Below are 288,358 nucleotides of genomic sequence, written 5' to 3' on the forward strand. Positions count from 1 at the left end.
TTATAGATAAGGCAAGAGGAGAACACTGGCCCAGCACGGTTAAACTTCCCTGCTGATAGGGGAGAGATGATCTGCCAACTGCGTAGCTCACTCTACAGAAACAATAACCTTTGAAGGGCTTGTATAGCGTTTTGGGACATGGCTGAGGATAAGATGCTGCAGCAAACCAACCGTAACTGATGAAATTATTTCCTCAGCAGAGGATACGAGCCCTTGATCCGGGGTGTCAGAGCTGAGAACATGGCAGCACCTCCTACGGGAGCAGCGAAGGGCTGAGCCTCCCTCCCGAGGTCTCCTCGCCGCACACACACCGAGCACGCCCCGAGGCCGGCGACGCGGGAGGACAAGGACGAGCCGCCGGCGCTGCCTCACGGAGCACCGCAGCGACGGCGACACCGCTCAATGTCACCGCGGGGCCGGGGGGCCCGCGGCCCTCAGGAAGGCGGAGGCAGGACGGCGGAGCCGGGGGCGATGGGTGGGTTTGCCGAGGGGGTGGCTGCGGGGTGCCGGCGACTCTTACCGAAGGATTGGAGGTTCTGGATCGAGGACATGCGACTCTGCGGCGAGAGGCTGGAGCTGCGGGGAAGCGAGTCCGCTCGGGTCACGTCTCCGGCTCCGCAGTGCCACGCGGGGGCGGGGAGCGGGAGGGAGCGAGGGGAGGGGTAACAAAAGCAGAGGGACGCGGGGAGCGAACCCGAGACGTAGAGCGAGAGCGAAAGGAAGGAAAAAGGAGAGGAGGAAGCGCAAAGGGAAATAAAACGTGGAGGGAGGGAGGGACCCCCGCCCCTTGGCCGCACCGCCCCACGGCACCGCCAACGGGCGCCGCCCGCCGCGCTCCGCACAAAATGGCGTCCCGCGCGTGAGGGCCCCTCAGCAGCCCGGTGCACAGAATCACGGAATCGGTTAGTTTGGAAAAGACCTCTGAGGTGCTCGAGTCCAACCCCTGACCGAGCATCAGCATGTCAACCAGACCGTGTCACTGAGTGCCACGTCCAGACGGGGACCCCAACACCGCCTTGTGTAGCCCATTCCAATGTGTAATCACAGTTTCTGTAAAGAAATTCCTCCTGATGTCCAGCTTGAACCTCCCCTGCTGCAGGCTGAGGCTACATCCTCTTGTCCTGTTGCTGGTTGCCTGGGAGAAGAGACTGACCCCCCACTTGGCTACACCCTCCTTTCAGACAGCTGTAGAGAGTGATAAGGTCACCTCTGAGCCTCTTCTTTCCAGGCTAAAACCCCCAGCTCCCTCAGCTGCTCCTCATATGACTTGTGTGCAAAAGCTTTCACCAGCTTCACTGCCCTTCTCTGGACCTGCTCCAGCACCACAATGCCCTGTCTCATTACAATGTTCTCCTCAGTGGATCCCCAACAGCAGTGCTGGCATGTTGCTGGAGCCCCTTGTTCTCCGTGCTGCTGGCCCTCAGGCACCCAGCAAGGGTGACCCCCATGGAGGCCCTTCCATACTCACATCCCTTTGGCATGGGTAGTTTTCCAGCTGATCTGAAATTGGGAGAGCACTTCTCCCTTCCCCATTAAAATCTATTGGAAATCCCATTCCTTCAGGCCCTCCTCACTGGACAAAATGCTGCTTTTAAATGTTGAATGTGGTGAGAGAGGCAGTCAGCATCCCACAAACCACCTGTCTCCACTCTGGGCATGACTTGGAGACACAAGAAGTTCCACCTCAGCATGAGGAAGAACTTCTTATTGAGGGAGGCAGAGCTCTGGAACAGGCTACCTAGGATGGTCATGGAGTTTCTACCTCTGGAGACATTCCAAACCCACATGGACATGTTCCTGTGTCACCTGCTTGAGGTCAGAATGCCTTGGCAGGGGGGTTGGACCAGATGCTCTTGAGAGTCCAGTCCAGCCTTAACTATCCTGTGATTCTGAGAGCTTTGCACCCTTTCAGGCAGGTGCAGCTGCTGTTCCCGAGTCCCTAGGGGACCCATGGATGGCTGGCATGTGGCCTCACAGGACTCTTTGGTGACAGCCACTGTTTTTGGAGGATATCAGCAGTGCAGGGGCTGCAATAGGAAAAGTTTGCCTTTAAAATGGTGTGCAGGTGTTACAACTCTTGCTAGTCCTCATGAGGTGATTAATGGCTTTGTAGATGTACAATAAGCTAATTCTGCTGGCAGAAGTGGAAGAACCTGTGTTTCTCTCTTATTTTTTCCCCTTTTTGAATTTTATGCTAAATTTCAGTCCTTTTATATTAATGGGATATTTATTTTCTGTGATCCAAGGTCCGGATCAGCACTGCAGCAGTTTTATGAATGCCAGTCTGCAATGGTCTAAGGTTTCTAGTCCTGGCACTTTGCAAAGAAGCTTTTCTTTCTTCCATAGGGAAAACAAGGCCATTGGCCATGGCACAAAACCTTTGTTTTCCTTTTGCTACTATCATTGATTAAACCTTTCACTGCTGTAAAGGGGGGTTTAACTCATTCCCAAGCAGCTGCAAAAGGCACTATTGAGGCAGTAATGGGAGGATGGGGCAAGAGCTTGAGGCAACAATTTGGAGAATGTCTGTGGATTAAGGATGCAGAACTAAACACTAAGAAACCTTCTGGGAAGGTTGAGGAAGCTTAGGACACTCATCCTCAGGGACATGATCCCAGGATATCAACAGCACCTCTCTCAGAAAACTTAAATTACTACTAATGTGAAGAAATTTTGCCTCTGATATATTTTTGCTAATCCTATGTCTCTCTGCAAGATTTTCTTGTTTCTTTTGCTCTCTTATCATCATCCCATGAAATTTTTCCCCAGTGGCAAAGCAGGTCCATCGCCCTTTTCTTTTTCCAGCCACTGTTTTTTGTTACCTTGGCTGCACCAGTACCGATATCAGTGGGGCACTGGGATGATCAGCAAACTAATTTTAGTTACAAAATAAACTCAAAGGTTAAAGCCTCAGATCCACTCCACTTGCATAATCCTGCAACAGTTGTGCTGAGACAACCAAGGAGGACAAGGCTGGCCATGGATGAGAGTAACAGTGCATCTTCAGCCACAAGCCCCAAGTCTGAGCCTGCAGGTTTAGATGAGAATACCAGTCTTTGTGTCAGTTCTTCTGCTTACTCTGAATCTATTTAAAACTATTTAAAATAGTTTTACGGTTTTACAGTTCTAATTCTCACTGTTAATTGAGTCCTATGGGCTCACTGGGCGTCGGTGGAATTCATCCTACAGTTTACAGACAAATTATATTGGATGTCTGGGAAGCAACAAAGCTCCTTTTATAAGCCAAGAAGATGTGACTTTGTTATCCTTAAAATGAAACAACAATGAATAGTTCTGGCAACTGCAGAGGGAATGGAAACAACGCCCAACTGCACATCTTGGCATGCACTGTGCAGCAATTAAAATAAAAGTGGTGGCCAGCACCCTCATTGTTCTCTTGGCAGCCTTCTGCAATGTCCATGTGAATTGGCAGGGCCTCTGTGGGGCTGTGTCAATTCAAAGAGCTCTCCCTTTGCTGTCCTGCTCAGAGGGAGCTGCAGGTCTCGACGTCACATCCTTCATTAAGATCTGACACAAATCCTGTCTGTGCCAGCACATTGCACCAAACTTTGGTGTCTGTGCTCAGAAGCAAGTGGCATCCTGCTGGAGATGTGCTGCTCCTTCTATTGCCCCTCAACAGGACAGTTGTCCTGCGTTCCTTTGACCTGAGTCCTTCCCATTGCTCTTGAGCAGTCACTTGTGGCAATAGACCTGTGAAAGTCCTGGTTGTGAGGGGCTTCCAGTCACACCAGACTGAAGAAAGGTGGGCAAAGCAGACATGGACCTGCAGCAACCAAAAGAGGTAGAAGCAATTAAAATAGGTTTAAAACCTAAGTGAAGGTAAGAGGTGTTGTTGCTTAACTGTTGAATTTCAGATTTTGAAAACTGTTAAATTTCAGATTTCAAAACCTGCTCAATTTCAGATCATCCTAGAGCCGAGGTTGTAGTTAATCTCATTCACTAATATTAGACATCAGGGTTTAAGCAATATTTTGGGAATGAGACTCCTGTCTTTCCATGACTAATGTATAACCTGCCAACTACAGTGCCAGAAAAGAACATTATCTCTAATTAATTTGATCACGGCTTCAAGCTATTTAAATGTAATAGTTGCAAGACCTGGTTATGAATAGCAATTAGAGATCCCCTTGCTCGCCTTTTACTGTATTTCAGTTCATCTGTCAAGCTGTATGTGAATCATTACAGGTTATTTATGACTGGATAAGCCTCAGGAATTAAAATCAGGGGCTCACTGGCATGAAGCCATAAAGTATACTTTTGTAGAAAATGTCACCCTAGTGCAGAACCACACCTTCACTGGGTATTCTCAGAAGCACTTCAGATGTGCTTGAGCAGCAATGGGTAACCCAGACCAGTGGGAGAAACTTTGTTCTTCCAGAAAATTGCTGTGTTAGAAAAATGGGCTGGAAATGGCACAAGAAAGCCTTGCATCAGGCAAAAAAAGTCAGCCATGCAGTAGGGTTAAACCTGTGCTTTAGTTTAGTACTCTGTATGACATCTCTCTTTGGTTATGTGCATGTAAAAGGCCACCCTTGTCTGCACCTGCCCCTTTGTAATAACCAGAGCGAACAACACTGTTTTTCACTTTCTACAGACACAGTTCTAGTATATACTACTATTATTTTCAGGTACAGCACAGCAATATTTTGAGTTTATACCTTAGGAGCTTTTACAAAGCCAAAATTTAATTTAATTAGGGCTTTCTCCAGTAGGCAGCTCTCCCATACCTGACCCTGCAGCCTGCTGTACCAGAAAATGTCAGACTTGCATGCTGACCTGTCCTCTGCAATAGCCTGGAAACCCAATTACTGCTTGAAGCACATGGTGTTTAAAGAGAAGTTTAAGTTGCCTAACAAAGCAACTGTGCATGAGACATGCAAATGGCATGCAGCAGCACTAATTTCCATCCTGCATGCCAGCAGTACAATTGCTCTATACACAAATTCTGCTCTACTCCAGCGCCAGAAGCTGGCAGTTGCTGGCCTAATGCTGGCGTTCTGAAAATAATGCCAGAGTGCTGGTTCCCTGAGAGATATGCAAAAAATATTTCCAACCTTGATTATTTTTATTCAATATTAATCTTCTCTGTTCTTGCTACATGACTCTACCCAAAATATCCAGCTTCATTTGGAATCTGTACATCCCAAACCTCTGTGCAGAAGGCTTCCCATTAGCCTTATATCAGGGAAGAAGAATAGCAAAAGTGCCAGAAGAAATCTTCCCTCTTCCACCAGCGGAATAGTTCTGAAGGTGGCTGTAACCATGCTAAGCCTGACTTGTATTTTTTTCATCCAAGCTCTGGTGAAAAACCTCCATGGTGTGCTAAGGAAGGGCTTGTGGAGAGTGGCTGAAGTCCTGAGCTATAGCCTATTCTTGAGCTGCCCAGCTGCTAACAAGTTGTCCCAATATGCAAATGATACCTGGGAGACTGGGCTAACTGGAAATTGTGCTGATGATAAACACCTGGATATCCAGCCCAACCCCAGAGAGACTGGGTTATGTGTAGTTTGGCTGAGCTTGCATACAGGCTCAGATTTCAAGATACACATTCATTTGAAATGTGGGGGGTTTATTCCCTGCTCAATAATGACTGCAAACAAGATGATAATTTCGGCATTAACCACTAGATGGTCCTCTTTCTCAAATTAAAAAAAAAAGTAGCTCCAAAATAAAGCTAGTTCTGGCTTTTCTCTGAACCTGAATGTTAGTAGAGAACAGTTTCTTTGTAAAGGTAAATGTTATTAGATATTATTCATCTAGCTGAGTAAATTGACAGAGTTTTCTGAATAGGTTCAAATACAACTTTTCATAAGCTCTCCAAACCCATTTAGTGCAACAGGACTTCCACCCCACTACAGAAGGCTGGACAGATTTGTAAGTCAGGCAGTAGTCCAAGGTATTTGCAAACTTTGCCCAGACTGGTATGTGAAACAATAGGGGTGGTGGGCTGGGTTCTCCATTCAGCTGCATCAAATGTCTTTGCTTTTGTGTTTTTTCACCTTCTGTTTGTAGAGGGCTCTGACCAGCAAAAGAATTACAGAAAAAAATAAGATTTGGATTAGTTTTTGAGAAAACTAAATGCGAAGATTTGTCATCAAAACTGTAGTTTACTGTTGGCCTCTGGTCTGGTACTGTCTTGTCAAAGAATATTTCTCTGCATCAGGCTTGCTGGACCTCGTTCTTTTGGTTCACTCCAGCCTCCAGGCAATACTTTCCTATTATCTCCATTCATCCCCCTCAGCATTTCCTGCTCAGAAGCCTGACCTCTCCTTACCTTGGGAAGTTGCTTTCCTTCTCACTGCCCTTCACACCTGTATATCTACTACTGCCTTTTGATTTAATTGCATCCTGGTGCATCCCTGGTCAGCCTTCCCACTGAGACACTCCAGCTAGCAGCTGTCTCTGTTCCTGCTCGTAACTTATCCAGGAATATTATGTGCAGGAGTCTTTAATTGTGTGAAGCAGGACTTTCATTTTTCTCAAGGATCTTCTACAAAGAAGACAGCATATGCCCAGCCTCTCCCTCAGAAACAAGAAAAGAAGGGAAGTTTTAACACACAAACCTCTGCATCTTCACTACTGACCAAGCTGTCCTCTAGATATCTTTCCAGTTTGGTCTTTCACAACCCTGGTTCCTCTGAGAGCTCTTTCCTAGTTCCTCCCAAGTCTGAGTGGCTTTCACATTGCTGTGCTGCATGAGCTGACATTGGTTTTCTCAGCCAAAGCATAAGCCCTGCTATAGATGAGGTAACAAAATAAAATAAAATCACAACTGCCTGAAAAGACCTGAGAAGCCAGAATGGTTTCTGTGAAAGCTTGTGGGTACTGTACATAGTACTGTGGTGAATCAGTTGTGGTCTGGTGGACAGAAATGGTGATGCCCAGTGAATGAGAATGGAGTAAAATTTACTTTGCTAAGAGAAATGCCTGCTGAGGCTCATTTAAACAGACTGTCACATAATTTATTACTCTTCATTGCTGAGAACATTTTACAGTAGCCTTTCATAAAGTCAGAATGATTGAAAGCGAAAATAAAAATACCTGAATGAGAGAATGAAAGCTCTTGAAACTGGAAAGTAGTGTGTCCAGATAAACTAGACAAACTTTGGGCCAGAATGAAGACAGATGATCATATTAGAGCATTTGAAATGCTGGCTCTCCTAATAATGATTTTTTTGTGAGTGGCTGGGGTTTCTTTTTATTTTATTTTTGTATGGCATATTATTTTGCAAGCAGCCTTTACCAATAAGGAAGCATTCTTAACATGAAGACATTGCAAAATTTTGTTTTATGTGGTAACTTCCATGTAGCTGACAATTGGTGAAAATTATCTGTGCTATGGAAAGGCTCACACTGGAGTGTCAGCAAGACTAGAAAAAGTAAATGGGATGTGTCGTGGTTTTAAACCAGTAACTAAAAAAGATTACTTATTTCTTGCTGTGAGATATGGATTAGAACAAGAGCAAAACAGGCATAAAACTTAAAAGGAATAAAGAAAGTTTATTAACAAACTACAATAATAAGAACACCAGAATAAACTTCCAGAAAACCCCTTTTTATCCTCTACTACTTACTATTCCTTTGTTTACATAACAACAGAGACAAAAACTTTGGAACTTTGATGGTTAAAACAGTCCCAATTCCTGCTACAGTCTTTTCACCAGACTTTGTAGAGAAACAGAAGTCTCTTTCTGTTAATTTATGGAGTTTCTCACAAGAAAACTATTTCTGCTATAGTTTTCTATTGCCCTGATGTCAGCTGCCCAGAACTGCTGTAATCAGAGCCCACTCCTCCCATTTCACATCACTCTGAGGTGTGTATGGGCCATGAGTCTAGGGATGTCATTTTAAGGATGAGTTATTCAAAGGCAAAAGTCTTTTTCATGTGTCTCTGTGAGCTTCACTAGAAAACAGGTTTTCTCACTGCCCCCCAAGGCTTCAAATTTTTGCTTCACTGTTTCTAGCACCTCACTGTATCACAATCACTCTACTTTTTACTCAAAATTTACACTTTAAACACTCTGTTCCTCCCTATATACTGTCATGAATTAAAGGGTTTTTTTTAAGACTTTATTGTCCATTTCCATAGCCTCAACAGAAAGGTATTTCAGCTCATAAACACATCTTCTTATTCTCTACTTTTTCTGAAACTTAATTCTTTTCTTTACTGTCTCTGATAGTTTTATAAAGTCTCTTTACATGTTGATCACTCTCATTTTCTCTCTGGATAAAAGGATTAATCTGCAAGTCTCATCTGGGTAATGAAAAGTTTAAAATCTTGCCCAGGCTTTGTAGATGGTTCTGTGACCTCTGCTGGTGCAGGAGCTGGAGCTGTCTTCGATAGAAGATTCCTCATGGCTGTTCTGGAAAGTGTAGTTGCCGCTTTAGCCCGCTGCAGGTCCAGAGCTTTTTCTCCTTCTTTACTCGGCAGTCCCCAGTAAATTCCTGCAGCCGAGCCAGGAACCGGCCCGGCCCAGCCAGAGCCCGGGGCAAGCCCCGCAGGCCCCATCTCCCGGCCGGGAGCTGCTGGGCCCAGCCCAGCCCCCGCCCGGCCGCATGGCCTGGGCAGGGAACGGGAGGCCAGCCAGAGGTCTGCTACCTTTCACAGCCAGGAAACAAAGAGAGCAAGAGAGCTCTTTCTTTACATCTTAAGGTAGGGTTCACAAGTTGATCTCACTTTTCAATGGTCAAAACTGCTGTCAGTTCCCAGTAATGACTGATAATTGGTCAGGAGAAAAAAACTCCCATCAGTCACCAGCAACTTTAACTTCCATAGCTCTCAACACCACCTTAAAGGTAAAGTTACCCCACGACAGATGAAAAAAACTTTTGCTTCTGTTTTAAGGTGACAGGATCACTAGCAAAACAACAAAGCAAGAAAGGGTCCTGTATACCCTGGAGAAAACAAACCTTTACTCCAGCAATTGCCCACTAGAGATCATGAAAGGATACTCGCATTTTCTGACCAAAATGAATGTGAAAAACAGTAAGGGAAAAGATCTACAATGAGAAGCCATGAAGCCTTTTACTTACTAAGAAGATACCCTCTGCACACATGCATACAAAATTAGCACGGCAGAAGCACAGCCACTGCCTGGTTCTTGGATGCTGATTGATTTTTAGGTAGGGAGTGTTTCCAAGGTTCAAAGGGAACACACTAAAAGGAGGTTTCTGAGAAAAGCATGTATATCTATTATTGATTGTGATAGCTGTAGGAAGACCTTTTGTGCTACCATGGACTTGAAGTGCTCTTCATATTTTGAAGTTGTGATTCTGAATAGTCTGAGTAAACTCTTGAAAACTTGGATGAGGAGGACACTTTTAGCTGCTTTTGGGCAGAAATTGGAGAACGGAGAGGTATTTCTCAGGCTTCTTTACAATTTTCATTTATACATGTACCCATAAAGCGAACTATTATACAGAAATGAAAAATCCCTGCAATTAGTGACCATACTCTCCCAGCAGTACTTGATGCTTGGATGGTGAGTAAGGGCAGGGCCAGGCAACATTTCACCATGCTTCCTCATAGAAGTACCTTACAAATTGCCCATAGCAAATAAAATAATTTAATTTCTTTTGAGAGATGCCTACAGTGAAATAGCATTATTTGTGCTTTGAGGTTTTCCCAGCTTGAAGTGCCTTTATAGAAAAACTGAACATATTTGCTATTGAACTTCACTTTCATCCCAGTAGGATTGCAGCATTTCCTATGCAGTCTCAGTTTACAGATGGGGTCAGGCCTCAGAGCCCCCTTTCAAAGCACAGCTTTAAAATTATTCCTTTGGGTACCTCACCAGGAGTGGAGCATGAGCATGGGTCTGTGAAGAGAGGGCCTGTTCCTCCCCGTCAGAGCAGTAACACTTCACGTCTCCGCCTCTCTGCAGCATGGTGCCCAAGGAGTGAAGCACTTGCCATTTCAGCTGCTCTCCCCCACAAACCTCCAGAGTAAACAAGGTCTTAGGTTCCAGAGCAGCAAGATCCCCTAACAGCAAGGTGACACATTAGTCAAGAGACAGAGTTAAAAATAGCCACTCAGAAGAGACACCTATTGTGGAAATACAATATTATTTGAGATGTTGGCCTCATGCACATGAAATTTTCTCTGCCACAAAACTGGTAAGGGCCCTCTTAAGCACTGAATCACTACTTACCAGCTATTTGTGTGCTGTGTTGCAGTGTGACTTAAAACTTACGCACGGGTGGGTTGATCTCAGCTGTGGGTTGGGGCTGCATGAAACAAAAGCTGCCATCAAAATCCTAGGACAACAGCAAGGGGAACAAGGGCTGGGAAAGGAGTATTTGGACTGACTGTTCCAGCTTGCTGGCTCTGATAGCTGCCCACTGTCCAGCTGTTCTTTCTCCCCACAACTCGTCCTCAGCTATGAGAGTTGCCCTCTGCAGACGTGCTCTTCAGATAGAGCATCGGCTCAGCAGCACAGAGAGCTTGGCTGTCCTTTGCAGAAGGTGTAGCTGCTCCCGTCTGTTTGTGCCCTCCCCCACCCATAGGGACATGGCAGCAGCCCCCTTCCCTCTTCCTGGCGGGCCTGGGGGCCTCAGTTATGTGTCCTGCCATGGCCCCCTAAAATCCCCTGGCGCCGCCCTCAATTCCTGCTCCCTGCCCTGATCAATGGCTTTCTAATAGAGCCTCCGTTCTCCTATCCCTCCTTTTGTAAATTTAAATCCTGCTCACCAGTACTGCTGACGTCCTGCAGGCCCACCTCTTGACTCCCCCTCCCTGCTTCAAGTCCACTTCCCTCCAGTATAAAAGGCACATGCCCCCATCAGCTGCCCTGCTTCTGCTTGGAGCAGCAACTACCAGAGAAGCAGCTTTGGTGCACACAGGTGAGTGCCTTCCCCTGTCTGCTTCAGCGCTTGTCCAGGCTCGCTCTTGCTGAATTTCCTTTTTTTCTTTTTAGGGTTTAGCTTACCACGGTTAGCAATACACACCTGTGCCCTGTGCTCAGTAAGTTTTGGCCAGTTTTTGTTAGCGAAGCAGCCCGTGCCGAGGCAGGGAGGCGGACCCCGCGGGCAGCGCTGTGCCCTGCAGGGAGAGCCGGGCAGGACGCCGCAGCCCGGCCCTGAAACCAGCCTGGGCCCAGCTCACCGGGGGTCTGATCCCTCGGGGGTGCTTCCAGCGCTGCTTTAGAACAGCAAAGCTTTTCACATTTCCATCGGATAGGGTGTACACAGCCGCTGATCTCAAGAAAGATGCTGGTTTAGACTGTAAAGAGTTAATAGCACCTTGTCTTCCGAGGACTACCGTGGTAGGGGTATATCTGATGGGTCTGCAGTAGAACTTGAGTTTGGTACGATAAGAGCCCCTGTGTGCCCAGAGAGCCAGGCTGGTCTCGGACTCCTTGTGAAGCAGACCCGTGGCAAGCTGTGATACTGCTGCTCCACTGTAATTTGTTTGTGGCTTTAATTTTCCTCTCTCATGCCAATGAAAGTTGCCAGACCTCTGTCACAGATGTTGCTCAGCCAAAATTTAAAAACTCTGCTTGGACACCAAGCAGAAGTGGCAAATTGATCAAATGACTGTGGCACTGAATCTTGCTGAGCTCCAGGAACAAAATCTTTCCTGAAACTTTTAATTGTGTAAATTTTGTTGCAACTAGTCAGTTTTAAATTTTTTGTGATTATTTAGTAGTTTAAAATGTTAGTACACAGCTTGATTGTGTGAAGTCTTGTTATTTTCCAATTTTTCTTTTGGAAGAAAGCTGCAGGTCTGGACCTGAGGAGATCACAGACCATCTCAGCCACATGAGTCTTGAAAGGACTGTACATAGGTAACCAGGCTTTTTGCTTAGTGACAGGATGGAGTTGGGTGTTAGAAATGCTCAGGGTCAAGTTTGTGGCAGTACCTCTGTCTCTGTTTCTTCTCGTAGAAACAGTGGTGGGATAATTAGGTATAGGAAAAATTAGGGAGGATTAGAGATGCTGAGCACCCTGATTATTTAGGGTGGTATGTTACTTACTGAGGAGCAGTGGGAGTGATGTGCTTCACAGAAAGGTATGAACAAAAAGTTCAATACGTATCAATGTTGTAGGAAGTGGCTGCAGTGGCACAGGACCAGCTGGTGGGGACTGAAAAACAGAAGTTCTTAGGAAAAAGTGTGTGCTAAAAGCTTTTCCCTGTATTTTTGTCTTGAGCCCAAGGCAAGCTCTTCTTTTTGTAACCCAGTGCCCAATAAAAAAAAAAAAAAAAAAAAGACACAAAACCAGGGAGCAAGTAACCTGGAAAACCTGTCAGCAGCCCTGTAAACACATCACAGAGATGCCTCAAAACACCTTTTTGTCTCACTGAACCTAAAGTTTTGCTAAAAATGGAACAACAGGAGAGGTGCCCCAGCTGAAACTGAAGGCAGAATTGACCCTATGTCAGTGAATTCTACATGATGAGATAATTTAGTCTTGATTGTCATGAGATATTCAAGTTAGAAAAAGTTAATTTACAGTTCTGAAATCATGACTTAAAATCACTTTCCTCTAAGCTGCCTGGTTAGAAACTATCAATGTGGGAAAAAGCCCTTGAAAAACCTACTGTGTACTAGGGGTAAAGAAGCTTTTGACTGCATTTTAGTGAAAGACACAGCCAACTTCTTCATGTGTTTTTGCTGTGTTGCCTGTTTGGTGTATTTGGGAGTATCTTGCATCAAAGATTTTCATTCCTGCTCTGCCTATACTGAAAGCAGGCTAAGATTTTGGCAGCAACTGGGGAAAAATTCCACCTATACACAAAGAGAAGCCGCTGTATAGGCACAGCTGAGAGGTTTTCCTACAGGCTCTGTGCCTGTATATCTGTATCACTTATATGATGCTTAAGCAAATAGGCTCCTGCCCTATAGGCAGAGGTTCCAGGATGTGAAATGTAGAGGCAGACCTTGCATGTCCTTGCATGGACAGCAGACTGTCCAGCTGGGAGAGCTGCCGTGAGGAAGCTTGTACAGAATTGTGAAATAGAGACAGTGATAACCAGAGCCTGGCTCCCTCCCCTTCCTGGATGCAATTTTCCCAGCTCAGCACCTTCTGTTCTCCCCAGCCCATCCTTTGGAAGCTGGGAGGGATTTCTCTTTCTCTTGCATCTGGGTGCACTTACAGGACTGGGACACCTATCAGTGGAAACCATAACTAGAAAATGTAATTTTGCACGCTAGCAAAAAAAAAGGGTGTGATGGCACAAGAGGAGCATTGCCATTCATACTGAAATGCATTTAGTTGTAAAAAGAGTGTGTAAAACACAAGTGTTAGACACACTTTACAAGCAAGGAAAAGATGCTGGTGGTAGTGGCTAAAATACACTTTGGTGGCCAATGCCCATGGTCATACAGAGAGCCATACAGAGCCAGCACTGAGCCCAGGGTCAGGACTCGAGTGTCCTGTGAAGGCTTTCCCTGCTGGAGAGAAAAACTCTCTAGTTTTTACCTCAATAGATGGTCCACTTCATAGCCTTTGCCTTTGAACAAAAATGCCCAGGACATCCCGAGCATGAGTGTTCCACAGAAATTAAGAGTCATGAAATGGCTCTAATGGATGGGAACATACTGTTAAAATTGACACGTTCCTTCACCTTGAGAGTTTTAACTCACATGTGTTCCCCGTGTTCATTCTTCTCCTTACAGCCTTCCCAGCACTGCTCCATCATGTGGCATCCAATCTCCTGGACACCACGTGCCCAGTGGTCACCAAACCACTTAAAGCTAGTCACTGTCTATGTCCTGATGCTCTTGGTGTCACTCAGCTTTGCTTCGGGACAGAGCAGGCCATTTAAACATCAGATAGACAACAGAAGTAAGTATGAGTCTCACCTGACACGGTGACCCCACAGTCTCTGCTGCACTGAGGGATCAGGGCTGGGCTGTCAGGCAAAGTTCAACAGCAAAGCACACAGGTGTTTCTGTGGTGTCACCTTGGTGTGAGGCCCAGGGCTTCCATTTGCATTTGTTAGTGCATATACAGAACCTCATGTATTTCTCACAGCCCTTCATTAGCCAAGGAAAATACCATTATTTTTGATAAATACCAGGAAAGACACAAATGTGCAAAGGACTGACAAGAAAATGTAAAGTGGTATACATCAAATATTTAAGAACCAAATTTTCAGTTGTGTTCTGTATACCTACACAACTACTTCTATATAATAAAAAGAAAGTAATGGCTTAGAAGCTTAAGTTCACTTTATAGACAACCTCAGTTCTGTATGGTACTGTGAGTTCTCTGGAAGTCCAAATACAAGTGGTTGAAGTATCTCCATTCAGAGATGCTGGGAAGAACTGAGAGTATCCAGGTCAGGGATGATACCGTATGTCTGAAGTTTAAACTAGCACACAATCCAAAAGATCTTTGAGAAAATCACCAAGAAATATCATCTTCCCCCATGAAGCATAGGCTGATAATGGTAAAGAGATGTAATGGTTATGGAGAGTAAGATGTGTGGACTCAGTGCCACACCTCTCCTCATTAAAGAGGACAGAGATGTTTGGAACCTCAAGTTTTAGGTACACAGGTGAAAGTTTATTGGGTTTTATGTAGTAGGAAGGCTGTTAAACATTGTGCTGAAAGACTTAAAAGATGTATTTATGGAGAAATATAAAGGAAGGAACCCCCTCTGCAATCTAGTGGATTTGTTAGCCTGGTACCTACTGCAGAAAATTTGGATGGACCCTTTGGCTCATGTTAGAAATGCAGGTTGCAGCCCAGATGGATGAAAATTAATTTTGCAACAGAATTCTCTTCCTTTGGGCTCTACATATGGAAAGTAACCCTCAAAGGCACCAGTAAGCTGTGTGTCTGGCTGTGGCCTTTCCCTTATTTTTTTTTTTTTCCGGGTTCCAAATAAGCTGTCTTACATCCTCAAGATATTCAGGAAACACTGCCTCCAAGTGCAGTGATCCATCTTCACTGAATGTTTTGAATTCCAGGTCCTGAGATTGACCCTTTTTGGTATGTAGGCCGTGGTGTTCGCCCCATTGGTCGCTTTGGGAAGAGACAGCTGAGAAGCAGCCGTGGCAGCCTGAGGCCTGTGAGCAAACACCTGGATTTCATCTTGAATGCTTTGTGGGAGCAAAAATCATTGGACACAGAGGACAGTGACTGGTGATCTCTGTTGCCCAGGGTGGCAACCTAACCTCTGTTCTTTGAATTGTGCCCTCCCCTGCACCTCAGACCTACAGTTCTGCTTTTGCCTAGCAATCTCACACTGCTCTTCTTTCTGCTCCTTGTGCAAGTACCTTCAAAAAGAAACATGTTCAGGGTGCCAGTAAAAGACAATGCATGGACACCAGCACCGAGTGCCACCACTGGTTATAAAAATGTTTCTTCATTGTGCATCCCCATCAATCTCCCGATCCTGTTCACTGCTAGGATCACTGTTAAGTTTATCCAAAGCCCACACAGCTTTTGGGCTGGAATTTAAACTCTGCAGTGTTAAATGTATCATAAAACCTTCCTGTCAGATTTCAAAGTCAATGGCTGTTGATAAGTAAAAATAAAAAGCAATGGTTGGAAGAAAGAAAAAAGGCTCTTACCAATTTTTAATGTACCTGCATTAATGGCATGGAAAGGCTGGTTCTTTGTGTGTAGCTTTTATAGAGATTGCTAACATCCACTCTTAAGAATGTCTCCCTGAAGTACCCACTGGACCTTCATAATTCTTCTTGTACAGATGGAGAGATATATTAATGAACAAAGAGGCACTCCTATTGAAGATAAGTATTTTCTCCCTGCTGAAGGAAAAAAAAAAAGGCTAATTGAACTCTTTGGAGTAGTTTTGTGCCTACTGCACATACATGCACCATAATCCAAAAGGAGCAAGGGCCTGAATGAGCTGATTCTCTTTAAAACAATGTCATTATTTCCAAGTACATTGTCTGAGCAAGTTAGAGTCACTCTTTGAGGATCACAAGCCATGTACTATCTACTCCATTAGTCCAAATCAATAAGCCTGGAGATGCAGCTCAATACCCCTATTTACTCATGTTAATATAACTTTGTTATATTACTTCTATAAAAAGTGTTACTTACAATGTGTTTCATCTTGATTAATAACTGTTAGCAGGAATAATACAGTTTAATCTATGGCTTATATCCAAAAAAGATAGTTTACAATTTAGATAGTAACTGATGGTTAAATCCAGGCCATGAATGGACTTCCACTTCTAGTTGTGCTTTGTGAGAATTACTACTAAAATTGAATAGTGGTTGAATTAACCATTGCAGACATTTTAACCCTTCTTTCTCTTTTTGCAAATGGCCTGTCAGCAAGGGATGGGTATTTATTATAATAAGGGAATAATAAATGACTTCCATTTATAATGCAACAAAGCTGCTGATCCAAAGTGTTACTTAAAGCACATTAATTTTACTGAATGCGTTCATGGTGGAGAAGATATGCTGATAAATATTTTGATCTGCATTCATTGCAAGGAACTTTGGAAGTGCAAAACCAAGATTATTGGCAGGGTTCTTGCTCAGTTTTTGTAGCAATCTCAGAGACAGATCAAAAAATTCCACCTGAGAAGCTATGCTTGAGTATTTCAGCCAACAGACTTGATGGTTTGGAGAAGACTCACCAGCAAATGTTCCTAACAGGATTCCTCCCACCCCAGCCATAGAGGAGGAGGAAGTGTGAACCGAGTGTGTGCCTTTGCTCTCAGCAAACCCCGGCACCCCTGTGGAGATGCCCATGTCCCGGGTGTGACGGTGTGGCTGTGGGTTCTGCATGCTTTCAGGCCAAAGTGCACATTAATCCAAACAACAGAGAAAAACTTTTTGGTTTTCTTTATGAATCAAGTCATTGAAAAGGCATTCTTTTCATAAATCGCTTTTACTCTTTTATAATTTCTCTTGACAATAATTCTTGGTGAGTATGCAGATAACAACAACAAGGCAAGCTTAATATTCACTCAGACTTAATCAAATAGGTCATATAGTCTTCATTTTACCCATTAAAATATTTTCATTTATAAAAATTAATCTAAATATAAATATTAACACTAAAGATTGAAATCACTTGATGACAAAATAATTCTTTGTGTGCTATAACATATGCTTTTATGATTTTTTTAAAACAGTAAATTATATCTTTGCACGTATTTGGCACGATAAACATTTGTAAAAATTCAAATGCCTTAGAGCATGTGGGATTTTTTTAAAGTTTTTTTGTTTTTTTTTTTTTTTTTTTTGCAATGCCTACACAGTACACATTTGTCTGTCAAAGAAGACTGAATATTTTAACATTGTAACACGGTAATAGTTGCTTTTCATGCCTCTTAAGGAAAACAACCTACTCCAAACTTTGTTGGCTTGTTTAAATCACACTAACAGAACAAAAGCCAAAGAGTTATTCTATTAAAATTAGTCATTTCTGTATTGATATTACATACATAATATTAGTTATTATTTATTAGACAAATATGCAGACCAACCACCATTAATGACATTTCATAACACGCATACCTGCATAAACCAGAACCTGGGAATGTATTGTATACATACACGAGAACAGTGAATGGAGGAGGAGATTGAATAACAAAAAAATTACTAGGCGTCCTACTCTGTTTAATCTCCTTTACTGGATTGCATATATAAATAAAATCTATTTGTTTTATATATATATTTATATATTAAACAGAGTGGGCCAAATTCTTCCCTCACATCTGTGCAAACCAATTTCAGAGAACTAGTATTGTGTGAGAGTAAAAGAAGGCCTAATTTCACCCAGAACAAACACATTGGGTCAGATCTTGGGCAGATGGAAATTCCCTGAAGGGATGGAATGACACTTACGTATTTTAAGTGGGAAGATGGATGTATTTATTCCAAGGTTCCTCACATGCAGCTGGACATCAGAGTACTGACAAGCTAGATGCCAAATGTGGATGGCAGATTTGCAACTGGCACTGTTTTTCCAATCAACTCATCCAGCCATTCCTTGTCTTCCCCACTCACTCCCCTATATCCAACCTAGTCAGGAAATTTTCCCAGTTTTGCTTCTATTTTCCCAGCTACAGACATTACACAGCTTGGTGTCCCAGGGAACTGCTTCCCTGCTGCATGGCAGGTAACAGGTGGCACTCTGCTAGTGGGTGTTCACTGGGGGCCCAGAGAACAAAAGAGCTCTCCTCCTTCCTGGTACCCACAGCTCTTGGGAGAGCTCACCACTCCTTAATGCTGAGGGAAACTTTGCCAGCTCATGCCTTCCCTCTTAGCACATTTCACATCAACTCTATCTGCACTTGGGTACCTGCTCTGCAACTGGTGTGAAAGGTAAGGGATTCACTGGCTTATCACCTCCTCTGACTACCTTCTTTGTATTCTTCAGAGCAAAAAATAATCACAAATTGGCAATGTTCTCCTGCAAAAGGGCAAGAAGGACTGTAAGCAGCATCCTCCTTCCTGGGCATCTGCCAAAGGGCCTTCTAGTTTGACTTACCTGTTAAGGGTCTCAAGAAATGAAAGAAGGAATATCACAATTCACAATCCAATTCAGAGCGGTCCAGTAGTAGTGGGGTGCATGTGGCACCAGCAACAGGCCCCAGCTACTCTCTGGTGGCTCCAGACTAGTATAGGAACTGATGTCTGGGCTACATTTGCCTCCTCAGAAACACCAGTGAACATCAGAAAGGAATCTCTTGCAAGCTGCAGCCACCCCACAACCACCAGTCAGTCAGCAGAGAGCTCAACCCCAGCTCTTTAACCACCTTTTTCCAATCTTAAAGGTTTGGACAGAATTTATTCTGAACTACAGCATGGTTGGCCACCACCAAGTGGACAATGCTGCCAAGAACAAGACATATGGAGGTGTTGGTCTCTCTAACAGTGTTCAGGTGTTCCCAGACACTGGGATCATAACTCAGCAGATACCTGGTCCACATGTGTGGCCACCAGTTCCTGGTTCAGCATGACACCCCTGCTGCCTAGAGCAATATCCCTACCTCTGGAGCTGGAACATTCAATCTGCGAGATGTACTCTCAGAGAACAGAGAAGTCTTCCTCCTCCTACCAATCCTCCCAAGACTTCCACTTACTCACTGGGAGCAGAGCGATGTACACAGATTCTCCTCTCCCTCCACGCAGCTGAAAAGCAGCACACACTGCAAAGAGTTGTTCTTATTGCTCGACAAGACAGATGCCCACATGAATAGTAAGAGGCCAGCAAATATGGATCACAGGTCTGCTTTGGCAGATTAATTGGCCTATAATTATGACTGATTGAGTGTACAAAAACATACTGCAGTTTAAAGACGACGTACTTAATACAATCGATAGGGAGAAAAAGTGCATCTTAAAATGTGGAGCCTTGCTTTTGAAACATAGCATCCTGTCTAGAGTCCTCTAAGAACTTTAAGGCAGAGTTTCCTGTAGCAGACCACAATGCTGAAGACTTGGACAGCTTTCTCAGTGAGGTATCCAAATGAAGCCCTATAGCTGAGGCTCTGTGGGTTCTTGAGGGTCCATTTTCAGCTGGACATACACAATGGCTGTTAAGAAAAGGCACTCTAGTGGACAGCCTTAGGCAGTGTGTTATTGGCAGTAGGGAAGTGTAAGTTTAGTACATCACAGCAGATCCTACAGCAGGTTCCTAGAACAGAGAGGGACAGGAAAGAAAAAAACATGAGTGAAGGACTAAACAAACCTGCTGAAGAACACAGCTGGGTCCTTTCCCTTCTCACCTCCCCATGTATGCATGTTCATACATACATTATATGTATGTATACATATGTTCAGCTGTGGCAGACTGCATTGGTACAGTCAGCTTTTTCCCTTATCCCTCTATGGCTGCTGTAGAAGAAATGACTGACAACTGTCCTGGGTGTCCTGGGTAAAGACTCTTTGTTCACACCCTGCAGACCCAATGTGTCACCTGTCTGTCCCTTAAATTCCTCTTAGATAATCTTTAAACATTTATCAACAATTAGTGAAATTCAAGGTCACTCTCATCTGCCAAGTTTACAAAGCACAGCTGGTTCTGTGAGGGTCTGGTTCATAAGTCTGAAATGCAGGGGATGACTAATTTATTTATTCTTTAAAAAATATGGGTTGCAGATTCCTGGAAACCTGGCAGCCAGGCTACATTATCACAGGCTGACTTTCAGGAGCTGCTATTCTTTGGTATATAGTCCAGGACACTAGTCATATTTGTTCAAGAGTTGCCTCAGCAGTCTCCATTATTTTTTCCTCAGACTATCAAAAGAAGATTTCTGAAGATGCTGAAATACAGCTGCCTACACAGATACTGCTATCTCTCTATTTGACTGCTTTTAACAGAGTTTTAAATATTTTTTTTACCATTAAGTCCTTGGCAGTGCTTTTCCTTTCTTTAGTTCTTTGTGTTAGAGATCCTTGAAGCATGAAGTTTCTGTTAAACGTTCTGACAGTAGTAACTGGAGAACCATCTATTTTTTCACCTGGGAAAAATACAAAAGGGGAGATTTTTCACATAAGAGATTGAAGCAGTATAAAAGATGAAGAGATTGAAGAAGTATAAAAATACTTCTGAAGAGTCACAGCTTATAGACTGATAAAACTTTCCCTAAGATGTCTGAGGAAAGCTGGATTTAATTTGAATTAAAAACATCAGGCTGTGGTATTCCAAATAAATTAAAGTTTGAGGCCATGTCAGTCAGTGGAATTACAAAAGAATAGTGCAGTGAATGAAGCCCTAGAATTTTCAGAGATAGTGCACTGCAGAGTAAAAAAAAAAAAACCCAAAACCAAAAATCCACAAAAAATCATGAAAGAAAAAACACACTTTATTTTATAAAGACATTTCACAGCCATTCTCTGACATAGCAAGAACATTCCTAAACCATTTCATACAGATTGAAATCAACAAATATAAACTTTAAGGAAGTGGTGGGTTGTGGAGGGTAGCAGCCATGCTGCAGCAGCACCACCCTCCTCCTGCAGGGCAAGTATTCAGCATTCCTCATTTGCTTTTTCCAGCCTTCTGCCTCCTCTGGTCTTGTTTGCTTGTCACTGTTAAAACTTTCACGGAAGATAAAGTGGTGATGCTTTTAAATGTGACAAAGGGGTATTTTATATAATGTGAGTACAAGGAAAATGAGGAGGATGGGACAGTCTATTAGGCTTTCTATGTTCATTTTGTAACTTAAACTTTTCCCCACCTGGCTGACCTGTACATTATATTGAATCCTACAAAGAGAGTCTCTCTCATTTACATAACACTTTAGGGTGTACCTTTTATTGGTGGAGCTGGAAGTTTTCTCCTCTGCTGTCTTGATGTGTCTATTGTATGCATCTGTAAACAACATAAATGCATTACTCAACTCCATTATAGAGAAAGAGGCAAGATTTCCCCAATGTATTTTTGAATACTACATAATGTTCTGGCACCTGGTTTGTTTGCTTTTGATCCCGTTTCCTTGTCAGGCGAACACAGGGAGCCACGTTCAAGCCTGCAACAGTGAGAGCTGATATTCTGCTCTCAATATCTGAAATCTTCAAAGAAAATAAAAGAGAGAGACAGACAGATGGGGAGGGGGGAAAAGAAGTTTTAAAATTACTGTGGATGCCACTACTGAAATATAACCCTCCCCCAGTAAAATCCTCTTTAATAAGAAAATATAAACAGATGGCTAACTTCTTCAGCAATTCTGACACTTTTCCTGCATTTTTTAGTCCTGACATTAAAAGGGGCTTAATTTGTTAGTAAAGATGGAGTAAAAGAACAATTCAACCTACCTCGTGACTCCAAGAAGAAGCATTTTACTCCTTTTGAGGAAAAAAAAGAAAGGAGGAGAGAAAACCTGCATCTGCTATCTCCCAATTACCTTTAGCTGCATAATCCAAATTTCCCTCAAGCAGTGTTTTGAAAAGGCTACATTCAAAGAATGACTTTGTGGGACACATTTCCTAACTCAAAATTAATTTCATACATGTGCAAAGTACATCCTCTGTCACAAAATGTAAACATTTGATCTTAAATATTTATAGTTCAAATGTATATGCATATTAAACACAAGCATGCATAAATGCAGGCACACACTATATAAAAATACTGAATGGAAAGCAAACTGCCAGGGGAAAGTAGTCCAGTTTTGAGAGTAGTGGAGACAAATGTTGACAAAAGAGAAAGAAGAGTCAGAGAAGTCAGACATATAACCCAACTCCTGATTCACAATGACATCTGAAGCCACAGTTGGCTTCACTCTGCAGAAGATCTTCCATTGAACTCCTTGCATAGTTTAGGCCTCTCTCCTCCTCTGTTTCACCCCCATTAACAGATTTACCCTAAAATAATGACCAAAGCCAACAAAACACCACTGCCAGTTTGCCAAGTAGTACAGCAATGCCCTTCTGACATTAGAGACATGTCAGGCTCTCAGATATTTGCTCAGTCCTGAGTTGAGCATGCTTCCACTGAGTAAAATCACCAGGTAATTCCCATTAAACCTTGACACAGTCAGGTATGGGTATCTTGCTGGGTACAGACTGGGAAGTGAGCTGCAAGCACTGTCAGCCCCTTGAGGTCTGGCAGCATTATCTTGTTCAGCTTTTAGCACCAGATCCCAACATATTCTGAGCCCTGGATTTTCTGGAGCCTGCTAGAGTGGTGCTAGATCACAATGCACAAGAGTTCTTGCCTTTGGCTGAGATGTGTGCTGCTTAGCACCTAAATCCCATGGCAGGCATACAAGCCCTGTCCTTGGCTCAGCCTCTGGCTGCCTTTGCTGGTAGAAAGCTGCCAACAGTGGCATCTTTTCAAAAGTGCTTGAAAAGTTGCTGATTTGATAAACTGCTTCAGACTGTAGTTGTTGTCTGACTGGGGCCATGCACATGACACAGAGCGCACCATGGGAGCTGCCTGGCAGCAAGGAGCAGTCCAGCATTAGTACTGCAGTAAGAGGCTGCTGCAGTGCCACGTCCAAAACCAAGCTGAGGGAAGAAACAAAGGGAGTATGTCTGTCTGGGCTGACTTACACAGCTCAGTTATGCTCTGCTCTGCTTGTGTGATGCAGTCAGCATCCTTGGATCATCAGACTACAGCAATACAAAAGAATATTCCAAGTGTATTCAGTGAAGTGGGTAAGACAAGGCAGAGTGAAACATGCAGATGGGGAGGAGTTGCTGTCCTCACCTGAAGCTCTGCATGATGAACCTGGGCAGCTGCTGTGGCCACCTGATCCTCCAGATCAGCCAGCTCAGATTCCTCAGTGACACTGTTGATCTTGCGTGCGGCATCTTCCAGGTTGGTCAGCTGCCCCTCCAGTCCATACACCGTGCTGGCTGTCAGGTACACCTGCAGGGCCAAGGTGGGGACAGGGGTCAGTGATTCCTGGTTTGTGGGCATCCAGGTTTGAGCAGACTGCATTTTCCATCATACATGCAAGCTTCCCTGCTTGCTAGCCCACTAGAGGGAGATTTATCTAGCAGAGAAAAGTCATGGGGAAATAATCTGAAAAACACACATCCACAAAGAGAAGGGATGAATGAGATGGCTGTATTACAGATTTCATAGGTGCTGCAATGGTATTCCAAACCAGATTTGTTCCAGATCAATCAGCAAAGAAAAATGTTGAAAAGTTTGCTTTTTTATTATTGATATTCCATTGCATAACACCCCAAGTCCACAAAGGGAAGAAGTCATGCCTCATATGTAGCTGTGTTTTTTTAAACCCACTTGATGCCTTCTGGCAGTAAAAACTGCATGAATAACTGTTCAGCAGCAAATAGTTATTAACTTCCTATGGAGTAAATGTGCTTATATGTATAACAGTTTTCCATCCCATCCTCTTCTCACCCAAATATACAGCAGGCAAAGCCTTCCCACCTCCTGGGCCTTTGAGTGAATCTGTGGAGGATCAAGACTTATTTGGGCCACACAAAAGAGAATTACTGATTTTATAATTCAGAGTTCTTCCCTAAAAATTAACAACTCTTAGTATTTTGGCCCACCTCTAGTATCTAGAACTACAGCTAAAGGTTTCATTTCCCATTCAGTCCCTCAGAACAGTAATTAGTGATACACTGTGTTTTAGTGTTTTATTTCACAAACCCCCTAAGGTACATGGAGGTCACTGGTTTATAGAAAAGGGTCATTTTTAAGCATTGGCTTTTGACATCTGTGCTTAAAATTGTGCAGAACCACATGAAAATACTGCACTTTCTGCCCATTTACTCCTTAGCCAAAAGACTTGCTTCCATGAGGCTGGTAACAGCACAACAGAAATGAAATATATAAATATGAAATATCATATATAAATATGAAATATTTATATATTTTCATACAGAAATAAAATATATTCTGATTTTCCCCATTGCAATATTAGTAAAGACCATGTCGTTACAAACCCAGCATGAATTAAACACAACTGTGGCTAACTTCAGGGTTCAAGGGGCAAGCAAACAAGATCTGAAGCAGATCCTTGAGCTAATACCTTCATTTCATACATCTTCCACTCCAGTCATTATATCTGCCCACAATTCTTGGTTCATTCAGTCCTTTGACATAAGAGGTATTCAAATAATTTATAGCAATGCTCTGACTTTATGGATCAAAATGTTGGCAAATGACCAGATTGAATTTGTTCACTTTTTATTCTTTTTCAAATTGTTTCTTAATTGCTTGAAATAGCTTTCTTTTTTCTTTGTGTCAATTATAGATAGCAAAGTCACATGCATGAAAAAAACCTAACCCCAAAATCACTACATCTGTACAAACTGCATCTTGTAAGGACACTTTGTAACTGCAGGCATGAAATATTTGAAAAACATACCTAAAAGAAATATGTGATCTGATGTAACACCTTTGCTGAAGTACCTGGGGACACAGGTGGTCCATAAAGTTAATACAATTATTTAAATAGAAATGCTTCTGGTTTTGTGGGGTTTAATTATTCTTACCGTTCATTTAAATGATACATCTTTTAAGTATGACATACCTCAGCTAGTTCAGATTAAAAGATGAATTTTCAGATTTCCCTGTCATATCTAAAAGCTTAGAGAAAGAAGAAATAGAACATTTTGAACAGCAGCATCTTTAGAAAGTTGAAGAAAAGATGCATTTAAGTGCTGTGGCAAAAATCTCTGCACAGTAAGATGTCCTTTTCAAGAGGGGGAAAAAAAATCTAAAGAAAATGGGACTGATAGAAAAATGTGGGAAAGAAAGGTCATCTTGAATTGATCAGGATGATATAATGGGACAGTGCAAATTCCTATGAAATCTTTAAGAGCTCCTAATGAAGGGAAAGAGCACTGAAATGTTATCACTTAAATGTGGGAAGAAAAGAAAATCAAAAGTTGTAAGTGTACCAACTCCATTAAGTGGATTCACAAAAATTTCCAATGAGTAGGGACTTCCTTTGATTTGGCGTTGTACTTTCCCCTGCAGATGACAGATAGTAATGAAAAATATGGATGATTTGGACATGGCCAAACGAATCTTTGTTTAATTCAGATTCTCCAGCCTGCTCTTTCTAACAGTGCAGGAGGCAGCTCTAGCTCTCTGGGTGCTCGGGATGTAGGGGGAGGAAGGGCTTCTCCACTTCTCTGTGTGACTGGGGACATGCTTTCCCCACCTGTCCTTGTAGTGATGAGGTTGTGCTGAGACTGGGAGATGTGTGGTTTCAGCCAGGGACGGCATAGCCATACTGCAATAGAGGTGTGTAGGGCATAAGCAAGCTTTTGAGATACAATTTCTCAATGTAGTTCTAAACCCCAAAGCACTCAACTTCCCCTCTCCTCAATATTTTAAACTACATATAAAAAAAAAACCAGACACAGTTAAGCACTGTTGAAACATATTTTTTTTTTTCTATTTGTGTATTTGTTTAAAAAAACCATATTCATTTTTAATATCCACTGATGCTGCCCATGTGCTTTCCCTTTTGAGTTGGTGCACACAAACAGGTGCACTCACTCACACATGTGACTCTTTTACATACTGATTCATCTTCTTACATTTTCTTCCAGTGTGGTGAGCTGCTCGTCAAGTCTGACGGGATCTGTGCCCAGCGGGAGGGTTCCTCTTCCTCTGTCCTGAATGTCATCTGGGAAATCACAGGGACTGGTGGATTCTGCTATCAGTTCTTCGGTGGCATTGATGACTTTCAGGACTTCTGTAGATATGTTGCAGAGAGAGACAGCAGAGTACTTCTATTTTGTTACAAGAACAGACAGAGAAAACAACAGCAATAAATTAGCATAGAGACGTAAGATACAAATCACCTTCTACTAGCCACAGCTTTAGCCATGCTAAAACCATATCCATGGCTCTCTGCTGCAAACAGACACAAGAACCATGTAATGGAATTGGAATTTATTTACCTTTTCCTCCTTCTCACATACTCACACTGCTACAGCATGCAAAGTAATATACACATGCAATTCTTCTACAACACAATTCTCCTGGAGGGATGGTCCAAACCTTATTCCAAAGGAGCACAGAAATATCCAGCTTTAAACTCTAAGCAAGCTACATAAAGCTGGTTTTGCAAAAGTGTTTTAAACATGTTTTAAAACACAATTTTCTGTTTTGGATACTGGCAAAGAGATGTGCAATCATCTATGTCTGTATCCACAGAAGCCATTTCATTGCAGATGCAAACATGGGAAAGCAATCTTCAGCAGCCCTGTAAGGACAGCATGTTACTAAAATGCTTACTATGAATTAAACAATCATCCCAAATAAACAAAGACTGAGCTATAAGTGTGAAAACACTTGTATCCTTTTATTTTTTAAAAATTTCAATTAACCTATTTTTTTAATATGGAATAAATTATATCAGATACCAAGGAAAAACACACAGTTTTATAGCTTTTTTAAAAACAACTGAAAACCTTTTTATCAGTGTTCCTTCCTTGTAATTTGTAATTAACTGTCCTGATTCTTATGATTCTCACATAGCTATAAGCTTCAGGACAACTCCTCTGATGAAGGAATAAAATTTCACCTGATGTACCTTTAAGCACAAAGCTCAACATCCAAACTATACAGCTTGGAGACTGAGACAAAGCTTGTTGAAGCCAATAAAAATACTATCACTGAATATATGTGCAATACCTTTAGTGTTGTTTTGCCTAAAAGAAAGTGTGGAAAAATTTAAACCAAAATTTAATTCATTCCTCAAACCTTCACATACTTATGCGTGTGAATTAGGGGCTCACCTGTCTGTAAATCTGCTCACAAACAAAGTATCTGTGGATCACTACTGAGGAAATGGACAGTCTTTGGATTCTCTTCAGTAAATTCAATGGTACAGGAGAGTATAACTGATTAAAAATGTTTATAGGCAGGATACAGGAGAAATAATGTTCTTTTGATTCCCACAATTTCTGATGAGTTAAACTGGAAACCCACTTTCATTATCTCTTTCCTTTAATCAGCCGTCCATTCTTACGTTAGATAAGACTTTTACTGAAAAGCTACATTTTTAGCAGTACATACTCAATTGTTGTGTATCAATACATTAAGGCATCTTTAGCACTATTACTCATCTGAATTACAAGAAATAATTAGAAAGAGAGATTAAAGAGAAAAGAACAAAGCAAATACCGTATGCTACAGCACTCGATCTTTGGCTTCTTAGGACAGCCAGCACAGCCCCAAACAAGCAGGCCTGGAACTCTCTTATTGAGAACAAATACTTGAACCCCATGAATAGCCTACTGGTTTCTTCCATTTATTTTCACAAGTGCCAATTAGGTTAAAAACAGATCAATAATTTTATAGGAAAGAAGGGAAAAAAAATCAATGCTACTTTCTTTTATTATTTACTTCCACAAGTACCTAGCTCTTATATTCTGTGAGTAGTGAACAAAAAGGATGAAGGCCAGACACTACATATTCTTCATCATATTTACTGATGTATGTTCTCCATTTCAAGAACTGTAGCCTCACTTTAGTGTTCATTATTTCTTAAATTTTTTATTATCCTTTATAGTTAATGATGAATTTCAAAAGAAGATTAAATTAAATTAGAAAAAGTTATTTTTATATCACAATATCAGAATCCATATTGGCATTCTTCACAGAACAATTACAATAAAATATTTTTTCTGTTTTCCAAGCAAAGTGGTCTGTGATGGGAATCTTTGTGAAATCAAGATTTTGGGTAAAAAATAGTCTAGCATAGAATTGAACAGAATATCTTTTCATTTGGAAGATGATGAATGATCACCTAGTCCAGCTACACCTGACTAGTTCAGGGCTGACCAAAAGTTAAAGCATGTCCTTAAAGACATTGTCCAAATGCCTCTTATACACTGACAGGGTTGGGCAGTGAGAACCTCTCTAGGAAGCCAATGTTTGAGCAACCTCACAGTGAAGAAATGCTTCCTAATGTCCAGTCTAATCCTCCTTGTAAAAATATGGATACTCAGTTAATGTTTTTCCATATGTTTTATCCTCCTTTTGAGCAACTGTTAAAACAGCTCATGTTCCAAAGTGGTCAGTTTGCAAATATACTTTGCAAATGAGGTACTCTAGACATAATTATTTAACGTGTAATGGGAAAAACACAAAATAAATTTAAAAAAATAAAATAAAAAAAGAAAACGTGTTGCAGGGTTTTAGTAGTTCACAAATTCTCCCTTCCCTGACCACCCATGTCAAACTCAGGATTTACAAGAACATATAAAAATCACCTCAAATTCACAGACACACACACACACACACACACAAGATCATCCTGGTAGGTGGATTTCAAATTGCTCCAAACACCTTTTGGTTGTCATCTTGTCCTTGTAGGAAAGGTCATTGTTTACACCTCTAAGTGACTCACAGAGACAGCTGTCATGCCATGATGCAGGCTCTGTCTTGTCAAGCAAGTCAGAGAACTAATATGCATGTGGTAGATGCAGAAAGCAATCTCTGGTAGAAATATCCAGCACAGGAAAGCTAAGTGCAACCATTCTTCTCTAAACTCTGGGATGCATTTGTATCTCAGCTGTGCTACCCTACTTCTGAATTAATACCACCACTCCCAAACCAAATCCATCCAGAAAACCAAGTATGAACGTTTCTACTAGTTATGAGAATTATTTTTTTAAACTGAATTTGAGACTAAGCATCTAATGGAATGAGGAAGACATGCATTTATCCTTTTTATGATAATTAACATCCATGGTCACCAACATGTTAAGGACACAGCCAGAACATTCTCAGTTTCTCTGAGTTTGTTCTTTGTGGTTGAGTCTTAAAACCAATGAAATGCTAAAAATGTGTATGTATGCAAGCATACATACATGTTTGCACTGAATATAAGAAATATCTTGTAAAACTTCTTTACTGTCATTTCTGTTTATCAGATGGAAAGTGTTCCTATTCTGAGAAGATTATGTTTCAGTGGTCTAAAGATAAAGTGGTCTTGATGACTGTTAGCCACTTCCCTTTCCTTCTGCTGTCTTTCCTTTCCCTGTTGATGCTGACAATATTTCCTGTGCTGTTTAACTCAAGCATGCTACACTGGAAGGTGATTTATAGACCATTATTTGCATTCTTGCACAAGTAACAGAAGGAAAACAGGATGATAAAACTGAAGCAATATTAAGTACCCAAACTGCTAAGAGCAGGTGAGCTTTAAGTGTTTGTATGCATTTCAGCAGCCCTGTGACATTTTCACATCCTTTCCATGAACATTATGGCTTTTATTTTTGATTCTCTTAAAATAGTTAAGTTCTCTGTTACCAGCACTATTTATTTCTGCCCATTGTACTCAGCCATTAGCGTTTGCCTTTTTTCTGCCACTAAGATGTCATCATTAGGCTCTTTTAAAGAGCATGGGAGGAGGTGACATGCAATTCAACAGAGAACAGTGACATCAACAGCTAGAGCAAGAACACCTTTCCATCACTAGCAGTCCTGGCAGTATTGACCACATCCTTGATGATTTGTGGTACAATCATTTTTAGCTCCAGTGTCAAGGCGTTATATCATGCACTGAGTCACAGTCAATATCCCTCTTTTTATGTAAGGAGCTATGGGGAGCTGGGGAGAAGGTAAGTTTTGCTTTGCCACTGATTAATGCATCCTTTCAGAGTAGCCTGACACTGAATCCAAGCTGGGTGAACACAAAAGCAAACCCCAAACCTGTCTTGCTCATCTCCCCAGCCTATGGGAATTCATTTTAGAGTTTTGAGAAGGCCCCGAAAAAGCCCAATGAAAGTCCTTCACAGGGCAGCAAAATCTGTGACACAAGTCACAGTGTGGGAAGAAAAGAGACATCAATGCCGAGCTATCTGTGGCAGTTGTCAATCCTGACCTTCAGAAGATCTTTGGCCCAAAGTGAGTCCTAACCACTCATTACCATGAAAACTGTGAGGAAAAAAAAAAGGCTAAATTTTGCCTGGCTGTTTTATGGCAGACAAGTATACCATGATAAACTGTGATATCAAGGAATTACTCTTCTGTTCAAGTTTAAGACTTCCTGCCTTGACCTTTAACATCAACATCTTCATTTATGGGCATTCCTTTAGAAAAAGAAAGTAAAATTACCTTACAGGCTGAGAGCTATTATTCTACTTCTATTCTCCAAAGTATAACACAGAGAAATTAAGTCTGTCTTTTTGACTGTGCAAGGTAATTCTGAATATTACATTTTACTAATTCAATCCACTGTCCTAATATAGTTACAGATGTTACGCCTATCAACTTTTAATGCCTTATTTCTAGAGATAATCATGAGAAAGGAAGTGATTTTCCAAGAGGTGAAATATTATAGGCTAAGCTGGAAATTAAAATATTTACATCTTAAAATCCACACAAGAATATAATCTACAATGGACACAGACTGATGACATTACACAACTGGAAAAACACTTTCTTTAATGTCACCATTGATATTTTTACTAAATAAAATCAAGATAATTAAAAGATGGTTAAAAATCATAAGACAAAAATTAAGAGCAAGGAAAAAAAGAAAAAAATGAGAGAAGTGTCTTCCTAAATTAAGCATCAACTTCTAACACCACAAAAAAGAATTCTTATTTTATGACTGAGAGAATGATGTATGACATACTAAAAATGGCAGGTATTTTAAAATAGAAGATAAGCATATATTTGCTCAGGGAATATAACAAAAATATTTTTTAATATGTGATCCTCATAAGCTGAGGTTCAAATAGCACAGAATATGAAACCTCTTTCCACCTAAAAGAATGATAAGCAACAGCCACTAGCAGCAAAGTGGGAAAATATCTACTTACTGTACAAACTCTACAATGAATTAAGGGTTTTGATTATTTTTTTTAATTGAGAGCTTAGAAAGATTTTTGAAGGCCACTATGGTCAGAAAACTTCCTTCCAAATTTCTTAATATAGGTGAGTACATGAGAATAGAAAGTTCATACACCTTATCTTTGTCTTCTGTTCTTCTTTTCTGATAAAACCAAATTTTCATCACAAGGCCAAACAAGGGAGCCAGTCTGCTTCACATATTAACTGTGATTATAAAATAATTTTCTGCAGTGATTATTGGTTGTGGCCAAAAGGTATGATTTTTCAGGCCTGATATTTCCAGGAAAACATTTTGAGTTTGAGAATGTTGATTGGGAAATGCGGAAACCCTCAATATCATGTTATGGCATCTCTTACTACATAAGAGATGTAAAAAGACACAAACAAAACAAAGCTTTCTCACCTGCTGCAATACAGTGGATAAAAACTGCAGCTTTAAATGAAGATCAAAAGCCTTTTGTTTTTCCTAGATAGTGGGAAAGCAGTTAAATAAAAAGGCAGAAAAGTTATATTAACAGCTACAGAGGTTAACAACTATATAGGTTCAGACTTACAGGGAAGTTTGGGATAAACAGCAAGGATAAAGAAACTACCAAGATTAAAATAGCATAAAATTTAGATTTTACATATATTACTAAAATATTTAAAATAAAACAATGCCTAATTTAATTTTGTGAGATTTAGACTAACAGACTTCATTGGAACAGATATTGCAAATTACACACAATTGTTTATAAAATGAAACAGAGGGAAAGTACTATTTCTACCATCACCAAAAGTATCACTAGGAATGGAAAAATACTTTTGCAGCAGTGTTAAGAAGAAGGAGAAAAGCCAGCTTTCTTCACTTTTGCAGTGTACACGGCAGCAATTTGGACAGTAGTTACCGAAGAGTCTGTACCCCACTTATGCCACAGTCAGATTCCCATGTGGGAAACACCTTGGCTAAGTTACATCTTGTGCCAAATCACTTCCTACTGTTTGCTGCTCTCCCTCTCCTGCCCTCACTGTCACAAAACAGACAAGTAAAACCCTTCACATTACAAGTCTCCAGTGACCAGCAAGTAGGTTTACAGTAATCTCCCTCATTTCCTTAGGTTTTTTTAAACTGAACTGACTGGTTTTGCCTTGAAGTAATGACAAAACCACAGTTGCCCTGATGGCTGTGCTGTGACACAAGTATTTTCCAGCTGAGGAGCAGCATTTCCTTGAAACTCTTCCAGCTAGATCTGAAAGAACTCAGTTTTCACTGCCAAGTCTCAGAGTAGCTTACAAAAGAAGACAAAATAGTAGTAAAAAGTAGTCTATTTTCCCACCATTTTGTTCCAGCAGCTTACACTAATGTTCACTGATTTTCTGCAACTGTATCTGTAGAATGGCTTGGACATTTTCTCCCTAAGTAAATAAATCTTTGGCAAGGAGAGAACTGAAGGAGATTCCCCTTGCAGGCACACTGGACAGAGCTGGCTTGGGTGTGCATGCACGCAAGTGTCAAAACTGAGACTGTGAGAAAAAAGCTGTTTACAAATTCCCCATGTGAAGGCAGCAGAAGTGTCACCTCTTCTGCCCTTCACCAGTAGATCCAACAGGGCTTTGATTCAGTTGCTTAAACACAGGTAGACAAAGTGTGATTTGAAGCAGCTTGAAGTATGTGAGGATTTTGAAACAACGCTGTCAGATATGACACTGACCTGGGAGATTCACATTTCTTCTGGACTAGCAGCTTAAGTTGCTGTGGGACACTCTAAGATATCTCAGATGGTCTATCTACATCCATAATTATGCAATTGCATTGAGCCCAGAAAGCATCAGAATTGGAGGTACACAAACATCACTGCTTGCTTTTGAAAACTTTGAAAAATAAATGTTTATGGTTTTAATGCTAGAAATGGAAGACTCATATTTTGACAAAATAAACTTAGAATCAGCTTGGTATTTCAAGCTAAAGACTGATTAATAGCAAATACATGGGATAAATACCTTGAATGGGAATTCTGTCCAGCAAACTACTTAAGCCTCAGTTTAAAACTGAACATATACTCGACTGCTTTGTTAAATTCAGAACTTAAAACTTTGGATCCATTAGCCCAATGTGAAGATTCTTGTCTCATACCTCTTTTCACCTTCCTTAACCAAAACAATTTTTTTCTCTGCTGTCATTCAAAAACTGTGCATAGGTTATCTGCTGTTCATAAACCTTACAGATCACTTTTTACAATGCTGCCCACATTCAGTTTTCAATCATGGACTTTGGGAGACCGCCCAGATAATTAACATAACCTTAAAACCAATGATCCATGAAAACACAAGAATTAGTCTGAGCATCTTGCACACAAAAATGTGAAACAACAGACACTCAAATACCTTCCAAGCTGTCAACCCAGGAAGTACTACACTGTTCACCATTACTACCATAATAGCAGCAACGTAGTAAAGCTAATGTGCTTACCCTGCTGTGTTTTCTGGCCAAAAGAGATCCATGTGATTCTCCTTTAGAAATTTTTACTCAGAGACTTCTAAAGCTTTTAGGCATATAAAGCTGGATGGCAGTTTCCTATAAACTCCTGCCTGAACCAACACATCAGCCAAAATACCCAGGAATTCAGGCAGTTGCAGGATAATGTTCACATAAACATCTTCTGTGAGGGCAGGGCCTGCACAAATGCCTAAAGAAGCCCAGCCACCAGGAGACACAGGCTCACCCTCGGTATAACAGCACTGCTGTTTCAGCATCCCAGACATCCCTGCCGTGATGCTTCAACAGGTCTGTGGAACACAGGAGGGGTTCACTGGAATGTGCATGTCCACTGCTGCTCTCCAGCTCCATCCAGGCTGTGAGTAGATGCCTCTCCAGCAACCAAGTCCAGTGAGCCCCACGCTTGCCTGACCTCCCTTACTGAGCCCTGGCCACCCCCTGCAAGGCCAGCCCTGAGCACAGCCACCAGCATACACACGAGGGAGCTGGCTCTTTCTTCTGCAGTAATGTGCACCCACATGCACAGCTACTGGCTATTCTTACTAAACAGAGTGAGCCCAGGCAGATTTTCTGAAAAGTGTCAATCTCACTATACCAGTAGTCAAACAGTGTTGATTTACCTAGTGAAAAAAGTTAAGATGTACTCTCCTGAAACAAAGGAAATAGATCTCTGGCAAAAACCAACATGAAAATGTTAATCATAGTTCATACTTTCCCCAAAATAAAGCTTTTTAAAACCTAGGAAGAATAAAATGTTTCCAGAGAATGGAAGTATTAATATTTAATGAAAAGATTATTTATGCTGTTATTCATACTGTCAAGAGACTCGGGAGTTTTCCCTTTGGAAACAGGATCCTGCTGTGCTACCTAGCAAACTCACTTAGAGGTTGTCACTCAGAAAAGAGCTACTGTGGCATGTAGTAATGTCAACAGACAACGCTAGATTTTAAACAGTTACTAAGCCTTGGTTATAAAGTTCTCTGAGCAGAAGTAAAAGCATAAAGGGAATTAAGAAATTCCTTAAGCACACAGTACACTGCATCAAGCTAATGGAAAGAGGAGAGAAACTCCCCGTTACATGGAAGTTTAACTCCGTAATATGTATATCTTGAGCAAGTTGTAGTACTAGGTAGAAGGAGAAAAAATACCAAGAGTAAGGTGTTAACAACTATTTCAGTTTTTATGCTATGTGGGCAATTAAAAAAAAATGGCAGAGGCTAACCTGTTTTTTAACATAATCTCTATAGTTTCTGATAAAGTGGTCACAGGCATAGACTGCATTTAAAATGTAGACTGACAAAATCACCTTATAGAATGTAATTCTGGCATATACCATGAAATAAAGATCCAGTCAATTTATCTTCATAAAAGCATTAAAAGAGAAGGAGAATGGATGGAGGAGAGTACAGACTAAATACATTCCATTTATCATGCTTGCCACTCTCAGGATCAGTACCATTAAGATATTTCAATGAGAATTTACATTTTGCTTTTCTCTTTAGGCATTCGTTTTGGGTTTAGTGGAGTAAAGCAAAAAATAACCAACCAATAAAAAAAAAACCACAACAAAAAAACAACACAAGAGTAAGACAGAAATAATTGTGCAAATTATTGTGCTAGTACACGATGCTTCACTAAGACAGCAGTTGCACAATTTGAATTTTGGTTTGTTCATGCCTGAAATTTAGTGGGGCTGAAGGCCACTCTACCCTAAGCGTGGCTTTTGGTGAAAAACATGGCCTTTCACGGCACAACTAAGACAAATGGACTTTTCAGGGCTCTGCATACCCCAGAAAGACCATGAGATACTTCTGTAGCTTAATAAGCACAAACTATTTCCCATAAAAACAAGTCTGCTTCAGGATTATGTTTGTTTTAAAATGAGAGCTGTGACTCTCCACAAGACCATTTTAGGCAATCACAAACTGAAGGATAATGAAAATGAGGGTGCTGAAAATCTAAGAAGATTTAAGCCTAAGTCCCAAAATTAACTTGTGTTAATTAATACCAACCAAAATCCTCAGGTATCTCAGATGAACTAAATCATTAGCTCAAAGGTCATCACATTCAAATTTGCATCTTAAAGGTAGACATATTGGATCTTTATTTATCAATAACAGGATGGGGCTGCAGGTAGGCACCCCCTGAGCATTTTATTTAGCATCAGTCTCATCAGTACAAGGTGAGAGATGAAAGATGTTGAAAGCTCGTGCTATTACAACAACTTCCAAATTCTCTTGGTTAAAATGCCTTTTTAAAAACTTTCTAGCTAATAGCATAATGTTGAAAGATTATGAGCATTTGCTTAAGCCAGTCATTAAAACTACATGTACACTTTGCTTCTAACAATGCTTGCTTTTTATAATTTAAAAACAATGTATAAAGCTTCATTATTAAACTTGTATTTTTTTATTATCTTGCTTATTATATTTTCTAAGGCTTATCTCTACACAGTCTTATTGTTTCCTGTCTTTGCATATCTGCATTCTTGCATTCTTCTGTTCTCAGATCTGCTTTCACACAGCTTCTGAGAGTCTTTTACCTTTTCTATTTCCCACAATGACATACAACTCAAAAGCTCAATTTGAAGTGAGAACTAAGAATCCATAAATGCCAAACAACTTCAGCTAAACTATCCATTAAACTAACTCTCCATTAAAGGTAATTTTTACCACCGCTTCAAATCATAAAATACTAAATACTCTTTTAAAATCATCAGTTCAATGTGTGATTCCTTGATGTTCCCAGTTTCCATTAAAACAGAAGTCCAGGGTTTTAAAGGTGCAAGCAAGTGAAGGTCAGATAAGCACCAGGTACTTAATTTCCAGTGATTCAAAAATGGTATGTGTTTTTAAGTCTTATCCTATTGTGAAGAATACGAGAACTAAAAAATCCCAGCCATTTAAAGTTGCTTAAGTGTTCCAGAATAAATTTATGAGAACATAAGATTAAAGGCTAACAAAGACAAGCAGCATGGCTAAAATATAAGTAAGATGGCTGAAGTACAGTATTTATGTTCAAGAACAGAAAGCCAGAATCTAGGCACTCGAGGTCTCATTTTAATGGTGCAGAACTAATGCTTCTGTATATTTAATTTGAAACCTGATGCACAGGTCAGAAGGCTGTCTCTGACCAATAATGTCGAGTGCTAGCCTGAAAGATCTGTAAATCCCTACAAGTGCGTTCTCCAACAATCAGGGTTTTTCAAGAGACTTTGGAACTTCTAGCTTTGAAGGCATCTAAAATTACTGGTTGCCTAAAAATAGGTTTCCTATGCTTGTCTTTCACATGACTTCTACTCATCCTAATGTTATTGCATCTTTTATGAGTTGAGGTATTTTAGACTGTCACCACAGCCCCAACTGGTATTATACATTGTCATCATCAGTATTTCTTCGTAAGACATTGGCCAGCCAACTTTCCAGAGAGAAGGCACATGTCAGAAGATTTTAAAGTATCTTTAAGGACAACTGTCAAGAATAAGAATGAAAGCAGTGTGCTTGTTTCTCTACACCTGGAGAAGGTTCTCCTGCTGAATTCCAGACCATGAAGAGTACTGGAGTATTCTGGTTTCTTTATTATAGACAAAATGAGTATATACTATGACCATTAATGATGAGAACTTTTTTAACCAAATCAAATAAAGGATTATGAACTCCAAGCATTCCTTTTTTTGCTGAACATGGTAAGCCCTTCCTTATTAAAACTTAAGAAAATTTTATTGAGGAAAATATATTAATCTTTGCTTCATTTTAAATAACTGACATACAAATTTTAAAGAAATAGCAGAATTAGGAGAGAAAAAACCAACAAATATTACTTTGTAGATGCATGCAGATGAATAAGTACACCAAAAACATACATTCACCATTTTCTGTGCTCAGTTCTCTATACAGAAGCATTTCAGAAATTTCTTTATAGCCTTTAATTCTGGATTTAATTTGCATCATGTTATAACCCCAGCTAGCCCATATATGCTGTTGTAATATTGCTGTTTTGTCTTTGCAAACCAAATAAAAACAAATTAAATGCTGCTAACAAGCTCTGACAATAAAACCTTTATGCGATTTCTTTGGAAAGGTTGTGTGCACATCAAGGAGGCATTTGCACACATGATAACAAAGGTATTTACACTCCTGTGTACTCCATGGCTAAATAACTCAGAATCAGAGAGTCAAACACTCCTTACATTTGGAATGTAAAGGGATCACCTAATACAACTCTTCTGCTCAAAGAACATGCCCAGGGCCATGTCCAGCCAGATTTTGATTATATCCAAGGCCACGGACTCTACAATCTTTCTGGGAAATCTATTCCAGTATTTAAATACCATCACAGGGAAAAAGTTTTTTATTTGGATGGGATTTTCTTGTATTCCAGTTTGTGCCCACTGCTTCCATTCCTGTCAGTGGAAAGAGTTCCATTTCCACTTCATTTCCCACAACAAACACTCCTCACTCTTCCCTATCAGGTATTTAAACACATTGAAGAGATTCTCCCAAGCCTTCTCTTCTTTTTTTGGAAAGACAATGCCAGCTCTCTCAGCCTCTCCTCATATGACAGATGCCCCAGTTTTTTAATCATCTCTGTGGCCCTTCACAGGACTCATTTCAGTGTGTCCATGTGTACCTTGTGCCTTTTGGAACCCAAAACAGAACACAGCACTCCAGAAATGGCCTCACCAATACTGAAGAGAGGTGCATCATCTAATCACTTCCCAGGTGCAGGACTTGCATTTTCCTTTGCATTTGATTGCTGAAAGTCTTGCTAAAGCCAAAATAAACAATATTCATAGCTCTGAATGTCTCAGATTGCCATGATATTTCGAAGATGAACTCACAGTGACATGGGCCAGTTCCCTCAGGTCTTGGAAGCTCAGACACCATGTACATGTGCACATCCCAATTTTTGAAATATCTGCTAACCTGATCCTCCTCTACCAAGGATAAATCTTCACTGCTCCAGGCTTTTCCATAGGTCTCAGGGGCCTGGGATTCTTGAGGGAAAATCTTACCTGTAAACTGAGGTGAAAACAATGTTGTGTAGCAGCCTTTTCCACATTCTGTGTCACCAGATCACTGTAGTAGTGAGCCCAACTTTCCCTCATCTGCCTTTTGCTGCTGATGGACCTATAGAAGACTTTTTTTTCCCTTTGTGTCTCTTGGCAGATTAAGCTCCAGATGGGCACTGGCTTTTGACAGCATTCCTGCACACTTTGACTGCATCTCTATTGTCTGCCTGTGTCGTGGTTTTAAAGCAGTAACTAAAAAATTACTTATTTCTATTATAGCTTTCTATTTTTCTGATGCCAGTTACCCAGAACTCTTGTCATCAGTTCACTCCTCCCATTTCACATCACTCTGAGGTGTGTATGGGTCATGAGTCTAGGGATGTCATTTTAAGGATGAGTTATTCAAAGGCAAAAGTCTTCTTCATCTGTCTTTGTGAGCTCTACTGGAAAACAGGTTTTCTCATTGCCCCCCAAGGCTTCAAATTTTTGCTTCACTCCGTTCCAGCACTTCACTGTATCACAATTACTCTACTTTTTACTCAAAATCCACACTTTGAACACTCTATTCCTCCCTATATACTCTGTCATGAATTAAAGGGTTTTTTTCAAGACCTTATTGTCCATCTCCATAGCTTTAACAGAAAAATATTTCAGCTTATAAAGCATCTCCTTATTCTCTACCTTTTCTGGAGCTTAATTATTTTCTTTACTGTCTCTGATAGTTTATAAAGTCTCTTTACATGTTGATTACTCTCTTTTTCCTTTCTCTGGATAAAAGGATTAATCTGCAAGTCTCATCTGGGCAATGAAAGGGTTAAAATCTTGCCCAGGTTTTGTAGATGGTTCTGTGATCTCTGCCGGAGCAGCAGCTGGAGTTGTCTGTGATAGAAGATTCTTCATGGCTGCTCTGGAGAGTGTGGTCGCTGTCTCAGCACGTCACAGGTCCAGAGCTTTTTCCTTTCTTTACTCGGCAGTCTCTGGTGAATTCAGTCACAGCAAAAAAAAAACTGCAGCCAAGCCAGGGACCGGCCTGGCCCGGTCAGAGCCCGGGGCAAGCCCCGCAGGCCCCATCTCCCGGCCGGGAGCCGCTGGGCCCAGCCCAGCCCCCACCCGGCCGCATGGCCTGGGCAGGGAATGGGAGGCCAGCCAGAGGTCTGCTACCTTTCACAGCCAGGGAACAAAGAGAACAAGAGTGCTCTGACTTTACATCTTAAGGAGGTGTTCACAGGTTGACTTCACTTTTCAATGGTCAAAACTGCTGTCAATTCTTAGAAATGACTGATAATTGGTCAGGAGGAAAGACTCCCATCAGCCACCAGCAGCTTCAACTTCCTTAGCTCCCAAAACCACCTTAAAGGTAAAGCCACCCCATGACAGCCTGGATGACTCGATCCTGTATTGAGTACACCTCCTAGTGTATTAGTTCTTCATATAATTTGAACAAAACACCTTTCAAATTATGACAAATAGATTTCCTTTAGAGAATTGTCCATATCCCTTGTCAAAGCTCAGCTGCTGTGCACACGATGCCCCAAAAGGAAGTCAAGATATGCAGCAGACTAGAATTAGTGGATCTAAGGAATAAGAGTGCTTGACTGGCAAGGGGCAGCACTGGGCTCCTATAGCACCAAATTCAAGCATACCAAAAGATCTGAAAAGAAATTCAGAGGTCGAAACAGAGGAGAGGAGGTGGTAAATCCTGTGAGTGACACTGAAATCTGGTATCTCACTGTAAGGGTGAAATGGTACAAATGAAGGATTCTCAGGCACTATCAGAACTGACACTGAATTTCAGTTTCATTAGAAAATGTTACTGTTCTCAGAAGCCTATTAGCTGACAAGGTAACAGGGTTGGAAAGCTTTAAAGAAACACTAATTATTTTGGTAGAGACAAAAAAGAGTGAGTAGAGACATATACTATGCCATCAGTATGAACAAGATGATACTACGAAGAGAGGAGCAACTAAAAGGATGGAAAAAACCACTTAAACTGTCTGGTTAGCAAGGACAAAAAAATTACATAATTCCATTAATATTACCCAGTTAACAGTTTTGTTGCTCAAGCTAAGTTCCCTGATTGGAACTGATGCTGTAAGCTGTCTGTTCCTCACAGAGGAAAACACACCTTAACTGAACTTTTATCTGCACAAGCAGTTCAGGCTCAGACTGGTATAAAGGACCTCAGGTTTTTTTAAGCAACTGTGTTCAGTTTTCTAGCCAGAATTTTCTCTTTTTGCATTTTAACTCTTACAGTAGTATTCCCACTCTTTTACAACTACCACTTACCTTCTTTAACTCTTCTTGAATACTTCTGCCATTTTCCTCTGAGGACAAACTCTCCTTCTGGTTTTCCACATCTATTCCAGGTTCTGATTCTTTTTCTTCACCAGATGATGTTTCCTTGTCACTCATTTTAGCAGCAAGCTGAAATAACCTGGATTTAAGCTCATCCTCCATAAGTTCAGGCTTGACATCATGGTGCTGATCCTCATTGCTTATATCAGTTTCTGATAAATCATCAAAATCCTACAAAGACATTAGAGAAAAATATATAATTCCTGTGTAGGCACAGAAAGAAAAAACAAACAGCTTTCTAGAAAACTGTAGGTATGATCACACTGCAGGGAAGCCAGAAAGAAAACACATGAAGTGTTCTGATAAAAAAGGAATGCCAGTAAACCAACACTTGCTGGATTATATTCATCATTCCTGCTTACATTCATGTTTCCTAAAAAGGAACTATCTAAATGACTGTGTATATGTGTGTCCTGGGGTGACTTTATGATACTGGTATCCCCAATCGTCTGGTTTATGTTATATATTAAGTTCTGCACCTTTAAGACTGGCTTTGAGAGCAAGAGAGGGGGAAGAAGAAGCGCGCAGTTTGTGTTAAGGAAAAACATCACTCCCACACATCCCGCTCCTGGACTGTGGTGTCTGCAGCACGGACAGACAGCGGGACAGAGCTTCTCTCTGGATTTTTAGTTAGTTTTAGCTAGCTGAGGCAGAGGAGTTCCCTAGACCTTTGTTTGTTTTTTTCCCAATTTTCTTGGATCTGTGCAAGCCTGCTCTGGACTGAACACCCAGCCAAACCCCAGGAGCTCACGCCTGTGGCCCACCGGGGCCTGGGCCTCGGCACTTTCCAGCGCCAGAGGGACTGATAAGAACCTGAGCGAGCCGAGCTACACCACATGAAAAGGACTTTTCTTCCTAGACTTGCCATCCCATCGAACAGCAAGAGGTTTTATTATTTAATATTACTCAATTTCTGTTAAATAAACAGCTTTTTCCACTTCTCTCTAAGGAATTTTTTTTTCTTTTCCCGGACCAGTTAGTGGGGAGGGGCATTTCCCTGGGGAAATCCCCATTTGGAGTTTTCCTTCCTAATTTGCCCTAAACTAAGACAATGTGTGCAACTAAAAAACATGCCTGTATTCCCCATTCCCAGCACTGCCATCCCTCGCAGGCACAGTGCAGATAAAAATGCAGTGTGGGAATGAAATAACCTGTAACCTGGCAGTCGTGTTCAGCTTTCAGTTGAAAGCTGTGCTCACATTCCCTGACTGCTTGGTCTTGAGCATTATCCATGTTCTTCTTAAAGACTGCTGGAAAGAAGTTTTGAAAAACTTCTCTTTTGTTACATGATGTTGCTTAAGACTGTCAGCTTTCCCAGTGATTATTTGCATAGATAGATCCTCTGCAGAGATGACTTTTTTTCCAAATGCCAACCTCCTTGGAACAAATTCAGTCTTCAGGAGCCCCTCTATTCTGACTCTTGGATCCTTAAAGCTGGGAAACACTTAAAGGGTCAGTTAAATACAGTGGGTGCTACAGACTTGGCCACAAGTCCCATTGGAAGCTGAAGAGAAGCAAAATCAGGGTGCCTGCCCAGCATTTAATAAGGTGGAAAAGGGGTTAGTTTTGTCAGCCCTGCTGACAAAATTTGAGAATATCTCATAGTTGTTCTAAAAACTAATCCCCAGGTATCAATTAATTTTCTGGATTGGTTCTGTCTGATTAGAACCCAATTTGACCTGATTTCCACTACATTCCCTGGAGAGACAGGCACCTCCCAATGGAACCTTCTCCACCTATAGCATTTGCTGCCTTCTGGAAATGTTCTTTCTCTGCTGACTGCTGAGAGAAAGTTTTGAATCATTAGCTTGTTAGGTGCTTCAGCCAAGCCCATGAAATAAGATGGTATTAGGTGGGTTTAAAAGTGACAGATATTTTGAAATGGAGCATAATTGTGCAAAACCACCCAGAAGGAGGCTATGAAGAATTCAGCCTGGAACCAGAGTGGTAGGCACATCTCAGCAGGTCTAGGAGGATGATTTGGAGCAATTCTCAGAGATGAAATTATTCCTATCTGCCTTAGGATCTCATACTGTGACAAGACCAGACACTGCTGGAGAGACTAAAATCTGTGTTCTCTCTTCCATTCATTTGGAAATATATAAACAGGAGCAGCTGCAGCAGCACTGCTCAGGGGTGAACCAATTGCCTCCAGTTCTCACAGGAAATGTTAACTGCCCACTCCCTCACAAACCCCACCCACCAAACTGCTTTTAATGGATTGACACATGGTGTTCATAATGTCAGTTCTCATCTTTCATACAGTAAACTGTACTGGAGTGCTCAGCACTTTCTCAGTGTTCTGGACAATTTCTGTCTGCAGTTATTTGCAATTCAATCAATTATACAACTAAATTATTGCTTTATAGCAATATTCATCCTTCAGGATGCAGAAGACCCTTTTAGAAAACCAGGATTGATGGAACAACAGAAACTTGAGAGCTACAATAGAAGGGCAACCATGGATTTATGCTGAAATTCTTTTCCCAAACAATCAGCTTTTGCAGAATAAAGAGCTTTTTCTGCTAAAAAGCTGTTCAATGATCAAAAACAATATTTCAAACCAGCATGTTTTCGCTTCAGTTTTGTAATATGACATGCTTTTATATACATGCAAAAGACTGGTGTATTTCACCTTTTAAATTAAAAATGTCTGTCATAATGGTCTTTCCTCAAACTGCAAGAGTTTTCTTGAGACATTTCTTGCACATCACTCCACAACTCATTACAAATATCAGTGTTACACCCCAACCAACAATTTGTCAATGACCAGTACTCACAAATCACTAAACTACTATTAAAAAATCCCTGAAACCTGTTGCTGAACCAATCAGTCCATCAATTTGTACCCAGGAAAGAAACGATCATAACTTACGTGATATACAGGATAGAAAGCACAGCTAAACTGTGCACTTGTATTTTATGAGAATACAGTTTAGTGAAGATATAGCTCATTAAACCTGAGCTATTTACAGCTAGGTATCTAGTCTAAGCTAATTACTGGAACCCCTCTTTACTTGTATTACCTCCATTTATTTAATTGGTACCTCCAAAAACCTGCTCTCATCTACCTAAACACTTTGTTTAGGATTACAGCTCTGCCCTAGGGATGTGGGCTTACTCTAGCAGTGCTGATGAAGATTGAGCACAGTTTACCTTGAGGTTAAATCTGCAAGGAAAGAAGAAAATCCCATTCTATGCAGACATTTGAGCAGATCAAGCTTGTTAAGATAATAATTTGGCAATTTTTGTTTAATGAGCTTACAGATACATATATAAAATCTAGTGGGAGCAAAGAGGGAGACTGGCAGTCCAGAGTGGTGGATTTTCCCACCCTTCCTCCTCACAGCTGTACTGACAGACTTCACTGTGCAGGAGGACATGTGTGAGTCTTCTGGGGGCTTCTTAAATAGATCTGCTCAACTTTAGATGCTTAGCAGCTTTATTGGAGCAGCAATGCACATACACACCCATGGAAAGCACCACTGGTTAATCTAAAGAATCTGTATAGACAACAGCAATATGACAACTTCTCTTGATCCTGAGAAAATACCAGTCTTCATAGGATCACACATGGCAGCAACTTAAAGATCTTTTTGTTAAGTCTGCCAGCACAGATGAAAGTCTTGAGATGCCTTGGCAACCCCAGGGTCTCATCCAGCATTAGCTGAATCTGTGTTTTGAATACACATTATTTCTTGAGGGAGGACTCATCTTGAGAGTATTGACTGTATTATAACTGGGCTCAGGTATGTCTATTACTCCTTTTTTAGCTTTCTAACCTCCTTTAAATGAGCAGATTATCTATATTGGCTAGAGCTGTTAATTCCTGTATACATGCAGAGATAATGGTACCTTACACTGCTGCACTTTGTGGTCTCTGTTAATAGCAGGCTGCTTGACTTGTGTGTTGGGCTTTTCAGAGAGTGGCAGCAAATTATTTGTGAGGAGATTATACCTCTTTCATGGACTGACAAGTTAAAAAATGCATTAGCAGCCATGAAAACAATAAAATGAATACATTGAAAAGTACTATTATTATTTAGTAGATGCTGCATTAAATTTTGTTATTCTTTACTGTTCATGTTTTTACTCTTTCTGGTAAGTTTAATGACATTTTTGTATCATACAAATCAATGTGTAAATTCCCATTTTCATCTATCAGCAGTATATTATGCTAAGAACTGCAAACAAGAATAAAAGGCTACCATTTTATCTGAAAACTGAGCTTCTGTGAGAGCTTGGCAGACTGACACAGTCACAAACCCAGTTTCACTAAAAGAAAATCAAGTGTTTCTATGCAAGCATAAGTCTTTTAGGAGACAATGAAAACAAGAAATATACTTTTACTCATAAACAGTGTCCAAATCCTTGCACACAAATTGCTGATAACACAGTCAGAGTGGACAAAAACCAAATACAAAAAAGGATGTTCCAGATCAAAATCCATGCTAAACTATAAATTCCTGAGAGAAAGTTCCCTTCATATAGAAAACAAAAAATTGGAAACTGAAGTTTTTAGGAGAATACACAAATTGTAAGGTTTGCAGGCAGTTTCTCAGCAAGAGCCAGAGTGATTTCAGGGAACTGTTTTCAAAGAATACATCTCAAGCGCCATCCCGTGGGAACAGGCAGTCTGACAGTGCTCACCCCTTACCTGGCTGCAGGGCAGGAGGGCTGTAATTAACACATGAGGTCTCCTGATCAAAGGAACAAACTCTTAATGAGGGCACTTCTTTCACTTAAAGCAATTAAGCCCCATCACTTTGCATCAGAAGCATAAGAACTTCAGCTACATTAAGCAACAATCATATCCTTCTCTCAAAAAGATAATGAGAGCCAATATATCAATATTATCATTACTAAAAGTATCAACTATTATTATAATTATTAATAATAAGAGCAGATAACAATTGGTGGCTTGAGTGTCCATTTTTTGTAAAAAGTTACCATTTTAAAAATTGTCATAAAAAGCAAAGTTGCATTTTCCAGTTCAGTTGCCACAGAAATATGAGAATTTTGTGGTACATAAGCAATCAGATATTATTTATAGCAGGACTTTGGTTTTATCAGGACAGTTTTCATATCTTGCTTCATGACTGTGTTTGTGGCATCTCTACAGACAGCTCAGTAAAGAAGCTTGTTCTTTTACTTATCGTTAAGCAAAAAATTCCACATACACAGCACATCTTGGTATCTGTTCTCAGGTTTCCCCTTCTAAGTCACTGTAGACTTTAAACAAAAAATTCTCTCTCAGCCACAAAGTTGGCATTCCACTGTTGTGTCTAAAAATATATTAAAAATAAAAAAAACATGCCACAGCATTATCCTAATCTAGGAACTGGATCCTTATCTAAAAATACCTGATTTAAAATTGAAATTCAGTTGTGAGTTATGAACTGACTGCAGTTTTTCCAGAACATAACTGCCTACAGCTCTCTAGACTCAGAGCAAAGAAGAAAAAGGGCTTGTTTCCATCTCACTGAGAAACGTGGACAGTAGAAAACAAAGCAACCTTCACTGTTTGAAAATTAAAAATGAAACCCTAGCTTTTAGACTGATAAACAGAGATCCTGTTCTACAATGCTGATGAAAACATAATGGTTAACAAATTATCATTTTATTATTACAATGCAGTAAAATAAGATTATATTCCAATGCAGTAAAGTACTGAAAAAGTGTGTTTCTTCACTGCAGTTGACATAATCAGTTATTCAATCTTGGTTCAACAAAAGTTTAGAAGAGTTTGTATGATCTCTGCAAACTTTGCATAATCTCATCATGTGAAAAGCTATGCCTGGTTTAAGACCTGCAGTCAATCTTTCTTAAGTCTATGCTGTCTGCAGTTCTTCACACACCTACACTGTAATTTTGTAGAACTGTTTATATGCAGGGCTCTCCCTGCTGCAGCCTCAATCATTTTACCAAGATCAATACATTATTCTGGGGAATATATGAACCTGTGACATCCCTTTAATCTCATTTTCCTGAGCAATGTAAATGATGTCTGGCTAATTCATTTTCAAACATTCCTTATACACATGACAATTTTACTTGCTTCCTAGAATTGTTCAACCATGCAGCATCCTTGCTCTAAACTGTGGTAGTCAGTCCATTCCTGGTGCCAGCAGTGCATGTTTGCCAGAGGCTGGAGTAAAAGTTCTACAAATGTGAGAACCAGCTGTCAAATCAGCCACCCCTGTGTGCGTGTATGTCCAAACACAAAGTAAACACAGGCAAACCCACCCATACAGAAACTTCCTAGTGAGAATTTAATTGCTTTGTAAACAGTGGCATGATCTGGAGGCAGTGTGCCTCTTCTTGCCCCATCGAGGCTGAGGGAGCAGGGGAGCAAGAACAGTCTCTTTTAGCCTCAAGGGTAAAATGAAGGGGAGAGTGGGTTAGAATCCTGCATCTCGCACTTTCAGCACAACAGAGAGGTTACACGAGACAAAGCAACTCACAAAAGACTTGGAAAGAAGAATAATTTCCATACCAGCTTGCACTTTGAAGCACACACTAAGTTGCTAAAGGGTGCCATCATGGATGTTTGGGAAGCACCCTGCCTTTCTGACCTCACCTGGATGAGCATGGGAGTTGTTTAGATTAGATATTACCAAAAATTTCTTCACAGAAAGGATTATCCAGCCCTGGAACAGGCAGCCCAGGGAATGGTTGATTCACCATACCTGGAGGTATTTAAAAGATGTGTAGTCTTGGCATTTAGGGACAACGTTTAGTTGCAGAGCAGGGTTAACTGCTGGCCTTGATGATCTTAAAAGTGTTTCCAATCTAAATGATTCTATAATATCTTCAGGACATTCTCTGTGAACTCTGATCTTCCATGCTCTGCATAATGTATATTGTGACTAGAAAGACACAGTATGAATACAGACACATAGAGATCATGCACATATACACAAAGCCAGAAAGCTAAATGCAAAAGTCTGTGTATAGGATATGGTCTTTGTGCAGTCCCTGTAAAGCCCTGTAATTCTTCCTGATGTTCTAAGAAGTCAATAATGGCCACGGATGTGTCATCAGATCACATTATAATACATCATACTCCCCTTCAACAACTGTTGATTTTAAATATATGAGGACACGAGTATAAATGAATCAGTACAGAACACCCCAAACACCCACACTCTGTCCTAAAAGCAGATGGAATGGGTAAGAATTAATGACATCCAGCATTAAAGGCCTGCTGAAATCCTAGAATCCTAATACTGACTTACAATCAGCTGTACTGATGTTTTTCTACAGGAAATACAGGCTAGTTTCACAAGGAAAGAGGAACTGTTCCAGGCTAAATTTGATCAGATAGCTTTAAAACTGAATCAGGTGGCCCATAATCAGAGGCACAAGGAGAAGACAGCCCTCAGATCCTTGCTTCAGGCTTACTATTACTCTGCTGCAGCAATGATGCAGCTTCAGGATTTAAGAGGGGTAGGATGTGGGAAATGGAACTGGATAAGGGGTCAATATTCTCCTGAGCTTGTGTGCTTGCACTGCTAACAAGATTCTGAGGGACAAATGGATCCCTCAATATCAGTCCCAGGTCTGGACAAACTCCAAATAGAGGAGACTTCCTGGCTTCTGGTTATCCATTATCTGTAATTTAAAAGAAATGTTTGCTGTCTTCAAGCTGTGTGAACAGCTTGAGAACTGTATGAACTGTTTGAGGTATTACAGTCTGGGTTTTTTGCTTGTTTGTTTGGGTTTTGTTTGTTTTCTTAATGAATTGACAAATTATTTAAATGGAAGTAGTTTGCAAACACTCACCCTAACACATCAGAACTCACCTTAAGGTGATCAATTAAAAACAGACATCACTTGGACTGGATTTTGCAAAAAGCCCTTTTTAAATTTCTGCTGCTCATTAGCTTTAACCCTTACCAGAATATTTGTAGACACTGAAGAGCAGATTGCCAGGCAAATGAGTTACTTCTTATACCAAGAAAACAGAAGTAAAAAAAAAAAACAACAGCACAACAAAACAAGTGATTAATTAACATTTCTTAGCTGTTAACAAATCCTGAGGGGTTTTTTCTTAAGAGCACAGTATTTTATAACATTAACAATGTCTTTGATTGGATGAAAGTGGCCTATCTGAGAAAAAAAGTAAAGCCTGTCTAACACCCTACTTTTTCTTCTTATTTAGGAGACATGATGAAGATAAAGCTTGCAAGAACACTCCACCTCCCACTCATGATTCACATGATGTTGCCAGCATAGCTTAGTTCGTTTTGCCTAGCTCTTCTTGAGAATACATTTGATAATTTGATAATTTGATTACCTGACTTAAATTCTTCTTGCTGGCTTTTGTCTGATTCTTTTCTTCACACAAGTCTTCAGAGATGGCTTTGTTCTTCTTCCACCTTCTTGATCTCTTTTCTAAATCATAATGGACTTCTTCAGTCTCACTGCTGTCTGAATACTCCAAGCTAGTTGCCTGTGGATTGAAATTTACATCTAGTTCTCCATGGAAGTGCTTCTTTTCCATTCTGGGCATATCACTTTGAGTTCTGCTTTGCAACCAGAGAAGTTTGCTAGGTCCTTTAGCTTCCTGGGAAGAGTTTACTGAAGATGTTTCCGAATCGGAGAACAGCGTCTCAGTGTTGGTGTATAACCCAGAGGAGGGGGAGGTCACTGCCTGGTACTGATCATTGCCGTAAGCCCACTCGGTGCCATACTGGGAATTGGAGTAATAGAAGTCGTCTGGCAATTGTCGAGGTCTCCGCCGCAGCTTGTTCAAGGCCACGTTCCAGTCATAGTCATCCTCACTGTCCGAGCCCATCTCGTCATAGGCAGACACAATGCTGGACTCGTTCTCCAAAGCTCTGAACACCTGACTCTTTGGTTTGGCGAGCATTCGAGGACGAGGCAGAGCGACATTCTGCAAAGCCACCCAGTTTCCATCGGTGCTTTGGAAAACAGGAGGCGGACCTAGGAAAAGGAAACAAGAACAACTGTGATCACACTGTGAACGGCTGCTTTTACTTGCCACAGACTGAAAGTTTCAACAAAACTAACAAACAAATGCAAGTGCTGCTGCCACATGAACTCCCCCATGCTGACAGCCAAGCTGCCCTCCTGCTGAGAACCCACCACTTTAAGTCATGGTGATGACTAAAACGGGAGAGTACTTGGACCAAAGTTTTTTTCTAAAAGAATGATTACGAAAGGCCAATGGAACATAAGCACACAGGCATGTATAAGTCCTGAGTTTTGCAAATGTCTTTGATGCTGTGTGCAGTTCTGGTCCCCCACACTGAAAAGGAAAGATGGAAAAAGAATCAGAGAAGAGCAGCAAAGGTTATACCAGGTTCTGAAATGGTGTCCATTCAAGGAATGATTAAGTAAGCCAGAGCTCTGCCATCTGGAGGACAGAAGACTGAGAAAATACACGCTAAAAGAGATGTGGCAATCTCTTCCAACCTAACTACTAGAGGGCATGAAGTGAAGCTAGAGAAATCAAGAGTCTAAACAAACAAAAGAAAGAAGTGGGATGCAATGGATACCAGACCTAGGGAGCTTCTTGCCTAAGGTTGTCCTGGATGCTTGAAATTATCTGTGATAAAGCTGAGATTCTCCTTGTGAATGCTGAGGAGAAATCCACTAAAATTTACTAAATACAGAAAAAACACTTCTAGCTGAGACAGTCATTAAATTGAAAGTTCAAGAGGTTTAGAGCCTACTTGGAGGCAGTATGAAAAATACTTGCTTTGTCCTTATCTCTCCTAGACTCTTGCTCATGGCTGCTGTTGCTGTCCCCCAGACCAAATACCAAACGAGCTTTCTGACACAAGCACTGCTGCTTGTGTCCTTCCACACTTTCAGAGTATGTTTCACAACTCCAACATAAAAACGAAAAAAGTCACAAAAATGGTCAGAAAGTTCTCTTTAACTCTCATAACTATGAGAACTGCATTTCTTCTAAATTTAGATTTAATTTCCAATCAAAACTGAAAATTCTCCTCATGGGAAATATGGATGTGTGATGACTGCCTTCTGCAGCAGTTGAAAAATATATAATGCCATGGATTTACACAGTAATCCAGCCTACTGAATGAACTTTTCAGACTTAAGGATTCCTCCCATGGATTTTAATTTGTTATTTTCAGAAACCTATAGAAATACTTAATATAAACCATTTGTTTTCTCAAAATGTAAGCAGAACATCACTATTTTTAAATGCACACAGTAATATCTTGGTCTGTTGTAGAATATAATTAGATGGTTACAAATATAAGGATGAAAAGATTACTTTTTCCCTGGAACTGTTCATAAAGAACATTAGTATGCAGCAAGCTATGCTTAGTTAAAAAAAAAAAAAAAAAAGTCTGATGTGCACTACCAACACCAAAACACCCCTCCCCCCAAAAAACCAAAAATTAAATGGTAATTAAACTTAGGAGCTGTAAGAGTTTTATGACAATTTTTGCATTCTTTACTCATTTGAATCCTTTTGGCTTATTTTGGCTTCCTAAGTTGCAAGTCACTTCAGAGAACCTGAGAAAATACAGTTCTTACTCCTGCTTAAAAGAAAATTAAAATAATACTAGTTGTCTTGTATCCGTGACCAACCAAGGATATAACTGAAGTGTGCAAGGAGAACTAATAATTCTTTATTGTAATCCCTGATTTTGGAGAACAAAAACCAAACTAACTATCAAGCATAAGAAACTTCTGCTTGCTTACTTTTCCCAAGTATACTAACTAATCTAAGTATAGGGTTCTCCTGAGAGCTCAAAACATCATTCCTTCAAACAGAGCCAACAGCTCTGCAGGATATAAATCTCCAACAGGAATTCAGCTGTGTAATGGGGAGTCACGAACTTCTTTACTCCCCCAGACCATATCCCCCTTATTCTAATTAACAACACCACGTGAGAATTGGTTATTCAACCTCAGTTAACTGAAGAAAGGACAGGATAGTAGTTGATTACATCTTAGAGGACAAACAGAGTAGAAAGCCAATGAGAACTCTATATTCAGAAAGTTGACTCAGTTTTATCCCAGTTTTATCCTACAATGTCAAGTGCTCCCTCCCTGATTTTTCAAAATGAAGTCACTTTTTTACACAATTCTTGGGGCTTAAGCTGTAATTCATCCATATGAAAAGAAAAAAAAAAAAGATTTAAGAGGTTTCATTGTAAGACTACTGATAAAGGGGGAAGAAAAGGACAGTATCCTAATTTGGCTCTTGAGTCACCATTTAAACCAATATGAACTGTAACCACAATGAATTGTGAACTACTTTTAGGCTACATGCCTAAAAAGCCCATTGATGTTACCATATAAAACTCTTGGTTGAGATTTCTCTTGTTTTCTGTATCATAATACAAAGCTGCTTATTACTGCATAGGTGAGGCCATATTTACAGATATTAGCACAATCAGCTTTTTACTATTAGCTCAATAGGCACCAGAATTTCATCACAAATGTGGTTTTTAGATAAAAGAAGCAGAATAAATCCTCTCTGTAGAGCAGCTGGAAAGAAACTGGGTCAATTTGTCAGTCTGCTATGGTTAAGCAATTGTTAAATACTAAATTTCTCAACAGTTGAATGCAATGGGATTCAAGTGGGTTCTTAAATTTAAGCACCAAATTAACTGCTTTACTGAAAATAGGCCTTCTACTAAAATGCCCAGGAGAAAAACACTCCTGACAGTGGGTTAATTAAGAAATTCACAGAGTAATGCAGACTTGGTTAAGTCAGATTTTAGTAGTACTTTAATATTAATTTCTTTCACAGGGGAGGAGTAGTATTGAAATTGTCTAAATTTCAGTCTCCCCAGTTATCAACTGGCGTTACAGATAAATAAATTGAACAAATGGACAGTCCCAGTCCCTGGTCCCTAAGAAACCCAAAAATACGGCTTGCCCAAACCCAAAACTGCTTCTGCTTGCCAGCACCTAGTGAGGCAGCTGTGGGAGTTACAGCACCAGCAAACTCACCCCACAAAAGAGAAGTTTTCTGCCTGTACAGCTTCATGAACCAATACGCTACATGAGTCAGATGGGTTCTACAGCTGCTACAAGAGAAGATGCAAGAACAAACAGATTCTGTCATGGGATGGCAACACTTGGAGCCAGGGAATGCTGCTGCAATGAGTTAAGCTCTTGCCCTTGTGCAGCTGTAGGGGTAAAAACTAACCAACTCTATGGTAAGGGAGTTGCCTGGTGCTACACTCTTGTGGCCTCACAAATGCTTCAGCCAGAACAAGAGAGGCAATGGCAATGGGACACCCCAAGAGCAGGAGCCACAACTGCAGAAGAACAGAAAGGGCTAGGTTGGAAGGGACCACAGTGGGTCAGCTGGTCCAACCAACCTGTACATGGCACAGGATTGCATCCAGGTTCTTGAATATCTTCAGTGAAAGGGACTCCACAGCATCTCTGGGCAACCTGTTCCAGCGCTTGGTCACCTGCATAGTGAAGAAGTTCTTTCTCATATCCAGGTGCAGCTTCCTGTGCATCAGTTTCTGCCTCTTGTCTCCTGTCATATTGTTTGGCACCACTGAGCAGAGCCTAGCTCCAGCCTCTGACACCCTCCCTTTAGATATTTATTTACATTGATATCTTCTTCCATTACAACCTGTCTTAATGTCATCTAGAAGTAAGCAGGGAATCGCATTCTATCCCAGGGTGTTGATTCAGGAATGGAGCTGACTTGGAAAGCTGCTCTCCATCCATCATCCATATTTACATCCATACCCAATGCATGCTGATAGAGGTCAGATCCGGGGAAACTGCTGGTGTGTGAAGTTCCTACTCATACAGCCTCCTCAAACTAGTCTGGAAGCACCAGTGAGTAGGGCTGCACAGAGAATTTGTCAATTCATCAGGGCTGAAAATAAAGTTGTTAGGAGTCCTTCAACTGGAGGACAGATTGCCTCCTTGAGCTCTTGTGTCTTAGAAGCTCTGAAATGCATCCAAACTACTTGTCTAAATTTTGTAACAGTACAAAATTTACTTCACAAATATACAAATTTTGAATATTTTTTTTTAAAAGAAAGTTAAGATAAGCAATGACATAGCCCAATGAAACTGTGACATGGAAACATCAAATATACATTTTACATGTGACCTCTGAAAGCACAGAGGTCAGCAGAAACGCCCTTGAGAAAGTATTTGCTTCAAGTTGTACTTTTTCCACATGTGAGTGAGAACCAAAAAATAATCTTATTCGTACTAGAAATATTTACTTGTTTCATTTAGCCTGTCTACACTCTTCCAGCTGGGTAAAGCAGAGCGCTTGCGTTCCTTCTGCTTCCTGGACTGTCCCTTTTGCTGCCTCCGAAGAGCCTCAGTCACAGATGATGCAGGATCTTGTCCTTTACTGGTCAAATCTTCACTAGCCAGGGAGAATGCAGACTGAGACCTCTGTGGGATTAAAAATCAAAGAGTGCAATTTAAAAATAGAAGTAGTTAATTATCCAACTCTTTACCATAATTAATATTCACTTACCCATAGAAGCGTGGGATCTGCTAACATCACAAATGGGATTTAATGTATTCAAAAGAATTCAGCATTAGATTGCTTATTTATGTGCATTTCTGATGTTATGCAAAGAGGCAGGAAATTGTTTATACGATCATGGACCAGATGGAGAGAAATAATTAAGGTGAAGTTGTTAGGAATGTACTTGGTGAGTTCTGATATCGAACTGCTTTGACTCAAGTTAGCCAGAAAGGGATCCCATAGTGGTGAGACATGATGATCTATTGTTGGCTCAACAGGCCATCTGGTGTAACAATTTGCAGAAGTTAAAAATTAAAAAAAAAGCAAACAAACAGCCTGTTCCCCAGAAACAGATATGAAACTCAACCGATTTTAATGCAGAATTCTGTTTGCTAGGACATACATTCATAACACCCAATACGTTGAGCAGTTTTATGCTGTCTTACTAATGAACTCAACTTAGCCTACAATTGCACATCTATTTAGTTCTAGGAGGGTTACATTTCAAGGCATAATAAGGTAAAATACTGTTGTGATTGTTAATCAGCCTGACTGCTACTGAGGGGAAGGGACTTCCCTTTGGTTCCACATTAATAGATCAGACATAATAGTTTTCACCTAGGCACAGAGAAGTCAGTCAGTTACAGAAGATACTTTTAAATTTGGCCCATTTTAAAAAGCTTTGAGTGCTGATCTTGTCCAGCTGATTTCAGTGGAACTCACACTTGAATATCAAATCACATATGTAGTTCTAGAAACAAGGCTTTCCGAGCTCGAGTCAAGTTGCCTTCCCATCAGAGTCAGTAGAAGACTGTATATGCCAGGTTTTCAAATGGCTCAGCTGCTTTGCACAGGCCAAGTTAGCCCTCTCAAATCTTTGTACATTTTTAGTGATGTTCAAATTACAAATATTTAGCAAAATCTATTACTCTCAAAAGGTCCAGTCTTTGCCTGTATCAGAGGTCTACTTTGCACTGGGGCAGGTGAGGTAAAGGAGAACTTGACTTTCAGTTATTTTCAAGTCCATTCAATTCCCAGGGCAGCATAAGCATTGCTGGGAGTCCTTCTGGCTCGAAAGCCACGCTTATACCATTTTCTGGCTGCATCTCCTCCCATATGAAATGCTCCTCTGTGGGACCCATGTACCATGCCAGAAGATTTAATTAACTGCAAATCTTCCTGTATCCTTGGCTCAGCAGTCAAAGGAAACACAACTAAGCACCAGGGTTTAGTTTGGCTTCTGAATTCATGAAGAAAAGCCAGAGTTATTGCACTAGAATAAAATATTTTCTATAATGACAATGACTGCACAACTTTGGTAATCTTGTCCATACAAAGACACAGGTGATGCATTGGAGTGTTTCCTTTTATATTTAGTGATATAAACTATTCACAACATGCTCAAAGTAATTTTACTATAGGGAATCTTTCAGGTGCATCACTTTTACAAGTTAGCCATGTTCAAGTGTGTATTTAGTCTGCTCCAAACCTTGAACTAGGTCTTTCATTGGTGAAAATCATCTGAATCCTTCTTAACCCTGAGAAAGTAATAAAATAAAATAAAATAATTTAATGCAATGCATACAGATACATAAATGGTTTCATTATATGAAATTTGTTCATAGACTTTGATTTCATCCTGTCAGGATATGTGGACAATATAAACAATTCTGCAACAAATTTGCCACCTGAACTGTGCCAAGTTTTAACTGCTGTGGCTCATTTCACTTCATTGTAAAGCTAGAACTACCAAACTTGCCATGCTTTCAATAAATTAGGTCCGATGTCTGCAGCATCTTTTGAAATCTTCAAGTTGTCATATACTGGAAGCAGCCAGGTTTTGTGGCTGTCCATGAACATTCTCTCAGGGCACGTTCTTTTTCCATGTACATATAGCAAACACGAGAGATAAGAGATAAGAAGACAAGACTCAGAAGAAGGAATAGCCTACAGTTCAATCAGTACTATCTATTTTCCCTTATTACTCAAAGAACTGGATCTTTGAGAAGCAGAATACCAGGAAGAACTTAAGTAATCTGCAAAAGGGTATCTGGGACTCCAATAATGAGAGCTACCCGCATGTTTGACAACTTTCCTGTTTTGTTTAAATGGCAGCTTCTTGTGTGCCTACTCATCATCTCACAAACCTCAGAGTAAAGTGATGCCACTGCAGTGATGGCAGCATCTGCTCTTTGCTCTCAACTCACCTAAGACCTGCCAGCAGCTTAACCCTGACAACACAAAACTTGGCATGGGCTGTGAAACCTCCTGAAGGAGCTGAGCACTTCTGCCCCCAGGCTGACACTTGGCAGCAAAGCTGTGGCCAGCAGTGCCCTGGCAATTTCAAGCCAGCTTAGGTGCATCCACACTATAGAGCAGATAAAGTTTTCAGAAGGACTAGGAGAGACATACCAGCTTGAAGTATTTAAAAAGGAGAAGATGAACAGCCTGAAGGATGAAAGGAGCTGAAAAACAAGGAAACACAGAAAAGAAGGTGGACATGGTCCCATGTGGTGTAGTAGCCTAGGATCTGACATAAGCTCAACCAAACAAACTTATCTAGCAAAAAGCTGATTTTTAAAAATGGTGTGTCGCTGTTGGGCGTGAAATAAGAAGTGTGGATTTAATACAGCAGCAGAGGAAGATCATTAGAAGGGATTTTACTTTCACTTTTTGGTTATTTTTTATAAGGTGTTCCGATACAGGTTTAACATGATTGGTAAAGGGAACAAGACCTCCCTAGTCCCATTGGTGGAACAAGAGAAAACACACTTAACACAGCTGTACAGTATTGTTTTGAGAACCATAAACTATTTACAAAAATAGTACTTGAGAGAAAAACTTTCTCAATAGACCTTCCCTTGGGAAGAGGAATTTTCACTGACAGGCTGAAAACTCTCTCAGACTCAGAAAATCAGGTCCACAATTGTGTGCTATAACTTCTGGGTCAGATCAGAGGGAAGCTGCTCTCCACAGTTTTTGCAAGGTCTCTGCGGAGCAGGAAATTGGTACTAAGCAGGAACTACTGCGAAGAAATTTCCCAGGAAATTCAGCTGAAATACAGCAAGGGGTAAAGCTTTTGGTGCCTCCAAAGCTTGGCTTTAGGCCATCCTCATTATTTTTCTACACTTTATGTGAATTTTTGATAAAATCTGTCTTGAACTGCTCTGAAGAAGTACCAGCTCCTCTCACTGAGGATGGTTCAATGTCACAGTAGGCTCAAGGAGAGAAAAGTAATGGCATGATAAAACAGCTTGGCTGCAGCCCTGCATTTAGATCCTGAAAAAGGAAGACACTATTGAACTTCCACTCTTCACTACTTCATTTGCAGTTCTGTGTAGTTCTTGTATCTGGAGAGACTGAAATGCTCAACAAGTACCAGTGTTCTAATAAGCTCCAATTCAGAAGAATACATAACTGTACAGGATTAGATTATTTCTTGTTCTGGAAGGAAAAGGATGGAGAGAGAGATAGTAGAATTGTGTTTTACTCAGACAAGCAGAGGTGGAAAGAAAGCATAAACACTCATCCCTGAACAGTTAAAATCACTGGTAGCACTGATAATGACACAAAACAGGAGTGTCAATAGCCAAGCTTGGTGTAGGAACAGGACAGAAGCACATCCTGGCAGGAGAACAAACCAGTCTAAATTGACTCTATTTTTCAGAGCACAACAGCAAATGTTTGCCTACAAGTTTATCTCCAATCAATTAGCAGCCCGACACATGACTCTATCTGAAATGCAAATGACCTCAAGACCTCCTTTTGTTGTTTTTTTGCAAGTAAAGAGCAAACTAGAAAGTTAGTTATTTGGTGTGAGACAACACAGCAAAAGCCCTAATCTTGGCTGGCACATTTGCATCAACCTAAACTCAGCCAGCACCACTAACTCCATAGCCCTACAGCTGCAGCATGGGCCACATCCCACTTCCCTGTGAGCTGATTTCACTGCTTGCACACACCTGTGCAGGCGGCAGAAGCACACATTACTGTGCTGCATCAGTGCCTCTCTTCTTCACAGAGGTAACAGCCCATCTCTAGATCCACAGGGGATATCTTTCCCTTGGGGACATTTGTATGGGAAGCAAAACACTGAAAATAAGGGAGCAGGCTGGAGAAGCCTGCTGGGGGCTGATGCTCCATATGGTTTCCCTGTGAAATATGCATTCCCTGGATGCACGGAAGTATTGGAGGTAAGGCTGGCTACCCTGATAGGCTCTTGGGTCAGTTTGCTTTGGAGCAAGGGATTTTTACTGACTAAATGAAGGAACCATGTCTCTCAAGCTTTATCAACTGCTTACATGCCTGGACTGCAATAAGATCTCAGAGCAGAAGAATCGAAAGTATATATATAAAAAAGAAATACAGGAGCCTAGAAACAATTTTCAAAAGAAGGCAGGAATGTAGGAACTTTGGTTTTAATTTATAAAGACATCAGATAACAAGAAAGGAGCTAAAGATACTTGGCATATTTCCTACCCAGAAATTCTGCTTCCTCCGCAAACAAAAACCCCAACCCATCCACCAAGTGCTATTTTAGGTGTACTTATGTGTTCTAAATGCCCTGTAGATCTGCAGTCAGACACTGCTGGTTTCGGCAGTAAATTGGAGCATCAGCAGATGGCACTGCAGCCCTGCTGATCGTTGCTGTGCTCTGCACACACCCCCCAGAGGCAGGTGCTGCATCCTGGAGCGCTGGGCAGTGCAGCACAGCTCACAAAATACAGCTGGGGCATTGACAGGCATTTCCAGATACTTAAGTTAGATGAGTTCCCCACCTAATGCTGCCTAGTGGCACCTCCTGTGACATGTTTGTTTCAATTATAGATTTCTATTGTGTGGTTTATAATGTCTGGATTGAGAACCTTCATTTTTCACTGAATTAGAACTAAAAGGAATCATCTAATTAATTGATGGCCTTCAGTAAAAAAATAAAAAAGGAGACAAAGTGATTTCTGAAGATTATAGAAAGAAGGAGTGAATAAAAACTAATCCCATTTTCTATTACTTAATAAATATTACATTTTCTATCAGTAACAATTTTCAAGCTCACTCTGCTGAACACTGAGTAAAAAGCAAAACAAGTAACCAAAAGCAAGAATAAAGTTATAAACTAATATGAAGAATATTGAGTCTAATTTTGATAATCTATAGATTCTTTACCTTGAAAACTGCCTAATATGTATGCATATTGTTTAGAGAGACAACATGTAGATTTTGCATTAAAAGATGAAAAGGTATGAGTTTTCACCAAAATATGAAAAAGAATTCCTCTTTCCCCTAAAGAAAAGCCAAAAAGATAATTAAAAATAGGTCCCAAAAGGATGTCTCATCTGATGGGACTTTACAGCTGGATCACACATGTTTTTTCTCTCCTATTTCACCCTGTTTCCACCCTTACATTATGCTTCAGTCTGGTATACCTAGTGAAAAAGTAATTTATTCTGCAATTATTTGGAGTAGATCAAGGACTCTCCCAGGTTCAGGAGAGACTGGGAACCCCGGGTGCCACAAGGCAGCTGCAGGGTGACCACAGCAGGAGCCCTTGCAGACACAGGGACCTCAACACCCATGCTGAGGGCAGGTACCTCTGGATTTGGGCAGCAGAATCCTGTGCTGGGCAAGCTCTGACCTGAGTGGCAGCTACCAAGACTGGCTTTAAGGACTACCTTGTTTATTCAGGGAATCAACCTAGAACTGACACATAAACTCAGATGACTTAAATGCTACCTTGTTGATCCCCTCTCCACCCCTGCAAATTCTGCAGCTATGTCTGCCAGTGGTGCAGCAAATCCCCTTCTCAGCTGCGCTCCGTGAATATAATCAATGCACAGACAGAACCATCAGGTCTGGTAGCAAATACTGTAGCAATCCCTAGGCATTAACAGCTTATGCATCCTTTGGTAAGAAAACTCCCACACCAGGAAGGAGACAGTATGAGCTTGCAAATGGTGCCACTCTGCCACAGCCTATTTATCCTGGAAGGGATTTTTGCTCTGCTCAAATGTATGCAGTCCAGACATCTAGCAGTGGGAGTGAAATATCAAGGGTTTTGAGCATCTGTTCCTTAGTTAATCTTGTATGTGGCAAAGGATCTGTTAACAACCTTCTGAAAAAGGGCAAGAACAGGCAGATGAATAGAAGATTTTCACACTCAATTGAAAGAAAATTCCCTCCTAACCACCCCTTGTGGATATCCCAGCCATCAGGGCAAACCCCCTAACAGCAGGCTGGGAGAAAGCAAAGATGACTGGTCCCTCTCCTGCAAAAGCCTTAGAACATATGTCTTTCTAGGGTCTATCCAAGCCGGCTTTTTGTTCACTAGTGACAGACATATCCTGGCTGCAATGGATTGTTTCTGTCCTTCTACTGGCCTCTTAGACATCTGATTCCCTTAAAAACATTGTTCCTTTAAAAAGACTACAAAAATAATGATTAGCTAATCAGGAATGGGTCTGTCAGCAGGATGAATTGCACAGCTGTGTAGTAATATGTAGAGGCACATTTGGGTGCACATTTATTTTGGTTCAGTTCGGATTAGCTGACCTTGATTAATCAGATGGAGAGGAGGGTTGTAAAGGAGAGAGACAAGAGGTTATTCCTCAACAAACCCATTGCTGGTGGGCATGTCAGTAGCTCTACACCATCACCTATAGTGTAAAAATAAGGAAAAAAAAAGCTGGCCCCACATGTGAAAGTGCTACTGCTTTGTTTGCAAGGAATTTGTAAGCTAGTAATAATGGATATTTCATATTGATCCCAGAATATGAGTAGAAACATCCTTTTATTGTACTTACGGGGTTAACAATTTAGGAAAGTGCCATGAGCATAAAATACCATAGTTTGATCGATGTAATGGATTTATGTGAACAAGTCTATTGAAGTTTGTGGAACAGAGGCTAGATACACCAATGCAATTGTAATTCACACAATGCCTTTACAAGGTACCCTTATGCAATCAGCCATTCCTGCTCCTCACATGTTCACCACAGTCCATTCTTCCCTCCTCCCACACTTTGAATGTTGTATGACATGTCCTGAAATAACCTAAATATATGAAAACAAGAAAAAACAGGGAAGACACTTCCCGGTTTGAAGACACTGAGAGCTCAATTGATATCCTGTGGTGGCAGTATGGCCATTTTACTTGCCATTTTACTTTCACATTTTTGTCTTTAGAAGACAGAGAGGAACAGCAAAAGCCAGATCCCTGGTTCTGGTGTAGGACAGGAGGATTTTGCTTTGCTACTAGCACACCTATCTGGAAGAGTGCTTATGTATAAGAGGGTAGGAGGAGGAGGTGAGTTGGCACCCACGTTTCAGGTCTAACTGCAGCCTTACACACAAACACACCATTTTTTTCAAGTGAATGCTCTTCACTAAACACAACTGTTCTTTTTTTATCTATCTCTAGGTGTCTCAGTTCCCTGCGTAACCTTTCATGTCCTGTTCTGACCCTCATCTACAAAGCTGTGCTCAGCACAGCACTCGCCCATCAGAGAGAATCACTCTATCTCCTACTCAAACACCAGAGGAAGCTTTTAGTGTTCTGGCTATTTATTTCTTCCTCTGGCAATATACACCCTGATTTAATCTAAGAATAAAATAAGGTTTGTCAGGCAGCCTAGCTCTGAGCATCACAGGTTCTAAGTTAGACCTGAAAATTCTGCAAAACTCAGGAATGTATTACAATAGAATATTTAAAACAAAATAAAGTTGAAAGAACAATATATGAGCTTAATTATTTGGAAAATGACATTATACAATGATCACCTTTCTCTGTCCTTTCTCCTACTCCCTTTCATGCCTTAAAACCTATCTTGGTTTGCTGACAGTAAGTGCAATGCAGCTGAATGTAGGCCTGCATGGGCCCAATCATGTACCTAGCATCCAAAACTGTCTTGGAAGTTTACCAAGTGCATGGATAGTAGGACTGTGAAACCAGAATTCAGAAATCTTATGCTAGAGATACATCTCAAGAAGAATTACAAACTCAAGCAACACAAACAACTTTAAAAGGACAATCCTGTCATGATTAGCCTTGCACTGATTATTTAGAGGCCCAAGCCTTAAAATCTGGCACTAGTTGCTGAGTCATAATTACAGAGTAGTTGTATACTATCCTTCTGCAGCAGTGGAAGGAGGGAAATCAACCAGACTACCATGACAGAGCCTTCTTAATCTGAAATCCTGATTTTTTTTGCAGTGAGATTACAATGTTACAGTTTCACCTGAGGAATCAGCAGATGCCAGTATTATCTGTAACCTGGAAAGCATTTAGAGAAAGTTGGATCTTCAAATAATAAATATTAATGAAAAAGACACATTATTTTTAGAGCACCAAGTGCTTTTCCATCTCAAAATACACTGTTCTTTCCTATTCTGTGCAAAGAAGATGGTGCTGCAGTTGGCTTCTTTCAAAGGAAACAATACAGCAAATAACCCATTGGGATCCAGCTGACGGGCTTTTAGATGAATGCACACTTGCCTCATTGGAAGTGGGTCCCATCAATACATGCCATGCAACCTTCTGATGCCTGCTATTGTATAAAAGTTAAAAGCTCCATCTTCCCTCTGACATGACACATTTATTTATTTATTAGATATAAATATGATATTTCTGATGCAGTCATTGACAGGTAGGAACTGATGTCAGCCAGTACCTACAGTGCTATGCCTCCCTCATCTGAAATCTCTCTCCCACTGTGCTGCATGACTGCTAAACAGGATTCCTCCTCAAAAAGGTTTTCTTCAAGCACTTTTGTTTGAGACAAACCTAAAAAGGTACAGAGCACCTGCAAAACCTCCAGTGATTGCCAAAGCAGTGCTAGACCTCAAGCTTGTGGAAACTTCCTCCTCTTTAAAACAAATCAAATGGAGAAAAAAAATAAAAAGGAAAAAAATAAACAACTGTCAGTACACTGTGGACCTTATAATTAGCTTAACCAGTATATTTCTGCTTCCCCTGAGGTGCATCATAATGTGTATTTAATGAAATCCTCCTTTTCTCTATATCCCTAGCTGTTTTATATACTATAAATTATGGATGAGCTTCTGTTTATATATGCAATCTTTATGCTATAAAATAAAGACCACTAATACAGCACTTAAAACACACCAGGGTGCCTTCACTCCATCAATGTTTAAATGCCATACAATTTGCCAACTGGTCTTTTGCTCTCTGGCTGGCAGTGATGTATGGTGGGTGAACTGGAGTGAGAGAGCAGAGAAGCATCCACCCACTGCTCTGCACTCCTCCTATCCCAACACTGCACAGCCTTTGCTTATTGGTAATGAGAAACAGATGGTGCCATCCATCTCTTTTTATGAGACGAAGAAGTAAAATATTCAGCCCTGTTTCACTAATTTTAGCCTGGGCAAGGGATCTCAAAGAAATCTTAGAGGAGAAAAAAAGAAGAAATGTCTATAGCTACTAGCACACTGTAGTACTGCAGTTAAACAATCAATACTATAGTCTGGAGGGGGGAAGTGAGGAACTTTAACTTATTTAATTACTTTTTCAAAGCAAGGGGTTTTGGATGAGCAGGGAGGTAATGCAGGGCTTCCAGAGACTCACTGGAAGTTTCTGGCTGATATGGATGAGCTGCACACAGCTAGCTGTGATAAAAAGAAAAATTGCTTGGCAGATGAAACCACAAGGTGATATCTGGGATTATTACAGCGCTCCTGACTCTGTAAGAAGTGATTTTGGTAATAAAAAGCAATGCAACAATAAACATGGGTTTCTAAAGGCCAGTGTTACAGCATGAAATTGTTCTGTGTTATATATTATTAGTTTCATTGTTCTAGCAAAAGCATATGTATTATCTTCTGCACAGAAGACAAGAAAAATATTTCCTGTAAGATAAATTTTAAGTTTTAAATGATGAGATTATGACTGCCTTAAAATTTGCTATCCTTGGCTCCCTTCTCCCTTCATGTCTGTCTTTCTGTTAATCATGTTTCTTCTTTCCTTTTATTTAATCTATCCTGCCTCTGCTAATTTGTTAGCCTGGTACCAAAGAAATACTTGGACAGGGTAAATTTTAGTGAAATAACCTTTATTATTTATTATGTAAACACGTTCACGTATGTAACTCTGACACAGTAATAGTCTCCTTGGATAGCTTTTCTAGAAAAAAAAATGAAAACTTGTTTTTCTTCTTCCTTCCATTGGGATTGTTGTGGCCACTGTGTCTGTCTACAAAAACCTTGGTTAAACTAGGAACCAGTGCTAATAAATCTATTGCAGCAGATTAGCCCTTGTTAGCTGTGGCATGTACTAATATTAAAAGGTTTTAATCATTACAGGCAGATCTCTGCCTAAACTAAGCCATCACACACAGATCAATGCTAGGGTGTATATACACAGATCAAGAGTTTGGGGTTTTTTTGTCAACATAATGTCATCAGTTAGGAACTAAGAAAACTTCACTTATTGTAGTGGAATCCAAGATTTGCTGTTACAGACTTGGACTCGAGTTCCTGGGAGGCAGTAAGGAGATTTTGCTGGAATGGGCATAGCCCTCTCTGCCAGCTTCTGTAGAAGCTAGGTTCCATTTTGGGAAGAAAAAAAAAATTGCAATTCTTTTGGCAGAAAGGATAACTTTCTCACACGATATACAGAAAATAAAGTGATGTGGTCTAGTCCTGCAAATCTACTGACAGATGCACGCTTCCCATTTGTTGCTGAATGAAAACAAAGTGGAATGGAACGCAAGTTCAGGAGAAGGAATTTGAGTTGTTTCAGCACTGCTGATGCGAATCAAGCAAGCTCTGAGTGCTCTGCATTTGCTCTGCACAAATTGCCTTTCAGTAGACTTTCCAGCAGGCCAAGGTTCTGTGATTTTAATTGTGCTATCTAACAGCCTAACACAAGTGCAACTATCTTAGCTATGGGAATGACTGGAGCTATACTTCCTTTACAAGGGTGTCTGGTCATACTAATCAAATTCTCCTCTATTCAGAGCAAATCAAAAATAAATATATACACACTTCAGAGGAGAAGAGAGTTAGATTACACAACCCTAGCAAAGCAAAAGGCAGGAACTAAATTTATGGGAGAGATGAAACAAGTCACAGCAGATGGCCAAATTTACTCATGCTCCTTAAAGCACTGTGGGAAGATAATTGGAACAAATGGTGAAAAATGTGGCAAAAGACCCTGTACAGAGGTAGTGTTCTTATAAAATACTGTACACATCTGGATCTCTAGTACTGACTGATGGCTACAGAGGTTTTGAAGTTGTTTGTACCTTAGTGTGACATCTCTGCTTCTCCAGTGTTTTTCAAAAAGTCTACTATTACTAAAACCAGTGAGCCTCCCTCTGGCAAAAAAAATCAGGACTAAATTGTTACTTCAGAAGAGAATTTCAAAATGTGTTGAGGTCAAAGTTAACTCTTCAAATGCAGAACAGGCTTCTGATATAATGACTGAGGATTTGAACTGCATATTTATCTGAATCCTGTCCTTAAGAAAGAAAACTCGTTTGAGTCAGAGACAGAATTAACTCTCTCTCTCCTGGCTTTTATATCCACAAACAACTTGCCTAGGAGCGACACAGCAAAGTGCTTAAATCATGCTCACCATAAATGTGGTCACTTATTAACAGTGGCACATTACTTCAGTACCCCTTCATTTTGCTAATAGGTAGAAGACTAGGATGCGAGTCTGTATCTCAGCAACTCTGGCCCACAGTCAATATTCTGGCATAAATCTGTTCTCACTGGGAGTGTAAGTGAGCAAACTTAGCTGGGAACTAGGACATAGCCCACGTTCAGTTCTGGTGGTTCTGCTTAGCGGGGGAGAGGTGGTTACTGGAACAGTAGCAGGACACTTGGGAGCAGCAGCTTAAACCACAGTGTCAAAACTCACTGGAACTAACTCATCTGTCACTGCCTTCCCTCTCTGATTGTCAAAATGCTTGTCCAAGCCTACAGCTTATTTTCACTTCTTTTTACTTCCTGTTCTTTTAAAACTCTTGCTAATGCAGCTTATCAGATTTTCTTCATCTTTATAGCAGGAGATAAAGACATTGTGCTGAGAAATAAGTGGAAGGAGGAAACACTCAGTGTAAGACATAAATGGTGCTCTGCAGCTGAGTTTACTTTTTTTGTTGCTGGTGGTGTCAGTTATTTGTAAGATGGTTAAGGAGAAAAAGAAACATTACAGAAACCTAACTTTATACAAAAGAAAACATAGCACTCAGCAAAGACCTACATAAAAGTTAAGTGAGCAGAAAAACAGTTCTGAGGAATAAACACTAAGGCATTGAGTCCTGTTAGCATTCAAATCAAGCAGTGAGACTGCTCCTATCACAAACTTAGTCCTCCCCGACACAGTCAACCGAAAAAACACCATGTCTGTGACGTACCTCCATGGCCCATGGGATGTTAGGAAAGCATGCAACTGAGTGACAGCTTGTTCAGACACAGAATTAATGCTCCTCTGCAAGTCTCTATGTACCTATCCAGGCAGCGAGTACACTTATCCATGACTGCAAGCTGCTGCTTCTGTGCCCCAGAAAACACGGATCATTGTGCTGTGGCACTCACCCACAAGGTGTAGGACCCCCTGCGGCTCCCTGGGAACGTCAGCATGCTCTGGTCTGACACAGCGCCGGACGCCAGGCCACTGCTCCGCGACGGAGGCCATTCCAAGTCAGCCTCGGCCTGCTCGGGTTTGCTTTTCTGCTTCTTTATAATCTGCAGGGGAGGGGAGAAACGGGGTGGGAGAGGACAGAAAAATGCTGCTCGGGAAATACTGTCTGGGCCATATGGAGGAGATCTAGATGAACCCCATCTCGAGGCAAGCTCCCCAGGAAAAAACATTGGACTTTCCCTTTGCTCTAGCTCCAGCTCATGTAATTACTTCTCATCTGAAGTCCTACCTCTTGCAAGCACATAAGCATCGATGCAATATATAACAGTGCCTGTAGGAATACCAGAGGTGAATTACATAAACATAGAAACCTGTTGCTACAGTAACACTTCAGCAGCATCTAAGTGTCAAGTATTTTCTCAGACACGACTTTTTGCCAAGAGACATAAAATACTAGATATAAGGGGAATTTCAAAGGCTCCCACGACATGCAGACACATTCTAGTGAGAACAATGAGGTCTAAGGTCTCTAGGCACTATTTTTATTTTTGAAAATCTTCACCATCTTGAGAGAGCTCATGTCTCCCTACACTGACAGATTATATCCTGCTACATTTCATTTCCACAACTGAAGTATAAAATACCTACAGAACGTTATTCTATGGCATAAAAGATCTTGTTAGGCAGCTCTTGACAAAAGCAGCAATTCAAGCTTGGCTGAGAGAGGCTCTGGACTATGAAACACCTGATAAACAGACTTTATAGTCTAACATCACCATTAAAAAAGAAGGCAGATTATTTTCCAGTGATCTGCTGCTTTTCTGGCTTGTCTTCATAGCCTTATAAACAACATGTTCCTCCTCTGCTGTGTGATCCATACACTGCTAAATGCCACAGCCTATGCAAAGATGTGGCACCTAGCTTATTTCATGTGGAAGGAGACTAACTTAGCAGAGTGGTTACTTTATTGACCACAGGACCTTAACAGTGCACTGTTCATGCTCATCTTGCCTTACTCCAAACTGTCCAGACAAATTCAAAGGGTATTTTTTCCCACTAGCTCTCCACTTTCATTCTGCCAACCATGAGCTTTGCAACGAGAAGAATGAGCTTTATGTAAGAAGCCACAGAATTCAGACATGCCAGGGGTTCTGTGATTTTTTGAGTGTCTCTCTAACAGCTTCATTAACAGAATTCTGTGTTATCGATTGATATTGTTTTCTTTGAACATGTTGCAGATGGAGGGCTCAGTAGAGGGTATGGTCAGAAGTCATACCTCTTTACACTGGCAAAGTTTATCTTTTAGGAAGTGATGTGTATGGTTGAGAGCTATACCTCTTGACATTAGAAAACTTTATGCCTGTGGGGAAGTGAAACACATGTAAAATTCCATCAAGCAAGGACATTCCCTTACAAGAAAGAACATCACAAACCTCAGGGAGCTCTGAACATGTAGGACATCAGGGTAGGCATTGGACTGATCTTATAAACTGACCTCTGTCAGACATAGCTGATGAAGCCTACACTGTCATAGTTCATTTACTTTGCTTTCTACATTGGTGTCATATTTTTGTTGTTAGCAGTGTTTGAGCTCTAAACCCCTGTCTTCTGGCTATTAAACATAGGGGAAAAAACCATACCTTCTGCACAATGGTTGTGGCCAGCTCTTCTATGAGGTCCTCCTTGTGCTCCTGCAAGTAACAAGCTTCATTCTGCTTGTCCTGCATGAAAAGGGATATCTGTATTTGCTAGAATCACATAAAAACAGCCTTCCCACAGAAAATGTATAGATTGGGAAATGGGTAATATGCCCAATTGGCACTGTGGGAAGAAATTACAGGCACTTAAAGTGCACGTCACCTTCTGAAATGCAATGTGAATCTTCGATACCAGTTCATAAAAAACATGCCCAACTCAGATATATCATGAGATAGTCACTACTTCATCATGTTTTCATCTACTTGGTTTGTACCACTACTCAGATTAAAACAAACATGATTGTTCTAGTTAAATTAATACTTTTTTTTTTGTTTTTTTTTGTTTGTTTTTTTTTTTTTGTTGAAAGTGTTACCAGGCTGTCACTGTAGGTCTCTGCCTTAGAAATAGCTTCTTCCACTGCTTCCTCTGCAACACGTAAGGCCACAGCAAGGGTATCCATCATGCTGTGTCCTAGATGAAGAATAAGATAAAACCACCATGTTCTCCATATACACGTGGGCATTTTGCATAATGAGCTTCAAAATTTAGACTCATATTCTGGACACAAATTAAAATCTTAAATTGTTCATGAAAAAGTTATTTCCTCAATCCATAAATATGCACAGTAAAATAAAAAACTTAGGACAGAGAAATTTGTTGCAATCTCTAAGTTTCCACTTAAATGTAAATCTTAGATACCATAAAACATGGTATTTTTTATGTTGCTTATTTTAAACTGTAACAAAATAGTTTGGAGGAAATAATTGAAAGAAAATTTGTGACGTTCCTATAAGCAGGAACAACAAAATTTAAGAAAGATAATGAAAAAAAAAAGAGCATAGGAAAGGAAATGGGACAGAAGTAACAAAAACTGAACATTAAGAAAGTCACACTAGAATTGGCAGGTAGTTGGTGCAATGCTGAAGCAAGATGTCCCAGCATGGTACACGAAATACTTCTTGCTGAGGGGTTCACCCAAAATATTGCTGGATCTCTGGACAAGACTTACCAGCACTCTAAGCTACTTGTCCAGTAATTCAAAGTGTAAGGAATGCTTTTTAATCAAACGAGATTTTAGCAGCATACCTTCTGTCTGTTGGTAGAAGGTAGAGTCACTGCCACAAATGCTTCCTTCATTCTCAAAGCTTCCTTCATACAAACTTCCTTCTGCTAAAAAGAAAGACAGAATCATGTGTTTCTATGAGAAGAACATTAACAACAGAGGCATTATTAGATTAGAATATTCACTTAAGATATGGTGACACTGCACACAATGAAGGATAACTGGAAAATTCCTCCTAGCTGTTGCTGTTTGATAAATCATGACTGCAGCAGTTTTTCTACAAAACATGACTTCTTTTATATCAAAGACTTCTCATTCATTTTGAATAGGAAAAAAAAATATTACTACTGTAAAAAAAGATGAAGAAGCTACTAGGCATAAAACATACATGACAGAAGTTAAGTACACGGAATTTGACTTAACTATGACATTTGGGGTAGAAATAGATTCAGTTTTTTAAAGGGCAATGCTGTATAAATAAAGCAAAACCCAGACACCTATACTAGTATTTATCTTCAAAGGGAACAAAAGGTTTACCTAACAGTCCCAGGGACAGCAGAAGAAAGTTAGCAATGACATTTAGACTCAAAGGCCTTCCTTAGAAAGGTCTCACCAAGAGTGCACATGCCACTGCAACTCATCATTGCATCATTCACACTTCCATTCAAGTACCCATTCACTGAGACTGTGGTTAAGAAAAGACAACGCATAATATAAAAGTTCAGAAGCATCCCTGGCCACCGTTTTTACTTCCACTGTCCCACTTCTGCCCTAACTGAAACAAGATCTGCTTGTCCTCATATGTATTTGGTCTCAGTTGTTAAGGAATCTTTTCATGAAATATGAAAATGATACCCAAAAAGGAAAAACACTAATAAATCACAATTTAGTAAATAGGTTGCTTCTCCCTAGAACCTTTTATGTCAATTTTCATAATAAAAACCTAAAATTTCCTCTCAGAACTAGAAAGTCTACTTATCATCCTATATATTTTCAGAGAAAGACAAAGGACTGTAGACTGTAGTCTCCATACAAATTTTGAAAGAATTATAGGAGTAAATTATCTGGTCCAATGAATCCAGTGAAATGTCAAATATTCAGCTACTTGTTTTCTAAGTAATTTGCTGAAGTTACCAGTATGATACCAAGCTCCACTTCTTCAAAGACATTTTCTGACTGCAATCACTCTTCTTATGGTGTGGGGCATTAGAACAGGATAGTTACGGGTGAACTGTGTCTTTGCTTAAAAGGTTGATGCCAATACTTTATCAGTATCTTTTACCTATTTACAAACATCGATACAAAAATAAAATGTGGCCAGTTTCAGACCCTTAAGCATGCAAAACTCTAAGTAAGGAAATGTCAGTTTTGGTCAACTTGGATACTGAATGTATCTCATGTTCATCAAGTTTTGCTTCAGACACCACAGAAATATGCCAATGGTCAAAGGTTGAATGCCAAATTATTTTCTCATTCTTTGACTACTCAGAACTGTGATAAATTTGGGGACACAAGCTAGAATACAAACTGCAATTTACTTTATAGACACTTCTGAATCAGTGACATATTTAAGATTAAACATAGTTTGAATTTTTAAACAGCTCTCTATACACTTCATCCTTTTCTCTCTCCACTGAGGTATTTCTTTTGCAAACAAGAAAATTGCATTAAAAAAACTTTCTTGAAATAATCTCAGAATTTCCATTGTCTCAGCTTCTGTGTTAAAATAGATAAGAATAAATATTATAAGAAATCAAAACAGCTGTTCTTACCTATTGCATCAGGACAAAGTCCACTCTCCAGTCTATGCTTCTTGTACAAGTTCTTCAGGACCTTGGCACTTCCAAAACACTTAAAGCGGCTTTTGACATTATTATAGTACCAATCCAGAGACTGGGTCCTTAGAAGCCTAAAACAGAAAAATAAACTACATATTTGGAATGATTCTACAACAAATAATGTGGGAAAAAAATCTTTTAGGCCTCAGGTAACAAACCTATTAATTTCTGAATACTTCTTTATTGTTTGTACTTTACAAGTGTCTGGTACACTAAGGAAAGAAAAACCCAACAGGTTAAGCCATAAGTAAATATCTTCTTCATATTACTCAAGTGTTTATTTGGTTTTGGCACTATCAGATGAGGTGGTCTCCCCTTCAACATGATAATGCTCATGCTGCAGCCTCTTAAAAAATACAAACAAGCATCTGAACAGCACAGGACTTAAAATTAGCCTTCATTTACACAGATTTACAGATACAATGAGATACTTGTAAGAACAAGCCCATCAATGTGCCACAAAAACCCTCCATTTACATAAAAATACATCACTGCTTTTATCTGGGGAAAATAGAGTAGACAAAGCCTAATAGAGAACCTCAAAGCAGAATGAGTCCCAGTTTGCTTTCTCACTTTCCACAGGAAGCATCATTGACAACAGTGATTCATCTTAACAGACTTGTCCCGAGAGCTCAGGTACTTTATAAAGCCATGAAATATGGGAAAGCTCTGTATTCTTTCCAGTGTGGCATGTGGCAACTTGCTTCACCTGTTCCTTCAGCAGTGCATGGAGAGAACCTGTCCCACATTCCCAGGCAAAAACAACCTCAGGGTAACCCACCACAGATCTGGACATTTCCTAATGAGGATGTCACTGGGGGGGATCCTAGGGGTCCACCTATAAATTAAAGCTGATTTTTTTCTTAACAGCAGATTTAGGAGAACAAAAGGCTAATGTCAGTGCCCAGTGTCAATATATGAGCCCCTAAAGAAATGATGTCACCACCAGGAGGGCCGGACTCTCAGCATTTCCAGGCATCAACATATTTAAATGATTTAACACCATTGAAAAACGAAATGACAGTATCACTGTCACCTTTAAATTTTCCTTCAGGGACTCTGGACTTGTCTTTGTAAAGGGCAAGGCAAGTGACAATGCACAATGCACAATTTTTGTTTTGTTTTCTCACCTACTGACAGACTAGAAATGTAGTTCTTACTCAGCACCAAACCTCAGGAGATACTCAGTAACAAACATGTTGAGCCTGGGGGTTCAACTACCTGTTTCCAGTCTGAATCCAGACTTTTTAAATTTCAGTATACCGATAAAAGGGTACATTCACTTCATGAAAAGCAGAACATCATGATAGAGTTTACTTGTCTGTCATCGCTGGAAAGTGCTTAGTAGCAAACACCAGCAGTGGGAAATTAAAAATAAAAATCAATGAAGCCTATCGTATTCAAACTGTGAACCCTTAAAGTTACATTAACTGCTTTACAGAAGAAAACTGAAGAAAAAGCTTATCATGGAACAGAAGTCTATTTATTTTGGCATTCTGTCTCAGCAAATAGATGCAGGAGAGATGTTTACAGATAATGTAAGAATATTAGTCCTTTAATATCTATTTGCACAGTAATATCCCAAGCCTAACTATGGTTCCCAGGAGCCCAGGAGGCTGATTAGTTCCAATATTCACCATTCTACAAATATCACTAGCATGTGACAAGGGCAAAAATCCTTTTCTGTTTTTTTTTTTAAACAGCCTTCCATGTGGTACACAGATGACTCTGATGAAACACAAGCGTCCAGAGCACAAACAATGGGAAGGATGCTTTGGTCTGTCTGTGAAGTACAGGGTTTCTGAATTCTCATAATGTTGCCACCAAGAGTTCTGCTATGATGCCTGTCCAAGACCTGACCCTCTGGCCAGACCTTCACTGCTGGCACAGTGATGAATCTGAATGTAGGATAATTTCTCTCCCAAACCTGCAATTCTTTGTCATTTTAAGAGCCTGGGTTCTTTGTGGGCAGGAAATACTTGCTCTCATGTAAACTGCATCAGAATATTAAGTCTTCTGCTTGCTGAATTTCATTCACTTTTGTCCACTGAGTTTCTACAGAATCTGACAGGGTAGGATTTCAGTCAATAGCACAGAGTCACAGTCACTATGAAGGACAAAACTGCATGGCTGGGTTGGAACTGGCTTAGCAGGAGGTGTTGACCAAAAAGGATGCTCTCCTGCCCAGTAAATTCAGTGTTCTCCAAGCTGTCCACAAAAAACTATTGCAGCACCATCACCACTAGGGGACTCACAGCACTGGGAGTCCTTAAATACATTGTTCTAGGGCTTTGAAGATCCTTACTAACTACCTCAGCTGCACTAGCTCAAAATGCTAAACTTGTCATCTTGGAAGCCAAGTAAACCCAGTTCTTAATATTCAGACAGAGTTATAAGGTAAAAAAAAAAGAGAGTCACCTATCTTTGAATGCTCTGTGTGAGTTAAGATAGCCAGTTATGAATGCTGATCTGGCAGCTTGGGGAAACAAAAGATGTGATTCATTGCAAGCTTGCTTCCTCATGTTTTTCCCGGTGTCATCATACTTTAGCAGAAAGCTAACAGCACTGGTTTCTTGACGAGGTGAGAAAGCTTTGCAACTAAAACAGGTTTTTTATTTGTAATGATAACATTTTCCGTATGTGAATTTCGGCAGAGTCAAAAGGATAGAGATTATACATCTCAAAGCAACTGTGAAAGGAGATGCCTGCCCCTTTGTACTAGTTAATCTGGTGTAAACAGAAGGATTTTTAATTTTTTTTAAATTTTTTTTTAGGTTTCCTCGTTGCTGCAGGATTAACACTTTGTGAGTAATCTAATCATCTCATGCTTCCCTCCTATGAGCTGGAGAGCTACCAACGCTCCAAATCTATGCCTAGGTCCTGAACATGTTTTATAACAGATTACAATGCCTTCTCTAAAGCTTTTCAGCCTCTTAACTTTCAAATAAGTCACAATGTCCCTGCTGATTCCTCCTACGGAGAAAGGATTTGGAGAAGAGAGAACTTCGTTTATAGATACTAAAATAAAGGACTCACTCAAAAGAGAAATAAGAGCATTTTCACCTCATTTCAAAATCCTTTAATCCTTTTCTACAAAAGCAGTCCATGAGTCCAGAATAATGAACGACTTTGACAGTACTAACATTAAATTGTTGGAATGAAACACTTCCCTTATTAGCTTTAACAGAAAGCATGCAAGTTCTCCCTGTGAAATTAAAGTTCACATTTAAAGGATATTATTTGTCTGCATTTTAAAGAAGCAGGACTGGTTGACAAGCCATTTCTTGCTCTTTCTGTGCAACAAAGAGTGTTATGTCTTTACTGATAAATAGTTTTAAACACATTATTTATGTTATATAATATTGCCATTGATTTGAGTTGCATTTTGATGTGATTTTGGCAGAGGCCAATATTGTGATTTTAAAATTCTGTCTTGCTAGAAAGTGTGAAAGCCAGGAAGATGCTTTTGATTTAACATTAAAACTTGAATTATAAAGCCCTAGTCCTTTTTTTAGTGCCACAATGTGTTTGTTGTAATCAAGCAGCACCATGAGAAGGAATAAGCCAATTAAAACCTTTACAATTTGTTCTCAGTACACTTCTCATCCAAAGCACCCAAACAGTAAAATTCTAGCATTTCCTTCAGGAAAAAAAAAGGACACCAGTGGTGTTGGTAAGTGGGGACATGAACCACCTCCCTCATTATTACTGATCACCAGAAGACAATCAAATTAAAGACATCACTCACACATCACTCAAAACAGGAGATTCTTTAGTGACTGATTTATCACTTTAATTCTTTTTTCTTCTAAAAAGTTGAGAGGCTTTACTTGGTCTAAAGGCAATATGAAGCTTCTGGAAGAACTTTTCTCAAAAAGGTAGTACCAATCTAATATGTATGACCTTAATCTCTATTCACAATACAAGCTCAACTGTGAAGAAATGTTTTATAACAACATTTTTCTGTTTTTTCATTTTTCCATGAATTTTGTCAGAAGTTTCCCCCCACAAGATGAACTAGTCACTTACTGAGCTGCAGTCTAGTTTCTCTAAGTCAGGAGGTGCTTCCAGAAATCTTAAAAATGCTTAGATCATTTGTCAGGGTGAACACATAATCACTTGATTTTCCTTGCTACTGACTTTCACTGGATAATGAAGATTCCTTTTTTAGCTTTTTGTACCTGTCTTAAGGTATCTTCCATAGTTTTATGCTGACATTCAGGCCAGTAAACTATTTTAGTCTCTCAAATGCCATCCTGTGCTTCTCCTGCTGTGCCCATGACCCATTACCCAGCCTGAGGTCACTCAAGACCTGCATTCATCAAGTGATTAGTTTCACTTAGGAATGGAGCTGCTTTACAATTCTTGGACCTTTTTACTTTTGCGGATGTGACAATTTTTTTAAATTAAGAAAATTTAAAAGGCCAATAAAACCCATCTCTGAAATACGGGACTATACACAGGTCAAAACTGCTGCTCTGTGGGGAAGCTCAAAAACACAACACAACCACATCAGACTTGAGAGATATTAGAAATGCAAATTGCCAGTGGAAAAGCAACATCAATGTTTAGTTTTCACTCTTGGAAAGCATTCCCTGAGCTCAATGAACTGCCTGGAGGTAGACCCAGGAGTGAAGTGATGGAGGGGGTGGGAGCCAGGAGAAGACTGACTACTGAGCTCTGTCAGAGCTGGGAGATGGTGAACATGACTCCCCCAGAGCAGACCTGCTTGGCCAGATGCTGGGCTGGGGACAGAGCCATGCTGCACTTCAACATTCCTGCCCTTAATCCTGATGTTCCCCCTCAGACAGGTGACTGCTGCTGTGGGACTGACATCCTCAAAGCCTTGGTCCCTCCTGGGGAGTTGTACATCCATCTCCCTCTGGCTGCATTAGTGCCATGTTATGCATCAGTGGTTGGGAAACTCCAGCTAATACAGAACTAAGCTGTGACAGGCACGCTGCCCCCCACGGGCTCTCTCCCTGTACTGACTCACGCGCAATATGAAGCTCAAGGCCTTTGTTTCCATTTCCCAGCAAAAAGTGGCCTCAACCTGGTGCCCAAAGAAACAATTAAGATTTAACCTGTCACTTCTTATTTACTAGTTTTGAAGTAAAATTGCTTCAAACTCAATACCCTGAACTATTGTTTCTCTGCCAATAGCAATATTTGCTTTTTCCTTTGGGCTGACGCCTTACAGCCTGTAACATACTGCTTGTAATAAATTGTTGAATTAAAGGTTTTCAGCTCCTTTCAGTTTCAGTGAAATCAAACCTACTTCCAGGTTCACCTTCATTCCCCTCAGGATGAATCATTATAACACAAAACCACTACACACATGAATATCCTACCAATGCTCAGTTCTCTAAAAATCAGACTTAAGAAACCATATATATTGAGAAAGTTCAGCACCCTGAAGCCCTGAACAGGAACTTTGGTCAAGCTCACGTAATTTCAAGAGGGCACTTTGCTGATTGTTTTGCATCTATTCCCTCGTTATAAAAGGTTATTCACACAAGAAAAACAGCTTCTAACCATTTATTCCAGCAGATCATTGTTAACTCTTTATGACACTTCCTTCCCAAGCCATAAGCTGAACCAATTTATTTTCTTCTTGATGACATTCTTCAGGTAACCTATCTCTCAAGAAGTGCTGTGCCAGAAAATTTCTTCCTCCAATTATCCACAGCAGAGGGGTGCACACAGATTACACTGTGACAGGTCAAACCACAGCACACTGAGCCATGCAGGTGTGTCACAGGAAAGGCCACAGCAGGGCACAATGAATTCACCGCTCTGCAGTCAGCAAAATCCAAGTGAGAGCAGAGGAGAGACTCTTGAATCAAAGCATCTACCCCAGAAAGAAAACTGTCTACCCCACTGAAAACACCGTCTGTCTTTCCCACAAGTGGAACAAAACATCTGTCCATGTCTCTCACAGTGAAATCATGACATTCCTGTGCAGCAGATGTGAACCTGGCCCAGTAACTGCACTGCAGGCTACAGTGGGTTATTTGTTCAGAGAGCTCAACCAACAGGATGGTACCACACAGGGCATTTCCTGAAAAAACACATCCTCCTAACCATTGACTGAGAATTTCGCTGCTCCAGTTTGGGTTTTTAAATTTCAACATTGAGCAACACACAAGAAATAACAAATTAAGGTTAGCAGAGAGGAAACAAAGATTTGTTTACAAAAGACAGCGGTATATGCAACCCTCAAATTTGGTTACGGTCTCCTTTACCTTTGAAATCACTAGGCAAGAAGTTGGATGAGGGAGACAGAGTAGGTTTTACACAGAAAACCTACATACGCTTTGTGAATGGAAGAAAGAAAAGCTTGTAACAAGTTCACCTAATGCTGGTTATTGAGGGAAGTATTACAACCTCTGCCCCCCTGGCCCTTTAAACCAAATCTCAGTGCCTTTCCAAAGGGACCTGGCAAGGACTGCTCACAACAGCATGTGCCAAAGTGCGGGAATCACTTCCTGTGTTATGAAGCAGGCCACAGTAAGGGATTGCTGTCATAAAAATCAGATAATGAGTCACACTAGCTCAAATAAAAGGCTCACCTAGCCTTGTACTCCGTGTCTGGCCATTGGAAATGACATGGAAGAGATGACAGGAAAGTCCCGAGTAAGCAGAGACTCTGCCTTCAGCATACTCAGCACTGGCCAGTTCGGGATTCTGTGCTTGGCATTACAACAAACCAGCCTCAAAAGACACATATGGATGGACTTATATTCCATAAATTTGTCTATACTTCATTTGAATCGAGGCATATTTCTGGCCCACTCAAATCTCTCTGACAATCAGAGTCTGCAGCTACTTGCCATACAGGGATGCTTCGCCTTTCTTCACTTGAACATCTACCTCCTGACTCTCTGGATGCCCCATACACGCCCTGACATAAGAGGCTGCAGCAAAAATGTGTAACACCAGCAGGCAAAACTGGGAAAAAAACTTTAGTGAAAATACAGACATTGTAGAACAGCTGAGGAAAACCAGCAAGTAATGTGCTGGTTTCAAAATGAGTTAAAGTTTGTGTAGAATCACAGTTTCCTCTACTGGGTAACATTTCAAAATTCACTAAAAAAGGACAAATATCTTAAATATGTGATATGCAAAATCCACTAAAAACCCTTTTTCCATTCACAGACATTTCTCTGTACCATAGGTTTTTGACTCATATGCCCAGTGGTAGATTGATCTAATCTAGTCTATGTTAAAATAAACCATGAGATTGCTGATCCTTAAACATATCATTCAATTATTGGACAGTAATCAGTATGTAAAAATCAGAAGTAAAGCATGTTCCTCTAATAGCCCTTTTGAGTACTAGAATGGAGAAGATACAGTGCCCCTCTTCTAAGAAAATCACAGACTTAGCCCATGTTTTACTAAATAAAAGAAAAAAAGGGAAAGCTTGATTGATATTTGTAATATTTGTGCTAGTCTTTCCTCCAGCAGGAAAACAGACACAAGAGTAGAACTTGTTAGCATTTTACTGACCTATTTTGACCTATATTTTCCCTGTGAGGCTGTAGGTCAGGATTCCCTGGCTCACAAATAAATGTGTATTTGACGTATTAACCTGACTTGCTGCTCACAGAAAGCGTGTTTTGTTCTAGGGCAACCTAAATGAAATACAGATTTTGCAGCAGTTATTAAATTCTACTTTTAAAAATAAGAGGGTTTTCAACCCCAGTGCTTCACTGTAATTTAGCTGACTACAAACTCTAGGGGTGACAACATGATTGTGGAGAGTTAACATCAGTTACAGCAGTGACCTAAGAAGGGGCAGGACCTCTCTTCGGGCATCAACCAGCAGTAAAAGATGTAAGCGGCCACATCCAATACAGCTCCTGACATTATCTCAGCACGAGCTAATAAAATTTCGCCATAACAACATGCCTATAAGGATGTTTGCCATGTCTTGCAGTCATTAGTGAATGTTCTTTCCCTATTTTTGCCTCGTAAAGTGAGCCTCAGCTAACTGCTATTTATTTATTCAGAGCTGACTTGTGAACTGTAAAGTTCAAAAGGCTGCATTGCAGGGGAGCTTGCAGAGAGCTTGCAGTACAAGTTACTGCTGCTTTCCAGCCACTCTGGCAGAGCCCTAGGCCATAAAAGAAATGGGATCACATTGGTGTTCCCTTTGCCCCCAAACATTATGAGTTATACCTCAATCACTCCCAGCAGATATGCAGGCAGCCTGTTCTCAATGACTGCTGATGCTGCAGAGCTCCCTAACCATCCACCAATGTTTTCCTATCCTAATGTTGAAAGATTTTCTTAACATTTAAGCTGAACCTTCCTTGTTTCTATTTAAACAAGACAGTTTAAGATGTTTGCTCTTTTCCTTTTGCTTTTTTTTTTTTTTTTTTTAAAAGGCTAACAAATCCTGTTTCATCCCAGATCGTGTTTTCTAGTCATCTAATCATTCCCACTGTTTCTTCTTCTGGGATGAGTAAGAAAATACCCAAGTGGTCTGTATGGTTCTTTAAACACAGACCCAGAATGGATAATCTGAAGCCATATCAGCACACTTTGATGAACACCAAATGTAACTGTGGGGCTGTGACTCTGCACAGCGCAGTCCCAGAGGATGACATCCCACACTGAGAGCACCACATACGCCACACTGATGCTGAATCTGGGATACGCAATCCCTGAGTCACACATCCCTCAAAGCCTTGCTGAGACCTGTGCCACAGGAACTGCCAACTCTTTAGAAAGAAAGAACTAGTCAAACTAGGTGAAGGCTATCTTCAATCCACCTTTTCTCTAAACTGGTAATTACATGGATGACACTTCCATAAATGAGGTTTAAAGTGTCTCTCTCTGGCCTTTAGCTGTTACACCTTGTGTTTTAGCAAATAGCTCTGTCACATAAGAAAACCATGAAGCCTGTCCTTCACAAGAAGCCTTTTGGTCGTATCCATAACGCTACCAACTCCACCTGCACAAAACAGAACTGCCCAGTTCTCTTCGTTTGACTCTTGCTTTCACTTCTGGGTTGGTGTGTAATAATCCTCAGATGTTACTGCAGCCACTGTAGATCATTCAGTGGCCAAAACTGGTCTGTAGTCCTCATCACCACAGGTGTAAATGGGAAGAGAGAACTTGCCCTCTTCTTTTCTCAGTCCTTCTTCATGTTTCATTCAATGCCTGGAAATTTCTTCCTCATCACATTGCCAAGTATTTCCCTCTTAAGCCTTTCATTAAAATGTGGATCTTTACACAGCCCATTAATACAATCTGTCAACCCAGATGAAAATTAAGAAACCACTGGACACTTGAAACTAAATGGAAACAAGTCCAAATCCCTCAAACAAGTCCAGTAAAAGCTGGAACACTCAGATACTACACAAATGAAACATTCCACATATTTGCTTCAAAGCGCTTTTTTCAGGATACATTCCTGACATTTCTATATGATCCATGGAATTTATTTCATGACACAAAAATCCTAAAAATAAAAAATACTACATCTGAAACAAATCTTCCCCCTTAATTAATTTCACCCGGATGTTTCATTTCATATAAAATTTTTGTTTTGTTTCTTTTTTTTTTCCATCTTCATTTGCAATAAAATACATTTTCAATATCGGAGTATTTTTCAAAAGAAAGGAATTTTATATCCTGGCCATCTGGTACCAGATACTTTTCTAGGCAAACCATAAGAATTCATCAATACTGCATTATTCGTAAATTTATAACACTCCCAGGCACACAACATGCTAAAGCAAAATGCAAATAAACATGAATCAAAACAAGTTATTACAGCTACACTGAACACACATATATTGGCTGTCCCTGTCATATTTGTTTCTACTTGCTACAATGGATCAGTCTAATTTTTATTTCAGATTTCTGAAAGAAAACACACAAAAAGAACAAAAATCCACACTGACAGTACCTCAAAATGAATGCATCCTGCTGCTTTTCTTAAGAAACAACAACAGATACTCATAAATTCTCAATTGGAGAGACATTCGTTTCCTGCTGTGCTATTACTACAGATTTATCCTTTGCACCTACCCATTGAGGTGAAGGAAAATTCATATGGAAACCTTATGTAAATAAACTTCCGAATGCAGAGAACAACATCAAAACACCCTCGGGAACATTTGCTCATTGAACTTTACATTCATGCTACTGAAATAAAAGTTATTTATAGTCAAAATACAACTGAATATAAATGGACACGAATAAATGCACCATTCACACACATGAGAAATGTTTTCCATAACCACAGCAGATACCATGTGAAACTACAGAGCATAAAGGCAGTTTGATTAGTTACTCAAATTACCTAAGTGAAGGCTTTTCTTTCTGTAAACTTCATTTCTAATCCACAGATTCTTGAAAAACAGCTGAAGAACAACAAATGTAAGGTCGATGAAGCATAAAAATTTTCACAAAAGAGATACAAACTCTGTTCCATCAGAAAAAAAAAAACAGAGGATAAACCATGCAAATTAATTCTGTAATCCTGATTAGAAAAATACGCAGGGCTTTTAATATAGAGCTCAAGAACACCAAAAAGACAACAATCCTCTGCTTGAAGGTCTGTTTTTTCCTTATATTTGGAGAAAGCTGTGAACAAACAGCTGTGAAATGCCAGCAAAGATGAGAAGATTCACCACCACGCAAAATCAAAGAGAAAGCCGGGCTCATTGCAAGATTATTTAGGATAGAAAGAAAGAAAAAAAAAAGTGAAAAATAATTTTAAAATACTTTGCTGGGGAGCAAAGAGATGCAATTTCAGTTCCTATCTTTTGTACTGGTTTCCTCACCCCACAAGCCCAGCTTCTGCTGGAGTAGGCTGCTCTGCTTTTTTCCAGGAGCTGTGTACACACACCCCTTTGTGAGATGACATACTTGTTGCTTTGCAGCTCCACAAGCCACAGAATAGCTTAAGGAACACACTGGAGGCACTGCTGTGTTATCCAGCAGGAGCATGACACCTCCAAATCCTCCCATGCAGGTCCCTAGCTGGGAGGTGTAAGGAAAGTATTTCCTTGCTATCCACCCACCCGTTGTAGGAGGAGGAATTAGATGGAGTGGTGTTGCACTCAGTGGAGAGCAAACTACCCAGACAAGGTTCAGGTGCTTATCCAGCAGGTCAAGCAAGGACATTTCCTTGAATCACAGTGAAAAATGGACTAGAATAGCTGGCCAGCCCCAGGAGGTGGGCTCAGTCAGTTGCTGGACCTCAGCAGCTCTTCCCAAATGGACCAAGGGCAACCCATCAGAAAGGATCTGATGCTGTGCAAGCATACTTCACTGCTGTGTGCACATGAGCATCCCGAGCATCCCGTATGTGCCTCCTAGGTTACATCCCACTCTATTCCTGCTTTTCTATCTGTTGTGCTGCTTATGCATGGAGCTCACTGATTAAGCCTTTAAAACATACAGGGCATGACTGCTGGGGTTTTTTTATTTTCTAATAATTTGTTTTTTCAAACCTACTCCACAGTCACTGCATTTGAAATGGTAAGGTTTTCCGGGTTACATAGAAAATATTTTTAGTTAGAAGCTTTATTGTGCAAGCTGTCTAGCAGTCTGACAAAAGCTAAATTCCAGCTTACGGCTGAAAACTGTAGGAAAAATTCCAAAGCCTTTATAAATTATACAAATGAGATTTTAATCCCAGCTGGCCTCACTAACAGGGGCTCTGCATCTGGGCACAGATACAAATGTACTTTTCATATGGATTTTCTGTTATTTGAATAATGAAAAATATATAAAAAAAAGCCAAAGAAACCCCAAATCTCTGTTTTTATAAACGCTTGTATCAGAGTAATAAATAACCAAGCACAGATTAGCCAGACTGTCAGAGAAACACAGCTGTTTCTCAAAACTGTTCCTGCTTCTGTGTAAAACTGATCAGCTGTCCAGAGGATTCACTTCCCTAACAGCAGAAATATTCAAAGCCATACAATCATCCAGCCCTCTCCACAGCAAGCTTATTCTCATCTGCACAAGGCAGGGGGTATCCTCATAGAACCACCCAGTTGTGGTAAGATGCATGTGTGCATGATATCAGCAAGTTTGATCAACCGAGAAAAATGGGAGGAACTAGAAGAATCAGTGGATGAACAGAAGGGATGGAAACAAGAGGAGCTGCAAAGTTACCCTGGTCATGCACCAGGTGTTGATGCAGTGTGCCTTTGAGGCCCTTGGTGCCCACCTTCAGCTGCTGGCAGTGAATGGAGCGCTAACATCAAAGCCCTCCTCAGCTACATCCACAAGGCTCAGCTGAGAAGAGCCCCTGCTTCACTCAGAGAAGAAATGCACACTGAGAATTTCTGAGTTCTCATCAAGTTGCAATTAAAACCTGGTAGATAAAAGATTTTTGTTACTTGGCCTAGATGTCTCTCCTTGCTTTAACTGCACAAGGTATCAGTACTACAGCCCTTCATGTTTGATTAAGGTAAACCCACAGAGGTCATTTTGAAGAATAAGAAAATCAAGTTCTTTCTAACATTTTTCCAAACATCTTGCTTAAGTCCGTAATGAATAAAGGGATTCAGTGCAGAATTGCTGCATAGAGACACTCATGTAGTTTCACCTGGTGGTGACAGAAGAGGTCCCACTGCAATAACAGGAGATATCTTGGGCATCCCTTCCGTGTATGGTGACCACAGAGAAAGATGGGGCCAACAGAAGCCATTTGTCATTTCTGAGATATCGTTTACTCTCACCTCTCTTCAAAGGAGACAGAATTTAAGCCAATTCTCAAACAGAACTCCTCTCACAGAGAAGAGAAACTTGACAGCACTATTTTGGGGAAGCAATTCTAACTACTAGGATCACCCACTGAGCAGGTTGATTGTAGTCTGAATTACCAGCTGCTAATATGGCTCATGACACAGGCTGCCAAATGGCTGCTGAGCCCCAGTGGGTTGGAGACAGAGGGGGGTGGATGTCTGTCTATCCTCTACAGCTAAGGTAGATGCCTTAAAAACATGAAAATCTTCCTTCTCTCTGCATATTTGTGGTACTTTTGTGAGTTACCATGGGTAACTCATGCTGTTCCTGCCCCTTTCTCTTGTCATTCTTTTTTCCTCATTCTTCTTCCTTTCTTTAGGACAATGTGAAGGAAGGATAAATGATTTACTTGCATAACTGAAGACAAATTTGCAGAGTACTGGGGCAGGCAGGCAGAAGGCAATACATTAAGAATGTTCCCAGTGTATATGTTGGTTCATTAACACACTGACCTTCTTTTAGGAGGTCAGACTGCAAGAACTCACCAGGCCAGGAGAACCAGGGATATGAAATGTTCAGTATATATAATGCTTAAATTTTATCCCACAGAGGATGCGATTCTGCATTTGCCCTGTTACAAAGAGAGTGCAGGTGCTAAGTAATTTCCATTACACAAATACCCATGAAAAAAATAATGAAATTACCATTTTTAAAGGATGTTTTTTATGTATTGGGCACACATATTTTCAACCAAAACAAGTTAAAAATGATTTTGGACACAGAAAAGCATTAAAAGAGTACAGTTGAGACACAGAACAGATTAATCTTTAAGATGACAGATTAATCTATATGGAGTCAGATGGATACCTTAAATCTGGTAACTGTGTAAAGGAAAGTGAAAAGCTAAAACAAATTATCTCTTATAGATATGAAACAAACAAATAAATACCAACTACTCAAGGGTGTTTACCCTCCACTTTTCCTTTAGTTATGAAAAACTTTCATTTAAAAAATGCTCTTTCTCATTTCCTTCATAAATTCATTTTTGAAAAGGAGTACAGACCTCAGGAGTAGAAACACCAAGGAAGGAGTGAAAACACAAAAATCAGAAAAAAAACCCCACCTGACTTTGAGTTGCAAGATGGTAAAAAAGGTCATTCTTCTTCACCAGTTCCCAAAACTAAGAGGCTGTATTAACATAAAGTATCAAGAGCATCTAGTTATTTTCAGCATATTAAGAAAAATAATAAAAGGATCTACACGGACATTTGACTCCTAGAATGAATCATACCTTGAATAATGACATGTTAGTAGTGCTGCTTTAAAATATTTAGGTATTATACATCTAATCCATCTCAATATTATTAAATAACACAATCTGAGATAATAATAACAAATACTCTGCAAGCTGCAACAATGGGATTACTTATTAAGTATACTGAAAACAAAAACATGGGTAGTGAAAAGAGATTTTCCAGAAAATGTCTAGAAACAGAATTAAAACCAAGAACTTCTTTAATAAATAGTAACCAAAGTATTTTTGCAGATCAGAGCCAGCTGCTAATCCTGTGATACAACCTATGATCCAGCTCCTAATATTTTTAGAGATGAACTCTGTAAGGGAAAAAGTGCAACAATTCTATGGTAGATGAAGCACCTAGTAAAACTATTTTACACACATCCTATTTTTATGTGACATTTTATATGTTTTTTTAATACTTTTTACAATCAATAAGTATATACAATATAACACAGTTATTTGAAACTTACTACCTCATTGACAATAATGACATTATTTTAAAGCAACTAAGATCTTCAAAAGGCAGCCAACTAAAATCTCAAGTAGTAAATAAAATAAAGGGCCAAATATCCTTTAAACTCACTGAGGGGCCAAAAGACTCGCTTCCAGTTACTTTGGAAATCAATATTGAGAAAGGAACTCAGACATCTTGACTCTAAGGTTTGTGTTTTCCACTCAAATTGACCCCTCTCCAATTCTGAGCCAACAAACATTTGTCTTAAAGCTCCATTTTCATATCTGCAATTTGTTCAGATTAGATATTTAAGATTAGATGCTTGTGTTGAAGAAAAAAGGAAACCAACACTCTCAAAATCTTTAGCATGAAGAACTGTGAGATCAAAGGGTTGAATAAGGTGGTGTGACAATGCATGCAATCCTCTTCCAAATCCACTAGACAAGCAGCATATATGAACTTGGAAACAGCCCACAGCCAAGGATTTTGCAGATTGTTTTGTTAAGATATACAGCAAGAATTATTAATGGCTGAATATATGGTGCAGATGTAAATCTTGAAGAGTGATCATCAGCATTAAGCCTACGTAGCACTGCTTCTGTTCCAACAGGTTCACTGCTGTGCTCCGAAACTTATCGGAACAATAACACATTCCTATTTTACAGCCAAGGAGCCACAAACACAAACCATGTGTCTCAGCAAACTCCTGCCATACAAATGCCTTCCTGTAAGCCTGTGTGCCCTGTGGCCCAAACACTGCCTTTATTCTCAGAGGATTTGGGATGACACAGAAAAACCTCCATGCCCACACCTACAGGCTTCTGTAAGGTTTCTCATTCTGCCTCATTCAGAAAAGACCATCATTCCTCAAGACAACAATTATCAATGGAGAAACATATCCTATAAATAGTTTTAATTAGTATGATCAAAAAGGCTCCATTTCCCAAGACACCACAGTAGCAGGAGTCAGGTCAGCCTAGCTGAATGCTTTTAGTCATTTTCCCTTTTTACAAACAAGACCATCACTCCAAGTTTGGGCTCATTGAAAATTACTGAATCCTAGGCTAATTGAAAGCTCCATAACGTAGGAGATTTCAGAAAAAAAGGGAATTGTCTTTCCTTCTGATACCTCCCTTGGATCCAATGTCACCTCTCAACCCACCTGTAGCATGTTACTTTTAGGAAAAGCTTTCATAATCGTCTTTGATCCTGTTGGAAAATAATACTTGCAGAAATTCCTGTGTATCTTTGATATCCAAATGTGTCTGCCACTGTGCCAGTAAAAAAATACTTGGAAAATTAACATCAGTACTCTTCTTTAACCTTTGTATTACCATGTGAATTCAGAACAAATCAGCCCCAGTAAGTCACTGTCGAATACTTGGGGATATGGGGAGAGTAAATCACCATGAAAAACCAAGTGATGGTACTGACACTGTCATTTCAGACCAGTATAGAAAAGAATTGGAATATCCAGCTCCACTCTGAACAGACTTTTCCAGACATCCATGTGTGAGCTGTGAGGCACAGGGAGGGAGCACACAGACACACAGCACAACACATGTGCATGTGTTGTGCAGCACCACAGGACTGCAGCAGCTCTACACACACTACTCTGCAGCTACAGAAGACACATTCAGGACTTGCCAAGCCAAACTACTGCAGCCATTATCACAACACTTCAGCTGGGTTATGTTCAAGTTGCCCATCTTGCAGTCAAGGCCTGCACTTAGTGGTTATTTAGCATAACGATGAAATTTAATTGGTAGAGGACCAAAGTTTTTCACAGGGGATTTAATTTCTGCCAACCAAACCTCTGACAAGAAAGGAGCAGTATGTTGCTGCCTTTGAAACTGAGTCACTTCAGTAGGAGGACAGGGAGGATGAAGAGAATATGGAAAGATTTTTCCAACATTAAGTCTTCAAACACATCATCACCCAATTTGTACGAATGCCAGCCACTGTTTTTGGCAGACTACATGATGTCTTGTTTTATTCTACAGCCCATTTGTTGACTCTAATTAGCAATTTGGGAATAGAGTAACAAGAAAAGAGAAATAAAAAATTAGAGTGCACAGTGCCAGTTACTATAGTGAGACACACACTCTTTCATTATTATTTTTTTATTGTAGCTCTACACAGTTGCATCCAGCTGTTTCCTTAAAACCAGATATAAGTAGTTCCACAGAGCAGAATAGCATTGTTTATATTGGAAAAGACCTCTAAGATCATTGAGCCAAGCTGTTAACGTAAAACTTCCAAGTACATCACTAAAACATACCCTTAAATGCCCCATACCTTCAGGGATGGTGATTCACCCACCTCCTGGGCAACCTCCTTTCAGGAACTCCTAGAGAATGATAAAGTTTCCCTTCAGCTTCCTTTTCTCCAGGGCAAGAAAACCCAGCTCCCTCAGCTGCTCTTCATAAGACTTGTGCTCCAGACCTTTCCCCAGCTCTACTGCACATCTCCAGACACACTCTAACACCTCAAAGACTTGAGACTGTGATGATTAAACAAGGAAAAGACAAGAGGCACATCTGTCTAGTTTTTGTTTTTCTCTGTTGTACCCAAGCTTCTTTCAGGGATATTTAGACACAAAGTTCCAGCAGATGGAATCTTTTCTGGGGTTTGCTATACGCTGCTCATAGTCCTTTCCTCCACAAACAGGTCTTTTGTGGCCTTATGCCAAATTTCTCCTATTTGAGAGAAAATAATTTCTGTCACAGCCAGAAAACTAATAGTTCATCACCTCTATTCATCCACAGAGCTGGACATAGGGACTCACACTGCCTACAAATGGGCTGCTTTGGCTGGAGGGGAAGAAGCAGTTGACCTCACATAATATCCTCAGCTGGCCATTGCTTCAATGAATGAACTATCAGCTGGCAGCTATGACTCTCCTGAGGCTTTCCCAAAGCCCCGCCTGCCTGAGCTGAGGCAGCATTTGACTAAGCAGGAGCAGCAGCCAGCTCCATGATCTCTCATGGCTCCATGGAGGCTTCTGAGTCTCAGGTGCAAGACCTGGGTGCCATTTACTTTTTGTGATTGAAGAAAAGCAGGCTCCTCCCCCCTTTATATATCACAGGTAGCAGATGCCTCATGCTGTAGAAACGCAAAATCAAGTCTTAGTCTTAGCCTTCCTTCAGGTGTTTTTCGAAGAGCATTTTGCAACCTTTGTTCCCTTTACAGATGAAGGGGGTATGGGAAGGTAATCACAGAAGTATGAATCAGTGCACCTAAAAAAGATGGATGAATGTGTGAATGTCCACCCCAAAAGTTTCTGACCAACTTAACCACAGTCAATACTGACATTTAGACCTTCCCCGACGTCCTGCAATATTTCCTCTTCACTGTCTTCATTGTCTAACACCAAAATACTCTGACAGATGCAAAAATATAAAAGGAACAACCCTCTCTGCTTCCACCACTGCCTTTTCTCTACTCTTAAAACTCAAGTTTTTTGTTTTTGGTAAAGACAGCTGCTATCACAGCTTTTGCTGCTGTGAGTGCAAAGAACTTGAAGTGACACAGGTGGCTGTAAGACACCCATCGTTGCTGAAACAATTTTTCATAATTTCTTTCTGAACCAAAGCAAATATATCTTAAACAGCTGCCTTTTACAGAAAATGAGAGTGAGCCAAAATCTTGCAATGGCTTTGGTAAGAGCTGCCATTAAAATGCCACACATAGAGGCTAGAGTGCTTACATGGCATTGATTAAAAACCACATAGTGTGGCAGCGGCTTCAGGGGAGACAAAGAGTTCCATTGTCCCAGCCCAAACCCCTTGTGAAGGACGGCCCAGGTGTTCTGATTGGGTTTGAGTCCCTGGGGGGTTCTCCCTTGGTGTGCTTCTACTGGTCCCTGACCCTGAACTCCACCCTCAAAGGTGGGGACCCTTAAGAGTTCTGTCCCTCAAAAACCCCTGCTGTGCCTCTGTTCGGGGCTCTCTGTTCTGGACCTGAGTTTGTTCCCATGTTGAATAAATGGTTTCCTGAACGGGAGCCCATCTCAGTTGGTGTTTCATGCTGGTCCCCAGAATCTTGCTGCTTCCCTGGACGAGATCCTGAGGTTGCTGACTGCAACAACATAGAATGCACAAGTAATAAGGTATTCAATCATATTTTTATAGGAATATTTCAAATTTTTATTTTAAAAATACTGTATCTTCCTAGTGAAAGATTATGTTTGATTTTGAAACTAACTCAGGACAGTTAGCCCTGGATATTGACTGCTAAGATATTCATACCTCTTTCAGGAAGAGAGTTTCCAAGGGGCATATTTCACAGAAACATAGAATTGTAGAGGTTAGAAAAGACCTCTAAGATCATTGAAACCAACCATTATATCAAAACATTAAAATTTGCATGACCAGAGTAGGATTAGATACAGAATAGTCACAAACCTTGAGCAGTTAAAGAGGCCATATAATTACTGCGTGCAGAGCTTTTCTCTCTTCTCCTAAACTTCCCCTTCATCCTCTCCTCATAACTCTGTTAGCACAGCAGCCTCGCTGGCAAGAGCACTTCAGCCAGGGGCACGCTAGCACATCCACTGGTAGTTGTACCCCATGGGTGAGCTCACAGATTTTTGGCATAGCTGACAGGTTGTCCAGCAGGTGACTGGCAGTGGCTGTGTACAGCAAGTAAGCAGTGATCAGATGGTCTGTCTGAACAGTTAGTCTGCATATTTTGGATGTCAAACCTGCACTCCAGTCCAACATGTGCAACAACCCTCACTGAGGCTGCCAGCCAGACTGGTTACCGACGCAGGAGGAGCTGTGGTCTTGAGCTGGGTAAAAGAGAGGGGCACAAAGCAGTACTGGGGTGTCAACACAGGTAAGAGTAATAGATGCAACCCCAACGAGCATGTGCTTGTTGTGCATCCTTATTCTAAAAGATCTAGGGCAAACCATAAAAGCCATAAGTTTTCACTATTTGTCAGTGTCACCACAAGCTATTGTAATGTATTAGAGCTATTGCAAAAGGTGGGGAATACAACAAGCATCCATCCCCCTAAGGAGTAAACAAAGTGAGTGCCACAAACAAATCATCTGAGCCTTGAGAAAATTCTGCATGTCTTTATATGCCTGTTCTAAAAGATCTGGTACTATGTAAATAGTTTGCTTTTTTTGAGAGATGACAAAGAAAATATATTCCTTGTGTAAACAAGATCTAGAAGTTTTATTCAAGGGGTGAAGAAACACGTTTTGAAAGATCTGCACTACCTTCTGCACATCTTGGGATTCCCTTGAACTCCTGACTCGTGTTAATGCTTCTGCCTGGACCTATTTTCAGCCCTCACAGCAGGAATAACATGGTCTAAGTGATGGACAGGTGTTGTGGTAGAAGTCTAACACAGATTCTGAAGGTGCAGTGTCAGAATGGTGAGAAAAGGAGATTGGGTTTACCTGCGCTCAATTTCTTCCTTCACTCCCTCCCTCTCTTCACTCCAATTCTTTTGCAGTCCAGCTCAGGAAGGAGTGCCCGAAAATCCCTAATCCTCCCTCAAAACAAAATGCCTGTTTGAAGTCTTACTTCTGTGCATTACACTTATTATGCCAAATTCACATCAACACTTTAGCCAACTAACACCCCAAGCCTAGCAAACCCAACTATAATTAAATGCCGCCTCCCACCTTGGCTTCAACAGCTGATTCTTCTGTGTCTGCCAATTCTTCTGGCTCTTGCTTCACATTTACTGATGTACTCTTTACTTATCAAAAATCAAAGAAAATTTAAAAATGCAGATTATCTGATTTTAAAACTTTTCTTCATTTTAGGATAACTGAAATCTTTTGACCTAAGACTTAAGGTCTTGGGCAGTCATCAGCAGCTTGCTGGTGACTCCTGGTGTGCTGGTGTGAGAATTAACTGGGGGTGGCCAAGGAAACCCACCACCCACATCAGACTGCCTAACTCGCCTGCTGGAACAGAATCCCCCCCACTGCCTGTATGTTGGTAGTGGGCTTAAGAAATGCGGGACAAAAAAATCTGCAGGTAGCAGGCAGCAAAGAATGAAAGAGATTTTATGTAAGTGTAGTTCAAACTGAAAGGATATAATGCCACCAGTAATTTCTTCCTCACTCTTTTGAGAGAAAGGTGGATTGACTGCACTTGGCAAAGCACACTAACTTGAATCTGCACACTAACATGTTCAAAATATTACACAACCTTCAATTTTATGTATTTCAGAAGGTTACATACAATTAGTGTATTTGACAAGCTTGTTACACATCCATTTGCTATGAGTACTTGCAGGAAGAGAACTGTCATGGGAAACAATGTGCACATCTATTTGGTTAAACAAGAGGTCAGAGAGGAGTATCACAGAGACAGATAGGTTAATGATTGCCTCAGTTAATTAAATATCATTTCTGTTCTCTCTCTCAAAGTTCAGCCAGACAGTTCAGAGTAGTATTAGGACCTTTATTATTTCATGATATTTGATAGGAAGTGATTCGTAGTAGCAGCTTCTGAAAAAAATTTCTAAATTATCAGCTGACTCACTTGTATAGTTTGTCAGGTGCTTGTGGTTTCAATAGTCATGAATAGATAAACCAAAGGTACAATGGCTGGACTTTAAAGATAAAAACTTGTTTATATGTGCAGACCCAAGGAAGGTTAATGAGTCATAAATATACAGTATGTAAAACAAATGTTATGTGTTACACACAACCCTCTGCCCTAGACACCAAGAGACACAAAACACATAATATTAAAGGGGTTTATTCCTAACACATGCCTTAGGATTAAGAAACATGACCACAAGATTGCACACACCCTCATCTTCCATATTTTAGTTAGTCTTAGAATGCTTTTGCAGACTAATTTGATATCAGATAAAGGGAAAGATGAAGGATTAACTAAATTTTTGCAAGAGGAGTATAACAGACAACATCAAGTAGTCTTTTTTTCTATTCCATTTACTGCATTTTCATTGCAATCAGAATTTGAAAGTGTGCTAGTTTACAGAACTTATATATAGGTAAAAAGGAAATATTGAATTTCAAGTAAGGATGATTGCTCTACTGAAGAAAAATTTCAAAGCATTTGTTCTAAAAATCCTTCTTACATCAGGTAAATCTCTGTAATGTAGGAGGAGAGACATTTAGAATAAGCCTACAAGATTTCTGTAGAATAGAAATCATATATTTACAGTCCTACAGATTAAAAGGTATTTCTAATACCAAAATTGTTAATGCCTTGTTATTCCCAAAGCTTGGCTGCTTGAAATAGATGGCTTTAATTTTGGATATAGTTGGTTTCTAGAACACTCAGGATTATGTCCAAAAAGAACAGATACATTTCTTCATTAGAAAGTACCATAAAATCTCAGAATTAAAAAATATTCCAATTAAAAAAAACTACATATAGGCTTATCCTCTGTATTCTACATCAACATCTTTGTTAGCATTAACACTATTTCATATTTATCTTGGTGTCACTATGATCAGAATTGTATTCCTGAAATTGCATATATTCCTCTGCCTCAGTGGCTGTGAGAAGACACTGCCATGGGTATAAAATTCACTAAAAACTTTCACTGGAGCCTTTGATGAGTAATAATGAATGAAAAGCTCTTGCATAGGAATGGAAAGGTGCTAAAATTCCTAAAGCTGCCAGTAATGCAAATCCCAGAGAGGGACATTGTCAAGAAAACATGCTGAAATCTATGTTAGGAGGCAGAAACTCTTTAGAAAGGCACTTAGACCTGCAATGGAGGTACAAGGCTATTAGCACTCTGTAGCAGTATCAGCAACCCAGAAATAAGAGTGGCGGCTATCCTTAGCTTTCAGTACAACAAGATCTAATGAATTCTTTATCACTCATCACAACACATCCATTTACTAATCTTCACTAACAGTAACACTGTTTTTCATCTTAGGAATAAGATAGACAAAACACACACTGGTGTTTGATCCTGGGTTTTCTGTTTCGAACCAAGTTGCTTTTGTACCAAAATGATGTTGCTTGTCCTCCCTTGGTCTCAGGTGCACCGCTTCTCCTCCACTGTCATTTCAGACTTGCTCCCTTTCATTTTACTGCCATTAGACCCGAGTTCCCCTGAGAACTGCAGTTACCAACTCAGCTCAACACAGATGGAGCTGCTGCCTGTGTACCAGGGCTCTTCACTGTGAGAAGGCAACTAGCCCAGGGCCTGCAGAATCAGTGGCATCTCTGACTTCTGGAAAACTCACCTACTACACACCATTGATGCACAGCCCCTGGAAGCCCAGGATCAAGGATGGTGAGGCACCCTCAGTGCTTCCGATGGATCAGCTGTCCCAAACCAGGGCAAAACACAAGCACATCCACCAGAAAAAAAAACAAAGAACTCCAGCAGATACTTTCTGTCTTTTAACACTCTCCAGACCTGGAGTACCATGCAGTGACAACAGAATCTTACTGTTATTTCAGATACAAAATCTGGTGGCTCACCTTGGCCACCAAGCTTTCAGCTGTAGTACTTCAACACTGGTATTGTTGTTTGTGGCCTTTCTACAGAAACAAAAAATATGAATGCGCACGCAGAGCAGAGAGATAAATTTTGTGCTAAAGGACTTCAGGCAGAAGCTGAATTCTCCAAGAACCAGAGTTCCCATAAAGTCATAAGAATGGAGAGATACTAGGTTGCAAATGATGTTGCACTGAGCACGGTGGAGTACAGCATAGGTGCACTGCCTAATTTCTAGGTCAAGCATCAACTGCATGCTTTTCTTCCAGCCTCCAAAACATAGAGCCCTTCAGCAGCAGCATCAACATAAGCAATCCCAAACAGCCTGATCATTTAGGACTTGCATTTAAATCCTATAGAAATACTTAAGGGAAGAGATGTTAAAAGGAAAGAAAATATTTGAGTTTAAATTAGTATCTTCAAACAATGATGCACAAAAGGGGAAATCCCATCTCAGTTTCTTGACCTGTGGGTTAACAGGCACAAGTACATTCTCCCTCATGCTGCTGATTTATAAGTGTGTGGTGATGAAAGGGGCAGAGATCCATTGCTCACATCCATGCATCTGCACCAAACAGAACAACACATCACCAACTGCAGCAGCACTGAAAGTCATTTTGACACAGGGAGAAGGAAATCCATGCTTCTTCCATCTATTACTCCTTCTTCCACCTATAACCCAAGTACCTGGCACTCACCAAAAAACATGTCCCAGCAGATGCTAACAGAGGGATTAAACAGAGAAGCTTGTATCAGCATGTGACCCTCTGGCTCATACACATTGTGGTGTCTCTACAGAAGACTAGTCAAGTAATTCACCAGCTCTGTATTACTGCTGGTGGAACAGGGGAAAGGATGAGCAGACAAGCAAATCCACTACAAATGATTAGGCAGAGTTTTTATCAAATTACTCAGAGTAACAAGTGAATAACAGGGATTACAGAAATACAGACACTGTTGCATGAGGCCATTCATACGACTTGTGCTCCCCAGTGATACAAGAAGTAAATGAACTGAGAACAATTTACAGTGTACAATTCCTATTTTGCTTCCTGCAATACAATTTAGAGGAAGATTCCAGAGACAGGCTGAGCCAGAGATAAAAAATGACATGAGGCAGCTGGAAAGAAAGAAAAACAGACTCAGTTGATATTTTTTTGCACTTCTTCACCCCCTGAGAAATGGAAACAAACTGATTGCTAAAGTCTTATCAAATGGGACTTATTCTTCCAATGGTACTGCTTATTTCCCTGGAGAAGCAGAGAAGTTTTCTACACGACTAAGGCCGTCTGGAAGCCTAGCTCCTTATAGCCACACATGAACCACTTGACACTAAGAAGCATCTTTCTCCACCAGCATGAACATCAACTGAAAGCCTGGCAGGACTTTTCAGAGACCCCAAGGTAACTATACAAGCCTGAATTGCTGTTACTTCTTCTAATACTCCAACAATTAAATGGGACGAAGTCCTAGGCTCCTTCACCAGGATTTAGGGGCTAGCATGCCAGAACATCATTCAGTTTGTATACCAAGAGGACACCACTGTTGACAAAACCCAAGGCTTTTGCAGCACTTTTGATCTGCAGATCCAGAAGCTTTCTGTGTGAATGTCCAAGTCTTACCTCCATTTCACAGATGGAATAAAAGTGCTAAGCACAGGGAGGAGTAGTTCAGTAGTAGTTTAAATCTCTTTTGCATGGGGCACACAAGTGAAATGGTCACTCACTGATCATATCAATGGTGCAAATCACCTCAAACCTCCAGGATTTCAATACATGTCTGCTGTCAGTCCACTTGACTTGCATTTCTCATTTCTGATGAAACCAAGTTCCTTCAACTTCAAGTGATAAATACATTGAGTAACAAGAGGCAGTGAATAATGAAAAACAGCTCAAATTAAAAGATGATCCAGTGAGCAAAGGGGCAGTGATACCATCTTCCAGCATGGACTAGATCAAGCCCTGCGAAGCAGCACAATTCGTGTCACTGGCATACGTAAAACCTGTGGCCCCTACTTTGCCTCTGGATTAAAACCTTTTCAGGAATGGATGGTGCTACTTTCACTGACCTCAATTCTCCATCAGAAGTCAGGAAGTAAGGGAGGATTTTAAGTCCGTAGATTCTCCCAGCTTTTTTTGCACAAACTTAATGGGACAAACCCAGGAAGAACCATGCCTTGAATAGAAGAATTCCACTGAACTGTATGTTACACTGGTAAATTCAGTATTTTCTAGTATGAGCCAACAATAAATGAATGCCTTAATCTTTTCCCAAAAAAGTAACTTATTTGATAAAGTTCATAAGCACTTTCAGCCACTAGGGATCTTTTGGTCCTTACTAAAAGCCTACTTTATTAACTCTATTTTATCTAGCCAAACACCTCCTGTAACTTAGACATTCTTAATCTCTTCATAGTACTCCAGGTAACAGAAAAGAAACCTAAGATCCAACAGACTATTTACCAAAATGTTGCTCTCATCTGGCATCATAGTTTTTGATAGAGACTGATTTTCATAAAACATATGTGATTAATTTATTTAACGAGTCTAAAGAGAGGAAATACCAGTTTTCTAAGCAACTCTTCCCCAGAAGAGGTGCTACTTCTCCTTTCATCAAGAAATGATGACAGCCAAAGTAGAGCCAAAGCTATAGCAGCAGCTTGAATAATACAGAAAAAGCAATAAGTATGCCAAGTTCATTAGAAACGTTAGAGTAAGAAAGTTAAAAATAATTCTTTCTCTGCCCTAATGACAGAATCATGGCTGCTCACAAGTTAAAAATCTTAGTAATATATTAATACCACCTTATGTGGTATTAAAACCAGCAATACTCCTCCCTCTCAAAAAAAACACCCATAGGCTTGCGACTGACTCAGCATATGAAGTTTCTAGACAATACCCTTTCTTTTAACTGGGGCTTATTTAAACAACAACACCAACACCCCTTTCTTACATTAATTACATAAAAGATTATGAAATACTGTAATACAGAGGCCACACAAATATCTGAAACAGAATCTTTGTTCATTCCTGCTTCTCTTTAAATCTTCTTACTGGGATTTCCTTTTGTATCTACTATGATTAGCAGCTAGAAAATCTCAGCCTCAGCTTTCTCCCTGAACCCACTTGTTTGCTACAGAATTTGCCTCAGCTCTGTCTTACTGCTCCCGTAATGCTTCCAGTCTGGTCAAGTTAGTAAGCTACTGAAACGCTGTGGATCAAGTAGGATCATTATGGAAACAGGGCAGGAAAACACCAATTGTTTTTTAGTTTGTTTTTTAGTCATGTTTTAAAGTCATGTTTTAAAGTCAATGGATGTGTCATAGGCTTCCCACACTGGATGTGTTCAGGAGTTACAAATATGCCTCCTGAAGTCAGAAGCGCCACACAGCAGGTCAGGATTTCTCCCGAATCACCCGCACTCCACGTAGCAGCACTTCCAAACACCTCAAGGATCTGCTCAAGAGCACTTCAAAACTTCACTTAACTTGAGTGAGTTTGAAGCAAGGTTCCTGATGCAAAAGGGCAGGACTAGCTTTAAGCTGTATTTGCTTCACATCACATTTGCTTCATTCCTCACTTGCCTTTGTGTCTCTTTACAAAGATTTATTCTTGGGCATATTTAAAGGGTATTAACCTATGCTTCCAGAAAGCAAATGTGCTCATAAATTGTTTCACAGAAGAAAAATCACTTTTGTCAGTTACCAACTCTTCCCTCTCTGATTTATGCTGAAGAGTTTACTGGCCTCTGCAAGCAGCCAGCAAAATTGGAACCTTGCTAAAGGAATTTTTAAAATCACTTCCTCTAACAAAGTGTTAAAAAAAAGAAATTCCACCAAAACACCAAAGCCCCAACCTTCTGCTCCTGAGCTATTACCAAAGAAGACCACTGAAGTCATCCCATGCTGACACAGTACTGCAGAAAATCACGGAAGAATACCAACAAATGTAATAGACTATTTCCTTATCAGAACTGTGTTATTGGTTCTTAAACTTAAGAAAAGACTGTGAATCCATAAACGAAACCCCAGAGCCCTTCAGATCACACTCACTCATCTCCCTCCATATGATGAGCTCAATATTCAGAATTGAAATGCCTACAGACATTATTAATGTGAAAATCTATAGAAAAGTATATGCTGATAAGGGGAATGTAGAAACAACCTTCAAATAACTTTTCTTTGATCAAATTCTACTTATTTGAAATTATTAACTTATTTCATTCCCAGACTTCTGAAATGGTCATCTTATATTTCAATTCAGCTAGCACAGGTTTTATAGTTAATACTTTTTAAAATGAAAAAAAAAAAAATAAAAATATCATCTCTAGAAAAAGAAAAATATGTCATTACTGTCCAGTGCTTTGGGATTTCTCCATTTGTTCCAGATTTTTCATTCTGAACTTTTCCACTCCAACCATTTCTTCTGATGCCCTACTTTTACCATGTTATTCCCATGCTGTCAGAAAACTAAGGAAGGAATGATTTAAAATAAAATTGTTCATGAGGGGCAATGCCTTTCTAAATCTGTGTTCCGACAGTTCTCTTTGTTGTCCAGTTTTCTGCAGTTAGGTTTTAACTTTAAAAACACAACTGTGATTTCTTCTGCATAAAATGTATGTAACTGTCCAGTTGTAGTCATAAATATGTTTTGGATAGAGATGAAGTAGCAATACCATTTCCTAGTATAGCTTCTCACATTGCTTTTAACTTTGTAGTTGAAGAAATGCATTTAGCCTTTCAAAATTCTACTTTTTTATTTTTAACTTTGAGCAGAAGGTAAACAAACTATATGTTATGATCAAATAGTGTCTGAAAAAATTCTTTGTGTTCCTTTCAGGGAAACAAGGGCCTTTCCAGTAGTTACTCACTGCTCACACTTGTAGCATTTGGCTGTCAGAGACAACCCAGCCTGGCTTCATAGCAGGCTAGTAGATCTTAATTGCTGTAGCCTTCCCTTTGAAATCTAAACCCTACTTGTAAGTTCTATTTAAGACTTATTATTTCAACATTTTTTTAGGACCAAGTAGAATCATATACTTTCTTCTACTTCTTGTATGAAGAGTCTGGTGATTTTGCACTACCCTGTACAGGAGCTAGAAGTACAACTTTAAGAGGACCCAAACACAACTGTTTCATAGTCAACTTTTTTCCTAGTTAATTTTGCTTCCATTATGAGATCAGACTACTTTTCAAATACCCCAATAGCCTGCACAAACACAACTAGGATCACTTTAAGCAAGTGACTTTATTACAAACTAGATGGGACCCTAAAGAGGGACAGCAGCAGCAGCAGCTCATGGATTAACCATTTAGGAGGCAACTGGAGACTTTTTGTCACTCCCAGGGTAACTCAGTGACAGCAGCACTGAGAAACACAAGTCTGAGCATCTCCTTTCAAGTGCTGGCCAGTGCAGACCATTCTTCAGGGTGGTGGATCAGAAATGAACACATGGGGCAGTGTGACAGGAGCTGAGCTTTATGGCTGCCAAAGGAAAGATGACACGCTGAAAGAAATAATTTTAAATTGCTCATACAGATAACCAAGCTGAGAATTAAATTTGTCCAAATTACGTCTCCCCTCCCCCCCCCAAAATGAAACAAGAAAACAACAACAACAAAAAACAAACCACAAACAGAACAAAAATGTAAATTAATGAATAAAGCATGCATAACATGCACACAAGTAATACCTTCATACATACACTTGATATAGATCAGAAACATATTTAGAAACCGAAGAGATCTCATCTGGGTGTCTTAAGCAATCTAAGTTGCAAGAGACCTATAAAGGCAGTGAGAAGTAGACCAGTTCTTACCTTGAAGTGAGAGATAATGAGACTTACTAAAAAGGGAGAGTTATACACTGCAGAAGAACGGGGCTGAAAAAAGCTACAGACAAATCCAGACATAAGATTATCTGTGGAACAGATCTTTAAAAAAAAAAAAAAGTGTCAGACTGAAGGTTTTTTTGATGAAAAACACAATTGGCATATGGAAGAATTTTTTTGCCACAAAGCATGAGCTGAAGCTAGAAGTTCATAAAAGGAACTGCACAGATAATGCTTGCATGACAGACCATGACAGACCTTCAACCAGCCCATGGTCTAGAACCTATCATGTTTCACAACCAGCTCATAACAAGCAAGCAAGCCAGCAAGGAAGGAGCAAGGTCCCTTGTCAAAAGGCAAAAAACACTTGTCAAGACATGGCCTGATGCCTTTTACATCACCAGTGTAGAAAGGGAATGGGAGGTTTTTAGATTAGGCTATAAAACATAAAAACACTGATCAACTGCATAGGTCAGTTTGTTCCCAGTAGTGTAGACTGGCCTTGGGCAGGGTATGATCTGAGAAACAGCCAAGAGTTTAGCTGCTGGATTTAGTCTGCTTAAAAAAATGAGAATTTTATTTTTTTAGCTTTCTGCAGAGTTGGCACATTGATCAAATCTGAGCTCTGTAATAATAGCAGCTATCTATGTCTCAAGGGGAAACTGCATTTAGTCAAGTTGTAGACCATTAACAAATTACAGATTTCAAGGCTCTTTTACCTTTTCTGAGAGACCAACAATGTATCAGGAGCGTATTTAATATTTTGAAAGCAAAAGAGGACGTTGGAGAATTCAACAATTGTAATTAGATATATGTAGCTGCACTCATTAAAAAGATAAATATATTAAAACTGAGCTGGGGGTTTTGGATTTTCTTTGTTCTCCTTAAAACAATTCTTACAACTTTAAAGGCAAAATTTCTGTGTTAATAAAATGGGGGTTGGGGGAAGGGTGTCAAAAACACAGGTTGCATTTAAAGTAGGATGAAGCAGTAATATTTGACACTTCAGATATTACCAGAACCTCAGCAAGAATAAGCTAGGGTCAATAAAATGAGTTTGATGAAGCTCGTAAGCTAGGGTCAATAAAATGAGTTTGATGACGCTCGTGTCACAAAAGCAGATTGAATTACATGTTCCAGCAACTGGCATAAAAAGGCAGCATAAGGTCTAATTCTGAAAAATGATTTCTTCTGGGGAAACCCAACTTACATTACAATGTTGGGGAACTATTACTCACTCTTATAAAAGGGAAAACCAGGACACAGGGAGCTAAAGGGGATGCAAGGAAGATTTCACAGTCACAAAATTAACAGACTCTATTAGCAGAGCTCAATAAAGTTCCTTCTTAATACTTTTTATGTCTTATTTTAACTGTGATAATAATCTAGCTCAATTCTTTAATTAAAAAAACTTAAACTGAATGAATATGCACAAATTTTTATATTTGGAAAGACAGATAATTTTTCCTTGGAACAGAACTGCTGCTGCTTTACATTCATTTCATGGTAAAAGAACATTGGAAAAATTCAAGACTGATGATAATTAATACATTAGTTTGCCGAGATATTCTTTAACTCTGCCTTAGTGAATCGATGCATTTTCCTTATTTGCTGTAAGGGATCCTTATTTTTCTTAATACTCCAACACTGACGACATGCAATTATCTGGTTCTTGTTTCCTGCTCAGGAGCCTTGTATAGCAACAGAGGCTTCTGAGCTATGCTTGTGATAAAAATCAGTAATTTTCTTACAGAATACATTATTTCAGAGTCCAAAGCAAATTAGCAGCTCATTGTTATTTGCTGCTCACCTCAAAAATGCCTGGAAAAAATGAACAAACAAAATCTCTATCCTTCAATTTACCAGAAGAAAGCTCTTCAGAGGAATCGGAGTGACTAGAAACAGTGTCTAAAAATATTCAGCCTAGTTATTCTGTGTGAGGGAAGTGTCAGCTGGGTCACTGAGACCACAAAATGATTATCCATTATCATGTGATTATTTTATGTGTTTTTACCTTTTCATCAACCTGTTTCATCCACATGTTGCAGAATAGAGCACTCAACAGGCACTTTACAGCGCAAATAGCAAACACCTGCACTTCTGAATGTGCTGGTGCCTTTGCCATGGACTGTAAGGGTGTAAAACAAGGCCATTAATGTCTGATACAATGAAGCATTTCTGCCTGTCATTAGTCTCATCCTAAGAGCAACTAACAAAATGACTGAAATGCTTTTGACTGTTTGTTTATGATTAGCTCCTCTAAGGGTGACATAGTCTATTGCTATACATCAAGGCATATGGAAATGGATTTGTGACTAACCAGTAAGTTATAAAACACCTCAGCTCTGTGCACAAGAGACCTTTGTGTTCTGCATCATTCATAAACTTAACTGGAGCAATGTAACAAAACTAATTGTATTCTTGGCATCATTCTTCAGAGAGTGCTGGGAAAGTGCTTATTCTCTATTTCTTTAAATTTATTATCCAGCTCTTCCAAAAGAAATCAACTAACAGGTTTTTATCTTTGCAACTACTAGTAAATGGCTACAATATTTGACATAGGATTTCATATCTAGCCAGCTAGATTAGTTTTCTCCCATATTTACACCATCAGAATACATGCTTTTCCATATTTTTCCATGTCTTTTTCTCACTCATATTTTATATATATGTGTGTATATATGTTAAGTCATAAAAGTAGGCATGACTTGTATTTTCCTCTAAGACCATACATAAAATAGTCTGCTGTTTGTATGAATTGACAATAAGCATCTTCTACCATACATACAGAAACATTCTTGTATCTTTTAAGTTCACATATAGTGATATGTATTTTATAACTTGGAGACACATTGGAGAACCCCACTGGAAGCAGAAAAAAAAAATGTACCTTAAGTTTGCCATTGTATAAGCATTATATAAACTGTTTACAAATGTATATGATGAGATGTGGCCCTTTACAACTAGCTGTTGAGACTTTTGGTTGTTCAGTACTTTCCTGAATGGAAAAGCATACGAAAATCCCAAAATATTTCAGGTATTTCTTTCCAGATTATGTTCAAACATCACTTTCAGATCAATATATTTTAAAAAAGCACCTCAGTCATTTGCTATTTTACCAGTATTTAAAGATTCTGTATATTGGTACTTTTCTTCGAAATACAAGTTTAGGATGTGGTAACTTGATGTTGATTTTGTGATTCCCAAGCAGATCTTCTTTCTTTAGATTCAAATGATTTTTTTTCTAAATTCATACATAAGCCACAAACCCACCTTTAGTTTTTTAATTCCCCAAGAATTATGAGGATCACTGGATAACAAGTCACTTGTGAGAGCAACCAGTTACATAATCATGATTTTTACTTTCTTCCTATTGAAGCCAGGGCAGGAGCACGGCCAGAAGTCTCATTCCACGGCACAGAAAAATGTCAGCACTTGGAACTGAAGACCCTGTAGTTTTTCTTTTCACTGGCCTTCTTCAGAAGCTATAGCCAGAAGCCTACCATGACCTTTAAGGCTTCCCAAGAGGGAAGGCTCAGCAAGGAAAGCTTTATATGGAAAAAAGAGGCCAGGTCCCATCAAAAGATGGTGGAGAATGGCACAGCAGGAGAAACCTGACTGACCTGGCTACTGACCATGGGGCTGTTACACTTCCCACATGACTGAATGCCAAGGACAGGCTGCATAAAGTCACTCAGTGAGAGAGGGAGAAAGGAGCATGTGGAAAGAAGTGCTTAGCATATGTCAGAGCTCAGCTCCAAAGGCACCTGCCAGCACCCTGCACCACTGCAGACATTTCCCAGACATTTCCAGGGTAAATCCATGCTCCTAATACACCAGCAACTAAATCTGGCCCCTTTGTTTTCCCAACTACGTTGGTTCATCTTTGCTTCCTCCCCACAGCACTGTGCAAGCCCTTTTGTTCTGTATTGCATCCAACATTCTCCTGACAACTCAGACATTAAGAAAGTATGTCAATGCATGCAACTAAAATCACCTCAAATCTGGTGCATGAGTTACCCTGCACTTGCACAACTGCTTGTCAAGGTTCAACAAAGACAATATTTTTAGTAGAATTTGCTGCCACATCCTTGTGTTTAGTTTCTTGCTTGACAGAGACTGAATATCCAACCACATACAGTGTGGAGCCACGAAATTAATAAGCAATACTGGTGAGTGTTCTAAGTATTATTCTACTAAAACCTTGGGGAGGAGGGTGAGGCAGGAGTTCCTGCCTGGCAGGTGGTTCCAAACTCCCGTATCTTGCTTGTATCTCCCACCCAGCAGCCAAAAATTCACATGAACAAACAAGTGGAACTCATATCCTTTCAAGGAAGTCCCCCTGCTGCTAACACGGGCATATAAAGGTATAGTTGGTTTTTCGGTCTCTCCCTCAGCCTTCCACTCCTACTGCACACTCTAGCAGCTCATGTATATTTTTCCATTACAAGGGCCTTCCCTTTTAATAGCAGAAGCATTGGCAGGGATGGCAGAAATTTTTCATGAGCTGTCTGGCAAAGGACAGAGTCAGAACAGAGTTGTTTTTCCAGACTGGATATCAAGTGAGGAAACTCCACAGAAGTTTTTATTATTATAAAAACTGGGATCACCAGGCTAGAGTCTCTTTAATATCTTTGCAGCTACTTTTCCTACTGATGACCAGAGCTACAGTGTTAGTTGCTTCCAGAATTATGAAAAACTATCAGTTATTCACAGCCCTATCTCCTACAATCAGTACAAAGATCATAGCACAGGCAGCAGAGATGGGAAAAACTCAGCAGCAACAAGCACAAGGTACAGTCTCTAATGGTATGCCCTGTCTCTGTTTAAATTGATTATAACTGCAAGAGAGACATTACATCCTTTAAAGCTGTGTTTATAGGAATATGTTTCACAATGAACCAAAACAATCAGTTACTTGAACACATCTAACTTTTTTTTGCTGTCCATCCTACGATAAAAATAAACATCCAAGATTTTGAAGCTCCTGCAACTGGCAAGACAGAACACAGAAGAGAGAATTATCCTTTCATTACCTATGCTTAAGTATATGCAGTGCACCAATGTTCCAGCTTCTGCTCACTTCAGAAGTGGTGGTTCCCCCTACATTAGTGGGATAACACACCACTTCTTCAACATCACAACACAGATGCTGTGATGCATCTGGCAAGACTTCACGCTGATGCTTGTAAGACCTGTGTTATGACTGCAACAGGAGAAAACAGTGTTTAATGTTAATGCTGCTTCCTAGAATACAGTTAAAATGCATTAAGAGAGAACATATGCAGGAACACCACAGAATGTTTGTCAAAACACTGTCAATACAAAAAACCAGATGCAACGCTGAAGGAAACACGTTCTACAACATTTACAGTGGATCATCATAACATCATTAAATCAGTAAGTAGTTTACTTTGCATAAGTGAGCTCTCAGCACATCTGTATGACCAAGGAAACTCCTGCCATGGTTGTGTCCACTTCCTTAGGCAGCCACACAGCACTGCATTGCTTGGGATTTTAGCAGTGCCAATAAACACCGACTAAACATTTATACACACAAATTTAAGAAATAAAATTATTTTCATGTAAGCCTTTCTGTTTCCAGATTTGATTTTTAAAGTCTGCATTTGGGGAACAAGTTCATTATTTAAGGTCATTATAAATGTAAAGATAAAGCATCTTCAAGAAAAACAACACTCCCCCACATAGTCCAGATAACTATTGTGCAGAGATACATTTGCCACAAGTTCAGAAAACCAAAACTTAAAATTTTTGTTATGTTCACTGCATTTCAACATTCAATATTGCAAGGTACTCCCCATCCTATGATTAAATCAAACACTAGTGTTATGGACTGAAAGAACTGCATTGCAAGGACAGTAATGCATAACACAAGGAATGAAGTAATCTCACTGTACTATCATGCACGACAAAGATATGGGTATCATCATCAGAAATGGTAAAAAATAAAGCAATAAGCAGATTTACCTGAAGTAGTAACTGTGTTCTATTCCTGCTTTGTTTCATATTCCTTTCTGGATAAAGACCCCTAAAGTATATTCCCCACTTTGCACTAATATTTTATTCACAGCATATGTACTCCTCATTATTAAGTGAAGAACTGTAAGGTTTTCAGAAGGCAGGCAGAGGGTGGGGGGAACAGAAATCCCCCCATTTCCAGCTCTCCCAGCTGAACTCTTATGCTGCAGGTGGACAGGGTTCTGCTGGAGGGAAGTCGCAGTGTGTGCAGCTCCTCTCAGCAGCGCTCCTCTCCCCAGCACACGCAGCTCGCGCGCAGCAGAACAGCCTGCAGTAGAATAACAAGAGAATTTCTCAAGTGCCAGTATAAGCGAAGGAGGGGGTGTCAGGGAAAGCAAGGGGAAAAAAAGGCTCAGGAAGCTGCTTCTCTCTTCAGCTAGGGCGTGCTGTACGCCCTACACGTAGGTCGGTACGGGGGGTACACGGGGGTCCCACACAAGGATAGAGACACCAAGGATTTTAGGGCTCTGAAATACTGTGTAAGATCTAACACAAGGAATTGGCTAAAATAAACAATGTTAGGGAATGCAAAATATTACATTTCCCATAGCAATAGCAACACCTCCCTGTTACAGCTCCTGTAACGTGATGTACATTTTGAGACAAACAGCAATATGGTGTGAGATAACATCTTTGGCCTGAAATCTAATTGCAAAATCAGTCTTGCTACTACCCTTCCTCAAGATTCATTTGACACTTTTAAAATTTTGCCAGAATTTACAGATACCATTTTCCCCAACATATTCTTTAGTATTTTCTCCCTTCTGATGATGAACAAACAACTAAGACATTAACCCTTTCAGGTGCTTAGACAGTCCTGTTTACAGCCCATTACTGAACAGTAATTTAAGTGACCACAGAGATGAAAAATTACTCTGCATGTACAAATAGCCACCAAATCCAAACAGTACACATGCCAGACAATCAGACTTTTATCAGATGTGCAAGGCTCATCCAGCCATCATGTAAATGGAGTGTAAAAGACCTGCTGAGCCTCAGGCTGAGCATGAGGGTTATTCATCTGGCATCCCCTGCTGCAGCTCCTGGGCAGCTTCAGGGGCTGAGCTGACTTACAGTATATGGCTCTGGCACTTTCTTCCAGCCCTAGGGCTGGATCCTAAGTGTCCCCTACATGTGAACTCACAGGCACACCCAGCACCTGACTACAAATGCACCTTTTGCATTAAACAACAGGAGCTGAAAGGTTTGGTTTCATACATATTATTGGTAACAGAAGACTTTTTCAGGAAACACTATTGAATTACTACAGTCTCTTGTCCATGCCGGCTCTAATGACAAGCCCTAAAGGATATGACCCCAATATTCCCTCTTCCACAGCTTTAAAGCAACAATTTACTTACAACCAGTTGTTTTTGAAAAGCAATGGTAATGGTTATTATATTAATAGTATTCACAATGATATAGTAATGACTATATTTTTTAATCCAGTAATAATAACTCAGAGAAGTTTCAGGGAGAATATTCATCCCCATGTGGTTTCTATATGCTAATTCCTATGCAAATTAAAAACACACTGACACATCTTATTATAATACTTGTCCATTTTGAACATGGATTTGGTGAAATCATCACAGTCATATATTGCTTTGGAAGATGAACACATCCCAGCCTGTGCTGTTGCCACGACGAGAGATGAGATATGGATCCATCATGGGAGTGTATCCTCCACTTTGGGAGGTGGGTGTTCAGTACCACTAAAATGGCATGGACAGTGGGTGGCAGCAGGTTATAATTTCTTCCCTATATTATGTAATTAGTTCTGTCAATCCTGACCTTTTAAAAACTCAGAGTATAAGAAATAGAACAAACTGATGTATTTTTACTTATTGCTTCAATATTCTAGCGTTTTAGAATCATATTTTCTGCTCTAGAGAGCTGAGCATCACAACTATTTTTAAGAAAGAAGCCTGAGTTTCCATTACTGAAGAAACTGAAGCTTTAAGGGGAATCATGACAGGATCCATAATAACAGCATGACTGCCAGCAACATGCAGAAGAAACCCCCTAATGACATTACGCTGTCACTAAACACAAACTACTGACAACTTACAAAGAAGGAAGGAACAGCAAGTCATGTGAGACCATGAGTGTCACAGTAGTGTACGACAGAGCCTGGCTGGGACACTTCTGGATGGGGAAGGGGCTTGTGAGGGGACTGACACACAAATATCAGCCCAACAGGCAGTGCCTGCCCTAATGACAGCTGTGAGAAAAGACAAACACATTCGCTGAAAAATCTTTCAGAAGAAGAGAACTGCCTCAAGGCTGAATGGCTCTAACAAGTCAGGATGAGGAAATTATGAGCTCAAGACATTTATATGCTGCTTACCTTTACAGCAGCCAGTTAACAGTGAGTATCCTGGTCTGCTTCTACATGCAAGCACAGTAGAGCACGGCTCCAACCAGCCCTGAGTGAGGACAGTAAGTACTGACTATTCTCTCTCTTAGGTGCTGTAGATCTCGATCTCTAACCATGAGTAAGATCTTCGGCTACTCCAGACTCCAAACAGCAATACAGATAGATCACGCAGGGAATCAACTATTCCAAAACTTGCTCCGTGGCTCAAGGCCTGAGCATGAGTATACTTTGCAGATATGCAGGGCCAGCTGGTTGTGCTGACTGAGCACATCTCACTCTTGAGCTACCTGTACAAGTACAGGACACACCACACTCCTGTGTGAGTGACTCCAGCATCAGCAGGAACAACACTTGCAGGCCTCCTGATCTAAGCCCTCGAGATGTGAGAGCTCTGACACATCAAAAAGAGAAGACTCTTGTCATTATAACTCCCTCTTGTACACTATCAACAGAGGGCCGGGAACATCCATCCCTTTGTGAAAATTAGGCTCCTCGGAACTGTATATGAGAGATAAGTGGTAATACTGATGTGAATCCCTATTGTTACAGGGTTGGAGACCCCAAGGCCTCCAACAAAACACAGAGAACTGTACAAACAAGAGGCATTCCTTGCCTAGGGGAGCTAATCATCTAAATTAAAAAGACAGGCAGGGAGTTGGAGGGAAAGCAGAAGTACAAAGAGGTGAAAGCAACTTGCCCAAGGCCATGCAGCCAGTCAGCGAACAAACCAAAAATAGAGGCTGACCCCTTGATTGTCAGGCCATTGTTCTCTCCACTAGACTGAATCTCCCATGGTGAATGTGACATTGAATTGGTATTTCTGTTTTGCTGCTGTCATTTTTAAAAATAAAGCATGACGACAATGTCACTGTACTGAACCACTGTAATCGAGGCCACACAAGCACTTTTAGAAACAATACTGTGGAGAACTTTCGCTAGGAGAAAGCCCCTGGACACAGGGACTGGAAAGCATACCCTGATTACCAGCTATTCCTCTATCAGGAGAGACAAGGGTTACTGCAGTTTTAAGGGCTCTATAAACATCAGCACCTTTACCAGAGCAAACCCTGGACAAGAAGTACAGCTCAAGAATGCAGCTGAGGGCAGACACCATTAGCAACTGAGAAAGGATCTGGCCCTGCAGAAGACTGTATGGATGTCTGCAGCAGCTCTCAAACTGGCAGGGCAAATTCTGTGCAGAATGTGGCACTGCACATGAACCACTGCTGACAGCTGATCAAGATCCTGGCTGCTCTAGACACCGCTCCAACCTGCAGGGCACTTGTCCTTTTAAAGCACAGGTTTCCATCCCCCATAAATGCCACTTTAAATGCAGTGAAATCTTCCAAAAGATCTACATCTACATTTTTAAAGGGCTGCACCACTGTTACTTCAGACATTGCAAACAAAAAACAAGACTTCCACCAATGCGGAATTCTAATGTGGAGTTCCAACGTGTAACTGAAGCAGTTTTGCAGATAACCTTAACAAGCACATGCCATAGTACTTGGAGGACTCAGCAGGAGGAACAGGAATTCAATTACCTGCATTCCCACAACTTTTCTCAAGTGCATCAATATTTTATTATATTAATTCCAGAACAAAATCACACAGAATTCTTTCAGTTTTTAAACAGACCTCCTTGGTGCTACATACCACCCTGATGGAGAAAATTCTCCCGGAAAGCCTTTCCTAATACATGAAAGACAAAAAGGGAGTGGTCAGAATGGAGTCACAGAGAGGAAATTATACTTGACCAACCTCATTGCCTTCCTCAATGACTGGCTTGATGGAAAACCAGAAATCACCAGTAGAGTCTGAGAATGGATTGGTTGGAAAGCAGGTTTGCCTAGAAGGACCTTGGGGATCCTGCTGGAAAAGAAGCTGACCATGAGCCTGGAATACACTATCACAGCAAAAGAAAAAAGAAGGTAAAACATCACGCTGGGCTGAATTAGGATAAACATCTTCATCAGACGAAGGAAAGTGATCCTTCCTCTCTGCTCAGCACTGATGTGGATGCATCTGGAGTGCTATGTCCAGTCCTGGGTCCCCCAGTACAAGAAAGACAGGAACGTACTGGAGAAGTCCAGGGCAAGACCACAAAGATGATTAAGGGACTGGACCATCAATGGGAGATGAAGAGAGGCTGAAAGACCAGAGACTCTTTATAAGGGAGAAAAGAAGACTAGTGGAGGGATCTTATCAATGTGTATAAACACTTGATAGGAGGAAATTAAAAAGAGGGAACCAGGCTCTTCTCAGTAATGCCCAGTGATAGGACAGAAGAAAATACAGGCAACTGAAAACACAAAATATTATATCTAATCACAAGAAAACACTTCTTTTCCATTTGAGGATGGTGGAACAGTACAACAGGCTGCCCAGAGAGATTATGGATTCTCCACAAAGATATTAAAAGCTTGGCTGGATGTTTAGGGAAAACCTGCTGTAGCTTGAACAGTGGGGCTAGACAAGATGATCCCAAGAGGTTGCTTCCAACCTCAATGACTCTGTGATTTGCTGGTTCATCAACACATAAACAGCACAGTTTGCTTGCAATGACCCAACACAGCTGGTGCAGGTGTATGCAAGTATCTCCCCATGGTTTCTTGGTGTGCTTTCTCTCCATCTGTCAACAACAGATTGCATGAAATTGAAGAATTTAATTCCAGTCTTAAGACTTAAATGTGACAAGTAATTAATTCTTTAATAAGCTGTTGTAATTCACCTTTATATCGTGTCCTTGTGACAGGTGCTGTGCATTATTTCACTCCTTTCCACCTTTTGGCATGCAAACTGCACTCATTTACCTCATTCCCACTAAAAGTGAAAATGCAGAAATTAAATTGAAGGGAAGTATGCAACTGACTTCATTACAGAAAGCAGAGAAAACTACCTTACAAAAGTAATCATGTCTGGCACTAAAGTCAGAGAAATCTGCAAAACATGAGTGAAACAATGCAATTTATGAAGATATTGCAATCTACTAATACAGGAAAGGTACAGAATCACATTCAGACACTGACATGTCAGAATTTTTTAACTGAAGGAAGTGTCTTAAATACTTAATTTACTAATATTAAAATATTCTGACTTTTTAAAAATATAAGGTGACAGATTTCAGCAGATTATTAAATGTATATTATATTTAGTGCTTGTTCCTCCTTTGGGGAAAAAATAATAAGAAAGCTGCATTTCTGAAGAGTAAAAATTCCATTATTGCAAGGCAGACTTGACAGAAAAATCAGTAATTCTAGATTTATAACGCATCTTACAAGCTAAAATATTGACTTTTGTACTATGTTGACAATGTTGGTATAGCAACTGGTCTTAAGAATCAGTAAGTCAGACACTAAAACATCTGGCTATGGCAATTCTGGCTTTCTTTTGTAATCTGCACAGCATGGCAACACTTCAAAAAACAACATTGTCAAACTAGAGTAAAAAAAAAAACAAGCTTGGAAAATTTATGTTATGTAATCTCCTAGAGAAAAAAAAAAAATGAAACATTAAGAACCCTAGTAAGATAGCAAAGATAAAAAAATGAGGTTTTCCAAAACAGATGAATTTCATAACACAGATATGTAAAGTAAGAAAACCAAAGCTGTGGTTTCCCTTCTGTGTGCTCTAAATCCACCATATTATTAAGTCACACATGGATTTTACTTCGGTATAGTTAAAATGTGCACTTTCAGGTCAATACTGTTGTATTACTTGAAAGCAAGTAAGAGCCATACCACAAAAAACAAATCCGAACTAGATTTTCTGTTTCTCATGCTACAAAGCAGACTACTGTGGCTAGTTTTTTAGAAGAATTTGTACAGGAATGGGCATACTTGGTTATGGCAAAACAAAGTTCCTTGGGATTTCTGGATGTGCAGCACTCTGTTGGAACACTAGTTTCTAGCAAAAAAGAAAACTCAGTTACTCTAGGCACAAACCCAATCTGCGAGCAAGAGAGGAGAAATATGGATTAAGGTTTCACAGTCAAGCTTTAATATGGTCTACTGTTTCCAATGTCACCTTTAAATTCAGAAAAGGCAAATCTCTCCCACTACTAAATTTCTCCTTTCATGGTTAGCACTTAACTGATCATCAGGAGCAGTAAAAGGATCTTGAGTTTAGCCTGGTTTGCAAAGACAAGAGAAGCCATACTCACATGATCAAATAATCCATGATGGAACAACTCCCAGCTCTGTGTTAATTAAAGTTCTAATTTCATTTTCAGGCTTTAAAGGAAATTTCCACAACAGGCTGTGAGAAGGAAAGCAAGCCATCTTCCAGAAGGAAAACAGTACTAGAATTTGCTATTCAATATCACACAGGATTTCTTCAGCAAGTCCATCCAAATTAAGGCCCTACCATGCCTGACAACAGAGAAAACGAGGAGATAATTTCTGCCCAGAAAAGCCTGGAATCTGGCAATATGCAGAGCAATCTATGAACAATATGCAAAACAGTCAGATCTACCAAAGCCTTGATGGATGTTAACAACAGCACATGGATGGCTCCACTACAGCAATGTACTCCAAGATTTTGATTAGGCTGCAACCAAATGAGAGGACTAAGTTTCATTGCCTCACAGAGCACATCTTACAACCCCAAATAAATCCCTGATCCCCACTACAAGAATAGAAATTAGGGAAAAAAAGTGCTTGAAATGGAAACAAGACTCTTGCTTTCTGCTGTATGCCAGCACCTGCTGGTGTCTTAATGCTTTTCCAGTAAATGAAAACGCATCACAAAAACAGGCTGAATTAGAACAGAAAGCAATATGGCTCCAAGGCAGGGTGACACCCTTATATGGTGGCTCCCTTGCTGAAACCATCTACTTAAGTGTAGAGAAAGATAAATATACCCTGTAATGCAATTAGCTTCTAAGCACAAAAGGGGTGCAATGATCAGAAAAAGATTTATTTGCATCACCAATGAAAACACACAGTTAGAAAGCAAAATACTCATCAGTGTGTCCCTACCAAGTTAGTTAATTACAGGTTGTCAGGAGGTGGGCAGGTAAGGTCTGAAGTATATTGTAAACTAGCTTATAATTAACTGTTACTCCCTTAAGATTACCTGCCAACTACATCTGTTCTTCATTACTTTGATAAACTCTTTGAATTGTGTTGTGCTGGGAATTTGCCTTACATTACATATTTAGAAAAAAGTATCAATGTTGGTCTGCAATTTCTAAGGATGAGGCAAAACACAAACTTTTCACGTATATGGAAACATTAATCTTCTGATTTTGTCCTTGAGATGCTTTGCTCTTGCATGTGTTGGAGGACAACTTCTGAAAGACACCAGAAAGTTTGTGCATTTTCACTCCATGAAAACAAAAAAAGAAACCTTGGCAAAACTATGTGATTTTGAGAAACCATAGCAAAGTTTACAGAGACTTTGCAGCATGGTGTGACTTTGCCAACACACTCTATATAAAAATAAATGCTCACTAAAGCACACACCCCTGCAAAGGCAGGAGCAGAGCCTGAGTCATCTGCTGTTGACAGATCTCTAAGAAACAACTTGACAAAGCATCGCGTTTTACTCTCAGGCTGCCTCCCAAAAGGTAACAACCACCTGCTGCTCCTTTTGCCTCGATTGCCAAAGACCTGCATGGTTTGCAGAAACAGGCAGACATTGCTAAAGATGCACACAGGTCTCAATCTAATAGCACAAAAGGAAGACTTCTTATGGTTTTCTTTTCTTTGCAGGAGGACTACAGAAGCTGTAAAGGTTCCTGTAAAGAAATGTAAGCTGTGCCTCCAGGACAATTTTTGGCTTATTGACCACAGTACTCTCAGCTTCTGAAACAAATGAAACAAATAACGGCTTTAACCTCTAGATAGTCCTTTTTTCTCTTCTGCAGTGGGACCACAGTAAGTCAGATGTCCTGTGGGCAAACCAGTGAGAAATCACAGACTGACTGACTTTTCTGACTGACAGACTGTTTGAGTTATCCCTTCACAGTCTTCTTCCTTCATCATTGCAAGACCTATCTCTCATGTGTTCACCACGGCAGCTTAAAATGCTCTTTAAACACTTTTATGTCACTTAGATACTTAGAGCATTAGATTGTGTCTAAACGATCCCAGTGATTTTCTTTTTGCAACCCTCAAGATTCTACAGAATGTTAAAAATGTTTTGAAGAACCATTAAGAGCAAAGAAACACAACAAGATCACTATTGATGCAAAGAGTAAATCTACTGTATTAGCTGATAAAATATAATGTTAATAAAAGTAACCAGGAGTACTAAGATGGACCTGAACTGTACCTTTTCTCAATAACAACCACCTCTTTTATTTCAAATTAAAGCTAGAGAATGGGAAAACAGAAGAGTGAAATGTTGCCAAGGAAATATAATCAAAGACCAATGACAAATATAAGGTCTTTGGGAAAATGGCTCAGGTTTTAAATAGCAGGTATCCATTGGAAGCACAGAATCATAAAGAAAGAAATTTCTCTGCAGAGTACATTACATTTTTCTTTGCATTCATTCACTTGTCTGTTCATTTGCTCTGAGTTTTCTCAGACCTGATCTATTATTTACAATATGAAATTCCTAGTGTTTTTACTAGGAAATGAACTGTCTCAAAAAATAGAGGCTTTTTTTTACCCCTTCTATAATTTCAACATTTGGGTTTAAATTTCAAGCCTATTTCAATCTAGCATTGCAATCAAGAGTCTGTAGAAATAAACTTAAGTTAAAAAACAATAAAGACCAGCAAATTTGTGTCTGTTATCCCAAACCCACCAAACTAAAAGATCAACTTATATCTCAAATAGGTCCAGCTACATTAAGGTGTGTACTTGCAAGACAGAATTACACAGACAGCTAAAAGCAGTACAATCATAGCCTGCAGTCCTATAAGGCTCAAAGTCCCAGGTTCAAGATTTTTAAAAAATATTTTTCATTCCCACTCATACTGTACCATGGCACAATGAAAGTTGTGGTTCATTTGGGAATGCAAGATGAGTATGTCGATATTGAGCAGAGCAGGGATAGCTCAAAGTTGCTGTCTGCCCCAGAAAGCATTGACATCTACTCCCTTTAAGAGATCAGTGAATAATGTGCATTTTAAAAGATTGTCCTGCTGAACAGAAGAGTATAGGGGAAGTAATTTTAAGACAGCAAAGGGATTTTAAGAGTTTCTGTCACTGAAACATTACGTCTTAATTCTCTGCTGAAAAAGAAACTTTCATTATAGAGAATGGCAGAAAAACCATGTCATAAGAGGAAATTCGCCATACATAACAAAAGGCTTCAGTGATTCAGTGAAATGGGAAGTCTGAACAGCTTGCCCTGTTCTGTCATTATGCTATATTATGGAGAGAAATTATTTTTAAATTAGATCAAATTCAAATTAATCAAGATACTTATAAAATTTTCAGAATATTTACTTCAACCCCCTAGATGTATTTGTTAATCTCAGCAGCAATATGAAGGATGCCTCTTGTGAAGTTTCCCTCTCATGGAGCTCTGCTTCAAATATTTAATTCATTTTAACTTCAATTATGGAAACACAAACAGTATTGACATAATAACATCAAGTAAATTTCACAGATGATGTTAGTGAATATTTATTTATGGTTCATATTTATTTATGTAAGCTAAGCCAGGACCACATGATACCACTAGATACATACACACTGACTCTGAAAGGCAAGTTTGGTTTCAGGGTGGATTTCCTCCCTCTGACAGCACCACTGTGGATTTTTAAATATCCTAAATTAACATTTTTCATGTCCTTCTTGTAATGAGGTCAAAGTGGTTGTAAATACACAGAAAAGCCATTTAGACATGGTACTTCTACACACAACTAAATCTTTGGCATCAAAGGAAACACAGAACCTCAAATGACATCTTGCAGAGGCTTTGTGTAAACCATTTAAAAGGCCCTAAGCATTTTGTGATCTTTCACTGTAAACTTATGAAAACAGGAGTATCTGGAGGAAAATAACCAAAAATTTCAATTTTTTTTGAAAAGTAGAAAGCTAGGCAACTCACCTCATGGAAGGAACTTATTATCTCTTGGGAAAAAAAAATTCTCTTGCAAACATGGACTAAGTTAGAAATCTGTTAAAAAATGCCGAAATAACAAAGTGAAATGGTACAGCTCCCTGTCATAAGAAAAAGCAAACCTCATTTAAATCTTCATGTCAGCTTGAATTAATTTATTTCAGACCTGTGGCAATATCCCCTGACACTGCAAGTTTTTTAATTATTAGGCATAAAAGCAGCTGTCTAATAAATCCCAACAGTAACGAGAGCAGTAGAAGCATTTTACTTTCTGCAGACTCTCTGAGGCCATAAATGCTGCATTTATTCTGAGGGCAATGTTCAGATCGAGATGAATCTGCAGAAGCATCTGGAGACATTTATTCAGCTAGAATTAAAAGCAGAACAGACCTGTAAGATCTGTGCCTGAAAGGAATGAGCCTTTGTGCTCTGGAAACAGAACTGTGCCAAAGCAGAGGCTCTGAAGATTTGTTATGTGGGTTTTGGTACCAAGGAACATTTTACCTCCTCTAGGAAGATGGTGCACTAGTGAGAGCAAGTAATTTTAAATGAAGGAAAAAGAAGATTTTCTGCTTGTCTTATATATGTGTCAAATAGGGAGAAGAGCCAAACAGCCAATATGTTGCTGTTCTGAAAGGATTAGAAGAAGTCACATCACGGAGAAGCAATAAAGACACTTAGCACCTGGTTCTCCACCCCAGATCTCTTTATATTTGCCAGAATCTTTGCTACCAAAGGCAAAAGACATTTTTAGCACAAGAAAGCCATCACAAAAGCATGGTAAGGCAGTTACACTGTCTGGCTTGCCTTAACAAAAATTGCCCACTACTAAGGAAATTCTGGCTAATACACAGTCCCAGTTAAAAGCATTCTCTGATTAAGCTAATTATTTCCCACCACATAGTGTCTGAGGTTTTCTCCTTGCAAAATGTAAATAACAGAATTTGGGAAGTTTGGTCAATAATGCTTAAATAACAACTTCCTTGATACACATCTGCAGATGTGCTCCAGAGCTTACTAATGAAGGGCAAGAATCATATTTGTCACATGCTGATTTTCTTCATGTTATAACAATGGAAGTTAGTTGAAACATGCAGGATGAAACATGTAGCTCACTTTGTATTAACAAGCCCTCCTAAAAGGAAATCAGTTACAGAATCCAAATTCTCACTTATATTAAGCTCTCATTCCTGGTCTGGCTCCCCAGGTGCATCTTTGTAAACTTCATCTGCTGGTCTTCCCAGAAAGGACAGGAGGAGCGGCCATTTGTGTAAGTACACCCATATCTGATTTAATGAACAGGATTTGCAATGATTTAAAAAATCCCATATCAATGGACCAGGCTACCTATGAAAAATCTCAATATAGGACAATTTTTAGAGTTTATGGTATCAGCTGTCCAATTTCAACCAAATCAGCCAGCCCTGGATACAAGCCTGAAACACTCTGTCAATTAGAATGTATGAGAACATCTATGTGATAAACAGAAGAAGCACAGTTTTTAGATTTTTGCTTCACTATTAAAAAAATTATTAAACCCTTGAAATCTAGCAGCTAAAGACAGCTACTACGGAGGAGGTGTTTCCCTTCGCTAAATGCAAAGCTTTATTTTTATGTTTTGTTTTTTTCTGATCAAGATTTCCCATCTGCTATGTTCTCCCCTAAGGAATTTTCCAGTGAGCTCTTTTCAAATTTCACTTGACAATCATTTGAACAGGAAAGGCTGCTTTTCCTATAGGTGTCTTTCAGGCTCAACTGCAATGTTTTGACCATTGAAAAAACACCACTGCAGCTAGAATCAACTTTTAAAAGTCTACAGCAGGAGGTTTTTTTTTAATCTGAAGGCAGAAACCCCAGCTCTGTGTCCCCACCATTCCATTATTTTCCCATGTTACAGCACACAGGGCAGCAAAATCTGAGCCATCTTGATGCCTTTCTGAACATGGACCTTGTGGGTAAAACAAAGTAACATCCTCTTCTGTCTTGGAAAGCCCTGCTTCAAACTCTGGCCAAAATAAGGCACAGAGCACACAGACACACAATAAAGAAAAGTAGGCTGGAGATGCTCCCCTGAAAGATGAGATGAGGTTCTGGACTGATCCTTATGGGGGATGCAGAAGGAGAAAAATTTTAAAATGTCTGACCTAGTTAAGTGGATGGTATATCTGTTGTTCATCATTCAAGACACAGTAAGTTTATCAGAGCTTGGAGCCTTCCAAAACCCTGATTTCCCATATGGAGCCTGTCACATCCATGGTTTTTATTTAAACTCCAGGTTTGTATGACAGCAAGTAAAAAATAATATATATGTGTGTATATATATATATATATATATATAAAGTTCACATGTGCTTTATCAAGGTAGGGATTGCATTTCCCTCAGAGCAAAAAAGGGAGAGCCAGAGTGACCTACTTGACACCAGATGGTGAGCACCTCCTGAGCAGGAAGCAGAATCCAGGTCCATCTTCTACTTCCTCACCTGAATTCTGTCACCTACAAAGTAATAAAAATACTTCCTCCCTTCATGTACTATAAAAAAATCCTTGAGTACTCATATATATCTGTGATATATGATATGTAGGGACATAGAGGAAACACTCTTTTCCTCCATAGCAGAATCTGTGTATTAATTTCCTACCTTTAAATATATATCAAAGTTATGTTTTGATTTGAAGTTCTTCTGCCCTTCAAAAACCATTCAAAGACATTTGAAAGGCACAGAATCAGCATCAACAACCATCCAGGAAAATGGAAGTGTCCAAATAATTTTGAAAGCCACAATGATAGCTTCATAACCTAAATTAAAATTGTACACATATCAGACAGCTCATGAGATTCAACACAATTCAGACCTGCCTGGCTTCAACAATGAGTAGACATACATTCACTTTTTATTTTACAAAGCAATCCTGACAACATTTTTCAGCTTAAGCAATGCTGCAGTGGCAACTTTTCAATGTGCCCTTTACTAACTGGAGTGTTACATGTGAATTGAGTGAAGCAGAATCTTTGTGTGACAGGAGCTAACAAAGCCCATGAAAAGACTAAACCACACACTGTTTTATAAAATAAGAGAGTTCAAAAGCTGTGCTGATCTGTATTTACATTCTGATAGCACCCATCAGCTGTTCTGTGCCTGAGATTTGAGCCGAATTTAGGGAAGGTGCTTTCCCGAGAAGTTCTACACTTAAAGGAATTACCATCGTCACCTATTATGTTTCACCAAAAAGGACCCAGGGCATGCAGTGTTTAACACAGCTGCCCTTAGGCAGAGATCATCTGAAATAAAGCTGACCTTCAGAATTCTGAGGCAGTAATTTCCTCACGTGATGCTATAATATCAGTAGCTGGTGCATCTGAGCAATGGCAGCTGTGGGGAAGGACACTGCCAAACTTGCAGCAAACCTTCCAGAGGTGACATATATGCTCATTTAGCACAATGCTCTGTATCCCTTTGAAAGTCAGCAGATTTAAATAAAGCCTGGAAGGCTGAAGTCCTGGCTCTCTGAGATCAAAGAGGGTTTCTGTCCTGAAACTCCCTCCTCAATGTTTTTCATATCCAGATTACTCCAGATGCTGTTGCTGCAGCTAGTCCATGCTGATCTCCTGAGAAGCTTATTTGGCAATCCTTTCAAAAGTGAGCTGTCACGGGAAAAAAAAAAAAAGGTAACACAAAAGTGATATCACTACAGAGGGATCAATGTGCATTGTTTTGAATTTACCTCTGCATTTCTCTCAGGGTCTCACTTGCTGCATTTGAAAGCCCTGCAGAACCTGCTGTGAATTGCTTGCTCTGTTTCACCTTGGACCTCTCTTATCACCAGAGAGAAGCTCGCTGGAGCCCCAGTCACTACAACCCTGGAAGCTGGCACAGAACCCTGACACCTGTCATAAACAGTGTCATTTTTCCAACTGGCTATCTCTTTTTCTTTTTTCTTTTTTTTTATTAAGTCTATTAATACAACATGTTGTAAAGTCACAGCCAGCTACCTACAAAGCTGGAAGTCTGTGTTTGCTAATTATATTAAGCACTGGAATGTGGCAGCTTATGGAGTGTGTGAGGCAGGTATCCATCAAACCATTTGCAAATTATATACTGGAAGTGCTGTTCAGGATCCTGAACATTACCCTCTAGTGTTACTAATCCTTTATGCAGATATGTGCTGTTTAATTGCCAGTTGGGAATTACAATGACACGTTACATGACTAATTTTTCGAACTACAATTGTACTATTTCCCTCACCCTCCTCCTTATACTTTCCCTGTCAATCTCCCTTCACTCTGTTGCTGTTTCTCTTGCCAGAACCACCTTCTTTGGTAGCAACTGCAACACTTTAAAAGTGGAAAATACGGTATTTAAATGTACCACACAGAATGGACTCAGTGAAGTATGCTACCCAAACCCTACGTAAGATTGCTTTGAAAGCTGGTGTCTCTCAAGAATATTTGACCTCTAATTATAATTTCCACAATGAGAAAGATAACCACTATTGCCACACTATGCTCATGACTAACAGGGACACTAGTTAAATATGTTTTCTGTGTGAGTGGTCTATACTCAGAGGAGTTTCAGGGAGCAATGTTGGTACAGACATGTTCCAAAATATTAGCCTTAAATTCCATTACATCCAGTAGCCCTTGGATCCTAGAGGCAAAACACAAGAAGGCATTTTGTGATAGGTCACAATGACAAAGATTGAAAGGCACCAGTTGTAATGTGGGGTTTTTTAGAACATGTAAGAGAACTACTTCCCCTCCACCTCCCCAAAATGAATGGCTCGGAATTTCTGAAGCACAGGAGGCAGGGTCATTCACTGTGGAGCTATATTCACACTTCTCAGTACAGCATTCTACAGTCTTTCCCCCTCAGGACAATTTCCAAAAGCACGTTTGATTGAAGGTATGCTCTGCTACCACAGACAAGCCTGGTTACTGGTGAGTTTGCAGGATTGGGACAAATCACCATAATATTTTTCCTTGCTGCTAACAGATATTAATTCACTTTTTATCTCGCCAGAGTCTTAAAGTGCTTTTGACAGTTGCAACTACCTGAAATACAGAGAGCTCAAATCCCCTAGGTTATGAAGTCCTGCAAACACATCAGAGACAAGATTACAGCTGTGACTCTTGATGCAATTTTCTAACATTCTTTATATGGGTTTCCTCTATCTCACAAGCATTTATTCAGGTTTCCATACTCCAGGCACTATTCTACAAGCCCTTACATTGAGAGGGGTCGGTCTCTTTTTCCAGGCAGCAACTGACAGAATGAGAGGACACAGTCTCAAGCTGTGCCAAGGCAAATATAGGTTGGATATTAGGAAAAAGTTTTTTCCAGAAAGGGTGATAAAGCACTGGAATTGTCTGCCTGGGGAGGTGGTGGAGTCACCATCCCTGGATGTGTTTAAAGAAAAAATTGGATGTGGCACTCAGTGACATGGTTTAGTTGAGGTATTAGGGCTGGGTTGGACTTGATCTTGAAGGTCTCTTCCAACCTAGTCATTCTGTGATTCTGTGATTGGCAGCCAGGAAAAACCATGAACACAAGGCAAATCTGTCATCAGCAAATTGAGAACCATGTGAACCATGATGTCTCCATTATGCTGTTAATCTCACATACAACCTCAGAGTGAGACAGATGATGGGAAACAGTATTTCCTAATTAGATGAACAAACTTTCATTCAATACTAATTACCTCTTGGGACCTTAATGAAAAGAGAAGGAAGGCTCTTTCAGCCTGGAGAAGCACCCTATAAATCTTCACATCAATGGCCAGAAACAGAGATGAAACAAAAATGAACCAGTATGGGCATCTGACTCCCACATATTACCCAGACACATCACAACCAAATTACAACAACCAGCTTTACAGCATATTGAATTTCAAATAAAAAAGACCAGAACAGGCAGTATTACAGATCCAGCATCCACCCACCTCATTACCTTACAAAGATTCCTTCCCAAAGCAAAAGTGTTCATTCAGGAAGGCACTGGCCACTCTGTCACAGAGCAGCCCTCTAAAAAAGGGACTAACAAAACTCCTTCAAAAGAGTGCTAGCAACTCCCTGTTGGCTTCTAACATCTAGAGACAACAGTCAAACTGTAAAGCCACACCATGCTGATTCCCAGAAATATGCATAAGCTTCAAATATTTCGGTGGGGATGGGGGTATGAGGAGAATGGAAGATAAATTTGGTATTATTATTTTTATGTTGGCCCTCATTGTTTTCCAGTTACTGTGAAGAATTTTCATTTTTACTACATCACCCTTCTGATAAACACAGCTTATCAAAGTAAATCCAAGCGCACTATAAATCCAATACTAATCTGAAAACAAAAGCTTTCCTTCGCTATGATCAAACAGCACTTACAAAGAATTCACAACTTCTGCGAGCAAAGGGGCTCTGGTTTTAGGTGATTTTTATTTAGGCACTATGTCAAAATTCAATCTTTATTTTTTGAAGCTGCTTCAGTGAGAATTAATTTTAAAAAAGGATAAAACAACTTGAAATAATGGGGGTGGAAACTCAAAGACAGCTTTAGGTCAGAGATGGCTTTTCCACTATGTTAACATGACCCTGTTTGTGAAAGCAAGATAAATGAAAGAGCAGTCTGTTAGCTCCTGGGCTAAAGTGGGCAAGATGTTTGCCTGGACTGCTCTAGCAAAAGATGCAGGTGGGATGTAAGAAAGTGAAGTGTATGAAACACACTTCCAGAACAATTAACAGGTAACCATTATCATTTATTTCATGGTCCACAAATCTAGGGTCTTATTTTGAAAGCTGAGAGAATAGAAGAAATAAGAAGAGTAATTAACTCTCTAACCAGATTCATGCAGTGCTTATCTGAAAGAAAACTTCACAAAAACCCAGATGCAGAAAAGATATGCTACTACAAAAAAAGGACAAGAAACCCAAATACTTAATTCAGCACACAAGTTTGGAAAACCTTATCTTTGTCAGAAACACAGGGCAATTGCTTTTTCCACCTTCCTTTTCCCTTAAGCTGCAGAAGCAGGATGGAACATGTGAGTGTAAGATCTCAGATTCTTACTGGAGACACTTCAGCAGTGAGTGCTTCAGTATCTACTTGATGTGAAAGATGGGCCTGAACAATAAGAACACAGAGTGACTTGTTTATTGATGTGGTCAATATTTTTTAAAATGACAAATTAAATTCTCGCTTTAACTTCTTTGGTAACACAGGAACGCTTTAAGAGGGCAATACCACAAACTGCACTAACTAGAGGAAAGACACATTTGTTACTGCCATTCACTTCCAGTGGCTGCAAGTCTGGAGGATTTCAAATTTTCTCACCAAGAAAAAAATCCCCTTTACTAACCACAGCAAACTGTACTTTGTTAAATCTTGGTGGTTGCACAAACACAACAGAAGAAAGCATGAGGACTCACCGAATGCTGAAACAAACATACATGAAACCAGGTAGCAATCTTTCATTAGTGATAATAAAAAAAATGTTCAGTGATATGCCTGTGTGAAAGGGCATTCTGCTCTGCTTAGAGCTACCTCTAGAGTGTTAACCATAGCATAGCCTCTTGCTTTATTCACGTTTTATGATGAACAGCACATGAAGTTCCAGTTGCAGAACTGACACAAGGGAAGTGCTTCCATAAATTGTGCTTGATACTTAATATTTTCCATCTCAGCGACTGTAAGGCATGATGTTCCCATGTAACATTAAGTGCCCATACTTAAAAAATATTGTGCAATTTTAATTAGCTTTTAATTTGTCACCCTCACTGGGAGTCCTTCAGCTTTTGCAAAACTGAAAGGCTAAGTAAGTCCAACCTATTATTTGTATGCTGCTTATTATGTGGAAAAACTGTGCTACATCCTTTCATATCCATCTCCTCCCAGCTTAGCAGTCCCAGTATTTTTGCACACTATTTATGTAATATTTATTACTACTAGAGAAAATGTTAAATAGCCTTTCTTACCTTGACTTGCTGAAGGGAAGTGAAGCCAAACACAGGCAAGCATTTATATATTAACAATGAACATAGAGCCATCATATTCCACCCTCATTCATTCCCTAGAAGAATCCAAGCATTTACCTTTCTCTGCAACTGAAAACCACAAAGGTTCAGGCATGCTGACTGCAGCAAAACTCCTCTAATAACAGTACATTAATAATACTTAGCACTTTACAACCAGAGGATTTAACTTTCTAACCACTAACCTCCAAGAGCTCAGGGTCATCAAATCCATTCTGCACAGGGAGAAACCTGACACATTGAAGTTTCCCCAAGGTCACTTGACAGCTTAAATTTGGATTCAGAGTTTCTAAAAAACATTGATTAGTCCTCCAGACACTCACTTCCAAGGCTACTTAAAGTTAGAAAAGATCACCTAATCAGCACTTGTATTTAGCTGCTTTAATAGACCTCTCTTTCTTACTCTCCTCTTCAATTCCATTTTTAGATACTTTTCTTAAAGCAAAGTGCAGCATTGCAGTCTGCTGTATGTTATGCAAGTTCAGCTTTATTCTGTCTAGCAGAAATGAAATTCTTCACAGTGAATACTTCAAAATAATTAAGACAGATCAGTACAGCAAAAAACCCAGCAGAGATCAACCTGTCAAAGCAACCAGTTTGCACATTTCTCTCTCTCCTCCTCCAGTTAGGGAACAACTGAATAAACCAAAGACTGTTCTTGGCTCCTGTGCAAAATCAAAGCTCTTGTCCTTGTTCTTCATAGGTACAGTGAGCAAAAGGATATGGTGTCTATGATCCACTGTGATGCTAAAGCACAGCAAGGACAAGGAGGTCAAGCAACAGGATACAAAACAGAGAGACAGTGGCAGGACAAGGAGGCAGGAAAAAAAATTGAATAGAGTAGCCTGCCTTTTTTTGAAGGAATTGCATCAATTTCTACAAGTATATACAGCTGAGAAAAATAATTTTCACTGCAATTTACTTGAAATTAGTAAATCCCTTAAGTACATTACGAATGGGATCATTTAGAGAACTTTCAAAAAAGCAGAACAAGACCCATATGGGTCAAATGAAGACAACAGGCACATGGCAGAACTAAGACTTTATCTTCTATGCTATGCCACAGAGCAAGCGAATGCTCCTGTACAATTCTATGATCTTGGAAGCAAAAACACATTTCCTGGCATTTACTTGACAGTGTCACAGCTTCCAAGTTCTGTAGAAGTTCTCACTAATGTCAGAAAGGGACTTCAAACAGCAGAAATAGCAACTGTCACAAAACTATACACAAGCTATGGCTGAGGCAGACTACCTAAAATACATTTTGGCTTCCTTTTACCAGATGGTTGAGCCTGCTTGAAAGCAAAACAAAATTGCTAAGCAGCATTATATCTTCATTAGTTTTCCTCAACTAAGTCCTGAAACTGACTGTTTTTGTTACAGACAAACAAATACAAAGTTCAGTTATTAACCAGAAGTATTACTTTTCCTCAAGTACCATACCATAGTTTTACCAAATTTTGGTGCTTTTTTTTTTTCTTTTTCCCTGTAGAGACTGCAGAGTTTTACACTAAAACTTGCATCAGCTAAGCAGAAGAGATGTATCCTTTTGGCAGGCTAATTTCAACTTTATCATGTTTTGACAAATACATGCTTTGTTCTGCTGACATTAAAACCCATTACATTGTTTTACAGAGCACTCCAAACAAAATCATATGAAATATAAATGTTTTATTTAGGACTGTTCCTGAGGCTGGCAAAGCTCCTTTCTATTTGGAGAGTGTTCTGCCTGCCAAGTGAGTCTAGACTTTTATTTTCTGTTGCAATTTTCATTTTATCAGAAGCGTTGCTCCATTTTTATATTAATGTTGATTCCAATACATGCCTGTTGCAAAAAATGTACTGGGTACTGCAGGTAGACTGGACCTTAATGCATTTTCTCAGATCTCACTCTGATGTGCATTAAAAAACCCTAATGCATATCTAATTAGTCTAACTAATTTTCAAGTTCCAGTAAGGCAATTACATTTGCTACTGATGCAAATTGTTAAAGCCTAGTTATAGGCTTTAACAAGGCACCACAAAAAGATGAAAAGAAAATATAAGGAACATTCAATAATAACTCTGAATTGAAGAGTTGATGAAGACAATTGATATACCATTGCTTTCTTTTTTGTTAAAGCAGCAATTAAATAGGATGTATGAAAACCAAAGTTAAAAAAAAAAAAAAAAAGCAGTTCTCTTAAACATTCAGATAAATCCCTGCTGCAAGCAACCAGTGTGACAATTTTTGAGACCCAGTTTGAGCAACCCAAAACACTACTTTGACTGCAGGAAGCCTGAGTATGTGCAGCATGACTGTGCTTTTCACTTGTTAATGGCACAATTAATTGAGCAAAGGACCAGTGACTGGGTCTCTGTCTCTTAACTGTTACTAGGAAAGGACCACCACCAACCAAGCAGTTCTTATAACGCAGAATAATGACTTCCTGAACACCCTCTCACCCACGGCCTGACTCAAGAAAGCAAAGCAGGAGTCCTTTAAGTCATGAACTTTCACTACCTGAGCAAGAGTTTTGAGAACAGCTGTGAGAATCACAGGACAGATGGATGTGAAGGCATGAAAGGATTAGGTGCCCATGCTCCTGCTCACAACAGAGACAGAAATATTTTACCATACAGATGGTGAGACCTGAAGAAGTGAACCAAGAATGCAGGGGAATTCACACACGATAGCCATTAAAAGCTGAGGTGGGCAGCCAGATGTTTGTGCACCGCATTTTGGATTAGACTCTTTGTACTCATACTAATCAGTCCAAAAGTAAAATGTGATTAGTTTAGAAAACTTGCAAAAATATGCATTTTAATGGATTGTGCTTGGTGGGGTTTTTTTGTACTTTTGTTTTGTTTTTGTTTTTGTTGTGTTTTGTTTTATTTTAATTTTTATATGTACAAGTGTTAAACTGGAAAGCAGAGTATCACAAGCAGGGTGTTCTGGGATATGGCTCCTTGAAGAATAGAAAAGTGGATGCATATCTTATTTCTATTAGACGAGCAAAGAACCTTTGCCTCTGGCATAAAAAGCATTAATCCAGAGGGCAAAGAAATTGTGCCTGGAATCTACTTAGCCAAGAGGACTTAAAAAATACACACCTCAGCAAGCTACCTAAATACACTGTCTGACAGGTGTCTAACAAGGAGACGTTGTACAAAGCTTTGGAAGAATTGGAACTGCACTATTGAAAACTTGAAATGAGTATTATATAATTTTATCAAATAGTACTTACAGACTAAAAAGATACCCATGAGAGGTGAACCCCCTGAGAACATTAATAATAGTATTCAGAGACAAATCTAAATCAAAAAGCATTTGCAGAATATGTGCTAAATCTGGGAAATTGGGAAATTTAAGGAAGGTTCTCCTGCTCTTCACAAGATTAATACAGACATTGCTATAAAGACATTTTTGAGCCTGAGATTTCATACTAAGCCAAATTTCTAACTTTTAAAAAATGTATGGCAACAGGAGATGTGCTTTAAAGGAATTCAAACACCAAAGTTTTCATTGGCTTATTGCTGCTTTTGGAAGAAGCAGAGAGTTTTTTGACTGATTTTCTACAAATGTTCTATGTTTCAAATGCTGACCTGAATTTTTGCTCTCTGCTAAATGCTAATGTAGATGTCTGCCTTGGAAAATGAAAATCCACAGAACAGGTACCTCTACTGGGGTCAAGCCTTGAAAGACTAACTCAACATGTCAGCTTTTCTTGAGCATAGATCATGGTCTTCAGATATTTCTAGCCCACTAGAGCTCACTTTCTATTGTGCAGTAAGATGGGCGGGCAAATAACAGCTAAAACCAAGAACCACCTCCATTACCTGTGCTACCTTATCAAACCTAAAAATAAAAGACACAAACAGAGGAGCTGGGGAGAGGCAGGAGAACACAGTCCACCTGAGGAAAAGTCACTGAAAAGATGACAGGACCTCACAACAGACTGTTGTGCTTTTCCCTGGAAGAAATACTGACCGAGAGTTAAACCTCAAAAAGTTATACCACCCCCGCCCCCAAACACAAAAAAAAGCCCCCACCAAATCAAAATACATCAGCAATCTCCGAGGGATACTAGCCCTTGATCTACCTACAGGGATTTGTAAGTTGCACAGTCCAATAAACCAGAACATAAAATGATTAGCAGCAGTGTTAGTTAATTTATTCACTGAAAAACAACTCATGCTGTGTCTCAGGTTTCATAAATAAAGAAAATGTTTATAACTGAATTACAGATGGGTGACTTTGTGGGCTGCACAGGATTGTGGGCAAAGCCCTGACTTCAAGAGTAAGAAATAGTATTTTATAATATAGCTACAGATTCTTCTTTTGAAGTTAAATTCTTCTGAGACATTTTCATGGAGACAGCAAGAGGTATTTTAAGTGCAGTTCATCAGCATCCACAAACCTGGCTGCTGTGCTGCTGCCTGTATGGGTGAACGCAGGATAAATGGAAGGAAGAGGTGCAATATGCAATGGTTGAATGACTAAGGCAGAAAGAAGCACTGGCTTATAGGTTGGATATTAGGAAAAAGTATTTTATGGAAAGAGTGATAAAGTACTGTAATTGTCTGCCTGGGGAGGTAGTGGAGTCACCATGCCTGGATGTGTTTACAAAGATTGGATGTGGCACTCAGTGCCATGGTCTAGTTGAGGTATTAGGGCTGGGTTGGGCTCAAGGATCTTGAAGGTCTCTTCCAACCTCTTCAATTCTGTGATTCTGTGATTTCAAGTGGGTGTTAATGGGAAAGGAGGGAATAGTACAGCTTTGAGTACGCAAATAAAGCATTGCAAAGGGACTTGTCTCTTGTCTTCATCCTGCGTTCTCCACTAAAGAGAAAGGTAAAGAATAAACAGCCATCATTGTCACACATGCTCAGGTGCTTTAGTCACCAGTGGTGAAAACTAAACCATCAGGAAATGAGTTACTTCTTTCACCCTTCTTGACTGAGTTAAAGTGTGTCAGTCAGGACTACCTCACCACAGCTATGGCTGCTTTTGGAGCTTGAAGACAAGGACTATCACAGTCACCACCCAAGGGATGGCCCCTCTACTACTCATAAGTGTTTTGTTTTGTTTTTCTGACGCTATCTTTAAATATTAGAGCTCTGTTAGCCTCAGAAGGGTGAGATAGTATATCCCTGATACCCTCTGCAAATAGAAGCCCAGCAGCATATTCTTAGCAGATGTTATGAATTATAACAAGTTGCACTGCTATTTTCTTTGGGTACTTGCCAAAGTAACCTCAAGGCATCCCCACCAATAAGCTGGCATTTAGAAAAGCACTTTAAAACACAGTCACAGCTGGATAATCTATTTGCAAATATTCTTCCTTCCATTCCTGACCCATCAGTGGGATTAGCTGCCAAACTATTAACTGCCTTAGCACCATCTGTGCTCAGGTTCCATTAGTAACCCAAGTGTTTCAGGACATCCCAGTCCTGCACAAGCTATGCCCAGTTACTGCTTGCTGATACATCAGTCCAGCTAAACAAGCCTGGAAAATGCAACAGGTAACCAAACACTCTCAGAGCAAATTAACCTCTACAAAAACCAGGCATGTCAGGAATAAATCAGCCTCTACATAAACAGGTACTTCAGCTTCTATCCCACCAGAGTTAACTACTGACAAATAGAGGGAAAAGCTCAGGTCAGGCCACAGCTGCTTTGCACAAGTTGCTGAAAAATAGGCCTTTACCTTGCTTGCTGACAGACACTGCAAATCCAAGCCTTCTCCTTCTTCTGGTAAGTGCTGCAACTCTTGCAGATGTTGTACTTGCAGTCTTGGCACTGTCGCTTGCTGTTGATAAGAAATGTGAAAGGGGAACAGCAGCGAATGCAGCAGTGCTCATTGAACTTCTGCTGCTTGGAAAGGATGCTGCACTTGTTACCCTCTTCATCCAACTTCTGCTTCATTTCACTGGAATGAAAAGAACAAAAACATAATCAAGATTTCAATGGGAAATCTTTATCCTCTTTCCACATATTCATGTTGTACATACTTCTCAAGTAACTTTTGCAGATGTGATATGAATATGAAAAATGCATATTCTAAATTTAGAATGGGAAAGCAAAAATTCCTATGTTCCCTTAAGCCACCCATGGCCAACCTACTTAAACTCTCCCTGATTCACAAACCAGGGCAAAATTTACTCAGTTCCAGAGAGACAACCCTAAGGAAAGCCAGGTTGCTGCTCCAGGCACTCAGCTGTGCCAAGGCACAGAAGCCACATGAAAATTCAGTGCTGCTCTCAGAACCCTTTACAAATCAAAAAGCAGTTTATGGAAGTCAAAAAAAGCTTGGTGCATAGTAATAATAAAATCCTTCCAACCAACAGTTTTGAAAACAAAAACTTTGTTTTGTTCTGACCCATAGGGTCATATTATTCATAACAGCTCAAATCTGTCAAGCAACATTAATGATATCCTTCATTTCAGAGAGATTTGGGTTCTCTACTAGTTAGGACCAATATTAATGTGAGAAATGAACTTGTAAAAATTCGTAAAAATCTAAATAAATGTATATAACAATAATGATATAAAATATAAAGTACAGTATGACACACAAGCCCTTCCCAGATCTAGCCACGAATTCCCACTCAAAGGATAACGATCCTAGCCGGCGCCCATCAACAAAAGAATAGACAGGACGCGGCCCATCAAGCTGACAGGAAAAAAAAACTCCTCAAACTGACAAGGACAGGCTCGGTGACCATCAACGGGGAAGAATAGGCAGGACACGAAACATCAAGCCAAAACGGAGAGGCACCGACGAGATATTCATCACCGGACCCGAACACCTCGCCTTGCGGGCTACCGTTGGGGGAAGCCATCAAGTAAACAAAAGGAAAAATCCAGCCGAAATATCCATCGGCTCCAACCCGGATCCAGCCATCCCATCCGGATGGCCTGAACCACAAGAGCCACTCAGAATTTCTTTACATATGAGGAGACTCGGTCCGGACGTCCATTCGACTCTATTCTCCAATGCCAGGAAATCAATTCATACGACAATCAAGGACTGTTGATGAATGGTGCCTGCCTGGAATTTGGCCTCAAGGCTAAAAATCCCTATAAAAACCCCGGACAGTTTACCCTCCTGCGTGGATTTGGGAACACCTATACCTTTGGGTATAGACCCCTGTCCACCCAGCGCTGCGCTGTTTGTTTTATTGTGGTTTTCCCTCATTGTTTATTTTTTTATAGAAATTGTTTTATAATAAATTGTTTTTATTTAACCCAAATCTGCCTTTGCATTTATAACAGATTGGTGCCGTGACTCGGATCGGAGAAACTGCGGGGAATCTCGCTGCCCAGGACGGGTACCCCCGCTGATTTTGGCGGCCTGGTGAGTTGAGAACCCCCGTAGTTCATTCCGATATCCGAACCAAATTTAGGCGGAGGTAAAAACCACAATAAAAAGGATAAATCCGGATCGGAGAGCTCGGAAGGCACGGAGCCTTCGGAAGCCGCGGCTTACTTTGCTCGTAAAACGTCTAGTGCGCACAAGGGACACCCACGCAGGAAAATAGCTGTAAGTACTGCTGGTTGAGCGGGCGATCGGGCGAGTGTGTGAGACGTGATCTGATCACGAAGCGAGTGCGGACTTCAAGGTCGCGTTTCCATCCTCCCGCGAGGGAATTGGCCGGCCGCGAAGGAAGCGATACAGAGTGAAAGTTTTTTTTTCCCTCGACACACACTCGTAAAACCTGAGACCAAAGGGTGTCTCGGGAACTGATCGCAAGGTACTAAGAGGGGAAGGGACGTCTTGTCGAGCTCGAGGCTGGTAAACCCTCTTAGTAACGGACCCAGGGAGAGGTCCAGGGAAGAATCAAAAGTTCCGATTACAAGAGACCTCAGCTCAGCTCGCTGAAAGGTGAGTATCGGCAAATTTTGATTCCTAAGTACACAACGCAGAAACTGATATCGACTCACGGAGAAGTCGAAGAAAGGTAAGAATATATTTGCGAAGTATAGGGCAGAAAAAGAGTAAGCTTCAAGGAAGAAGCACAGGAAAAGATTCCTCCGATCAGGGGGAGGAATCACCAGACATCCCACTGGAAAGTCCCTTGGGGTGGATGCTAAAACACTAGGAAGATTGTCCCCAGAGGAAGGGGAAATCAAAGGAGAAATTAATACATTATTGTATGGAGGTTTGGGGAGGACAGGAGTTGAGAAGTCACCTCACTTGGCCAGTGTTAGGCACATTTGAAAAATGGACGTGTAACAAGTTGTTCTCCTATGTGGAGAACAAAGTCCCCTCAGATCCTGAGGAGAGGGAATACGCTAAGCTCTGGGTAAATGTCAGAGTAGGGCTATTCCCAATAAAGCAAAAAGAAAAACGTGAGTCGAAAACTGAGTCCTGGGAACCCCTCGATCACTTACCACCCCCGTATCGAGGACCAGCGGGACCTTCCTCTGCAGATCAAGTAATGCCCACAGCACCCTTGGGCCCCCGAGACCAACCCACTGAGATACGTGTGTCTCAAGCGGGAGAGTCGGGGCCAGCAGCAATGCCGGCAGCCCTTCCCCTTTCCCCGCCTGTAAACACCGTAACCGCAGCAACCTCCTCGGAGGTTTTTTCGGCGCAAGGCTGGGGAACACCCTATCCGTCCCTGCCGGTCCAGCCGCCACAACCGGGACCCTCCCATACAACGGAGGGGGCTCCTCCCTTCAACCGGGTGACGGCAGAATTCCCACCATTAATAACAGGGAGGCAACACACAATCACCAATTCCCCTCCCGCAAGTAGAACCCGTTTAAGAGCGAGAATGATAGATAATGAATGGGGAGAGAGTGAAGAGGGGCACCGGTTGTTCCCTCTTAGGGAAGTACCGACGGCCCCTGGAGTGATCAGTTTTGTGAATGTCCCCCTTAACTCTGGAAATGTAAGAACATTTAAAAAAGAGATGGGGCGGTTGTTAGATGACCCTCTCGGAGTGGCTGAGAGGTTAGATGAATTTTTAAGGAGTAGCATTTATACCTTTGACGATCTTATGGCAATCCTGAGATCACTGTTTAATCCGGAGGAAAAGGAAATGATTAAACAAGCCGGGATCAGAGACTGGGACAGACGCAATCCACAGGGGATGCCAGGTAACCAGAAATGGCCTAGCGCAAGCCCGAGCTGGAATGCACAGACGGAGGAAAGCAGATAGAACATGATGGATTTAAGGAGCATGATTGTACAAGGTATAAGAGAAGCGGTCCCTAGGGGCCAGAACATTAGCAAAGTTTTTAGAGAGTGTCAAGGAAAAAAAGGAACCACCCACTGAATAGATCGAGAGATTACGGCGAAGTTTACAGATTTACTCTGAGACTGACCCGAACTCTCCTGTGGGGGAGGTTCTGTTAAAAAACACAATTCGTTGCTAAATCTTGGGAGGACATTAGGAGAAAATTAAAAAAGATCGAGGAGTGGCAAGATAAAAGCCTCCAGGAGCTCCTAAGGGAAGCTCAAAAAAAGTATACATGAGGAGAGAAGATGAGAAGCAGAAATTGCAGGCTAAGGTTTTAGTAACTGCAGTAAAAGAAATCCAGAAACAAGAACAGATGCAGGGTAAGTTTAAAACACTACCCGGAAAAAGTCGAAGTTCTCACTGGGCAGCCCCGGCCCCACGGAGAGAGCCCGGAATGCTACTACTGTAAACAGGTAGGACACGTTCAGCGGAATTGTAAACAAAGAATAAAAGATGAGAAAATTTTTCAAGAAGATTAAGAGTGTCAGGGGCTCTTTAATTTAGAGACCAGAACATCCAAGAAGCCCTTGATAAAATTAAAAGTGGGCCCCTAACGACAAGAAGTAAGTTTTCTTGTAGATACTGGGGCAGAGAAAAGTACCCTGCAGAAATTGCCATACGGATGTGTGGCTAGCAGAGAAAAAGTTTTTGTAATCAGTGCAAAGGGAGACCCCTTTGAAGTACCTATAATAAAAGATGTGGAAATAGAATCTGAAAATAAAATTTGCTTAGGGAATTTGCTATTAGTAGAAGAAGCAGATTACAATTTACTGGGAAGGGACATGATTGTTGCTTTAAGAATTAATATCTTGATTAAAAATTCTGAATTAGTGGTGAAAATATTTAAGTTGACTCCTAAAAATGAAGAGAAAATAAACCCTGAAGTATAGCATTCAAAGAGAGAAGGGAGTTGAAACAAATAATTGATGACCTCCTAAACGGGGATACTTTAGAGCCTTGCATGTCTCAACACAACACCCCCATCCTGGCTGTAAAAAGACGGATGATAGCGTCCGATTAGTCCAGGACCTACGAGCGGTAAACGCTAGGACCCGGACTAGATTCCCGGTGGTGGCCAACCCCTATACTTTACTAAATAGACTCACACCAGAAGATGTGTGGTATAGTGTGATTAATTTGAAAGATGCTTTTTAGACTTGCCCTCTAGATGAAAGGAGTAGAGATTATTTTGCATTTCAGTGGGAGGACCCAGATAAAAACCGTAAGCAACAGCTAAGGTGGACGGTCCTCCCCCAGGAGTTTGTAAAGTCTCCGAACCTTTTCGGACAAGCTTTAGAACAAATGTTAACCCAATTTGCTCTTGAAGACAGGACAAAGCTTTCACAGTATGTAGATGACTTGCTAATAGCTGGACCGACTGAAGAGAGTGTGAAGAAAAGCACGATTGCCTTGTTAAACTTTCTAAGAAAGAAAAGTTTGAAAGTATCAAAATCCAAGCTGCAATTCACAGAGCCTGAAATAAAAAATAAAATACCTCAGACATTAGATATCTCAAAGAAAAAATTAGACCCGAAGAGGGTAGCAGGCATCCTTGCATTGCCTGCACCAAAAACAAAAAGGCAAATTAGACAAATTCTAGGGCTCTTAAGATATTGCAGGCAGTGAATTGAGGGTTTCAGTGAAAAAGTGAAGTTTTTGTATGAAAGATTAAACACTGACAAGCTGAAGTAGACTGAACAGAATGAGTCTAATTTCCAGAAATTAAAAACTGTTCTTATGACTGCCCCAGTACTAACTCTACCAGATACGAATAAAGAATTCCAGTTGTTCGTGAATGTGAGTAAACAAACAACACAGGGAGTCCTGACTCAGGAATGGGCAGACAAAGGGAAGCCTATAGGCTTCAAAGATCTTAGATCCAATCAGTCGGGGTTAGCCTACGTGTTTACCAGCAATTGTAACAGTGGCTCTGTTAATAAGAGAAGCAAGGAAAATAACTTTTCCTCCCCTAGTAGTTTACACTCCCCACGATGTGAAAAACATATTGCAGCAAAAAGCAGAGAAGTGGCTGACTGATTCCAGGCTTCTAAAATATGAAGCCATCTTAATCAGCTCACCCGGTTTAGAATTGAAAACCACTGCACAAAAAATCCTGCTCAGTTTCTATTCAGAAAAATTAGTACATGATTGTTCTAAAATCGTAGAACTGCAGACCAGATAAGTTACATCAACGCAAACTGTGATTGTTTTCCATTTATACATTTTAAATGTGCTTGTTGTAAACAAATTTGAGTAACCCACTGTTGGGGAGAGTACAAACCTAAGAGACTGTGTACCAATTGTCTGACTAAAGAACAGGAGCTGACTAGCCGTTTCTTAATACTTGTCACCCGGGCGGGGTTTTTAGAACTTGACTCTCCTGAGTGGTACCTGCTTTTTCAAAAGGGGATTAGAGGTAAACTAGACTCCAAAGCAAAAACTTTAAAAATTGAGTGCCAAAAGACAGTCAAGGTACCGAGCAGGACAGACACAATTAAGTCGTCTCGGTGGGCTGCTTTCAAGAGAAGGTACGCCATTAGGACTACAAGGGCCCCTGAAGAATATCCTTGCTGCCGAGAAGATGGTAATCCCCGCCGTATATTTCTATACGGGCGAAGGGCAAGGCAGAGGGATACACCGGTGGGGAATCCTGACTGTCCTGAGTCTAGCCGTGTGCTTAGCCGAGAGAATGATTCCCGAAGTACCTCCGGGGGAGCGTCTCCTGGGGAAGTGTGAGCAGTGTCAGACTGCCACAGATACCAGACGAATAGTTAACTACTGTCCTCCGGAACGTTGTTTGTCTAACAGCACTCAGTATAATCTTTGTGAATTAAAGGGGAAGGTCCAGTGTTACCACTCAGGGGCAAGGCTTAAGAACGGGCAGTCTAAAACTCCTATGAAAAGAAAGACTGAAAATTCCCATTTCAGGTATAAGAGAGAAGTGGAAATGATTCCCCCAATTCCAATCTGCAATCAATGTAACAAAACGGTCTAGATAGGGGGGGAAAAGACAATCCACCTTTTTGGCATATTATGCGGTTAACCCTTTATGTTACAATAAAGCGAATTTGAAAATGTGTACCATGGGAGGGAAAGTATATTGGGAAAGTAAAAATTTAAAACATGAAAAAAAGGCTTTTTTTAATAATGAACCGATAATCCTTGATTTGTTAAAAAGTAGTGATGACCGGGTATGTTTGCAATTCAACCAAGTATTCTGCTTCTCCAGGGATGAGGAAGGGGTGGACCCTGAAAACAAAATATAAAACAACTAACCCTAGAGTTAAAGAGGCAAGAAGCAGAAGCTCAGAAAAAGAAACTAGAACAGGAGAGGCTTAACTCTCTTAGTGAACATTATGAGCAATTAGAGAAACAATACAGCAATTGGGGGTTGCCAAACCCCAACCAGAATCTTTTCATAGATCTAATGCAAGAAATAGCCACAGAATTAGGTCTATCTAACTGTTAGATCTGTGGCGGTTTAAAATCAGCTGAAAGATAGCCTTGGAAGGGAGAGGAACTAACCCCAGAGTAACTTCTAAAAATGAGAAGGCTCTAAAATATCAAAAACAAAACAAAGACCAGAGAGAAAAGAATTCACTGATTTAGTAGGCTATACCCCGTGTGTAAGCACACTCACGGTGAATTCGGAAAGCAAAACAAAAACCTGGCAACCTGAACCACCCGCAGGCTATTGGAGTCGCTCCCGGGGGAATAACTGTGAATAGATGGAAATAATTGAACTTTACTGGTACAAAAACTCTGGGGCCAATCCCTTCCATGAGCTAATAGGATTGAAAGAATATTGAGATGATCCGGCAAAGTTGAACAAGGGTTGGGAAGCTCCTAATAGTATATATTGGATATGTGGAAAAAGGCATACAGCGAGCTACCCAGAAAATGGAAAGGATCCTGCACACTTGGAATAATTCGGTCCTTTTTCTTTACTCTACCTAAAACAGAGAGTAAATCATTGAGCCCCTCTCTTTGAGACATTAAACAAACAAAGGAGGGAATTAAAACGGAAACTACCAATAGCGGGAGGCAACCAGAAGTGGAACGAGGAAGAATGACCTGCCAAAAGGATCATTCAATATTACGGGCCGCTACTTAGGCAAATGATGGCAGCTGGGGTTACAGAACCCCCATTTATCTCCTCAACAGACTTATCAAGTTGCAAGCGGTGGTAGAGATAGTTTCCAACCACACTTCAGAAGCCCTAGAACTCCTAGCCAAACAACATTCACAAATGAGAGCTTTTGTGTACCAAAACAGACTAGCTCTCGATTATTTGCTAGCCGAGGAGGGAGAAGTGTGTGGCAGATACAACGAATCCGAGTGTTGTATGGAAATAGACGATTACAGAGAAACAATAAAAGGATTGGCTGCTGAAATTAAAAAGGTAGCTCATGTGCCAGTCCAAAAATGGAATTCAATCCTACAAGCCTCCTGGTGAGACCAGATATTCGGGCAAGGGGCTTGGTGGAAGAAGCTAGTATTTTTCATCACTTGTTCAGTTGCCGGAATCATTTTCCTTCCCTGCTTAATTCCTTGCTTCATCAGACTAATTCACTCTGTTGTGCAAGGAATGCAGATTGCCACACTTCCAATTGATCCTGAGAAAGCGCAAGGGAGACCTACTCCTCTCTCTAAACTAATGAAATTAGAGGAGGAAAAAGAAAACGAAAATGTGATTAAAGCCTTAAAGAATTTTTGAAAATAAATATAACCTGGCACAAGCATATAGTGAGAATTCGTTAACAGACTGGGAAGAAGATGAATGTGAGTAAAAAAATTATAGTCCTCCCCTGCAGAATTAGATGAAATAACACGAATTTTTAATGTAATGAATTATTAGGCGGGGGACTGTGAGAAATGAACTTGTAAAAATTCGTAAAAATCTAAATAAATGTATATAACAATAATGATATAAAATATAAAGTACAGTATGACACACAAGCCCTTCCCAGATCTAGCCACGAATTCCCACTCAAAGGATAACGATCCTAGCCGGCGCCCATCAACAAAAGAATAGACAGGACGCGGCCCATCAAGCTGACAGGAAAAAAAAACTCCTCAAACTGACAAGGACAGGCTCGGTGACCATCAACGGGGAAGAATAGGCAGGACACGAAACATCAAGCCAAAACGGAGAGGCACCGACGAGATATTCATCACCGGACCCGAACACCTCGCCTTGCGGGCTACCGTTGGGGGAAGCCATCAAGTAAACAAAAGGAAAAATCCAGCCGAAATATCCATCGGCTCCAACCCGGATCCAGCCATCCCATCCGGATGGCCTGAACCACAAGAGCCACTCAGAATTTCTTTACATATGAGGAGACTCGGTCCGGACGTCCATTCGACTCTATTCTCCAATGCCAGGAAATCAATTCATACGACAATCAAGGACTGTTGATGAATGGTGCCTGCCTGGAATTTGGCCTCAAGGCTAAAAATCCCTATAAAAACCCCGGACAGTTTACCCTCCTGCGTGGATTTGGGAACACCTATACCTTTGGGTATAGACCCCTGTCCACCCAGCGCTGCGCTGTTTGTTTTATTGTGGTTTTCCCTCATTGTTTATTTTTTTATAGAAATTGTTTTATAATAAATTGTTTTTATTTAACCCAAATCTGCCTTTGCATTTATAACATTAAGATTCCTGTTAACTGTGAAAGTGTTTGCAGGCACTCTGTATAAAGTTTCCTGTTTTCCAGCAGAAGAGCTCATTCATTTAAAAAAACTGAAATTGTGTATGCATGGTATTAAGTAAATTGCTATCTCCCATTTTACAGTGCTTTTGATATTTACAAATTAGGCAATATATTCCACGACAGCAGTAATAAAAAAGCATGTAGAGGGAAGAGTTGTGAAGGCAGGCAAATCTGCAAACTCATCACACATTTTGTACAGTTGACATGTACAACTAGTCATAGATGTAACCCTATGAAAAGAATAAATAAGAATCAATGAAAAACAAGTAAAACAAAAGCTTTTAACACAGTGTGCACGTACTTACATTCATCCTCTCTATTTCTCAGAATTAGTGGTACCTTACCATTTCCAATTGCTGATAAAAACCACTTATAATATTAGAGTAACACAAAAGTCTAAACAAAATTTAGAGGTTCCACAAAACAGACTAAGCTGCAAGAATACTTATTCATGACATGCTGACTTACTCTTATATATATTAATGTTTAAATATCTTGCTACAGGAAAAAAAGAACACACTTATTGTATTCTTATTCAGGAACTCAACCAAGAACATCTATGAAAATAATTTTGAGCCAAGACTGGAATTTTAAAAATAATCACAATACTGGGCTATATATCACCTTATTTGCCACTTCTGCCTCAGATTCATAACTCAAAATAAAACCAGCCTAGTTTATGAAAATCTGACAGGTCAATTATAAACCGCAAATCTAAAAGACAAGTAAAGTAGTGATCTAAACCATATAATTTTTGAACTTGCACATACAACATATTTAAGTGTATTCCCAATATATGCCTTTTAATAAATTTAAAATTTGAAAACAATGTGTGTTTCTGCTGCTCACACCCTGTACAAGGGTTTGACTAAATTAGACTAGGTGCTCAAACAGATACTCTTTGCAGTTTCAAGTAAATAATCTTTATGATTTTTTTTCTGTCTAGATGGAAAAAAATGCTTGTTCCGCCACATTTTTACAGAATGTGCAAGATGCAAAAGGTAAGAGATTATCATGTAGATAGGAAATGCCTGAATTAGGCAAGTCAAACTGGCTTCCTCGGGTAACCTGATGGAATGATCCCAGAGATTCAATGGGATGACTAGTTTATCTTAATCTCCATTATTCCCTCCTACCATGGTACTACATGGGCAATGTTTTGAGTGGAACAAGAGAGCAAGTGAATTGTCTCCACGCTGCTCCTCCACCCACAGCATGCATGCTACTCTGCAGCAATGGGGTGAGACACAGCACTGTTTCTGCACAGAAGGTCAGGCAGGAACCCCAGATCCCAGGACAAAAGCTGGTGAAGGTGAGGGCTGTATGATTCAAGGAGGAAATCTGGTATGGAAAAGCGTTCAGTAGCCCAAGATGCTGCAATCTTTGCTTCAGGATGGAGACCCCAGGCAGCAGATGATGGCCTTCCCATAAAACGAGACCAGCTAAGGAGTCAGGGTCAGGGAGAGTGATGAAAGAAGAGATTTTTGTCCTTATGAAGTTCTATTATCTCCCAGAATTAATAACGCCAATGCTTGGTAGTATCACAGCCCACACACTCAACACTGTCATGCTCAGTGGCATTTTGAACCCTTATTAGGGCTCTGATGCATGATAGCAAGATAAACCACAGAGCCAAAGCCACCAATTAAAGCTCAACAATAATGCTAACAATATAAAACCAGGCAGTTTTGTTCACAAAAGAGCTAATAAAGCCTGATACCTAGAAAAAGCTGAGCACACACTGAAATCTTTTCATCAGAACAGGCATTAATTACATCTCTCTCCTCTATCTGGCTGCCAGTATTCATTACAGTGGTAGAACTCAATATCATTAAGGCATCTGCCTCAGCGTTAAATAGGACTAAAATTGGCCAATGGATTAAAAAAGTAAATAGGATAAGGTTGGACAGCCTGTCAGAGAGAGAGCATGACAGAAAAAGCCTCATTTCCACAGGAAACCAGGCAGAACAGAAAAGAAAGCAATGCACATCTCTCTGACAGCTGTAACAAATTAAGGTTCTCACGCACTGCCTGCCAAAGGCTATTCTATAAGGAGTCAAATGGCAAAAGGGATTGTCAACTGGACTTGTAATTTGAAGCCAAAAGGCTCCTCTCCACACTCTTTCCTTGGAAGCAAAACACAGGTTTCATATGAAAGAGAGATGCTGCATGACTCTAGTGAGCAATTCAACCTGTCTGATTTGAGGAAAATTAGCTGAAAAGTAGGCACTGGTTTACTCTCACTCAGCAATACCAAGAAAACCTTACTTGAATGTAACTCCAGCTGGACTGTCACCCTGAGGGGACGATTAATGTGGTCATCAATATTGATACACTGAGAAACTTTGTTGCACTGAAATTCGGGAGGTACAAGCTGAGCCTCAAGGCATCCCAAATTAAAAATCTCAGGCTTTACTTTCAGGACGTTCATATTGTTTGGTGCAAGAAGATTGTCAGAATGTTCTAAGGAAAGGGCAGGCAGCCAACAACAACTGATGGTCTCATGAAGTGAAACTGGCTTCCAAAAAGACAACAGCCACCTGCGCAGGAGCTATTTCTAAGAAGATCAAACTGCCCAGTCATTGCAAATATTTCCCCTTCCTCCTCATGCAACAGTTTCCCCCAACAAAACCCAGCTGAGGGGGATGGGACAGAGAATAGAGGAAGAATGCCTCTCTCTCTCTGAATGTTGCGCTCGTGAGTGCTTATTTCCCCAAGGAGGGAAGGTAATGTATTCAGAGATGTATACACAGAATATGTGTGCAAATAAAACAAGCAACAAAATACATCTGCACCAAAAAAATGTGCATGTTGAGGTAAGCACAGAACAGTGGGAACGACAAATTACAGAATTCATTCAGAAGTCACAACTGATGGGGCTCAGCTATAATGGTTATGTCTAACATAGTAATAAGCACCTGTGGGGAAGAGAACTCATGCTGTGTGAATGAATCTCAGATTGGGTTTCATTTTCTTTCTCGAGTGGTTGCATTTCACCGATTGCTGACAAGTACGAAAGAAGCAAAAAATACTCAATAGATATCCAACATGTCTACCACCAAAACCAATTCTGTCAAAGAACATTTTATGAGTTCCAAGTTCCAAATAAGTTCAAAAATATGCAGATGCATATTATATTTTTCTAGAAGCTTTTATCAATGAATTTACACAGTTTGCATCAAAAAAGATGTAATTAATTTCAGTCAATGCTTTGGGTGATAGACTCCCGGCATGTAATCCCCACAAACAGTCAGATTAGGAACACTTTCCATCACAGTTTTGGATGTAGTTTTTTTCTATTATATTCTGAGGATGAATAGATGTCTTCCCCTCACCACCTACTATGATTTTGTGACTTTTTAAAACATAAATTAAATCACTTCCATTGGTATTGTTTATTTCTTCTTAATGTCTGGCAGGTTTAAGCATAATTCTTCAATGTTTGCCTGAACAATGCCTTCTCCTCTAATAATTTTTTTTAAACCAATTGGTATATTACACCTCCTAAACAGAAATATAAGCTTTTTTGAGAAAAAAGCATTTTTGGTATGCTTCCCACCAAGAGGCATTACTGTGATTAAATACTCAAGGGGTGAGCCAGGTGGAGCTTTAACCTCAAGCTGCAAGGTCAACAGTAATATACACACTGACAACTTGCCAGAATAAGACAATACTGTGAAGTTAAAAAAACAAAACCAATGATGAGTTTTAAAAAAGGTTAAAAACCACATTACTAAATGTGTAAATTTAGGGTGACTGAATTCTAAACCCCTAGGTGCAGCAAGGAAAGGAGTCCATAAAACAGGCAATTGGATTACAACACAAAGCTAAAAAAATCCCCTGTTTTTCATTTAACAAAGAGAACAGTTCCTGGTGAAAACCTGATAGCTGGCTTCAGCTCCAAGGCAGAGTCTGTATAAGCAAGTCTGTCTGTCAGGCTCCCCAAAATGCAGCTCTCTGCTCTTCCCTAAGTGCTTCTCTGAGCCAAGTTATTGGGCTGTACCATCTTACTCTTGTCTCACACCAGTTTCCATTTCAGGAGTTTAAACCTGGCAGCTTAAAGGCAAAGTCCAGCTGGATTGGTTCCCGTTTGCTTTGCTCCCTTTTTAAGTGATGGACAAATACAATTTTTCCTGCTGTTTAAACACCTTTTATCTTCCCCAGTAGAGTAGAGGCTAAATCTATTCTAGTTGCCTGCACAGGCAAAGAAGAAAATGGAAGGACAACATTCCTAGATTCACCTCACTCCCTCCTGATGAACAGAGGAGCAGTGTTTCTGCAAGTTATCAAAGACAGGTAGAAACTTTCTCCTTCGGTACTACAGATGAGGGTTCCTGTTTCTTCTGTTTCCTGTCCTCTTAATTCAAATTACACCTATTTCATAGAATAAGCCATGTTTTATCCACTGGCCTTAGAGCCTTTTTTACTTCAAAGATTAATGAATGCACAGCACACACTGCAAAGCGCTTTTCTCAGAAGTACAGCAGTCTGCTCAACTGGGTAACTGGTTGTCTCTCTTTCTGAACTAGTTTGCACTATCTCACTTCCCAGAGTGGATTCAGAGCAGTGCTTGAAGGTCACTAATTTATTTTAAAACTGGTTTCAATCTTAGTTTGACAACTGTTAAAACACTGTTTCCCTCCACAAAAAAGAATGCCTTCAAACATTTCTGTGTTCAAGCATCCTTAATACTCACCTACGCATATTGAGGCCTTTTGCTTAGCACAAAATCTGGATTTCTGCATATTTCAGGGAGCAGATGAACAAGTTCTGATGTACCCATTTCCAGCCTTTCAGAGAGACCACTTTTCCTACTGCTCCTTATGTTTTTGCACTCCTACAGTCAATCCAAACTTGGTGTATTGGGCTAGGAGTTTCCTTGGGTTACAGAGATCACCTAAAAATACAGGTTTTACCAATATCCTCTAAGCTACAATGCTGAAGGACAAAGAGATTTTCATATTAAGTGGAAAAAGTGCATGAAGTATTCTAATCTCCACTCTCCTTAAACCTGCCAGATGTGCACCAGATGCCAGAGCTGGGGTAAAGATCTTTTAATCTTTGGAGAACATGACAGTCTCTTACTCCTTGATTACTAGTACAATGAGGAGGAGTCACAGGCTGAAAGTGACAGAAATTTCTCACCCATTCAGGTTTTCAATTTGATGTTTTAAGGTCTTAGACTGTGATGACTACAAGTAGCTCCCACCTCAGCCCTTACTTCCTCTCTTCTTCACTCAACCTCTCAAGCCTCCAGAAATGGACCAGCCAGGTTAGTAAAATGCTGCTAAATTTAGGAAAACCACTCACTGGAAGTTTTGTAAGCCTGACTCCTGATCTGAGAGAACGAGCCAAAATTGCCAAGGAAAGCTGCTCAGTGTTTTATCCCTTCCACGTTCCTTGTGTCCCAAACTGTGGCATGGTGCAAATAGGGGAGAAGCTCTACGCTGACAGGGTCATACACCTCTTCCACCTGTAGTACATAGTAAGAACCAAAGTCTCCCAGCAAGCCTCCATCACTATTTACTCTCTAAGGGTTCAGTGCTTATTTCTTTTTTTTTTTTTGCTGCCTCTCCTTCTAAGGTAGTTTATTCTCCATCAAGACAGGCATCTAACATAACTTCCAGATTGTAATATACCACCATCCCTTTTGTCTCTTTTATGTCTTTACTAGATTTCCCCTAGTGAAACTCTAATTGCTCTTTGAAACAGTGGAGCACAGCACAGAACTATAGCAAATGCCAAGTTAATTCATTATCTTATAATCAAGGCCTCTTTTCCTAAGTTCTTATCAACACTATCAGAAATATGCCTCGTGCTACATTTAACACTTAGCACATGAAATAGTGTCTACACATTGCTAGTACTGTCAAAAAGCCACACTTAGCACACATGCAAACACACCACTTGCATTTGGGAAGCCTTGGAGGAACACACACCACTTAAATCTGGATATCAGTCCAGACTTAAGTCTGGACATCAGCAGTAGCTGACATTTTCAGGAGGATTAGACAGCAAGGACTGTACCATAAATGGGGGAGGGAACAGAAGTAATGTCAAAAACAACCCAAGGCAAAAAAGCAAAACACAAAGTTTTCGGGGGGAGATAGGGGGAGTCAAGTGCTAAGAAACTCATAAATAGTTATGAGTAAGTCACTTGTACAAAAATCAGGAAGATTGATATTTCACAGTCCAATTACTCCAACTGTGGCTGTGTTCTTTTGCTTAAGACCTTACCAGCATCTCTTGAGATTTTTTTCATTCTTCAGCTTTCAATTTCTATAAAATTAAATTTCTGTAATATTAATGTATGTTCCTATCAAATCTCACTTTTTATATTTTTATTTCCTTCTCTCTTCAAAAGTAGAAGCAAACAGTAATGATGTTACATATATGCTACTGCTCTCATCTGAGGACTATCTCTTTCTAAAAATAAAGAAATCCATCACAGTGGAAACACTGCTGATGGGTTTTTACCTTTTTTTTTTTAAGATTTGCAAACAGTTCTTACACTGGGAAAACATTTGCACTGACACCTTTGTATTTCTTATTAGATACCATAAAATAAATGCTGTGAAGACTAACCTATGGAAGTTTTGTGCTGTTGAACCAATTAAACTGCTGATAGAATGAGAAAAATGCCAACATACTCAGCACATACCCTTGTCAAGAAACACAGATCAGGCACTGTGTTTGCTAGAGAGAAAGCCAGTCAAGCACCAAGACAAATTGTAGTGCACTTGCCCCAGACCAGTACCTAGTTTGTCATACCAGTCTCTATCCTAATCTGTTAATTTCATGCTGAGGCGAAACTGTTTCACAAAATGAGTGACTGCTGCTGTCTGACTTTATAGACACTGTGCTATTGGCTATTAGGAGAAGTTTCCTTTTCTTTTGCCGTCACAAGCAGTGTTGGCCAGTGTGTATCATCAGCTGGAACTGACTGACATGTCAGAGCGTAGATAAACATAGTAAATACTATACTGGCATTATTTTAAATTCCTCCTCACTTCATAAACCCACAAATTGTCAAGGGACATTGCATTTAACCCCATCTTCTTTTGTCATGTTGGATATCACAGGAGCACAGACTGTGCACCACATTTAACTGATAGGCTTTGAAATCTTCTGTGGGGAAGTAGAGCAGCAAGGGTGAAGCAGGTTTTGAATTATAGAGGAGATATTCTGAGGAGCTCTGGGTACACTGGAAATCTCCACATGAAAGCTGAAATGATCTTTTTCAAGACAGTGCCATGAGTATGGACTCCTTTGCCCTCCCATTCTTTTACTGCCACATGGGACATTTGAAAATAAAGCTGGGTTTTGACATACTTCCCCCCCCACGCTCACTCTTCTTTCTCATCTGCTCTCCTATCTCAGTTACAACTTGGTCTGCAGTAAGGTAGGGTAGTTTGAGGTGAAATAATGTGTCTCTATCAGGGACAAGCACTCTTGATGCAGGTTAAATCCTACAGGACCTTCTGGTTCAATCCTGCGTTTGACTCTGAATGATCAAAAGGTGTACATCCATACTGGACATCAACTGCAAATAATGATAAGCTGGAAAGTTTTCCCCTTTTTTCCTTATTATGTCCATATTGAACCACTAATCATGACAATCTGAGTGATTTTTTTTTTTTATCATTTCACCAGTATATGCCACAGCCCTACCAATGTGACTACAAAATGGTAAATTTAAAGTATTATTTTAAATAGCATTTTGGGGCACTTTCCTCTTGGATTACAAACATGTAATACTTTGTGTTGTACTTACTACCCTATTAAACTTTGTAACAACCTAGCAAAGCATCATTAGCTTTACCACCTTTCTTATTTTGCTGCCCTTCTTTTTCCTTTACCACATTTGATAGTGATTTTTAGTTACACAAATACTTGCTACATTTCCCTTTATCTCATTTCCTCTCAATAAGTCTCATTTTGCTCTCCCTGAAGTGCATTCCTCACTGCCCATCTCCCTGGAGACCTTTTTCCTATCAGGTCCTGACTTTCAGTACAGGTTCATTCCTAAAGAATGATAAATACAGACAAGCATTCTTTAGAATAAAGCACTTTTCAATTCAAAAAACCCAAAAATATTTAGTGAAAATATTTTTTAAAATGTACAACAGTGTACATCATAGTTACATGCAATACATTCTTTGCATCACTGGTGGCATCTATGAGTCTGCCTTTCTTAGGAATCCATTTTTATGCTCATATTAGCTTGAAAAACTTCCTTTAATAATAGAAACAGTCCTCCTACTTTAAACAGTTCTCTCAGTACTCCTTCTGGCTTGACCTCATAAAGCACAATTCATAGCCTGAATAGTGTACAGCAGGAGAATAACTGAGACATTGGCTCTGAAAATCCCTGAAGTATTCGCTATGAGTCATTCTTCCCTCTTCCTGGCTGGACTTCTAGCAATGCAGGCCTACAAAGATTTGCTCTAGAATCACTGTTGTTACTTGACCCTTCCCCACAGATCTCACAGCAGAATAAACAAGAGCAGGCAGCAGAGCTTGCTAAGGAACTGGGTCTCACAGCCTGACAAGTCAATGCCAGACGACCGCGAGCGTGTTGTTAGAAAGAACAGCCCAAAGATGTTCATCCTGGTTTGTGTACAGTCAGGATGAGTGAAGCTGTGTACTCAAGGGCCTTCTGCCCAATGAAACTGGCTCTGAAATCTGCCCATCCCCACCACTGCCACTCCTGAACCCAGGTAGGATGAGAACACTGGGAAAGCTATGTCCTCAAAATTCTCCACGGGGAATGCAACATAGAAAAATCAGCATGTAGCAACAACCACAGGAGCCCTGATGTGGCACAAGAAGACAGCAGAAGGGATTAATAGATGCTCAGGCCACCCATGGGCTTGTTTCATGGGAGAGACTCCTGTGAAACATGAGTCATGAGAGACTCTCCCATGAGACATGTGAGATTCCTGTGAAATCCTAGCATCACACCACAATGTTCCCATTAGCTTGGTCTCAGAGTGAATTCTTTGTGACTGGAGCACTCAACACTGTATTTTCAGTAAGCCTGCATGTATATAGCTCCTCCAGTTCACTTCCCTAGTCCAGCTCCTCTTCACACTGCCAATGCACTTAACACATAGTTAATGCTGTTCTTCGGTATTCCACACAGACTGCAACTTAAGCAGCTTTAAGACTGCAACCTCTGCGAATCCAAAGTCAGCATGTGTCAAAAAAATATCAGCTTGATATTTTTGCAGATTTAAGCACATTAAGCACATAAACAATTGTTTTCTCAATGTAGAAATTGTTTGCACTTTCCATGTAGGTTTTGTCTGTTTGTTTTAAAGACAAAGACTTAGATGCTTAAATTTACCACACACCTGCACTGTACACAAGAAAGGTATTTTGGCAGACAAAAGCTATTTTCACAGAATATATATTATATTTAACATGATGGGTTACCCTGGTGTGTTTCATATCAACAATATGAATACCTTCTAAATGCAGTACCATACTGTTTCTTACAAATCAGACAAGCGTCTGCAAAGGCCCAAGAAATATAGACAGCAAATCCACCTCCTCATTGAAACACACATACTTTGGGTAGTCCTATAAAAAAATACTGGCATATACTATTTTAACAGTAACACCTGTATTTAACTAAGACACCATCTTCAGTTAACATTTTTATAATATTTTGTCTATTTTACAGTTGATGTTCTTAACTTAATCCAGAACTTTTTGTTACGGGAACGTTTCTGCAGTTTAATTTAATACAATGCAAAATTTTTAATGCAAAAACTTTAATAACATACTGGTATTTTAAAGTATAAAATAATATACAGTAATGGACTGAAATCAGTAAGCAACCACAAAAAGAAAATTAAACCCCTAATAATTCAGAATTTATTTAGAAAATAATCATCTGTATTCTGTAGCTGTGACTAGAAGTTGCCACTATTTAATTTTAGTCTGCATATGTGTGTGAGTATGCATACACTTGTAGCTAAACTGCATTATTCAATAACCCTTGCAAGTGAAAACCAGGATTCTCATCCACCTAGTACTCTCCATACCCCATCCCCATGGAAACATAGTAGTATGGATTGTCCTTGACAAGACAATTTAGCTAGAAAAGAGGAAAGCCAGGTTACCAGACAAATAGCATATTAAGGAACTAGAGATAAATTAAAGTCCTCTTGTGCAGATGCTCCTGCAGCTCTATGAATCCCAGTAAATCTTCCTTAGCCCTTGATAGTATGCTTCACCCCAGAAAAAGAAAGCTGAGGTCAGCGAACTATCCCAGAGGGAAATGGACGAAGGGGAACCTCATAAAGCTGTCATTTTCATTCCTCTTCTTGGCTTGTTTGTGCTCTTTGATCTTCCCAATCAGCTATCTATCAATCTGACACGCAGCAAACATACTTCAGTGGGATGTTTGTGGTGAATGGCAAAACAACTGAAATAACATAAAAGTTTTGAAAAATGGAAATTCACCTAATTCACAATAAGAACTCAGATTAGGAGGTGCACATTTGGAAAAGACAGAATGGTTCTTCACTGTTTTTAAAACAATGTGTTTTGAATTTTAAAAAATGACATTTTGTTCTTTTTAGTAATTAAAGAGTTTCAAATACTATTATTCAGTTCTTCTGTGGATAGTACCATTCAGATTATCTGATGATCTGATGCCTCTCTCCTCTCCCTTGAGCAATTCCTCTCTTCAGAAACAGCAGACAGGAGACATCTCTGTCTGCATCTACTTGCAGAAGGAATCTAGCTTGTGCACACACCAAAACCAGCCTGTAAACCATGCTGTAGTAAGTGAGGAGGAGGAGTAGGCTTGCTTGAGAACTGTAGCTTCTGATAAGGAATTATCTTTCTTTTAAAAGAAACCACTGGGCCAGAAGACTTGTGCATGGGCTTTTGAAAATTTCCATTGAAATACCACTAGAAGTTCAATGTATCATAAAACCACTTCATTTCGAGACATATTGTGGATTGGTATACTTAAAATTTAGCTTTATAAAGGATTCCCAATAGGACTCTAATTTGCACCAGTTAGTTTGAAGTACCTTTGAACATAATTGATTTAATTCTCCATAGCACTGCATTGTCTCACAGCGGTGTCACTCTAGGAATTTCATCAATGCTGTGGTCCAGTAAGACAGACAGGGTAATGGAGCAAGGAAATAAAAGCTACGCCTTTGTAGCTGTGGCCTGAAATACTACCAGAGGATGGTCAGACTGGCAGTTTGTATTCAGCAGAAGAAAACAGGTACAGAGTAATCTAGGGATTCTCTCAGGAAAACACAAACACATTTTCTGCTACCTAGCAGATGTCTCTGCTTCAGTTAATTCCTCCTTCCCTTACCATGCTTTCAAATGAAACCAAAGCTCAACCAAGCTGCTTTCCTCATAGGTAAATGTAGTTTGGATTTACCTCCTGGACTGACAGTCTGTGGGCAGAGAAGTGTCAGCAGATAGCCCCCTCCTAAAGCCTTCCTCTACACTGAGGCACCATAAATCATACCTGAACCACAAACCAAACCTGCTTCTGGTGTGTGACTGTAAGTGATTTAAAATTAAATACATCAAAAGGAGAATTACTGCTTTTAAAGTAACAATTTGTTCTCAAAATACAACATTTATTCTTCAGGAAAAAAAGAAGAGTGACTATGAAACACTAATTTTTCAAAATAACTAAAATATAAAAGCATTGGCATGCCCACAAACTCAGGACTTCAAAACTTGCATGATTAAGTCATCACAAGGGACCATCTCTGTAACTGAAATATTGGTTGATTTAAAGCAAATATCAAAATGCACTTAATTAAATTGCAAGTGGAAAAGGATCCTTCAGTAGCAGGCAGAACAATATAATTAAAATTTACACAATTGTACAATTAACAATTAAAAATTCTGGTGTTGCCAAAATAAATATTTCTTTTTAAGAAAGTAAGTGCTTAGTTTAGTTTTATACATTTAGTTGCAAATAGGACTATTTATAGGACTAAGGAGTGACCAACTTGATGCTTAGAGGGTAAGAGAAATCCAAGTGGAGATCTCCTTCAACAAAGTTCTAAAATTAATATTTAACCAAGATTTTACTGTTTAGAAAAGGCAAAACTATGTTTTCTATAAAAACTCCCTAACCATGGGGGTGCCTTCCCATTCCTTTCCCTTCCAAAGAAAGCAAAGCGACCACCATTCATGTTCTGTTTGTTTGCTCACTTCTTCCCTATGCCACACTTTTTAAAGGTTTGACACTTTTATGTATTTTCTGTTTAACGCACAAACAACCTGGAAAAGGTGCAAGTTAAATTCAGAAAATATGTCATAGAGGGTCAAAGGTGGACCACAAGAACCAAAAGGCAAGTAGTTCTCCCCACAAGCAGGGGTGGAAGAAGCGCGTAATCAAGAATTAGTTGTTGCCAGTTTAGCAGCCGTTTCTATTCAGTCAAGAGTAAGAAAAATGTAGTCAAATACTGAGATAGCAAGATGATGGTTTTCTTCACACACAAGGCTATATGATTTTTCACACAGTTGTGTACTTTGTACCTAAATGTTTCAAGGTGGTTTTAAACCACCATTGTAGGCTAAGGGTGCAAACTGCAGTTACTGTGGCAGTATGTGTAAGTCAGACATAAAAAAGGCAGTATTTTAGAACTTACAGCAAAACACAAAAATCTTCTAAAAATCTTGATTGATAGGTCCTTATTTTTATTGAGAAAAATGACTGCACAAATTCATTCCTAAAGCAAACGTCTAATTATACATAGCATTTTTTTGAGAGCTCAGAAACACAAACAGGAAATGCACCAATAGTTATAATCAAGAACTCATCCCTTCAGAGGGGACAATAAAAAGAAAAAAAGAAAATAAAAAGCTTTAGAGGAATTCAGTATGCTGGCTATATCTGTGTAACTACAAAAGCAGATAAAACAAAAGCTTTGAGTACAATCAATAGTTTACAAATCAAAGCAAAGCCTTACTTCAAAAACCAGAGGCAGACTTGAGAAGAGCAGCTGATTTATAAAAAACATTATTTGAAATCAGCAAGGAATTAAAGCAAAGCACTTCTCTTTCTGCTATATAGGCAAAGTATGCACAGGCCCTAATACACACAATGAATTATGGAGAAAGCTGTAGCATCTGAAATATTTCCTCCTTGCAAGAATCTCTGAGGTTACAAAGATCCCCTTAACTGCAGCTCAGTCCAATTCAGAACAGTGCCACCACAATCTGTGCCTAAAAAATACTTAAACCACTCTACAAATACATTTAAGCTCCTCAGCACACTTAAAAAACTGAATCTCCAACTTGGCAAAAATACCAGTTAAGGCCTCACATGGGACACACATCAACATCAGTTACACTCGATAGCTAGAAAATGAACAGACCAGGATCAAATAACACTCAATAAATAAATAATTATACTGATGCTATAAAAGCTTGCAGCAGTCTGAGAGATTTTTGGCCCAGCTAAACCCCAGAGCACAAGCCAAGCAATGCAAAGAAATAAAAAAGACCCAATGTCATTATGAGATTTGCTCATCTGTGCTCTGTATCCAGGACATATTTTTCAAAATTGCATTCTGAATGTTTTCAACCTGTCTGAACAGATACATGTGAATATTAAATCCTACCATTCATGTACTGCAGATAACTCAAGTAGGGTGTTAAAGATCAGATTTTAGGTTCCTCAGTTATGAGATGTACAATGACAGCTGTTTTACTGGAGCTTGTTTTTCAGGGAAGGCTCAGCCCTTCTTGAAAATCAAGTCCCTTAAATTTCTTCCTCTCTTCTTCTCTCTTTGCATATCTCAAAATTTAAAGGTATGAAAGTATTGATGTAATAGAGCTTTTAATCTCCATTGCTCATTAGTGCAATATCAGCTCTTGTCAAAGCCCATTAAAATGAGTTATAGTCAACATGCTATACCAGAATATTTGCACATTTTTTTCTACCTTATACTACAAATAACCAAGTAAAGTAAAATGCTGTGCTGAAGTAAACCATATAAATTGCCTCTGCTCTGTATAGCTGAGAAGTTTCTCCAATAATCTTCTCAGAAACCTTCAATGACTCCAACTTCTTCAAAACCCTAAGCAATAAAATATTTGTTTACAAGAGGGTAGAAATTCTCAGACTTTAATCAGGAGAACATAAAGGCAAGTTTGTAAAAGATCAAGGAAACAGCTATGCAGTAAGAAAAAAGTAAGCTACATAAATTGGAGAAACATTTTAAAATATGTATTATATGCCTGTTACATTTGTGTTTATGTAATTATAACAACCAAAATCCCAACCAAACTCTCTGAGAATATGCAAGTATTTAATGTAAGGAGGTCGAATGTTCTATTCAAGAAAGAACAAGTGAGTCATTTTGACTTCCTGGTTAACACTACTAAAAAAAGCCCCAAACCCAAAGCAACCTAATAAAAATAAAAGCATGACATCTGAATTTAATTAGGACCCTGATTCTCACATCTGAGATTGACAGGGGCTTTGCCCTTCAATAAAATAAGAGCATAATAAAAGTCATTTAGCACAACCCACAACACTTTGGTATGAATCTATGGGACCTAATATGAGTGACACAAAATTCACCTACTTCAGTATCTTAATATTACACACTACATCAGATACAGCAGGCATAATAGGATCTGCTACTTGGAAGGAAAAAAAATGTTAAGAGCAATGGCATTGATTTTAATTAGCAGGCTGGGTACTTCTAAGATGTCTCTGGCATCCCAGTATCAATTATCCTGATCTGTACTATTTTATCAAGCCATTGAAAGTGGATCCTTAAGGGCAATTATATAATTCAGTAACTCAAACTATCTAAGTTCCCTTCAAGTAAGTGAAAATATTCCTGTTCCTCACAGAGGGATATCTTTCTCCAGGCTGGACATGTGCTCATATTAAAATACACTGTTTAGGATTCAATATTTTACTTAGGAGAGTCTTCTCAGAGCACCAACAATTTATTCTTAACATTTATTTAGCAGTTTCTTTTACTTCTTCCCTTCAACAGCCTTGTGTGTTTGCAGGTCATCAGCTAACAGCACATATGCTGTAACACTGCAGAGGGACAATATCACCCTTCACCTCTGCTCCTCCTGCTTTTCTACCCACTGCTAATGCAGCAATCCATCCCATAATACTTTCAAGCAGTAACTACACACACACACATGTTCTCAGGACAGGCTTTGTGCTGGCACATCCAAAGGAAGTCATGGCAACTGATGCATTTCTGAGAGCATCAGTGTCGCTTCGGAGATGTGCGGCCAGCAACATTTACCTCGTCTAACACCAGGCAACCAAGCTGTGCAATAACAATACCCACTGCATTTCACATTTCCAAATGTTGCCAAAAGAAAAGGAACTATGAAGGTGTCATCACAGTACTGCCCTCTGGAAATTTCACCATTCATAAGCAAAATGCTTATTTACTCAAATATGGCTAAACATATACTATCTCTGTTGCTTTTTTCACCAATATGAATTTTAAACCTGATTATGCCACATTTTGCTTAAGTAGAAGCAAAAATCTATCTCCTGGGGTTTTTTTAGGAAAAAAATTAGTTTCAGATTCTCCAATATTGTTAATTTAATCTTCTTTTTAGATTTCCAGTGATATTTTCCAGCAAAATTCTCAACCTGAGTTAATTAAAAATCATCTGCCTCTCTTAAGGCTTTCATTCAGTCTTCTGAGTATTAGAGCACTGAGTACATTCCTTTATATTGACTCTAGAGCACCTGGTATTATTAATTGTCTGCCAGAGACCAAAGAATTCATTGGCATATTGCAAAGAGATCAAGTACCCTAGTGCAGAAATTTATTGTGTAGATATATATATATATATATATATAAAAATCAATATGCTCCTGCATAAACCATGCTTTTTCCATGCTAGTCCAAACCCATTTGTCTAAAGGAGGTGACATATAGAATACTTGCTGTACACTGTGCTCTTGCTGCTGTTATTCAGTAGTATTATCATTTTCTCCCTTCTGCTCTCAGAATTTGGATTTTTCACACACATCAAGCTTGGGAGACTTTATAACTTCTTAAAATTGAATATTTAAAATGCATTTTCAATGAATTGTTTAAACAGCGGATAGTAATTCATCTCAATTGCTTCTTCATTCAGCTTTCACTTAAGAACTCAATCTCAGAATTAAATTTCACACTTTTTTTCCTTTTGAAATGCACATAATCAAAAGCTGCAATCAGCATTATAATAGTTTGTCAAGGCTGTGTCCTCGGCTGTCTGTAACAGACTTTGAAGCTTACACATACCTCCCTCACTTTTATCAGGGTACCTCCCTTGTCTATTCTTGGTATTTTTCCTTCTTTTTCCCCTCTCCTCCATATTTCAGTTTAGTGACTAACAGTTGTGCACTGACTGACTTTAGGCTTGGGAAGTAAATTCCATGATGGGCTACAGTCCATGTAACATTTGGGGTAGGCAGGAGTTTTTGGAACAAAGAAAGTTTGGGGTTTTTTATCTTCCTTCCCTTCTCCTGTCTATAGAAATAGTCTTATTTTTCAAAGAGTGAAAGTTGCTATTGTATCAAGGACTTGCAACATGATTTTTTGGTGCTTGGCTGCTTGTTAAAAAATCCTGTTAAATCTGAACTCAGTATTATTTGAAAACTGAATTCTCTGGCCTAACCATGCAAAAATAATTGAATTTTTGTAGTGTAAAGTTGATGATGGTACATGTGTTACCAAAAGGAACTATAAGAACACTAAATTCTATACCATGTAGTATCTCCTGCTCTTTCACTGTGTCCTTTCTTGTCCCTTCTGTAAGGCAAATGCTCATGTTCCTTTTAACAAGAAAGCTGCTAATGAAAGCTCTCATTATTACCTATTAGCTTCCATCCTGATCAGAAGCAATAACTATTTTAGGCAAGAAGGCACCTTCCGATTGCCAGTGGAATGACAAGAACATCAGCACTACACTCATCATAATTTTTCCATCCTCCGGTACCTACCTCGCACAGGTACGGTTTTTGATGAGGCATCTTCCTACCTATTTCCCATGAGTATTTGAACTCGTGTACAGTACAGCAGTACAGTACACCTGGCTAGGTTCCTCTATCCAGGTGGCATTGGCCAGCATTTGTCAAGAGGGCAAAAACAGAAAAAAAAAAGAAAAAAGAGGGAAAAAAGATGTTTAAAACAAAACCAAAAAAATCCCAATCCAATCAGAGATTGGTTACCTACATCCTTGGAGACACCTTTGACTTCACCTAACAAAGATCCTTCTGTTGCTTCTGAACACTTTGTCATTAATTTCTAAATCATTGTTTAACAAATTAATAAGCAAAAGCTCTTTAATACAAAGGTCTACATGTCTCTAACCAAAGCTGAAAATTCAGTCTGTCCTTCTTCTTAATTTAGTTCCAGTTTCTAGTCTATAACACTTCTTTCTTTCTAAACTCCTGATAACATCATGCCCTTTCCTTCATTTTTGTTTTAATGCAAATTTGTTTTTCTGAACATTTTCCAGATATTGAAACAATTAATACTATGGAGTTAGGCAGAGCAAATAGCAAAAGAGCTCAAGAGTAAAAATTTAAGTCTGACACCTGTAGTTTGATATAAACTATAAATGTTAGGGGTACTGGTTTTTTAAATGCTTAGACAAACACTAATGGATTAATTGAAATTTGACACAAATCCATATTTTATCCATCCAAATTAATAATACAATCCCTTTGCTTCATTTGCTAAATGGTGATGACAATATTTACCCAACTTCTCTGTAGGACACCATCACACCTGCAAGTGAAAAGTGCTATAGGAGATATACATAATGGATGCATCTTAATTTATTCTTTGTTGCTAGAGATAATGGCATTAAAAATTGAAAACATACTTGAATTTAAATGTAAGGTAAGATGATACCAAATCTATTATAATTTCTCATCCTATTAATTAAGGTCTAACATAACAAACAACTAAAAATATTTTTCATTATGTTAACAAAACAATGGCATTTAAATACTGTTTAGAATAACCAAAATATTCAGGAAACACTGCAGCCTGTAGAAGATTAGCTCAACTCCAAACCACATCAAAATGTTTTGCTAGAAATAGTGGTGAGGTTGTCTTCTGAGCCATGAACTACCTCATCACATATTCTTTTGCTCAAATTATTCAGGCACACCTAAAAAATTTCATCATCCTCAAACATAAGAGATCTATTTTTCCCATGCACATTTAAGCTTCTATAGAAGAAAATATTACAATTGAAACCATTTTTAGAACTTACTTTAAGCTACAGTAGCTTCATTTTCTGGCTCTGTGTAGGCCAAAATAAATAATTTCCTTTACATCTATTTGTGACTCAGTCACAAATCTTTTCAACCTTTAGTAAGCAAAAATGGCTATCAACATTTGAATAGAGAAGCAGAATAAAAATGCTTTAACAGTCTTCCCAAATGGCTGAAATTACCTTCCCAAATGCAGCAACAACATGAATGACAAACAGCCCAAATTTTTCAAGCACTGCACACAAAGATGATCATTAACACTTTTCATGTGATGGATTGTGTACTCCCTACCAAAACATTTATATTACAAGAGAAGGCTTAAGGTTGTTGCCTTTCCTAAAACTGAGGAAACATATTACATGTGGAAACACCAGCGTGTTTGTACAGATATGTGTATAAAAAAATTGAACATATCAACAGTTTCACATGCTGCTCTGCTGCCTGGTCACTAAGAATCAGAAGTTTCTGTGCAATTTTTCTCAGCAAATTGATAATTTCTTTATTTATTCTTACACAGTTTTTAAAGGAAATACAGTAGCAATCTAATACTAAGAAAAGTGATCATTTAGTCCTATTTTTCAGCCTGGCCTGATTTTTTTACAAATCAGTATTCAGTCCACGAAATACATTCCCTCTTACTCAACAGCTTCATTTCCTTTCTTCAAGAGCTTCCATTGAGTGAACTCACTAAAAACCTTTTAAATTCAAGTGCAGTACAGCAACTTGATCACCATAACTTATGTTTGTCGGACCCTTCAAGGCTGTCTGCTTGATTTGCATGGAGTGACTTTACCAAAATCAGGTGGATTCCTCCCCGGTATTCCTGGTTTGAATATGACTATTTTCTTTACCAACTTCATTATTCTTTAAGTATAGAAGTCAGCCTTCCTGGTGTGCAGCTTGCCCATTCCTGCATACTCTTTTAGAAACCATCACCACATACCAAATCCATTAATTGTCCTGGTATCAAGAACAATTTAGAAGACAATTTTCATACCACAGTTCAACCATTTAATTTTTGAGTTCCTGTAGAACCTGTCAGCAATTGCCATCTGGTTCGGGAGACTAATTTTTCTTTACGGATTTAATCTAAAATTTACTCTTGACACTTTCAGCTAAGGCAGCCCTCACACAGTGAGAGACTGATGTGAAAACTCTTCTAAACTCCTCCTGAAAAATAATTCAAAAAACCCAAAAATGCCAATGCAAAAAATTTCTTTTGCAGTCATTAACTGACTTTATCTTCCTGTAGTGCTCCTTTTTCATCCTCCTCTTCAGATAGCAGACTCACTCAGAAACTCTCCAGAAAACTTCCTTTTGATATCTCTGCATAAAGTCCTGGGGTTTTATGTCGGGTTTGTTTTTGTTGTTGTTGTTTTTTAAATTACTTCCCCATCTTTAAAAAGTACTTTAGCTGTACTAATTCAATGGCAAGTTCAGGCACCCATGTTGCAGAAAACCAAAGGAAGTAATCAAAATGGAATTGCTAGTGATTCTACAAAAAAAACTTCATTTTTCCTTTCAAGTCCTAGTAATAGGCTGCTACTTCTCTTCCCCTAAACATTTTGATGACCAGAAAAACAGTTAACACTAAGATCATCCTTATTGCCATCTGAATTGATACAAATGGGATAATTTACACCTCCAAAGCATCATTCCAGCTTTTCTGCAAATTCAGCAAACCTGACTTAATTGGTTTGGTTCTGACCACATTTTCCAAAGCTTTCCCCATAAAGCAGCTCAATTTGTTTTCCTCATAAATTATCAACTGCCAAAATTGTGGCCAAATGTTTTGCTCAGATTTTCAAAATCAAAGGGGATATGCCTGCAGGAAATTTTTTTTTTTTTTTTTAATGAGAATAATGACATTCCACAAAAATGCCAAAAGTATTTCAGAAATGAGTAACCTACTATCACTGGCTTACAGAAAGACACCATCACCTACGCAAGAGCTTTCAAATGACTGGAATAAGATACAATCCTGTATTCATGGAACATCCTGAAGTCCTCCAGAGCTGATGATAAGATGAATAATAGCAATAACGAATGATGCACTGCTATTTTTTCATTACTGAGTAATTCGCTTTAGAAGTCATTAGGCAATTTGGGTTTAAAATGAGATGCTGAGCTGCTCTTGCTGCTATTTTATTTTTTCTTTTAAAGTTTCAGGTTCCCGACTTCAGCCAGTAGTTATGTAATACTGTAAAAGCAGAGCCCTCTGGTTTCCAAGAATAGTTTTACTGAGCATAGAGTTAACTAAGCAAGAGAACCTAGGGGTTCTGCAAATGACATACTGCTGTTAATTTTTTATTATTTCTGCAGTAAATATGATTATTTCACCAATAAACCTTATTAACTGATGTCCAGTGCAACACCAAGGAAATAAAGACTGCAAGTAATACTTTGCTGGCGCTCTTGATTGCGTACCATAATGTTCTGCTACATTACCTGCTGCAGGAAATTAAATTACATGCTTACTTTAATTTTCTCACCTGCCAACACTGGAAAGAAGGCTATTATATGAAAGAAGTTAATTTATATCAAAGGTTATTATTAAGTACAGATTGGCAAAAGAAACTGCAATTATCATTTTATTGGCTTTCATTAGCAAAAGAAAACAGAAGAGTATCTATTACTACCAAGTATTCTGTGGCTTAATTCAGTAACTTTGCTCTTTAAGCTTGGAAACAGGCAACATAAATGCATTGATGTAAATTCAGTTACAATGTCAGTTTCTCTTAAGCCAAACATTTTGATTTCACCACCCCAAGGGAATGAGAAAGCTCTTGTAGAACACCTCCAACAGCCCAGCCGTGAGCACAGCAGCTCAACAAAGAGAGAAGGAGTCAGGGACCGTTGCAAGTGATGCGAGTTGTCCAAGAAAACTCCAGGACCAGCCTCAGGAACAGGATTATCTCTTCGGATCTATCTGATCCTCATTCAGACAACTGAAAAGCAAAGGTAAAATACAAACAAGCCCATCCTTTCTGAGCCTAAGCTCTTCCATCTCACGTAAATCAAACTAAGCCCCTGTATGCAAATGAAACTATTCAAAGGTCGCTTTGCTGATACTTGTGCTGGATCTCTATTTGTTCAGTGCAGAAAAGATCAACTTACATCACTTTTGCAAAATGGAGGCATGGAGAAGAATGTTGGTCCTCCAAAGGACTATGTTTTAAAAAATTCTTTCATAATGGTAAAGTAAAAAGAAAAAAAAAAAAGAAAAAAAAGTAAATTATCAACTCTACCACTGTGACATAACAAATATAAATTTAATCATATTAGAAATATAAACATTTTAATTGCAAACATCTGTGTAATCTTACAAAAAGAAGACAAAACTGGAGAAGCCAAGTGCAGCACAGCAGGACAGAACTGCTCCATTTGATCACTATAGAAAATTGCATTAATAGCAGAAGAAAGACTTGACAGATAAAACAGCATTCAAGAAGCTGCATTATTTTTAAAACACCAGTTTGCTATTCTTTCTAAATTGATAGATCATTAACAACTAGCATCTCAGATCTCTAGGGTGATCAAACTAGTGCTAAGACACATCACTCCATCAGTCCAAATGAAAACTGTTTCTCAATGACATGTCTGAGTTTCTAATTTTTTGAAGGAGCAGGTTTCAAGTGTGTAATAAACAGCTCCACCTACTGTCCCTGGAGCAGGGAAAGCATTTCCCAAATCTACATTTCCAGGCTGTGGCAAGTACAAGAGATTTCTTATTATGCTCTTCCATCCTGCCCCTTTGCAATGAAGCACCTATGTCTGAAAAACATGAATAACAAAGTGAGAAGAAGAAGAGGGCCAGTCACGTAAAATCCCACTCTGAAGTTCTTCAAATGTCCTTTAGGCAAGTGAAGGTCCCCACCCCAGTCAGAAAAAGTATAAGAAACCCACTGAGACACTGACCCTCCCACTCAGCTCCTGACATGGCAAACAAGAAGAGAAGGGAAAGATATTCCCTAGCAGGTCTTGCTGTCTTGATGCCCTGCATAAAGAGCTGACTCTCACCACCATTGTCTGTCACCCAATGAGAACCTGTCTGAAAAACACTAAAGCACTATATAGAGCAAATCTAAGTCTGACACAACTTGTTGTGGAATTTTTCTGATTTTTGAACATGCAAGATTCTTGTGTCTGAGAAAGAGTGTGTTATTTGTATCCAGCAGCAGCCAGCTTGAGCTTAGATCTTCTGTATTGACATGAAGAGCAATGCTGTACCAACCCCTACCAAATTAAGGGGCAAAATTTACATGGTTGTTTCCTGCAGTCTCAGAGTAGCTCAGCTGTTTTGATGCATTGGGCAGACTTTTACTCACCTTTTTTTGAGTCAGACTCTCCTTTGTAAATTATCAGTGGAGAAGAAAGAAAGACTGTACTTCCTTGCCTTTCAAGAATCACAAAATCATTCAAACACTACAGCAATATGGTACTCAGAAAAGCACAGTTTGTCATCTTTGAGCTCCAAACTTCAGTTTATAACTCACATAACTCTTCAAAGATGAAAGTAAGTTTATTTAACTTCACATTTTAACAGTTGCCTGTTTTAAATTACCAGTAATTTAACGTACAGAAAATTAACCCAGATATTACTTATATGCTCTACAGGACAGTCAGTCTTCTTATGCTCCAAATTAAACCAGTATAGTCTACCCACAATTCCTACCCCAATCAGCAGGCTTTAAGCACCTTTGAAAAAACTTAGTTATAACCTGCTCATGAACAAAGCAGAGCACAAGTTGTCTGTCCAGCTTTCCTGTTTGGGAAACATCATGAGACTGCCCAATTGCAGTGTCCTGGCAGCATTCATGATCATCGGGTGAGATAATACCACCAGATTTGTAACCATAACTAGATGTTTGAAACTACTGTGACTTAAGATGGATAAAATATGTTTCATGCAGAAAGGAAAAAAATATTTGTGAAGTTCCTGTGGTTTTGTTTGTTTGATCCTCAATTTTTTTTTTTAGTAATATAAAATTAGGATGATTTGAATGAATCACACTGAAGTTAACTTTTGTTCATGTGAACCACCTGGCACAAAGAGTCACATCAATTAATTGCAATACATTTAAAGGGAAAAGTTGTGTTGGGAATTTGAAAATAATCCTGTTTAATTTGCTAGTATGGGGTCACACTGGAGTAACAATGTTAGAGGAGAGAGCTGCACAGAACAGAAGTCAGAGTAGCAGCGCACAGCTTCTCTTTCACAGTCTTGCCACCTTCCCCTAAGCCCCAGGCTGGATTATGAGGCACACTTCTTCAACCTGATGTTAACTGCTCCTAAAAATGTCACCTGCCAAATGTGAAGCCATCAAATGCAAGGCTTACAGCCCAGAATGCAAACCAGCAATGAACACGCCAAGATCTTAATCCCAGAAATCTTTCTCTGTCTCACTCTGACTGGAGACTGCTTTAGCTCCTAAATTTAGGATCTGTCAGTGTTATCAAGTAGATGGCACTACAAGCTTTGGCTGAGTAGAAGTGGGATGCACACTCAATAGGAGTGTATTTCAGTAGCAGCACAGCTTAGAAGGATGCATACACTAACAAAACCTAACTCTTAGGAAAAAGCAGAGAAACCTTCTTGCCCTTTACATGGGATGCTGGCCAGATAAGTAAGCGCAGTTACATGCAGCACACTGCTGCCAAAACTTTCAAAAACAGAAACTGCAAGTTTAGGACTGCCATTTTTTGTAAATACAGACTTGGGCAATAAATATGAAAACGTCTCCTACAGGGAGAAGGAATTTATATTAAATGCCTTGTATAACATCTTTGTCCTTAATTATTAGGATAGTAAGCAGAAATGTGTCCATTTCAAGGAAGTTACAATTCTTCCCTTTTCCCAGCAGTGAAAATGTGTTCGGCTGAAGCCAGGCTTCATGTCAGGCATTCACAAGGACTGCTATGCCTTGAGTTATGCCTTGCTACAGCAGCACTCCCCTTATCCACTATTATCTAACCCCTCTCAAGGACACTGAGACACTTGAGAGCTATGTTGATAGATGGAAGTTGGACACCTTGCTTCACATTCATCAACCGTACACTGAGGAGTTCAAGCTGATTTTAAGAGGGTGGCCAGTACCATCCATACATGCAGGGCAGCATAGACCCCCCCAAAAGTGGTGCCCATAAGTACACTTATGAACTGATACTAAATTCCATGCAATTTCTGCTACTTTGCAAACAGAGGTACCTAAGTTAGCTATATATAACATTGTGCAACTGTACTTGAGCTGATGTGACTGCAGTGAAGGGGCAGCTTTCCTGATTCCATCTTGTTTTGATTTCCACATCTAATAAGACAGAAAAGCCACAGTTATTCATTCATTTAAGCCACATTATATTTGTCTTACAGACCACTGCAAAATAAAAGCTCAGCAAGTTCAGAATCAAAAACCACCAACAATTTAACAGCTCAGCTCTAAGGAAGCAGAACAGGTTTTGGGCATTTGCATTTGGGACCAAGACTTTCACAGAGGACATCTCCAAGTCACTGCATATGTGATCAAGTTTCCTTAATGTGTGCCCTGAACCATGAACTATCACCTTTGTGGTACCAGAGTAAGCAAATAGATTTTCCTCCTTTCAAAAAGTACAGCTAGAAAACACTCAGGATCCAGGGGCATGATGTATCAATGTCCAGCAAGAAAGTTCACACAACCTGTCTCTTACAGCCCTTTGCAGCCTGTGATTAATCTAATCCCAGGCAAAGCCTTAGCATTGCTGCAATAAATGTATCTGTTGCAGTTAAAACTAATGTTAGCAATCTTACGTTTTGCATGCATTTCATTTTGAGAAAATCCTCATTTTGTTCTTTCTTATGGATACACTAGGTAAATTCTGTATTTCTTTAGATGAATAAGATGTGAAATACTGTAAAATTCTGGGCAAATACTGTCTAAAACTCAGTGAAACATACAGCCAGACTCATAAAACATACTTAAAAAATTAATGTTATTTTATCTCTTTTTTGTAATGTCCTCTTTTGCTCAGTACAATAAAGTAACTCAGCAAAGGTGCCTTAACACTGAATTTAGGTTGGTTTTATGAGAGAATTTCTTAATCAGAAGGAACAAGCTATTACATTCTGATAGATTTCATATTTACTTTCATTATAGACTTTTATTCTCATATATTGTAACATGATTGGCTGCATCATTCCAACATTCTCAAAAATGTAGAAATATAAGACAAAAAAATGTGGTGGGAAAAGAAAACATACTCAGCACCAGGAACAATGTACATAAAATAACTTAGTTTGTTATTGGCACTTTATTATTAAAAGAAAGAATGAAAGCTCTGCTGTGCTGAAAAATGTAGCTGTTCAGATGCCAAGTCTTAATAGCTCCATATGTCCCATCAACTAAAAATCCTGAGTTCATTAAATTCCACGGGGCAAAAAGAAGTTCACAGCAAAGTCAAAGTCATGCCTTTTTTTCCCAAGAAAAAGACCACCCTGGCATGCCTCTAGACATACCATCCTAAGAAGGGGCAGAGAAAAGGCTAACCCAATAAATATCTAGATAAGGTCCATTAGACCATGAGGGTGAGTTTTTCCATGTTTTCTCAACAGCAGTATCACTCCTGATAAAACACAAAAACAAAAACTTGTTCCAAATTCCTTACATATACAATGGGGATATATTAGAATATATTAAAGAAATTAAATTCTAACAAGTGGACATGATAGGGATTTGGGCCATTAGAGAATTATGTTTGTTTTTTTTTTTAATATGAAGCAGCAATTACAGAACAATTCTGAAATTTCAAAGAAGTCTGGGCTGTGATACAGTGGAGATACTCAGGGGGGATGCAGTACTGTAAGTTCATGCAGACAGCCAGCTGTCAACAACAATCACTTGCTCTTGGCCTGGACTAGAAGGACTAATTGCCTGGGAAAGAACAGTCCACATATTACTAACAGACTCTATGCCTAGTGATCACTGATATTATGAAGTTATAGCGTGATATGACCACAGTTTACATCTTACCAGTGTATTTAAAATAATGTAAAATACTGTAAAATTTAAAAGAGTGTAAAATACTGCTTATACTTCACAGGTTAAAGAAAGCATAAGGGCATGGTTCTGTTTCTCACCGGGGTTAGGTGAGAAAACAGTGCCCCTCTTTTGGTGCTGGATATCATTAAACTTCATCCAGCTAATTTTCAGTATCAACACATTTTACTACCAGGAGCTTTGGCTGCAATTACTTGCAGCCTTGGTTGCTGCAGATGTATTAAGACTGAAAAGATAAAGTGAAACAAGAGACTAAATTAAATGTTTCATTAAGTATTTGTGGCTCTTTGAATTTCATTAAACCAAACTCTAAGCTTTTGTGGCTGATGGACAAAAGGATATTAATTATAAAAAACATGTAGGTCAATATTTGACACTTTTCTCCCCAAGTAATATGGCCATAGAGTATCTGGGCACCTTGTATTTACCTGTATCCTCCCATGCCGCCCCCCCCCCCCCCCCCCTTTATTTTTTCTTAATGACAAGATTGCTTTTACTAAAAATTCAAAACATGGATTTTCAAACAACTTTTGAATACAAATTTTCTCAGTTATCTTCAGTGTCCTACCTCCTGTCTTTTGTTCTACTAAAAGGCAGCTGACTAGAAGTGCTTTGAGCAACAGAAGCAAAGATCAAGGCAGCTGTCTTGGTGCTGCACCTGACTCACTGAGACAGAGAAATTTATGCTTTTTGAGGATGTGTGTGTCAGGCAGCCAGTCACCTGTACAAGGTGAATTACGGTAAATTGGGCAGGGAAGGGTCTTCATGAGAACATTTAGTTCATACTTCCCCCCCAGGGCTGATTCACTTATATCTATACAGCTCCTAGTGAGTATTTCCTTATTCCAAAACACTGCTAGAAACTGAGATCTTGCAGTTTTTGCAGGAAAGCATTACAAGGCCTCACTACCCTCAGTGTTTAACAGTGCTTCTCAATGTGAATCCTCACTTCAAATTAAACACATTAATTCATAGCCTAACACCAGATATTTACCCCTCTCTTATTCCAAGAATTTTTTACTTATTCAGTCTATGCAGTACATGTCAGCCTGATTGTGCTAGGCTGCAGGACCTCAGAATACCTCAGAAAAGTAATTCAGACTCATTCTTTGGTGCAAACTGCATTTATTTCACCTAGCTGAGGTTTCTCTGTGTTGCAGAGCTGCTCTTCAATAAGCATTCAGGCTAACAGCTTGCGAGTTGTACACCTACTGAAAGAGCTCCTGCCACTTTCACCATACATCAGGCATGGTCAAATGAGGACATGGGAAGAACACACATGCTTTCATGTTTTCTAACTCAATACAATTTGATCTTCCTTCTTCTCAGTCAGGGGTCATTCATCCTTTTCTCAGGAGTTCATGCCCCTGCCTTTCACACCTTTCTAAGCATCTGCCAAACGGGATTTGTATCTAAGAAACTGTGTAAGGTAGCTTATGTGATATGCCATAGGAGATACCGTGAATTATGTTAAAATACTGGGCAAAAGTACCTGCTTTCTGTAAGTGTAGCAATCGGGTCTGTAACACACAAACTTTACACCACCATGTTCTCTTTCTCCCCATCCCACGTTCTAAAGGCCAAGCAGATAGGCAAATGCACAATAGATTTAATCTACTTGCTTATTGTCTGTCCAAGGGCTAGTAGTACATGATAAACATTTAATGAGGTTGGAATTAGGACAATTTAACCTCTTTGACTCAAGTGTACACATTATACACATCCATCAGTTTAACAAGACTAATCATTACAAAGGAAGACAGGCACGGACATGAGACGGTCTATTAAAAATTAATGTCAGACTTTTTACAAAATTAACTACAGAAAGTTTTTTGAAATTCAACAAATCTTTCTGTAACTAAAATTCATTACTTCTCCTATTCTACCACACCAACCATGAAATTAGCCTTTATCCTATTTTTATGTATTCTAAAGATATTACTTTACATTTTGTACTATGCACCTCACTGACTCACTCATTTGATCATCTTTTGAGCACACAGTGAAAACATCTCCTGAGTAAATCACACAAATAGGATTATTCTGAAGCAATTGCACCCAGGCTGAAACCACAAGACAGAGAATTGTACAAGAAGAGGTCAAAAAGTACCCTACTTAACATGCAAAAGCTTTCCTGTAAATAGAAAGTAGGTTAGGGTTAACAAAGTGAGTAAAATCAGCCATCAGGCACTGAAATTTGCAGCAGAAATGAATGCTAGGTGAAAACAGATAATGCTGAAACACTGCAATCTAAGTCATTGATGTGGTATCACTCTTAAAGAAATGGAGTCCTCACAGCTACTTGCAATCCTAAATAGTCAGGAATAATAACTCAAGATCTCTCCAAAGCCTGGAGTTCCTACTTACCCAAATTAATCAGATTTTTCAGGAACGATTGTGGTATTCTAACTAATCAAAAGCAGCAATCAAGATGCATCCACCCTATGTTACTTCATTCATTCAACATCTCCGTTAAGCAATTGAAAATTCTGATTTAAGACAGTTAAAATACAGAATGGCATAGCATCAGAAATAGAGGAAACCTACAATAGAAAGTTGCAATATTTTTATGCTTTATTTTAGATGTTTCCTCAGGTAGCTGACCGAGCTCAGGTTACTCTTATTTTTCTTGCACTGAAATTTCCCAAGAAGGATTCTTACTTTCACCCTGGACTGACAATATAAAAAAGAGCACAAGTCTCATGAAATTTCTTGTATCACACCAAAATGGAACTAGGTTTTAACCTTTGGATGTCTGAAGACTGCCTGTCTGTGATTCTTTAAAGTTCATGTTGCCCATATTCTCTCATCTCCAGATTTTGACTAAAACTTGCTTTAATAGTCTCAAAGCCGCCTGAGTCTTGTCATACAGCAAACTACTACACATTGTCAATCAAACTCATGTATCTTTAATCTTTGGTAGAGGTAGAACATTCAGCGATAAAGTGGCAAAGATTAGAAGTTTTCCCTTTGCTTCTTACATATCTACACCTATAATTACTCATGACAGCTTTGGTTAAATGAATTTCTATAAAAAAGGTCAAGCCATAAAGGCCTAATTAATTTTACAAATACTCAGCAGGATAGACTAAAATTTCTCTGGAGAGTTCGAGAACCTGAAAGGACTAATTAAGAATGAGAATATGGTGTGGTAGCTCACAGTTATGGAAATATTTTTTCATGCATTTTCATTCTGATCTAAGCTTCTTGGAACACACCTCAAATGTTTCATTGAGTTGTAGTTACAAAGTAAGCCAAAAATGTTGAAAGGTTACAGAGAAATTATTGTTTTCCCACTTCATTTGTCTTCACTTCTGAAACTAAATTTTCAATTGTTTATATATATATGTAAGCAATTAGGGCAGAGTAGGGCAACTAGCAGGCTTTACCAGTGTTCAGTTTTCTAGTTTTCCAATATAGTGGAGTTTACCTGTATTGTATAGCTTCCAAAAATAATTATCTATATGAAATTTAGACCATTTTAAGTGAACACCAGAAGAGGGCTACACCACAGAAAGCCACAGAATGATTTAAAATATATTCTAAAAAATAATCTGTCTTATTTCAAGATACTCATCTTCTGCCTTATTTCAAGATACTCCTCTTCTACCTTCATCCAAAACTGACGAAAGAAACAAAGAATCTGCAGCATACATTGGCATGCTATGTTCAAAGTACATAAAAGTACCTATAATATTCCAGCTATTCTGTATAAAAAGAAAAGCTTGGGGGAAAAATATATCTTATCAGAAACCTAAAGTGATAAAAACTTCAATGCAAGTTACAAAAACACTCAAATTTGTGTTTTACTCCAGAATTCCATGGTACATGATGCTCAGCATTTCAGGCCAGCTATATCAAGTGCATCTTTTGATACTGCCTCGTAAGAGAATGGAGTGAGATAAACCCACAAAATCCACTCAGCAGTCACCTGTTCCACAATGAGAGTGAATAGGATTACACAATTTATATAGTTCTACTTTGTATGGAGGGGACATGTGACACCCTGTGGACACAGACTGTTCTGCCAACAGAGGCAAACAGACCAGTAATCATAATTAACTGCATTTTTTTCCACTGGATGGATTTCTACACACATCAGGCCCCAACAAAAGACAAATTGATTTTAATACAACAGAATAAATACCATGCCATAGATGTAGGGTAAAATATTGCTATTTAAATAACAAAAGATATTGGAACTTATTGGGGGGATTCTTGTTGTTTGGTTGGGTTTTTTTAATTTGCTTTAGAAGAACCTTATATTGTTTTTATGTGCCAAAAGTAAATATTTCAGGTGGTAAGTCTAGGCTCCATACCATCACTGAAAATACAGTACCCATTAAGTAATCACAGTAAGACTGCCAGTAAGGAAAAAGCACCCCCCCACACAAGAAAAAATCAGCATGCCCTCATCTGATAAGCATTCAGACATTCTTATCATCTTTAAAATAGTATAAACTGGAGCCAATCACTCCCAAGTGGAGAGATTACTCATAACATCCAGACACACAAATATACAAAATTACTCCTGAAATTACACATTGCTTTAGCAACTCTTAAACTTGTAGTCATTTGCTGAATGACCTTGCAACCCTTTACATGAACCTGCTCTTGCCTTTATGAGACAAACATACAGTTCCATGAACCCTGAATATGTGGATGTTGTTGTTGCCATACAGGAACAATCTCTCATATTTCATTTCATAAAAGCACTTCTGGTGAGCTTCAGACTTCCTTCATTTCAAATTGCTTGGAGGGGAAAAATGAAGTCTCATTTTATTTTCAACAGACACTTTGTGGATAGTCTCACCACCACCACCAACACAGAATAATAAATTTCCAAGAAATGCTGCTTTACTTTTAACATATAGAAATAAGCCTTAGGGCTTGCATTAATCTCCCAGGCACAGTTTCACAGTGTTCTTTCATTAAATATCTCACAAGTATACACTGGCATAATTTTTTTTCTGGGGGAAAAAATAGGCACTTCTATTAAGGTATCCTCTTTTAATAAGAACAGGCTCATACCCTTGTGGTCTGGATATTTAGGGCTGAAAAACAGAGTTTTTCCTCTTCCACACAAATGAGTAAAAAATTTGCAACATTTGGGCAAGAAATATAAATCTCCTATAGAAATAAACTTCAGCTATTCCTTATTTAAAGGACGTTTAAAAATATTCTATTTATATAATCACACATTCAGTGAATTCAAAAATCTTAAGCTACATTTATGAAGATATGGAAGCATGGAAATTTATCTGACTTGATGACAAAATTAATTTAATTTTGTGACAATCCCTTTAAATTTATGTACTGAATGTCTCTCAGAGAGGTAGAGGGCATTTATTTCATCTTTTATGGAGGCGGGCATTTTTCTCCATTATCAAGCGAGGTAGCAACCAATTTAGAGACCCAGAATGGGCAAGAACTAGAAAAGAGGCCCAGCTGGGCAGTGTTCAGGGCAATACCTACAAGGGTAGGAAAGATGAATTGCCTCAGTGCAGGATATTTAGCCCTGCTCCCACAGTGCGTCTAGATCAGCTTTTCTGATGCCTGTTCCTTCCATATGTGCACAACAGACCCTCTCTGGCACAGGAGCTGTTCTTTTTTTCAGGGTTGAAGAGGTCACAGATTCATCTTCAGAAAGTCCTTCCTGAATACATCTGGGCTTCAACTACATCACCTTATTAACCTCACTCTCCGGTTTTAAAATTGGACCATTAAGGAAATAAACAATAAAGGTTTCCTGGGTTCTCCAAGGCCACAATGACACAGACTGTACCTTTCCTGGGTAAGGCAGATACCCCACTCATGGAGATGAAAAACTACACCAGAGGCAAGAGAGAACCTCAAACAACCTTAAAAATTGAACAACAGAAAACCTAATTAAACAATTTTTTGCTCAAATGCAAGAGTGCAAAATTCTCTAAAATATAAATAGTAAAGATAGTAACATTTTAATTTTCCTGATCTTTTGTTGTGTTTAGTGAGGGTTTATATGCTTTTTGTTCCACCACATTCTATCAATAGGTAGAGGCTGATTCTGCATTGACTTGCTTAGAAGTAGAGCTTTGGAAATCAGAGCTAACAAAATAAGGTATTGTTGCTGCTTTGCTTCCTCACTGTACACTGGAGGGTCTTCAGCCGTTTGAGTGTGTTATGTACAAATACATAAACCAGGAGGAATGCTCAGCACTTGAACCTGGAATACAACTCACTGGCACCTACATATAAAGCAACTTTGATTTTTCACAGAAATCTCCCATCCCCTTGCATCATGAATAATAGAACTTGGCAGCTTGAATTATTAACCTCCTTTTGCTAACCAATGAAGTGCAAAACACATCATGGAGTTAGAATACTGATTACTACATTAAATACTCAGTACTTTATGGCCCACAAAAACTATGAAACCTTACCACTGTCATTAGTCCACTTAAAAAGTACTGAAAGTCTGTTGAACTTCATGTAAATGTCATCTTAACATGGCAAATATGGTCATCTGAATTTGGAATGTTGCATATTTTAAAATACTTACTTTGCAGAGAAAATGAGACCTCCCATTATGTTCAATAATAAGTTATCATACAGTTTAAATTATGATTAGATCTCACTTTTTTTGTTGTTTTTGGACAACATAGCATGAAATGAAAACTTAGCTCTGACTTGTGATACTTTTATTAACTGTGGAAAGACAGCTAATTTGGAGAATGTAGCACTTCCATACAGTCAATGTTAGCATCAAATATGGACTTTTGCATATGACTGCGACCAAATTTCTGCATGTGATTTATTTTAAACAGTTTTCCAAATCTAATGTAAAATCTGCTCAGCTTGGGAGATAGTCCCTTTGCATATTTCCAAAATATCCATTGATATTGCCATCTGTCCCACAAAAAGGAAGAACAAAGTCAGGGTAATCTACATGTCCTAGATTACACAAGAATGAATTCAGCTGTAAAAAAAGCCTGCTCTTGGACTCCAGTTTTATTTCCACATTTGCCATTAAGAAACCTTTTGCTTCTTTCAATATGAAGCATCCAAAATGCCTAACAATTCAGCAGTTATTCACATTAAAAACTCAGGATAAAAGAGCTGTGGAAATGTAATTATGTATACTTAACAGTGCTGGCCTATTAGGTACATATATTTTTTAATATTACTTAACTGCAATGCCATTCTCTTGGGTAATCAAAAAACACATATCTGAAAAATTTACCTGGGAGAACAGAATTAGAATATTTAATCATGGAAAATACTGCACGTTCTTTAAAACATTTGTTTAGTTAACCAGCACGTTATCCCATTGCCTCCCTCCACTACAGTTAGCCACCACAAACTTTTGTCATTTGGGGATCTAGTCAAAAGATCAGAGTTATGAAATTGAAGTTTTAAAGTATTAAAAACCTTAGTAAGTGTTGATTTTTTTATTCACAAAACAGTGTCACACTACAATCTGTCCAGGAAGGTCTGCTTGAAAGTGTGCTCTGCACAACCCAACGTTTGCTCTCTCTGGCACTGAAGCCTTTTACAGCGAGGAATATCCTGTACTAGGCACTCTACGTATGTACAGTAAGAAACTTTAACTGTGATGGTAATTGGCCCTGCCTGCCCTGCCTGCTTAGGCTAAGCACCGAGAAACAAAGAGAATTAACTTGCCAAGACTCACACAACCACTGGGTCACAGGGCTCACAACATTCTCCCAGCTCTCCCAAGACCGGAGCTGCCTTGTTTCTGGGTCACATTGTCCCCTTCTCACAGAGATTATCTTCCCCAAGGAAGGCGCATTATGAAGGAAATAGGTGCACAGAGCACAAGCCCTGCAAGCACTTTAAAGCCTGGCAGTATTAGGTAAACAGGTGGGATCCTCGGCAGGCATTAATTTTCTTCCCTAATGAAAAAAGTGTATTTCAACTTCTGCCTGTGTCCTTATCTCTGAATTTAATGAGGAAACAGCCTCAACAGCCTCTTTTCTGCTATTTTTCAAGTCTCTTCGATCTTATGATTACATACATTGCTGGTTGCTTGCCATTATATAAAGTCTGAATAATGTATATCAATACGAGATAGCTCTGTACACTATGTACCCAGGAATAATGAAAAGCTACTTTTTCTGTAACAGGAATCTTAGGAGTGGTTCAAAAATCTTGGGAAGGAGAGGAGGAGCATATAAAGCTGTCCCACAGTAATTCCATGCTTGCTCCCTGTCTGGATTGCCCTAAGTCACATGGGGGTGCAAAGGGCAGAAACAAGAAGATGAGAGATAAGGTGAAAAGAACTGCACATGGACCCTACCAAACACATACCTGGCTTGCTCCCTCTTCCTCCTCTGTAGCTCACAGGAAGGATGCTGAGGGAGGATGGAGGACCTCACTATTCATAGGCCTGAACCATCCTCCCACCCAGGGAGCTCACCACTGCACTTCAGTCTAATACATTTCAACTGTTAAGGGGCAAAACCACTTTTACAAAAGCCAAACTTCCTGATGCCTTTGTCTTTTAGGAAATTCTGTCCATTTTGGCCTTACCATATTAATTTGCTCACTCACTTTTTCTCCTGTATCACATACCTCTGAAGAGAAGGGGATGCACTATATACTGAATACACCTATACACCAGGACACGTGGCAAAACAGTAAGAAATATTCACTCCCTTTTATTCAAACCACTGGATCCACCCTACCTTCACTCCAGACTTGTATATCCTTGTTCCTCCTCTATATCAAGCTGATGGCACTCAACACCCTCCCCATTCCAAAGTGGTTCCAAGGCATTTCAGGGAAAGCTGCTGTACAACAGAGTGTAGCTAACCCCTTTGTTACCACTGCAACAACTGATCTCAGTTAAATTAAATCCCTGATAACACTTTCCTTTCTAGAAACTTCAGAATTTTGATTCTTCTCCTCTCAATCAGTACAACTGTGAATACTTTGGACAGTTACATGTGGGTTGACCCAGTCAATGCTGACAATCCAGACTTACAGAAGTCTGAAAATAAGAACAGCTGCTCATCTTAAAGAAAAAAAAAAAAAAAGAAAGGAAAAGAAAAGAGAAAAAAAAAGTGATCTGCAGCTAAACACAGGTCTAAAGTGAAGCAATTCTGAAATTCTTTCAGCTTTAATAACATTTATTCCACTATGTTCCTTTTTATGTTTGGCAGTTAAAAAATAAATTCAGAACACAGAAAAAAATCAAAATATTAAATATTAACTTTCAAAATACCAATTACTACACTATCATGAGAACTAGGTTAAAAAAATTATATAATAATATAAATGGAAAAAATATTTTGCATCAAAAATCCAAAGGAAAGTTATCATCTTTTATGGTGGTTTTTTACGCTTTCTTTCTTAGGTATAAAAGCATCAAGCACTGTATCACAAATTTTTACATTCTAAGCTTGGCTCTATCTGCTTTTACATCCGTAATATGCCAGGTCTCTAAAGGATGCTTATTTATGACACTTTCATTAGGAGGGAACAAATTTAGATACACTAGAAATTTAAGATCCGGGATATGCACAATTTCACAAACAAGCAGTGCTATTCAGGACCTTGAAACGAAAGCAGTACATAAAAATAGATCTGAAACAGAGACAGGCAAAACAGGCTACTTCTGCAAATGATGTGCTGTGACTTCTTGGTGCACACCTACACACATTTAAAGAGGTAGAAAAAAACATATTTTCTGGCTTGTTTCAATCAGTTACTGAAAGAAGTTATTTATACTTCTGAAGTCCAAAGGACAGCACCATCATTATCATGATACATCTCTCAGGCATATATTTTGCATTCTATTCTACAATGTCGAAAATAGTACCTTGGAAATGGTTGTTTCAGGATGATTATGTAGAGGAAAGGCAAGCTGAGAACTTTAACTAAGGCCTGGCCACCAGAGGTAGTGACCTGCACTATGGAATGCTCCTCTGAAACATCTGACAAGTCACTTCTTGTCTTCTGGCCTCCATTTGTCTTTTGACCTGCACCCCCAGTCTTACCTGACTATCCTAAAGTCTCAGGAATGCACAAAAGGCTGCACAGACTAAAGACTAGAGTATGCAGATGCTAATGCAATTGAAGATTAAGTACATACTAAAGTGAAAGAGAAACATAGACAACTCTGGTGTTTATCAAAGACTACAAAGCTTTAAAAGTAAACAGGAAAGTGTAATGCAGACAGGGAAGCAGCTGCTTGCCATAGAAAGGGGCTAAGTCCCTGCACAAATAGCATGCAGCCAGCTGTTGACATTCAAAAACATCATCACGTCATTTCCAGACTGGGGAGTTACACTGATTCCAACAGCTTTCTTTAAATCCACAGTGGTATCCAGCCAAACACCTATCACCTTCAGCAAGAGGGGGAAAATAGGTTCCTGAGCCTAGCAAGAAGGCGGCTGAAAATACAGAAAACCGCTCTTATTTCCTGAGGCTAACACTGTTAAAATGTCAGTTGTAAAGAATCACACACAAACATGGTTGCATAATTTAATAATATAGAGATTCTGATATCGTTAACTATTAATTAAATCATGCAGACAAGTGAATTTTGCTTGCAGGCAAGCTATCTTCCCCCAAATTATAATTGACTAAAATATTATCAAATAAAAGCTGTAGAAACAAAACGATCTGTGTTCATGCTGCTGTGTTTTCTTACAGTCATAAAGGTGACACTTCACACCCCAGCATACTAATTAGCAGTATGGTGATATAGAAAGAAATCACCCATTGCAAAGGCAACTTCATTGTGTTGGAATAAAGCCAATACAAATTACAGGATCCATTCAAGACACAAACTTCTCAAAAAACAGGAAGTCAAAACTTTATTTTCTAAACCTGGGTTAAAGGGGCTACAAAGAAATTGTCCAGGTCTTCAACATTTTCCACAGTGGAATACACAGAGATCAAATTCACAGCAGAAGTCAAATGTAGTTTCATAAGATAGCTGTCTCTGTAGGACCTCCTAAAAAAAATTGAAATAGTTTGCATCAAATGAACATTACGTAAAATATGCAAGGACACAACCCACGCACACTCATTCTTTACATGATGAAGGTCAACACAACCGAATGGGAAAAGGAAGGAATATGAACATAATGAAGAATGACAAAGTGGAGGAAGGTTTTCCAGGGTAATATTGAAAACAATCTATTATTACACTAATTTGATTATCTTGCCCAGAAAAAAAAATAAAAATTGAAGCTTGAGACTCCTTCTCTAAAAATCTCTAAAGAGTTTATGAAAAGGAAAAAAAAGAAGCACAAAGAATTCTGTGGGAAGAATGAACCCTTTTGTGAGCAAATCGAATGTTTAATAACATAAAGAGAATATATAGGTATGTTTGATATCCCTTAGTATGTATCAAAAACCATAGAAGTTAAAGAAAATCATCAGTTAGAATTTGATGAGACAATTTAAGCACCAAGGTCTACAGTACAGTCAAACTGAGCATCCCTTTTAACTTTTCATAAGCCAGAAGACCTTGGCACCTGACTGCCATTTTGTATCTTTGTCCTCACATACTTTGGTGTTAGGGTACTGCAGAGTCCATGTCATCCAGGGTCAGATTTCACTCAGATAAACACGGTGATGTGATCACTAATAATCACTGCCTGCAATGGCAAGGAGCCCCACGCCTGTGCTGAGCACAGCCTTCATCTACTCAACTTCAACTACTCAAAATACACGGTCAGGCTTGGCCCTTCAAAGGAACTTAGACATTTAACTCAAGAAAATCAATGGAAGGAACTCAATTATCTCTAACGGGTGTGGGACAAACTGACTTCCCCAAGGTCACACATCAAAGTTTTCTGTATAAACTTCACCTCATCTCTGGTCACAGGATTTTCCATCTTTTTTTGTGAGCCCACTGGCACAAACGAGGCTACTCAAGTCTAATGACTGAGGAGTTCACATGAGCATGACAAACACGGAAGCTAAACTGCTTTAGTTCAGAGGGTCTCCCATAGTACCTCCCTAAATAATTCAGCATTGTACCCATTTGAGTGAATGGGGTGATATAGGTTAGTCAGTCAGTTTTGTAGATATTACACGTTAGTAGCAGGCAATCCAGCTTCTAACAGAGCAAAGAAATCGTGGCAACAGTTTAATTCCTTTACTATGTTCTATTTAAGTGCAATCAACCTATAGCAAAATCTAACCTAATCACCTTCCCTTACGCAATTTCCATTAACTTCATCTGAGAGAAAAGGCTGTTTTTGCAGGACTTTATTGCAGCAATAACTAACTCAGAGCTTTTCAGTGACCTTCAAAAAAAGTTTCTCATTTACCCTTTTAATGAAAACTTTACAAAACTTTACAAACATTTAGATGACATTTATAAAAACCACTAAAAATAATATTGAACTAATCTGTTCTGCACAGTCTTGACAATAAGAAATGTAGATGCTGAATGGATTGGCCAACTACAGACAAAGAGAAGCTTTCAGTGCACCCCTCAAAATGGAAAGAGATTAAGTGGCACTGCCAGCTGTTCACTGTTAATTAATGAGTTTGAAGAAAGAATATGTTTGCAAATGACAAAGGCAGTCAGAAGAAACTCAAAATAATCGAGATTGTTGGTAAACTGCCTGAAAAGAAACCTTTGTGAAATACAGTAAGGAACAAATCCAAGGCTGGAGACTTACAGAGAGAGAATCAACTGTGCAAACAAAGGATGAAGACAGTGGTGGAGCAGTCCCAGAAAAATAGCAAAAGCTGAGTTCAAGACAACAGCTGTAGTGCAATACTACAAAACCACAAAGCACTGAGAGAGTAACAGCCTGAAAAACACCATGCTTTACACAAGTAAAGTATCAGCTGAGCTTATTAAGCCAGGGTAAGGTACTCTTTTCAGCAATACAGGCACCAAACAAATACAGCCAGAAACAGAAACTGGAATGATCAGAGATCTAGAAATAAAAAAATATTTTAAAAAAGAATATCTACCTAATAAAAATTATTAAGCCTAGAAAAAAATGCTGATTTCCACAGGTCCCTTCTATGTCTCATTATCTTTCTTAAAATGAAATGCTAACAATATGTACTTGGCATGTTTTTAAGAGGCTAAAATTCATAGTCAGGGAAAGGCACAAAGAGGAAATAAGCAGATTGGGTGGAGGGTGCAGAACATAACAAACAGACCCAATCAGGGAAATTAAGAATGATCCTGATTCAAGGAGACTGTCACTTGGCAATAACATTTCCCTATTGAAAAGTGGAAATGTTTTCACATAAACTCCTTTCACAACTGTTGTGGTAGCCACAGCATATAGACCCAGATAAGATCTTCTAGCCCCCAACTTTCAAACTGTTTCATGAAATAAGCATGGTTATTCCTTATTAACAGGTCATTTGCTCTAAAATCCATCATCCTTCATAATAAAACTGCACTTCCAAGCATATCTCATCAAAATTTCTTTTTTCCTCAGGTACATCCTGAAAGTTTGTAATTTTTGAGGTGAAGGAAATAGAATCGTGGAATAAATACAGAAGCTGCTCTCTCTCCCATCTCTTAATAGAAAAAGAAGGCATCCATCATCACCCACAGATTTAAGGACACATCAGTTGTATGCTGACATGTACATCTGAGCAGGTTTTTTTTTCTGTCTCTCATACTTGCTTAAGCACCCAAGCCTTCATTTCACTTCAAAAATTAGTAGAGCATCCAAGCATTAGGACTGTGTGTATAGAGAGAAAAATGACTGAGCAGATATGTAAAATAAATGGTTCAACTACAACAAACAATGTTTCAGCTGGAGGTAAACTGTGAAATGGTTGAATCATTTGTCTGATTTTCTGCCTGTGAAAATGTCAATGTCAACTCTTGGGATTGCTTCATACAGTAAGAATGAAAATTGTATTTACATTTGAAAAGTAACCCCAGTTGTGATGTGGCGACATAAAAAGTTTATTACTTACATTTCATGATACTTTAAATGCAGAGACATTGAAAACTGGTAGGAGCCCACTCCTTACACTGGACTGAAGATTTTTTTGCCTATGTGTCAAAAGTCACATCATATAACTTCAGTGCATCTTTTTTCAGTCCAGAGGTCTAGCTTTCAATATTCTAAAGTGACACAAGATACAGTTGACTGACTTCAGATAACATTTCTAGAGAGTCTATTTCAGAATATCTTAAAGGTTGTATTTTAAACATTTTTGAATATGTCCAGATTTCAAAATACATGTCTTCTAGGATGACTGGGCTTCAGCACTAAAGATTCTTTCACAGTAGTTTGTGAATTGCTATAATAACATTTCCTTCAGTTAATTTAATAATTGTGTTTGCAGATGGGTGAAAAATCAAATTTGTTTAGATGTATTTTTTCCAACTTGTTCACCGTTCTCTTTGCCATAGTAAAAGATATCCCTACTTTAATTCAGACAAATGAAGCATAATTAACAACAACAGCATGTTATAGGTGTGAGAAAATAAATAGAAAACATTTCATTACATACTGAAATGCCAAATAATAGATGAATTCAAATTGACAGACTAGTCTTTAATTTTCATTGGAATACCTATATTTGTAAATTCGTGTTTTGGTTCATTTTATCTTTGTAGTCTGCAAAATACCCTAATTAATGCAATGAAACAATCATATTTAACTAGAAGGATTCTGCTGAGACATGGCAGCAGACCTAGAACAGGCACATATTGGAAACTGTCAAGGCTCTGCTTTGATAAATCAAATAACAAAAATTCAGCAGACCACAATTGTCAATCTCAACTATTTTATCTCTCTCACACTGTTCTCAAATGAGCATCACTGAAAAATTTCCCTTGAAAATACCACATACTAAAGCATATCCATTTGGAAATTACTGTTTTTGTGCATAATAAGGAGTATCTTCATGGAATAAACTATTTCCACTTCTTTTTTTTAACATGCCTTTTCCTTAAAAGATTAACTCCTAACACACTTGATTTCTAGTCGTTGCTTTCAGCATTTTGGAATACTGTAGTCAACAAGCAAAATCAATCTCCATGCTCTTAACTTCTGCCTAACTTTGTGCCCTTAACTCTATTTTCCAGTTCCAACACAATTGCCATGCATTTAATCAGCAAAAAAAGCATGCACATCCCTGTGTTCAGTGGCTTTTATATTATAAATTTGGCCATAGGGGTTTGTTTTTTTCATGCTGGAATAGTCAAAATGTTGGATGAGAATATTTTTCTCTCTCTGCATGGATAAAATCCAAACTAAATAAGGACTACAATCTGCTAAAACCTCTGGAATCAGCAACAGTATTAAAAATACTGGTATCTGTATTAATTTCAAAGAGTTAGAAATACACTATCCTCTCTAACATCTGTGAATTGACATTTGCAATACAAGAGTATACTGGCAACTGCTGCTTACAGAAGAGGAAAAATAAAAAAGGAAGAAACAGCACAGGGGGATTGTCCTCAAAACCAACTAGCACCTTTACATTTGCTTCTGTGAAAGGAACACTAATTTTACATTGTATAAGAAAGGATATAATCACCAAAAAAATATACTGACTTTTTAAATAAATAGTAAGATTTTTAAAGAATGTAAATATCATTGAACTGACAGTTACTGCAAGGTGATAACCATGCTTAATTGGCCTGTAAGTGCCATAATCACCAAACTATAAGCAGTCATGAAACAGACATTCAGTTGAAGTCAAAAACATGCCCACAGCATGGATGGCAAGCTCCATGTATCAAAAGAACCACCCCTCTAGACCTTTACCAGTAAACACAGAAGACAGAACAGAATACACAGAGCAATCAGCATCTTGACCAATGCTTATCACAGGAAACCTGAGACAGGAAATTCTTATTTGATATCATGAGTCAGAAACCCAGTGAGCATGGGGTGAAGGGATAAATTCATAGTAGTCCAGAGAAGCCAAAGGAAAGCAGTTACTCCTGATAAGTCTGGCTATCAGCACAATCCCGAACTGGACAAGTCATAGCTGCACCTCCTGGCCTTGAGAGGAAAGGTGATTCCTCAGCTGCCTCCCACATGCTCTCTAGACATCTGACCAGGCATTGGAAGGAAAAAAATGTAAGACAAGGCGTGGCAAGGCAAACTTGATCTGGAGATGACCAAAATAAGAGGATTAACACTTTAGACATCAAATGCTATAAACAAATATTTTTCCAAATTTGAAGTTCTTTTAGAAACATGAGCAAATCAAAACACCCAGTACTTCTGACTCAGAGCAGTAGGCCAGGCTGCATTGGACAGAAAGAAGCCCATTTGCTGCAGAATTTTAAGAAACAGAGTCAGGCATAACTGGTAGAGTTATAAGAGGGATCAACCTTAACTAATCATAAAATATACTATTGCTGAAGATGTTGAAAATAAAGGACAAGGAATGTGACTCGGGCAACTCTAAAAAAAGCAAACTGCACAAGGAAGTGACAGGTCTGGAGAGCTGCTGAATGCTTGAAGCATGTGAGGCAACAGGCATGGAGATGAAACCGTGATGTAAGTAATCACGGCATGGCCTACAGTTCTGAAAGGAGACAAAAAAGAAAGATTAAGTCTGATAACTCAGGTAGCTGATACTGTGTGCTTTTTTGGTACAGCCCAGAGGCCAGGACCTACAGTACCAGCAGATTATAGGTTCAAAGTGATGGGTTGTCTGATGAGTTCATCTGTGGCAATGAGAAAGGTAGCAGAAGGCAGGTGAAGCAAAGTTTTGGAGCCCCATTTTAGCTACAGATAGGTAGCTGGAGTCCCACAAAGTTTTTGGATTTTCTTCAGATGGGGTGAAGGCCGAGTTTGATACAAAAAGGAAATAGTCCCAGCATACAAATGGATCAACTCATTACCAGTAACAAGACAGCAGTCCTGCAATTAGATATACAGTATCAAAGATCAAGGAACAGATTTTGTAGGATGTGCAAAAAAAGATGAAACCAGCACTTGAAAAAGAGAAATCCTCCAAAGCAAGTGCTGAAACTCCTACTAGGAAAAGAAAATGAAGACATATGTTCTCTACTTTGTCAAGATTTCAAGACAAAGATTTCTCTGGTTCTGAAGACTACTATGATGGCAAAGAGGTGGTTTAATTAGTTCAGGGGAGGGGGAAAAAAATCACTCAGAGTAGTAGCCTTGTACTTCTGCTATGTAAATTCTATTATCCACATTTTACTGTATTTTTAAAATATAGTAGATGTTTAAACAAATTCACTACTATAACAGAAAGCTATTGAGCTAGGAGAAGAGTCTAAAAAGGATGCTTCCTTTAGTAACTTGACAGAGCTGAGAGAGAACTGAAGCTTTTTGTAAAATTAAGATATAGGAAACATTAGGAAGCAAAACAATGAACACAGTTAATACTCCCAAACCTACCAAATGATGAAACAGTTAAAAAATTGCACAATAATTCCCTGACTTCTCAACTGAAGGCTTGAGAACCTTTGTATAGCTAATGCCCATATGACAAGAGTATTAGCCTATAATCAAGGGAGAAAAGCACATAATCAAAATGTACTAGGAGCTTCACAATTAAATCTTTCTAGTTGATTTAAAAAACCTGAAAAATAACCCCCCAAAAAAAAAACAGAACCACCAAACAAACAATATAAACCCCAAATATATTTGAAATACAGGTGAGAGGCACAAAAAGTATAACATTAAAAAGCTTTGTCTCTTTTTGGAAGATTTTTGTTGTAGCACTAGAAGCCAGTTTTAACCTCAAATTTTTCCAGTACAACTCATCCTTCTCAACGATATTTTTATCAGATTAAAAAGTGTGTAAGAGGCATTTACAGGAATACATTTTGGTCACAGAATTACAGTTATAGGAAAGGGTTGGCAAAAGCAAAAAAACTCTTCATTAATACTTAAAAGGAAAAAACTCATCTCTCATCCACATAACTGCTCTTTTTAAAAATTTATAAATAATGAACAAGACATTTTATTTGTGAATAATAAGAGTCAGGACAACTTTATAGTTGACATTACTGGAGAAACTTAGTTGAAGTAAAACACATGAAAAATTAATTCTCCCTAAACATATCTCACTTAATATATCCATTTATGCATTACATTAGAGAAGCACACACACATCTCTGAGCTTGTGTTCATATCATGTCCCAGCTTCAGAAAGAGTGAAGGCAAAGAAAATACTAAGAGGTAATCCAGCTGAGTTCAACTGCTGTTCTGACCACATTTTTTCAAAAATAAACATACTTTGTAGGAGCCAGAGAATAATTCAGTGTGTGTCCAGATGCCCATTTAATTCTTACCCTCTGGCAAGCTTGATCACTCCCATGCCATGTGTTACATGGGCATGTTTCCACAGAGCTCAAGGCTAGGACCAACATCTCCCTCTAAGACAGACTGCTCAGCAGAGGGCAACTATTTTGTCATTACCACTTACACTTAAATTTGAACTTCAGGCAAAAAGCATTATATCTTTGTCATCAATGTATTATAATTATTTAGTTCTTTAAACATAGGAACACTATGTTCTTTAAACATAGGAAAATGGCAAAGTCTGTTGAAAACAACTGTGAAGGAAGGGGTCTGTAAAGTCACGGCCATGAAATGTGATGAACATAATGAACTTCCCAGTTTTTCTGTTACTCTGGTGAGGATATTCCTGTGATATCTATTGCTCGCAGCAAAATGATGATGTATGCATCCTGTCTTTTTCAGCTGAAGTGATTAAAGAGTGGAAATTCCTCATATTTTACTAATTATCACAAAGTACAATCCTACCCAATTACAGTGAGCATTTTTTTAACTGCTGTATGGCTTTATTACTGGCAATTTAATTATTTGTCAGTAGTTTCATTCCTAAGGAGTGACAAATGTATATGATATTCTAAATTTCTATATTTTGCAATTAGTTTTAATGAGGCAGTGTTCCTAATTATCAGATGTTTTGCATAATTAAGCTCCCAGAATGAGCAAATGTGACATTTGTACACATACCTGTGTTTTACTGTCCATTATATTACCACAGCACATGTTAGAGTACTACAACAGGATGCCACTTCTTTATTTTTTTCTTTTCCATTATACTCATTCAGAGTATAACACCATTTAGCTACCTACCACTTCAGCTTTGCTTTTATTACAGTGGCTTGCAAATTCAAAACACATCCCTGGGCAACCTGTGCCAGTGCTTGGTCACCCTCAGAGAGAAATAATTCTTCCTGATTTTCAGAGGAAGCTTCCTGTGTTTCGCTTGGTGCCCAGTGCTTCTGATCTTGTCACTGGGAAGCACCAAATGGAGACTGGCTCCATCCCCTTTTGTACCCCACTTTGACGTATTTATGAAAAATTGGTAAGTTGGTTAAGCTTGTAAGAAGGAGTCTTGTCCAGGCCGAACAGTCCCAGCTCTCTCAGCCTTTCTCCCTAAGAGAGATGCTCTGGTTCCTTAATAGTCTTGCTGGCCTTTCACTGGACACGTTCCAGTATGCCCATATCTCTCTGGCACCAGAGAGCACAGGACTGGACCCAGCACCCCAAGTGCAGCCTCACCAGCACTGAGGAGGAGGATGGCCACCTTGAAACTGCTGCCAGTGTTTTGGCTAATGCATCCCAGAGTAACATAAGCTATTTTTTTTTTTCTGCAAGAGCACCTTGCTGGCTCAGGTTCAACATGGTGCTCATCACGTCTTTTTCTGACAAGGTGCTTTCCAGCTGGGCAGGCCCAAACATATATTGGTGCCTGGGACTGTTCCTCTCCAAGTGCAAGACTTTGTACTTCCCCTTGGAGAACTACATCCCTACTCCAAGAAAGTATGAATGAAGAACATGGAGTATATTATTTCATTTCTAATTCCTACACAGCCATGCACTGAAATTTAATAAAAGTTACTTTCAACACAAAAATTTGACAGTAGCCTTGTAGAATAAACAGATTGATTTAATACCATGCTTAATTAACTTCCTTTTCTCTCCTTAATGGAACAGTCAAAAATGATCCATTACTTTCTAGTATGAGATCATACACATCTCTATATAGATACAGAGAAAAAAGATACTGTTTCTGATGTGTCTAAGGAGCAACTATGGAAACAGAAATTAGTCTTTATATTTCTAATGACGTTTAAAATGTAGAAAACCTCTTCATCTTAGCAAAACTGGAGAACACTCAGAGACCAACAAATTTTTACCAACAGAATCAATGGTAAGGCACGGGGTATGAAGGACAAACTTATGAAACAGAAAGAAACTTGAAGAAATCTATGTGCTGAAGAAGCACTCCTTAACAGATGCAGCAAAATCCCAAGACTGGTTGTGTCTAAGAGCATCTGAATACTCTTACCTAAATAAAAAAAATCTGAATCTGCCTGCATTTAGTAGATTACTGCAAGATGTTTCTCTTCAAGAGCAGTATTACATGGGTTGAGACTGTTAACAGGTTTCAAGATTTTTTTAAGGAAGAGGTAAAGTCAAGATTGTATAGAGTTTATTAGGTGACCAGAAGGGTTAGACTCCAGCAGAGAGGATAGCGGTTTTGTTTAGCCTAAAGAGAAAGCTAAGCTATTCCACTGCTGACTTGGTAATCACAGGCAGGCCTGGCAGGAGGAACACCCCAGCATCCCAACAGCACCAGGAGAGATCCCTCCAGTCATGCTCCTTGCCTGGGAGTTATAGGAAAAGACATTAGGAGCTGGTGCTGCGGGGGTGGAGAGGACACAGAGCAAGCACTCCCTGCTCACAGAGAAGTTTCTCTGCACTCTGTGGTTTTAAAGGAGATGGTTTTGATGCTATTTTTAACTGCTCACAATAGTGCAGAAAGAACTGAAGTAAATGAAAGCAAAATGATGGAATCCTTTAGCAATGAGACATTGTTGAATGAACACTGCCTTCTAGCACACCCTCATTTGACCCTAAATGCAGTAGAAACTGCAAACTTGGTAAAAAAAGTTTATTACGGTACACACTGTAACGTGCAATTAAAAAAAAAACACCCACAAGAAACAAGTTGGAACAAAATATATTGAGTGTACATCAGTCCAAATTCACTGGCTCAACTAAGGAAGCAATAAGAAACAAAGCAGAAGATGATTTTCACAAGGACCATGGAAAATATCAGGACATTGACAAAAACAAGTAATTTACATTCATAAAGTAAAAAAAAAAAAAAAAAAACACTTAATTATTCAGCTACTGTAAGCCTAGGAGAAATGTTTCCTGTTAACTTCTAAAACAAATGGAACCTAGTCAAAAAATTGCCAAGCAAATTCTAACACTCATTCTTCCACTTCTGAATTTCCATAATTACTGTAGAAACAGCTTCCTTTTTTACTATTTTTTGCAAACATTATTTTTCACGCTACAGTACTAAAACAATTTACAAGAAAGTACTCTCATTTAAAAGGACATTTTATTGTTTGCTCCACCATTTATGTCTGTATTTAGTTATCACATTACTCCTTGATATTTTGCAACCTGCAGGGCACTGCCTAAAACACATTCCCACTTTGTGCTTATCCCCTTTGCAATTATCTTTCATTCCTATCATTTCAACCCCTCTAATTTATGCCATCTCCTCAGAGCCAAAGATGATTTGCTATCAGCTATGAGAGCACCACCTCACTCTCCAAACACTGCCACCAGATGAAGATTGTGCATTAATTGATGGGCTAACTCAGCTGGGCCAGCGGGGTACTGGAACCAAACACATCAGAGCTAAACCACTTGACTTCCATGAGTTGTTTGACTGGAAATACACATAATTTTTTAAGAGCTGCAAGAGAAGCCATGAGTATTTGTTTGGAGAGTGCTGGTTAACCGAGGTAAGTTCACTACCTACGTTTCAGTGATCTTGGGGACAATTGACCTCATGAGAGAATATTTATGGATGACATGTCAAAGGAAAGTTGTAAGATCTTTTTCTTCTCTCCCTGAAGGGTAAAGCAGAGGGCTCATAGCAGCACCAGCTAAATCCTGAAAGAGATTTCAAATTCCTCACTCATCCCTACCCTCTCTATGCTTAAAGAAGTATAATCTTGGTAACCTGGATGGTTTCCTCTGCACAGCACTGCTGCAAATCAAGGCAATACTAAAGCCAGTGCCTTAAGCAGCTCTGTGATGACACAAATTTAACAAGTTTTGCAGAGTTAAGGAGGGAACATGCTTCCCACTTGCCCTCAGCACTGAGCACTGGCTGCAGAAATAAAAGCTCTTTCTGGCCTTTGCCCTTCCCTTCCATGCCTTTGTCCTGAGGAGTGCTCTAAGAGAACAAGGACTGCATTCCAACAACATCAGCTGCTCCCCTCCACCTGGGTGAGGCCTCTAATTTCCCTTTTCTTTCCTTTAGAAGCACTGGTTAGTATATCTGCAACATTTTAACCCCAAATTTTAAATTATACGATGCAGAAACAAGTAGGTGTCTTCATTACAACAAAAAAATAGTTCTGTATTTAACTGTATTCTTTTGTTGGGTTTCTTTATTCTTAAAATAAATAAATAAATAAATAAAAATTAGATTTCTTTTCCCCAACCGCTAACTGGTTATTTTGTTTTCAAATAGATGGAGGCCTCAGTACTCTAACATTTATCTAACAACCAAATCTTGCACCACTAAACCATGGTGTTAAATACCTTTTCATTTGTTGTTCTATTCAAATTAATTTAAACTCTTGAGACAGGGACACAGGAGAGAATGCTGCCCTTTATTCTCAGAACTATACTAACATCCAAGGCTTTGTGACATACATAAAATTTTTGAAGCTTTATGGAATTACATCTTAAAATGATCAGAAGTCACCAAACAGGTCTAACTAAACTATCTTGATCCTGAGATAAAGGATAATTAAGAGTAAATAAGTTACCTCAGTAATGACAGTGTCTTTTCAAACTAAAATTTAAGTCAAGCATCAGTGCACTTTGTTTCTTCTCCTTTAGAAAAAAGACAGTGAAGTTGCTCCATTATTTATATTTAATGAATCATTTGAAGACACCAGTTTTGTCTATTTATAATTGCAATGTTTAAATATAGTGCACTGATTGCTTCTTGTCTTTTTGAAGTATGGCACGGCAACATCTGCGAGTTTATTTTGGAAAAAAAAGTCAATAGAACCCATAAATTCAGAATCCAAGTGGCTCTTAATTGAGGATGCTGATGCTGACTGGTACTTAACAGGACTTCCAGTTTCAGTCTGAGTACACTGGGGTCTGACCCTTCTAGTCGTTTCCAAGAGGAATATAGAACAGGAAAGCAAAGGGCAAGCACCCAAAAAGGGGAAGAAAAGGATAACCAGGGAGAGATTGCAATACTGTGTGTGTAACCAGCTGATGCCAACTGCTTTTCTCTCCTCTTACTCCCTCCATTTTGACAATATTTCTACTCTAGCCTTTCTGGGGAGGGGTATTTCCTGTCAGCTATACTGTCAGAATAGGGATGTCTGTCATTACGCTTTGTGAGAACTGCAACACATATTCCCTATGTCCAGAAAGTTTTGTTGAATCAAATGCTGCCTCTGAAGCTCCTAGTTGATAGGTACTACTGCCACAAAAGAGAACAGCCAAGGAGAAGTGATACAGAACCAAATTTTCTGCTGGACAAGACTACTCCAAGGCTGTCTAGGTGCCAACAGATCAGCAGGCTTATGCCCTGCTCACAAGAATGACCTCTCCACACAAGTATCCAGTTTCTCCCCCTGTACCATTGCTAGCTATGACCTCTCCCTTTCCATACCCTCATAGCTGTCCACATCCTGCATGACACTGCCCATCTCTCAGAGGTGCTTGTCCCACTTGAAGGAGGGTTAAAGGGCAAAGAGAGAATGAGTTAAATCCTTAAATTTCTCCTCTCAAACTAAAAGTTTGCTTCCTTAGCTTAATGTTCTATGTATTTTTCCAAACAGAACAATACTACTGGCAACTCCATGTAACTTTTTAAGTAGTTTGTGAATTAAGAATTAATGCTGTGCGATTTTCCAGCCTGACAAGTATGGCTAACTATGATGATCTGCAAGTGAGTTAAAGGGTCAAGCAATTTCCTAGTTGAGATTTTCTTTATTTCTTAGTGAGGTAAGCAACAATTGGAGGAAGGAAAGGCTTAAGCATGACATTTCAGAAGCCAGAAGCTGTTCTTGTAAAGCAGAACAGTACAATTCAAAACCAGGAAAACCACATATAATTACAGGTCAAAAAGCTGAAAACATTAAGGGGGGAAGGAACCAAAATATTGAGAGTCTAGAAGTCCAACAAAATAGCAGAAACAACTAGAATGAACATATATATATAAGCAGAAAAAGCAGAAAATAGTTAAGTGAATTGAAATATCACAGGCCATCAAAACACTAGGATGAGCAAGATGTACTGTTCATCTTTATATCTTGATGAACAAGAGTACTGAAATGGTCTGGTTTTTCCCCTCAGGAAATAAATATGTCATATTTTAACTTTCAGAAGGAAAAATAAAATAAATTTGATTTTTTTTTTTTTCACAGTACTCATGTTTAATGAAAATAATTTGACAAGCCAGAGGGCAATCTGTTCAAATCAGTGATTAATTAAACAAGACTACTTTAAATAGTCTTAAAATGCCACTGCTACATTAATATTTTAAAAATATTTATCAATGAAGAATGCTGATATTATTTTCAGACTTGGAAATCTGAAAGATTACAGGCCATATACTGAAGGTTTCAGGAACTTCAGAATGAAAATAAAAGTTAGTTCAGTGTTATGGACAAGAAAAAAATTATTAACTGCAAGATGTTCATGTACAGTAAAGAGAGTTCAGATCCTTCTGCCATTTGACACAGTAACAGTTTTTATATCTGGTATAAAGACTAGATGATTTGCACACATCCCTGCTTACTACTAGGTGTCCTTTAGTTCCCTTTCTAAAGGGACTCCATCTGACAGGCATGTCAACTAAACTGTCTTTCAGAATAGACTGTTTTTTCTCAAGAAAAAATATTCAAACAACACAAAAGACATCTGAGCTTTGGCCAGAATACAGCTAGCCATAAACATGGATCTAATAATTCGGTACATGCTGTACAAAGCTTTTCAAAACTGGCCATGCAGACTTTATCAATAACTAGGCCACATATTTAGAAATGGAGATAATCAGTTTAAATCCTTGTCAAACTTAAAAGGTAAAACCTAAAAATAAGATTACAGTAAAACTCATTACTGGCACAACAGCTGCCAGAAAGATTAAAAATGAGTGAAACAATTGAGCCTTTGACACAAACACATCAATCTGCAATGCTCAGACTGTCATGGAGAGACAAGGAGTCATTAGAAGAACCAGGTACAGATGTAAAAAATCTGTATTCTATAGAAATGCTTTTTCCTTTGTTTAAACTATGTAGTTTAAACATAATGTACGTGTTTATTTATTCCACAACTTGGTTATTTGAGAAGCGAATGCAGCAGGGGAGGTGAAGAAGGAAGACACGTATTTTGGACACACAGGCTTTTTTCAGACTAGTCTGATTTTAATGACTGTGACTTTTGATATAACAAAGGATATAACCTCTTCCTACAGATCTTATAGTCTTTTTCTTCTGTAGACAATCCTGGGTGCACTACCAGTACAAACAGGTTAAGGTCTGTGAAGGAAGAGTCACTGGCATTCATTTGCTCTTTTTAAATAACCTGCTTCCTCCTTATTCAACCATGTATTATAATTCACACCACCAACGCAAACAAAGTCTATATTCACACTCTTCACTGTACTAAAGGTTTTGAAAATGTACTTAAACTATCCTCATACAGCTGGGTTTTTTCTGAGAACTTTTAGTCCTCAGACAGAAAATATTCCATACCTTTGATCAAGCATGACAACCTTTGCTATTCATTTACAACTGCTGTCATATTTTAAGGATAACTGTAACATTAGGGAAGTGCATAATATAGAAAAGTGGATGTGGTAGAAATTAATGCGTTTGAACTATTCACTTTTTCTAATTTGTTCTCTATTCCTTTACTTGCCTATTGTCAACAACCTTTTAAATTCCTTCTAGATAGTCCAGTACTAATACTGGTCCAGTACTGAACCAATTCTTAAGACATACGTCCTTCTTTAATAGCAACAGCTGATTTAATAATTTAAAGGTTAAGGTTTTAAGTTTTTTTCCTTCTTCACCATGTAAAGTTCTTGGTACTTACCAAAGTTTAATCCTGTTTGCATTTAAATACTGAAACCACAAAGTCCACTGGAAGTTTTCACGGTTGCTTTTGTTTCACAAGAATCTTTAGCCATAATAAGAAAGTGTTAACATAGTGCAACTCTCTGTCTAATATTTCAGTAGGGCAAACACTCTTGAGTTTTTTGGACATTAACTCCAATGAAAAAATATTTAAATTAACTGTAATCACCTTATACATCTGTACTGACTCCTTTTCATCTTAATAATTATTAGCTTTGCTGACTCCTGGCAAACTCGTTTCCTGCTTATTATGTATTAATAGCTGTTATGCACTTACAAATTTAGGGGGGAGGTTGTTATTTTGTCTTTTAAATGTCATCTTTTTAATTTTCTTCAGCGCATATTGCCTTCACTCTTTTAAGGAAGAATTTTTATTTTCAACAGATCTTTTATTCCGCTTTCTGATGCTATTTTTCTTTTCTTTTTAGACTTTACCCTTAATTGGGACAGATTTGCTTGAGCCTCTACCTTTCAACATAATGCATCCTGACTCCAAGCATCCTTCCTTTTAAAGCTGCTTCTTTTATTTCTTTTCTTAAATTAAAATCCTTTTTGTAACTCAAAACACTAGATAAAAGTAAAACAAGGGTATAGCAGTGCCACTACCTCTGCTATAGAAATTGCTCTGCAAAGAATAAAAGGCTTCTGTATTCACAGCCATCTTCCTCAAACTCAGGCAAAAGACATATGAGATTAGTCCAAAAAAATAAAAAACTTTAAAAACTCAGGGACACTGTTCAACTACTGACATAACTGTGAAGACAAAACTTGCTTAATCTGAATGCAAGTTAAACATAATTGTGTGCTTATACCACAACAGTTCCAGGATTACATATGGACTGGACTTTGCAATGCAAAGCATATCAACCCTTAATTAATAAAGATTACTGGAAATGTCAAACCTTTCATCCTTTCTTTCCCTCCTCCCACCCAAAGAATTTAATGCTGTGCACCTCTACAGCTAAGTCATCCCTTCTAAACAATAGAATAAACTTTTTCAAGGTCAAATGCAAGGTCCTGTGTTGGGATAATCCCAAGCAAAAATGTAGGCTGGGAAAAGCATGAATTGATAGAAGTCTTGCTGAGAAGGACTTGGGAGTGCAGCTAGATGAGAACTGGACATGACCTGGCAATGTGCACTCTCGGCCCAGATAGCCAAACAAATCCTGGCCTCAGCAAACGCAGAGCAGCCAGCAGGGTTAGGGAGGGGATTTTTTCCTGCTCTGCACTGGTGAGATCCCATCTGGAGAGCTGCATCCAGCTCTGGAGTACCAGCACAGGAAGGACATGGACCTGTTGGAACAAGTCCAGAGGAGAACCACAAAGAAGCACCTCTGCTACAAAGATAGGTTGAGAGAGCTGGGGCTGTTCTGACTGGAGGAGACAAGGCTCCAGGGAGACCTTAGAGCATTTTCCAGTACCTAAAGGGGCTAAAAGAGAGATGCAGGGGAACTTTTTATACAGGCATGGAGTGACAGGACAAGGGAGAGATGGTTTTTAACTGACAGAGATATTAGGAAGAAATTCTTTACTGTGAGGGTGGTGAGGCATTGGAACAGGCTTCCCAGAGAAGCTGTGGATGCCCCATCCCTGGAAGTGTTCAAGGCCACGTTGGATGGGGCTTTGAGCAACTGGATCTGGTGGAAGATGTCTCTATGCAAGGCAGGGGCTTGGATCTAGATGATCTTTAAGGTCCTTTCCAACCCAAACCATTCTGACTTTTAAATTTTTACAGTGTTGGAGTCATCGAGAAAAAAACCCCACACACCAAACATACATAGGCTTGGTGCTAAATAGAAAAAACATGTTAGATAATTTTCTTCACTCTAATAGTTTACTTATTTATTAAAGTAATATTAAAGTAATGAGGTTTGTAACCACATACATACTGCTATCGTTTAATTTTTTATTTTCGATGCAAATATAAAATTTGAAAGCTTCTGGCTTTTCACCCTTCTTAATGCTAATTCTCCAGTGATCTCTAGGGCTCATTCTTGCCACATAAACTCTGATCCAGTGCTTGTCTAGTATAAATAGTTTATAGATCATAAAAGACAGTTCTTTTGGCGCACAGTGGAACATAAATTCTTTTCTGTCAAGAAAAGATAAGTCACAGAAGTTCAAATAACCAGAAACTGCAATACACAAACACAGCTGGTTAGCAAAAAATAACCAAACCAACAAGAAACAAATCAACCCAATCCAAACCTGAGAAATGTGTTTTCATTTTCTTTCAAGAAAGAAATAAATGCTTTTGCAGTAGGTCTTTCAGGCACCATGAATTAGTATTCCAGGATGACTTGTTGCAAGTCAACCTCACACAAGTGACGTTTGTCTTTTGAGAATATTTATTATTGCAGCTGAAGAAAGCTTCTCGAGCTAAAAAGTTGGGGTTCAAAATAAATGAAAAAAAGCCAGTAACAACTGACTTGCCAATGTTACAGTAACATTTGCCTAAGGTACCTTTGCAACATTAAAATTCTCTTCCCCATAAATAAACATATAATAATAACAATTAATTAGGCGTAGACCCAACTTATACTGATGTTGTGAATCGTAAATATTTTTCAGAATTGGTTGCTGTGAAAAGGATTGTGTGTCATATGCAAAGGATCAGGATGTCACATTGGAAATAATCAGGAGCAGACGGATTTTTAAGAACCACTGATCCAGCTTTTATGGAAAGGACATGAGTGTATCTTTTCCTATGCTTTCCAGAATGCAGTAACAGGAATCTTTTGTAGCAATCTTTTTATTATTGATCCTTTTAAAATAAAAATTTCAAAAGAGTAGAGAGGAAAACACAAATAGAAGGTAATAAGGATGTATCACTACTGAAATGTTCAGACTAGCGCAGAAAGCCAAACTTACTGAGTCCTGCTTCTGCAAACAGTTCACAGGAAGTGTGCTCTGCCTACAAGTTGCACCTTTTTATTTAGGATTTAATCCTCATGTAACAGTATAGAGCATACTAGAGCAAAATGAACCAGTACAAGACCTCTTGAACACCTGTCCTTAGAAACAAAAGACAAAAGCAACAAGCATTCACCTGGATAAAAGATACACTCAAAGCTTTCTACAACAGAACTAGCCCCAAGCAACTGTGCAGACAGGAAGGCTCTAGTTTAAAAGCACAAAGTTGCTTAGGTTGATAGGACCTTTACTCTGACTTGTGTTCCCAAAGATATTAGCAGGTTTTCCACTTGAGGCACTTTATGAAATGGACTGACTTTTATCTTTACAATACATTTTTCTTTGAAATTAAGTCCTCAGTAAAAAGAAAAAGGGGCGAACTGAGGTCTGGCAGCTCCCCTTCTTCCTCAACCATTTCTATACATAATGTGGTAACTTACTACATAAGTAGCATCATTCCTCAAGGACCACCTCCCAGCACCACGGTTCCTGAAAAGACAGCCTGCCTGCAGGCACACACGAGCTGCATTTTGTCAGTGGGACTGCCTTTCCAGAGATGCAAAATATGAGACATCCCTCTGACACCTAACGGGACTGGCTGCTATTCCCCTCTCTTGATGGGAAAAAAAAAAGTCCTATAGGAGACTGAGTCATTGCTATCAGTAAATCAGGTCGTCTATTAGCTACCATTTAAAAAAACATGGACACCAGACCTTAAAACAAATGGGGTGTTTATGCTATCTATAAGAAGCAGTTCTGGGCTTCCAGTACAAGTGAGAGATGAACATCCTGAGGAGTACAGCAAAGGCCCACTAAGACTATTTAGGGACTAAGGCACCTCTCCTATAAGGAGAACTGGTTCTGTTCAGCCTGGAGAAGAGAAAGCTCAGTGGGGCATCTCATCATTTTTCATAAATACTTGAAACGAGGGCACATAGAGCCAGGCTTTTTCCAGTGGCTCCCAGTGACAAGATCAAAGATGATGGGTACAAACTGAAATATATTAAGTCGCCCCTGAACAGCAGGAAATAGCAGTCACCTCCATGATAAAGAGAGCACTAGCACAGGTTGTCCAGGGAAGTTGTGGAGTTTTCCTTGAAGACATTGAAAAGTCACCTGAACATGGCCCTGGGAAACTGACAACTGGCTCTTGGTGGTCCTGCTTCAGCAGGGGTGTTGGACAAGAGGACATTCAGAGGTCCCTTCCAACTATGCTATGATTTTGTGAACATCAACTAAGAAAGAAAAGCATGGCAACTTCTTGTTTTTAGAATAAGTTGCGCTCTAAATTTCACATGGCATTCAAACCTCAGCAATCTTACTAAATGCTGAGCTGTAGGTCTCATCAATGAAACACTCTTTAGAAGATGGCTCAATATGTATGGATTGGCAAAATTCTGAGTATTACTATTGGATCAATACTTTAATTAAGATGGATGAAATCATGTTTGAGAATTACTTACAGCAGTAATAAGGCAAAATTTTTTCATTTTCTTACTATGCTTTGATATTAAATATAAATCACAGTGTTGAATAAACCTCTGGCAAGGTTAATTAATAAAGCAATATCAATCAAGCATGAAATTCTCACGGGACAAATGCTACCCATGGCATAAATTGAGAACAAGAAGAGACATCCATCAAAGACTAAAGGCCAGGCAAAGACCATGTTGTTTCCAAAATGAGACCCCGAGCTGGACAAGCACAGTACAAAGACAAAGTTTTAATAGACTACTGTAATGCATCACCTAATACAATAACTCCAGCCCATCAATTTTCGTGTTAAAGTACATCTGAATGGAAATACCCAACTACAGCATGCCAGTTTAAATATCACTGGCTTTTTCCCATTGCAGATTTAAAGTCATCAATTATTAATCATTGATGGAATAAAAATCTGGAAATAAATATATGAAAACATGTTCCCTGATGCCCCAAGGCGTTCAATCAAAACTTTTGGAACAGCCCCACAGCAGTTGGAGGCCTCACATGAAATGAATCATTAATTTGGTTTGACTACCCAAAACATCTTGCTTAGGTTCAAACTCATCAGCTCTATTATCCAACTCTAAGTAGAAGATATGCTATTCTACAAGTGCCCTCTGATTATAATGCCCAAGACTTTAGAGAGGAAAAAAAAAATCCAAAACATTTCTAAAACCACAGATTAGATGCAACTCTTGCAATTTTGCACCCTTCCTGCACAAGGTAACATTAGAGGAGCCATCTCCTCACAGAGGTGGGGTCATACACCTCATCTGCTATGCAGGCTCCATGTGTCCTCAGTGCTCAGACCGAGAATCAGAGCTAGGGATACCTAGTACTTCTCTGAAACAGTCTCTTAATGAGACAGGACTAGGAAGCATCCCAAACTTCATATACTGAGCCTAATGCATAGAAAAAACAATGAGAAAATTCTTCCAGACAAATGAAATTTATTTTTATTTCCAATTAAAAATAAATGAGAGCTCTACTGAAAAAAGTAGCACCACAGGATGTCATGCTTGCACAGTTAAATGAGTGTCAGGAAATACACAAATTCACACAGAATACATCATTAATTAATTCTCCATTAGGAGTCAGCATTTAATTACATTATCTCATACTAGAGCTTCAAGATACTCCTGAAATCTCCCACTGATACAGAGTCTTGATGACCTTCAGGGTATTTTTGACTCTTCAATAAGGTACTTCCAGTAAGAAGCTTCCCTTATTTCCCACGCTGTAGTCAGAAGCCACCAGTATCAGAAGGCTGAAAAAACTACCATAGGCCAGAGGAAAAAAAAAAAATAAAAAAAAAAAAAAAATATATATATATATGTATGTATATGTGTATATATATGTGTGTGTATATATATGTACACATGCACAATCACCAAGATATCAGCTTTGCTTACAAGAGAAGTGTTTCCACCACTCATTAGTTTAAAAGGTAGTTTGAGCCTGAATTAAATGTGTCCCAAAAGGAGCTGAGAAAGAAACTTGGACCTCTCAAGCTGCCTAGCTACTTCATGCTGCCTGCATTTAACTTTCTGGATGTTTGCCAACATACAGAAGGAGGAAGGACAAAAGACATTTTTAATTATGGAAGGGGTCTGGTTAAAAACATACAATTTAAAAGAAATCCAGACCATTTAATTTAACACAAAGGAAAACCCTACAATATTAGAGCTATTGTTCATGACCAGTGCCCCAGGAACACAAAGAACCTGAACCAAATAAATGAGTATTTTCTTCTATGTTATCTGAAGAGAATTATCTTTATTAAAGCCAATCTAGCCTTTATGAATAACACACATCAACTTCAAACAGACCAAAGAACAGTTACTCATTACAAAATTACCTCTACAAGGGGGAAAAAAGGACACAGTTTTACTCAACAGATCTGCTTCCCAATACTTCCAGTCAGAAAGATAGCCATGAACTGCATGTGTTTTAAAAAGGCCAAAAAAAGGAGATAACATTCTTCTACAGCCAGCCTTGCTGAGAAGGAGCACCAGCTACCACGGTGTGCTTCTGCTGCCAAAGGCACCCGTCAAGTGCTGAGAGTAGCACAGGCATTATTGCCACAGCTAGTTCAGCACACAAGGGAGGAGGGATTCTGCAGGATGCTGTACCCAAATGACCTTCACCTGGGTATTCCTATCACTTAAGCAAGAGATCAGGGATGCTGTAATTTGAGACAAACAGTAGGAAATAAAGCCCACTCAGTCCACAGGTGGATGGCAGATTCATTCAAAGCAGCTGCACTGGGAACATAGCATAAATCAGGCTGTTGTTGTACCTTTGTAAGGGGCTTCACAAGCTGACAACAAATTGTTGAGGAAACACAGATAAAAACCACATTCATTATTCCTGTGGCCTTTGTGTAATGAAGCTAAAATTTAAAAAAAAAAGGTCAGGTAATAGTTCTATTGGATGGGTAGAAGGTTAAATGCTTATTGTATCAACTGCTACAACTATGCCTGCTGTGAATTACCACAGCACACTTCAATTTACTTGAAAGATAACAAATTATTTTGACAGTTTTTGCCACACTTTAAAGCATTTCCCAAACATTAAAAATTAAAGGTTTGAAATTTAGTGGAAGACTATGAAGAAAATCAAAACCTCAAGTCCTCCATCTATTTTTCAACAACAGCTGCTATTCCAACACTATATTCTAAAATTAAGTTTTATAGATGTATTCATGCCAAGGTCATCAGCTTTGCAGAGAACCTGTCCCAAGCAGATTTTAAAGGAGCAACATATATACTTATAGGCAACCTGTCACTTGGAATATATCTTTCCTGAAAGCAGGATGTGGATGCTTGAGGTCCACAGGCATCAGTTAAGCACAACATGCCTGGCCCAGAGAACACTGCACTTCAACACTGTTAGCTGAGGGTGGAGATTGTCAAACACAGAAGATAAGGCACCTCTGAAAATGTTAATATTTTATCAGTACTTTGGAGCAAACAATGCTAAAAACCAGTTGGGAATGAAGCTGTCAGTATGTGTCAGCAACTAACTTAAATTCTTAGTCACATGATGAAAAAACATTATAAAAACACATTAAACAGAAGCACAAATAACATGAAGCTTGAATATATTTTCTTTACAGGCACACACCACTTCATTTTTGAAATTAACATCACAATTAATAGATAACAAAGTTGGTTTGAATGACCAACTCCACTTGTGAAAAGTGTAATAAAAGTCTCATTCAGACCAGAAATATCTATGCATAGTATATTCCCCAAAAGATACAGCCTCTTAGAATTTTATACTTTTTCTATGTCACAGTGTAGAGGATATGATTCTAAGCATCTTTTAGCATTTCTAACAGTTAGAAAGCAAGACAGTATGTTGATGAAGGAAAAGCTAAAAGTGAAAAAAGTAGTATTAAAAACACAAATTCTTGAATAAGAAGTCATCATGACAGCAAAATAGAATGAAACTAAAATGGGTAGCAAAACAGACATCATAAAATGACATTCAGATTGAAACTTGCCCACTCTCTGCCAAAACTCCACAAAAAAAACTTCACACCTTAATACGCTTATTGCTTCAACTTTTTTGCCCCAACTCTTCTAGCTGTTAGCACTGATGTTAATGCGTCAAAGTTATACACACAGAGATAAATCTCTATGCTACACTAATCTGACTTGCTTTGCTTCCTCTACTGCAGCCTGATACAGGAAAACTTTTGTCCTCCTTTGCCCATTCCCTCAAAGAAACTGTTCTGGCTTGACAAACTCTCTCTTTCTGCCAAGTATCCCCTGTTCCAACATTCCTTTGTTTTATTAACTGATTATCCTTAATTTGGGGGTGTAGTGATGCAAACAAAAAATACTTATTTATAATAGAGTTGATAGCTTATTTACAGAATTTTTTAGTACATAAAGGAAAAATCCTCAAATTTAAACCACTGGACCCATTGCTACAATGTGTAAAGAGTACAAGCCAAGACAGCAACAATAGTCCTCTTATGCTCTACTGAGAAGGTCACATACAGAATTAAAGCTGACAAATCTCCATGAGTGCATGGTTCCATAGAGCTTGTGTCTTCAAGATTAAACCTTTGGTTTTCATTAATACTACAAAGAACAAGAACAAAACCTTGTTAAATCAGATACATAAGCTTATTTCAAAAAATGCCAAAGTCCTAACTCAAATTCAAGAAGATAAAGAAAACTCCAGCACACTCAGGACAACTGAGGCAGGAGCCCAGGTCACTGAACCCAGCTAATCCCTTGTTAAGTAAAGATCTCTGCCCAGCTATAGTCTTTGTACCCACAGAACACCATTGGTTTCCTCAGGCTGAGTATGTGCTCAGCTAAGCTTGCAAGTCTACTAGATGAGGATCAGGTTTATTCCCCAGGGTGCTTAAACTGGCTACCAGCTTCTTCTCTACCTATGCCAATCCTGTCCGGTTTCAAATTCCTGTATGAAGGGTCAGTAGCCAGACTGGAGACCTCCAAGAAGCAGCACAGCTCAGAACCAGACAGGGCTGCCAGTTTCAGAGAAGGATCAAAGATCCACAAAGCAAACTAGCTCCTTTGCCCCACATTTCCCTGAGGCAGAGCAAAGCTGAGACAAATTCTGAATTGGTGTGATAAACATTAACAGCTAACAGCAGAGTTAATTTCAGATGAAATGCAGCCCTACTCCCACTGTCCTAGAGCTGCCCTTTAGCTACAGTGAGAGAAGCACTCCTCACTTCTTGGACGAGTTTAACCTTCTTCTGCTTCTTGACTCACACCCAAATGCTCAGGAAGGAAAAGCTGCAACCCTGCTAGGGAGAGAGGCTGGCAGTACACACAGACCAATCAGAAACAGGTAAGAATTAGACATACAGCATGAATATGACATTTTTATAGAAGAACCTTGCAGTGACATCAGCTGAGAGAGATGAGGTCAAAGCAACGCTGTTGCAACAGCAATCAGAAATGTTTCATTTCTGAGATAGGAGCAATTGTACTAACATGCCAGAAGTGTGAAGGTTGCAGCTGTCCTGTGAAATACCTTATTCCACTAACTAAAAAACTCTCCCAGAACACTTTTACTATAAAAGGCTCAATCAGAAGTTTGGTTTAAAAATCACTTGCAATGGATGAGGGAAAAACAAAGAGCACACTCAACTCAGATTAAGCTTATTTCCCCCAAACAAAGAAACCTTTCTGAACTCCCTCTGACCCATGCCTCTGTCATCTATGGTCCCTCAAGCACTATCAAATTGATTACAGGGGATTTTATAGAACTTAAATAACCCTCAAAGATCTGCATTTATCCCTGCCAGGGATGCGTGACTCACATTTCAAAAGAAGGCCACTCTAACACACTTGGCAGCTAAATATATTGGAACCAATTAGCACTGCACAACTTCAGTTCTGGTGAGTTCACCAAACTGAAAGACTTTTCTGGTACACTGTAAAGGTCCATTCTTCCAGCTGAATGAGTAACTTATAGCTGCCATCAAGCTAATTATGTGAAAGCAAGCAATAAGAGTCTGCATATACTGTTTACAATAATAAACATTTTTTTAAAAAGATAGCCATGTTCTAATGTTTACATTCAAAAGAGCCAAGTTTGCTTTTCTAAGGTCAGGAATAGATTATTTAACACTGCAACACATTTCATGTTATTGTTGAACAAGATGAGGCACGTACAAAGGAGAAACTGACATTGTATTTTATTCTCCTCAAGTGTTTCTGAAAGATGACAGAAAAACTTCTAAAAAGCAAAGCTCTTTTTGCTTAAGAACAGAAAATGTTTTAGGTTTTGTTTTTCTACACAGAGTAGGAAATGCTACCCTTTGGACATAAAAAGAATAATTATTAACTCCTGCCTTCTTTAACCAGAAGTCTTTGAAAAACTGTTCACTGGAGGATGGGTTGTGTTTTTAATACCTTGGTTGACAATACTGAGGTGATTTATCTTCTCCCTTACACACAGTTACAGTGAAACACCCTTTACACAAAAGCAGTTGGTTCTCTGTTGCAAGTCTCTTTCATGTAGGCACTGGCACAGATTTTTTTCTAGGACTGCATCTATGCTGGAGCACAGTAAGGCATGCAACCAATCTGTTGGACTCCAGAAAAAATTTAGTCCTGTTTGTACTGCCTGCGAGATAATAAGCCCTGCAGGAATTTGTCAGGGAATATGCCCCTTTCAGACCTGAGACCACAGCTGAGCTTAGTAGGACCCAATCCTGCTGCACTGATCTCTGCTTTACTGCCCAACACAGGTGTTCATTCCTCCAGGAAGAGGCACGAACAAAACATGTTGATGGGCTTAACAATTACGAGGCACGCTCCCAGTCAATGCAATGGTCTGTGGGGGACGTAGGGAGATGGAAGCATTGATCTGTGGGGAAAAAGAAAAGCTTTTGAAGGAGGACAGAAAATGTGGTAGTTAATACAACAAAGACCCCTCTTCTGCAAGTGTTCTCAACCTCCTACCAGTAAGCAGAGACAGGTGAGAGACAAGCAGGCTCTCCCATCTCTTAGTTATTGGGAATCATTAACCTAAATCCTCTATGATCTTCCCCTCTCTTCATTTCAGAGTTAATGAAACTATACCAGACCAGTTGGAAAGAAGTACAGGAAGATGCAAGTGAGTGAACAGAGCTTTGATTGTCCCTAGGACAGTTCTTGACCCAGAAGATTAGTACCTCTCCTCTTTCTGTCAAGAGGGAAAACTGGCCTATGGCAAGGCTTCAGGAACATCCAAGTGAGTATCTGTCCTGTTTCAAAGCAGTGACAGTATTTTAGCCACCATCTGCTGAGTTTGGAACCATTTCTTTTATATAAACACATAAACTTCTTCAAACAGTCATTTGCTGGTGAAGATATAGGCTTCAGCCCTCTAAAATTCCCTTCAGATGAGCAATAAAGTTTTTATGGTATTACCCCCTAGACAGCTAACTACTCCTATAGATACATCTCACAGGAAGAACAGCTACACAGAATGGTGAAAAACTGCCTCAGTGCCAGATATCAATACAATGCCTACACTGCACTGCTGTGTTCAGTAACTAAATAACAAACAAATCTGTAATTCATTAGCAAAAAGGTACAGTTGACTGAAGGCACAAACACTGCATTTGCCCAAAGCATGAAACATGGGAAAATGCATTTGTATCACCTGGAAGAGTATTACCAAGTCCTTGTAATGAGTTCAGAAATTAAAAAAAAAAAAAAAAAAATCCATTTGAAGTATTTATACTACAATTTGCAATGTTTTATGGATTTTGTTTCTTGCACAAGACAAACATTAGTAGGCAAAGACCTTAAAACCTTACTTGGCTTTAACCATTTTAGTAACCAATTCACTTTTTTCTACAAAAGTTAATGACAGATTATCTGCCAATGCTAGTGGAAACCAGCTGAAGTAGGGTAAATATGAATATAATCCATAATATGCATGTTTACAATCAACTAAAATTGTCTTTTATGTGACAATTTAGTTCTTCATATTTAACATTTAAGTGACAATTGTAAATGGATAGACAAAAGACACAATCCCAGTTCTCTAACTATTGAAGATTTAGATCTGCAATGAAAGCTAAAGCCTTTCATATGATAGGTTCATTTTACCTAACAGACACAGAAATTGTACTTGATTTGCATCTAACCCATAGAAACTAAAAATACTAGGACAACTGTAAGTAACAGGTCTTAAACAAAAGGCTCAATATGTCTAAAATTTGAACTTTTGAAGTGTTACTATCTCAGGGGTGGATTTGTGAGATGATGGTTCCAGAAATATTAACTTGAGTTGAAACACAACTTTCTTATTTTTTTATACTGCAGACTCTCTCCCAGCGAGTATTCATACTTGTTTGATGAAAATCAGTATATAACTTCTTATTCCTCAGAAGCCCTGAAGACATAACATTGCTAAATTGAAAACACAGATGGCTTTATTACTTCTTGTGCAATATTTTACAAAAAAATCTAATTACTCACAGTTGTGCAACCCCACTGCTGATGAAAAGGCTGCACAAGCAATACTTCCATCTCACCAATGCTTCAGGGATTTTAAAAGGACAGCAATGAATCAAATTGAAAGAATCAGCTCAACTTTTGCAGCAGCTGTCAAGTTTGCAATTAATACCAAGGAGATAGAGAATGCATTTGATAAAAGAATACCAAGAAACAGTGAATATGGAACTTCAAATATGAATTTTTACATTCAAGTTTTTTGAACTAGGTGTATATTAAAGGATTTCATTAAGTCAAACATGATCACACCTTGCTGACCTTGCTAAATTGCAGTCATCCAAACTCTGTGAAGCCTTCCTCTCTTCCCCAAGGCAGGACAGATTTGTGAGTCCATTCTGGCATCACACAGAAGAGCTTCCAGACCACATCCCAAATCTTCAGTGTACACACACACACATACACAGCTGCTCACTTCAGTGAGATGAGTGCATTTCTTTTGCCCTAGTACACACTTCAAGCCAAGGAAGATGCAGGACACTAAGGATGGTATGTCAAAATCCTAGCGCCAGTTGAGACTTTTCCAACACAAGAAGAAAGTTCCTACACCCCCAGCGCTTTAAACCAACAGCCAGGATCACTCCAATGCCACTGGCATCTGGCTTCTGGTACACAGGAAACTGGCTTTTCTGCTTTTAATGGCAGCTGCTCACTGCACAACTTCCTTCTGTATGAGGCTCCCCTTCCAGTCAGTTTCCTGGGTAATTTCACCAGATTTTGCATAACGTGGAGGGAAAATGGGACACCCTGTCAAATGATTCCTGCCAGGAAACAACATCCACTTTTAAACAAGCCATCATCAGGACTATGCATGAGTTTTGGTTTAAATATAGTATTTTCATTGCTTTTTCTGACATTGATGACAGAGAGAGTAATTATATAACTCAAAGGTTCTGCAATAAATACCACTGTGTGGTTTATTATGGCCATAGAAATGTATTTTCTGTCTCAAAAACTTTAGAGACTTTCTGTCTCTAAAACTATGACACTATGTGCAATCTTCTCAACATTACCTTATCTACTAAAGCAAACCTAAATGTTTCTCCAGGAAGCTCATCATGTGTGATCAACACGAGGTAGTAAACAGTAGCTCACAAGCCACGTATAAATGAACACAGAGCCCAATTTAAAGCTTTACAAAGCAGCAGAATACTTGGAAACAAATGAGGAGTTCAAAAAGAGAGAAGACCCAATAGCATGTATCGATAGATAGAATTAATCAGTACTGATACATACCATGGCTTTTTCTCACCATAGATACTTTAAGGAGAATGTTTCCTTTCTCAAGATATGTAGCATATAAAAAGATACAGTGTTTATTTTCTGCCACCCAATTTCTGACTGCTTCATGAAACCTAGTATCTATTAGCATCTCTACATTAAGCTGTTTTGGCCTCAAGTTTTGCTACATTAGGCAGCTACAAAATGCAGAGACTTAAATACATACGTAACTTGGAGTTGTAATGCCTCACGGTTTGGTTTTTACTATTCAAAAAGAAAGACTAGATCTTGACTTTACTTATCCTCCATGCTAATTGCTGTTATCTAAAATGAAAGTTTTTGTTTGAGGGAAGAAAGAAATCCATAGTACTGAAGAGGAGTTTCATCCATGCAAAGCCAACTGAGCTGAACTCATAAACCACAACAGAGGCAGTCAAATCATGAGAACAGAAGCAGAGAAAGGGAACATCAGATTTCACCAGGTAACAGTGACTTCAAAGATGTTCTTTCTTTTTCTGTCTCTTTCCTAATATCCCTTTTCTTAGATAACCCAAATCACCATTACAAAGTGTAAAATGCTGAAGCAAACTAATCAAAGGAAAATGCCACCATATTAAGCAAGTTAAATGTGGAGACATCAAATACATGACTGGAGTGCTCTGCAAATTTCTGAGATTATTCTGCAACATTCTGCAGCAAACATCAGTATTTGAACATTTTTCTACTGAATGATAAAAGCATCATAGCAGTTTTTAAAATTCTTACCTGTTCATATACACTACAATTATGTACTGTGATGATTATGTAATGTGAGGATTTACTCAACACATTAATTGTAATTAATGCTAATGTCAATAACTGATGCTAAAGCAGCAATGCTTGCAATACCAAGATAAGATAGGTATTTAAGATCATAATTTCTGCTCAAAGCAATGACATCACATTCTCCTCTTGCAACATTATCCTCTGCTGTAATTCATTCAAAGTAGATGTTGTACGGCCCTGACTGACTGCTTAAAAGAACATTTTAATGTAGAGTCCTGTTGTCAGGAATCTCCTGTTCAATACCCTGCTGAACCTCAGCAGTATCACTTGCTATTCCTAGCAGGAGTCATTACTGATATATGTCTGAAACCTACCTTACTTAACTCAGCTACTATAAACTTGGGACTGGGGAAAATCATGAAAAACAGTCTGTTACCATAAAAAATACCAAAGCTATCAACTTAGCCAGAGAAATGTAGGTCAAAACAGAGTACTCCTGAAAAGTGTACAAAGTAAATTTCTGTGATGGTGGAGTTACTGTCCTTCCTTTTATGAAACTGACTCCTAAGTTGATTAATGGAATGCTGCATCTTTTTACATTACCCGAGGGCAGAAATGATTTGCATTAGAGTGCCTGGAACTGCTTCCTCGATTGATTAAAGACAAATGAAGTTTGAGAGAACTGTCAAGTGAGAAACACTTTTTGGTGATCATAGACTCTACTAAGGCATAGAAAAATATTTTGTTTGATTAGAAAGAAAAAAATATTTCCCCTTGTATTACTAATACTTGAGTTCTGTCCTCATTTTTATTCAGAATGCAGCAAGATAATACAAGTCTGGAACTAAACTATATTTTGGCAAATGTAAAGAATTTAAAGACTATTCCTCCTGAGACCCACTATAAAACACTACAACATCTTCAAGCAGGTACTTACAGAGAGAAGATGTAATCGAAGTCAGGAAAATCCTCATTTACAGTTTGCTGACAGAACTGCCATGCAAAAGAAACTGTGCTTAAGACTATTTCAAACACATGAATATAAATTCAATCTCTGTCCAGCCTTTCTGAAACTGGGCTACATCCTAAGTTCCAAATTATTTTTTTCATGTCGCAAGTTGGCATCTTTGGAGAGCTGCAAGTCTAGACTGTGTTAATGGCAAACATGAATGAACATTTGACTTGATATAAACCTCTTATTTCAGAGGCTGCCTTCCCCTAATTTCTCACCTGCTCTGGTAATCTGAAAGCACACTTGGCTAGTATGGTTGTATTGATTAGTATTCTATTATATACTATACTAGTAGGAAAATACTCTACAGTCAGTATTACTAGTATTTTATAATAATAATAGAACATTAAAGCTCATGGGGGAAAAAACATGAAAAGTCAGAAGAGTAGCAGAAGGGAAAAGAATGATCAGGCTACTCTGCCTGCTGAGACACAGAAAATTCACCAGTCCTAGATGGACATATAAACTCTCTAAGAGCTCCTTTTTGAACATAAATAAACTCAATTTTACACAGATTCACCACCATGGAACAAATCTCTCAGTTCACAGATCACACTAGCTAGCTAGGTTTCATGTTAGCACTGAAGAATTGTTCCCAAGAACATGGTGTGTAAAATATGAAAGCAAAATAAATACAGATGCACAGTAATTTTAATTAATGTACAATAAAATTTTGTTTAATTTTTTATCTAGATAACCTGAAACACAAATTCCCCATTTATAAACTAAATTTTGGCTACTTCTAACAATATAACAGTGAAATAACAACAAGCAATATTTATGAGGCATACAGAAATGTCAAACAATATTTTATGGTATGGAGCAGATTTCTTTACTAGTGACATTATTTAGATTACAGTCCCCTATCTAACAAGAGATATTCCATACCTGCCATACAAGTAGTTGGCTATTTTCATTTTAGTCCACAATTCAATCAAATGAAGTTTTCAAAAGACAGAGACACAGGTGACATCTTGCTATCAACCGAAGGAACATCAATTTACAAGACAGGTTCATTTTTTGTGAGACCAACATAGTGGAAGGATTACCAAAGGATTATCTCTAGGATAACTGACAGCCTACATGCAGTTCCAAAAATGCCTTTAAAAATCATCATATGTTCAACATTCCTACTAGAAGAACACAAGTTTATTTTTGTTCTTAAATAGGAAAGTAAAGGAGATTAAAACCCCACAAAATCAAAACAGAAGCAACTCATCACTTCCTGCAGGTTCAAGAACTACAAAAATCAAAGAATCACAGTGGCAGCACTAATGAGCTTCCCCCCATTTAATGACAGATCTTCTATCACAATACAATGGTCCCCTCACTCCTAGTACTGAGAAAAACCATAAAGTCCGTCATCCGCTGATGAAAACTGAAGAGGGATAAAGGAGAGAGATGCCACCAGCACATCATCAGCCATCCTCACTGACAAATGCTACACAGTAGCCAAGAGAGATATTAAAGATTCTTTTGTTAAATCTCAATCAAATCCCTGCCACCTCCATCAGGCACCTCTTTAATTGCTTCCTGATTTAGACTTCATTTGATTGAGATGCAAACACTGACTTCTGTGCTTCATTCCATTTCCAATGTGCTTCACAAAACCAAGATAAATATAGAATATCCTTTCAAGCTGAAAGTGCAGCAGAAACACCACATCATTTGCAGTCTACATCTTCCAATATTTACTAGCCAAATTGTAATCCAGAGCGTACCAAGAACCACATGTAATTTGCCATAAACCAGCATTAGGTTTGCATCTTCGTAATGCACTGAAGAACAGCATTAATGAAGGCTTACTATGATGCTGTAAGATACTAATTCTGTTGTAAACAGCTTTATAGAGAGATTTTTTTTATTTTCCTTTATGGAACTATGATAGCAGAATGGTTAAAGGAAGTACCATAGAGGAAAAAGCTTTAAAAAGTATGTTTGAGTTCAACTGCTTTCAGGAGAACTTTAGGTCATATCTAGGAGAATCAAATTATTACAGCAATAAAGGAAAAGACACATAAGAAAATACACAGAGCAGTTATAATTCATTCCAATCAAAAACAACTCTGGTGGGCAGTTCAAAGACTTGCTCTTGCCTCAGGCCCAGAGCCAAATACATACCAACTGTAAATAAAGGCATCAGTAGATTAACAATTTACCCCAAGTTAAATTACAGTAAAAAGTATGACTGCAGTAACTGCCCATATGTTAGTTCCTTCCCTTAGGCAAACATGAAGCTCCTTACTGTACCCCTCAACAGTAAATTACAATTATCTTACATTTATCATAGGGTAGGATTATATACTTAGGCAACACCCATTGCAGCAAAACTTCGTGGTATATTAAATTGCATAATACTCTCAGCTGAGACAGATCTGACAATTTTTGTATGTCTAAAATATTATAAATGCAAAACCTATGAATTTCTTCTACTACTACTACTTTTTTTTTTTATTATTTTCACAGAAGTAGCAAAAGCAAATCCATTCTATTTCAAATATGAACCAACAAGTGGTAGAATGTGTTAGTTAAAAAGTAGGTGCAAAGATATTTCTGAAGCTACACTTTGGAAGTACCAACAGAGTGTTTTGACATCTGTGGTATATTCTCCCACACATGCATATCCCTCTTTCCTTTAGCTGAAAATGTTCACCAATTTCATTTAGAAAACTTCATGCTGAAAATTTTGGCATTTTTGAAACAGAGATCAATAATTTCTAACATACAGCTTAACTCAGCTCCATTCCTCACAGAAGTTGATTGTTAGTCTTTGGAACTCACTATAAACACAGAACATGATTATAAATACTAAAAACTGACCTCCCCTTAACCTACACACGGTGACATTTCTGGAAAGCAAGCAGATTCTAGTTTGCAGTAATACACTTTTGAATGAGGTATAATAGTGAAGAACCTGGCACGAGGCATTTATAAAGTAGCTGTCCTTCCATGGACCTCCTAAGACACAGGTTCCTAGACTCAGGACAGATTTCTAAGAACCATATCGTATCCTCTTTAGCACAGCTTATTCCTCTGGCACAGCTGTGAGTAGGAAGATGCACAAGATAAGAGTACTAGAGAAGCTGCAGGATGAGGTGTTAGGTGAATACAAACTCACCAAAGTGACTTATTAACGTTCACCTCTGCTGATTCAATAGGCTGAGGCAGATCTCGTGACATACTCCCTTAAGCTTCAGCACAGTGAACAAAACACCCAACCTGCTCTAATACAGCACCCTTACCTCCCCAAAGTGCTCCTTCCATACACAGACCATTTATTTGTCATGTGGGTTCCAAGATGTTTTCTGCTTTTCATAGGCTTCAGAAAGGAAGTATGAGGAAGTATTCAAAATGCACCTTTTTATAATGAAAAGCATGGACAGTGGGATACAGCTCCATAGTAAATTGCTCAATTGCAAGGACAACTCAACTTCACAGCAGCCCTTTTCCACTCTGTCATCTTCCTGTGCTGTTTCCTACAGTTGTTCTTGGTTTTACTCTCAACTGGGGGTACAGGAACTGGCCACAAAAAAATGACCAGAGAAATTTCAGTGTCTATGAAGAACACAGAGCATGGAATTGCTTGAAGTAAACAAAGCAAAGAATACCCCTTGATTCACCAACAATATTTGAAATAAAAATATCAGCAAATCTAAGTCAATATTAATTTCTGTAACTGTCCTGTCTCTGAAATATTATAATACTTCTTAAGAATGGTTACTACTTTGTAGGCAGAAGCAGAAGTCTTTTCCTTTCAGAGACATTCATGTTTCTTAAAAGTATACTTTTACAATTCTATAAGGCATATTTCTGAAAAAAAAAAGAATTACAAGTCAAATTCCACATCTAAATGAAAAGTCATAGTTCGTTTGATAATAAGCTAACTTCATAACAATGAATATTTCTTATTTCCTGGAGAAACAAAGGTAAGTATAATGAAGATGGGAAGTCCTGCAGCTTCAGTCAGATCCATCCAGATTAGTGCAGACAAGGGCAGGCCTATGGCATGTTGTGATAGAAACTTACAGTAACTATTCCATTCTGTCATAAATAAACACCAAAACCAAAACCTACATTTTAAATACAACACCTCTTCCAAAACTGTAACACTTGGCACTACTTACAAGTTACTGAACATTATATGGAAATGCCCTTGGAAGATCTAAACTCTAATATGAAGAATAAATCCTGAATAAAAAACATTATGCAGTCATTCTTCTCATGTTTATTTACACATTCTGCCATAACTTGAAAGTACTACCAATTGTACTGCTATAATAACATGCAAACAGAAACCAACACTTAAGGCAGACTAAACTATAAAGACAGAAGTTCATATGCAAAAGAACATCCCTTTCCAATACTGCAGGGCCAGTCAGGTGAGAGAAGATTACTACTACAAGTCACGTTTAACAGCTCAAACTCTTCATACACAAGACATTGGAGATTAAATATTGATTTTACATTATAGCTATTCATTATCACTAGGAACACTCACTCCTTTTAGCTAAATTGTAGCCAATAATTTGATTAGTCATAACCCACAATGAAGACCAGATTACACAAAAAAAAGCCTGCAGTAAGTTTTATAACATCTCTGCAACATCATGCTGCTTCCTTTAAATACTTAGCCACAGCTTATGCAAGCTTGGCACACTGAATGTGGGAGGTACTTCAGCTGCATCTATGGCCTGTCCAACAAGGGAGCTGGAGACATTTCTCTCTACACAAGTTTCTCTAATATTCCCCAAAATTAGGGGTTTTTTTTGTACCTTTTCCTAAGCATGAAGAAACACGAGAGATGATGCTTGGTTCACCAGCATTTCCTCTGAGTTGAAACTGCATTCATAAGTACATTTTGAAAAAGCCAAAACTCACATCTGGCATTGCCTATATTCAAATACTTGGCAGAAAGAACTTGTTGAGAAGTTCCATCTGTGCTTCTCCTGTAGCATCTACATCCCATTCAGATAGCAAGAAACCTGGTCATGGTGGGTTCCCATGATAGTTACAAGCATGCACAAGCAAGATGCACAAAACTAGTTTTAGAGGCAACTAAGCTGCTCTTTGGAAGTACCCTGGCATTTTTTCCATCATTAGGCAGCAAAAAAAAAGTTGGGCCCAAATCTATAACTTGAAACTGATTAAAGCTCTTTGCTCCAAAGGCCAGATTCTTTCCAGTGGCCTGGTTTCAGTCTTGTAAAGCACAAACTAGATCCTACTGCCTTGTCAGCTGCAATCACTTTCTCCACTTACAGGTGAGGCTGTGATCAATGGCACAGTCAGCAGAACCTACACACTCACCACCTTTGCACCAGGACCCTGTGGTGTCAAAGCAGGGAGTTTTGGGCAAACCACAGAAAGGACTCAAAATGCTGCTGCACTGCACAATGATGCACTTGCATCATTGCTGAGATACCTTTTTCCTTGTCTAACCCCAAACACGGCATTATTCCATAGCAAGCAGCACACTTGGATCAATATTTCCTGAAATTAGCAGCAAGTAACAGTTTCTAAATGCATTTTAAAGTGCAACTTTACTGACAGCAGCAAAAACAACCATTAGCTATGACTTTCATGCAGAATTCATCCAAGTAGTCATTTTTTGTGGATAAGCAACTTATCCTGACCTGAGAATGCTGCTAAGGGATAGCTGTTAAAATATTAAACACAGCTCTTGAGAGAGGGTTACTGTTACACATCAGTAACAGTGTAAAGCATCTAGTATACAGATGCAGTAATTGACAACTCTTAATCCTGACAGGCTGTGTGAGCTAGAAAAAAGGTTTGCGTCTTGGAACATTATGTAACAAAATTGGTGATAAGCTATAAAAAAAAAAAAGATGTCTTGCTCTTAATCTTGTTAATAAACCCTTACTTCCAGGAAAGAGCTGTAGTGCCCTACATGTTTTCATCTTGTTTTATAAGTCAAAGCACTAGCAAAATAATGTATTTAGATGCAGCTATGATTCTGATGAATCATTCCTTGCACCCAAAAATAATTTTAGACATAAGAGTGCGAAACTCATGACAGCTCAGCAGAACCTTGCACTGGAGAAGCGTGCAGCTGTTTTAACATGGGAATCACAAAGAGCAGCTTTCTCAGAGAAGTAAACTGCTCTAAGATCTTTTCATCACAGGGAGAGAATGTATCTGTCAGGACAACCCAGGAAGCAGAACAGTGACTACCTGCTCAAATAAAAAAATAAAAAAAGTCAGAGTAATGGGCTTCCCCTACAAAACACAGGTTTTTCCACAAGGAAGACTTCCCCTTCATCAGAGTGAAGGGTAGGAAGACTGACCTTATGAAATCACTTCAAGCAATAAGGTATTGATCAACAAGTTCATCTGCTAGAACTCTGAAGCTTGACACAATGAGACTAATCTCCTGTTCCTTCCTCACTAGGAGAGCAGCTATAAAATGGCTTTGCTTGGAGGCGAGGAGAAGAGGGAAGACAGACACAATGGTTTTTATTGCTTGGTTTTTGTTTGGTTTAAAGAATTTAGTACAAGCCTGCCACAGGAAGGAGAAACAAGAACTAATATGTAGAATCAACAGATAGCTATCCAAATGTCTGTCCTGGCATTTTGCCAGTTTGATATGACTCACAATGACAATATTTTGATTAGCAAGCTTTGGAAGAAATTCAATATTTTATCCACTACAAGACCCATGCCATATACTGTAACAACACTGAAGTCTACAGTAGTTTGACAAGAAAGTGTCAAACTGGTTTCTGGGTTTTGTCAGGTATGAGAACTTGTCTTTTCAGAAGCCTCTTCACAGGCCTACTCATGCTACAATAGAATATGCTGCAAGAGGAGCAAAAAAGAAGTAGGCAAAAACAATTTAAACCATTTCATAATCTTCTACATTCTGTTCTAATCCCTCGCTCATTCTTTGGATAAAAATGTAATTAGAACAACCAGAGTAGAGAGGGCCCTCCTGTGAGCACAGACATCTCATTTTTTTCTGCAAATAAAACACTTCTGGAAAATTGATGACAAATCACTGCATTTGTCTTTACTACAATTGAAAATGTGACTGTATAAATAAAGGTAGCAAAGCTGAAATTCAGCAACCCAGCTATGAAAGACAATATAAAGCAAGACACGGTGATGTTTCTGCCTGTGGGCAACAGTCAGCTCTCAATATTTCCCCTGTGCTGTTCCAGCAAACCCCACATAAGTATATTAAGTTGCTGAAGTGTTATGATCACATATCCATGTGGCACCAGAGGGTCAGGAGTTTTTCTTTGTAAATACAGGTGATTAACAGCAGTGGTTTAAACAAAAGAGAGCCATGCTGCCTGCAAAGAAGCATTTTTCATCCTTGCCCAGTGCAAGTTATACCATTAAAATACTAGCATGCAAAGGGCTGGTCCAGCATTCACTATGGTGATGGAAACTCTTCTTTGCCAATGACAATAGAAAGACAGCTGAAGTCACTCCAACCAAGGCCTCTTAAGGTAAAGTAGCTGCTGACAGGTAAAGCTCCTGCTTTGCAGTCTGCTCTGTTTACAGCTGATCAGCACTGAGCCCCTTCTATGCCTGAAGCCTTCTGCCCTTCTAATTTTCCAACTTTTGCACTCTGAATGTTAAATTCAGAATCAGAACAGCCATTTTTTAACCTGTCCATATGGCTAAAACATAACAGATCAAGATCATCTACCACAATAAGATGATCCATCAAATATTTTCTGTGAAATTGTAATTTCACTTATTTAACACATCTTGACTTCTCAGCATTCCTGACCTAAAACAAATGGTTACAATGTTTATATATACAGAAGTAACTGTAAAAACAAAACCAGAGGGGGATTTGATTTTGCCCACAGTGGATGAGAATAAACAGTGGCATATTTAGACAATCTTGAAAACTGAATAAACAGGCAACAAATAAAAGACACCAAACACCTTTATACATCTCTTTATGTATAAAGGCCTACCTCACAAACAAGCATTTGGGCTTGGAAGCTCTTATTAGCTTCCTCTGTAATTTTTTTTTTTTAAATAACTATTAAAAAAAAGAGGACACAGTCCCTTCCAAACTGCAGATATGACAAAGATGCTATGCACAGCAAAATATTAGATGTTTAACCCTCAACACTGTGCAGTCTTCTCCACTGCTGACATTCTGCACCTGCATGCAGCCTGAAATTCAAGATTAATAAACTGTAAATGAGGAAACAAATCATTAGTATGTCCAGTCAACTTCCTCAAAACACTATCTAAGATTCTTAGTGTCCCAGGAGGCCAGAGACAGCCTGGAGAAGGGATGTACACAAGGTTGTCCTGAGCATACACATCAAGAAACACAAACCAATCACCTTCCCAGTTACACCAGATCTGCCTCATTTCCCTACTTCAACTGATTCACAGTAAACAGCCCATCCATTTGCAAGTGTGTTATAATTTTAGCCACAATGGTTCCAGGTGACTACACTAACATTGGGATAAATAAAAACATAACACTACTGCCAAAGACCACAGCAAACACCTAATCAAAATAGGAAGATAATGGGTGATCAAGTGACAAAGAACAGTAAATATTATTAATCTCATATCAGGCTGAATGCCATAGCAAAAAAAAAGAAACAAAACTGATATGAAGAAGTAAGGCAAAACAAACCAACCACTCTATTCACTAAGCATGTACACGTTTATCTTATTGTTATCTCACTGGCTGTAGCCAACTAATTTTTTCTCACAAAATGTACAAGAGCAAACTGTCTGATAACAGTAGGAGATAAAGTTCTGAGAAGGACTTAAATTAGAGAACCACTGCAAAAAATCCTCACTGCAGAGAAATTTAAAACAGCTTTGCAGCACAAAATGCAGATCACCAGTATGGCTCTTCTCCATACATTATGTCATTTTGTTTACAGAATACAGAAAAATAAATTAACATGCAAAAATAGCAATACTATAAAAAACATTGGAATGTTAGCTCCAAAACATTTGTCCCTTTACTACCTTAAAAACATTTATTAGAAGTAAAGATAAGCTTCACTTCTTGTAGTATGCTAGTTAACTGTTCAGCTGTCACTAGAAAACCAAAATTGAAGTTATCAACCACTCACAGTGTTTTTAGCTTTCATTATTCTCCTGATACAGTGGAAATCTATCATGTATTCCCTTAAGTATTTCTTGATCTTTAGAAACAATTGTTACCAATGGGAATAATACAGAGAGAGATATGTGAAAGAGTTACTTAAATCATGGTGGGGAAAAGCACACAGAAATAAAACTATCTATGATATGGAGAATTACAAAGAAACCCTATTTTAAGAAAGTATCATATGCAAAATCTTCAACAGTTCAATTTAAAGTCTAATGCTGCTACCTCAAATTAATTACAGGAATAAAAAAAAATTGCAAAACTATACCTTCAGATGTAGCTTGGTTTTGAATCAGTTAAATGTCTAGAAGTCTAACATAATATATATATGCCAGCTTTTTTTATCTTAGAAAAGATTACAAAGCCATATAGAGTTTCACTTCTAAAGTGAAACTACATGGTAAACTTTGCCAGTTGATAACATTCTAAATACAAACACAACTGAGCCAAGAACATCAAAGTAAATCTATTCTCTTTTCTTACAGGCTAAAAAATCTAATCTATAGCAAGATCATAAAATTTTCTTATAATTTCAACCACATAGTAAGACAAAAAGATGTGCTGCAAACCAAGCCACCAAAACCAACCAGAGCAGCCATATTAAAAAAAAAAAAAAAGTCATAGCTTTTAAGTCAGAAGTAAGATTTGAACTTCACCAGCAATTTTTAGTGTCATTAAAACAACTTAAATTCATATATCTTAACTATCAGCTGAATTTCAGAATTTTCCTTTGTCAGTACAGCTCATTATTCACAGCACTTTAACATACCTTAACACTTGCAAAAGGCTTAACTTTGCAAGAAGAAAAAAGTTATATATACTTGAAATATACATGTTCATATATAAACTGAGTTGCATCCATGTGTTTCTCCTACCTCTCCAGTATTTTAGCTGTCTTCTTACAACAGTTTTCTGTTTGTGAAATTAAGTGTCATGAAAATTAGGTGTCATGAAAAGCTTCAGCAGCAAAATGGCAAAACACAAATACTGGCAAAAATTTCATCTATCCAGGCTTTCTGGTTAATTTTCTGTGTTCATGCCTTGCATTCTTCCCCCTCCTCCTCCCACTATGGATCTATTGTATAGAACAGGCAAGATGCCCCAGCACATCCTTGCTGTGGTATGCCTGCTCCAGAGTAAGATACAACCAGTCACAGTATAAAAAGCCAGTGAGAGCTCACACACTCATCCTCCTTAAACTGTTTCTAGAATCTCTTGGCTGTGTTGTGAAAAATTACTAAAGTAATCAGAACAACCCATGGTACAAAAAACAGTCATAAACCAAAAAAATTTTGTATGCCATCCTCATGCAGTTGTTTTCTCCCTGCAGCAAGCTTGCAGTACCAACACAGACAAGAACTTGCACAGCACGCTAAAACTCAATTAGGCCTATGCTGCAAGACATTTCTTGCTCCTAATGTTCCAGGTGAGACAGGATTCCTCTCAGCTTCAATTGCACATAGTATATATGCCTAGTTTTCTGTTGATTTCAGTCATCTTCCTGCTCTGTTGACTTCAGCTTGATACTAAATGAAAAAGAAAAATGTTTATGCCTGAGATATGAGTAGCACAGTAAGAGAATGTGCATTTGCCAACTATAGATAGAGACATCAGAGCATTCTGGATAATAAATAACGATGTGTTCAAAGAAGCTAATAAAAAAATCAGGCATAATGACTCAAGGAAATATTGTTGAGACTAGAAAGAAAAATATTGCATTGACCAATTCAGGTCTCTATCTATAGTCCCCTTGTCACATACCGAATTTCCTCAGCTACCCTGCCAACAAGTTCCGTCTTTTCTTGTGGATTATTTCTGCTTGCAATCATTTTGTACACAGCCTACTGCAAGCAAAGTTATCTCAATACAATGGATAATATATCCCACTGACTGTTTTGGGGGAAAGAGGTGGGTTCAACTTCTTCACTTTCAGATGTTTGTATGTAGACAAAATTTCTGAATATAAAAAGGAACCAACTACAGCAGGCAAAAAATTCTCTTATCGTAAACTTCTGCTTTTGCTATGTCAAACTACTTAGCCTCCACCCAGGAGAGATATACAGGTGATTTAGAGACCATCACTGTGGTTTAATCTAGGATAGACTAAATGCAAAAATTAATTACTACTCAATAATTGAATTCATGTGGAGGAGTTTGAATGTTTCTTGCCTCTGTGACAGGAATGACTATTAATGCACAGAACATCAGAAAAAAAGCCATGTTCCCTGTTTTCCTCCAAAGCCAGTTTGTAATAATCAAAATAGACCAATATTTTTAATCCTGTTGTATCCTTACCTCAGCCTTTCTTCTTCTTTCTTACGAAGGCTGAAATCTCGCTGAACCACCTGGAGCACATGCTCTGCTTCTTCATCAGTCAAGCCAGAAAGGTCCAGTTTTCTCCCCATTATACTCTGGGTCCTGGATATGAATAACTATAAGGAATATCTGAAATCAGAAAATAAAATAGAAAAATAAATTGAAAGCACTCATAGTTTTCACAAGTATGTGGAGATCTCAGGCACAAAAAGCAAGTTGCTGCCATAAACATCAGAAAAGAAAACAGCTGAATCTTTTTGGGTGTAAAACACCTTTTATACTGAGTTTAACCATTAACCCAGCACTGCCAAGTCCACCACTAAACCACGTACCTAAGTGCTGCACCTGTACATCTTGTAAATACCTCCAGGAATGGCAACTCAACCACTTCCCTGGGCAACCTGTTCCAATGTTTGACAACCCTGTCAGTGAAGGAATTGCTTCTAAAATCCAGTCTCAACTTCCCTCATGCAACTTAAAGGATTCATTTCAGAATTATTTTGCAGTTTCCACTGCAAAAGTAATCACCCGCCCCCCCCCCACACTTAAATATAAATGAAAAGCATAAATTATTTGGGATAGTAAGAGATGTTGCTCTCAAAAAGGAACATGTTTAACTAAGTCAGGTCAAATCAGGTTTAGACACTTCTTAAGATTTTATAAAACTGTTTGCAGTGCAATCCCTGCCACTGTGTATGAACAGAGAGCGTACTCTGCTGTAACTCAAATGTTTTATACTGCCAACTAGGAAATCGGGAATTATTTTAAAGCACCTTTTAAAAAAGGAAGCTTATAAATTTTAAATGCATTTCCCAGAGTGATTGGAAAGATTTAGATATCACTATCTGTATTTAGATGTCATCACTACATCATTATTTCACATATTTGGTGAAGAAAAAGTAGTAGTTAATATTATGTGTGAATTGAAGGTACTATAAATTTTGAACTAAAGCTTGGTCCATTAAGTTTCACTAATGAAGTTTGTTCTAATTTATTTTCTCATGACTTTTACTCATTTAATTGAATTCTAGTAGATTCAGCTCTCAGTATTAACTTGTGTCATTTGATTATGCAATTATATGGGCGAGCATAAAGGTGCCCATCTCCACATTGTGTTGTGGTTTCAGAAGCATGAGAGGTTTTGCATCTCTGTTATGAGCTCCCAGCAATGTATATAATAACCATGAACACACTACAGTTCCTACACTGTATACAAGAGGCAACTATTACTGCCTTTTCATCCATGGTGAAAGGCAAGTAAATGAGGCTATGTGAAGCATCTAAGCTGGTTCTGGCTCAAAAAAAGCCCCACCTCTAAGGAACACTGCTACAGCACACAATTAAGTGTGCCAAGTACTCTGGCAAGAAGAACCATGGGCGGGGGGGGCGGGGAATAGCTTTATTTCCTAAACATTTCTTTTGCTACTCAGATAATGATGTGGGATGTGGTTGGTTGGGTTTTGTTTAGGTTTGTTGTTTTGTTTTTTTGTTAGTTTGGTGGGGGTTTTTTTTTAGTACAACATTTACCTTCTTAAAATCATCTGATTACTGTTCTTCAAACAAGAAAAACACACACACAGAAGGAGGGCACTGCTTATTTTTTTCTGTTTTGGTTAGGCTATTCATGAAATTTATTCTAAACTCCTTGGTCAAGAAAACAACACTTCACCAAAACCAAGCAGATGGTATACAAGGTTAGGTGAAATTAAGATGACAAGTTCCCTCCAATAAGATACATGCTTGCCATACAGCTAAAAAGAAAAGGTAACAATGTTCTGGCTTGACTCTGAATCTGCTAAGGAAGATGGCAATGAGTATTTAATAAAGGCTATGAAAACGTACTTTTAAGAAAAATTACCCTAATTTTTGTAGAAGAAAAGCACCAAAGAAACAAAGGACTGTATGTAGTTTTCATCAATCTCACTTGCAAGACCAATAATATATGTTAAAATTAAAGGTTGGCTAAAACATAGTGAGGAACAACTGCCAAGATGTTTTTTTTCAATGCCACACATGCCTAAATCTTCTCAAAATTTTCACTGGAATATTAAGATTTTCCTATGTCCTTTCACCTACAGTCCATATACCAAAACCTCACTGAGCACTAGTAGAGAAAATAAAAGCTGAAGAAAGGGTTTCCTGAGGCAACACTTGGGTTGCAGCTCAAAGAGCATGAAGTGCCCTGGGACACATCCTTCCCTTCAGGTTTTGGGATATCTGCTCAGCTCTTCCCACACTTGAGTGCAGAGGCACCTCTGCCTTCCCACAAGCATGGAACAGCTTCACTACAGGAGAGCCACATCCGTGGGGAAGGAAGCAAGCAGGACTTTTCCAAGTAATCACGCACATACACTTAAGAGGAAAATACAGGATATACAGTAAAAGGAAATAAAACATTTTTAAGCAACTCCTGGAGCCAGTAGAGACACCTTCATGCTAGGGCTGCAGTCTTCCAAGACGCAAGATGATGAAGGTAACTGGAATTTCATCTTTGATCTCCTAGTATCTTGAGCATCAAGTCAACAACAGCAACATTTTCATAAAAAGTTCTCCCTTCAGGTCTTCATCAAAATCCTTTTGGAAATGGTGTAAAAATCAGTCATGTTTTTTCACACGTGCAAAGTGGTTCATCAGTAAAAAAATTATCCCTTTGATTCAGCTGCCAGTGCTGATTGTGACCATGTATTAGAAGGGGGAAATTTACCCTTAAATTTGGGAATAAATGGACAGCCCCACCACCTCTGATTGTCTGGGGCTGGCAAAGACTTAATTTCAAGTATATATGTTTTAAAATCACAAGCAGCTTTAACTTTTGACTTTCATGTGGTTTAGCTCTCTGTGGTATTTTCAGTCTGCATTCCAATATTACATTAACCTCTAAGGGACTCTGTGTGTTTTCCCAGGAAATAATTTTTCATCACATTAAATCACCTCTGATCTGGGAGTATCACAGCAATTTATAAATATTTATAAACAATTCTCAAATGTCCTTTCCGTCGTAGATTCAGATTATGTATTTTGGAAATACACAATGGCAAGTCCTCTAGAGGAAATGTAACAAGTTACACTTAAAACAAGCTTAAAACACACAAAATAGCTTCTCAGCCTAAAACAACTTCAGACCTCAATTAAAATAACTTACATGAGGCTGTTCCAACAATTGCTTTCATACTTCTCTGGTAAATCTCAAACTGGATACAAAATCTAAGATCTCACAGACTTTACAAGGAATAGTATCACTCCCTAGAAAATTTATGCTCAACAAATTAAAACATTGTAACAGGAAAGCCTAGGCTTACAAGACATGACTGGGTATTGCTTGAGAAATACTCTTAATCCTAACACCTCTTACAGTCTATTTTAAAGTCTAATTAAAACTTCCACACTGAAAACATTTCTTGAGTTTAACCTTAAAAACAAAACCAAACCCCAGCATAAAGAAAAACAAGCAAGTGAAATGTTTTTCAAGAACTGCAAGCAACGCTTCTGAATTTTAATACAGACAAGGGCATCAAGACAAGAAACAAGGGCAAGTAGTGCATTTCCTGCTCACCCTTATGACAGCTAAGCTGTTCAGACTTGGAGTCTCAGCAGATCATTAGCATTACTGGGAAGGTGGGGAATAAAAAATTTTAAAAAAGGGTTTTGGGCTAAGTGCCAACTAATAGTTAAGACAGATTCTCTGCCTGACAAAGAACCACATTATAAAATTAATTATGCAAGTGGTCACGTTGAATATTGTACAACACAGACTTCTTGTTTTCATCCTGTAGCAAAGCAGTCAGCACTAGGGAGGCTGCATCTGGAGTCCTGTGTCCAGTTTGGGCATCCCCAGAACAAGAAAGATTAAAGCCACAGTGATGGACTGCAGCATCTTTCACAGGCAGTGATGCTGGGAGTACTAGGACTGCTTAGCCTGGAGAAGAGAAGGCTTGTGGGGGTGTACACTGTGGGTATCTGAAAAAGAGATCTCCAAACAAGAATATCCTATAATTTTTTCCTTTTCTGAGAACATTTTTAATCAAGATTTCACTGGTTTCCACAGCACAGTCTAAGTTTTGCTCTAAAATGCTGTTGATGTGCATTGATGAAATGCAATACCTGAAGAACCAAGACCACAAATTCCTTCAACCCAGTTATTTACAATTAAAATATTTCATATACAATACCTTTCCCCCAGCTCAGTGTCAGCTTTAGAGTCATCAAACTCTTCACCAGAGCCTTTCCACTCTGTTCTGCTACTCCACCACTTCTAGAATTTCCAGGTAGAAAATCAAGAAGAAACCTACTAGTAATTATATCTTTGATTCTGTCACCAACAAGCTCATCTTTCCTTCCTTCAGCAGTCTGTCAGGACCCAAATAATACTGCTCAATCCTGGCATGCTTTCCAGAATTCTTTTAGTACCATAAGAAAGTCCTTGTATAATCTTACTGGTGAACATTTTTCCCTTTTAAATCATACTTCAAGATAGTCACCTTTCTAAGACAAAGAGGAAGACAAGCACTTTGTCCTCAACAAAGCTCCTTCACCACCCCTCATATTTTAAAAAGTTTTGTTTACTGAATTGTCCAAAAGAAGTTGCCACATTGCCCACATGAGGTCATAATGATAATTTTTTAATGCAAATGTCACAATATTTAGCATATAAATTACATAATTTCACACACTTCATTTGACAAATATAAGGTGACAAAAATAAGGTCTGAATAGTGCTTAGAGTTATGTTAACATACTTGAACAAAACGGACTTTAGCCATAACCCAACATTTAAAAAACATCAGTATCCGAAGTAATTTCTATTACAGCTAGCACATCATTAAGTCTGAAATGAGGCATAATTAACACTGGCCACAAATTTGTTTATCTTTTTTAAACTCCAAGAATGGCTAGAGGCTTGGGTAAAAAACACTAGTTTTTTTCTCAGAGTATTCTCTTTACACTCAAAATGAACAAATGTCTCAAAATAAGAGAAGCAAAAATATATGCATCAGAAATAAAAAGCCACCTCTTTGATAGAAAAATTTAATACCCACCTGACTGCAACATGGAACTTGTATCCAGTGTATCACACTTTAAATTAGATGTAAAATAAAGATCTCATAGAGGATGTTATTCTTTGTACCCACGTTGATTTTAACTGAGCTTTACTGCACATATTTCCCAGTCTATAACCAAAGCAAAAAAAAATTATCTTGCTTTCAGCTTTGGACTAATTGTAAGAGAGATTTGCAAGCAGCAGAGAACTGGCAAGCTCCTGAGCAAAGTTACATTTGTTTCACTGGGGAATGTAAGGGGTAAAGCAGCAGGTTTTAAAACATGAAGTTCATTCAGTTCCTTTGGGGAGAAATGTTCCTTACTAATGCAAGGTATTGCAATAATTGTGTGTACATTTGTCTAAAAGATTGCTGGAACATACCATAATGGGTGAAATTGTAAACCCTACAGGTCAAAGGTTAGTACTGTATGGTTTTAAATTTTAAGCTATTTAGGAAATAAAGAGGAGTTTCACACTCTTCTTGCTTCTATGTTTTTTGTTATTTTAAGTACCGAATAAGAAATAGCAGATTGTCCTGGTGACAGCTGGGATAGAGTTCATTTTCTTCTTAGTAGCTGGTACAGAGCTGTGGGGCTAAACCATGACACAGAATTAAAAATCTCAGCAAAGTTACAATCCATTCAAGAAAGAATGGCATCTCTCATCTAAGGATAGCACTCTCCTAAAGGCAGAACACGGCATATAAAATACATTTTTTATTTTCAAAAAAAATAAAACGTATTTTATTTAAATAGAAAAAGAATTAGAAAATACTAAAGATTGCACTGTAGGACCTAATTTCTGTCATCTATCTCCAGTGGTTCACAAAAAAAGTCATATTAAAAAGAGAATCTATAAAATAACTGATGACCATTTTATACTTATGTATCGGGCCTACAACTGATACACAAGTACAAATCCCATTTGGAATTCAAAATGTGATACAACAGCTAAATTGATGGACCAGAATAATCTTCTCACTGGTAAAACTAGAGTAAAGTCTTATCAAAAATTTGTCCTGCAGCTGCTAAAGACCATAGGTTATCTGGCATATACTGATTACACATATTTTATATGCACGTGGATTTTTAGTTAGTGTATATTGTCATTTTACTTCAGTCTCTTCCATTGTTTATGCTGAATTTAGGTAAATCATGTTCAGCTCTATTTTCTCTATTTAGTAGTAACTGTCTTACAGAAGAGTGCGTGAAGATGATGGGTGTGACGGTATTCTGACTGTGAGACTGACTATCACTCTTCTAGAAACAAAGAAGACAGCTTGGAGAAAAAGACAAAATTGGAGCAGTAATGTGCTGACACACAATTGTATCTTGGATGATTTGCCTCTTCTCCATGTGCCTTCAATCTAAAGCACAAAATTCAGCTCATTACTGTAATGGACTGTCAACCAACTCAGGAGTGAATCATCAGAGGCCAGCAAGAAAGCCAGCATGTGCACTTTGGGAATGCAACTGATCCTAGAGTCCAACACAATCAGAAATTTGAACATCTGTAAGCACAAGACTGTAGGGGCTTCCCTTTGAATGCCTAACCTGCAAAGTGGGGCTCAGAGCTTAATTCTATGTGCCCAGACTCCCTGCACAGAGAGAGCAGCAGCCACTGAACTGAGTTATGCCTCTTCCACATTTGCATCAAAACATAAACCAGAACATACCTGGCAAATCAGGCTTCACACTGCACTTGCTAAGGTTGAGGCAGCATGAAGAGAATACTAAACAAAAAGCTCATTTGTACTCCTACATCTCTCCTCAGCATTAGCTCAAGAGTGAGGGACTGCAAAAATACATTCACTCACTTGTGCTGGACTATACATGCCAAACCTTCTCCTGAGACACCTCTAGTCCCAGCATTTCACAATCAATAGCCCGCAAACGAGCCACATGGATAGAAAGGAGATGAAAAAAACAGTGAATATTTCTTGGTTCCTTCAAAGAATTGCTGGGCTTCTCTCTCATTCAAGAGGCAGGCAGAGAAGTGAGCACTCACTTTACCAGTGTAAATACACATAAATAGCAGTTCTAGTACTCACACCCAGAAAAACTCAGGTTCAGTGCCATATTAAGTCTGGGAAGGCTCAATTATTTATCTCCCTCCTTGTGGAGGACAACTGAGAGGAGCCTTCATCAATGCCTGGAAGTATCTGAAGGGGAGGGTGCCAAGAGGATGTTTCAAGGCTCTTCTCGGTGGTGCCAAACAATAGGACAATAGGTAAAGGGCAAAAACTGAGGCACAGGAAGTTCCACCTAAACATGAGGAAGAGCTTCTTCAAGCAGGTGACTGCACACTAGAGCAGGTGTCTCCCTCACCAGGAATACTCAAAAAGAACCTGGATGCGATGCTGTGCCATGGGCTCTAGGATAGCCCAGCTTGAGCAGGAAGGTTGGACCAGATAGTCCCTTCCAACTTAACCCACTATGGATATTACTGTGCAGATAGATCCCTATTTCAGGTACCAGCATCCTGTTTTCCTGTATGACCTGAAGCAACTGAAAGATACAGAAAGTCCCCTACTATGCAAGCTGCGGAGCAGCACATGACAAGTATGCGTATCAAAGTTAAATGCCTTCCCCTGTACCACCGCAGTCACTATTTGTAAGAGCAACTAGAGAGGAGCCTCCTACAGATAACATTCAATAAACTAACCAAGAAAATAGGTCCACTAAGATAAGTTTTTCAACTTCAAAATGCCAAAGTATCACTATTAAATGGTGATAAGGCTTCTCATCTGAGTTATTAACATCATTAATATGGAAATTAAAAAAAAAAAAAAACACTGAGAGAAAAGGTGAAGCTTTTGTAAAAAGTCAAACAGCTCTGGAAACACTACAAATTTTGCATCTGCACTTAATTCTGCATTTCAATAATACAGGCAAAAGGGTTATGATAAATTAAGAAACTCATCATAACTTCAAAGCCATATTGTGATTAATCCATGAAAACTACAAAAGTGAACAATTACGTGTGGATTGTATACTGCTACCAAAACATCCATAACATAAAATACAATCAATATGTAAGGATACCACAGATATACTTAAAATATCCTACACAGTAAAATGGATTTGTTTTCCTACATCTGTTGCACTAATTGATATCCCTCATCCCTCTTGTGAAACACCACCCATGAACATATAATTAAAGATTTATCCAAGAACTAAGCTTTCACTGAAAAAATCTTCCTGCAGGACTAGAAGGACAAAAGTTCTATTTTTAGAGGTAAGAAAATGCTTCCAACAGCAGTTGCCACAATGAGGCAGTATTCTCTAGTGCTGCCAGATGTGAAAACAAATTTAATATAGTAAATCACTGTTAATTCAAACCACTGACAGGAAACCCCACTGCAAATTACTGAATTTTACAGATTAGCAAGTAAATTAACAAAATAAAAAGCTAAAATAATTCCTAAGACTGTGCCTTCCACATTCACTGTGACACCTGCAAAATGCTCCTAACCCCAATTTATCCTCAAAGAAGCAAGAATCATTGAGATATACAACAATGAAGTGACATACACAAAGCCACATGTCCCATTTCAGAGACTTTGTGATGACCTGTATTTAGCTGACACACAACGTATGCCCTGTGCACTGTAAACATGGTTTCAGCAGCAGGTGGTTTTTGGTTTGTTTAGATAACCATTTGTCAAGTGGCATAAAACAAGAGTAAAATAGAGCCAGAGCTGTAGAAAGCCTCTGAAAACCAAAGGAGCTGGGTTAATCTGTCAGGTAGGGGAGTTAATGGATTCATTTGTTGACACTTGGACCTACACACTGTGCTTAGAAGAGACTCTGCTTTGGACCAGTGTTCAGCTGATTTTTTTTATATTGACACTGCACAACATGGAGATAACCTGAGCCTCGATCAATAAACACAAATCTGAAGTTCTGTATCGTAAGTTTATACAAATAAAGAATGTTTATATTAAAGCATAATACATGGTCAGTCACTTTCTGGAGTTCAAGGGCCAACTTCAGTGTCAGGTTTTGACTGCTGCTTCACTGATATTTGGATCCAAATTGGAGCAGTGTCACAGCTCCTTTAGTTTAAACTACAGAACCAGTTCATCCTCTTACAGGTTCAGGAAATCAGCTAGCACAGACACCTTTTTGAGTCCCACAGAACTTATTATTTGAATAGCATAATCAAGTTAAGCCACCACCTTTATGAACTAACTAGGGCTCCTCACTTAATTGTGTGGAACTCAAGTCCACAATATTTCAAATTATTTGCCTCATTTTGACCTGTGATACTACCTTGGAGCGGGAATATGAAACCTCATTATTAAACATTATAAAAAAGCAGGAGACAGAATAATCAGATTTCTCCTCCTCTAGAGGTGAACTGCTTTCTTCTCATTTGGGACTCAATTCATGGTTTCTGTGCTTGCAGTGATCAACACATGGACAATTTTTGTCACTGACTTTAAGATCAAGAACCGCTGAGATAGTGAAAAACATCACCTTTTTGAATCCTCCCCAAAGCTCTTTCAAATGTTTTGGAAACCTGATGGTGCTCCAATTCATGCACTCTGATTTAACTTGAATCCAAGTCATGGTCTGTCAAACAAATATCAAAGCACTTATGACAGCTAGATGCAAGCGCTGAGATAACTTTCAGAAAGGTACACCAAGCACTCCTGGGGATGATCTCTGAGGGGCAAAATGATCAGTTCTCATAAGGGGGGAAAAAAAGGAATCAATTTCTTGTGAGATTAATAATGGTTAGAAAAATAGGTACATCTCTAAAATGTACCTACATCTCTGAAATTTGAGGTATTTCAGGTCAGTGCTAGTTGCATCTCTGTCAACAGCACTTAAATAATACACTGCCTATCCACACTGTAGCAATTAATCATAATGGCACAAGCCAGCACTTTTCTTTTTTGATTACCCTGGGACACAAAATCCTGTTCATACAATCTCAAAAGGGGCAGAAGAAAACCCCATTAAAACCAGTTTCTGTCCTATAAGTAATGCCTAATAAGCAAAGCAGCTCTTGTATTAATTTCAGAAGATATAAAACTCATCATAAGAGCAGAACAGAACGTTTATTCTGTTAAAAATATATTTTGTCTTCTTTGCTCTTGAGAAGGAAAACTACAGATTACATACTGTCCTCCTCCAAGAGCACAAAGCTGGTTTACAACAGCAGAACCACCTATTATTCTGCACAGAGGCAGGTGGAGGGTGCTGAGGAAGGGATTGCGTAGTTATGAAAAACATCAAAGATTTTAGGATGTCGCCTAGCTTCAAGACTCATTAAAGACAGTGGGAATGCCATGAACTTTAATAGCCTTTGAATGAGAGTTTACACTTCAGATTGCTATCATATGAAGATACTACATTTCACTTTCTACAGAAAATTACCTCAGCACCCTTTAAATAGACTTAATCCAGAAACTACAGCTGCCCCATTTATTCTTCTCCATCAATAAGCAGCACATCGTGCAAGGAAGAATCCAGAAGGAGCTTCTTGAAACTGCTGCACAGCAGAACCTGAGCTTGGGTATTCAGAAAGAGGACCAGCTAGAGCTGCCCTCCTGCCTGCCAGTCAATGCCAGCAAAACTCAAGAAAACAACTGATTACCATGACCCCATGGAGACAACGCCATTGAATGTGTCTCATCAAGACTAATCTCCACAGTAGTCAGCTCCACCCAGTGGGTGATGTTTTAGCTGGAGGTATACTTTGCCTTGAAGAATGTGTATTTAATTTCCTGAGGTAATGCTTTATATCTTTAAACAACCAGTAGATAGTAATAGCTCCAATAATCTGAATACCAAACTCCAATATTCATTCTTCCTTTTCCAATCATCAATGGATCAAAAGGTAAATGAAGCATAAAAGTAATAAAAATTAATAAGAGATTTTGTTTCTTTTACCCGGTTCAGGGGCTAATTGGTCAGTAAAAACTTGCTAGATGAGGTGTTTTGCAAGTAGAACACTCTTTAAAAAGTATTATATTTATATATATATACATATATATATTGCTGTGCTGTTGAAATTTAATGCATATTGGCCCAGAAATTCATTGTGCTTCTATTCCCTGAATAGTATGCATAAGATCTAAAAATCTGTCATTATTGCAATAATGCTGGTATTAGCTTTTGACCAGTCAAGCCACTGCAGTCTTTATACCCTCTTTATCTATGATAAAGCTGCTAAGGTGATTCATTAAACGGCTTTCCACTACAGTGTGCTTTATTTATGTATTTTCAGGACACAGAATGCCAAGCATAATGTTTATTTACAGAAAATTAAGTTTTAAAAAATACAGCATGGTATTTTTGCACAAGACTGTTTAAAAAAAAAAAAGCATATCATGTTTTAACTGAAAGCTAAAAGGCAGCCACATTATAATCACTAGCCTACCATATGAGTGACAGAACTTACTGGTGTATCAGACATATATGGGAGGTTTTCCTCTTGTGTTTCTGTAAATTCACAGAATTTCAGATACAGGCATCTTTGACCAATCTCACAAAGAGATGTGCAAAACTATACCACTGCTTGAAATCTTATCAAATTACACTGTATTTAGCCTTTCTGATAAAATGTCTGATATTATCATAAAAGTGAAGTTTCTTTGGTAAATTGAGGAATAGTGCGGAGTGCTTCACACCAAAATATAGCAGTCATCTTCCTCATCCCTTAAGCCCTAAAAGCTTCTTCTGAAAGTAAGCTGCTATAAATCTCTGAGTATAAGAAACTTGGAGCTGTCTCTGGCTGTCAGTGGTTCACAAGTAAGCCAGAAGCCTTTATTATCTCTAAGATAATAATATCTCTAAGAATCTATCTAAAAAAATAACCTACCTGAATCCAAAAGGAAGGTGAATAAAGCATTCCACAGGAAGGCAGCATTAATCCGCTCAAACAATTCAATGGGTTTTCTCAATGAGAAAAGCTGTCCCTGTGGTTTTCATGGAATTACATTCAGCTAGTTTCTTTCAACTTGTCCAGCTTTCCAAGGGCAAGTTAAGGTGGTTTACACTGCCAAACCACAGTTTCCAGTCTTATAACAATAGGGCATGTTAATGTTGGCAGCAATACAAAGGAGTCGCATTTTCATACCAATGTACTGTTTTTGAACAATAGTGCACTTGGTACTTACAGCCTTTCTTCATCATCACCCATGCATACTTAGGGGACTTATTTTTTTTCTTTATTTAAATACAAGCTGTTCAAGTGTTCTGTTTACTGCAAGTATGAAGTGAGAAAGGTGAATTCCTACTGTGTTCACACACTTGGGTAACTCTATGTAGTGCACTCAGATGTATTCATCAGGTTAGTATGGAAGCAAGAAACCAGCTCAGGAAAATAAATGGGTGTTCTAATTCAGTTTTCTAGATCCAGACAGCACTGGTACAGATGAAGACAAAAAAGCACCACCCTGCCTGAAAGGACAATATTGTGTCATTTGAACAGGCAGAAGGTCCAAGAGGCAAATCCTGTCACAGGGTGTAGTACTCTAAGTATGTCTCAGCCCCGTGAGGGTTACCAGGGTGGAATTGACTTGCATGCATTCTCAACTGGAAATTAACATATAACAGGTACTGAAAATGCTACTCCCCCATTTCTGATTGCATTGTACTAAGTTACCTGACAAACTCCCCAGGAAGGCTACACAAGAGCCAAGTACCTTTTTAGGTGCTTGGGCATAAGGCATCAGTAAATATGCTCTGATACAATCCTGTACCTGAGTAATGATGGGTAAGGCAGTAGCCTGAGGGGCTACGTACAAGATACATCATCTTCTGCTTTTTACACAGCTCTGTTCACTTCCTAAAGGAGCAAACACTACTGTTTGACATTTAACAGCAGGGGCTTAGTCAGTGGTCTCAATGCAATTTACGGAGAACAGCTATCACCATAAATAAGCAATATCTATTATAAAAAAAAAAAAAAAGACAACTGTCCAGTTTGATGACAGGTCCATCAAAATCAGAAAGATGTCTGGTAATATGAGAACTAGACTAACTATCCCTCCATTCTCTCTCTCTAGCCTTCCAGAAAAGACTTACGAGAGAAATCAGTAAAACCTTTATTGCTAAAATCTTTTCTGTGCCTATTCTAATAAACTCCTGGCTCCATAGCAAGGCAACTATCCACATTTTCAGAAATGCAGAGAATGGTAAAACGGTAGGTATAAAGCAAAAAGCTTAATTTGCCAAAATAGATTGCTATTTACAGTTAATGTCCCTGCAAACATGCTTGAGGAGGGACAAACACACGCTATAAGGCATTCTACAACCTAATTCAGTTACGCTTGCCTGAAACATAACACAAATCCCAGCATAACACAGGCTCCTACTTAATTAGATTCCCTAAGAAAAGTCAGTCTGAGCCATATGGTATTTTCCTCAGCAGTTACGATAAACTGACCTTGATACTAGGAAAACGCACGCTGCTTCTGTCTGAGGCATAAATTACAAGCGCAGCGTGGCGGGATGCTCCCGTGAAACGGGGACAGCGGCAGCGCCACGCTGAAACGCTCCCCGGGCTCCCGGGGAAGTTGATCAAGAGTAACACACTCCAATGATAACGACGATGATGATGCACTGCAGTGACAGCGCTCCAAGAGCCACGCGGTCAGCAGAACACCACGAAGCTGCTCAGACATCTGTCCGGTAATTAAAGCACAGCCTAATGCCGCGCTGCCGCCGAGGAGCGGCCCGCCTCGCCCCCGAACGCCGCGGAGGGCGGCGGCCCCTCGGCCAGCAGCACGCCCCGACACCCGGCCCCGCCCGACCCTTCCCCGGCGCCGCGGGCCCCCCCGGCCCGGGCCCGGCCGCCCCTCACGGGCGCTGCGGCCCCGCACCTCGGCCCTGCCGCAGCCCGTCCCACAGCGCCGGCCGGCCCCGCGCTGCCGCCGCAGGGGGGCCCTCAGCCCGCCCCGGGCCCGGCCCCGGCCGTACTCACCCCCGGCCAAGTGCGAGGGCTGCACCTCAATGGCAGGGAAGTGCCTGGCGCTGGGGCACGGGCAGAGCCGGCGGCTGCGCCCCGTCGCTCATGCACGGCGGGGTCTGCGGCCGCCCCGCGCCGGCCCCCGGCCACCACCTGCGCGGAGCCGCCGGGCACAGGTGCCCCGCTCCCGCTCCGCGCCGGCCGGCACAAGGCGAGTGCCGCTTGTCTCCTCCGCCTCCTCCTCCTCCTGCTGCTGCTGCTGCTGCTGCTTCTGCCGCCGCCGCCGCTAGTGCTGTCGCTGTCGCCGCCGCCGCCTTCAGCCCTCCCCGCCCCGCCGGACGCGCCACCGAGTGCTGCTGCGGTGCCGGCGGCGGCAGCTCCCGCCGCGCTCCGGCACCTGCCCGGGCGCTGCCGCCAATCGCCGGGAAGGGGCCGGGCGGGGGCGGGGGCGGTGCGGCCGGCAGGGGCGGGAGCTGCGCGCACCTCCGCGCTCCCCGGCGCGCATCCATCCCTACAGCTGCGCCCCCGACAGGCACGGACCGGGCTGCTGCCGGCACGGCATGTGCCCCGGGGCCGTCCGCCGCTGTCACACCCGCTGGCCAGGGGGGACACCTGCGGCCCGACAGCCACCTAAGCCCCAGCTGGCAGGGAGAGGCACAGGTGCTGCCTGTCTGAGCCCCCGCCGTGGTGCGGGCCGCCCGTGGCGGGTGTCGAGCGAAGGGGGAAACAGAGGCCGGCTGTTGGGAACTGCCCAGAATTCCATCCGTATGGATGCGGCGCACCGGGCAGTCATAAGGAAGGTGCGGCCTGGTCAGTCGTTCAGCTCATCTGTGAGTCACCGCTGTAACGTGGAAGTGCTTTTTTATGTCCTGAATCACTACCGCAGATTGTATTTTATCAGGCTAATTACTTTCCCCCGGTATTATTTGTCGTTCCATTTTTTTATTTTTTTTTAAATGCTTGCTTAACTTCATTTTAAAATATCTACAGCTGTTCACTGCAAGGTATGGATTTATTTGATCTCAGCTGAAGTGCTCTGTCAAGACGGATGAATTCAATAAATTTTGGCAGGTTTTCAAAGAAAATATTTTCTGGGAGAGTATTTTTGTTTACATGAATTTCACGGTATTACAAATAAACTGATTTATCAAATGTTTGCTTTCTTTGCTAACCTACACTTGCCTGTGTTAGTAAAATGGGTGCCACTCTGTGAGGCAGACATCACATTAATTTTAAATGTGTATGCAAAAAACAAACAAGCAAAAACAAGTTTAGGAAGTACTCTGCATCAAACATCATTTTGTATTTGCCAAACATATCTATAGGTAAATACATGTCTCAGTGCTTCCCAAACAGAAGAAAATTCTTACTTCTTGAAATAAAAACAAGGAAAAGAAGCAGTTATTCTCAGCAGTAACATTTTTTCAAGAGTAGCATGATATGGCAACAAATCAGGGATTGACTTAAACAGTAGGTCACATTTTGCCTGTATTAGAAGAGTAATCAATAACACACTTGAGCACTTTCAATAATTAAAAAAACATCTGGATAGAAACCCCTCTCCAATCTTCCAGCTGAAACACAAGAAGAATAATGTTTTAAAGTCAGCCACCAATACCAACAGTTCTATAATGCTTATGATTATAAAACCATGAGGTCAAACAGATAAAACTGAGATTCTGCTCCTCACACTCAAGCTACTAAGCCAATATTGAGTTCAAGAGTAATGTCTCGCCCTTGCCTCAACATTCTGCAATTAGGTACGCAGAAAGTTTTTTTCCTTTCAGGGCAATACTTCACATTCTTCTCTACTGGAGAAAAAGCATTGGACTTGAGGCTGTTTCATTCCACACAAGCACAGTAGTCAACATGTTTTTACATGTTTAGATGTAAATCAGTATATTTTTACATGTTTACAGGTTTTTACTGCAACAGTACTCCACAGGGAAGGTATTAACCCGTGGCACAGCTAAGCCAGCCATTAATAACTGACAGAGTGCCACTAAAAGAGGGGAAAGAGAACAGTGCAAAAGTGAAGTACTGTAATCACTTTGTGGATGCTCTGCTGGACTTCTCTATTTGACTGTATTCCCACCCTACTTGTTGGATGTACTATTTTTCCTCTTCTACAGGTTTTGTGTCTCACTTGGAGAGAAATCAACTTCTCTTTGCATCTGTAGCAAGTATTTTTGATGGATGTCATTCACAGTAAAAAAAAACCACAAAAAAGTAAAACCCCCAAACCTGCATAAAAATCTTTTTTTCACCCCTATAGGCCAAATCATAAGGGATAGATCAGGAAATTGAGATATGCCAGGCTTTCTCTGGGATCACATGAGACACAGCCATTGACTAATTTAAATAAGTACCTAAATAAGCATGCAGAATAGATAGAAGTCTAAGGAAGAGAAATTATCCACGTCTTGTTACGGACTTCATGGTTAGGTTCTTTTTCCCTTTGAACTGAAGATTGACGAGAGGGAGGCAGTTTTCTCTTATTCGATCTTGGTTGTTTATTCTTTTCTTATCAGCATTGCAAGGTACAAGGAGTTATGTGCACTGTGATAGAAAGGGGTAAAATGGTTAACAAAGATCTTCTTCAAGGTCTTTTATATGTCCATTTACCCAATTGACAGATGCCAACTAAATTATTTTTCTTACTGACCCAATGACCCAACACCTGTGTACTGCACTGGAACATTCTTTATCCAATCACTTACTACCACCCAAAAACCTTGAGGAGAAGAACATGAAGAAGAAAGAAGAAGGGACAAGAGACAACACCCTAAATCCTCCATCTTGTCTCCTGTTCTCTAAACTAACTTTTTCACCCAGTGATTTAAGAAAACTTTCTAATCTACACACTTACATTTTCATTTTTTTCTATCTAACTTTAACATTTGTTCTCATGTATCACCATGAACACATGCTCATGAATTTCATGTTATATGAAATTCAGTGTTTCTTTGGATCCTAGAACTAAGTATTAGAAACAAGGGCACACACTATCTCAGACTCCAACATATCCAGACAAAGAGAAGTCCCTAGTGGTGGCATGGGGATTTTTACCCCATGAGCAGCACATGCCCAAACACCTTCCCACCCAGTGCCTGCTAGTTGCAGAGAGGAGCAGGGCAAGGAGAGGTACAAGGGATACTGGCAAGTGTGAGCAGTCATCAGGGAAAGAAGACTGCCTTGCATGCTTGTCTCATATCCTAAAGCTCTGAAATTCCCAATTCTCCATGTAATCACAACAGTTAGGATAAACTACAGACCATACAATCTTTCAGTGATAATAACCTCAGTGTGGAGAGAAGCAAACAAGACCCAGAGAACGCATCTGTACTTGCAGCAACCATGTTGCCATATGGTGCTGATTAGGCAGCAGCATGGGAAAAATCTTCTAAAAAAAGGGAGGCAGATCTGGTAATAATGGGGTACAGGACAAGAAAATAATGTGTTTTCCTGGTGGTAAGTTTCTCTTGTCACAACACAGACTTTTTCCGCAAAGAAAAGGTCATCCAAATGCAGACTGAAATAAGCAGGCTGGTATTGCTTGGAATGCTCAGCACTAAATCCAGTGATGCCATAACTTGTGGCTTCAAGGCTGCCGTGGCCAACAGGTGGCTCTTCAGGCTGTCCCCAAGCTATGCTGTGTAACCAGCTGGCTGCACTGGTGTAAGGAGGTCAGGACAGGCTGCTGCCTGCACCTGTGGGACCTGCTTTAGCTTGACAGCAGTAGTTCTGGCTAGGAGCTCCCACTCAACAAAGAACTTCCCTCTGCCCTCAGCACCCATGGAATGGGGCTGCTAGCCATAGGAAAATTTTTGGAGCATGGTTTATACGATCAGGAGTTTTGACCATATTTTGTATTGCATACAATTCTTGCAAAACTTTCAAATAAATTGTTTTTTAGGAAAATAAAATTTTTGCTGGTTTGGTATTCCCTCAGAGGGGGATGTAGAAATATGATGCTAGCCAGTGTGCACAGTCATGCTGGGTTATTCATTGACAACCACAGACCGCTCCATGAGGACTTTGTGAAGTTTGCTTCAAGTGTCCCAACCTTCTCAATAAAAGCAGAGGTTTTAACAGGGAAATTGGAGATGCAAATGTGGACAGTACCTGCTGAAAAAAGCCACCAGCTGCTGTGTTAGCCACAGGGACCAATTATGAATTTATTCCAGCCTACTGGTATCTCAGGGCAGCAAATGAAGACAGTAATAAGTAATTAAGTTTCTCTTGCTTTCAACTGATCTCTTAAGACCTCAGAGTATTTTCACAAAGTGTAGTTAACAATAATTTGATGGTAATAACTTGGAAGTCATTGTAACCTTTTATCTCATGGTCTTAACTTCATAAATGTTTTACAAAATGTCTATACAAAACATGGAGTATTACGATAAATAAGTTAAAATAGGTTACCAGTAGGCCATAAGAAAATGAGTAAGAAACTGAAAAGAATGGACATATTTTTAACAGAATTTAGTATGTAGGGCATAACATTTGATATTACACTTCACCATGACATTCCCTTGGAGATTTCAACAGCCATGCTACCTGCCTCACAAGCCTCACAGTGTATGGAGGAGCTCTGAATAATGCTAAGTGTGAAAAATAGGAAAAGGAAAGCTGAGAGAAGTCAGGATTTGGGTTATATACCTACACTAATAAAGAAGACAGCTTGAGGAAGTTTTGGTATTTGCCTAGCAGCTGCAGAACTTAGCCAAGCTAACACTTTGAAAAGACAAAAACTTACCAAACTCTCACAACTAGGATGAAAACAGTTGCAGAAAAACTGAAACTAATGCAGAAAAAATTTATGATCAGTGGGGGGAGAGAAAGCAGGGATTTTTTGGTGGTGTTGTGGTGTTGTGGTCAATGAAAAGGCAGCAACAGGATTACGAGTTAGTTAAAGAGATGGTAGAGAAAAAACATGAATGATCCATATGAAAAACATATCCATGATATGATATGTAATTAGTAAAGGAAATTCCACGAGTATTGGAAAGAATGGGAATAATCAGGGTGAGAATCAGTTGCAGAAGAGAACATGATGCTGCTGTATTGCTGTTACTGTGATTTACTCATTCTTTCAGGGTGCATAAATGCAAGCTTGAGTGTGTCAGCAGAAGAAGCTGCATGCAAAGAAATGAAGACTCTTTCAGTGTTCTTCCCTTATGACTGCCACCAAATGGGTATGGGTAGGGACAAGGTTAAGCTCCTGCATTTCTCCAAGCAAAACAAAAATCCTTAAAAAGGTGTGGTGGCTTCATCAATTTCCCTGAAGAATGAGCTTCATTTTTTGGGCAGTGGTTTAAACACATGAAAAAAGTGTCCTTCATCCTCAGGGAGTGTTTGTTTTTTGTTTATTTTTTTATATCAGTCTTTTTCCCCCTAGCCTCACCTGTCATGCAATAACTCCTTCATGTTCATCAATCCAAGGATGAGAAAGCAGCAGGAGGGATGTGGTCCACTGATGCTTTTCTTTAGACATGCATTTGTGTCCTGGGCAAAGTGGCACTGAGGATGTGGTAGCATCTTTAGTGTGGCTCTGCACCACTCTCTTTTTCACAAATTAAAAAAATGAGAAAAAGCTCCATGGTGCTCCAGGGAGGAATAAGAAAAACCATGCAAGTCTCCAACTAAACAGGAAAATGCTCATATTAAGGCAGATTTGACTTCACAGATTCAATCACTGAACAAACAGGAGCCAGTGTTGGTTTAGCTCTTGATCTCGTGTTTAGTGGTATTTTCTTTCAGCTTCACTTGATTTCTTTGTACAAGAATCAACAGACAGCTGTGAATTTTTGGGTTTAAAACAAACCCATCTAAAACTATTATGCCTGAAGCTCTCTTTTGGGTTCATTTCTTCAATTCTCTAGCACCATCAGAATTTTTTTTTATTTTACTTAACACCTCTGATACCTAGATCCAGACTACAAGAATACACTCAAGAAGGTTGTTTTTCACAAAAAGACCTATTAAATGTTTTTCTTATTCAAATAAACTATGTTTTTCATTATTTGAAATTATTAAAACCTTAGTTGTCATCAACAAAGCTGCCTTTGGCTAAAGCTGATAAATGAAGGTGATAGTGTTAAATGCTCTTCTGTCACTTATTATAACTCTATACAGGAAAGCTATCCTCAGATGCATAGAGCATACATTATATAATTTAATGCTTATATTTTACAAGCAAAACCATAGCAATAATGTACCAAATCCTCATGAACAGAATCTTAAAAATCCTAGGCAGTACAAAACCAGTGAATTTCTTTAAGGAAGATTAGTCAAATTAAAATACTTTATATTAACTTCTTATATTTTAGTACATCCTGAATAAAGTAGTTTTCAAAAATTCTTTTTTTTTTTTTTTTTAAGAAACCCTAATCCTGACAGTAATTTCCACATGAAAATGAGGTCAACAAAACCAGATCAGCAGAATTTTCCAACCAATTGTCTGGGGATATAGGATTTAACCATTTCTGAGTCAAGGAAAAAATTCATCTTTTCAAAGAGGAAACGTTTGCTCACTTTTTTCCCCTTCCCATTAGACCATTGGATGGAAATAGGTACAATTTCATCCAAATTTACAAAACTTTTCAGTAGCACATGGCTGAGGAAAAAATGGGTGTTGTGAAGAGCAAAAAGGCCTGGTGACAGTGAGGCAAGCTCTTTGCTAATGACACAGGCTAGTTCATTCGTGTCTCTGAGCCACGTTAGTTAGATACACTGACTGTAAGGTTTACCCAGCAACAGTAGTAACAGATATTCTGAGGAGTTCTTCTCCATGATAACATCCAGCAGAGATGGACACTAAAATAAACATTACCAAGCAAAAGCTACTTCCACGATGACTGTCTCAGAAAGGTAGTTTCTCTGTTCCCAAACCCAAAGCTTAGTGACAAACGCATAGTAGCAACAGTCAAAGCAATTAAAAGAAAGTTGCCTACCAGCATCTCATTCCAGAAAAGGACTGGGTCAAAGCATTGTGAAAGTAGATGCGTCAGATGCTGGCACATCTAATCATGTTACTATTTGACATATTCTTGCACAACCTCTCACATGCCTTGATTATGCTCACTACCCTTTGAGCTTGTTCTGTGCAAGCACATAGAAAATACATTGTGCTTGTTTCAAGGAGCTTACCCCATGAATACTTTAATTCCTCTCCCTGGATTTTCTATAATCAGTTTGTTACTTGGTGTTTTCTCACACACAAAGTAAAATTCTTCTCATTTAATTTACCGCCAAAAGAGCATGGGATATACTGGAGCAGGATTATATCTGTCACAAGCTGCAGAAATGACTGTGTGGTTTATTCAAATAAAATCCTCCAGGGATTGTCCCAAATACACACAAGTTTCTTTTTTCTATATCTGCCTTGGGACCTCAGATCAGCCGTTTTACTTTTCCATTTGGTTTTAAAGGTATTGTGTCTGACAGGACCATGGCACTTCACCTTGCATTGTCCTTGCAGAGGGCTGCAGGCACTGCATGGATGCACACTTCTTCTGCAACACCAGAATCTGCCTGGCAAGGCTTATTCTTTTACTCCTTCCACTCTGCCCAAATTAACAACAGCTAGACTTCAGGAATTTCTCATTTTTATAATTTCAACGAGAACCACCTTTCCAGCGTGCAAACTGGCATACACCAGCCCTTCAGCAAACCCAGGCCCAGATCAGATATGTCCTCTTTCCCTGCTCAGCTTTGAAACTCTCAGCTCTCAGACCAATAGGGTGTGCCACTCCAAGCAAATATTTATACACTGAGCTTCATTTCCTTATGCAAGTTCCTGATGAATGGATAAAAATACAGTCACTAGAATTTTAAAACCTGGAATACCCACATCTATTAATTAAGTATTTAAAGGGAGACACCAGTCTCTAATTGCAGAGCTCGAACTGTTCATTTTCCTATGGGACCCAATTATTGTTGTTCTCCTCGGTGGCATCTCCACTTTAGGCCACGGGGCAATGAAGACAGACGAGTAAATAGTGTATATAAGATATCTGTGAATCATTAACCAAGTCATTAAAACAATTATAGATAATTTTTACTGAAATAGGGTCTAGCACAGAGAACAGTTAAGTCTTATTGGGCCCAGGCCATCTGTAATACCAGGAACAGAAAGCTCTGCAGCCAAATCTTAATCCAACAAACTTTTTGAATAAAAAAAATAACCCTTTGACATTCACTCTGAAAGCCCTTGGTTGCTTTCTTGTGGTCATTCTTATGAGGAATTATTCTGATGCACTGGCTCTGCTGACAAGCATTTCTGTGTCAGGAAAGATGCCTGGGGCCCTCACAGCGGGTCTTGGCTAACAGGATGTTTGCCCAGGTGGGCAAGCATTAGTCCCTAACTGTAAATATAAAGTTGCAGACCAATGTTTTTCTTTTAATACACCTAGGAAGAGCATGGCCATCAACAGCCTTCCTGGGCAGGTGAGTTTTCCATGTGTTGGTTGGTGCTGGTGTGCTGCACACGTGCTACCATATTCCCTGTAACGAGTTGGCATTGTTTGAATCCTCCCTGTATGCAAACCCATTTAGGACAGGCCTCCATCAATGGGCAATTAAGCTGTTACAGCCTGCTTGATGGCTTGATTTCTAGAAAAGCAGATGGCCCATACCTCTTACTGAAGATTTCAGCCTGCTTTATTTCAAGTGCTCCTGGTTCTGTAGCTTTATCTCCTTGTGCCTCAACAGCAAAGCTGGAGTGCTCCTGAGGTGGCATCTGAAATGCAGCCTCACTCCTATTACCACACCTGCTGCAAAAAAGTGAGAAATTTGCTCTCCTTTAATGAAACTACCTTTGATGAAGGTAATTTATATTTCTTTTTCTCTGAAATGGTCTGGAATCTAATCCTTGAAAAAACAAACCTGCTACCAATATGTACTGCTGTGGTAGAAGAGACAATAAGGTTTCCACAGCAACTATTAGTAGTGACCCAGCATACACCATGAGCATTATGTGACTTCATTGCTTCTGAACTATTTGATGGTCTATATTAAACGGCATTAACAGGAATAGTTTCAGTTACACTTTCAATACCCTGTTGATGCACTTGATGCAAATAGCTCTACCACAAGCTATAACTCTTAAAAAAATAAACCCAAACCAAAGCCTCAAATAGAATAGCAAATAAATTGTCAAGCCAGTGTTGCTGTGAGACTTTACCTTTTATATCTGAGGTTCATTTGTTTCACTTGCAGCTATATTGCCCTTTCTTGCAACTTAATCTTACCTCTACTACATACATAAACATTTAAAAATATCTCCATATGAAGTACCAAAGAATTTAAAATTACTCTATTCTCAAAGGTATTACCAAGGTTCTTCAGTTGGTGGAAGGGGATATTTTGCCAATGGAGTTGTGAAGGGGAATGCAAAGGTATAAGCAGAGAAAATTCAGAATGTCTATAGGCTCCAGACACAGCTTTATCTGTGAGGTGAGCTTCTCTGAACAGAAAATAGGGAGGATAAGGATGAATTCTTGATAAGAAGACAGAAATACATAGGGTTTTGCCAGCTACATGAAAAATAAAACTCCTTCAGTCTGTTGACCAAGTGCAGTTCAGGAGCTGGACATGAGCACCAGCTTTGGTGGTCAGCTCTAGGACCTCATCATTCATTCCTACTTATTGAGAAAATTATAGGGAGCCAGATGCACACAGTCATGGAAGCTGATATCTCACATCTCAGGGACTCAGGGAAAGGCAAAACAGAAATTATAAATGAAGTACAAATTAAGTACATCAGTGGACCATGTTCAGTTGTTAATGGAGGAATCCATTCTCCTGATCTTCACTGGAGCATTAACTAACTTTAGACCATAGATCCTGCCATTCAGATAAAGAAAGGTCTTGTAGATTTCAGGAAATCTGCTAAAACTTTTTAAATCGTTCCCCAGTAGGTTGTAGCTAATATGGCATCTTAAACAAGAGAGTCCTCGTGTATGCATACACACTCAAGTTGTCATTCCAGACTCATTCTGTGTCTCTTTAAAGTCACTAAATGAAGAGATAAAAATCACATAATCTGCAATTTTCCCATCTCTGCTTACACTGTGCCTGATATGTTATGAGAGATGGTACTGTAATAATAAGTGATAAGACAGACTACAGTCAGTGATTCCTGTAGGCAGAAAATAAACTCGCACCTTTCCAACTTCCCTTGTGTGACCGTGTTGTGACATAGCATGTGTCTTACTTTGCAGAACTACTACTCACATATGGGACTACTTAAATTTATTATTTCAAGTCAAAGTTATGTGAAAGGTTGGTTTCAGCAATACAAGAAAAAGCAACAGTGATCTGGTTGAGACCAGTTCATCCATCAAAAGCTGAACTGAGGAAAGACAAAATTGTAAAGATGTATGGGAAGAAAAAAGTCCCTAAAAACATTTCCAAGAGCTCTCAGCAGCAACAAATTCTCATTTTACATGAGTCACACATAATTTTTGGAGAGGTCATACCATTGTTTTGGACCAAAGTCCAATTCCTCCTTGGCATTCCACTCCAGAATCACAGGATCTCCTTTTGACTAAGAGGCTCCATCCCAAAGCAGTTAACAATATTCTGGCATTGTTATAGAAATTCCAACAACATCAGGACACTGCAATGCAGCTCTGAAGCTGATGTAACCCTGGTATTACCACACTGCACAGCATCTCATTCTTTTCCTCCAGGTCTGTAATGACCAATGTAGGATATAAAAGGTCCTCTGAGGCTCTGGGGTAGAAATCAAGGGTGACTATTCCTCTGAAGCTCCCCTGTTATTGCTGTGGCAGGAGACAGAGCTTCCCAAAAGTACTGCTTACCTATGGAGCCAGTCCAGAGAGAGCCACACAGTCACCTGCATTCTGCTATAAAATCATGCTGTTGCTTCAAATTTTTCTTAATGCTTGATACGATTTGCATTTTAAAGGAAATTTTAAAATTTGCATTTTAAAATATTCAGACTTTGCAGCACATATTATAGACACCAAGGGAAGGAGAGAATACACTTAACATTGGAAATGACAGTCACATCCGTTTCTACAAGGAAATGAGAATAGACTGTGCGAGGAGAGTGATATCTGAATCTGTATCAGAGCAGCTACATTTGAAACAGTGGCACCAACAAGGTGAGTCTCAGACAACCTCATTACTCTCTGGGTGTGATTACTTTGGTGGTTTTTCTCCTAAATGCCTGTTCCTTGTCTTGAAGGGTCTGAATGTGCAAGTTATTCTATCCCTCTCTGCCTATGCTATACCAAAGCTATCATGGGTGACATAATTTCCCAAAATATGAATGTGACTACATTTACTATTTTGCTTATTATTATGTTTTATTATTTCAAAGATTCCTTAACGGTCTTCTGGGACATTACACCTAATACACTTTTCAGAAGATTAACTTTTTTGAGTTGCAGCAAGTGTTTTATATGTGCAAATAGCTTATTTTTACCTTGCAAAAAATATTCCAGTGCATTTTTGAGCTACTGACCTCTAAAACCTTTCTTCTCAAATTAAATTGTCATATTTTTTTTCCCAGTCAGGAAAATATAACAGGTACTTACTATTCGTTAGCTTTTTATTGAATGGAATAATAAAGGGCACAAAAAAAGACCCCAGTAGCAACCCAGACAACTGTTCTTGCACTTTAACTATAGAGATAAATTAGACGTTTTTCACCCCTCCATAAATCTTCATGAAAAAACCTAATTGATGTCTTTGGCCTGATTTCTCCCTCTACTGGTCTGAAACAGAATCTCTGGTATGGGAAATGTTAAACCCTTTTGTATTATAATCTGACCTTTGTGTTTGCACTACAGCAAAGAAAGCATGATGCCCCTGGAGTTCATCCTCTGAAGTTCTCATGCCCCTGTAGTCCACAGACAAGGACAACATCATCTACAGTCTGGCTACATTTATGCTGTTTCTTCCTAAAAAACTCCCTCTCTGTAGGGATTTGAACTTGAATAGTCATGTGATAGCATGAGAATAAATCACAAATCCATGATTTATACATCACCTTGAACTTCATTCAAGTGATGAGAGTGAATCGCTGTTTGAAGTTTGCTCTTTGTTAAGCAAAATGGAACACATGAATGGGAAAAAGTGAGACAATTGCCATTTTAAACATTATAATGGTAAGAATAGCCCAAATTCTCTGAGGCTGGGTACGCCTTACTCAAGAGAAGCTAGCTGCATGGAGGCTTTGCTCAAATGATACTGCCATTCTGTTCCTCTTCAGTCATGCTTTTATCTCCTTGGGCAGTCACATACTGAGCTAGCTCAAGGAATGTCTAGCCAAAAAAAACCTTCAAAAAGTTGGTTTTTTTTTTTTTAATCCAGTAACTTGCGTTTCAGTTAGCTTAATGAGAGAATGAATAACAGGCTGATCACAGTTCTCGCACATTCAGATTCCCCATTTTCCTTAATATAGCCTTAATTTCATCTACCACATTTGCAGTGTTCTCCTTCTAAAGGACCCGGTCACTCTGTCCCTGGTTTATCTTTGGGCCTGAGAGGTGTCCTTTTACCTACAGCACCAGCACATAAGTGAATGTGCCAATACTGAACTCCACTTGCATACTCTGGATAAGGCCACCATGTATTGTCATGGAATGCAGGGAGTGTGTCAGCATGGGTTATGCTCAGATCAATATACCCTGGACATCCATCTTCCTTATGATTTAAACTGCAGAGGAAATATTGATTTTCAGCATGAGTCATTGATGAGTTTTTGCCTCACTGTTTGCCACTGACAAAGGCTTGTGTTACTGGGTTCCTTCAGCCACAGGAAGAAAGCCTGATCTTCAAGGCTGAGCTCTCTTGAGGCCAGCATAGGTAGCTGCTGCATCCCAGCAAGTAGCCACGTCACAGCACTAGGATGTGCTGGTTTTTATTCCTGGAGCAGGAATCCAGGAAATTGTGCATTTGCACAATCAATTGGACCAACAGGAGAAGAGAGACAGGGGAAGTTTCCAAGTCGAGGTTCATCATACAGCTGTTTGCATGGTGAGCACAGGTTAATGTCTGCAGTGAAGGTTGCTTTGCTTTTACAGGTACAACCTCAGCAAAACCCACTTATTCAGGGCCTATAAAATTAATGGCTTATTTTTCCCCCCCATCCCAGCCTGGCAGCTTGCAGCTTTGAGTGGAAAAACAGGGGGAGATTACTAAAATTAAATGTAAAAAACTCAGCTTGTAAGCACCATTAGTCTTGATGGAAATGTTTGCTGAGGAGTTCAGAGGATCATATACTTGACAGTGTGAGAAAGTATATAACCTTGCTGTCAGAGGAGAGAAGAGTGTTAAGATAGAAGAGAGAAGCCTTGCTCAGTGTCAAGGATGGCTGAGCAAGTGTTTAAAGCTAATCACAATTTGGAAAGATAGCCCGGAGGTGCAAGGCAGGAAAAAAAAAAGGAGTTAATTCTTAACCCACGTGGCCAAGGAAAGGAAAGAAATACTCTGGAAGCAACCCATAAGCAACAGAATTAGATAGTTACAGAGCAAATCTTAATGGCAGCATCACATACATTCTCATTTCTGGATTTTCTGGTCGCTACAAAAACAAGAGCAAGCAAAGGTGTGAATGATGCATGTCTCCAGGTTAGATTCTTGTCTTGTACCATTAATACTGAGGCAGGTGTGAGACGGATCAACCCACACTGGGATATATATGCCTGCATAACCCAGGGTCCTGCAGCTACCCGGCCTCATCTGTCCTCCCCAGCCAGCTTAGGCTGTTCCCACTCAGGGGAAGCTACTCAAAACCTTCACAACCTGCTAACCCTGGTACTTGGGCTTAGCCCTCTGCAGCCAGACTGGGCTGCTCAGCCTTCCTCCAGGAGAGCAAAGGAGGCAAGCACAGGCTGGGGCTTGTCACAGAGGGGTTCTGGGACCTCTTGTCCGGTTTGGTTGGGTTGAGCGGGATAAATTGGGATGGGTATGGTGGAGTGCCCAAAGATAGATTTTAATGTTCACTGGGACTGCATGGTCCGAGGGGCTGCATCCAAAGGCCTGGGGATGTGGTTAACCTAGCAATACATTGGGGTACCTGAGGGCAGGGGTCTAATCCCGACTGCAGGACAGGGGCTTTGACCTTTTAAGTTTAAGCTCCTGAACCAAGGGAAAATTAGAAGTAGAAATGAGTCCTATTTTGGCATGGCTCATTAGCATCCCCCCAGCACCCCACCTCCCAAAGCCTCAGGTTTGTTCCCCCCATGTCAGGAACCCAGTCCAAGGTATGATCTATCCCAGCTAATTCGGTTCCCACAGGGGCTGTACTAAAGAGCCAGGAACTCTATAGCCCAGGCTTTGTGTGCCTAAATGGAAGGTTCTATTGTTGCATTAATAGTAATTACTTGATCCTGGGGGTGCAGGCACCACACCTTCTTGGCCTCAGTCCAGAAGAACCACACTTCCCAGCTGTATGGTGAAATGTAACCAGGCAGGCCTGGGTTGAGCGAAATTCAGTTTCCCTGAAAAGCATTAAAACTCATGTTCTTTCTCATTCCTTGGTTTGATGAAGACAGTGACATCTAATAAATTATCCAGGTGGCATCCAGCTTCCCATTCCCTTGAATGCATTTGATCTCAATTGTCCATCTCTGCATGTTAGGGTGAAATGAGTGGGCAAGAAAGCAGGAGGAGCAGGGAGTGCTTCCTCCCAGATCCCCCCCGATGAAGCAGTTTCTCAGAAGAGAAAATGGTCTGCAAGGGGCAGATGTGGCTTTGCCATGAGACAGGGTAAGAAAGACTAGGATTGCAGTGGGTGCCAAATTCTTCTTTACCCACTCAGGCAGGACAAGGCTTAGATTTCTCAGGACCAGCTGTGCTAAAGCTGGTGGCTGTGCCCATGTATTCCCCACAGTGCTTAAATAGAGCAACTGGCCACCATCTGCGAAGCCATTATAAGCAAAAACACCCCCTGCCCTGGGTGCATGAACACACAGCAGGTCTGATCAGGTGCCAGCTGTGAGAAGAGAAAGGAAATGCCACTGGAGCTGGCTGTGCCCAGGGAAGGGATGCTCTGTGACAAGAGAGAGACATGCTCAGGATATCTATGGGAGTGAGGAGACACATGCTGCTAAACCAAGGGTGCAGGAATTGTGTGCATGGCTCTTAGAAGTCCAGAGAAACATCCCTGGTACACAATAAACTGTGTCCAGAGCTTCCTGCTTGGCTGCCAATTGCTCATTTCTCTCCGTGCAATTATAGACATTTAACCCCTCCCTCTGTGACTTTCAATGGCTGGGAAGGGCCACGTCCTCTCACCCAATGAACTTGTGGCCATCATTCAGTAGCTCACCCCAAATAAAATTCTGTTTGCGCTGCACATCTCAGCCTGGCCGCTCATTTGGGTGCTACTCCCATTCTGCCATGGGGTTCAATGGCATCTGCACAGACATCAGACAGTGGATCAGCTGTGTTTTTCCTCACCGTGCACTCAAGCAGCAGAGCAGTTGCTATCCCAAGCCCACCTTTGTGGGCAAGACCCTTCATATCTCACTGGGCTAGACCCTACCTCATCTTTTCAGCAGTTTCAGTGTGCTTCTGCTTTTCCTCTCTTGGCTTTCTACAGGACATCTTGATTTTGGAAATTTCCCTAAAAATATGCTGAGCAGAACTGCAAAGTCCTAAAAAGAAGAAAAAGACAAATCAGGGGAGAAGGAAAGAAAACAGATTCCATTTCCAAACATGGCTTAAAGCTGCTTGCCATCACTGCCTGACAGTGCTCATGTCATGTCGGCTGCATGCTTACTTCTTGAATTCCCTCCACAAGTTACTCTAGTCAGAGGAAAATAAAAGTGACAAGCAGCACTGACCTGTGTGTGCTCTGAAGAGGACAGGGGCAAAGTCCTCTATGAGGTTTTAAAAATAGATGTGCTGCAAAGGGCACAAAAAGATGGACTGAGAGCTCCTTTCCCCCACATGCAGCTTCTGTAGACACTCTGAATGCTGGTAGGGTCACCGTATGATTTACTGTATGTGTTTAAGTAGGATAGCAAGGCACACTGCTAGGTGACTGTCAAAACACAAGTATTTCATGGTTTGAAATCATTATCTAATCAGCTAATCCAACACTGCAAAAAAAGAAATCATATACCTTTTGCCTTTATCACTTGCACATTTTCCTGACATATTTGCAGTAGGAAAATTAACACATCAGTTACTGCAAATCGTTTTGATGTATGTATGACAGATTAAGAACTGGAAACACAGCAGGGATTTGTTAGTGTTTGGCTGGGCTTTTCCCCTTTCAAGTCATCCTTCTAAGCTTCCTGTAAATACACACAAGTCTTGTGGTTTTTGTCTTCCTCTGTAAAATGATAGGAACTGGGCACAATATCACAAACATTTTAACCAATCAAGCACACAATTAACAACCAATTTATATGTTTTGTCTGCAATTTTCCTCAGCAGTAGCTTTAGTGGAGACTATTGCACAGTCTTGGATAGCCTAGAAAGATCAGATTTACCAAGACAGTTGCAATTAATTGAAAGTTCTTCCTATTGCCTCTAAAGGTGTCTGAAAAGAAATTATCTACCCAGCTCTGCCTACCAGGAAGAAGACATTGGCAATTCTAAGGAGATGATATCCACTTTATTTAAATAAATTTTTACCATGGTTAGTAGAAGGCTGTACAAGGCAAATTAAATTTCTTATCAGCATTAAGACAGAGACAACTGTTTTGATAGGAATTCAATAGCATTATATTTAAGTACTTATTTTGCAGGGAAGATATATCAGTGCAAAATGAAAAATCCTCCAGTTATCAAATACTCAACTAATGCACACTAAAAATGTGAAATACACCCAGGAATTTAATTTTAAAAGAGCACATGGTCTCAGTAGTTCATCACAGTCACTGGTGGAGTATACTGTAAAGGGAATTTTTGTTTTCAGCACCTTAATCCTAGGCTACAAAATAAGAGCTGGTTTACTGAGCTACTCCAACCAGCACATGCACTGAGGAGACCAGTAGCAGAATTCCTCCTGGGACTTTGGTAGTCCTGCAGCAACTGACTGATGTTCGCTTATCTACACACCACAGCCAGCCCCAGATCTGAGGTTTTTTAACAGATTCAAACATTTATATTACTTTTGTGAAGTATCCCGCATAGCAGACCTGAATCATACCCATTGGTAAGTCCAGGGTATCAGTGGAGTTGACCTGTCTTAAGCGTGAAGAGATATTTTCTACTTTTGCATATCACATAGTCCCAGAAAAAACAAAGAAAGTTCCCTGCTTCTTTCCTAAAAAGGAATCTCATCTTGGGGTGCTGAAGAACACAGATGATATACAGAACAGGAAATTGATTATTCCCATTATTAGTGAGCAGAAAAGCTATTTTTTCTATGATTCTTTGCAGGGCATGCACAAATAGACTCAAGATGTGTTTGCACTAACTGTAGCAGAGACTGTCCCCTACCTCCAACTACAAAAAATAAATGAACCAAAAAAGCTCTAAATTCTGTTGTAATAGGGCAGGGATTCCTTGAAACTCTGGAAACTTCAAACAACAGCTGGGAACAAAGCTCAGAGTCATTTACTATGCAGAAAAAATAGTGGCATTGCACATTACAAGCCAGTAATGTGCAATGCCATTGAGTGTGCCATAAATGTGCCATTTAATGAATGTGGAAGAGAAAAAAAACCCAAAAACCCAATATCTGGCAGAAGCCAGTGTTATTTATCTATTTGCATGAGCACTAAGAACAGAAGCCCTGTCTAGCAACACCTCCTGGCTTAAATGCCTTCAACATCATGTTTTTTTCCTAGCTACATTTGGCTCTTTGCATTATTCCTTGATAAACTTCTTGTTACTCTCAGGCATTTTAATACCCAAATATTACTGATCATACTTACCCTAAAATTTTGACAACAAGTTCCCATTTTAATCTATTATGCAATTTATTTTTGCTGCAGGAATACACTTCCCTTTCATCTCTCTCCCAAGTAACACCTTCATAAATTTTCTGTTCTCTCCTTCACTCCTTCAGAGGAGCTTAACCACCCACAGGTTATATTTTTCTTCCAAGAGTGCCAGTCTGCTGCTTGCTCAGTTGTGACAGATTCAATCTAAGCAGAGACCTTTCTCTTAGCAGGAGATTTTTAGTCCCACACTACAGGGTACAGTATCTCTCTGATCGCACTGCTGACTGCACTGTTCCCCTCTGTTTCTCTTAAGGGAGGATGTCCTTTGTGAGTAGACATTGACTGGGTGTGTTAGCATGGGTTTCCCCCCCAACTAACACCAACTTCTAGCTCTTCCACCAGAAATCCCTTTGGTCACAAAGCAAGGTCTGCTTCTCACCTACTCTTTCCATCCTTGTAAGCAACCAGGTATTTTCCAGCTCTTAAATTTTTTAGCCAAAAGGTGCTGAGGAGTCATCCCCACACAAGCAAACAGCCTCTCCTCTGAGACCTCCACCTCTGCATTTATCCTGGAGCAATGTTTGCAATGATGCACTGGCAAATTTCCTCATACAGATGTTATGCATGAGATGAGACTAAGCATGTTCTTGCTAATGGAACCTGTCAGTCTTAAATCATCTAGATTAAATAGATATGTCTGCATTCTCTGAAACATGCAAAAAAAAGCTCTAGGGAAACAACAATAAAAAAAGAACACTCTTATGCCAATACCTGAGGGGGCAGGGAGCACCTTTATCCCCTAGGATAGCTGTAGCCACACAGAAACCCAGAGGAAGCTGATTTCAAAACCAACGTGTTGCTGCTGCCCTAAGTGGCGATCCTATATGGCCTAGGATGCCCATGGAGCAGACTCATGGCCACAGGGAATGTAGGCAGAGCTCATTGCCTGCCCAGTAGAAGATGCTGTACCAAACAGTGCACATTCCTTCCACCTCCCTGCCCCAGGCTGGTTAGGGATCAGGGGTGCCTGGAGAAAGGAAGATCTTTGGTCCCATATCTGGAGGTTTTGATTCAGGCTGGGACTTGGTGGATCGTGCAGCATCCTCAAACCCACCACACTGTTCTGTGTGTGCATGAAGCACATCCATGCTGTTGTCTCAGATTTGCACTGGCTCTACCTGCAACACAGGGGACAGCCACCCTGTGCCCCTGGAAGTGAGCTACCGTAGTCACTTCATGAAACTGGCCTTTGGGAGACCAAAGCTTGTATTTTGTATCATTTCAAACTCTAAAACTATCTGTAAAAAACCTGAAATTATATTTCTGTTGGGCGAAATGCTCCAAATTACGTTTTCTACCTGGAAGCTTTAATGAAGGAATAATGAAGTCACTGGTCACAGACAATCCCCTGAAATCTCACACTGATATAAACTGACATGTAGTGGATGAGAATATTAAAACACACACTAGGAGACAGAAAAATGAAAGCCCTACTGTCTGGGAAAGAGCAGCACAGAAAAGACTGACCCACTCATGTAATTTCTCTTTTCTAGTTTATTCTAGCAATTCCTAGAATTTAAAAAGATGTGACAAATCTTTATTAAAATATGAGATAAAAAGCCAAAACCTTTTCTGAAGCTGACTTTAGTCAGATGGGAAAATTAGAAGTTTTGAAATATTCAGTCTTTAAAGATGGATGTTTCCACTAATTTTTGTATCATGAACTTAATTATGCCTCCCCACAGATTTGATACAGTTCTTCAGTAATGACTGCTTATAAAATTCTGAAAAGAATCCTTGGACAAAGTCTTCAAAGTAAAACTGCCCCCAGATATTTGCTAAAATAATCATCAGAAATAGGCAATTATTTTTTAGAAAATTAAATTTCAACTCATGGGTTTATATAAAATACCACCATTTGTTCAAACCTGAATTTCCACACTGCATAACAAAATATGTTCCTGGGACAGGCTGACAAATATGTGTCAGCTTAGACAAAATTTTGATGTGGCCAAAAGTAAACACTAGGCATATACTTAACTACCTATATTATATTTAGAACTTCTATTTTACCTATGTAGAACTTTTTAGATTTTCCTGACCCTACTGACATCTGACCACCTTTAGTAATATAACACTTTAAGAAAATAATACTCTCAGTTCATTTTAGTATCAGTACAGTCAGAGTGGGTGACTGACCCTATAAACTTTGGATTGTTTTTCACCTAGCATAAGAAGTGGAAAGCTGTGAGGCTTTCCTGGTCCTGGAAGGGCTTTTTCCTCTCCAGATATTTCCCTAATGATCCATGAACAGAAATCAGCTGGAACTCACAGCAATACTGCTGAAGAGCAGATCTTTTTCTTATGACTTGGCAAGACTGGTTTTAACACCATATGGATCCAAAATAATAATTGGAAGAAAAGAAGTATCTTCTTCCACTGGTCCCCCACAATCTTTTTCCTGTCTCACACACACCTACACTCTTACAGTCACATGCTGAATGCTGCTCTTGGTAGGATTCTGGAGCACCAAGTGCTTTCCATTAAATGTGTCCAGAGATTTGCTCTGTTGTGATGCTTCCTTCACCAGCTGTGCTTAAGAGAGATTGGGTTTGTTTAACTGTGTTACCTGGAGCCTCTAAGCTCTCCAGTGAGTCTTCCAGGTGTTACTGGAACAACACATGAAATGGACTGCAAACCAGAGGCACTGGGAAAGCGGGGGAGTTCTACCATGCCCACACTCATTGTCCCTACATCTATTTTCTAGTTCCTCTGGCAAAATCACACTCGCTTGAGCCTGGAGAGGCAAAGCTACTCTAATTGTGTCTGTCTTAAATAGAAAATCCTCTTCCAACCTGTCCATTTTTTATAAATGTCACATCTGCTGTATGGATGACCTTTTCCTTTCCTGAGTTTTCTATCCGACTTGGCATGGGGAGAAGCGAAGTCCGGGATTCGGCGGACAGCAACACAGTAGCTCTGGGATGGCATATGCTGTGGGAATGCAGTGCAGGCACTCTTTTCAAGCTCCTGATTACAGGGCTGGATTGCAAGTATGTCTGGCAGAACAGTATGAATGGGTGGCACAATCAAAGGCTGAGAGGAGCCGGTGCAAAGTGGCAAGTTACATTTTTAAGTATCCTTTACAAAAGCTCACAGATCAGCTATTGCAAGACCAGTCTGCTGACTAACAGAAATTTATCAAACTAGTGATTAAACACCCACAAACAAAACAAGCCAGGTGATATATATTTTTTTTTCCTTAGTGGAAAAATCTCTCCAAGTTCGAGTTTCACTTGAGTGTTTCCCACAAGGATTTGTTGATCTGACAGAGCTGATGAAAGAGTGTGGGTAACTACACAGAGAGAACACTGCAGCTACGTCTCCTGAGATCCAGCACGTCTATGACCAAGAGGGAACCTTGTGGCATGGCACCAGTGTAAAGGGAGCACATCCAGTGACAGAAAGGACCTACAGTGGGCAGACCTACAGTGCAGACACCCAAAAGTCCCAAATGCACAGGCCCTACAGGGCAGTAGATCATGTGGGTACATGGCTGCTTTAGCTTTATGGACTAACCACATTGCTGCCTGGCTGCCTCTCCAAGATTAGAAAGGAGGTAACTACAGGAAAACAGCAGCATTGATGCCCTTTCAGTCCATTTTTAGACCTTTTTCCCCACAGTTAGAGAGCAGGAGTAGAGCAGACATTTTTATTGCTTGAGCCCAGAGATAAGATAGAGATTATTCTATTCTATTCTATTCTATTCTATTCTATTCTATTCTATTCTATTCTATTCTATTCTATTCTATTCTATTCTATTCTATTCTATTCTATTCTATTCTATTCTATTCTATTCTATTCTATTCTATTCTATTCTATTCTATTCTATTCTTCATTGCATTACATTACATTGCATTATATTATTATATACCTACTATTATATATATTATATATATATATAAAAATAATTCTATTAGCCATAGAGATTAGCCAATTCAATACTTTTAGAGCTTTGTGGGGTTTTTTATTTAAGACAAGTGACTCTTAAGTTCCAATTTTAACACAAATTACTCATAATTCAAATTTGTACCCAACACAGCAACAATCAGCTCCCAGCATTGCGTGAAATATGTCTTTTCTCAAGCTGTGCTAACAGTTAAAAACTCATTACTGCTTAGGCAGTGATTTTGGACAATACCATTCTGGTTTTTCCCTCGAGGATCAAGATAAACAGCTTTTCTAATGATTCCCCATAGAAACTTCAGATAGTGAAGCTAATCCTTAGTCAGCTTGTCTGCTTCTGTGGCTTTTGTGCAGAAAATTTAGACACAGAAACTATGTTTTTAGTTGTGTATGTGTAATACAAGATGTTATACTGGGATGTCCATCCATTCTTCCTGTGCTTTTAGGAATCCGCCACTACACAAAGGAAGGTGGTTCTTGTTTCTCCACCTTCCTATTGTCATTTCCAAAGATATCACCTAAATTTGTTTTCTAAACCCTAAGGTAGCAGAAGAATAACAGCTTACTTAACTTTCATGGTGGCCCACAGTATAAGTGACAGCTAAAAGAGTAACAAATATATCCAAAGGCGGTTGCCTTTTTTTTCTGAAAAGTGAGAGTTCTTGTAAGCTTACCAAATTCTGACATCTATTTTCCCTAAGGTGTTGATGGGAGTTAAATGTTGATTTCCAGCACCCCTGGATGCATGCACAAAGCCTTAGGCTGCTCATGAGAAGTTCTGCAAATCAGGTATTTCACTTTCTCTACTTTGATAGCAAGTGCCTGAAGCAAACAGACACTTTCTGGGAAGCCAGTGTGTTTTGCTGGACACAGAGCAACACTTTTCCTAGTTCCATTTCAGGGAAACATACTCAGTTGCATCCAAACTTCAGAGTTAAATTTGACTCAGGTGGAATTTCTTACTGGTTTTGTTTTGCCTTTTAACATGGTAATCCCCCCACATAGCCACCCTCTCCCTTGGTATTTGGGTACCTTGTGGTCTCTTCTCTCTTTTTTCCTTTCCTTTGAGGTGCTCAGCTCTGCAACCAGCCACAAAGCTGCCAGAACAAGGCTGCTCTTAGAGGCTAAAGGACATAGCTGAGGGAGATAGAGGTATTCAACTTTTTCTTATATTAAAAAGCTGTAACACACAAAAAACCCCCACAAACAAACAAACAAACAAAAAAAAACAAGCCAAAAAACCCAACAAAACAGGCTTTTCTAAAATAGCCACTGCTCTAAACAGTCACTTTGAACAAAAATATTTAATTTCCCTGTTTGACAGGAATATGAATTTGTGAGGGATGTGACATTAATTTTCTTTGCATGTGCTACACCTAAGAAAGGTGAGGGCTGCTTTGGGCAGTCTTTGGAACCAGAGCAGTTGAGTCCAAGCCGTGGAGCAGCCAGAGACAGCCTGGCTGCCCCCACAGTCCTGGGACTCCTGGCCAGCAGGTTGCCTCCATTGGGAGATTGCAGGAAGCTCAGTTCTCACACAGCCTTTAAAAAAACAGAGGGGTGGGTATCTGAGAAACCTCCAAGAGCAGCCCCCTTACCCATGACATTACAGGAACAACAAATACTTCTTGCTGGAATATCTGCTAACACTTTCCTCTAGGCTACACTAGACATAAACAAGCACAAGAAGAAACTTGGTTTTGCATAAGACTGAAGCCAGTCAGATATCAAAACGGCAACACACATTTCTATAAAGAGGTTTAAGATCACATCCTATTTAGGCTTCCAAAATCCAGATTATATTTTTATAGTTTGAAAATAGCCACACACAAATCATAGACTTGCAGCTTGGTCTGGGTTGGAAGAGGTCTTCAAGATCATCCAGTTCCAAGCCCTCTGCCATGGGCTGGGACACCTTCTACTAGACCAGGTTTCCCAAAACCCCATCCAACCTGTCTTTAACACATCCAGGGATAGGGCATCCACAGCTTCAATGGGAAGCCTGTTCCTGTGCCTCACCACCCTCACAGTAAATAATTCATGGCTTGCCAAAAGGAGTTGCAAAAGGTAAACCACAATTTTCATCAGGAAGCTGCAGTGGGTGTTCCACTCTTCCCCTTGTACCCCAACCACCAACGTGTCTGTCCTCTGCCCACAGCCTGCACCAACTTGCCATGAAGTCTGGCAGACTATTGCAACCTAATGTTTAGCACAGGCAAGTATGGCATTCAGGATGTAATGCCTGTTCCTTTAAAATATGTGTTTGGGGTTGTTTTGTTGTTTTGGTTTTCTTTTAAATTTAAATGTGTTAAATTTAAACCATTCTGGCTAAAATTGTGAAGACAGCTCCCTTGCAAAAAAAGTAGGGAAGGTTTCAGCTGAATTTTCTGTTCCATTCCCCTGAGTGACGGTAGGAGGAAATGTTTTGGTTTGTCTGTTACACTAAAACTTCCAGTGTTTCTTGTTTTATGATAATGAACTGTTGAGACAGGAAGTGTCCTCCGTGGTAAATGATTTGTGCTATCATTCTCCAAAGAAAATGGATAGATGACTGATTTTGCCATGATAAGTAGTTTTGGTTACTTATTCTTTCTGGATATCATAACTTACACACATTTAAATTAAAAAGGGGCTATGTCAGAGAAAACGGGGGCCTTGCAGACATACCCAGAGGCAAAGCAGTAAAAAAAAATGTCCTTGCAGACAGTGCATTAACAGGCCTGATGGGTGTCTTTTGTGATGCCCCCAGACTGTGCAATTCCATTTTATAATGAATTACTATTTCTTGCAGTTTATTAGCAAATCTGAGCAGAAGAGGATATCCAGCTATTACATTTCAGGCTCTGTGCATACATTTCTTTCCCGACACTACAGAGCTGTTCTCATTTTTTAATGCAAATGCTCTATGCTACTCATCAGCAACACATTCTCTTACCCTGTTTTTCTAAGAAAAGGAGGTATGGAATGGTCTTATCTGTGAGTGCCCACATGATTACTTTTAATCCAGAGGGCAATTTCAACTACATCTCAGGGAGGACTACATGCCTTGAAGCCTGAGAAAACATGTGGAAGGGTGGAAAGCAGAGGGGCAGCAGAAGGATGGAGAAGAACTGTCCTACAGGCAGCCAGCACAGGCCACTGCTCCATCCACACTTGCATAATTCTGCTGAGACATGCAGGGAAAAATACAGGAGCCAAAAATCCAAATCTGTCGGAAAGCAGGCTTCCTTGGATCCGTTACCAACTGAACAGCTGAAATTGCTGCAGGGTGATCATCATGCTGCTGTAAAAGGAATTAATCAAAAGGGCATGCAAAGCTTTCTGAAGACTTTGATTCTTACAGCTGTAGAAATCTAAGTGAATCACTCCTGTTTTCCTTAAGGTATGTATTTTGACATGTATGGTCTCATCTCTGGGCTTCAGCAAAAGCTAGCTAGTCTTTACCAAGCAGCCAGACACTACATATTTATTTTTTGATTTTTTTCTCTGGAGGTGGATATAATCTCAGGAAAAATATACATAAATCTTAGAAGACTGTAATCTGTCCAGCAAAAATATAGCCTTTGCAAAACTTGCTAGCTGAAGGAGGAATAAAAAAGCCATAATAAGCTGATTTCCAAGTATTTGCTTTCTTCCCCCCTCAGATACCAGTAGTAAATAAAAAAAATAAAAAAAAATCCTTAAATCCTTTCTTGGAGAGGTGAAAGTTTGAAAATATTAACAAAAAGTGAGAGGTAGTGTAAGAGGCAGTGAAAATATTTCTCATTTACTCACGTAGCAGAAAAGATGGTCTTAAGAGAACTAGAATGAAAAAACCCTGCTTATAAGTACCCACCAAAGACAGAACTGCTCAGTGTTATTCCAGCAGGCACCTGCTGATGCTGTTCCAAACCCATTTGTCTCTAGGGCTGGATGTGCACAGAAAATGTTAAGTTGGGACCCTCGTTTCACCTGCTGAAAAGGGAGACATAAGACTGGAGGATCCCTCTGCAATTATTGGCAATCCTGCGCGGCCAATATAAGTGGTGCTTGGCACAGCCAGTCCCACAGCACTCCCAGATACCAAAATCCCTCCTGCACATCTCTGAAGCACACATCCTTGCAGCCTGAAAAAGCTCAAGTGTATAAAACAGCTTAAAGAGGCACAGTGTCAAGGGGGAAGGAATCTCAGCTGCATTTGCCACTCAGCTGTGTCAAAGCATGGAGGGAGCAGCCCAGTGGCATCTCTGAAACCCCAGCACTCTGTGTCCTGTAACTCACTTTTCCCTCCAAGACTGGTGACAAAGGACTTTCCTTGTTTGTATATTCATACCACAGGTCTGGGTTGGGGGCAAATAGACATCCCAGTGTAGATAAAATGCAAGTAGGTTTCCATTTTTCATTTTTAAATGTTCTTGCAGCTCCTAAACTAAAAAATTCTTGATAAAATTTGCTTCTGGTAGTGTGCTCAAGATGTTTCCCCCCTTGCTATACTGGGTAATTTTGCACAGCGGAAGTTCCCTACACCAGAGAAACATTCAAATGATTGAAGAAATAATTCCAAAAGATTGTTTCAGGGTTAAGATATGGACTATGTTCCAGATTATGTCATATCAGATACACATTACTAATCTGTGCTACCCCAAATTGCAGCATGACTGTTTAGAGAGAGGTGATTAACATTTAAATTCTTATTTGGATTAAATTGATGCAAATAACATCACTTGCTCAAGTACTGGAACGTTATTTTTTGTGGTATTTCTGGAGAGTACCACGGGAAGTTTCTTTTGGTAGACACGGACCACAAGAAAAAGATTGAAAATACTGAATTGATAAAGCCTCTCAAACAGTCTCTGTATGTGTTTTTCTGAGTCTTTTTTCCCCCCATTACTGTCCCTTCTGTTCTACTGTGATTCTGCCTCTTTTCAAAGATAGCACATCTCCATCTCTGTTGAAAACACGTATTCCTCTTTTTTCCCTTCCACACCTGAAGTGGAAAAAGCTTTAGGGAAATGTGAAGAGTCAGGAGAAATTACAGCAAATTGGCATGTGTTTCATCCCATATATGTAAGACTGGCAAAGTAGAGGAAATGCAATTACATTGCAGCTTTGCTCACTGGCTCAGGCAGTACTGCAAGCATTGCCTGCTCAGGTCACAGCATCTTGGAATCCTGGGAGGTAGGAAGGGACCACCATGGAGGACATCCTGTCCAGCCTCTTGCCCAAACCATGGTCAGCCATGGGATCACACCAGGTGCCTCAGGGCTTCAGCTGGCCAAGTCCTGAGAGCCTCCAAGGATGGAGGTGGCAGATCTCTGGGTAAGGTGAGTCATAGCCTTTCCTGTGATACCTGTGGGGTAGCAGAGTTCTGCCCTGTAGTGACAAGTCCACTGCTATGACATGGCCATACTCCAAAATCCTTGCCTACAAGGGAAGACTTGTGGACTCATGAGAGGTTTTGATGGCTTTTCCTCTGCTGCTTTGTTGGCTCTTGCACACTGAACACCAGACACAGGGCTTCTCCCAGCCCCTGTTATGACTCAGTTTACACCGTGCCATGGGACAAGCTCTCTGCCACTCTGAAGCACAGCAGGATGGTAGCTGCCACATCTCTTGACAGAAGAAGAGCCCTCCCACATGGCCACTTCCCAGACTCATTATCAAAACCTTCCCACAGGCATAGCTAATAAGCCAATTTTCACCTCTGCATCCATTGTCTTGCAGTGGAGAAGTGACGTCACTCTGTGACACGACATGAAATAGCATAAAATAGAGCAGAACCTCTGTCTCAATTGCCTACGTCTACTGAGGTGGTAGCCTAAATTAGAGAAACTGCAAAATGACTTTTCAGTATTAAACCAGCTGAGTCAGAGGGGGAAAGTCAGCCTCTCACAGCTCAGAGTGGATATACTTACCTCCCTGCATTCCCCTCGGGCCAAAACAGGTGTTTCTTGCTAATGAAATTGCTGAGATCTAACAGAATTAAAAATATGTACATACACAGAGAATTGAATAGGGTAAAAAAGCAGTATAAAAAGTGTGGTTATTCAAGAAAGAACTGTGATTTTTGAGATGGCTACTTCTACAGCCCCTGTTCTGGTTTAGCTTTTCTCTTCTTCCTCCCCCCTTCATTAAACCACATCCTTCCTGGCCTCCTTCATTAAACCACATTGGATACCTTGAATTAGATAATCAAAATCTTAAACATTTCTAGTCTCTCATGCACTTTGACATTCTTGGACTTCACATTTGTTGAGTGATGTTTTTTGGCCCCATTCAGATTTCAGCACCCTCCAGGCAGTGTGTGTTGTCTCAGGAGGCACATGTCAGGATGGCACAGTCAGCACAAACCTTCCTATTCTCCTTGCAGGGAAATTTCCTCATTAGGAGAGCACACGGGCATGAAAAACAGGCCAACCACCCCTGATGACTTTTCTTGTTGTGAAACACATGGATGCTTCTGTCAGGAGAGTTCTGGAGGATCTCCGAGTCTCTCAGTTTCACTGCCACTTTCTGCAGCCCAGAACACCAGGGTTTTCATGACTGGTCCATGAAGGTAACACGAGCATGGCATCAACAACCATGAAAAAAATTGTATGTTTAACTGCCAATCCCAACCCTTCATAATTCCAGAGCTGATTTAATCATCTGAGCCAATGGTTTCAGGGCCAAATTAAATGACAGAGGTGGCAGAGGGGCCCAGCGCTCATTCCCTAAATAGCACAAATTGTTCTGACCTGTCGCAGTATATCAGGATGAAGGCTTTAGGCAAGGTAGTCATGAAGATCAAACAGGGATGAGGGGAGAGGAGAACTAATGTGTATTTAATCCTGGACACTCTAGTGTGACAAGAAAGTATTTTTCTAAAAGTTATTTGAGGTTTTTCCAGGACTGAAGTGAGGCAGCAGCCACCAGATCCACATGATCTTGCCCAGAGTCCTATACTATGTCCCCGGCACCCAGAGCAGGAGCCAGGTAATGACCACAATACTGCCTACTGTCCCATTTCTGTGCCATCTTAGCTGGCATCTCTCTCTGGAGAGGGAGTATGACAGTGTGGTCCCAGGGAACTGCTGATACAGGAGGGCCAGAAGGACACCATCATGGCAGGTCCATGGTCCTCATGTCACCTCAGCAGTGATACTGAGGAAATGAGGAAACTGAAAGGGAACGTGAAAGCTAAAGAAATTTGAGAAGAAAGTGAAGCAGGACATGCCATTTCCCTTATTGGGACAACATTCAAAACACTGATTTAGGCTGTGTGTGTGCTAAGCTCAGGGTTAGGGCTGTTTCCTCTTGTCTCTCCAGGGCTGCCTTGTCCAGAAGCCACATGGGCTGGGCATCCTAAACCCCCTGTGCTGCTTGATAGTCCTTTCACAAACCACTTTTCTTCTCTAACCCCAGACAGATCATCTTAAGGTTAATAAAAGGACTAATGTTTGGAAAACTCCTTTTGTGCCCACAAACAATAACCTCATCAGCTCACTGAACAGGAGCTTAGCAATTATCCTCCAAATGAGAAGAATCTAAAGCAAAGGCACTAAGCTCAGATTCTCAGTGTGTCATATTTATGTAAATATCTGAGTAAAGTAATCATCAGCACTGCTCTGAGAGGTGAGGAGGCGGGGGATAGCTCGGGGCAGAGTGCTGGCAAGGCACCTAGAAACCTCACAACCAGAAGCAGCAAATATCAAAATGCCATGAGGGGGATGGATTTGGGCTCTCCAATTGCTTTACGTTTCGTTGAACATGATATTTGTGCTCTGATGTTTTTGAGTATTGGGGGCAAAGTGCCACCTGGGGTAAAGTTTAAAAGAACCAGTGGCTGGAAAACGCTGTTGCTGAGTGACAGAGCTTTTGAGATAGGTGCTGGGACTGCCCTAAGCCCAGCGGGTCGGATGAGGAAAGGCACAGGAAGCTTTCTGAAGCATTGTCTACTCATGAAGTCTCTGGAACTCTCTCTTGTTCAATTATCCTCACTATTCTTGCATGAAGCTTCTGAGACACCATCTTTTAGGGTTTATTTAATGTTTCCCCACTTTGATACAGTTACCTTATAGGACTTCAACAAATAGCAAATATATGGGGGAACTGAATATTTGGGCTTGTGATTCAAAGACTTCAGAGCCATCTTTACACAGGAGCTGTTATCACAACTTCTCTCCCACCTTAGAAAAAATAGCAGCAACCTTGGTTTTGGTCATTATTGGAAAGCAATAGAAGATGTTTTTCTGTGCAAGCAAAGTTAATCAATACCAGTTTTCTGGAGTTATGGTTACATGAGCAGAATATAGCTCTGAAAGTCAGGCCTCACCACAGGGAGGTCGCTTAAGAAGTCAATTTATCCAGATCTTGCTGCCTGTGAGTGCTGCTAAAGCTGCTATTTCTGAGCTCTGCCACAGAATTTACTACAGTGACCTGTGTGAAAACATGCAGTAATGCAATTCGGTTCTGGAAACTCTGTGGCCAATTTGTACATTTTCAAAATTAAGTTACCATCATTTAGCATCTAGTTATTTATGTCCCAGAGGAAAAGTTTTTATTAATATAGAGGAAAGGTATTCAGATTTTAAAGGCAAAAGGAAAAATGAGCCAACTAATACTTCATAAAATGATCTTCCCAGCTTGCCTTGAATGATACTGCAAAATTATAATGGAAAAAGCATAGAGGATCTTGATCAAACAGGATCCTTCAGGGCTAAGGAACCTCATTTTCCTGCATACAGATACTGTTCACTCAGTCCCTCAAGATTTCATAACACATGAAGACATCAGTATTTTCAGCAGAATTAAGCAGTGCAGCCAAATAGCTATTCTACTGCTGCAGCATGAAAAAATACAATAGAATCAATTGTAGACATACAACTGATTGTACAACCAATTATTGTACAAAAATTGTACAATCAATATTGTAAAAATACAATAGAATCTATAGAATCCCAATTTCATGGGGATAGCTAACCCATTCCTAATCAAGGATCAGCCAGTCTTACAGCATAGCACCTGCTATGAATTAATGCTTCCCTCTGCACCAGCCCAGGCTGCCCGGAGGACACTGCCCCACAACTGGACTAGGTTGAAAAACAAGTGTCTCTTTTAAAAGTGGTTTCTCTCTTTGCAGGAATGTGAATTAATGAAGACCAAACCACTTCACTTATTAGCCATTTTTTAGTGAACAGACACAGCAAAAGGGTTTAACAAAACAAGAGTAACCAAATTCAGTCATGGGCAGTCTGAAGAAGTAGGTTTGCATACTTCTGAAGTGCCGGTATTAAACAAGTTGCTCTCCAGCCACAGTCAGCTGGTGCCACCCGTGGGCTTTGGAGGAATGCCAGTGCAGTCTCTGCGAGTGCTTCGAGCTGAGACACACAGTACCATGCAGGAGATGGAACAAAGCAGAGACAGTGAGGGAGCAGATGCTCCAGAAGACTCTCTACCTGCTGTGACTAACACTGGTCTTTCAAAGCACACACACAGGGTGTGCAAAAGAGGTAATGACAGTCACAGGTAGATGTGTCACCACTGCAAGGATGTGGTACAGAGCAAGCCAACACTAAGGATTTCCTGGCAGTTTTTGACCAAGCCCAGTGAACAGACCCTTGTGCAGCAGTTTGTGGACAGAGGCAGCAGGAGCAGGTTTGGTCTGCTGCATATGGCACGTTGAATGCTGGCAATCCAAAACACACACGAGACCTGGATAAATAAATTTGCCATTTATGAATAACAGCCCTCTCCACAGCACAAAGCCTGGATGGACAGTTTTATGAAGTCTGATTGGTCAGTGAATTATTTCTGTTTAAATAGACTGAGCTGCTCAAAAATAATTTAAAAAATTATGATGCTGCAAAGGCAATGCTCAGTACTTCTGGAGACTTTATCTAGTGCTCCTACCACTGCTGGGTGCTGGCACAATGAGACTCTTACCCACTTGTGTCTTATGTGCTGAGTTTATTATATCTTCACAGTTCATGGAGTAGTTAAATTACTTTCTCAGGATCACATAACTCATCTTTGTCAGCACTGAGACAAGAACCCAGGTGCTCTCTTTGCCACTGCAGACTTCAGGCCCTAATAGCTAGATTTCGTGTTTCTCTCTTTACTTGCTGCTGCTGGATGAAAAGCACGAGCAATTCATCCTGCATTATATGCAGGAAAGAAAGCAGAAATTTGAATAGTTGCCATCTGCTGGAGATGCTTTGATTTATTGCTCTCCAGTCTCAGCTGGATCAAACAAGCTCTGGGGAGAAACATTTCCTTAGGTTGTTGCACTGTGTATATCTCTGCTCAGTGCTAAACTAAGTCACAAGGATACGGGCAGAGAACGTTCTCTTTCTTCACCAGAATAATTTATACCTTTAATTCAGTGGTTATAATCGGCCAGCCAAAATGTATTGCTGCCTCCACTGGCATCAGTTTTTCTCTCAACTAACATCAAATTTGAAATTGAATATAACTATTACACTTTGTAGTTCCCTGTCTGACTAATTGTGTTTTCTCAGAAAAGAGCTCTTTATCCATTAGAAGCATACCCCTATCTTTCTTCAAAGTGTCACACAGAAAACAATAATGTTGTGGCATTTCACCCCATCTGTCTACGTTTTTAGAAATAAGTTTTGTACTTTATGTATTTTCATTTCCTATCCAAGTCCAAAGACATAGAATTCTTTAGTTAATTACTGCTACTGTTTCCTTCAGATTATATAATTACTTTCCTTGTCTACATAGCTGCCCTTTCATTTGTAGTTTCCATGTTGATTAAACAAAAAGTACTGTGCCATTGCTAATTTTACTTCAAAGAGGGATTTTCACATAAAGGCAAGTAAAAAAAAAAATCTAGCATCAATATCTATGCATAAAGTAATTTATTTTTCCATTTATTTTCTATATTCTTTCATCCTCTTTGGTATTACTTTGGATATCTTTGGGTTTTGCATTGACTCTGTTTCTTTGTAACCATATTTGTCTTTGGCCCGGGTCTTGAGTAACGGTAATAGCTGAGGGAGGTAATCGATGGACCAAAAGGAGAGTTTCTAACAGAGTCCTACCCAGAGGGTTACAGGTTTAGTGTATGCCCTACCCAACAGAGAAAACTGTGCTAGTAGATCAGGAAATAATAAAAAATTATGCAGTTTGTATGTGGCTGAGGTTGTAAGACCAACAGGCTTTGGGAGAGAATAACACTCTCCTGTTTCTCTCTGCCTGGGTCATTGCCTAGGACCCAGGCAACCCAAAATAACCATCAGAAATCAAAGTGCCACACTTAGTAGTAATCCTACAACAGCAGATGGGTATAGTAGAGAGAGAAATGACTTAACCTCTACCCAGATATTCCCTACATGCTAACCTGGCTGCTTTATGCACTTTAAGAGACTTGGGGTGAGTTGGGGTTCCCAGGCACTGTGTAGCAGGTTGGCTGTCAGCCCCTGCCTCCAGCCCCTTTCACCACCTCCTTGCCAGAGTCCCTCTGTGTTCTTGTAAGTTGTGACACCCCTATCTTCAGATACAGGGTGAGGAATCCAGCTGGCTCCTGTGTTACCCTAAAGATACCAAAGAGGAGCTTGGCAGGGTTCTTCTTGCCTCTGTGCAGCCAGCCAGCCATGTCTTGCAGGGGAACCCATTTTTCCTTACATTAAACACCTTTACAGCAATGAGAAAAACATGCAGAGCTTTGATCCAATATTGCTTCCCATCTGCACCACTGACACGCTGAGGAGCCCCACACCAGATGGCTGTTTCACCAGGAATTGTGCCAGTGCAAAGCGCAAAGAGAGTTCCTGTCCTCAAATACATCAAGAAACAGCACTGAGATGAAAGGATGTTGGTCCTGGCAATAACTAATAATCCTGGCACTCCAGCAAATTAACTGTTGGCAGTTTCAGGTATGTCAGGCATTTGTAGGCAGTAGAGAAGGGAGATCTGCTTGTGTAGGCACTTGAAAGATGGTGCTATTCATGGCTTTTAGGTGGCACAAAGTAGTGCAGACAATGTCAAAAATGTTCCACTTTTGTCATGCTTCAGCCAGGACAGCTGGGAAAAAGCAGGTCTTTATCTTCAAGATGTGGAACTAATGGAGACCTTTAAAATCAGCAATGTTTCCAATGGAAAATCAATGAACACAAGGAAAGAATTCTAACAGCATGGCATCCAAGCCAGAATCAGAACCTGTGTATACTTAGGTCCTACCACAGCTTCTCTCCTTTCCTCTTGTCTCCAGTACCTCCCTTCATTTCCTTGTCTTTGGTGTAAAAAATCACAACATCATTTATGATAATTCTTTGCACTCCTAGGAGACCTGATTTATTGCAATAAATGCTTTAATGAAGTTTGAAACAGTGCTTCTTACCACTAAAATCATAACCTACAAGAATGAAACAATTTCAAGGGAGCCCCTGGACAAAAGTATTTAACTAAATCTTTCAAAAAATACCCTACACATTCCATTCTTTCCTCTAAAATAACTGTCAGGCAGCAATGCCACTGTATTGTGTTCAATGAAATACAGCAGTGACAAACCTACCTGAAGTAGAAAATAAACTTAAGAATTAAATCCAAACATGAGGATATTCCTCCTTAGTCCTTGCCTTAAATTTCCATTTTCTCTGGCAGATTTAAACTTACTGTGAATGACTACAGTAACTTGGAGGCATTCAGTTGCTTCATCAGTATTAAATTCCCAGGAGGAAAAATGGCAGAACTACAGCAAGGATGAAGACAGCATGTGGGTGACCAGCAGTGAGCTGTCCACATCCCACATGTACACGTTAATTTAAAATTCTGAAAGAAATTCTGATCAGAGTATTAATTGTTGGTGTTTTAAATATTATAATTAAGTCATTGCTTTTCATCTCCTGTGAAGTGGGAAAGTGTTGTCACTTCAAATCTCTCTTGCTTTGTGCCAGAGATTTCTAGCAGATGTGAATCTGTGATGTTAATGTTTGCATTTGTATTCACTCAGCAAACAGCTAAAATGTTCACCTCCTATGAATATTCCATCTACAAAAATTCAGACAACATTTTTCACTTGCAGGACAATAATTGAAATAATTTATTCACCAGAAGAGCTGAAACACACACAGTTGAGCACATTATCTATCTATCTATCTATCTATCTATCTATCTATCTATCTATCTATCTATCTATCTATCTATCTATCTATCTACCTACCTATCTACCTATCTATCTACCTATCTACCTATCTACCTTTCTATCTTTCTATCTTTCTATCTTTCTGTCTTTCTATCTTTCTGTCTAATCTATTTGTCTCCTTGGACAACTTGTTTAACTGCAGAAAAAAGTCGCAAAAAAGTCTTAAAGCATTTAATCTAGTGTGAACTTCTATCAGGACTGGTAATGAGAAACTATGATAGAAGACAGCAGATAAGAGATACACAATCTTTTAGAGACTCCATTTTCCACTGGAAAGGAATGCAGAATGCTATGTTAGTGCTTTAAAACTTCTAAAAACATGGAAATTTGTAGCTAGAGATTAAAGCAACGGAAAGGTGGTGGCAAATCAGAGATAACTTTGCTGGATAACTTTGCAGTGGTGCACAGCAGGGAGCAGCAAGTGATTCTAGCATGGAGTTACGGCAAGTTGATGGTACCATACTGAGCTTTGCTTTTAGGGAAGAAGTAGCTGTGTTTCCAAAACCTCTGTGGGCACCAAAGAAGAGTACCTTTCATTGCAGGAGGAGCTTTATGCTAGCTTTGTATTATTGCTGCTGCAAGCATGTAATCATCAGCTTAACCTTTCTGTGAGTACTGCTGCCTGTGCTATCAGACTTTGCAGTCCTAACCTGCACCCAAAGCTCAACTCTGCAGCTGAACTGTCAGTATGACTTTAGTTGCTAGTGACCCAGGACTCTCAGCAAATTGAGTGAATTAAATATCCTAAGATATCATCATTCACTCTAATTTGACAAAGTAAATTTTACCCAGCATAGCAGGCTGTCCATAGCTTTCTGGAGGTCACCTGGAGAGCTGGGAGCTCGTGTCCCCAGGGTGAAGTAAAAGCCAGAAATACATGCTGATGAAGGAGCTGACAAAGCAGAAGTCAAATGCAATTAATATGCATCAGAAGAAGATTTTCTAGGAGAGATAGGAAAATATTAATGCCACTGCAGAAGCAATTGCTGTTGCCTCATCTATGGTGCAGTCCACATCCCTGGGCACTTTGAACAGTCTATGACAATTCAAACCAAGTTGGAATAAAAACTGTGAACATAACAAGTGGAGACATTTTTTATTTGGGGTCTGAAAATCTGGGCTAAACTGACCTGGAAAAACATCCTAGCTGCTTTTCATGTGGAGTCTTCCCAGCAAGAAGAGTCTGTCACAATTCCCTGCCACACCAGGGGGCATGATGCTGGGGGTCCCAGGGAGTCCCTTCCAGCTCTCTCTTCAAAGCATTGTGGTTCTGGAGTGTCTGACTGAGGCAGCAGCTCAGTGACAGAAAGAATTAATTCTTAAGAATAAGAAGATGAATGTCAACACCGAACTGTGTTGGAAGCAAAGCTTTATTCTAAGAAGCTTAGTCTTCTGCATGCAAAAGCCAGAGATGTCAAGGGTGATACAAAGATGCTGAGGGGGAAAGGACTCCCTCGTTCCCTCTTACTGCCTGCACAGAGAGAAGCCCTACAGAATGATCCATTATTCAGATACAAAATGCAGTTCCATTAATAAACTTTTTTAACATCAAAGGGCAATGGTACCAGTAGACTACAAGCAACTTGCACTGATTATAGAGTAATTTTCTTGTGAGGCAATTGACCAGAAAATGAATAAATAGATAAATGCAAAGTTGTCTTTTAAGGTGGATCAGTTTGTTCCCTTTTTGAAAGAAATATCTTTTGGAAAAATTTACTTCTGTGGTGAGTTCCAGCAGGACAAAAAAGGACCAAACAAGAAAAAGCACAGTCCTTAGTTACCAACAACAAGATCTCTCCACCTGCAAAGTGGCGGTAGCAGAGCATTGGGGCACATTATTATCTGAATTATCAGAGGTATCCACAGATACCAACTGTTTGGTTCTGGTTCTGTCATGTGAGACTGCAATCTGACAATATGCTGGTGGGATGGACCCACTCTGGTTCGATGTGTCAGGCTCTTCATGAGCAGACTATTGGAAGGGGCCACCTGAAGCAGCTGGGACAGTAGGCATAGCTGGCACATCCCTCTAGATAAGATTTTTAGGACTACTGCAGCTGGGATAGATTCACATTGGTGATTTAAATCACAGATTACAGTGAGCTGAAGGGACCTGCCCTCCTGAGCAAAACCAAGTGCTCTCTTCCCACAGCTTAGGATCTGCACTCTGACAAATGGGAATACTCCCATGAGTTAGGTCTTTCTATATGAAGATACAAAGTGAGTGACAAGAGGAAAAAAACTGCCACAGGTGCTACAGAGAAGAAAGTCCTTGGGGAACAAGGGACAAAGCAAGTCTTTAGGTTTCCTTCCAGTGACTAATTCCTCTTAACAACTCTGACCTCTAATTTCAGCAGTTACTTCTTGAGCTGCTCTCATATCCAGTCTTCTTAACATCTCCAGGCTTACTTGGATTCTGCCATGTTTAATCTGAATAGTATCATGTGCTGTGTGTAGTCACATTTATTAATCTCTCTGGAAAAAGATGCCTTGAAAATCAATAGTAAATGCCAGATTCTTTCCCCAGTGACCAGCACTGACGTCATTCCATGATGCTGCAACTGTCCTTCCCTGGTAGCTAGATTCCCACAATTCACAGTGCACAGATTTCTTTAAGACAGGTGAATGAGTCACTGTAGGCCAATTTTGTGAATATTTCTAGAACCAAAGTAAACAAATGAAAATTTAAAGAGGGGATTTGATATACTGCCATTATCCTAATGCTGTTGTAAGCAGAAATGCTTGTGTTTCTTGCTGTCAATTTACTATCCTCTTGGATCCATCATGGACAGGAGACACTACAACTAGGCCAGAGATGCACTTTGTTAAGCTACTTTACATGTCAAATGACATTATTTGAAATATAAAATGAGACAGTAGCTGCCCAAAAGAGCTTCCCACATGAACTGAGAAAAGTAAACAGATGGGACTCAGAGAACCTGACACATGTGTAGCCTATTTATTGCCCTAAGATTGTTTTCTGCTGCAGTACTTTGCTTTTGAATAACCCATCTTTTGCTGTAAGAACATGGTCTTCATCATCTGACACAATAGTTTATGACAGGTACCTCCCCCAAACCCCCTAAGGGAACATGGCAAATAGCTGGCAACTGTGGAAGAAAATCTGAGAACGGCACGAAATCCCAAAAGGAGTAACACTTTCAGGTTAGAAAGGGAAAGAATTTCCTTAATATGAGAGGGTCAGAGGTGCACAGTAACTGAGATATCTCTTTGCTGGGAGATGCTCTTCTACTGACTCTTCAATTGCATTAAACATCAGGGGTTTCATCCATGCCTTTCTGGATTATCATAATATCATGCTGGGTACTCTCATTAAATAGAGAGTTTTTCCTGCCTATTTGTTCAATGATGAAAATGTTTATTCTTCAAGCCCTCTTTCTGGTGCCATTTCTTTATCCTTTCTATCATCTATTATATCCAGGTTAAAAGACTGACAGGATAAGATCATGGGATTCCTTGCAGAGTTTATAATATTTGAAAATCAAATGTTTCAACAACTAAGCTTGAAGAGATAGATGTTCTTGCTATCTGCTAGGCAATTATAAGTGAGTGCTTATCCATCGAGCCTTTTGCAGCCATTTAATACCACTTTTATTTTGCTTTTGGTCTGTGTTTATCACTACATCAGTGAAAAATCTCACTTGTGGTTTTGTCTCTTATTTGTATGGAATTAAAATAATTCCAAGCAATGCTCACAAAAGCTTCTCCACTGATGACAAGAGAAAATGATGCAGCTCTGTGAGCTGTGCTTGATAATGCTAATTCAACACTCCTATGGAGGGAGTCTCTTCATGGTGTAAGCAAGGGGAGAGCAGGTATTCCAAACAATGGCCTGTCTTCCTCATCTGCCAACAAATCAAGATTAATTGTTGGCCTTGCTCACCAGAACAGATTTCATGTGCATCTAGCTCACCCACTGAACTAGCTCACATGCCAACACATCAGAGAAGCAAAGCCAAAGAGCCCTGAAGACAGCCCAACACAGTTGTGTTATATATCACTGTTAACTTCACTGGCACATTGCTGGCTACAGGAAAGCAGACAGAGCTGAAAACTCATCAAGGTGCTGCTCCCACTCCATCAACACAAACTAGTGAGGAGAATTTCCATTTTAATATTAATGTTTAATGTTTGACAGACAGATCACCAGTAACCTGCCACCAGAAAAATGTAGGGTTTTCCCTCTTGTCTTCTTAAGAACTTTCCACCCTGCCTTGACCACTGAAAAATATCTACCAAGGTGTCATTCTTCCAAGACACCTCAATGAAACACCAAGATGAGCAATTCTGGGAATTTTCAAACTAGTTTTCTGCCTGTTCATTTCAATTCAGTTTTTCTTAATGACTTCTAACAAGTGACAATAAAAATGACAACATAATAATGAAAAGTCCCGCTTAAATATAATTGTGTCCTTCAATTCTAACTTCATTCCTCAGCAAGGGACACAGGGCACATAGCCTCAGTTTTGCTCTCTGGGTGAACTGAAGGAACACAGGGACTGCACAATTTGTTCTCAGCTCAGTTTTCCCCAAAGTGAAACAGTTTGAAATATACAACTCCTGGTTTTAGGGAGGCTACACAGTGAGTGGCCATTACAGCTCCTGTATGAAGAGAAGAGTTTTCCAGATTTTCAGTTTCTTCAAAGCACAGTTATGTCAGAGGGAGTGCACCAATGTCAGTGTAAGAAAAACCCACATAAAAGGACTGAAAGGGGTAGTTTTTCTGTACGCTGGCTTTTTAATACATTCTTTGCCTATATATCAGGGTTAAATCATTGATATAGACTTGGTATGGCCATGCTTAAGTCTTGGGTTTTCAGCAATCACTTAAGATGAAAAACTCTTGGCTAAATTTAATATTTCTAAAAAGCTTTTTCTATAGTGTTTTGCTCTGCAGAGAATCTAGTGTCTCCTTGCACCTCTACTCACTTTTGCTAGTTTTAGATATTCTTTGAACAAAGAACAAGCTGAAAATATAGAATCAATAATGGGATTATTAATTTTTATGCCCTGTTTCAGGACATGGATAAGTTACTAATGGGACAGGGAATTAAAAATAGTTACAGAAGCAATAGCACAACCAACATGGAAGTGTTTCAGTGACTGATTCATCTAGTATAGATGTCTTAAAATACGTGCAACCTTCTTTGGAGGAGCTCATTTATAAAAACCTAAGCAATGTGAAAACATTCTTTTATGCAGGCTGCCTTAAGAAAATACTGATGGATTCTAGAATTCAGGGAACTTCTTTTAATGCAATCACAAGCTGATGAGATAGGGTTTCACTGGAGCACAAAAAAGGCTGCCAGATAAAGTTTAAAAACAACAATTAAACTGTTTTTAGATCTAGTGCTAGCAGGCATTTCTGGATTTAGAGCAAAATTCCAGTAGCAACTGGGGGATAAAGATGAGGTGAGGACTACAGATATTAGTCCTATCCCTTTAGGCCCCATCCCTTTAGGGTAATCTCCATCCTATGAACATGGAGGTGCTTACTGGAGAGATCTCTTAGCCCAGGCAGTGCTGTATTATGTACATTTGCCCCTTCTATGCCAAACCTCACACCAGCTCTTATTTTAATCTGCCATTTTCACATTAAATTTAGAAAGACTGCTGCTAACATACTGAGTCCAATTATAAACAACTCTTCTCCCATGTTCCTGGCACTGATTCCGGCATGAAACCCTGTATTACTTTTGGACTTCACCAAGCCAAACTTTAGGGACTTTACAGGCACCAATAGCAACTCTAGTTCCCCTCTGCCCCTGGTCCAATGCCTAATCTCAAACTTTCCTGTTATTAGCACTTAAAAGCAGTTTACAAACTTAAGATTTGATGCTAACACTGTTTTTAAAGGTCCTGTCTTCAGTGGAGCTAAGGATTAGTTCGGGGTCAGGAGGCGCTCCTGAGTTAAATCTCAGGATTGGAATCAGCAAAGCTGTGTCAGTTGTGTTAGCTGGTCTGAAGGAAGGTGAGGATTAAGCCTGTGCCTGGATAAAGGCTTGGGCAGTAAGGTTTAAGGGTTTTCATGCAGTGCTGCTGGGCCTGCACTTTGGGAGGCAGCAGTATCAGCATTTTCCTGCATCTCCTTGGCACGCTGCCCCTGCTATGCCCAGCAAAATCTGACCAGTGTATGCCCTGAACATGCTTCACCTGCCCTCTGCCTTTCACTAATGCCCTCCCCCCTGAGTTACAGCAACTGCACAGGGGTGCTTTCCCCCTCATGAATCTCTAAGCCAGCTAAAAGGGACATCAGCTAAATATTCACTTAAGGGAACAATAAGGAAGCCTCTGACTCACAGGTGGGCTGACAAACCTTGGGAAGGTTTTCTCTCAAGAGCTGAAATTCCTAGTTTGGTTTCCTGCCAGTTGAAATTACTGCCAGCAATAATTGCCCATGAGTCACTGATCCAGCTCTGGGTTGTGGCCACTCAGGTGTATTTGGCCTGTTTGAGCTGCTGTGGTTTTCTTTTGTTAAGTACCAAATGGCTTTTATATCATCTAGCAATTCACTGCATATCACTGAAAACAGCTCTGGAACCCAGCATCAGTAAGTGCCTGCAATCATGCCCCTTTTTTCCCTCTCTCTGGTTCGTTTTTTCGTTGTTATTTTTTTAACATCTGAGCTATTTTTGAGCTGAACAGAGTGCTGAATGCTATAATGTCTTCCTTCCTGTGAATACACCACTTATCTGATTACTAAATATTGTCATAAATTATGTCCCCTACAATAATTTTACATAACCTGCTGGAGATGCAGTGTGGAAAAGGGACTGTGATTACAAATGGAAAATTACAACCAAAGAGGTTTTACAACCAAGATGTTTTCTATAGGGGTGGAACACTGTTATCCTTACCTTGGTTTCATTACTCACTTGTCAGAGATGAAACACGCATACTAGGCCCAAGTCTCTGCAGATGCCTGTGTCTTGTACCTCATGCTATGACTGAAATGAAGCAGGGCAGAAAGTGAAATAAACTCAATCTGATCAGAGCTCGGCTAAAATTTGGTCTGAGGTTGGGAAAAACTTAGGACAGCTCATCTGAACCTCTCTTATGCTTCCTAGCTTTGATCTCAGATGACAATGAAATACTTTCCCCTCTTGCTGCCTCCTAAGGGTGGGATTAATATTATATAGGGTGGGATCAAACAATGTGCTTTGTAAACATATGTTGCAATACAAAATCTTTGATGCAAAAATATCTCTAATATCTGGGTCAGGCACCTACCTTTTCTTTAAGGAAATCCATCTGGCAAGTAGTCCTTTCTTCTCCTCTCTGCTCCTCCTACACACTTGGAATCCTCATCAGGGCTGTTCAGATTTAGAGCAGTGTATTTTTAGTGTTACTGTGGTTTTGGAGTTGTGAAGAAAAGGAATCAGAAGCTGATTTTGGGGTCCCTTGTAATCCAGGGAGAAAAAACTGTAAATCCAACTGGTTTGCCTCTGTTGGCTTACAGTTGTATCTGCTTTCTTTAACACACAATACCTGTTTATGATAGACTGCAAATACCTACAATACAGGAGCTATATGATAGGCACAAGCTCCTGACACACAGCTGTCAACTCAAAGTTATCCATTTTAAACATGGTCTGGAAGTCATGATTAAGAAAAAATAATCACTTCAAGCCTTCAAATAGAGAAAAGGTCAACTTCAGTTGATAAACGATTCCTAGAAACATTTCATCCATTATCACTGTGGGAATGCTGTCTTATACTTTTTAGAGGTACTTGTGAACTTTGCCATGGTCTGTGATGTGAAAATACTTTGTGTGTCTCTCTAATTACTGAACATCTGAGAGAGCAGAAAAGACCAGCCAAGAAAACAAAATCCCAGGTGCTTGGAAAGTCAAACACAGAAGACCAATAGAGATTAATTATTATGAGATAGTTTGGTTACATCCCAATAAATGGAAATTGATTTGACTTATTCTAGGAAGGCATAACCCCATCCTTTGCAAGGACTTATATCAGTCTATGGAGAACAACAGAGTGTGAATTCAGCACTTGGTTTAAAGGAACTGGAAAATATCATCATAAACCTCATTCTCACAACTGTGTATTTCAGGGGGAATCTCGACATTTCCACTCCTTCTGCAAAGTCCTATAACAAGATTTAAGATCTGTGCTGCCTTGTTACAGGATGAGACTCAGCCAAGAGAATTATGTCAAACAAATTCATGCTCATAATAAATTACAAAGTAAAGCCCAGAGCAGTATCTTTTTCATAATAGTGTGATGATCCTGTCTGCCAGAAACCAACGTCATCAGTAATGCTTATCTCTCAAAGCAGTTATATGTATCAATTTATATTTCAGGTGCTATCTTGCAATTAAATTTCTAGGCTTAAAAAGCCTGTTTCCCACTCCCTCCCCCTTTTCAATTCTAGGTCCTCCAAGATTAACAAACATCCTCTGTGGCAGCAAATTAATCACACTACAAAACGAAACTGTTCATTAGAGATGCAGCACAACAAAACTGTTATAAATATAGCTATTAAAAACTCAATATTGCTATTTTTTGTCTCTATTTTTGTTTGCAGCATATCCTCCTGTAAGTATACACACTGCCAAAACAAATACAGGGATAAGCCCTGAGCCCTGATGGGTATTGATGTGCCATGAGCTTGCAGTAAGCTACAACATCAGAGCCCTTGTGTAGCAGCTTTTTGATTTCTACAGTGTGCAAATTCTCACACACATCAACTCCCATGGGATTTGCCAAGACAGCCCCAAAGCACCTCCTTAGCCCACGTTCACTGACGCTTTGCTGCAGAGGATGAGCAGAGCTGCAGCTGCACTCCCGTCTTTAGCAGTGATCTTACCAGTGCTCCCTCCCACTTCTGGCCTTTCCTTTCCCCCCTGAAAAATCTTTAGTCTTTTTTCTTCCCTGATCCTGCACCTCTTTGGAGAGAACTCACTGATCTAGTGAGCAGTGCTGAGTTTCTGCAGATCTCCTCTGTTCCCTACTGCAGGGTTTTGTAAACTGGCTGACTACAGGCTCACGCATTGGTCTTTCCTACCCTTTCCTACCCTCTCAGGACATTCTGGGGGAACGTCCTCTGGACATTCATAACCTCAGCTCCTCATAAGAGCTCCTTTTTTATTTAAAACTTCTGCTTTTGTTTGTTTGCTTGTTTTGCTGTTAGGAATACATGGAATTTTAAGCTCCTTCTTCAAAGGTAGTGCTGTAGAGCAAGGGACATTTTGGATAAAAGCAAGTTTTTTAATCAAAAGCTGAGCTCCTTTGCCCTAGTGTGTAAGCTGAGGTATATACCATGGCACTCTGCTCTTAGACATCTCATTTCATATTTTGCAGAGAAAGAAAACAAGAAATAAAACTGCAGCCCTTAAAGAAAACATGGACATGGTCCCTCTCAAGGACTGGCTAGATCCCCTGGGACTCTACAGGAAAATGCAGCAGCCCCATCAACAAATCTCCTCATGCCCTGCAGTTTCCCTGAGTCAGCTATTGCATTAAACACTGGAAGAAGCCCTCAGGCCTAGGCACCTCTGACTTGAAGGTAAATTATGCATTATTTTAAACATGCAAAATGAGTCCTGGCCTGCAAGCCTTCTGCTGAAGAAAGAACCCCTTTATAGAGCTAAAGCAAGAATGTCTTCACCTGAGGAGAGCAGAGCTTTGAGCTCTCTAAAAGACACCTGGGCTGGTGCAGGCTGCAGTCCTGACTTGATGAAGACAAAAACATGGCTTTGCTGCAGGACACTCCACCGTATCCTGCTCTTACCCTGAGGCACAGAGGGCAGATCAAAGGCACAGGAGGATACAGCCCTGGAGATACAGCCCTGGAGAGTCATCTCTCTCCTTAGAAGCTGTGGGAAATCACCAGAATTCAGGCAAAGTCACCTCTCCTCTGGCAAAGCATATGCCATGTCATTTAAAAACACCTTCTTGTCTTCTACCACTCCTTAGCTAAATGTGCAAAGGGGAAGACAATGAAACTTCCTTCTCTATAACACACAGATCCCTATCTCTTTAAAATAATTGTGTTAATTTTGCATCTTTCTTGCCAAAGCAGAACAGAATAGCAAATTAGCTTAAGCTTTTAGATGCGAAATACAGTGTCCAGCACTCAACTGCTCTGATTAAATATGCATCAACAGTACTCACGCACTGCTAACAACCTCAACTGCTAAACAAAACTCTTCCTTACATCGTTATCATCTCTGTTTTGCTTGTTATAATCATATATGACATTTGAAGTTGTGTAATATCATAGCTCTCTGAACTATAGTAACCCACTTGTCTTGCTTGCAATATTCCATATTAAAATCTACCCCAAATCACAGGGGCATTTCTTGTTATGTCTGTACAAATAGCAGCAGATATGATGTGCTTTGCTGTCTTGGAGACATCAGCTTTTTCAGCTTTACCAAATACTTCAGGTCCTGAACAAACACTCCAGGACCCATCAAAGAGTTTTCCCTGCACTTAGCAGCAGGGCTAAAACAAGCTGTCTCTAGAAACCAGAAGCACAGCTCTACAGCCCTGTGCTCCTCCAGATTTTGCCTCGGCCTCCTTCTGCCCACCCATGCCCTGATAGCCTGCTGGGGACCTAGTGTGAGACTTTTTCAAGCAAATTGCTTCTCCCCAGCTGTGCTTCAGGACCAGCTGAGATGCTGGAATGGTGTTTAACTCCCCACTCCCACTCCCTGGGAGATCCAGGGTTCTGCTTCATATGGCCTGTGCAGAAACCTGGAGCTGGAAAGCAGGGCAGAGGAGGGAGGATACTGGAAAGGGAGAAGAACGGGTGACAAAATAATAGAGTGAAAGCAAAACTGATTCTACATGAGGGCTTGCAAATGCCTTTCTGATGGGAGAAAATTTACAAAGGGAAAAGCGTGTTTCTTATCCCAGAGCTGAGGTGTGAGGAGGTGACGAGGAGCCTCCTTCAAGCCAGTGGCTCTGTCCCTGGATGAACAACCCAAAGGGTGCATCATGAGTATGGCAGTGGGGTGGCTGGAGCCAGCTCTACTTGTCTATCCAGCTGCTGCTTTCCCATCCTGTGTATTTTGTTCTTTTATCAGCAAACAGCTGTTTCCTCTAGTGATACTCATGATACTGTGACTATTACTTTTTTTGAAGTGTCAGTCAGAGATCATCAAAGCAACAGCTTTTTCTTACTTTTCCTACTTATGTGTTTCTGCAGTGAAGAAAACAGAAGTAAATTAGTTGACTATTACCTTCATTCCTGGTGCGCATACATATACTTTACAAATTCATGTAATTACTTTACTCAGATCTGGTATCACACAGAAATAAGATCTGGACCCAAAATATCCTTCTGTTGGTGCTGGCAGGGAAACTATGTAAAAAAGGTACCGATGCCTTTTGTTATTCAAAATTTTGTTGTATAATACTCTACAGTTCTACATGTTTTACAGGTTGCTATTGAAACAGCCCTATCATGGTGCGGGTGCCTAGGACTTTCATTATTTGTTCTGATTGCTCCAAACTTTGCAGATTAATTTTCATTCTTCCTTGGGAAGCCACCTTTTATACCTGTCTAAAGGTGTGATGTAGCAGTGGCATAATTTTTTAGCAATTCAGTAACTTCTTTCCTGGCCATGATCTTCTTTCCCTCTCCCCACCACACAGCCCTACCTCCCATTTCTTGCTTCAGGAACTTCAGAGTTTGTGCCCACACAAAGAACTTCATGCTCTTGCCCTAGACCTGGGGAAACAGGCTCGGGCACCTCAGCTTTTTTGTGATCATGGCAGTGTTGGCAGATATTTCGGCTTCTCTAGAGCTCAGCTCCTCACCCCTTGCAGGTCAGAAGAGGGCACACTATTTGTACCATGCCCTCTGGCCTCATGCATACCCAAAACTCACACTTTCTTGTTATTCTAAGGAGCCCAGCTACACTGGTGAAACAAGGAGCACACCTCTCCCCCTCCTTCTTGGCCCTGACAAGGTGGCATAGGGTCAAGACATAAGCTTATCTCTAAACCTTCTCTAAATAAAATTCAGTTCAAAGCCTTAAACCCCAAATGTGGCCAAGGGGAAATCTCTTCATTTTTGTCCTTATAAAATTCAAAGAATATTAAAAAAAAATTGCTGGTCAAGCATTTTCTAGTCTGGCTTTTGGCTTTGGGTACCCGATTCAGGGCAATTTTAAAGGGTCTGATTTTCAGAATGAACTTAGTATCAACTTTCTTCTGAAAACCCTATTCTAACATGTGTCCCTCAGGAGGGAAGGCATACAAATAGCCAACCTGACCAGTGCACTGACAGATTCCCTGTATTGCTGCCTGTGCTGTCTCCAGCCAAGATGCTTAGAGAAACAAACAAATTTTATGAGCCCTCAGTGAAAGAATGTGATACTGCAGAAAACACTGGATTCAGAACCCTGGAGATTAGAAACCATTACTTAGTGACAGCGGGTTTTGCAGCAGAAGCACTAAGAAACTGCCTCACAAAATAGGTATATCATAGACACATTTCCTTCCATCACTGTAAAACCAATCCATAAGGGGATGAAGAGATCTTCAGACACAGCTTCACTGATCAGCTGTGCTCCAGTGCTTTGCTCCTGATCCCTTAGCAGATATGTAGCTTTCAGACATGAAATAATCCTGGTCAGCAGGCTTTTTTCCATTAGCAGTATGATTTATTTCTTATTGGATCATATTTGCTTCCTTGGGAACTTTCTTCCATGCATCTCCTACTCAGAATACCAATCAAGTGGAAATTACTTCAGATGACATCTCCAAATCACAAAATAAGCTGAGCTGGAAGAGACCCACAAGGATCATCGAGTCCAGCTCCTGGCCCTGCACAGGGCACCCCAGGAAGTACACCGTGTGCTCGAGAGCATTATCCAAAATCTTCCTGAACTCTCTCAGCTTTGGTGCTGTGACCACTTCCCTGGGGAGCCTGTTCGGTGCCTGACCACCCTCTGGGTGAAAAAGCTTTTTCTAATGTCCAACCTAAACCACCTCTGACTCAGCTTCAGGCCATTCCCTTGGATCCTGTCACTGGTCAACAGAGAAATCAGTGTCTGCCCCTCCTCTTCCCCTCACAAGGGTATTGTAACTGCAGTGAGGTCTCCCTTCAGTCTCCTCTTCTCCAGGCTGAACAGACCAAGTGACCTCAGCCAGGCCTCACATGGCTTCCTCTCAGGGCCCTTCACTATCTTCACAGCCCTCCTGTGGACTCTCTCCAATAGCTTAATGTCTTTCTTATCTTGTGGCACCCCAAACTGTCCCAGCATTCGAGGTGAGGCCTCCCCAGAGCAAAGCAGAGCAGGACAGTCCTCTCCCTTGCCTGGCTGGTGATGCTGTACCTGATGCACCCCAGGAGACACTTGGCCCTCCTGGCTGCCAGGGCACTGCTGACTCGTATTCAACTTGCCATTGACCAGGTCAGCAAATTCCTATTTGTGGTTGCACACTCTTGGATGACTTCCAGTCTGTGTTGGAACCAAGCCTTTGATTATGGTGAACAGGACATTTTATCATTGCTATCTGGAGTTTGCTATTTCTGTGCCCCAAAGGAATTGCACCTCAGCTTTCAATATCTTTTAAAGTTCAGCTGAGCTAAAAGTGGTCAAAATCAACATTAAAGCTTTACAGAAATTACTGAAAGCCTTCCTGCGCCTGCAAGTGATATTAAAAGCTGTTATCCTTGTTTAAACTCAGATGATGAACATTACTCAGCCCTTTCTCTGAGGCCAGTTCAGAGTTTTGCATCTTGTCAGTGCTGAGTGACATACTGCTTATCTGGTCTTCTTTGTTTGTGAACCGGCTGTTTGGGTTGATGTTGAAAAGAATAGATCTGCATGAATAACTGTGCAGAAAAACAAGAGCCTGTGCTCTCTTCAAGCCCAGTCACAGCCAGAAATACCAGCCAAACTAGCACCAAAATACAGACTGTGTGGCTGTATCAATATAGCACCAAGATCAAGTGGTCTTTTCATGAAGGTTTGGCTTCCACAGCCTGTGGTTTGGCAACTGGACATTGCATATTTTGAACCTAGCAAGTCCTTTGGCAATCTCTCCTACAGCCTCTTTGTAACCAAAGTGATGTGGTGTCAGCTGGATAACTGGAACATAAATTGCTTGAAAACTTGGCTGGTCAAAGAGTTTTGACCAGCCAAAGAGAATCCAGCTAGCAGCCCACTGATACTTGAGCCAGTGCTGTTTAGCACTTTTACTAACACCAGAAAAGGGGAATGGAGTGAGATCTCAGCAAGCTCACAAGACCAGCCTGCTGGAGCCATGGGCATGCGGAGGGTCAGGTTGCTATTGAGAGAACTGGGCTGGGCAGGCAGGAGGGAGGGTGGTTGGGAACATCCTGAATTCAACAAAGGCAAATACAAAGTCCTGTGGCTGGGATGTGATAAACCCTGCAGCACCACAAGCTAGAGGGGTCTGGCTGGCAAGCAGGGATCAGTCTGGATCTGGCCTCAGCCCACATGGTTCAAACTTCACAGCTGGAGATGCAGCCAGGTCCCATTTCAGTCATCAGAGCACCAGCTGACACTGCAGCACAGCTCACGAAGATGTAAAGCACCGTGCAAGAAGCTGGGAAAAACTGATGTGGCAAGTGTTGCTCCAGGTAATCCAAGTGGTGTAAATGGACTCCTGGTTTCATGCACTCCTTCATAAGAGGAACAAAGATATGTGGGAGAGGAGGAATGGAGGTGCTATGACACTGCAGTCCATGCCTTCTGCTCAGTTTGTGGCAGCTTCCCGGGATCAAGAGATAGTTCCCTTCCTTGCTGGGGTAAGTCCACTACCCTGAACCCAGACAAGGACTCCCTTCTGGGGATCAGCCTGCTCCAGCAGCAGGAAGGGATTTCTGTGCCTTCGATTTCTGTGAATGTTCACATCTTCCATTATTTGTCACCCAGCCTGGTGGCTCTGTGTCCTGCACCCTATTACTGCACAGGGAAAGGCTCAAGGCTTCTGCTGAAATTCTGAGATGACCTAAGTTCAGCGTAGAGCCTTACAGGGTGTGAGCTCAACAGGCAACCCCTCTAGCAGAGACTTTCATTGGAGGCTATGTAAGTGGACTAACAGACATGGATGTGCTAGTTCATGGCACATCCAGTTCTCTCAGGATGAAAAACTGACAGCACCCTCAGATCCACCACTAATCTAACAACCCATTTCTCATCCAAAAGATTTTGAGGTCACTGAAAATGTTCAGCCTTTACATTTCATGATTATATAATCATGATTTTCTTCCCTCTCCTCTTTTAACCCGGTGATAAAACACGTACTGATAACTTCAGTATTCAGTATCACAAAGCTCTTGCTTTGTGGCTCCTCTCAAACGTGGCAAGTCTGGCAGTGGTGAATATCTCTGTGTTGTTTACTGCTATCAATTGACAATGTTTTTTGTGATATTTCAGAGAACTCGTATTTTACAACCTCTTCCTCTAGCTGAATAGCAATTTGTTTGGCTCATTACTTAGGAAAACACTTGCCATACCAAATATACTACTTCAAAGCAGGGTTAAAATGTACCCAAATTACACTGCTCTGTTATTACAAACACTAATGTGTATTGAGAGAAAATTACATTACTCTGTTATTACTAACACTAAGGTATGTTGAGAGCTTTACTTACATAGGCAGTTGGATAAGGCTTAACCACACTTGCTTTTGTGCAGAATTCAAATTCTGGTATGGAAAAATACTCTATTTTTCATTCAGAAGGACTGAGCATTTGGCTGTAGATGAAATGTAGTTTTGTTTTGTAAGCAGCAGTCAGTAATTATCAGACTTGCCTATGGCTGTTTCATGGGAGGTGGGAATATGAATATATTCATATTTACTGGTGCTTTATAAGGAATTATAGGTCACATTAACACGTCTAAATTATGTTTCTTTTTGAATTAATTGCTATAAATGCAGACGACCTTGTATAAAAGCTGTGGTTAAATTTCCCAACACAGAAGTATACGAAAACCTTCTCTTCTAAAAAGATATTTTACAACAGACCTATTTTAATTTTCTCGTGTCACGCATCTGCTTTGCCTTCCATCCTCCTCCTCCACTTGTGCCTTCCCTCCCTCTGCTCCACTTTACCTTTCAGAGCAGCAGCATCTGCAGCACTACCCAGAGCTGAGCTTCTTCATCACCAGCTCTGGGGGAGCGGGTAGCAGCTCACCTTTAAATCTCAAGCAGGCGGCAGCTGCGTTTGTGCAGCTGTTTTAAAGCAGGAAGCTTATGGAAAGGTTCAGGAGAGATAAAAAGCTAATGAAATGCCACTGTAAAAATAACTCCCGCCGGCACAAGCGATCCTTGGCATACCAGGAACACTGAGAACATCTGTGCCGAGGGATCTTAACCTCACCACGTCCAGGGCTGCTACACCTCCTCACAGAAGTGAAGGTCTCTGCCTGTTATTTATAATTGATGCCTGTGCTCCTTAAGGACTCTTGTGAGAAGCAGCAGCCTCCCTGCCCCAAGCAGAAGCCCATCCCTGCCCCACAGAGATCCCTGTGGCGTGGCTTTGAGAGGGGACGTGTCCCCAGGGCAGGCAGGGGGATGAACGCGGGGAGGGGGAGGCACTACCTCCTCGCACAGTGAACCCCAGCATCCCATCCCCAGCCTGGGGTTACCCAGATCTGTGCAAGGGTTGCAGCAATGTCTGCTGCAAGAGATTTTGAAAATCTGGCTTTATGGTGGTTGTTGGTGTTTTTAGGTTTTTTTTTCTCCACTACAAAGAACAGCATAGGAGAAAACAGAAAAGAATTTGATTGAAAATTTGGCAAAGTGGATTACATTCAGCCAAGAGGAAGCAGGGGGATATAGCTTCCAAGCATAAAGGCACGGGAAAGGTCATAGTGACCCCAAATCTGGGCCTACAGATGGGAAGAGCACGCCCATCTGCAGCCAGCACCTGTGGTGGGGACACAGGACAGGTCCCTGCTTTGGGAGGAGAGATTTCTGCCTGCACAAATGGTGGGACACTTCCCCTCTTGGGAAGGAAGTCTGCCTGTTCTGAAATGAGTTGCATTTCTTTCCTCTAGCCAAGTAAATAAGGAATATAAGATTCACACATAATCGCTGCAGTTCTTGATGCCCAGTGAAGGCTTTGGGGACTTCATTTGAGCATTATCATGCATCCTGTTATCACACTAAATCTCAACAGCTCCAAATAAGTCAATATTCAGTTAATATTTATTACATCTGCAGCTTTGCTAAGGAAATGCAGATGAGGTTTCCTCTGCAGATCTAGCTACCAGCTAAATATTCACTGAGATCTGTATGTGAGAAAATACAGCAGTGATATCCAGAGAGGTTTTTATTTTAATATTTTTTTTTTCTTCCTGTACTTCATTCTTTCTGCTGATTTTCAACCCTTCCTCCTGGGTCAGGAGCTCATTTAAAGCATAGAGCTGGAGTGCCCTATAATTTTGCCAGCTTTAAAGTTAAGAAAGCTTCAGAAAGTCAAAAGGAAAAACAAGAAAGAGAAAAGTGAAGCGGGGTGGGGAGAACCCCCAAACCTACATATATTCTTTATATTTCATATTTAATGGCAGAAAGGGAAAGAAAAGGGGCACAAAGGAACTCCTCTTTTGACGAAAAATAGATTAAAAAAAAAGAAGTTGCTGATTTATAAACACTTCCAAGGGAAATTGTTGACCACTGCCTCAGAAACATGCCTGCACTCTTGTGCCTTGGTGGTGCGCTGCCTCCAGCTGTACGGCACCAGCGTGACTGGGTCTGCTGGGGACTGTGCTCTGTGAAGTGGCAGTGCCACAAAACTGCTTCTCTTCTTCTGAAGAACGAAGAAAGGAACCCTGAAAGAACCAGCCTATGGGATACAGGCCTGGTGTGTTGCACTTCTGCAGCCGGAGAAGCGGGAATTTTTGCACTGAAGGTGGGCACTAAATCTGCAGCTTTTTACTGGCAGCTGGGCAGGGGCTGTGGGGGTGAGCTGGTGAAATGCAAGCTGGTTGGTGCTTTTATATTGACTGTGCCACCCAGGCTCTGCAGTCTCATGTTCCTCTCGCTCCAGAGACCTCCACAATGCCCTTACTCACCTGCTTGTGTGGGACCCTCTGCAGCATCATGCAGGGCAGCCTTTGGGAGGAAAAGCAGGTGGGGAATAAACAGGGCCCTTGTTAAAAAAAGAGCAACCTGACAGCAAAACAGACTCACCTTTTGCAAGGAAACCCCAAATGATGACCATCTCCCAGCTACCCTGAACTCAGGCTTGAGGGGTAGGTGTCTGGCAGGAGGTTGTCTCAGTAAATCTGTGCTAATATTCACATTCAGAAGGAGGTTCCTGATGGTAAAGGCAAGGAAACCGTATTTTTTCTACCAGCACAGAAGGGCTGGAAAGTGTCATTAAATCCAGAAGTAAACATGAAGTCAAGAACTGCTACTGCAGATGAGAACAATTTTAGGTGTCTGCAGATAATCAATAAATTCTCTGATTTTAAATAAAGGAGAAAAATGAAGGAGGAAGTAGCTCTAGGTAGTTCCAATACAGGGAATATTGGGTCTTTTTCACTGCAGAGCAGACCACAGCTGGCTAAACAACCACACAGGACTCTGTTTGGAGAGCTGGCAGTAACCCTGAACATATGGCTTTTGCCATTGGGCAGACAATTGCTTTTATGAACATGGATTTCTCCTGGCCAAGAGGATGACTTTTGGCAATCAAAAGGCATAACAGATAGACCCAAAAATGAAGCAAAAGTTATAAATAGAAAATAGTTATGTAGTAAAAACATTTCTGGAACAATGTGAGAGGCTGAGTCCCTCACAAACGACAGAGCCACTGAGCTATACAAGATAACTTCAATATCAGTAAATTACACAGGACAATTTTCCCCTTGCGGGGCGTCACAGACCCAGCACAGGAGGGAAGGTGCCCCTAATGAGTCTCCAGCCCAACCCTGTTCCAGTGTTTGACTACTCTGGGTTAGAAGATTTTTAACCCAGGGTGGTTCCTTAAAGCTAATCAGTCTTCCTTTTTCCAGCTTGTGTCTGCTGAAGAATAATAGGTCTAAAGGTCCAGTTTCTCTAAGATGCCAGCTGTTCACTCAATGAGTAAGCTTTACCATGCCCATTTTTAATTTCTGGTGTGATCACTTGAGAGGAGAGAATGGGGAATAAAATAATTTAGACACACAGAGTAATAAGGAGTAGGGGAAAAAAAAAAGGAAAGTCAAATATAGGGTACCTAACAAAAGACAAATAATCAATCTCCAGAGGACAATTGCTGTTCTTTAAAACCCCAGTGAAGGATGGGATCTGGGACATAAGACAAAGGTCTGGATGTTACAAAAGAAACTTAATTAATAGAAAGGTGAGTTATGATTCAGAGCACGACTATCCTAAGGAACCTGTAAAAATGTCACTGAGAAAAGCTATTTAGAAATACTAACAAGCCTAAAGAGTCTGGTCTCCCTCACAGCCCCCTTAAGCCAGACAATGAGCTATTCAGAGATATTCTACACATTGAAATATATCACCCCTCTGCATTATTCCATAATTATCTTCACATCACCGGGGAAATATAATGTGTTAGGGAAAAACAAGTCTAAACTTTTAAATGGATCAGCTCAAAAAATGGATTGCTATCATAAATATTAAAGGAAAACCTGCAGCTAAGTGAACATCATTCATCATTTCTCATGACAATCACTTTTCCTTAACTGGAGTAGATATTTCATAGTAATAAAGATAAGTTCTTGTTCTAAAAAATTACGTTCTTAAAAATCTGTTGCAGAAGTCAGAACAAGCATGCTGCTCTTCCATCCACAAGTTCAACTGTGCAATAAAAAAAGGATTAATAAAAGATAAATGGTTTTACAGTGAACCCTCACAGGGTCCCAGCTGCTATTGTTGTTGTCTCCACTGTAAGTTCACTTGAATCTCTTCTGATCCTACAGCCCAAAAACTACATCTTGTTTACCAACATGCACAAGGCAGCTCTCCACTGCTTCAGGTGAGGATAGGATGGAAAGAAAGGCACATTTATGTGATAAACAAAAGTTTCCAGACAAAATCATTACCACTGCAACTAACACCTGGGCATTCATTAAATGATAAAGATTTACTAACTGTAGAAAGAAGAAGGTCTTCAGATTTTATTTAATTTCTTTCAGAAAAATATACTGCTACACATTGGTAGCAACAAAAGTGTGCCACCAGCTGATGATCAGCATCTCTCTGACATGGTCCTCTGGGTTTGCTGGGTACTGGAAGAGCAGATACTGAAACTTGTGGCTGCTGAGGCAGAGATCATCCCATT

The 288,358-nt window shown here is 39.7% G+C and overlaps 2 protein-coding genes across 7 annotated transcripts in view; both read right to left on the reverse strand.

Moving 5' to 3' along the window:
* Nucleotides 1-686, reverse strand: part of EIF1B (eukaryotic translation initiation factor 1B) — a 9,579-nt gene extending 8,893 nt beyond the window's left edge. For both annotated transcript variants that reach the window (XR_001331210.2, XM_005519031.3), the window contains exon 1: nucleotides 521-686. Coding sequence is in view for 1 of the 2 variants with exons in the window: in XM_005519031.3 (XP_005519088.1) it covers nucleotides 521-551 (31 nt within the window). In the remaining variant the exon portion in view is untranslated. The remainder of the gene's footprint in view (nucleotides 1-520) is intronic.
* A 16,158-nt stretch (nucleotides 687-16,844) lies between these two features.
* Nucleotides 16,845-233,360, reverse strand: MYRIP (myosin VIIA and Rab interacting protein). Of its 5 annotated transcripts, XM_088063385.1 has the most exons (19): nucleotides 233,137-233,360; nucleotides 219,138-219,287; nucleotides 130,639-130,860; nucleotides 71,664-71,800; nucleotides 69,915-69,998; nucleotides 69,202-69,299; nucleotides 68,771-68,851; nucleotides 67,085-67,234; nucleotides 54,273-54,450; nucleotides 53,397-53,492; nucleotides 49,358-50,007; nucleotides 40,990-41,229; nucleotides 31,620-31,682; nucleotides 25,942-26,136; nucleotides 23,120-23,281; nucleotides 21,376-21,480; nucleotides 21,220-21,280; nucleotides 20,308-20,426; nucleotides 16,845-19,600 (listed from the first exon to the last, which is right to left on the reverse strand). In XM_088063385.1, the coding sequence occupies exons 2-19, from the start codon at nucleotides 219,245-219,247 to the stop codon at nucleotides 19,568-19,570; spliced, it is 2,784 nt and encodes a 927-aa protein (XP_087919511.1). In that variant the 5' UTR covers nucleotides 219,248-219,287; nucleotides 233,137-233,360; the 3' UTR covers nucleotides 16,845-19,567. The 5 variants fall into 5 exon arrangements, with proteins under 5 accessions (XP_087919511.1, XP_087919518.1, XP_087919514.1 ...); XM_088063392.1 differs by lacking the exon at nucleotides 53,397-53,492; XM_088063388.1 differs by lacking the exon at nucleotides 31,620-31,682.
* Nucleotides 233,361-288,358: the final 54,998 nt, after the last annotated feature.

The sequence above is a fragment of the Pseudopodoces humilis genome, chromosome 1 (genome assembly GCF_049639895.1).
Source record: "Pseudopodoces humilis isolate 2021_Gansu_Grassland_sample_001 chromosome 1, ASM4963989v1, whole genome shotgun sequence".
NCBI lineage: Eukaryota > Metazoa > Chordata > Aves > Passeriformes > Paridae > Pseudopodoces > Pseudopodoces humilis.

Excerpts from the sequence above, each read along its gene's own strand:
- MYRIP (XM_088063385.1), bottom strand. The coding sequence starts at position 219,247 with ATGGGGAGAAAACTGGACCTTTCTGGCTTGACTGATGAAGAAGCAGAG. Across the intron at positions 69,300-69,914 it reads CTTCTACCAACAGACAGAAG|GACACAGCATGATGGATACC; the intron begins GTATGCTGCTAA and ends TTCTTCATCTAG. Across the intron at positions 31,683-40,989 it reads TTCAAGAAGAGTTAAAGAAG|GAAAAACAAAAGGCTTTTGA; the intron begins GTAAGTGGTAGT and ends CCCACTATCTAG.